Source organism: Theropithecus gelada, chromosome 4 (genome assembly GCF_003255815.1).
Source record: "Theropithecus gelada isolate Dixy chromosome 4, Tgel_1.0, whole genome shotgun sequence".
Taxonomy (NCBI): Eukaryota; Metazoa; Chordata; class Mammalia; order Primates; family Cercopithecidae; genus Theropithecus; species Theropithecus gelada.
Genome location: NC_037671.1, coordinates 108,111,876 through 108,400,233, shown reverse-complemented (window position 1 = coordinate 108,400,233; position 288,358 = coordinate 108,111,876). Strand labels below are relative to the sequence as shown.

The 288,358-nt window shown below is 43.5% G+C and overlaps 2 protein-coding genes, 1 non-coding gene and 1 pseudogene across 6 annotated transcripts in view; 2 read left to right on the top strand and 2 right to left on the bottom strand.

Moving 5' to 3' along the window:
• Positions 1–7,869, top strand: part of ZDHHC14 (zinc finger DHHC-type containing 14) — a 305,082-nt gene extending 297,213 nt beyond the window's left edge. Inside the window, exon 9 of one of the 2 annotated variants that reach the window (XM_025383739.1) lies at positions 4,673–7,869. In XM_025383739.1, coding sequence (XP_025239524.1) covers positions 4,673–5,071 — 399 coding nt within the window. In that variant the 3' untranslated portion in view covers positions 5,072–7,869. The remainder of the gene's footprint in view (positions 1–4,672) is intronic. The other variant, XM_025383740.1, reaches the window with a different exon arrangement.
• A 35,806-nt stretch (positions 7,870–43,675) lies between these two features.
• On the bottom strand, positions 43,676–43,772 carry LOC112624041 (annotated as a pseudogene).
• Positions 43,773–47,070: 3,298 nt separating this feature from the next.
• SNX9 (sorting nexin 9) lies at positions 47,071–272,922 on the top strand. Of its 3 annotated transcripts, XM_025382607.1 has the most exons (20): positions 47,071–47,238; positions 94,115–94,267; positions 107,113–107,156; positions 194,116–194,202; positions 198,983–199,057; positions 200,868–200,993; positions 223,502–223,673; positions 228,803–228,950; positions 233,355–233,439; positions 236,882–237,007; positions 237,123–237,240; positions 248,658–248,788; positions 254,256–254,359; positions 255,580–255,683; positions 259,185–259,262; positions 264,331–264,407; positions 265,814–265,903; positions 267,004–267,118; positions 269,269–269,360; positions 271,185–272,922. In XM_025382607.1, exons 1-20 carry the CDS (start codon positions 47,217–47,219, stop codon positions 271,230–271,232), a joined length of 1,995 nt encoding a protein of 664 aa, XP_025238392.1. In that variant the 5' UTR covers positions 47,071–47,216; the 3' UTR covers positions 271,233–272,922. The 3 variants fall into 3 exon arrangements, with proteins under 3 accessions (XP_025238392.1, XP_025238394.1, XP_025238393.1); XM_025382609.1 differs by lacking the exons at positions 47,071–47,238; positions 94,115–94,267; positions 107,113–107,156 and adding an exon at positions 149,536–149,811; XM_025382608.1 differs by lacking the exons at positions 47,071–47,238; positions 94,115–94,267; positions 107,113–107,156; positions 271,185–272,922 and adding an exon at positions 149,536–149,811 and having other exon boundaries at positions 269,269–269,937.
• On the bottom strand, positions 261,268–261,326 carry LOC112623952. Its single transcript, XR_003119290.1, has one exon. It is a non-coding gene; the product is annotated as a U7 small nuclear RNA (small nuclear RNA).
• Positions 272,923–288,358: the final 15,436 nt, after the last annotated feature.

Below are 288,358 nucleotides of genomic sequence, written 5' to 3'. Positions count from 1 at the left end.
AGACACTTAGGTGCCTGGTGCCAGTGGCCCTGCCCCCTGCTATCACCTCAGCAGGAAAGCTGGGGAGGGCACAGACAGTAGGCTCATGGTTGATATGAAAGCCTTCCCTCTATCAGGGGAAACACCCATAGCAGACTTAAAAAGACAGTCATCTTTTAAGATGTTTAAACAAATCTGCGTAGAAGAGGTGCTTATCATCGGGTAAGTCAGGGTTCCAAAGAGTCATTTGGAAAACATTTCTGAGTGACTTCTATATAGATTTTTTAAATTAAATGGCTGACGGGCTGGGCACAGTGGCTCACACCTGTCATCTCAGCACTTCGGGAGGTCTGCGGATCACTTGAGGTCAGGAGTTCAAGACCAGCCTGGCCAACGTGGTAAAACCCCATCTCCACTAAAAAAAAAAAAAAAAAAAAACACACAAAAATTAGCCAGGCATGGTGGTGCATGCCTGTAATCCCAGCTTCTCGGAAGGCTGAGGTAGGAGAATTGCTTGAACCTGGGAGGCAGAGGCTGCAGTGAGCCAAGATCGTGCCACTGCACTCCAGCCTGGGTGACAGAGTGAGGCTCCATCTCACAAAAACAAAACACAAAAAAATTAAACGGCTTAGGCTAAACTTTTTCTTTCACAAATATTATTTCACACCTTCTTCAAGTCCTTAAGCCCTTGACAAACTCAAGAGCATTTCCAACAAGGTCCTGGCCAGTGAGGCCCACACAGTGTTTGCTCCAGTTCTTAACGAGTCGTAGGTAGAGCATGGCAAAGTGCCAATAGGTATGGCTGGAGTGGGCCAGGATTGGAGCAGTCTGAACCATGCCATGGGAGACCCCCTTTAAGAAAAAGCAAATCTCCATGAGATATGCTTTTTCTTAAGTATGCAGAGAACGAGGCCTTGGAAAGAGGCTGTGTAAGTAAAGGAGCCTGAAGCATCATTAGGTTCCCAGTAAAGCCACCTCTAGGGCTGTTATCTGTGTTTTAAGTTAGCAAAGGATGTTTGCAAATAGAAGTCTCCAAAGTGCACCCAACTCTGCATCAACCCCAACAGGGAACACAAGCTCTCAGGAGCTTAACCAACCGCTGCTGACAACCACCTTCTCCGAGAAGGTTCTCACGGGTGTGCAGGAGCTCTTTGCAGGCTTAGGTGGCAGAGAGGTGATCAGGGGAGAGGAAAAGGGCCAGTAGCTGATGGGGTAGTGCAGAGTAGAAGAATGGACAAGAGAGGGGGAAAAAGACAGAAAGTGGAAGAAAGCCCACCTCTCCCCGGAGAGGGAGGGTGAAATAAACACAGGGATGAGGAGAGCCCACCTCTTCCCAGAGGGAAGGTGAAAGAGACAGGGTTGGGAGGAGAGGAGCCCTCGTCTGCCCTCAGGTTCCTACTGTGTGACCTTGACCATCGCCTCTAGCTCCACCCTCAAACATATTTTTCTGTGAGTCTGTGAGAGTCAGTCAGAAGTACTTGGGCTGATCCCTAAAACAGAATATGCCAATTAGTCTTCAGTGGAAAAGACTTTCTTCAGGTCAACAGAGACAAGTAAATCTAATTTGCAATTTCCTTGTTCCTGAGAGCCGGGGGGTATTGTGTGGACAGAAAGCATTAGGATGAGTGAGGGCTCCAGAGGGGAAGCTTGAAAACGAGATGCCTTGGTCCAGCAAGAGTGCTGGCTCGCCAGCCGAACTCTCTGAAGCGGCAGCTCAATCCTGGGCTCACTCCCAGGCCCGGCCTGCTGGAGGCTGTGCGCAGTTACAGGAAATGGGAGTGCCGCTGTGGCTCAGCTGCCTCTGTCAGGAAGAATACGAAACGGTGATGTTCATAAAACATTCTTTGCAAAGCTCAGTCTACCCAAACCCTGGTATAGTTTCCAGAAGATGAATGTTTAATCAGTGAGGCTGGTCTGCCTCCACCTCTGCCCTGTCAAGACTGAGCCCATGTTCTGAGCAGAGCTGACAGCATGGGAGAGTGCGAGCAGCCTACACAGGCCACAGCTCTCTGCAGCCTGACAGCCTCCTGCTCAGTAGCCCCCACCAGAAGGGACCTGCACCCTGAGCTGAAATTCCCTGCAAGAACAGAGAAAGCTACTCTGTTGCCCACCTGACAGCTTGGAGAAGCACCGCCGTGGCACAAATGATTCTGGTGATGAGTAGAAAAATGAGTGCATTAAAGGATTGTTAACACTTCACAGTCAGCCCCTTCCAAGTACTTTTTATTTATTTATTTATTTAGAGACAGGGTCTTGCTCTGTCGCCCAGGCTGGAGTACAGTGGCACAATCTCAGCTCACTGGAACCTCTGCCTCCTGGGCTCAAGTGATTCTCCTGCCTCAGCCTCCTGAGCAGCTGGGACTACATTTGTCTGCCACCATGCCCAGCTAATTTTTGTATTTTTTTGTAGAGATGAGGTTTTGCCATGTTGCCCAGGCTGGTCTCGAACTCCTGAGCTCAGGTGATCCTGCCTGCCTTAGCCTTCCAAAGTGCTGGGATGATAGGCGTGAGCCACCGCGCCCAGCCCCCCTCCCAAGTAGTTTCTAATGGCCTTTCCTTTCCTCTGAATAACCCCACTCCCCTCCGCTCCCCCGGACCCCACTTTGACACCTTTCTTTCTCAGGCTTTACCCAGCTTCTCAGTGTTTTGCAATTTCACTACCCGGGTTGAAGCCACAGAAAAGCAAGGATCTTCCGTGAGACTTGCTTGCCCTCTTCATAACTCCACTATGAGCTTTACTCTTGCCTAGGACCTAGTCTTTGAGCATCTAAAACCTGCAGATTTCTGAAGACTGCAGCCCCTCAACCTTCTCTTCTAGGCTGGAGGGTGGCTCAGGGGTGGCCTGCCTACTACTTGTGATTTTAGAAAGAAACCCATGAGGCCGGGAAGGAAGCGTGCACTGCACGAAGTAAGCACCTTGGGATCTGCTTCGGCTGAACTTCCTCCCTCCAGTCGAGGCTGTATTGTGCATGTTGGCCCTGCACGGCTCCGGCTGCAGGGGTATGAGCAATGGCAGTTCTGGGCATGTCTCTTATCAGGAAGAGGTTGGCACACCTAAATCACAAAGCCATTGGTGAGTAGTTCTTAAGTAACTCTAGCCTTCTGATAAAGAGGAGGCGATGAAAGACCAAATAACATTTATTAAGCATCTGCTGTGTCAAATGCCTAATAGTGGAAAGAGGTCTACCCCAGCTTCAAATCCTGGATCGATCCCTTACTTTCATCTGTAAGGTCTTGATCACGCTGCCCAACCCATCCGTGTCCCAGGGTCTTCATTTGTGAAGAGGGGAAGCAAGCTCGTCGTAAGAACTCTGCAGAAGTGGAGCGGAGCAGCCAGTTTCAAGCTTGAGCACAGAGTCCCAAGTTGCTCCCCTAATATCCATGCCTATTCCTCCTCCTTCCCATCGAAACACTGCTCCTGAATCTCACTGAGAAGGTGCTGCACAGGCTTAAGTTGAAGGTGTCCAAGTCCCGTTAAGTCTTTTCTAGCTGTTCTGAAAGTTGCCCATAGTTCAAGGAGAGGGTCTGCAGAGCTATCAGGGTGCCCGTTGCATAGGCTGAACAAGTGCTTACACTATCTTCTTGGCCCAGTGAGCAAAGGGAAACAGGACACAAGGCAGATGTCATGTGACTTAAGTGGAAGAATAGGAAACGTCTTCTCAAGTGTGGGCATTCTCAGACCACAGAGGCTTGGGGAATGGCTCTTGAAGCTGTTGGAAATTTAGCAGTGGAGAATTCTAGGCTTTTACCAAACAATCTGATCAGACCCTCAAGGGCTTCTGTCACCCATGTACTTTTCTCTCTGTTTTTGGTGGTAAAATAGACACGGCATAATATTGGCCATTTTAACCATTTGTAAGTATAAGTTCAGTGGTATTAAATCCGCTGATGTTGTTCTGCAACCACCACTACCACCCATCCCCAGGGCTTCTTCATCTTCCCTGGCTGAAACTCTGCATGCCTTAAACACCAGCTCCCTCCTCCTCCCGTCCCCCACCCCAGCAGCCACCATTCTTCCTTCTCTCTAAGAACATGACCCTCCAGGGACCTCGTATCAGTGGAATCACAGTTATTCGTCTTTTTGTGACTGGCTTGTTTCACTTAGCATGCTGTCCTCAAGGTCCACCCATCTAGTGGATGTGTCCGAATGCACTTCCTTTTTAAGGCTGAATCACTAACACTCTGTGTCTACACTGCACCTTGTCCCTGCTGTCGTTCATCAGTGGACACTTGAGTTGCTTTTGACTTTTGACTTACTATCAATAACATTGCTATGAACATGGGTGTACAACCCCTGTATTTTTAAAACAATGTGGTTTAAAAAATGGTTTTCAGCATACAAGAAACAGCCACCCACTGCTGTAGGTGGCCTGTGACTCTGTCCAAGAGATTTTTCAATTGTGTCCTTTAAACTGGGAACCAAGGCCACTGGCTTCATGATCAGTGCTGCATGTTATGACCGGGCACCCGTGGTAACTTCATTTGAGCAGAGGCGATTGCAGCACCAGGCCCTGGGTGTCTCTCCCAATGCACCTGGGCCACTCTACGCGCTCCCTGCCTGGCTGACTGAGGTGTCACTAACGGTTTCTCTCTTCTCGCACCCCGCCCTCCCCGCCCATGCCCTGTCCCCGTCCCTCCCCACCTCTGCCCCCTCCTCTCCACCTTCTCTTTGCTGGCGCCTCCTGCTCTCCAGTGCGACCAAGACCAGTGCATTCAGAGCACCAAATTCGTTTTGCAGGCCGCGGCCACCCCCCTGCTGCAGAGCGAGCCCAGCCTCACCAGCGACGAGCTGCACCTACCCGGGAAGCCCGGCCTGGGCACGCCCTGCGCCAGCCTCACACTGGGCCCGCCCACGCCGCCCGCCTCCATGCCCAACCTCGCCGAGGCCACGCTCGCGGACGTGATGCCCCGGAAAGATGAGCACATGGGCCACCAGTTCCTGACGCCCGATGAGGCGCCCTCGCCCCCCAGGCTGCTGGCGGCGGGCAGCCCCCTGGCGCACAGCCGCACCATGCACGTGCTGGGCCTGGCCAGCCAGGACTCCCTGCACGAGGACTCCGTGCGCGGCCTGGTGAAGCTCAGCTCCGTGTGACCCGTGTGGCCCCAGGCTGGGGAGGCACCAGAGGCTCCTCCAAGGGCAGCAGGAGTGAGCGGAGGGGTGTGCTCCACAGCGACTCCCCCAGCCAATGCCACGGTGGAGATAACAGCCCCAGGTCTGGGGGACAGAGACCACTTAGAACGGCACAGGGCGGCCGGCCCCGGATGCTGAGAGCTTGGTTTCATTTGAATTTTCTTCCCCAACCTGAGTGCTTTGACACCAATGGAAACAGAGAAGTCGCTGCTTTCTTTTGGTGGGCCTGGGGACGGGGACCCTCCAAGGGTAGAATCGGAGTGTGTCTGCCCGCCCTTGTGACAGACACACGGAAGGCTTCTGACGCTTGTGGCCAGACTGCAACTGCACTTACGTGTTATGCTACTAATATTTGAAACAGACATGCCATTCCATTTGTTAATTTTAAAAAAAGAAAAAAAAAATCCTAAAGGGAAAAAACCGACCAGGTGTGGATCTGCATGCCACGCTGCCGTCTGTGTTACAGTGGTGTTGCTGTTTCCAAGGAAGTGCTGCTTTCTTTTTCTTTTTTTAATTTTGTGAATTTTTAAGTGCTGTTTTGTTGGAAGACAGTGCAACGAACCGAGACTGATGGACAGTGTCCTCACTCAGCTTATTGGGCTGCGGCATCTGTGGAAAGGTGGCACCAGGGCTGCAGAGGGCGGCTGGGGTTCCGTCGTGTCAGGGGTCATTTCACCTTCTGTTTGGCCGCGCGATGAGGTCTCGTGTTGAGGTATTGTGTGCCGCGCCCCCCACAGTCTTCACCTCCGTGTGTGATGAAACTTCCCGTGGACAGCCAATAAAATGACGTCCTCTGTTATTTTGGATCTGCGTACAGTTATCCTTAATAGCATAAATGAAAACAAAATCATCCAGATGGGGAGAGTTTTTTCTTGAAATATCCCTAGTGAGGAATAGTCCCCAAACAACCAAAAGTCAAATCTTTGAACTGGGAGATATTTATAGAATGATTTCTTAGATAAGAGGCGAGCTTTCCATCATTTTTTTTCTTTAATTCTCTCTTTTTGACACCATCTTAGTGGAATTTGCTCTACGTTTGCAGTTTGCCGCGCAACAGTTGATTGGAAGTAGGGAGAGGGGAGGGGACGCTCAGGGAGAAGGGGTTCTGTCGGGCGTCTTCTGGGCTTCCTTCCGTGTTAATGTGTCACTCAATCCCAGAAGTGCAACTTGAGGTCCTAGTAAAGGTATCAGAAAATGAGGAGGAGAAATCGGCTTACGGTTTGGGCTGAGATCATGTAGGTCATCATCCTTCCCTGGACACTAATCAGAATGAAATTAAGAAAATGACCACTTTGTTCACTTTCATTGATCACCTAGAAGGGAACTGGCTCTGGACTTAGGGAGTGTGTCACTATGGAGGCAGCCGCAGGGGACACAGCAACTCCTCTCCTGACTTCTTTCCAGACCATAAATCTAACAGCTAAAGCTACTCAAGTTCAAAGCCATGGCCCTGCTCCTTATAACCATATGAAAGACAAGGCACATTGACCATTGATACAAGTAACCCCAAATGATTTGCATTTATGGAAAAAGGCTATTTCTCCTGAGAAAGAGTTGCCATTTTATATAAAAGAAAAGAAGATAGGAAAAAGAAAAGCACCCAAGTTTTATTTGGAATGAAGGCAATTCACAGGTCACAAAATAATTCATGCTCGAAAGGCCTGCAGAGTTCTTGCACTGTGATATCTTCGAGCCATCTTTGCTTTCACACTGCATGCACGTATAGAAAATGGAATAGGTCCATTCTGTGTAACCAGTTTTGATTTTTTGAACCACCTAACTACTTGTACCCACCTGCAATTTGTAATTAGTGGGGCAGTGCCGTCCTTACACAACCACACACGTGCACAGGCACCAACTCACAGGGATTCTCCTTGCCCACGCTACCTGTGAGGCTAAAGGGACAGCCCCACAAAGGAGCTTCCACAACTTTCCAAACCGTCTCTGCTCCTTGCCTCCTTCCACCTGCTCCCCAGAAGCCCCAGGAAGGAGTTGGCCCTGATGAGAAGGGTGTTCCACGGGTGACCATGAATCCAGCTCAGCCCTCACTCCGGTCCCATGTGTGGCCCAGTCCATTCCCCACTCCTTCCCCTGGAAAGGAAAATCATGGTCTTCAGAGGCCTCCCACTTCTAACATTTCCTAATTCAGTGGTTGCCGCTCTCCTGTGACCAGCCCTTCTTCCCACCTCATTATGAAAAAATCCCAGAAGCCAGGATCACCACTCACTTGTCTTCACATAATGGACATTTACTTAATATTTATTATCAATTTCCCCACCTCCAACCCTGTCCCTGGTACACACTTGGCATCATTTATCCAACAGGGGATTGGGAATTTTGGCGAAATGAATCAAGGCTATTCAGGGTCAAGAGGGAGATTAACTTGAATGGGCCAATTTGTTAGATTACTAATGTCTTAAAAACCAAAACCAGAGAGAAGCCCACAGCCCTGTCCTCTGTGGCTTGAAAAAGAAACCCAGCGTCAGAGGAAATGAGCGATGATGCCCCCAGGGGCGCCCACTTGTGTTGGGCAGGAGGGATGGTCGGGGGGCAGCTCACCTGGCGAGGTGATGACTCTGCATTTCCCATGAACCTATATGTGACACGTACATAAATATGTATACACTTATGTTTGTAAATGTTGAATGGTTCCTTCTAGCTGTGGCTGAGTAGACGTTGGTGTTTCTAGCTTCTTTCAGTGTGTTAGCGATTGATTACATGCTAGCTATAAAAAGTAAAGTAAATATTTTACCATGCTATTAAAGCTTGGACCATTATCAAACACACACAAACACACACTCATTCTGCTGTTTAAAAATTCGTCTGCGTTCATTCTCCCAGGAGTGCCCTGGGGGGACCACAGGTTTCCCGGCACTTGAAGGCTGAACTGAGCATCAGTGCCCTGGTCCGCAGGAAGCAGGGGGATGCTGCAGGAAGGCGGCAGGCAGCCTGCATCCGGGAGGGCACAGTGACCTGTCACTCCGTTCTGCAGAAATTGGCCCAGCAATCGCGTTATGCCCATTCAAAAGATGCTTGTTCCAGCTTTCAAATGTGATGATTTCAGCCTGTGAGGACAATGCCATGTCCCCACCCTAAGCCAGCAAAATGCGAAATCTCTGTTCTGGCCCAGAATGGCACAAGGGAGGAGTCTTTTCAGAGTTCCATGCCACCCCGCAGCTTACTGTGGCCTTCGCCTGTTCTGTCTAGGATTGCCAGCTGGGGCTCCAAGTGAGGAGCAAATGCATTTTATGAGCCATGTTCCTGCGGAGACCTGATGGGCCAGGCCCTCTGTGGCTTTGAAAGTCCCTAAGCTCTTCACATCCTTGGCCTGGGCCTTCTCGTCTGACTCAACAGCAAGAAAAATAAACTTGCCAAAATTGGCAGTAGGTGTCCTTGACACAGGGGCTTGTGATGGCATTGCCCAGAAAATGCTGGAACCAGAACTGGTCAGAGACTTTGAAGGGCACAGCCTGGAGGGCTATTCCCGAGGGTCTCAGGTCTCTGCCCACCCCACTACTCTGCAGCAAACGCTTCTCTTTTACCTGACTTCTCCCTTCAGACCTCAGCCTACAACCATCCTCTTCATGCCAGGAACCGACTGCTTCTCAGCCTCGGCTTAGGGTTTTGAGTTCACTGGAAGGGATCAGGGGTTTGCGTTAATATAAGGAATCTTCCCAGAGGGAGTTGCCCTTCATTCATCCACAAGAGTACATTGAGTTCGTTTAGTTCTTGACCAAGTAAGAAAAGAATAAAGGAGAACAAATATGGAATAATCTTTTCTAATTAATGCCTTACTACTGTTTTGAAGCTGAGCCTAAATCAAATCAATGTTTACATTTTCTATCAAGTACATATGAGCTGTGGGAGTCTAGCATATTCTTGTCCAAAAGAGAGAGACTTTCAAATGAATTCGTATTCCTCCTGGTCCCCTCCACCTATTGTGGAGGTCTGCATGTGGCGTTGTATGCTGTTTTCCAAGGTACCTCATTTAAAAAAAAAAAAACAAAAAACACTGCCTCTCATTTGTTCCCTGAAAACATCTCTCTCTCATAAAACTAAGTTATCATTGAAATATTAAACGATCTGAAGCGTCTTTTTTTTTTTTCAAATAAATGTCAAAGATGGTAATAGTTTGTAAATCAGTAAATCCTCTGTCCATCTGCCCATTGTCCATGGTCCTGATAATAGAGCCAAGATGGATTTTCACATGTAAGTGGTTAGTCCATTAATCCAGCCATTAAAAGTAGTTGGGAGATTGAAGATTAGGTGGTTTCTGGAGCAACTGAATTTGCAGCTGCCACAAAACTAGATAAATGGCCACAACTGGAGTTATTTTTCGATCTCATAAACCCCAGGAATTACACACAGAATGGACTGAAAAGCAGACAAGCATGTTGTGCTATTGCAGAGACTTTTCTACCCAGCAAGTGTTGAATTTTTAAAAGAAACTTAATATTGGTGATGAAGATATGAATGGACAACTCTCTTACTTGCCCTCGATGTTTCAAGATGCCTGGTGAAACCGAGAGGCCACGTGGCATATCCAAGGAGACATGTTTTCTGGGTTCTATATGAATAGAGATGGTTTAAGCCTGCAATTTAAAAAAACAAACAAACAAAAACGGTTGAAGCCCTGCTAACTTTTTCCCAGAGCATTCTGGGTTGATATTTCATAGTCAAACGTTTTGGCATGAGGAAAAAAAAAAGCATTTTAAACTCTTAGTGAATTCAAAGCTCTAAATCCAAACAATGGTGAACACATGTACATAACATTTCATGTTTTCAGAGATATGTATGCTTATTTAAGTGCCTTTCATGTTTTAATCAATGTTTGCAGAATTTATCTTAAACCTGAGATGAATTTAAAAATCATTTACCTCCTTCAATAAAAACTGCTAATGGCATAAAATGTAAATTTCAATCTTTATAAGGTAGATATTGTCTTGGTCAACAAGATGTAGGGAAGGGGGCAATCGACTTGCACTTGGTGAATATGCACGGTGTGGACACCCATCTGTATAAGAATGAGGGTTTTCTGATCATAGATATCAGATTGGTTTCCTCAGCTGTGGTTCTCAACTGTTTCAGTTCTACTTTAGAGCAATGCAGAAATTTAAAGTCCCTAATCCAACATGTTCTATATGCCACCTTTTAACACATATGCATGTGCGCACACGCGCGCGCGCGCACACACACACACACACACACACACACCCCATCCTCACCAGATAAGAACTCCGTTTGGCTACTTATAACAAAATCCCCAAATAACAGCAGCTTAGGAAAAGAAATGTTTTTTCTGTTATGCAAAACAAGTGCAGAGGTAAGGCAATCCAGGGACATTGTGGTGGTTCTGCAGTGTCATCAGTGTCCTGGCTTCCTTCTCTCTGTTCTGCCATTCTTAGCACTGGCTTTCATCCTCAAGGTCACTTCATGGTCACAATACAGCTGCTACAGCACCAGCCATCACAGCCATATCCTTAGGTTTTCTATTAAGTACATATGCGCTATACATATGAGTCTAGCATATTCATGTCCAAAAGAGAGAGACTTTCAAATGAATTTCTATTCATCCTGGTCCCCGCCACCTATTCTGGAGGTCTGTGTGGCATTGTATGCTGAAAGAAGGAGAAACGGGGAGGAGCAAAACGGGCACAGACACTTATGACTGCTCCCTTTAAAGAGATTCCCAGAAACCCCAATCTATGATTTTTCCATGATCGAAGTTAAGTCACATAACCACAGCTGGCTAAAAAGAAGGGTGGGAAGCATGGTGTTTTAGCTGGGCACATTCCTGCTCCAAATAATATTGGAGTTCTGTTGGTCAGGAAGAAGGGGGGCATGAGCATCCACTAGATAATCACAATAGAAAATTCCATCTCCTCCATTAGTGCAAGAGTGAGGCCCTCCAGCTAGAGCTCTGTCATCCTTCTCCTGTCCACTAAAAAGTTCTGCCTCATCCATCTACTGTTCTCTCCCTTCATCTATCTACTGTTCTGTCCCTTTACAGAGCATTCCTACCTGCTAAAGTAGTCTTGACCCCATCTCCTGCATGACCCAGGACCTGGCCCCTTCTCTCCTCCATGACCCCGGGATCCAGCCCCTACTCTCCTCCATGACCCCAGGATCTAGCCCCTTCTCTCCTGCAAAACCCAGGACCCAGCCCCTTCTCTCCTCCATGACCCCAGGATCTAGCCCCTTCTCTCCTCTGTGACCCAGGACCCAGCACTTAGGCCATCCTCTCCTCCAGGACCCAGGTCCCAGGACCCAGCCCCTTCTCTCCTCCATGACCCAGGACCCAGTTCTTTTATAATCTCTTGCATCTTCAATTTCTTCCCACCAGTTGTTTCTGTAGGCCACCATACCATACTGCTACTTTGAAAACAAAACAAACAAACAAAAAAAACTCACCTTCCTTGTCTCTCTATTCATCTTTAAGCGCTCCTTCCTCTCATTGGCTTGTCTCTGTTCATCTTTAAGCACTCATTCTTCTCATTGTCAAGTATCTCAAGAGTGGTCTGTCCTCCCATCTTCCATTTCCTCACTTCCCACTCTCTGTCAGCTTCCCTTCCCAGGATGCTTCTGAAATGCGCTCTCCATGATCTCCAGTGGCAAATCCTGTGGCCTGGCTGCATTCTCTTTTAACATTCCTGAAGCATCTGACACGGTTGAGCACCCCGTGCCCCTGGATCCGTGCGGCTGTCTGTATTGCAGGAGGCAGACAAGCGTGCAGGTGGGCGTCTCTGATGCTTGTATGCAGTGCTGTCTCCCTTTGGCCTGGGTGACACTGCTGTCTTTATTCCAGCTGACGTCTGCTTGCAATCTGCTTCCTTCTCACATCCCGCAAATGAGGACACATGGCAAGACTCCTTTCCTGCCCTTTGGCCTTTGCTCTCTCCTCTATTCCCCTGCAGAGACTTCACTGCTCCATTGCCTTCTACTCCTGCCTCTTCTATGGACTCAACTCTCCAGTGGCTGTCACCCTCCCGCAAGGACTAGCCCCACAGCTGAACCAGCTGCTTGCCAGGCAGAAGGAGGTTTAGCCAGGAATTTGGTTCCCACTTGCCTGCAGCTGGTTCTGTAACCTCAGGCAGATCACAGAGCCCGTGGGCCTTAGTTTCCTTGGCCACAAATGCGACCGCTTCTGGGTACACCATGGTGTATGCTTGGCTCCATGTTCCCACTTACATATCCCATCACCACTGCCCCAAACCCAAATGCTTGAGATTGGAGTCAACGTCTTTCTCCCCAAACTGGCCTTTATTTTAGTTGAAGCTTCCCCAGGAGAGCCCCAAGCTTACACCTCTGGAGAGGCCTTGGACTTCCTTACTCTGCAGATCCAGGCGGGCCTCAAGCCCTGTCACTCTTCCTCTGCAGGATCCACAGAATCTGTCCTCCTTCTTCACTTTATCGCCACCTTCACCATCTAACCCAAAATGTGATGATGGCTGCGAAGAGCTCTCTTCCTGCTGAATGTTCCTGTTCCTGCCCATCCCATACAACCCAGGCATGTGTCATCCCAGCCATTGCCAGGCCCGTGTCAGATCCCAGGTGTCAGACCATCCACAGCTTTTTCTTCCCCATTTGCCCCTCAGACCAGCATCTAAAGCCTCCATAATCTGGTCCCAAATGGTTTCCCTTCTTCTTTTCCCTTCTCCCTGTCTCTCCCTCTCTGGCAATTCAGCCTCCTCCCTCCCTGGCAGAACCTGCCAGGCGCTTCCCACCCTCCACGTCTCCCTCTGCCCCTCTCTGCCTCTCTCCGCTTGTCTAAGGCCTTCCTACCTTCCCATTACCAACACATTTCATAGGAGCTGAGGGCCTCCTTTCCTCTAAATTACTCAAATACTTGCTCCTTCACATATTTCTTTAAAATTGAGATATAATTTACATACCATGAGATTAGCCCTTTAAAAATGTACAATTCCATGTTTTTAGTATAATCGCAAGATCGTGCAAACATCACCACTAACCCAGAACATTTCCCTCACACATTTCATCCTGTTTCTAGACCACCTACTGTAGTTTCTGTCTTCATGTGAATGTCCTGTCTCCCAGTAACGCCTGAGAGCACCGTGATGGCTCGAGGGTTTTTGCTGTGGCACAGTGCCAGGCAGGGTCCTGCACCACCGGGGACCATCACTGCTCGGGAAGGGGGAGGTAGAGGTGACAAGGGTAACAGAGACAGCCTGTAAGGCACTGAGGACCCAAACTCCCCCAGGGACCTCGTGCTGACACCTAAGGGCCTCAGAGAAAAGCCCCCCTCCCTTTTAGTCCCCGCTATGTCCAACTGTGAGGAAAGGCTCCTGCTGTGACGTGAGTCCCTGTGTGGAGTTCAGCTGAGCCTGGAGCCAGTGCTACACGGTGCTAATGAGACCTCCTCACTCACCTTTGCAAGCCACCTGATGCTCCCCGTCCTTTCTTGTGGATAATTTGGGATAAAATTGGGGTCTTAAGTCAATTAAGATGTCATGTACTTCTAATAGAAAAACAGAATAATGGAACTTTCAAAAATATATATCATCTGGCAGGGTGCAGTGGCTCACACCTGTAATTCCAACACTCTGGGAGGCCAAGGTGGTCAGATCACCTGAGGTCAGGAGTTTGAGACCAGCCTGGCCAACATGGTGAAACTCTGCCTCTACTAAAAATTCCAAAATTAGTTGGGCGTGGTGGCATGCATCTGTAGTCCCAGCTACTTGGGAGGCGGAGGCCAAAGAATCACTTGAACCTGGGAGGCGGAGGTTGCAGTGAGCCGAGATCATGCCACTGCACTCCAGCCCGGGAGACAAAAGTGAAACTCCATCCCAAAACTAAAAAATAAAAATAAATAAATGTGTGTGTGTGTGTGTGTGTGTGTATAATCAATAGTAGGATAACTTGGATTATTTGGGGATTGCATGCTTTAAAAATAATTTTAAAATAAAAACCTATTAGCCAGTTCCATTAACAAACACTTGTTGGACATGTGACACAGTACTTGTTCTGAGTAATGGGCATTGCTCTTTGTACTAAAAGCTCTAATACATATATGTTTTATAACACATGTGAAATGTTCAAACCACATTTTCTATGGCAAAATAGATGATGTATACTCTCTACCAACAGATTACATTCCATAAATTGGCTTGGAACTTGGAATATACTTTCCCATGGAAACAAAAATCGTCAATGGCTTTTAGACGCTACACCAGCTCACAAAATAGTTTACCTGAATAATATTAATAGTCCTAGGACCTAAGCAATCCTAAGCATTCCTGAACCCCTAAACTTCTTTGAGTTCTGAGCCCTGAGCCTGGGTATAAGACCCGCCAGCCCCAGAGCCCCTAGAGAATGGACTCCCCAGGTGCTGCTATTTCTACCTCACTACCAGATAGATTAAATCCATCTTAAGAAACATGGAGCTCATCTGATTTCTTTAAAATCTCTACAAACAAACAAGAAAATGGAAAGAAATCCTTAAATTTTCTAATTCCAGAGATTTCAAAATCTTTCAAATCTCCCTTACAATGTATTTAAGGATCTCTTAAAGAATGAGCATTTCCTTTTTCTTGAAAGCCTATCGGAATTTCAGCTCAGATGATTTTCCACCAGAAATTCTAGATAACTCAGCAGCTAAATCCAACTTGAGTAAACATGGATGACTCAGTGGGGACTGACAAATTTTTGTTGTTAATATCCTGGATCAAAACATGCGGTGTGCTTTGAAATGTGCCTAGCTGACACATGTTTTAAAAAATTATTATTCTGTGAAGCCTTTCAGAAAGCTTTCCTTGAACTCATCACCCCACTGGAAAGGTACCAGGGAGATGATGACAAGCAAAGGTTTTTTTGTTTTGTTTTGTTTTGTTTTGTTTCTTTCTGGCAAAGTCTCGCTCTGTTGCCCAGGCTGGAGTGCAATGGTGCAATCTCAGCTCACTGCGACCTCTACCTCCTGGGTTCAAGCGATTCCCCTGCCTCAGCCTCCCAGGTAGCTGGGACTACAGATGCACGCCACCACGCTGGCTAATTTTTGTACTTTTAGTAGAGACAGGGTTTCACCATGTTAACCAGGCTGGTCTTGAACTCCTGATCTCAGGTGATCCTCCAGCCTTGGCCTCAGAAAGAGCTGGGATTACAGGCATGAGCCACTGCACCTGGCCTGCAGCATCTGTATCTTCTAGTTGAGGTCTACTCTGAGGACTGATAAATTTTTTTTTTTTTTTTTTGAGATGGAGTTTCCCTTTCGTCATCCAGGCTAAACTGCAAAGGCACAGTCTCGGCTCACTGCAACCTCCACCTCCCAGGTTCCAGCGATTCTCCTGCCTCAGCCTCCTAAGTAGCTGGGATTGAAATTTAATTAGTTGGGTCAGTGTGGCAGCTGCGCTGGAAAACACGCTTTCTGGAGATAATGAGAACAGATGGCTTCAGAGGCCACCAATGGTTGTTTCCAACCCATCTTCTCGTGGAAATGCCAAATAGGGTTCCATGTGCCTGGATAACAACTGCAGGTCAGCAGTGCTGAGGCCACGGTGAGGCCCCGTCAGCTGATGCTCTGCTACCTAACGGGACTCCTGGTGCCTTGCCTTCTGCAGCTGTCCTCCTAAGATCTAAGTGAACATTGACTTTCTGCAATAAAACGCAATCCCAGAACATGATGGGCAGTGACTGAACGTGTAAAGGTGAAGAGCCCTTTTATGAAGCACAGAACCCACCTCCAGTTCACCTGCGATGCTGTTGTGGATCTCTCTGTCTGTACCCCCTCTTCTCAAGGCACCTCTCCCTTCTGTAACATACAGGATGTCAACTAGGAACCTCATGAAAGGGAGCCGGTCACCTTTGGACATGTCAGCTCCCCTGCGATGGGAACTTCCTCCTGACCAATGGGGTTCTGTATGTTCTCAGGAACTGACAGGTAAGCTTCCAGCTGATGTGGCTGAATTCTGCATTATTAATTTCTGCATTATTAGAAATTCTGCATTATCAGAAAGAAGGGACTGGCATTCGCTCCCACCAAACACCTCCTTGTCAGTTCATCCTGAGCAGCATCTGCTCTGAGAGGTCTTCCGCAGGCCCCTTCTTCAGTACCCGTCACCTGCCAGGAAGGAGACAAGTCGCTTGGAAGTGTCTAGGGGGATGGTGCTTTTTCTAAGAGGGGAGCAGAAGAGCTTTTTCTTTTCTTTAAACAGAATCTACTTCCATTTTTGTAACCCATGGTAACAAGCTGAACTACATTCAATGCTCAGTGTTTTATGTAAAAGCCAATGAGTGCCCAGATAACCCACAAGAAGACACCAGACATGATTTGCCTCTAGACTGGATGCTGAGGTGGTTTGCAGGGGCAAGTGAGGATGAGGGTGCCCTGGAGCAGAGGCAGGGGAGCTGCGAAGCCAGGACCATGCCCTCAAGTCACCCCAGACTGAGCAATCTCCTCCACAGGGCACAGGCACCCCCTGAGAATCCCACGCGGAGAGTTGCTCCTGACACAGGCCCCAGCCACCCCTGACACCACGATGGAGAGGATAAGCAGTGGCGCCCTCACGTGAATATCTCGGGTTTTCGACATTTTTTATTCTAAGAAATAAAAGGAGAAAACCCCCTGCTTAGACGAGTCACAGAAAGAGCATAATGACTTCTGCACACACTCATGATCTGTAGAGCTCACCCCAGCCAGCCCTGGCTCTGGATGCACACACAGGAATCTTGTTCAAGTCCCTCCACTGGCAGGAAATCACTTTAAAGACCACCTAACTGGGTCTCCCACTTCAGATCCATGCCCTCCGTGGGTCACAAAACCAGAGTAGTGGGTGCAAGCCACTGTCTTCTTTCTAGATGGAAGGGGTGAGAACAGAAGGATGAGAATAGGAAATGCCAAACTGGTTTGCCTGGAACGAGGAGAAACAGGTCCTGGGTCATGACATAGATCTATTTTCTCATCATGGTCAAAAAGAAAATCTGAAGAAACTGTTCAGTTCACCCATTCCTGCCCCAACTTACAAAAGAGAACCCTGGAAACCAGAGAGCTGAGAGGTCATATCCAAGGTTACAGAGGTGGCCGGGACAGAGCTGGCACAGAGTGGAGGTCAGCCCTTCTCGAACCCTGAGTGATAAAGAACAGTATTTACTGTTTTAAAAAATTCCTATTCACTGCACATGAGTACTTCTATAAAATATAATTTTTAAATTACTGGAAAAAAATTTTCAATAGATAACGAAAAGCCCCACTGTTTCATGATTAGATGCATTAGACATACTCTGTCCAGTTGCCGTAGCTGTATCTAAACACACATGCCATCTCTGTATTATCTCATCGGGGACCAGGATCAAATAGTTGCATGGTGCTGAGCTGCACGTGCTTTGAGTAGCCTCGTGTGCAGTGGAGGATTAACCATGTCCTTAGAGAGGCCTGGCTTCTGTTCTCTGCTACTGGGAGGTCATCTCCAAGCCCTTGCAACTGTCTGCGTGGTAAGAGTCCCTCTGCTTATCTGGGAGGTTGGACCAGCCAGGTAGTCTGTGCTGGCCATGTGGGTTATGGCCCCAAGGATCAGCTTGGTCTCTAGAGGGACTGCAGGCTCAGGCCAGCGGTGGAGATAGCCAACGTGTCCCCATGACCCACCCCAGTGAAAACTCCAGACCTGAGGCTTGGGTGAGCTTCCCTGGTCGGCACTATTCCAAGCCTGTTGCCTCGTCATTGCAGGCAGAGGTGGGCCCTGTCCACACAGCCCCTCTGAGAGAGGACAGCCAGAGGCTCTGCACTGGCATCTCAGACTCCACCCTGTGCGCCTCTTGCTTTGGTTGACTTTGATCTGGATCCTTTCACCGTAATAGAACTGCACATAGAAAGGCTCTTCGGAGTTCTGTGAGTCCTACTAGCCAATTTTCAAATTGAGGGTGGCTGTGAGGAGCCCCAATCTTACACTGGGTGTCAGAATTGAGGGTGGCCTTGGGGACTCCTGAATTTTGCCCCCTGGTATAGGCAGCTGCTCCCAAACTGTGTTCTGAGGGTCCCCTAATGATTCCCCAAATCTATGATCTCTCCCACCCAAAAGCCAGAGCCCCTAAAATGCTGTGGTGCAGACCCTGAGGGCCTTGCTCATAGGGCAGTGTGTTATCTGAGGACCGTGGGGGTCGCCAGGCATTACAACTCTAGCAGCCTTTTTGTAAAATGGTATTAGCCAGCAAAGAGCAAGAAGCAGAGGGCAAGTAGGTCTTAGTAGGAAAATGAAGAACAGCTGGCAGGATAAATCACTGTAAACATCAAGCTAATTCCCTTAAGTGCCATTCTAGACCTAGACCAATTTGTTAGCTTACAAAAAAAAAAAAAAAGAGAGAGAGAGAGAAGAAAACATGGTTTATACTTTGGTTTGCTCTGAACACCGGCAAATTTAACATACTCAGAAATATTTAAAATTAGGAGTAATAAAGAGAGTTGTTTGGGATTTTTTCCTCCTAATTTTCTAGGGAAAATGATAAAATCCTTAGCTAAGAAATACGTTGTTGTCTTTGGGAGACTGAGGCAGGTGGATCACGAGGTCAAGAGATCCAGACCATCCCAACCAACATGGTGAAACCTCGTCTCTACTAAAAATACAAAAAAAATAGCTGGGCATGGTGGCATGTGCCTGTAGTCCCAGCTACTTGGGAGGCTGAGGCAGGAGAATCGCTTGAACCCAGGAGGCAGAGGTTGCAGTGAGCCGACATCATGCCACTGCACTCCAGCCTGGGCGACAGAGGGAGACTCTGTCTCAAAGAAAAAGAAGGAAAGAAGGAAAGAAAGAAAGAGAAGAAAGAGAGGAAGGAAGGGAAGGAAGGAAAAAAAAGAAAGACATTGTTGCTGAAAAATTTCAAGAGGTGTTGCAGGCTTCAGCAATTCCAGATGTCAACTAAGAGTAAGAAGTAGAGGTGCTTGGGTTTGGGCAAAACCCTGAGCTTGGAGCAGGGGAGGGAGGTGGTCCTGCAGCCTGCTGGGTGTGGGGGCCACACACCCATTCTCTCAGCGCCACCTCTTGAGAACCACCCTTGTCTTCTCATTGTTTGAAGACATGGTGGATTGCTTAGTTGTGAACTAAGGGCTAAGCCACACTCAGTGGAGGAAGCCTCGGAGCCCTGTGGCTTTGCACACCCAGGAGACCTGTGCGGACACCTATGTGGCTCCCCTTGCATAAGGAATTGTTTCCAACTCAGGTTCTTCAGGATCTGAAAACTACTGTCGTGAAGGTCACATGCCGACAACAAGAAACCAGGGACATCCTGTAGGTTATGAATGGGCAGTGAGGCAGGACCGCAGGGGGCATTTCAGAACTCCCCACATGACAAGGAAGTAGCTTCCGTGGGCCCCGATCTCCATCACTCTCTGCTTCTCCCACCTCCCCTGTGCCCACGCCTGTTGGCAGCAGAGCGGAGGCGATGCCTCCGACATCCTTTAAAGCAGCAGGTCTCAAATGTTGGGGCACGAGAATCACCCGGAGACTGGAGAGAACACAGGTTGCTGGGCCCACCCACAGAATTTCTGATTCGTAGGTCTGGGATGTGGCTTGAGAATGTGCATTTCTAATAAGTCTCCAGCTGAAATCGATGTCTCAGGCTTGGGAACATACTTTGAGAACCACCGCTATAAAGAGTGGCAGGTTGGTCTGTCTCCGTGGACAGGGAAAGAGATGGCAGATGGAGTAATGGAGTCCCTGGGAAGTGGAGGAAGACAAGGGGAATGGATGCCAAGGCCACTTACATCCACCACTGTGTTGGGGCTCTGCACCGAGGTTGTGTAACTGTTGGCCTAGCCAGACCTCACCATGGGGAAACCAAGCAGGAGGAAGACTCCACCTCTCTCTCTCTAAATGGGTACTGAGTAACACAGTGGCCCACGTGTTGGCCAGGTGCTGAGAATCCACAGGTGAACCTGACCCAGTCCCAGACTCCTGACTCCTCAAGGAGCTGAACAGCCTTCAAATTTTAAAGCCCCAAATCAGCAGATAACCCAACAGTGGCCAGTTGGTACTCAGGCAGCAGTTGGCCGGTCAGCGAGTGCTGGAAATGCAGGATTTACACTGACAACCTACACACTGTGCACCACTTCTGCCTGGAAGGTTTGACAGCACAGTCACAGACGGTCATCCTTACAGGATTCGCACCAGGTACCCCCTCGATTCTTCACTGTGCCACCACCCTCCACTCACTGAGTCTGGGGCCCCTCTTGGGGATCCTGGCACAGCCCAGAAAATAGAAGCTAATTCTTACCTGGAGCTGCTAGCAGGCTTTTGTGAAGCCAGAGCAGAGACAGTAACAGGAAGAGAAAAGCCCCTTGAGTCTGGGTATAAAGAAAGACCTGGAAGGATATCAGCAGCCAGTTTCCTTCCACCACCTGGAGAAGAGCTGAGAATTCTGTCTGGACTGAGGGAAGGAGATTTTCCAACAGCAGACGCCAACCAGAGAGGGAAGCATGCCCCTCCAAGGGTTCTGGAGGAATCCGAGAGCGGAGGGATGGGACTGTGCCTCTTGGGTCGAGTCTAACAACAGCTCGTCTCCCAGCTGGCATGAGAGCAGCTAGTGGAAATCAAGGCAGGCCAGGTAACGGCTGAGAAACAGAGGGAGCCCCATCACCAGATCCCAGCTGCTCAGTCCAAAGTTCCAGACAGGCAGAGAAGAGCAGCCGGAAGTGTCCTGTGCCCTGAGCCACGCCCAGAGGCGCACTCGAGTACAAATCAGGGAAAGGATCCTCACCACTGCTCCTTCCTTCTCTTGGGGAAATGTCCTAGTAGACTGATTTTTGTAAGAGGACAGCACTTCGCTGCCATAGGCACAAAATCTCCCGAGCCAAGGCACAGATCCGTGATGTCTACTGTGTGAGCAGCACCCGGGGGCCCTGGGGGTCCCTTCTCCACAGAGGCCACTGAGCTGAAGGTGATCAAGGACCAAGGCATCTTCCCAGAGGAAGGGAAGCACACACACAGCCCAGGGTGCGAGGGAAGCTCTAACCAGACGAAGGAAACGGCTTAGATGAGGTTACTTAGAAATGCCTGCACCGATGCTTCCGGCACAGCATGGAGCATGGGGGCTCAGAGCTGGAAATCAAGTAGTTAATCAAAAGCAAGCTTTTTCTCACCCACGTGTGTGACTGTGACATTGATACTTAAAGAGGCGCTTGGTCCCTGGCCACGTGGAGTGTCTACCTCAGTAGTCTGTGGGGGCATCCCAGGGCAAAAGTGGCTGCTGACCACATCTCCAGCCTCTGCGCCTCACATGCACCCCCCACTTGCTCCCAGTGCCACGTGCTCACGCCCTCTGCCCATGTTAGTGTCTCCTGAGCACCATCCAGTCCCTTGCTTTGGTTTTTGACTCTTCATGGCAGTTTCTGCTTGCGGATATTATATACGGTGTTGAAGTTGTTTATATTCTGTCTTCCCTAATAGAATATATAACTTTCATTTGAAAACAAGGACTTTGCCTTGAATCAGTGGGGATAAGTTTCCCAGTGCCTCGAGCACTACCTGGTGCAGGGTAGATGCTCAATGTTTACAGAATGGATGAAGATCTTAATTTAGAGGAAACTCTACATTGCAGTGAGCCAGCCGCTCCCTGCTGTCATTCAGAAGCTGTGTTTGCTGCTGTTGTCGGGCCAGCCTTGGCTCCAACTGGAGAGAGCCTATCAGGGTGTCATTTCCCTACTGAGCTCAGCCCAGTTCAAGAAATACCAATATCCTGCGTTTGTGAGAAGGATCTTACTTTTGTCTAGTTTATGGATTTTTTTTGTAGCACAGTCATCATAATTGCTTGGGCCTAATGGTGTGTAAGTGCTGCTAGCTAGTTGGAGCTCCACAAAAAAAAAAAAAAAAAAATGCAGCAGCAGCCAGGGGGAGAATGGAAAGAAATGGCTGTCTTCCATCTCTGTTTTAAAGCAGGAGGAGCTCGCCATCATCACCGCTGCCCAACAAGGGGAAATACTAAGCAGATGATTCACCAGGTGCTGAGCAGACTGCAGTTACCATGGAGTCGGAGCGGCGACAGACAGTTGCCGTCTGTCCAGGATTCAAGGGTGGTGACAGCACCGTGGGCTAGCCTAGCCCTCAGGTCCCCTTCCACCCCCACACCCTTCTCCACTTCTGCCACCTGGTTAAGGCCCTTTCATGACTCATTGTCCACTGGCACTCAAGAAGAGGGGAATAAATAACCTTAAATCAGCCTTTTATTTTATTTCTAACAGGGTCTTGCTCTGTCGCCCAGGCTGGAGTGCAGTGGCGCAATCTCAGCTCACTGCAGCCTTGACCTCCTAGGCTCAAGTGATCCTCCCGCCTCAGCCTCCCAAGGAACTGGGACCACAGGCACACAACACCACACCTGGCTAATCTTTGTATTTTTTGTAGAGACAGGGTTTTACCATGTTGCCCAGGCTGGCCTCAAACTCCTGAGCTCATGCAATCTGTCTGCCTCAGCCTCCCAAAGTGCTGGGATCACAGGAAAGAGCCACCACACCTGGCCTAAATCTGCCTTTTAAAATGAGCATGGCAGCAGCTGTGGTCCCAGCTATGAAGAGTAAACAGACAAGGTTGACATTTTCCCTAGAAGGATATTTGGGATAATCCATGGCTAGACCAGAAGCTCTCTCTGGGTAGGAATCTGTGCTCCATAAACATCTGCAGAATGCAAAGGAGTGATGAGCCTCCCCAGCTGCAGACCCTCACCTGCCACCCCACCAGTTCCCTCTCTTCCGTCACTCCATCCCATACCTGCCACCCCACCAGTTCCCTCCCTTCCGTCACTCCATCCCATACCTGCCACCCTACCAGTTCCCTCCCTTCCTTACACTCCATCCCACACCTACCACCCCACCAGTTCCCCCCCTTCCTTGTCACTCCGTCCCATATCTGCCACCCTACCAGTTCCCTCCCTTCCTTACACTCCGTCCCATACCTGCTACCCTACCAGTTCCCTCCCTTCCTTGTCACTCCATCCCATCTGTCCTCTCCACTGGCCAAGGGTCCTCCTGAAAAGCAAACCCGGTCATGTCTCTTCCCTGTTTAAATCCCTGATCGCTCATCCTCAAACCCTAGACTCCAATGACCCTGAAATGCAGCTTTTCCCCCCCGTGCCTTCACATATCCACCCCGTCTGCCTGGAACTGCGTGTTCCCTCCCTACCCCTGCCTCCATTCATATCTCCCAGACCTTCAATGATTCCAGCCTCCAACCTACTGAGAGGCTGGTGGGCCATCTCCCCACTGCCTCCCAGTCCAGCATCCCCTTCTCCGCGGGGTGGAGCCCCCTCCTGAGGCTCTGCTTCACGGAAATACAGCGCTCTCCTCCTGTGCACTCTCAGTGTCAACCCGTTCTCCTGTCCTCCTCCAGTAGCCTCTGAGCTTTTCGAGGGTAGAGAGAATTTTTATCTGAGAATCTCCCATTCCTGGCACATAATAGCCACTCAAAGTATTTTTTTAATCAGTAAGTGAATGATGAATGTATGAGTTGGTTTTGTTACACTTTTCATTTATTCAAGATGATAGAACCGCAACATCCAAAGTCAATACTTGAAATAATGGCCAAAATATAATTATGAAGACACACTGGTCACTACACACTAATAGAAAGGCTAAAATCCAAAACACCAACACCACAAATGCTGGTGAGAGTATGGACCAATAGGAACTCTCATTCACTGCTGGTGGGAATGCAAAATGGTACTGCCACTTCAGAAGACAGTTTGTCAGTTTCCTACAAGACGAAACATATTCTTAACATATGATCCAGCAGTTGCGCTCCTTGATATTTACCCAAATGAACTGAAAACTTCTGTCCGCACAAAAACCTGCACACGGATGTTTATAGCAGCTTTGTTCATAATTGGCAAAACTTAGGAGCAACCAAGATGTCCTTCTGTAGGTGAGTGGATAAATAAACTGTGATACAACTAAATGATGAGATTGTTCAGTGCTAAAAAGAAATGAGCTTTCAAGTCATGAAAAGACATGGAGGAAACTTAAATGCATATTACTGAGTGAAAGGAGCCCATCTGAAAAGGTTACCTACTGTATGAGTCCAACTACATAACATTCTGGAAAAGGCAAAATTATGGTGACAATAAAAAGATCAGTGGTTGCCAGGGGTTGTAGGGACAGAGGGGTGAATAGACAGGCACAGAGGAATTCTAGGACAGTGAAACTACTCTGTATGACACTGCAGTGGTGTACACATGTCACACATTTGTATAACACCAAGAGTGAATCCTGATGTAAACTGTGGACTTTGGGTGATAATGATATGTCCATGTAGGGTCATCAGTGTAACAAATATGCCACTTGGTGCAGGATGTGGATGGTGGGGGAGGCTGTGTGAGTCCCAGCAGGGAATGTATGGGAACTCTCTGTGATTTCCACTCCATTTTGTTGTGAACCTAAAACTGCTCTAAAAATATTTTAATTTAAAAACAAGAAACACTGGCCACATCGTCAAGAAAGTAATGATATGACATTAATGATTAAAGCACATATATACACACCAAGGATGAATCGTGAAACCAACTAAGGACATTCCCATGTGCCTCACCCATGAAAAGTCATAACAAGTGTGACTGTCCCATGGGATGGGCTGGCACCCATCCTGGCCTCGGGCAGCACTGGCAGGCTCTCTTTCCCGCTTTATTAGTGCCTGTTCCTGTCTGCAGATAGGGCTGTTAAGATGTCATGGTAAAGTCCATCGCAAGTGTGAGCTGGCAGTCAGGAAAATCAGTTCAGGATATCCTGGCTGGGGCTATTTTAGACCCAGTGTCAGTGGCTTAGTTTCCTTTGCCGAGTAAAAGCCCTATTTAGGGCTGCACACACCCCACTGGTTCGGAAGGACTTCAGGGGATCTTAAGAGAAAATGTGTTTGAAAAATACAGGAAACGTTCTACTGCTTAACTGGGAAGAAGTAAATATACCCAAGGCTTAATGTCTTGATGCCCTTCGTGTGTGATCTGCCTCAAGATTGAGCAAGGAAAGAAAGGCCTTCCTGCCCTATGCATCTCCTTAGAACATCTTTTCTAGAACCTTTGCAGTTACCAAAATGCAATCTCCCTTATAAACGACTGGCTTTTCCTTGAGTCCCAGGTAGAGTGCTCTTCTTACCCTATGCTGCTGTGTTCTTCCCATCATGTCCTGTGGTAGTTTCTGCTCTCAGGAGCCCTGTATTCATATTCACTAGCAGCGAACAAGTGTTGAGGAACATTTTATTCTGTGGTCTTCAACTGCCAACTTTAAAAGATGATACAGTGGTTGTGGGGGGTAACTGAAAAGTTGGAGTGAAGAAACTGGATCTTGGAAAGGTTTTACCATGATTCCAATATATTCCACTGGGCTAATCCCACCCCAAGGGTGTGCAGAAGACAACTTTAGACATGGAAAAATGAGGAAGGAGCCAACAGTGCAGTACTGAGCCCCATATTCCCCAGAATTTGCAATTCCTCTCTCCAGTGCATTGGCACAGAAAGAAAGTAAATATATTCGCCAGGACTTCAGTTAGCACTTGCTTGGGTGCAAGTGACAGAAAGAAACCCAACTCAAAGTAGCTTAAGCAAAATAAGAGAGTTCACTGCTTCACAAGGATAATCTATAATCAGATCCGGCGTGGTCCAGGGCCCCATCTATGTCAGAAGGACTCGCTCTTTCCATCTTTCTCTTTTCACCTCTCAGCACTGTGCTCCTCCCTGGCTGGCTTCCCATTCAGATGGTCTCAGCCTTCAGAATGACAAAATAGGCACCGACAGTTCCAAGTTTTTGTCCTCCCAGGCAAGTGACCCCAGTGAAAGAGAACAGGAGGGTTCCTCCCTCCGTGCGCCAAGTCCTGCAACACAATCTCACGAGACCTGCTTGGGTCACCTGCCCAGCCCAGAACCAATCCCTGGAGCTCAGAGGATACCGGGAGATCTGCTGCTCCAGACCTAAGCACCCCCAACCTGCTGCAGAGTGAGGAGTCAGCCCCGTCAAACCTCATGGAGCAAGAGCGGGACAGGCAGTTGCCAGTAGAAAGTCAGGGTGGACTGGACAGAGCAATGTTCCACTGCACTTCCCCTGTGCAAAGAGGCCTTGGTGTAATGCTAGCTCTGAGTAGACAAGTCAGGCAATACCACCACTTGGCCATCTAACAAGGGCTGGCAAAGGCCGAGGCGAAGAACAGGGGCTTTCAGAGCAGTTGCCAAACCCTGGATCTGGCATGGCCATCCTGTGCACCTCCCCTGGCCCCCATGCTGTCAGCCACAGGGCTCCTTCTGCTTCCGCAAAGCGCTGCGGCCTATGCCCCCTTCCCGTGCCCACTCCCACCTCAGTCAGCCCACACGCACCGGCATGAGCTTCCTCGACTGCAGTGACAGAGCAACACCACCTCAGCCACTCAACACAAGCATGCCTCTTTGAATCCAAGCTGGATTCAAAGCTTGAATCTTCAGCTCTCTTTGAATCCGAGCTGGCCTGTGACTTGCTTTGACCAGCACGGTGTGGCAGGCCAGGTTTCCATTAGCAACCAGAACACTCAGTTTCCACTAATTCTTTGAATGCTTAGGTTAAACATTAAAGAACTGGAGAAACTGGTGCCTGAGTATGAAGGCTGGAATGTGAAAACAAAGTGAAGACCCACCTGGGTTTTCTCAAATCCTAAAGTCTGATCAAATAATAATAGCATTTTTATATATGCACCTCGTACCAGGACCCACTGAAGATTAAGAAAGTTTCCAAGACTCTAGAGAAAGCTTTCCAGACCCTAGACCCTAATTAAAGATTAGATCTAGGCTGGGTGCAGTGGCTTTCATCTGTAATCCCAGCACTTTGGGAGACCAAGTTGGGTGGATCACCTGAGATCAGGAGTTCAAGACCAGCCTGACAAACATGGAGAAACCCCGTCTCTACTAAAAATACAAAAATTAGCCAGGCGTGGTGGCAGGTGCCTGTAATCTCAGCTACTCAGGAGGCTGAGGTAGGAGAATGGCTTGAGCCCGGGAGGCAGAGGCTGCAGTGAGCCAAGATCGTGCCACTGCACTCCAACCTAGGTGACGGAGCGAGACTCCGTCTAAAAAAAAAATAAAAATAAAGATTAGATATAGATTGAATGAAACACTCCTATTTGTAGGTGCAATTCCACACATAGCATGGAACTTAAAATAAATATAAGCATTAGGAAAAAAACTTGTAACTTTGAGTTGGTCTGGTGAGTTACTCCAACCTTCTCCCTGTAACTGGCTGCACAAATATAAACTCCTTTCTTTCCCAGTCTGTCTACATCTCATTATTAGACTGTGAGAACAAGCAGCCAGACCTCATTCTGTCCAGGAACAACAGTACAGCAGAAGGGATGGTGGGCCAGCTCCGACCTTGAGCTTAAGGGGCTCAGCAACTCTGCTTTAGTTCTCTTGGAGCCCTGAGCCACCTCCTGAGAGGCTGATGGAACAAGGCCCCAGCAGGTCCCTAGCCAATCCAGCCACCCCGGCTGAGGCACCAGACACATGAGTGAGGCCACATGAGGTATTCCAGTTCCCAACTGAGGTCCCAGATGAATGCTGTCAACACCTGTGGAGCGGTGGCTCTAGCCAACACCCCACAGAGCAGAAGAACCTCCCCTGCAAGCCCAGCCAGTTTGCAGAAATTTGAGATATAATAAATCATAGTTATTTTATGCCAGTAACTTTTGAGATGACTTGTTACGTAGCAATAGAAACTGAGACAACATATAAATCCTACTTCTCCAGCCTCATGCCTTCTCTGACACTCCAAATACTTGGCTCCATCCACACACCCTTGAACACCTCCTCCTGATGTGCCTGACAAACTCCTACTCATCCCTCAAGACCCAGCTGAAACCTTCATACCTTTTGACATCCTCCCTAGTCACTCCCCCTCACTCTCGGAAATCCTTTCTTCCACCGGTTCCCTGGAACATTCCTTTATTTAGAGCCTATATTCATAGAGAGTTTGCTTTTTCTTTGCTTTTGTCATGGCCGCTTCCACTGACTAACCTGTGGTTCTGCAAGAGCAGAGATGGTCTCCTATTAATCTGTGGACCTCCAGTTCCTGATGAAGGGCCTGGTACATGATAGATACTCAACATATATTTGAAAGAATGGATGAATAAATACATGAAAGGAAATGAAGGAATATAAAGTACATTGTTGTTTTTTCAAAAGCCCTCATCTGAGTCTAGATGGAGGCAGGGAGGCCTTAAAACTTGCCTCCATCCCCACTTATGGCTTCTGTTGAGCCCTCTCAAATGTGCGCTTGTCTACAAGCCTGGGGACATGAAGGAGAGGGTCTTAGCACAGCTCCAGAGCACCTTTCACCTGGACTGTGAACAGCACACTCTCCCAGGAGTTGCTGCTCCTTTCAGAACTGTTGTTGCCATCTGGAATTGGCAAGCAGAGGCTGCGTGGACCCTGCATAGCCTGGCCAAGGACTGGCGTGTCTGAACTGAACTTTGGAGCTCCTGGAGGTTTAAGGATCCTAAGGATTTTTTAAAAATCAGGTATGGGGGCCGGGCGCGGTGGCTCAAGCCTGTAATCCCAGCACTTTGGGAGGCCGAGACGGGCGGATCATGAGGTCAGGAGATCGAGACCATCCTGGCTAATACGGTGAAACCCCGTCTCTACTAAAAAATACAAAAAACTAGCCGGGCGAAGTGGCGGGTGCCTGTAGTCCCAGCTACTCGGGAGGCTGAGGCAGGAGAATGGCGTGAACCCGAGAGGAGGAGCTTGCAGTGAGCTGAGATCCGGCCACTGCACTCCAGCCTGGGTGACAGAGCAAGACTCCGTCTCAAAAAAAAAAAAAAAAAAATCAGGTATGGGAAGACACGCAGATATAAAAATGACTGTCATGGATGAAGAAGTGTTTACTCACAGTTCCCTGGAAGCAGGTGTCAATGAAAAGAGTTGAACTCTGTAAAATATTTAAAGAGAGTTATTCTGAGCCAAATATGAGTGACCAAGGCCCAAGGCACAGTCTCAAGAGGTCCTGAGAACATGTGCCCAAGGTGGTTGGGTTACAGCTTGGTTTCATGCATTTTAGGGGGACAGAAGTTAAACCTAGGCATCAATCAATATGTGTAAGGTGTAGATTGGTAGTTTGGTCCAGGAAGGCGGGACAACTTGAAGCAGTCACAGTGTGGGGTGGGGAGGACTTCCAGGTGGATTCCAAGATTTTCTGATTGACAGTTGGTTGAAATGTAACCTCCCAATAGGTTCGTCTTGCCTGCTGCCTAGACAGAGCCAATTTATTAAGACAGGGGGATTGCAATAGAGAAAGAGTAATTCATGCAGAGCCAGCTTGCAGGAGACTAGAGTTTTATTATTACTCAAATCAGTCTCTCTGAGCATTTGGTGATCAGAGTTTTTAAAGATAATTTGGCAGGTAGAGGCTTGGGAAGTGGGGAGTGCTGATTGGTCAGGTTGGAGATGGAATCATAAGGAGTTGAAGTGAGTTTTTCTTGCCATTTTCTGTTCCTGGGTGGGATGGCAGAACTGGTTGAGCCACATTACTGGTCTGGGTGGTGTCAGCTGATCCATTGAGTGAGTGCAGGGGCTGCAAAATATCTCAAGCACTGATCTTAGGTTTTACAATAGTGATGTTATCCCCAAGAGCGACTTGGGGAGATTCAGACTCTTGGAGCCAGAGGCTGCATGACCCCTAAACTATAATTTCTATCTTGTAGCTAATTTGTTAGTCCTGCAAAGGCAGACTGGTCCCCAGGAAAGAAGGGGGTCTTTTCAGGAAAGGGCTGCTATCAATTTTGTTTCAGAGTCAAACCATGAACTGAATTCCTTCCCAAAGTTAGTTTGGTCTATGCTCAGCAATAAACAAAAACAGCTTAAAGGTTAGAAGCAAGATGGAGTCGGTTAGGTCTGATTTCTTTCACTGTCATAATTTCCTCAGTTATAATTTTGCAAAGGTGGTTTCAGAAAGAGTTAAGTTATTATCTAAAGAATTGGAATCAATAGAAGGGAGTCTCTGGGTTAAAATGAGAGGTTGTAGAGACCAAAGTTCTTACTGCCACGCGCGTCCGTGTGAAGAGACCACCAAACAGGCTTTGTGTGAGCAACATGACTGTTTATTTCACCTGGGTGCAGGCGGCTGAGTCAGAAAAGAGAGTCAGCAAAGGGAGATAAGGGTGGGGCCGTTTTATAGGATTTGGGTAGGTAAAGGAAAATTACAGTCAAAGGGGGGTTGTTCTCTGGCGGGCAGGAGTGGGGGTTACAAGGTGCTCAATGGGGGAACTTTTTGAGCCAGGATGAGCCAGGAAAAGGAATTTCACAAGATAATATCACTTAAGGCAAGGACCGGCCATTTTCACTTCTTTTGTGGTGGAATGTCATCGGTTAAGGCGAGGCAGGGCATTTGCACTTCTTTTGTGATTCTTCAGTTACTTCAGGCCATCTGGGTGTATACATGCAAGTCACAGGGGATGTGATGGCTTGGCTTGGGCTCAGAGGCCTGACATTCCTGCCTTCTTATATTAATAAGAAAAATAAAACAAAATGGTGTGAAGTGTTGGGGCGGTGAAAATTTTTGGGGGGCTGGTATGGAGAGAGAATGGGCGATGCTTCTCAGGGCTGCTTCAAGCGGGATTAGGGGTGGCGTGGGAATCTAGAGTGGGAGAGATTAAGCTGAAGGAAGGTTTTGTGGTAAGGGGTGATATTGTGGGGTCGTTAGAAGAAACATTTGTCGTATAGAACGATTGGTGATTGCCCGGATGCGGTTTTGTATGAATTGAAAAACTAAATGGAAGACACAAGGTCTGAATAAGAAAATGAGAGAAAACAGGTATTAAAGGACTAAAAATTGGGAGGACCTAGGACATCTGATTAGAGAGTGCTTAAGGAGGCTCAGCATAGCCTTGCTAGCAAAGATTATTTGTTTACTTTAAGAGGGAATTTAGAGTGGTGGTTTAGGATAGCACTAGGAGATATCAGCTGTGATGGCTTGGAGAAACAGTGTAAATCAGCAGTGTAAACAAGAGCAGGGCATTTATGAGTAGCTGAGAACGGTGAATAGGAGTATGACTAGACAGAAGACAGTAGGGATGAAAGTGTTTTGGGGTGCAGTCTAAGTTGGTCTGGTGTCTGGAATGAGACTGCGACTTAATAAAAAGGAGTGTCCACACAGGAGCTCAAATGGGCTGGAACTTGTAGCATTCCGAGGACAGGCCTGAATTCTGAGAAGGGAAAGTGGTAGAAGTATTGTTTAGTTCTTTTTAAGTTGGTGACTGAGCTTGGTGAGGTGTGTTTTTAAAAGACCATTAGTCCGTTCTACCTTTCCTGAAGATTGAGGAAGGTAAAGGATATAAAGGTTTCACTGAATATCAAGCGCCTGAGAAACTGGTTGGGTGATTTGACTATTAAAGGCTGTATAGAGGTAGGAAGGCCAAACCGAGGAATTATGTCTGACAGAAGGGAAGAAATGACCGTGGTGGCCTTCTCAGATCCTGTGGGAGAGGCCTCTACTTATCCAGTGAAAGTGTCTACCTAGACTAAGAGGTATTTTAGTTTTCTGACATGTGAGTAAAGTCAATTTGCCAGTCCTGGGCAGGGTCAAATCCCCGAGCTTGATGTGTACGAAAGGGAGGGGGTCTGCACAATCCCTGAGGGGCAGTAGAATAGCAGATGGAACACTGAGAAGTGATCTCCTTGAGGATAGATTTCTAGGAGGGAAAGGAAATGAGAGGTTCTAAGAGATAGGCCAGCGGTTTGTAACCTACATGGAAGAGGCTATGAAATGACGACAGAATAGAATGGGCCTGTGAGGCTGGAAGGAGATATTTTAACCATTTGCCTTGTGTGGGAAGAGATTGATAGGTGGAAGTGGCCGATGTGAAGGAGGAAAACTGCCGTGAGGGATAGAATTTGGAACACTGGCTGCTTTTTTAGCTAATTTATCAGCATAAGCATTGTCCTGAGCAATGGTTGGGGGAAGAAAATAGATTTTGGAAGTTATGAGAACTGTAGAGAGTTGAGCATAGTTTGTGATTTTTAGGGCCTCTAACAGTATTAAAGCAGTGGTAGCCACTGCGCGCAGACATGAGGGCTAGGCTAAAACAGTAAGGTCAAGTTGTTTGGACAGAAAGGCTACAGGATGCAGTCCCGGATCTTGTGTAAGAATTCTGATCACACTAACCATGCCTAGGAAGGAAAGGAGTTGTTGTTTTGTAGAAGGGATTGGGGTTTGGGAGATTAGCCGGACACGATCAGCAGGGAGAGTAAGTGTGTATTTATGAGAATTATGCCGAGATAGGTAACAGATGAGGAAGAAATTTGGGCTTGACTGAAGTAATGGGGGCTGTCTGTGAGGCCTTGCAGCAGTACAGCCCAGGTAATTTGCTGGGCCTGATGGTGATGGGTGTCAGGGTCAGTCCAAGTGAAAGCAAAGAGAGGCTGGGATGAAGGGTGTAAAGGAATAGTAAAGAAAGCATGTTTGAGATCCAGAACAGAATAATGGGTTGTGGAGGGAGGTATTGAGGATAGGAGAGGATATGGGTTTGGCACCACGGGGTGGATAGGCAAGACAATTTGGTTGATAAGGCGCAGAGATCTTGAATTAACCTGTAGGGCTTGTCTGGTTTTAGGACAGGTAAAATGGGGGAATTGTAAGGGGAGTTTATAGGCTTTAAAAGGCCATGCTATAACAGGTGAGTGATAACAGGCTTTAATCCTTTTAAAGCGTGCTGTGGGATAGGATATTGGCATTGAGTAGGGTAAGGGTGATTAGGTTTTAATGAGATGGTAAGGGGTGTATGATCAGTCACCAAGGAGGGAGTAGAGGTATCCTATACTTGTGGGTTAAGGTGGGGAGATACAAGGGGAAGACACAAAGGAGGCTTTGAACTGGGGGAAAAGGCAGCAATGAGGTGTGGCTGTAGCCTAGGAATAGTCAGGGAAGCAGATAATTTAGTTAAAATGTCTTGGCCTAATAAGGGAACTGGGCAGGTGAGGATAACTAAAAAGGAATGCATAAAAGAATGCAGTCCAAATTGGCACCACAGTTGGGGAGTTTTAAGAGGTTTGGAAGCCTGGCCGTCAACACTCACAACAGTTATGGAGGCAAGGGAAGCAGGCCCTTGAAAAGAAGGTAATGTGGAGTGAGTAGCCTCCGTATTGATTAAGAAGGGGACAGACTTACCCTCCACTGTAAGAGTTACCCAACGCATCTGTGATGGTCTAGGAGGCTTCCGAGGCAATGGGGCAGCATCAATCTTCAGCCACTAAGCCGAGAAGATCTGGGAAGGAGTCAGTCAGAGAGCCTTGGGCCAGAGTGCCAGGAGCTCTGGGAGTGGCTGCCGGGCGAGTTGAACAGTCTGATTTCCAGTGGGGTCCCACACAGATGGGACACGGCTTAGGAGGAATCCCGGGCTGCGGGCATTCCTTGGCCCAGTGGCCAGATTTCCAGCACTTGTAGCAAGATCCTGGGGGAAGAGGTTCTGGAGGAACCCCTGGCAGCTGTGGTTAGGCGTTCGGAGTTATGTGCTGGAGATGTGGCTGGGGTTTGTCTCACAGTGGAGGCAAGGAATTGCAACTCAGAAATAAGTTGCTACTTGGCTGCCTCTACTCTATTATTGTACACCTTGAAGGCGAGGTTCATTAAGTCCTGTTGTGGGGTTTGAGGGCCGGAATTTAATTTTTGGAGTTTTATTTAATGTCAGGAGCAGATTGGGTAATAAAATAAAATGCATAGTAAGAATAAGACCGCTTTCTGACCTTTCAGGGTCTAGGGCTGAAAAGTGTCTCAGGGTTGCTGCTAAACGGGCCATGAACTGGGCTGGGTTTTTTATATTTGATGAAAAAGAGCCTAAACACTAACTGATGTGGAAGAGGTCGGATAAAGAAAAAAGAGCATTAACCTTGACTATGCCTTTAGCTGTAGCCACTTTTTTAAGAGGAAATTTCTGGGCAGGTGGGGGAGGGCTAGTTGTGGAAGGAAACTGTAAGCCAGAAACTGTAAACCAGACCGGGTGTGAGGAGGGGAGGTGATAAAAGGATTACAAGGTAGTGGAGCGAAGGCTAAGGAAAAATTGGGACCTAGCTCGGCCTGGCGAGGAGGGGAGAGGTCGGATGGGTCTGTAGAAAGGAAGATTAGAAAGACTCAGCGACGCTTGGGGTTGGAGCTAAGGGGACAGGCGGGAGGGAAAGAAGGAAGATTTGGGACGAGTTGCATTGGGAACAGAGACTAGGGAGGGACCGATGTGTAAAAGAATGCCTGGACGTCGGGCACCTCAGACCGTTTGCCCATTTTACGACAATTATTTAGATCTTGTAGGATGGAAAAATCTAAAGTGCCATTTTCTGGCTATTTAGAGCCATTGTCAAGTTTGTATCGGGGCCAAGCGGTGTTGCAGAAGAAGATAAGGCGTTTAGGTTTTAGGTCAGGTGTGAGTTGAAGAGGTTTTAAGTTCCTGAGAACACAGGCTAAGGGAGAAGGAAGAATGGAGGGTGGAAGGTTGCCCATAGTGAAGGAGGCAAGCCCAGAGAAAACAGAGAGTAGAGATATGGAGAGAAGGAGTTCGGGGGTTCTTGCCCTCCAGAAAATCGGGAAAGGGATCGGGGTGTGGAACTAAGGGATTGGGGCACAAAAATAAGAGGTCAGGGCGCAAAAATAAGAGGGGGTGCAAAAATAAGAGGTCGGGGTACTTGCCCTCCCCCAGAAAAGCAGAGAAGGGGTAGAGACAGGGAGGGTAGGGGTTGGGGTGCTTGCCCCTCCCCCAGAAAAGTGGGACTTGCCACTTTTCGTGAAGGATCAAGGCAGGTGTCCCCGCAGCACGGTCAGACACCCCTGAAACATGGGTGAGTAATCAGAGAGGCGTCCCTGCAATGATTAAACACCAGGGGAAGGCTGCCTTCTCCAGTCCGTGACCGGCGCCGGCGTTTTGGGTTCCACAGATAAAACATGTCTCCTTTGTCTCTACCAGAAAATGAAAGGAATTGAAATTCAGAGAAGGGAGAGATTGAAGGGTGGTGCCAAGATTCAAAGGAGAAAGAGGTTAAGAGATAGTGAGAGAGGTTGAAGAAGAGAGTAAAAAGGGGGCCGCTGGCCCGATTTAAAATGGGTGAGATGTTCCTTGGGCTGTTGGGTCTGAGGACCCGAGGTCATAGGTGGATCTTTCTCACGGAGCAAAGAGCAGGAGGACAGGAGATTGATCTCCCAAGGGAGGTCCCCTGATCCGAGTCACGGCACCAAAATGTCATGCGTGTCCGTGTGAAGAGACCACCAAACAGGCTTTGTGTGAGCAACATGGCTGCTTATTTCACCTGGGTGCAGGCGGGCTGAGTGAAAAGACAGTCAGCGAAGGGCGATGGGGTGGGACCGTTTTATAGGATTTGGGTAGGTAAAGGAAAATTCCAGTCAAAGGGGGGTTGTTCTCTGGCAGGCAGGAGTGGGGGTCACAAGGTGCTCAGTGGGGGAGATTTTTGAACCAGGATGAGCCAGGAAAAGGACTTTCACAAGGTAATGTCATCGCTTAAGGCAAGGACCCGCCATTTTCACTTCTTTTGTGGTGGAATATCATTTTCACTTCTTTTGTGGTGGAATATCATCGGTTAAGGCAGGGGCAGGGCATTTGCACTTCTTTTGTAATTCTTCAGTTACTTCAGGACATCTGGGCTTATACGTGCAAGTCACAGGGGATTCTATGGCTTGGCTTGGGCCCAGAGGCCTGACACTTATGTAGTTGAAGCCTCTGGGTAGCAGGCTTCAGAGAGAATAGGTGGTAAATCTCTCTTATCAAACCTAAAAAGGTGCCAGATTCTTAATCTCTCCTGGATCCGGAAAAGACCTAGAAAGGGAAGGGGATTCTCTAGAGAATGTAGATTTTCCCTATAAGAGGTAGCTTTGCAGGGCCGTTTCAAAATATGTCAAAGAGGCTGGGTGCAGTGGCTCACACCTGTAATCCCAGCACTTTAGGAGGCTGAGGCAGGATTGCTTGAGCCCAGGAGTTTGAAACCAGCCTGGGCAACATAGCAAGACACTGGCTCTATAAACATCAATAAAGAAATAAAAATAGGCCGGGCACGGTGGCTCAGGCCTGTAATCCCAGCACTTTGGGAGGCCGAGATGGGCGGATCACGAGGTCAGGAGATCAAGACCATCCTGGCTAACATGGTGAAACCCCATCCGCCGAGATGGGCGGATCATGAGGTCAGGAGATCAAGACCATCCTGGCTAACTTGGTGAAACCCCATCTCTACTAAAAAATATACAAAAAACTAGCCGGGCAAGGTGGCGGGCGCCTGTAGTCCCAGCTACTCAGGAGGCTGAGGCAGGAGAATGGCGTGAACCCGGGAGGCGGAGCTTGCAGTGAGCTGAGATCTGGCCACTGCACTCCAGCCTGGGCGACAGAGCGAGACTCCGTCTCAAAAAAAAAAAAAAAGAAAGAAAGAAAAATAAAAATATGTCAAAGAAATATATTTTGGGATAAAATACTTTGATTTCTTTCAGGGCCTGCCATCTGTCATGTGATGCTATACTAGAGTGATGTTAGAATTTGGTATCTTATTGCTAGAGTCTGTTCTATCAGTCTTAAGATCTCATTTTAATGTTAATGCTGGTCAGCTGTGCCTGAATTTCAAAGGGAGGAGGGGACAGAGAGGCATAGCTGACCTCTGCTTCATGACCTGAACTCGTTTTTCAGGTTGACTTTGGAATTTCCTTGGCTGAGGGAAGAGATCCATTTAGTCAGTTGTGGGGCTTTTAATTTTATTTTTGGTTTACACAGGAGACAGGGCACACCAGGCAGGGCCACACAGGGATGCACCAGGTTGGTCGCAATGCATGGGGGTGGGTGGGTGAGGTGTGAAGAAGAACCTTTATTGTGCCTTCGTAGGAAGGTGTGGGCCAGGCAGCGGCAGCAGGCTGAGAGCTGGACAGTGAATAATTTCAGCATGCCGTGGGCATAGGGGCTGTTCCTAGCAGTCTGGCACCCAGCTCTGAGATGATAAGGGCAGTGAATGGTGGCCTGGAGTGTGAGGACCAATGAAAGAGGTGGTTGGGGGTGCACCTGGGTGAGTTGTTTACTATCCTCAGGAATTGGCCCCAAGGTCAGTGAGACCCTGGATGCCGAAGTATCAGAGAGACAGGGTAGAAATGGCTCCTCTCCTCCCTGTGACATGGAGCCCTGCAGGCATCCAGGACAAAGCTTTTCCTGGGGCTATTGAATGTGACAAATCCGGTTCATCAATTATGCCCTGCACATAAAAGGCAACACAACAACATGTCATTAAAGACACCTCCTGCACTGCCACCCAGCAGTAAGAGGACCACATACTCACCAGGTGTGGAGCCGATGCACAGACACGCGATGGCAGGTGAGGAACACCTTCACAGCTTCTCTACATGCCTTGGTTTTAGGCAAATCAGAGCAGAGTAGCAGAAGAATAGTACATGCTTAAGCCATAGATAATTAAAAAGCAAGCAGGTCTTGAACACTATAGTGCATTATTGCTATAAAATTTCTGGGAGAAAAATACCCAAAACTAGTGCAGCAATTTCAGCCAGGGTGCCTGACCTTTTCACCTACTTGGTGTGAACCCAGAATATCTGAGACGGGTCTCAGTCAATTGAGAAAGTTGATTTTGCCAAAGGTTAAGGACATGCCCGTAACACAGCCTCAGGAGGGCCTGACATGTGCCCAGGGGGGTCAGGGTACAGCTTGCTTTTATACGTTTTGGGGAGACACAATACATCAATCAATACAAGTAAGATTGACATTGGTTCGATCCGGGTGGGAAACTTGAAGTGGGGAGGGGGAAGCTTTGAGTTTTATTTTTGGTTTACATAGGACTGCTTTTCTTTCTTTTCTCCTCATGGGTCCTGTAGGATCTATGATAAGATAATAGGTATTTTATGCTCCAATATTCTTATAAATCAAGGACATGAATATCCATTGATCTCAGCTTCTGGTCATTAGAGATAAGCAGTGTTTCCATGGTGACACTGTTTAATTCCAGCCAAAAGCAAAGGAACATGATGTGTTGGTTAGCCTGTGTAGCATCGTTGCAGGCTGATGGGTGACACTTCACAAACTTGTTATATGCTAAAAATAGGCCACGAACCCCCGTGGACTCACCCTGTTACTGGTGGAAGGTGTCCGAGTTACTGGCAGTGAATCTATACAGGTCTGCACCAACCTCAGTTCTTGCCTCCTCAGAAGAAAGAATTCGACTGAGGGGCACAAGGCAGAAAAAGAGACCCAGGCAAGTTTCAGAGCAAGAGAGAGCAGGAAAGAAAGGAAAGTACACTTACTTGGAAGCGTCTCAAGCTGGCAACTTGAAGAACAAGTGCGGCATTTAAATTTGATCCTTGGACTTTATAGCCTGGCCCACCTCTGGCATCTTGCAGCCCTTTCCCATAATTCTTCCCTTAGGGTGGGATGCCCACATGCAGAGAGCAGTCCTGACGCCTGGGAACTGGGCACGCACAGTGGGTTTAGGAAGTTGTAGGCGGCACGCTCCCTTTTCCGGTGGAGGCCCCCGGAAAGTCATATTCCACCATTTTGTGGATTTAACGCGCATGCCTGAGCTCAGTAGCCCAATAACTGAGACTTTACTGGAAGCGATTTTTGCTTCTCCCTGGCACCTGCATTAAATTAACACTTTAACGTTAACAGCTGTGGCTCTTCAGGAGATTGTCTCTCCCTGGCGTAGGGTGCCGAATAATCACTTTTAGAACGGCAGTGTGATCATTGTCACACCATCACCTGAGACCATCACCTGACATTCCTGGTGGGTAGGGGAGAGCCCTCTCCCGCCCTGCTCGTGCCTAACTACCTGTACCAGACCCCAGTGACACCCTAGAGTCAGGATGTGTGCTTTGGAACAATGGACCACAGCTAGAAAAACTCAGAGCAGTTGAACCCAAGTACCATCTGCCAGCTCCATCAGAGTAAAGAGAACCTCATAATGTAACTACCCAATGGACTCTTCTTGCCTGCTGCCCAGATAGAGCCTATTTATTAAGACAGGGGAATTGCAATGGAGAAAGAGTTTAATTCATACAGAGACAGCTGTACGGGAGACTGGACTCTTATTATTACTCAAATCAGTCTCCCCAAGAATTCGGGGGCTAGGGTTTTTCAAAGGTAGTTTGCGGAAAGGGGTGGGGGTGCCTAGGCAATGCGTGCTTGCTGCTAATTGGTTGGGGGTGCCATCAGAGGGGTGTGGGAAATGGTCCTCCTGAGCTGAGTCGCTTCTAGGTAGGACCACAGGAGCCCTTGGGGATCCAGGTGGAGCCATTATCAGTGTGAGACATGCAGAAAACCTGAAAAGACATCTCAAAAGACCAATCTTAACCTTCTACAGTAGTGATGTTATCTGCAGGAATCATTGGGGAAGCTGCATATCTTGTGACCTCCGGAATAATGGCTGGCAATTGTTTATGTCTCCACCTTAGCCAAATTCAGGTTCCTCTATCCTCCTAGCCTGGTAGTCTCTCATTAGCTTTACAAAGGTGGTTGAATTTGGTGGAAAGGCTATTATCATTTAAACTATAAACTAAATGTTTCCCAAAGTTAGCTTAGCCTAAGTCCAGGAATAATTAAGGGCATTTGAAGGCTAAAGGCAAAAGGGGGATTGGCCAGATCAGATCTCCCCCAAAGCCATAATTTTCTCACTGATATAATTTTTTGCAAAGGCAATTACAATAAGGATAATAGTAATATCCTCACATGTTCCACATACCATGACAAGTATTTCCTATGCATTGCTTCAATTAATTTTCATATCAATCTTATGAAACAGGATCCTAGAGATGAAAGCCAAGGTCCTGCTGAATGGGAAGCCAGGTTGAGATCTTAGTCCTTCCTGACTTCAAAGCCTGTGCTTTCACTCCTGTGTTATGTTGGAATGTGAGCTTTGAGGATCTCTGGAAAAAAAAAAAAAAAAAAAACTGTGTTAATATGCTCAGATAGCACAACAAAATACCACAAATTGGGTGGCTTAAACAGACATTGATCTTTTTACAGGTCTATGGGCCCTGTAGGTGCCCTCAGGGTTGGTTTCAGGTGAGGCCTCTCTTCCTGGTGTGTACACAGCTGCCTTCTTGCTGTGTCCTCATGCAGCCTTTTCTCTGTGCACCTGCAGAGAGAGAAAGAGAGAGCGCTCCAGTGTCTCTTTCCCCTTTTTTTTTTTTTTTTTTTTGAGATGGAGTCTTACTCTGTCACCGGGCTGGAGTGTAGTGGCGCAATCTCGGTTCACTGCAACCTCTGCCTCCCGGGTTCAAGCAATTCTCCTGCCTCAGCCTCCCGAGTAGCTGGGACTACAGGCACGCACCACCATGCCCAGCTAATTTTTGTAGTTTTAGTAGAGACAGGGTTTCACCATGTTAGCCAGGATAGTCTCCATCTCCTGATCTCATGATCTGCCCACCTCAGCCTCCCAAAGTGCTGGGATTACAGGCGTGAGCCATCACTCCTGACTTCTTTCTCTTCTTCTAAGGATAATTCAGTGGATTAAGGCCTCATTTTTAGGGCCTCGCTTAACCTTGATTACCTTTTTATAGCACCTATTTCCAAATACTGTCACATTGTGGGGTAGGGCTTCAACCTATGAATTTGGCAGGGGACACAATTCAGTCCATTCCAAAAGTCCTTGCAGTTTTGTCATAGGCGAGTGAACCAGAGCAACTCCATCTTGAGTAGGAGCTGGGCAAAATGAGGCAGAGACCTACTGGGCTGCATTCCCCGACAGTGAAGGCATTCTGAGTCACAGGATGTGACAGGAGGTTGGCACAAGATACAGGTTATAAAGACCTTGCTGATAAAACAGGTTGCAGTGAAGAAGTCAGCTAAATCCCACCAAAACCAAGATGGCCACGAGAGTGACCTCTGGTCGTCCTCACTGCTACACTCCCACAGGCACCCTGACAGTTTACAAATGCCATGGCAACATCAGGAAGTTACCCTACATGGTCTAAAAAGGGGTGGCATGAATAATCCACCCCTTGTTTAGCACATCTTGAAGAAATAACCATAAAAATGGGCAACCAGCAGCCCTCGGGGCTGCTCTGCCTATGGCATAGGCATTCTTTATTCCTTCACTTTCCTAATAAACTTGCTTTCACTTTACTCTATGGACTTGCCTTGATCCACAGATCTTTCTTGTGCAAGATCCAGGAACCCACTCTTTGGGTCTGGATCGGGACCCCTTTCCTGTAACATTCCTAGTGTGTACATGGCCGCCTTCTTGCTGTGTCCTCATGCAGACTTTTCTCTGTGCACCTGCAGAGAGAGAGTGAGCTCTGCTGTCTCTTCCCCTACTTCTAAGAACACCAGTCCAGTGAATTAAGGCCTCATCCTTAGAACCTCTTTTAAACATTTGCATGTGTGTGTGTGTGAGAGAGATGGAGTTTCACTCTGTTGCCCAGGCTGGAGTGCAGTGGCACGATCTCGGTTCACTGCAACCTCCACCTCCTGGGTTCAAGTGATTCTCCTGCCTCAGCCTCCCAAGTAGCTGAGACTACAGGCACATACCACCATGCCCAGCTAATTTTTGTATTTTTAGTAGAAACGGGGTTTCGCAATATTGGCCAGGCTGGTCTCGAACTCATGACCTCAAGTGATTCACCCGCCTTGGCCTCCCAAAGTGCTGGAATTACAGGCATGAGCCACTGCTCCCAGCCTGGCCTCATTTAACCTTCATTACCTCCTTACAGACCCTGTTTCCTAATGCAGTCACACTGGTGGATAGGGCTTCAACCTGTGAATTTTGTGGGGGACACAATTCAGTCCATTCCAAAAGTCCTTGCAGTTTGTGGGGATCCACTCGGGGGCTGCTGCCTAGGGGCGGTAGGTGAGGCAGCCTGGCTATGCTCCTCTCCTCCCCGGAGTCACACTCATCTCACAGGTCCAGGCACCTGGTCCCCAGGCTTACCCATATGGCATAAGGTGGTTTTTTCATTATAAGCCAGATTTGTCTGGTATGGCCTTCTTTGTTCTTCCAGAAAAACACCAGTTTGCAAGCAGAAACGTCCTCAGCATGGAGGAGTGTGGTCACATGTTGAAAATGTGGGAGCTTGATTCAGGCAACTCTGAATTCAAGGACTGGTTCAGTTGCCTACAGGCCATGTGACCTTGGATAAGTCACGCAGTCTTCCTGAGCCTCACTCTTTCCATGTCAGGATGCCCCTCCCAGGGTTGTTGTGGCAGAGGCGTAGATGAGGCAGCTCTATAATGTAAGTGACCCTAAAAAGGATTCAGAAAACATTAGGCATGTGCTGGGCTATCGGTTGTACCACTGGCCCTTGATTTAAACAAGGCCCTTGGGTCAGAGCTCAAAGCTTCTCTCACTTAGCCATGTGCTTCGATAAAGCCCGACAGCATCTGTGGGGGCCATCTCCTTAGGGTCCCCAAGGCGTTGCTATAAATGGAATACCTGCCCATTTTGCAGACCTTTTGTTGTCAACATTCAGTTAACTTAGAGCTACACTCATCCTCCAGGACCTGCAGGGTGGTGGACAAAGGCTGCATCCCCTGAAAAGCAGGCCCTGATATGGCTGGACTGGTCTGAGAGCCAGCACTGGCCCCAGGTTAAGAGCAGAAGGTCCCACGGCTGTCCTGAGAAGCTCAAAATTGGCCATTTCCATCCCTGGGCTTCTGTGTCATCAGCTCTAAAATGACGTTGAGACCTTTGGTTCCCATGGGGGAATGAGGGTTTCGTGTGTTGCCTAAAGCATTGTCCCCACCGCCTTGATCTGAGCGCAGACCGGGAGCCAACAGACTAATCAATGCCAGCTTCACTCTCTCACTGCCCAGGCCGGACCCCAGGGAAGAGCAGGACTTGGAGGGGGACTGGCGGGCAGGATGGGCACTGGTATATGGAAGGCAGTGCTGCCCAGTGAAAGGGGTACCCCGTACGGATACACCAGCCTCTGATGGAATCTAAGTTCTACTTTTTGTTTAACTTATCGCAGGGGCATGCTCCAATCCTGGAGGTACTGCAGCATACGTCAATGTGTGAAGTACTCTCAGCACACTCCGATCCCATCTCCCTCCTCCAAAAACTCATTTGATTATTGTCCTCTAGTACAGGATGTATTGATACAGGAGCTAAAAAGAAATTATTTTGGCAGCGAATGAGGGTAAGAGAGTCCTTGGTAAGGTTTCCCTTTTAATAAAAAGCAGTCCCAAAATCATTTCTTTTCTAACAAAGAGCAGCCTGAAAAATCAAGCTGCAGACATAAAAAAGCAAGCTAGAAGCTCGCACGGATGAATACCGGCAGCTGTGCCAATAGGAAAAGGCTACCTGGTGATCAGGCATGTGCAACATGGAGGCTCCATGTTCCCTTCTTTGTCAACCATGTGTGCAGTAAAGGAACAGGCCATGTGGCACCAACCAGGTAGAGAACCCATCTGCATAATAAAATATTAGGATGGGGCAGCCAGCTTTGTGCTGTGTCAGTGGCCCACCTGCTGCAACCAGTCTTTGGACCCTATGTAAATCAGACACCATCTCCTCAAGCTGGTCTGTAAAACCCTGTGCATTTCACCATGAAACCGGAAGACCCACTCGGGAGCCTCTCTTGCTGCAGGAGAGGACACTTTTCTCTTTTCTCTTTCTCTCACCTATTAAACCTCCACTCTTAAACTCACTTCTTGTGTGTCCGCATCCTTGATTTCCTCAGTGTGAGATGACACTGCTTCAGTATCAGATGTTAAACTGATAGCAGCTGCTACACTTGATCTTAGCCAAAAGGCCCAGAAGCTATTGAGCTCTCCTTCCTGCTCTGTGTACCTGGGTGAGTGTCTTGGTATCTATAGGCCTCAGTTTTCCTTGTCTGTAAATTGGGCACAATACCACATTTTCTGCAGTATCGCAGAAGGAGTAGATGATCCATGCAGAGCACATGGTTAATATTAATATATAGCTCTTAATAAGTAGTAGTTATCATTATCTCTGCCATTGTGATGTCACTTATATCTCTCCTGGAGATGGCTTCAGATGTGAAGAGAACTAGAGCCCAGTCCTTGGAATGCTGCAGAATTGCAGGCTGCAGAGGAAGAGGGCTGAGCACACCTGGGAACGTGGCTCTTGTGAGCTGGCATCTCCCAGCACGTGATGACAGGGTCCTCCCCGACACAGAATCCCCTCCTTGAAATTCCTGGTCACAGACACAGAACAGGCCAGCAAGGCAGGCATGTTGGCCAGGCAATGTTTTTCCTTTTGCAGTCAGCATATTTGCCTCAGGAAGAGGGGACTTTTCTGCACCCTGATATCCCTCTGTTTGTCCCTTCACTGGAGAGCAAGCAGGTATGATTAAAGTCACTGGGGGAGGAAGGGACTGGGAGAAAGAGCATTTCTCATATGCATTCCTTCCTAACCTCTGCTGGACTTCACAAGTGTCCCTGTAACTCCTCCAGATTGACAAGGCTCTAATGGCACCTCTGAGACCTTGAGCCTGGGTTGTCAGCTAGGACAGGGAGCCACCCACAACATGGAAGCCAGAAACAGGCTAACTGGTGGCCGCTTCTTGCTCATCCATGGAGGGGGAAAAGCGAAGCAAAGATGAGGCATGGTGGGGAAACCCTGGTCAAAACTCTCTCGCCCCGAATATTCCCGTTACAGGGCAGCTGCGTGGACGGGGGCCCCCTGACGCTTGGCCTGGATTGATGAGCCAGGCTCTGGTCAGCAGCCCGGGTCTGCAGGATCACGAGGCTTATCAGGGTCCTCCCTGAGACAGGGTTCTGTTAGGAAGGAGGAAGCAGACGGAAGGTGGGCAGGCGGCTGATGGTGTCCACAGTGCCGTCATGGAAATCTTACATCTGAAGCGAATTGATTTCACCTGATGGCTGAGCAGAAGCATGTGTGGCCAGAAAAGACCCCTGTACGAGACCGGCCTGGGCCTCAGAAAAGGATGTCAGTCCAGGTTCTTTGCACCCACAGTGGGGAATGCATTGTCAGAGCTGGGGAGTGGCCTGGCAGGCTGAGGGGAGCGGCTCATGGACAAGGGCCATGGTCATCACCCATAGCTGTGAAGGTACACGGGATATCTGCTCTGCCAGGAGGGGCAGTGGAATCAGCTGTGTCCTGGGTCTCTCCCTGTCTCTCATTCTCTAGCCCAGCCATTTATCCCTATTGCTTATGGAATCTCAGCCCTGGAAGAGATGGTCTATCTGCCAGGAGCTCCACCAGCTCATCTACAATCTGGCAAAGGTGCCAGAAGACAGAGGTGTCCCCAGAGGGAGCCCTAACCAGCCAGCATCCCAAATGACCACAGATGTCTGCTTCCTGCCTGAGTGAATTTTCCTTTCTCAGAAATGCAATACCTCATTGACTTGTATTATCTTTGGAATGACAATGGCCTAACTAATTGGGAATGCATGACTTCAATAAACAGTTTCACCAACTGCTCTTTCTAAAACTGTTTTCCAGGTCAACCAGTATATGAGAAGCAGTTAATGGTTTGAGTTTTAGGAGAGAACAGGTCCTCTTCATTCTCTGCCCCAAGGTAGCTGCCAACATCTCATAAATCCAGGCTCACATGATAGCCTGAGCCCTAGGATGACCACTGGAATTTATTCCTTCTGTCTACACGGATAGATGTTGGTAATTTTCTGGAGTATTGGGCCAGAGGCATTCTGAAGCCACACCGGAGAGAGCCCTGTGTGTCATTCACAATGTCTGCCATATGCAGAGGAGAGAAACAGCACGGATGCCACACACTAGATATCCCAAGGTGAACTGGTCAAGGGAGGCCTTCAGTATATACCATATATATCCCAAGGCCAAGAAGCAGGTACTGGCCAGGCACAGTGGCTCACACCTGTAATCCTAGCACTTTGGGAGGCCAAGGCAGGTGGATTTCCTGGTTTCAGGAGTTTGAGACTAGCCTGGGCAACACGGTGAAACCCCATCTCTACTAAAATACAAAATATTAGCCGGGCGTGGCAGCATGCGCCTGTAGTTCCACCCACTCAGGAGGCTGAGGCAGGAGAATTGCTAGAACCCGGGAGGCAGAGGTTGCAGTGAGCCAAGATCGTGCCACTGCACTCCAGCCTGGGCAACAGAGCGAGACTCCGTCTCTGAAAAAAAAAAAGCAGCAGCAGGTACCTATCTGCTGGAAGGACACAGAGTCCCACAGAACCACGCCACTGCCCAGGCTGGAAGAACTAACTACGGGGTGAATAAACATCCCCCTCCCTATGCCTTCCTCATGCTCAGGGACACAGTCAAGAACATCTTTCTGAATTAAGCTTTCTTTCTAATTGGATGGCAAAAAGAATGTCAGTTTTGGCTGGGCACAGTGACGCATGCCTGTAATCCCAGCACTTTGGGAGGCCAGGGTGGGTGGATTACATGAGCTCAGGAGTTCAAGATCAGCCTGGGAAACAGTGAGACCTCGTCTCTACCAAAAATCAAAAGAATGAGCCAGGTGTGGCACATACCTGTAGTCACAGCTCCTTGGGAGGCTGAGATGGGAGGATTGCTTGAGCCCAGGAGATTGAGGCTATAGTGATGTATCGCTGCTGTAATTGAGACTGTAATGATCATGCCATTGCACTCCAGCCGGGGTGACAGAGTGAGACTCTGCCTCAAAAGAAAAAAGGTGAAGAAAAGAAAAAAAAGAAAAAGAAAAAGGATATCAGTTTTATCTGTATGTGTTTTTGTTATTCTCTTTTATAAAGATTTGGGATACATGGCCTATAAAAAGAAAAAAATCAAGACAAAGCCTAAAAAGTAGGCATTTTGGCTCCTCTGTGTATTTGCCATGGGTATCATCTGAGAGGAAAGCTCAAATTTCATTAAACTCATGAGTAATTTGATGGTGTGCAAACCAAGGAATGAAGAAATCTCGCAACACAGTTTTGTTTTCCGGGGCTGAGTTTCCCGAACAGTGAGTTAGAGCAACCCTCGTGACCAAATTGGTCGGCCCTGGAATCCCAGCTGACCTGACCCAGGCTCTGCAGGGAGAAGCCCGGCCTCGGAGCAGCAGGGGTGAGGCTCTTTTCGTGCAGCCTGGAAAACAGACCCACCCAGTCAAAGAACTAGTCAGCCATTTCCCCAAAAAAGGATGCCAGGCTGCTGGGGCCTCTCCCCAGTCAGAAGCTTAACTGAAGCCAGAGCTGGGTGGACCCTCACGCACCAGGAATAGCAGCTATAATAACAAGGATCATTGTGTGTTTTGCTGCTTAGTGAAGCAGAGACCTTCCTCATGCATTTTGTCCTGAACACAGGTAGGAAGGAGGGAAGGCAAGGTAAGAAGAAGGTGGCTAAGGCTGCCTCCAACCCAGACACTAGGAAACGTGGGAGAAGAGAGCAGGGGACCCAAACGTTTAAACCACCATCATGCTGGCCGCCATGTTTTAAGCAACTACTGTGAGGTCAGGGCTGTCTTCAGTTCTATGAAACCTTTTTTCATTTATAGTCACAATAGCCCCAGGTCCACTGGATGGACAAGAAAACTGTGGCTGCAAGACTGATGTTGCTTACCCGGGTCCCATACCTGGAGCGGCAGGGCTGGGCTCATGTTGAGGCAGCCATGCTCTTCCTGCAGCACTGGGAGGCGAGCCGTCGTCTGCGATGGGGAGACCAGCAAGAGAGAAGTGGTGAAGGTCTTGTCACAAGGACGGAGGGATGCTTTTAGCCTGAGGGATTTTACTTCGAAAATGTTCAAGCTTATATGACTTTCTAGGGAGGTTTTCTTTCTTAATGCATTACATTCTAAATTCAATGCCCTGGAAGATATTGAATAGATGGGACAAAATCCATTAGGCTGGATGATTTATGGCTTTTCAGCATTTAGCAGGAGCGGCTTTCAATGGAAATTGGTTGCATGGAGCGGACCATTTTAGAATTTGTCTCACGTTGCCCATAAGTGATTCGTGCCAAGCTTCCCATGCCTCTTTTTGGGAAAAGGGGAAACAATATCAACACAAAGCAAATTCAGTGTCCAGTACCTTTGTCCTTCGTGAACCCCTGCTCAACCATCCCATGCCCGTCTCTGTCATCTCCACATTTGCTGGGCTGCATTTTACTGACCAGACAGCAATGGCTGTGACACCTGATCCATGGTCAACAGAAGGCTCTAGCCAGTGTTCATCCAAGAGGTTTAAACAGGAGTTAGCTAAGTTACTTGGTTTTTGGGGGTTTTGTTTGTTTGTTTGTTTGTTTGTTTGTTTGTTTGTTTTGAGACAGGGTCTTGCTCTATCACCGAGGCTGGAGTGCAGTGGTGCGATCATAGCTCACTGAAGCCTCACACTCCCTGGCTCAACAATCCTCCCACCTCAGTCCCTCAAACTCCCTGGCTCAACAATCCTCCCACCTCAGTCCCTCAAACTCCCTGGCTCAACAATCCTCCCACCTCAGTTCCCCAAGTAGCTAGGACTACAAGCATGCACTACCACACGAGCTAATTTTTTAATTTTTTGTAGAGATGAGGGTCTGGCTATATTCCCCAGCCTGGTCTAGAACTCTTGGGCCTCAGACTCCCAAAATGCTGCTATTACAAGTGTGAGTCACCCCACCCAACCTCACTAAGTTCCTCTTTATCATTCCTGCTCCTTTAACGAAAGACGCTTGTGCTCTGCCGGCCCGCCCTGCTCGGGTCAGAGTGCATACCTGCTCTATCTCTCTTCCTGCCTGGGGAAGGAGAAACACCCCCTTTTCCCACACCACAGCGCCCACCCCCTGCTCAGAGCCATGGCTCCATCCTTATATTATTTTACTTACTGCCTGGTGCTTGCTAGGTGGGAAGCATCCAGAAGGAAGCCAGGTTGTAAGGGACAGTCTCGCCTCTGCAGCTCCTAACACCAAGGTCTTACGCCACGAAGTGCTCCATAAATGTTTTCTTGAAAAAGTAGGTCACGTGCAAGGAACTGAGGCTGAGCAGGGCATGTTTAAGGATGGGCCTTCAAAGTATAGCTATAGAAATGCCACTCAGGTTTGGCATGAGCCTCTTATTTTTTTCAAAATCTTTTTTAGTTTTATTAAATGTTTTATTTTTATGGCTTTAGGGGTACAAATGCAGTTGTTTTACATGAATATATTGCACAGTGGTGAAATCGGGACTTTTAGTGTGCTCGTAACCCAAATAGTGTACAACTAACCCAAGAGGTGGTCCCTCACCCCTCCCCCCTGCCCACCATTTGGAGTCTCCAGTGTCTATTATTTTCCTCTGTATGTCTGGGGGTACGCACATATAAGTAAGAACGTGGAGTTTTGGATCTTCTGTTTCTGAGCCATTTCACTGAGGATAATGGCCTCCAGTTCTATCCATGTTGCTGAAAAAGACAGCATTCTTTTTTATGACTGAGTCGTATTCCATGATGTATGTATGCACCACTTTTTAATCCAATCGTCTGGTGATGGGCGCTTGGGTTGATTCCAGGACTTTGCTGTTGTGAGTAGTGCTACAGCTGACAGTGCAGGTGTCTTTTTTATATAATGATTTATTTTCCTTTGGGTATATAACAACCAGTAGCAGGATTGCCAGATCCAAGCAAGGGTAGTTCTATTTTTCCTTCTTTGAGAAATCTCCAGACCATCTTCCACAGAGGTCATACTAACTTCCATTCTCACCAACAGTGTATGAGCGTTTCATTTTTCCCACATCCTTTGGGATCCTCTTTGAGCTCAGATCCTATATCCCTCTTTCTGTATGTATTCTAAAAAGACACCTGGCAAGAAAGATGTAACAGGCTTTATCAGCATAGAGAAATTACCTGTCTATGGTGAATGTAGAAGTCTTGAATTAAAAAATAAAAGCTAGATTGGTTTGGTGTAATTCATATGGTGCATTTAGAAGTCTTGAATTAAAAAATAAAAGCTACATCGGTTTGGTGTAATTCATCTTAGACATGTGTGGCCAACTACTTTATGGAACAAGTGAAACAAACATGAAATTGCTTTATTTTTCTCATAAACGTCTAGTCCCTTAGTGATCCTATTCCGATTCCATCTCTTGGATGACACAGGGTGTTTTTTCAAAGTCTTGTCCACTCCCTTTTAATCCACTTCCATTGCACATCCTTGCCTCCTAGCAGAAGGAGTAGCAGGTCCCAGCCTCAGAGCCTTGGTTTGCAGAGGGGTGAGGGTCTCTGCCCAGCTCCTTCTTCCTCCTCCCTTTTCTCCCAATGTGCTGTGAAGGGAAGAAGGGAAGCAGAGGAGACCAAAGTCTTTATTCAAGCAGTGCCACTGGGGTCTTCCCTTGGCCATTGTTGCCTGCTGGGTAGCAGGCCCTTTCTGTGGAAGTTGCTCAGGGGCCTCCCACCCACAACACCCTGATGAGGCAGTGTGCTCTGGCCCGGCCCACTCTGACCCCATGCCCAGGTCCTGCCCGCGGGGTGCATCCCACCACAGATTGCCGCTTGCTCCCAGGACAATGGCAGAGAAGCTCCCGATCCTCCCAGAATGTCCCCAGCCAACCATTGTGCTCACTTCTAGGTGAGAGCACAGTGGCTTCACCATGGACCCATCCTCTACCATGTCAAGTAGGCACCTCTGGAATGACAATAAAATAAGGTTTTTCCAGAGTGGCTCCAAAAGCAAGAAAATAGACATTGTCTCTACCCTTTTCCAAGCTCAGGGTAAAATGGTCTCATTCTTTCATAACAATTACAGGGTTAGCCATTATGTTAATGGAGAAGAGCCAAAAGCCAGAAAATACAAAATAACAGTCAATCCTAAAGCACTTACACATTATCTTGGAATTAAGCCAAGGATTTAAAGACAGAAGCAAACCATTTAAACTCTGGCAGACAAATCTGACTCAGGCGTGTCTTTTCCTGCCTCAGTCTCAGTCTTTCCTGGCACTGAGTGACAATAACTCAGTTAGATGCGAAATGTGCTTAGAAGAGAACTCACTGAAGATAGTGCTGTAACAGCAGAGTCGTGATTAGAGGAGAGACGCACACACACTGGAGCTCAGTGATGCTCAAAGGAAGGACAGTGTGAAGGTGAATTTGAGCTTCCAAAATGAATATAAAAGAGTCAAGATGGTTGGGCATGGTGGCTCATGCCTGTAATCCCAGCACTCTGGGAGGCTGAGGTGGGTGAATCACGAGGTCAGGAGTTCAAGATCAGCCTGGTGAACATGCTGAAACCCCGTCTCTACTAAAAAACACAAAATTAGCTAGGCGTGGTGGTGCATGCCCGTAACCCCAGCTGCTTGGGAGGCTAAGGTAGGAGAGTCACTTGAACCTGCCAGGTGGAGGTTGCAGTGAGCCAAAGGTTGCAGTGAGCCGAGATTGAGCCACTACACTCCAGCCTGGACAACAGAGCCAAACGCTGTTTCAAAGGAAAAAAAAAAAAAAGAGTCAAGACTTGAGCCTCCTCATTCTTGGATGTTCTTGAATATTCATTAGCATGTCTGGTCACAAAGATTTGCTATATGAAATGCTATATGAATAATGAAGGATGTTGTTCTCCTTTAAAAATAAAGAGCTGTCCCCTTCCAAAACACTACATCCCTAAGAGTCGCAAATAGAAGAGCCCTAATAGCCTCATGTCTGCTGCTGTATACTTTGTTGATTGCAACTAGAATCCATCCTCCCCTTTCCCTTTCCTAAGGGGTTTCAGATTTTCATTCAAGCAGCCTCTCCTGCCTCCTGCAGCCCATGGCTTTGGGAGAGGCAGGCCCCTCCCTCAGGAAGGCCCTGGTTAATCTAAAACAGAGAAGGGAGCAATTGTATCTCACAGTGATGGGTGTACGTGTTGAGTATGGCATTCAGACAATCACAACATTGGTTCAGCAATGGCCTGGGACCCAGCTGGGCTTATGAGACACAAGAGAAGATTTGCTAGAGGAGTCTCTCTCCCTCTGACGTGTGGATACAAGCTCTGGGACTGTGGGACAACATTGTTGCCATGAGAGAAGGCAGCCCAAGGGGGATGCTGACCCTCTGAGAGGCAGAGCAGAGAAATAAGGAGAATCCAGGGTTGTGAAGACACCACACAGCCTGTTACCCAGCTGACTGTGAAGCTGCCCTGCCTGTGGCCTATTTAGGAAGGCGAGCCAGAGATGCCCTTACTGCCAAGACAGTGTGTTTGGGGTAGTTTAACAGTATACTGAGGCGGGAGGACAGCGTGAGGCCAGGAGTTCAAGACCAGCCTGGTTGACATAGCAAGACCTTGTTTCTACAAAAACAAAAACATTCTAACTATGGTGATCATGTAATTCGTTGCCCGAACCCAGACACCTTTGAGTGAAAGAGGCACTATTAATAATTATAGCAGGACCCAGGCACAGTGGCTCAGGCCTATAGTCCCAGCACTTTAGGAGGCTGAGGCTAGTGGATTACTTGAGGTCAGGAGTTTGAGACCAGCCTGGCCAACATGGTGAAACCCCATCTGTACTAGAAATGCAACAGTTAGCCAGGCGTGGTGGCACACCTCTGTAATTCCAGCTATTCGGGAGGCTTAGGTGGGAGAATTGCTTGAACCCGGGAGGCGGAGGCTGCAGTGAGCCGAGATTGTGCCACTGCACTGCAGCCTGGGTGACAGAGTGAGACCCCTTCTCAAAAAAAAAAAAAAAAAAAAAAATTATAGCAGGACCACAGACATAAACCAGGATTGTTCCAAGCACACCGGAATGCAGTGTCATGCTAATCTTAACTGATAGGTGCCGCCAGCATTCTCCAAGTGAATCACTTTAAACGGGAAGAAATAAAATCAGAGTTATTCAAAGGAATAAAATAACCGGATTCAGGCCCTTCTCTAATTGCTCCTCCACACTGCGGCCGGAGTGATCTCAAAACCCAGATCTGATTGTCACCTGCCCTGCTTACAACGCTACAGTGGCACTGCATTTCTCTCGCTGCCTTTGTGTGGCCCGGCCTGTGCGCACACTCTGCAGGGAACGCTCTTCCCCGCCGCGGGTCTCTCCTCCGACCTCCCGTCCATTCCTCAGGGATGCCTGCCCTTCGTCGGAGTCAGGCTGTTTTGCTGGAGAACTTCTTGGACCGAGGTTCTTTCCATCCTTCCCACCCATCCTGCTCTTCAGTGCGATGCAAGCGACCAGGGATGTGTCTGTTGTTCTTTGTGGTGCTAGCACCTTCCAGGGTGCCTGGTCACATAGAGATACTCAAACCATACCATTGATGGAGTCCCAGGAATGCAACAGAAATCCTCCAAGACCCACCTTCCAAGTTCAAAGTGTCTGGGCTCAAAAGGGGAGCCTTTGTGGGTCCTCCAGGGGAAACCAGCTCTCCTAAGCGCTCCTTTGGGTCCAGGGGCTGAATCCATAGCACTTTCCCATGAAGCCCGTTCCTGCTGGGCCCCCGGTTTCCAAGGCTCCCCTGCAAGGGGAACTGGGCGCCGGCGGAATTCGGTAAAACCCTCAAGTCTGATTCAGATGCTCCAGGCTATAGAGGTGAAGCGTTTTCATTGTTTTCTTCCTAAACCTTAAGCTGAAAACGGGGTGATTTTTTTCTTCTATTCTTTGTTATCCAAAGGTCAAATCTGCTTCTCCAGTAATTACCTTCTCTTTTTGGTCGGTAGGGTAAAAAGCACTTCTTTTGTTATGCTTATCTGATAATAAGCCCTCTACCACCATTTCTTTTGTGATATTGGTATAAGTACTCTAGACACGGGAGGTGAGGAAAACCCTTAAGTCTTGCCTGAGCCTGTGGTGACAGATGATCTCAAGCCTCTATTCCAGTTGCCATAGGATGCTACACCCTCTAGAATTATTTTCGTTGCATATTCATTTTTCTCTCCATGTTCTCTTGACTCCAATGATGACTGTCTGTGCCTCCGCAGCCATTTTGCTCCAGCCTACAGCAATTTTAGCAAAGCGCTTCTCTTTGTCTCTCCTCGCCTTAAGGATAGCAGGAGGCGGATGAAGGCAAAAGACAAGGGATCTTGCAAGTGATCCTCACTCAGTGTTTTTATCCTATCTTTTAAAAAGTTTTTATATCCAGGGCCAGGCACGGTAGCTCATGCCTGTAATCCCAGCACTTTGGGAGGCCGAGGCGGGTGGATCACCTGAGGCCAGGAGTTCGAGACCAGCCTGACCAATATGGTGAAACCCCGTCTCTACTAAAAATACAAAAATTAGCCGGGTGTGGTGGCAGGTGCCTGTAATCTCAGCTGCTCCGGAGGCTGAGGCAGGAGAATTGCTTGAACCTGGGAGGCAGAGTTTGCAGTGAGCCGAGATCGTGCCACTGCACTCCAGCCTGGGTGACAGAGTGAGACTCTGTCTCAAAAAAAAAAAAAAAAAGTTTTTATATCTTTTACAAAATTACTACAGAGACATTTTTCAATCCCCTCCTATGAGGAAACACACACACGCACACACACACACACACTCACAAATCCTCATAAAATTCAGCACCTGAAAATATCCATCTCTCTTGCCAGTTTTCTTTAATCAAGCAACGTGAACTGCACAATCTGTCCAACCACTCTTATGTCCTGAATTAATAACTTCTAGAATGAGCATTAAATTTATCCATCTCACCCTCAGCCCCTCTGCGCTCCTTCTAACCTCTATTTTAGCTGTCCTACTTTCTACACACTTTAGTATTTTAAGCCACCTCTAAACTCTTTTAAAAGTAGACAGGGCACAAGTGATTTAAAAAAATCTTTTTTTAATAGTCAGAGTTTCCTTAATCTTAGGAAACAACATTCTCTTAACAGAGTAATTCAGAATCACTTTTTAAAAAATGCCTGAGCCTGAGAGAGCTGAACTGTCATTGTGAACTAATAACTTCAGGTCTGTTCCACAGCAAACTCAGTTTCTTGTCATTTAAATTTCTCAAGCTCTGGGTTTTTCCCTCCCATGCCAGATCTATCACTCAGGCTCAGCCCTTGGAGGTTTTCTTCAGGCTCCAAGAAAACCAACCTCACAGAAACGACTGAAGCGTAGCAGGCTTGTCTTGTTCGGGTTTGGATGAATATTTTATACAAAAACCTCTGGATATCCTTCTAAAGTTGAGCCCAAGGACTCAAGATCAAGGGAGAAAGAGATTTAGCTCCCAATACAACCTAATTGCAAGCACGTTTTAGTCTTGGGAAGCCTCAGACTGCATCAGGGACAAGGGCCCAGGCTGAGCAGTCCCTCCCTTTGAACTATTTTGACTCACAACACTTCTGAGACCAAATATGTGAGTTTTTTCCTTGAAAACCAGTTCCCAATCTCTCAGACACCAACTGAGTGTCCTGCAATTCAATTCCATTCTGCTTGATAACTTCTGGAGTAAGCACAGACCCCACAGTTTGAGGGCTTGGCCCCATAAGACCAACTGGATTGCGCGCACCAGGCTCAACTCCAAACCACTAGTGCTTCTCACCAACTGGCTATGAAGTAGGGAGGGGTTCCCACATCCCCTCTGCAGGTTCAATAATTTTCTGGAACAGCTCACAGCACTCAGGAAAGTACTTTACTTACTATTACCGGTTTATTATAAAGGATCTAACTCAGGAACAAACAAATGCGAAGGACACATAGGGAAAGGGAGGGGGCCTGGAGCTTCCATGCCCTCTCTGAACAGCCACCCAGCACTTCAGTGTGTCCACAACCCCAGATGCTCCCAAGGCTGTTGTTTAGGGGTAAGTGAAGCAAAATAGCTCGGAACAGTTTGAGCTATGCGAGGTATGCAAAATGTACCAGACCCAGGGAGACCTGAGTCCCACAGCATGTAGCTGTATCTTCAGCTTCTTAGATTGTAGATCAACTCTCTTCCTCCTTGTTCTTGTTCTATAAATGACTAGGGGAGATCAGAGGCCAGACCTCCCCTTTTCCAACCACTGACCCTTCTTGTAGATTAACTGCCTCCTTTACTGTCTGGTACCTAACTTAGACCAGGTGGTGCAAAAACCCCATGACACGTCTTCCATATGGAATGTTAAATATACCTTCCCTGAAAGTTAAAAACCACCTTGACTAATCAGATCATTTGTGACTATGCATTAAGCCTTATATAGAAGGATGTTGACATTCTGCTAAGTGCCCCCCACCCCGAATTTGTCTATATAAATGATTCCAAACTTCTACACTTTGGAACATTGACTTTCATTCTTTGGAACATTGACTTTCATTCTTTGGAATCTGTGCTTCCTGGGCAGCCATCTTGAAACTTGGAGCTTGAATAAACTTTCTTTAAACTAGATTCTGACCCTTTTGATTATTTTAGGTTGACAATATCATTTTATATAAGGGACGTGAGTATCCAAGGATTTTGGTATCCTCAGGGGTCCTGAAACCAATACCGCTGAGGACATGGAAAGACACGGTAATTCAGGTCTGCTGGTGATAAATTCTTTCATCTTTTATATCTTCAACAAAGTTTAGCATTCATTTCTGAAAGATGTTTTCAGTCAATATCATAAGATTCCTGGTTGACTTTTTTTCCCCATACTTTAGATGTTGCTCCACTAACTTCTCACTTGCACTGTTTCTGACAAGAAGTCTGCCATGAGTGTCATCTTTGTTTCTCTGTACATGATGTGTCTTTTTTCTCGGTTGCTTTTAGGATTTCCTTTCTATCATGGGTTCTGAACAGTTGGTTGTGATGTGTCTCGTGGTTTTCTTCACGTTTCTTGTGCTTGAGGTTTCCTTGTGTGGAGCTAATTCAATCTGTGGGTTGGTAGTTTTCAACAAAGTTGCACATTTTTCAACTCTTATTTTTTCAAATCTTATTTTTTCAAACATTTATTCTGTCCTTCCTCTCTCTCCTCCACTTCAGGGACCTTAATTATGGATTAAGCAGATTAAAGTTTCCCACTGATACAGAACAGCTGGGCTCCTGGCTAAACCCCCCCCACCCTCAAGCTTGGAACTGTGGCCCTAAGTGAAAACAGCTGACCCTGTTTTTTCCATCCAATTGTTGCTTTTTGGCCTGCCACACCCCTATTCTGTGCCTGTAAAAAGACTTCAGCTGGCAGAGCAACATGAGTGACTGATGCAAGCAGTCAGGGATGCAAGCCACTGAGTGTCAGGGATACAAGTGGCTGAGTGGCAAGCAGAAAGGCAGCAACTGAGTGTCAGAGATTACGGATAGACACAGATAACTTCAGACAGTGTGGCTTCAGGGAAAGGTCGCCTTCTTCCTGCACCCTTCTTCCCATACCATCCCCTTTCCAACTCCCCATTCCGCTGAAAGCCACATCCATCACCCAAGAAAATTCTCCACATACACCACCCTTCAATCCGTTTGAGTGACCTGATTCTTCCTGGACGCCAAACAAGAACCTGGGTGCCGAGAGGACGGGGGCTTGGATGATGCCACGGGCCTGCACATAGCCTGCTCCCACCAGCGAGGAGTGACCAGCTGGTTCCAGTGTTCATTCCCTCTGTTTCCCATGCTCACTTGCTCACATGCTCCCTCTCACGAGGAGTGGCCAGGAGCAGGCTGAGGGAAACAAGCCACTCCAGTTCCAATCCACAAAGGGGGTCAAGGTCAAAGGAATTGCCCCGTCTCACCACCACTCAGTGGCAGTCCATTTTTTAAATTCTTCTTTCTCTGTGTGTTTCCTTTTGGGTCGTCTCCACTACTGTCTTGAAATTTACGAATCTTTCCTCCGGAATCTCCGCTGTGGTCATTAGTCCCATCCAATGTATTTTTCATCTCAGTCAGTGTAGCTTTCATCTCTGAAAGTTTATTTTGGGTCCTTTCTATATCTTCCATGTCTCTCCTTAACTATTTGAACATACAGAATACAGGTATTGTGGTTATTTCAATATCCTTGTCTGCTCATTCTAACATCTGTACTAGTTCTGACTTGGTTTTGATTGATTAAGTTTTCTCCTCATTACAGATCAAATTTTTATGCTTCTTTGAATGCCTGGTAATTTTTATTAGATGCCAGACAATAGGGAGTTTTGCCTTGTTGAATACTGGATATTTTTGTATTCCTATAAATATTCTTGGACAAGTTAAGTGACTTGGAAACAGTCTGATTTTTGCTTGCTTGCTCTGAACATTTCTTAGGTGGGACTGAGCCATGATTAATCTAGGACTCATTACTCCTCATTACTGAGGTAAAACCTTTCAGAGCGCTCTACCCAATGCCCAATAAAATGAATCATGAAGCTTTCTAGTCTGGCTTATGGGAACAGGTGCTACTCCTGGCCCTATCTCACTGTTGAACTAAAATATTTAAAAACAACACAGGAGTTTAATAAAACTCAGAACTGTCACAGGTTGCCATAATTAGAAATTGCACATGGATCTGATGTGTTCCATCAGCTAACACTGGCGTTTCACTCAGGAAGAGGATGGACTTTCGTTTTGAAAATACCTTGACAGGTCACTGTAGCTGGGAGGTGAGGCTTCAACAGTTTGTCTGGAAGACAGCAGTGAAAAAAGAGAGCCAAAATGGTCTGCATAAGAGGTTAGGAGAAATCTGGGTATGGTGGAGGGAAGGGAATTAATCAAGGGGAAAAGTCGAGGGAAGGGAGACAGGAGGCCAGATTGTTCCTGGAATCGAGCCGTGTCCGGCTGTGTTTTCTCATGGCCCAATAACAAAAAGCACACAAACTAGGGAAGAAGAGAATTTTCTTGTAGTAACCAGATACAGGGAGAAGGTCAGAGATAATTCCACTAGACCAACTCAAAGTGTTGCAGTTTTCTTAGTGCTTACATAGATTGGGGTCATGTGCCTATGTGCGGTATGCATTCACCTAAGTCTATGTAACTAATTTTGTTTCAACTAGAAGGTCAGAGGCCAACAAATGCTTTCTAAGTCTGATCAAGCTGTGAGGTCTCCAGCACCTTAAGGCCTGTCCCCTAAATTCTATTTAATGAGGACTGTAGTACCAGAGTGATTATTCCTATCTTATCTTATTTGCAGTTTGGTCCAGAGAGCTGCCTTAAACTCTCCCATAAATCTCTTCAAACAGCTGCCTCAGTTACCTTGACTCATCTCAGATTTTGTTGACCCAAGATGGGTCCTGGCACGAGGAATGTAAGGCTGTCTCCATTATCTTGGCTTGCTCCAGGTTTGGGAGAAGCCTGTGTAGGATGTGTGTTTCATTTCTGGCTTTGATGTCTGGGCATCCATTTCCCTGGGTTTAATTATTAGCTTAATATTGAGGCAGTGCTGTGGAAATTTGTCTGTGTAGCTGGGGTGCTATGCAGGCCTGTTTGTGTGATTGTCAGGGAGAACTGACCTGCCACAAGCTGGCCCAGAAGCGGGGAGAGATATAGGCAGTGAAATAGAAACTCTTAATGAGAAAAGCAGGGGTGTCTATCATTCAATTTTAGATTTGATTCATATTTAACTTTAGACTGAGATTCAGATTCAGTGGTATAAATCTCTCCATGGCCTCAAATTGTCAGTAAAATTCAGCTATTTGTGCAGCCTTAGTCGATGGCATGTCGAAAAATGAAATTATCAAAGTCATGGCCAGTTAGGGCAGCGAGCTGCAAGCTGGGGTGAAGGGATGTTCCATTAGCTGAATTGATTTTGCAGAATCAGGATTTCAGAGCTTGGGGTGACCTGGAAAAATGTGATACATATGCCCTTCACCCTATGAATCCCCCAAAGAGTTTGAAAGGAACTCTAGGTCTCCAAGTACACCTGGGATGGAGGTTTGAGTCAATTTCACTCAAAACCCAAAGGACAGGGTCAACTTCAGTTGGCATGTCAATTAAGTATGATTAATTCTCAAACTAGTGACATCAACAATGGGTGGTAAGCATTCAGATGGGAGTCTGTCAAGAGGACCTGGTTCAGTTGCCTTAAACATGTGTCAGAAATCGACTTCGACCTTTGCCTTCGCATCTCCCCTTGGGATAATGGGCTTTTGCACTCCAGTGTATAAATTCATGATGTTATCTGTTCTCCACAACAAATGTGACATCATGGTACAGCCCAGAAGCAATGTTATCTTTTTCCCCCTCAAGGTTAGAGTGTCCCTACGATTCCTTGCTCCAGTGGCAGAGCTGCAGAGGGATTGGCTGAGGTTTGCTTTGTGTGTCATATTGCTATTTACAGCAGGTGAAACAGTTCCTTCTAAAAGGGACCTCTGTTATCTCCCCCAGGTCCATTTGTGTCCTAGGGAAGCGCAGTTGACACTGGGCTTTAAGCAGCCTTTAAAGACCTTTCTAGGCAGGGCACAGTGGCTCATCATGCCTGTAATCTCTGCACTATGATAGGCCAAAGTGGGTGGATCACTTGAGGTCAGGAGTTCAAGATCAGCCTGGCCAACATGGCGAAACCCCATGTCTACTAAAAATACAAAAAATTAGCCGGGCGTGGTGGCATGTGCCTGTAATCCCAGCTACTCAGGAGGCTGAGGCAGGAAAATCACTTGAACCCAGGAGGCAGAGGTTGCAGTGAGCCGAGATCATACCACTGCACTCCAGCCTGGTTGAGAGAGCAAGACTCCATCTCAAAAAAACATTAAAAATTGAAAAAAAGAAAGACCTTTCTGCCTATTCATCAGTGAACATAGGAATGCATTTTAAACTTTGCCCTTGAGTATTTTCCCTGTTGCAGATGAAGGCTACTGACTGACACTATTTCTTCTTGTCAGCTTGCCTTCGTACCTCCTTCAAAGGTAGTTTCTTTAAAATGTTTTATTAGAAACCTAAAGTTAAAACTTTTAGTTACTTCCAATTTTTACTGAGCCTTGAGCAATCTGCATTCACAGTTGAGAGTAGCTGCCCCTCCCACTGCCCCCACCGTGCGGAACTAGGATATGGGTCCAAGTCCCAGCAACCCTGCACCCCCGTCCTAGAAAGTACTGCAGAATCCTTCCCTGCTTTGCCTTTATAGTTTTAAGTCGGGGACTCTCTTGAGTAGGCAGCAGAGAGCACGCTGACATATATAACGGAAAGTAGAACATAAAAACGATAGAATTTCTGAAAGTGCAGAATAAAAGGTGAGGAAAAAAATGGATGGTGAGTTAGAATAAAACAAAGCTGCGTTCCTAAGTCACTTCTTGCTTATATCAAAATAAAATCCAGGGCCATGCGAGGTGGTTCATGTCTGTAATCCCAGCACTTCAGGAGGTCAAGGCGGGTGGATCACCTGAGTTCAGGAGTTCGAGACCAGCCAAAACAAAGCATTAAAAATTAAACCATAAAAGGATGAGAAGAAAATATAATAGATTCTTTCAATAAACTGAACATGAGGAACTTAACTCCCCTTGCTCCCACTGACCTATGCTATAATGTGGATAAGCCTCACACACGTTTAGCTAAGTGAAAGTAGCCAAAAAAAGTAGGTAAGCGAAATGAAAATGAAAACCATCCATTAGCCCTCTACCTAGAGGTAGCCACTATTAAAAATTTTGACTTATGTCCCTTTGTTCTTTTTTTTTTTTTTTTTTGAGATGGAGTCTTGCTCTGTCACCTGGGCTGGAGTGCAGTGGCACAGTCTCAGCTCACTGCAACCTCTGCCTTCCAGGTTCAAGCTATTCTCCTGCCTCAGCCTCCCTAGCAGCTGGGATTACAGGTGTCTGCCACCACACCTGGCTAATTTTTGTATTTTTAGTAGAGATGGGTTTTGTCATGTTGGCCAGGCTGGTCTTGAACTCTCAGCCTCATGTGATCTGCTGGCCTCACCTCCCAAAGTGCTAGGATTACAGGCATTAGCCAATGCACCTGGCCTTACCTACATTTTCAAACTTTTTCTCTAATAAACAAATGTTACTCTATTATTGTTATTATTATTATTATTATTTCTGAGAAAGAGTCTTGCTCTGTGGCCCAGACTGAAGTGCAGTGGTGTGATCTCGGCTCACTTCAACCTCCACCTCCCAGGTTCAAGCAATTCTTCTGCCTCAGCCTCCCGAGTAGCTGGGATTACAGGCGCACGCCACCACACCCAGCTAATTTGTGTATTTTTAGGAGAGACGGAGTTTCACCGCATTGGCCAGGCTGCTCTCAATCTCCTGACCTCGTGATCCACCTGCCTCACCCCCGAAGTGCTGGGATTACAGATGTGAACCACCGGGCCCGGCCTCTAATAAACAAATGTTACTTTAGAAGGAAAGAAGGCAGGCAGGAAGGACAGGAGGCAAGACGGAAGGAAAAAAGGAAGGCAGGAGGGAAGAAAGAAAGGAAGGCAGACAGGAAGGAAATACTTGGTTTCTTTTCCTAAAATGCAACAGGTGGAAACCATGGTCTATGTCTGCTCATGGCTCCATGACCTCCTGCTCATCGTGTTGAAGAACATGTTTCTTTTCGTTGGTTCTTACATGAGATTGGATTGGTTTCCATGTTAATTAAGAAGATGCTTGCTCTCTGAATGAGTTACCACTTGTGAAGTCTTCGTCTGACCTCCTGGAGTTCATCTGGAATTGCTCAGATCAAGTAGTGAAACTTTGGGATGATCCCCTGTCAGTTTAGATCCCTTCGACTACTAATTATATTTAATCCCTCTTCTATGTGTAAGAATAATCTGCCGATCTATTATCAAAATCTGTAAAGGATATCATTCCCTTCTCAACGACCCTCTTACTGTGTCCTGCATTAAACTGGGCACTTCCAGCTTGAAGCCCAGCTAGGTTTCCTATTGGAGATCTCAGTCTGATGGATGGCAGTCTAATCGGAATGATCTCTGTCCTCATGGAGCACACAGTGTTGAGGAAAATCATGGGACTGCTGGGAATGCCAGTCAGGGAAGCAGGAGCCAAATCACCAAAGGCCAAGTCCCAAGGTCAATAGTTTGAACTCCCTCCTTTGGCAAGAGGGCAGGGAAGGGCCCTGTTGAGGGGTTGGAGGCACAAAAGGCCTATTGATAGTTGAAAGACCACCTTGGCTGCCAGATAGGAAGGAATTGGTGTGGGAGAGCCTAGAGGCAGTGAGGGAGGCCCCTTAGTAGTTCCAGCCTTGAGGTCAGATTGCAAACACTATATGGTCATTGGCTGTAAGCCCCTAGTTCCTCCCACCAAAATGCAGGACGTCACAGAGCCATTCTCGCAGCACTCCACGCCTTCTAACATTCTACCCCAGGCTGCATTTACTACCACATCCCAGATGGCTTAGGCCTGGGTCACCTGCTCAGTCCCAGCAGGTTGTGGATAAATCCCTATTTGAAGAGGTTCTTGTTTCTTTTTTTGACCCCTAATTTATTTCCTCATCTTTATTAAGGTATACTTGACAGATGGACATAGTATATATTTAAGGTATAGAATGTGATGACTCAATATACATTTACATTGTGAAATGATGGCTACAGTCAAGTTAATGAACACATCCCTCACTTCACACAGTTACTATTTTGTGTGTGTGGTGATAACACTTTAGATCGACCCTCTTAGCAAATTTCAAGTATACAGTAGTGTATTGTTAACTATAGTCACATTGCTGTACATAAGATCTCCAGAACTTATTCATCCTGTTTAACTAAACCTTCCTACCCTTTGTGGGTGTTTTGTTTTGTTTTGTTTTGTTTCGTTCGTTTGTTTTTAGAGAGGAGGTCTCACTATGCTGTCCAGGCTGGCCTTGAACTCTTGGACTCAAGTGATTTTCCTGTCTCAGCCTTCCAAATAGCTGGGCTTACATGCATGAGCCACCATGCCCATCTTCTTTGTACCCTTGACCCAACATCTCTCCATTTCTGCCACCCTTGCCCCAGCCCTTGGTAACCACAATTCTACTCTCTGCTGCTGTTTGGCTTTTTCAGATTCTACATTTAAGTGAGATTGTACAGTATTTGTCTTTCTGTGCCAGGCTTATTTTATTTGGCCTGACACCCTCTGGGTTCACCTATGTTGCTGAAAATGGCAGGTACAGCTCCAGCCTTCTGTGGCCTCCTGAGGGGACTTCCAGCATTTCCCAAGGCTCTAACTGTCCTAGGATACTCTTCAAGTACATTGTTTTGAGCAATGGCAGAGCCCAGGCTGCAACACTGGCTTAGAAAAATTTGCCTGGTGGGGCCGGACGTGGTGGCTCACACGTGTAATCCCAGCACTTTGGGAGCCTGAGGTGGGCAGATCACGAGGTCAGGAGATCGAGACCATCCTGGTGAACATGGTGAAACCCCGTCTCTACTAAAAATACAAAAAAAGTAGCAGGGTGTGGTGGCAGGCGCCTGTAGTCCCAACTGCTCAGGAGGCTGAGGCAGGAGAATGGCGTGAACCCAAGGGGCAGAGCTTGCAGTGAGCTGAGATGGCGCCACTGCACTCCAGCCTGGACAACAGAGCAAGACTCTGTCTCAAAAAAAGAAAGAAAAATTTGCCTGGTGGAAAGTGAAGCCTTTCACTGCCGTTCCAGCTAGAAAGGCCTCCAAGTTGACTTAGAAAACTTCGTGTTGGACAGGTTTGTCCTAGGAGGCCCTAGCTTCAGCTTGCAGGCCTCTACACGGCAGCTAGAACCATGGAGAGGGACACTTCCAAATCTTTCCATAAGCTCAGAAAGAGAGGGTCGCCCTCCCCAGATCTCCACAGCAAGCTTGAGATGGTCCCTGCCTCCAAAGGGGGCTTGCAGTATTTCAGAAGATTCACCTCTGAAGGGACCCCAGGTGATACAGACACAGCCCAAGACCAGTGGTGTGCATTTATGACTGAAGGACAACCCTCTGGTCATCGTCCTGAGATGGGACAGCCTTTGTGAGTGGAGAAACTCTCTTCAGTGTTGTATAACGACATGACAATCATCACCCTTGGAAAGAACAAAAGTAAAAATGGTGATGACTTACAATAGAAATGGTGATGATCATTGTAATGTAAAAGATAATATTATTTTAAGATAATATAATATTTTAAGATAATAATATTGAACTGGGGAGATGAAAAATAAATACGTAAATGAATGATGGAAATACATAAATGGAAATACATAAATGAAGACAGAAGAACAAATACATAAATCAGTGTCGGTAGGGGTCACCTCCGAGAGTTGGGGTTACACTCAGCTTAGGATTTATCTGTGTGTGTGTGTGCGCGCGCATGCTCTTTCATGATTTCCTCATTCTCTGCACTGAGTGTATATGATTGCACTAATTGGAGAGGAAAGGCATATTTTCCAAAGCTATTTTAAATTGTTTGCTGTATTCTAGTGAAGGAAACCAAAATATCCCTCTCTAAAATCCCGGGGTTTAGATGGCAGGACGGCAATTTATGAAGACAAAGATCTCCTTGTCCTCCTCCCTGCCTTTTCCACCTAAAGACAAGGGCCTTCACAGCGCTTGCTTCTCAGCTGGGAGACGGCAGCCCCCGAGGACCTAAGAGCAGACTTTACTCTTTCCGTAAATGTGTCCTCCTGCATGTTCCTGCTTTTTGGAAGCCTGAAGATGCTCTCTTCTTTGTCTTACTGTTACAGGATTTATGACTCTTTGTTAAAATACTATTTGAGCAAAGTCCCAAGGCCACTGCCTTAGAGAGAAATGCTCTTGAACAAAGGCCTCTCCAGTGCGATGGGTACAGCACATGTCAGTAAACTTCTGCTGGTTTTTCCCTTTTTAATCTGGCTTTTGTTTTCAGGGGGGTGTTTCAGTGAAGAACCCATGAGAGAAAGAAAAGAAATTATATTTTCTCCCCTACAGTTTTATGTTCAAAGAAAACAGCCAGCACCTTTAAGAAGAATTTCCCAACTGAAGTCAGGCTAAGATGCTACCAACAGTTTGGCTGAGGACTGCCGGAAGCTGAGGGTTGTCTTTCTGTCACAAGGTCAAGAAGGGCCTCCTGGCTGCGCAGGGTGGCTCACGCCTGTAATTCTAGCACTTTGGGAGGCCAAGGCAGGCAAATCACCTGAGCTCAGGAGTTCGAGACCAGCCTGGGAAATATGACGAAATCCCGTCTCTATTAAAAATACAAAAAATGAGCCGGGCATGGTGGTGCACACCCCTAATCCCAGCTACTGGGAAGACTGAGACACAAGAATCACTGGAACCCAGAAGGTGCAAGGTGCAAGTTGCAGTGAGCAGAGATCGCACCACTTCATTCCAGCCTGGGTGACAGCAAGACTCTGTCTCAAAAAAAAAAAAAAGAAAAAAAAAAAAGAAGGGCTTCATTCAAGTGGAACCAGGAGGGACAGAGCTTGATTCCAGGGTTGTCTCCATCCTGACAAACTAACAGGGCTGGACCAGGTAGGAAGCTGGCTCTTCAAAATGAACATCCTGTGGAAGCTGACAATTAAAAGCCCAGACCCGGCTGGGCGTGGTGACTCATGCTTGTAATCCCAGCACTTTGGGAGGCTGAAGTGGGTGGATCACTTGAGGTCAGGAGTTTGAGGCCAGCGTGGCCAAAGTGGCGAAACCTCATCTCTACTAAAAAATAAAAATAAAATAAAAGCCCAGACCTTTGCAAGTCTGAGGCAGAAGCTGAGATCAGCTCCCGCAGAGGGGCTACTATCAGCCCAGGGCCTGGGCCACTGCCTTCAAGTCCCCTCAGCCTGTGACTGCTCCATCAAGGCCACCAAAATCCCACCTGAGGGCCTGGCATGGTGGTTCACGCCTGTAATCCCAGCACTTTGGGAGGCCGAGGAGGGCAGATCACTTGCAGTCAGGAGTTCAAGACCAGCCTGGGCAACCCAGTGAAACCATGTCTCTACTGAAAATACAAAAATTAGCCAGGTGTGGTGGCATGCGCCTGTAATCCCAGCTACTCGGGAGGTTGAGGCACAAGAATCACTTGAACCTGGGAGTGGGAGGTTGCAGTAAGCTAAGATAACGCCACTGCACTCTAACCTGGGCAAAGAGAGACTATGTCTCAAAAAAAAAAAAAAATTCTCACCTGAGCCTCTTAATGATTCCAGACCGAAGATGTTTATCTTCTGAGAGCTTCAGCCTAAACTCTAATTTCTGGAGACTCTTGTATTTGGATTTTGTTAAGTAGGGAGGAACACAACTGGAACGCCTACTGTGCCTCGACAGTTCTTTCTTTAAAAATCTTTATTTAGTTCCGTATGAAATTTAAAGTAGTTTTTTCTTTTTTTTTTTTTTTTTTTTTTTTTTTTTTTTTTTTTTTTTGAGACGGAGTCTCGCTGTGTCTCCCAGGCTGGAGTGCAGTGGCGTGATCTCAGCTCACTGCAAGCTCCGCCTCCCGGGTTCACGCCATTCTCCCGCCTCAGCCTCCCAAGTAGCTGGGACTACAGGCGCCTGCCACCACACCCGGCTAGTTTTTTGTATTTTTAGTAGAGACGGGGTTTCACCATGTTAGCCAGGATAGTCTCGATCTCCTGACCTCGTGATCCACCCGCCTCGGCCTCCCAAAGTGCTGGGATTACAGGCTTGAGCCACCGCGCCCGGCCAACAAGGAAGGAATGCCTCTCAGAAACCTCCCAATAGACTTTCACCTCTCATTGACAGGAAGTGGCTCAGTTACCCACTGCTGCCTCATTGGCGAGTGGACTAGAATCCCAGGATAATTGAGCAAATCAGGATTGACACACTTAGGGATAGTGAGGGCCCAATCCCTCCCTGAAGCACACAGCACCCCAATGCAGAGGGAGCAAATCACTGGGTCCCCAACAGCATCTGCCACGCTTTGCTTCTGATCATCAGTTTCCGAAAAGATAGGTGTCCAGCATTGGCTGGAGAGCTCTGTAGAGTTGGGAGCATGAACTCTGGGGAGCTGTGAGCCCTCCACAGTCAAGAGGAGAATGAATCCATAATTGTTGGAGAAAAGAGCTCACAACTGCCATTGGTTTCCCACAGTTAGGGCCTATACCAGGAGCCTTCCCCGACTGGCTCAGGGCTGCCCCAGTGACCTGGCAGACAGGAGGCATCTGTGGAGGTAACATGGAAAGAATGCAGGCCTTCCAATTAGATGGGCCTGGAATCCTAGCTTTGCCGTCGACTAGCTGTGTGACCTTAGTAATGTCATTCAGCTTCTCTAGGCTTCAGTTTCAAAATGGAGGGAATAACATCTACTTTATAAATTGCTATGAAGATTTTTTTGGTAGTCAGATGAAATCTCCAGCACAAAATAGGTTCCCACTCAATGATTCTTTTTTTTTTTTTTCTTACTCATTCAGATTATTTATTAAGAGCAAAAGTCGGGCCATCCCATCTGTGTGATATTGCAACATGAACAGTCACATACATACTAAGGAGACCCCATAGAATTGAGAGCCTTTCAGCAGTACAGAGCCATAGATTACAAAGTTAAAACACAAATGATCCCCCAGATTTGGTAGGAAACAAGTACAACGTGAGGAGGCCTGGAATGGAAGGGCACTTATTTTCAATAAGGCAGTTACAAAATGGGGGGAAAAAACCCAAAACCTCATACCCCAAAATATACTCTGATGAGTGTAGCAGACAATAGAAATGTAAAAGAGGGATCCTGTATAACCCTCTGTCATTGGCAAATGTGTTCATTAAGTGAAAGCAACTGAAGGGTTTGTGTTTTAAGTTGCAAGCTAGATGAAACAACTGACTGTAGACATTTCTACCTCAAGAACAGTTCATATCTTGCCTCAGGCTGGATTCTACCTCAAAACACCAGACCCACTTTACCATTTCTAACCATAAACTTGCAAACAGTCTATAATACAATGAAAGGAATAAAAAGGCACCCTTAAAGCACCATGCTTCCCAAGGTATGATCTTGAGTTCATCTGCCCTTCAGTTCGACTTCCCAGCTCAGTAACAGGGACCAGGAGCCAGGGCCAGCTGAATTATACAACCTCAAAGGATCGCCTGGAAGGCAGATGTCTGACCAAGAGATCACAGACCAAGCCCATTTCATGAGAATTTAAATGCTAGGACAATACTACATCTCCCACTAGGGCTTTTGAACCCTAGTTTTAAATTACAGGCTAGATCTGTTTTCCCCTATCACTCATTTTGCAAAACTCAACTGGCCTAAATATTTCACTCAATCTTGAGTTCTGCAGGTCGGTGGCTGAGAGCCAGGTTGGCCTTGGGAATTTCTGCTCAATTTTAAGTTCTCAAGAATCTGAGGGCAGCTGATTTAGACTGAATTAGTCATCCTATAAGTCAGAAAGAAAGAATGCTAGACAGGTCAAGAGGGCCAGAGGTTGGTTCTGATAATGCCATATGACCTCAGGCACATCTTTTCTCACTCAATGATTGTTAAACGCTGGTGTTCTAAGAATCACCTGAGAGTCTTGGCCGGGTGCTGTGGCTCATGCCTGTAATCCTAGCACTTTGGAAGGCTGAGGCAGGGGGATCACTTGAGGCCAGGAGTTCGAGACCAGCCTGGCCAACATGGTGAAACCCCGTCTCTACTAAAAAATACAAAAATTAGCCGGGTGTGGTGGTACACACCTGTAATCCCAGCTACTTCGGAGGCTGAAACGCAAGAATCACTGGAACCCAGGAGGTGGAGTTGCAATGAGCCAAGATTGTGCCACTGTACTCCAGGCTAGGTAACACAGCGAGACTCTGTCTCAAAAAAAAAAAAAAAGAGAATCACCAGTGAATCTAGTTAAACATGCAGATGCCTGGGCCTCCCACCCCAGACATTCTGCTTACCTGCATCTGGGTCCAGGAATCTGCATTTTTAACAATGGGCCCCAGGTGATTCTGATGTAAATGATCACTGGCCGCACACTGAGCCACGCTGCAGTAAACCACTGCTGCTGCTCTCAGGCAAAACCTGAGCATGGCTGATATCTCATGCAACACGAAAATTCATCTTCATTTTAATTATCTCTCTATAATTAGCCTGTTCCATTAAAAATGATTAAGTCTGCAGTGCTTGAGGTACCCAGTGGCTCACTGGTAAAAGCTGAATTCCATCAGCATTCTCTGTGCACAAATCCGCCAGGCACATGAACCTCACGGGGGGAAGGGCTCCCCTCACCAAGGAAGAAAAGCAGCCTCCTCAACCTCTGCAGCCAAAATAAGACTCTTGCTAAAATTACTAAAGCATCACATTTCCGGCAGAGAACTTCCTTGCAGCCTCCAGCCCGGATTAGTGGAGAGTCAGGTCCCACCTGGCCCCATCATTCTGTCGGTTCAATGGACTTCCTGCCCAAGGAAAGATAAAGTGCCCAGAAAAGCAAAGGTGAATCTCTCACTTCCCTCCCTTCCTCCCCTCACCACAACAACTGGCTCTGCTGGTGGCCTCAGGAGGATATAACACTATTTATTTCCTCTCTCCAGCCTCTTGGCCTCCAGCAGTAATAGCACTGCTAACTCTGAAATCTCTGCTGCTGCCTGTTATTGCAAAACCAGAATAGAAAACATTTTGCACACAGTGTGACTTGGAACAAAAGAGCAGGGAAGAGAAGAAACCCCCCAGCCAGCATCTGAGAGTGAGAAGGCATGTAAGGGTGATGGACAGAGGAGAGGACAGGGGAAGAGAGTTTGGGAAGGAAGCTATTATGGGTTCCTTCCTTCCAGGAGGAGAGGTTTGGGAAGGAAAAGGCAGAAGCAGCTGTGTTTGACTGTGTTCTGAATGCCATTGGGCTTCTCCTGCTTGGATAAGAAAGACTTGGCAGCAGTCAGGGTCATGAAGACTCGTGGTCAAGATGAGAGTGATCAGCTGTTCTTGTCCAAAAGGGCAAACCAAGAACATGAGATGAGAGGCGATGGGAAGACCTTTGGGTCAAGTCCAGTGGTCCCCAAACCTGGCCTGTTGTCAGAATCACTTGGAGTGCTGGTTAAGGCACCAATTCCTGGGCACTGCTCTGACACTCTTCCCAGTGACTTGGATGATCGGGTGGATTTGGGAACCACAGGTGTAGTGTGGCTCAGGGGCTCCTGGCTGATGGTCTTTTGAGGCGATGGCATGTCTTCTGTAGATTCTTCAGAGTAGTCAATGGATTTTTCCACAATGCAATAATCACATTTGTAATGTGATTATTACATATGTAATGTACACATTACATTACACATATGTAATGTAATTTGTAATGTGATTATTACCTATGTAATTTGTTCCTCACAGCCAAGGCCATTGTAAGCTTTCCCTGAGTCCTACAACTCTGACTTCTGGGGCCTACATCACATCAAAGCCAAGAATATATCCATGGCCCACCTTAAGTAAAATTTTATAATCATACTTCGAAAATTTTTTGTTGATCTCAGTAACTCATTTAATTTAAGATTAACAATCATTGCTTGGAGATCATCTAGATACTCAGGAATTTTTTCAAAGTGAAAAACAATTAATCCACAGATAATTTGCTAATGTAATGAAGTTCCAAAAGCCCTAAATTTAGTGACTGAATGAGTGGAACTATGATGTTATATTTTTCAGATATTTAGTTAAATCCTCATTCATGTTGACTTTGAAGCTTTATTTGTATTTTTGGGTTTAGTTCTCTGTTGTAAATCTCAGTCATTTCTGTGAGCCTGTGGACAAGTCCGAGGCATGGTGACAGTACCATCTAATAGACCAGACATCCCTGCCAACAAAGACGTTGTGAGATAATATCATTTTAGAGGTAAGAGGCCCATTGGAGTTGATTTCAAAGGCCTAAGGCCTATGCAAAAAAAAAAACAAAAAAAAAACAAAGCTAGGCTTAAGAATGGAGACATCAAAGACCCAGTGTGTAATCAAAGCAGTAACAGATAAACAGAAAACTCCACAAGGCTCATTGTCCTTACCAAGATTTAACCATTTTACTTGAATAAATGCTCCTGGTATTATTGTAAGCCTTTGGTTAATTTTCTTGTTGCTTTTATGGAGACAGGATTTTCAGAGGTCCTTGCACTACCATTCCGAAGTGTTTCTCAGCATTATCTATTTTAATCATAAATAAGGCCAGGCATGGTGGCTCACACCTATAATCCCAGCACTTTGGGAGGTCAAGGCTGGTGGATCACTTGCGGTCAGGAGTTCAAGTGGCCTGGCCAACATGGTGAAAGCCCATCTCTACTAAAAATTAAAAAAATTGCCAAGTGTGGTGGCGCATGCCTATAGTCCCAGCTATTCGGGAGGCTGAGGCAAGAGAATCGTTTGAACCCGGGAGACAGAGGTTGCAGTGAGCCGAGACGGCACCACTACACTCCAGCCTGGGTGATAGAGAGAGACTCTGTCTTAAAAAAAAAAAAAAAAAAATTATATATAAATCTTGTCCTTTCAAGAATAAGTTGGAAAAGTGGTCATGAAAATTAAATGATGCATTGTATATAAAACAACTAATCTAATGCCTATAATATGGTAAATGCTCGATATTGAAGACAGCAGCTATTCTTTTTACATGATCATGAGTGCTCCCGGCTGGTCCTAAGCAGTTTAGTGGCTGAGTAGCTGAGTTGTAGAGCAGGGACAAGACCACCCATCTTCTGACTTTCAGCCTATGCGCCTCTGTGAATGCACCATCATGCCCCATGATCTCACTGCAAATGAGCCGTAGTTTAAGAGGCTCTTCTTGCCTCTTAAATATATCATGCAATCTGCAGGTATAATCTTCAATACAATTTTAAGATATGACTCATGGAATGTATAATAAAATGTGTAAGATAATTTAATTCCAGCGATCACATGCAGATGAGTGGAGAAAGCCATGAGAAGAAAGCACATTCATTTTCTCCTGCTCCCAGTATTCACTGAAATGCAATCAACCTCCCCCTGGAACCACTCTTTCCGACACCCTGATTCCTCACCCAGCCCTCTCACGCCATGGAAGATGCATCTCCCCACCCTTGGAAGCGGAAAGGCTTGCGACGGCCCCCCCAGCACTTCAGCCCTCACTAGAATCAACAGGGATGATGACGGCATTTTCCCGGTTCCCTCTGGACTTAGTCTTTCTTTCTAACTTTAAGGAGGGTGGAGAACTTCTGCAATAAGCAAAGGAAGAAGGGTAGATAGGAAAGAGTACGTTTTGGAGTCAAGCAGATTTAAGTTCAAAGCCCAATTTTCCTATTTACTGGCTATGTGATTTGGATAAGCTATGAACCTCCCTGAGCCTCTGTCACACTCATCTACAAAAGAGGAATAAGATCACCTTTTTTTCGCTAGGTTATTGGGAGACATAGAAGTTCTACATGTCAAGAACCTGGTATTCAAGAGGTGCCCAGTTAGTAGCAGCGATGGTCATCGTCACAGCCACATGTTGATAAAGGCTATGGCACTAGTAGGGAAAGAAGTCACTCATAGCTACACTGGAAGTCCAGGCCTGGGTTTTTGAATTTTGCTTCATTCTCTTCTTTAAATCCAAACCTAATAAACTCCCCTGCAGGCACGGAACCCTTTCCCGTGTATTAAATGACATTGTTGTTGCTCCCTCTGTAATTTGTGGAGCCAAAAAAAAGAAGACTTGATCCTTCATGGCCCTGTTTGATTTTAACCCAGGAAAAGTTGACTTGGAAAGTTTGGCATTTCCATTCTGCCCAGGGTGATTTTTCGCCTTCAATTTCACTTTCCTGGGCCAAGAAAGAGCAAACCACTGAAAGACTTCATGTTTTTCTTCTTTTAATGAGCCCAAGGACAAGAATGTGAAAGATTTACTTATAAATGGAAAAGCAGGTGAAAAACGCAGGCACAGTGTGTCCATGGTCAGATGCCCATCCTGGCTTCTCAAACTGAGAACTGCTGCACCCTAAGAGTTCCTGAAGGTATTACCTGGATCCAAAATTGCCCTTCTTCTCTTCTCCATTTGTGTATGTGAAAGCATGGAAAGAAATAAATTTAGAGAAAAATTTTCAATCCTGTTGTGTAAACACACTACATAAATGCTCTGTTATTCTTCATTAAAATCCGCTATCCCTGGAATTTTGGTTCTCACATACATATTAACACAAAAAGACAAATATAGAATCCAAAACAGGAATCAGTAAAAAAAAAAAAAGATTTAGAATGTTGGAATTAATCAATGGCATCCTGCAGATAGAACTCCAGGAATCAAATGTCCTGGAAGTGACTTTTTTGTCGTTGTTAGGACTAGTCAAATGGACCAATGGGAATAGAAAAGGAATGGGAAGTTACTTAAAATTTACATTAGTTATCCATTTCTGCATAATTCTTTTGTGAAGGCTTGCAAGATGTGAAGAGCATTTTTCCTGAAAGTCGAGGTATTCAAAGATTGAGCTTGCATATATTTATGACACAACTTTGTTTCCCCTTAAAAAAAAAAAATTAAAATGTAAATGTATAAAACAGTTACGTTGGGCAGTCTGTACCCTACAGGATGCTGGGCATAAAGGGGTTAACAGGTAATGATCCTGCGCTTCCATCGCCAGGCAGAAGACTTCTTTCTGTCATTAAATGTTAAGTATCAAGCTGCCATATTTCTGCCCAATGGAGTACTCTGTTTTCAGGAAGTTACTCTTCCAGCCAAATGGAGAGCAACCGGACACCCTCCCATCCTCATCCTGGGGCAAGACACAGATGGAGGGGGAGGCTGGCCAGAAAGAGAGGAAGGAGTCTTTGCAGGGGGTACAGAATGAGTGGCAGACATTTCTGCAGAGCTTTTTGGAGGGAGCCAGACTCTTACAATTAAAATCAGGAAAGACAGGCTGGGTGACAAGGCAAGACTTTTTCTCAAAACAACAAAAAAGTTAGGAAAGCTGTGATTTGAAGCTTGAAGACTGAGCAAGTATATTCTCTAAGACAGTGGTCCCCAACCTTTTTGGCACCAGTGACCAGTTTTACGGAAGGCTGTTTTTCCACATGGTGGGTTGTGGGGTCAGAAGGTATGAAACTGTTCCACCTCAGATCATCAGGCATTAGGTTCTCATAAGGAGCTCACAACCTAGATCCTTCACATGCGCAGTTCCCAATAGGGTTCATGCTCCCATGAGAATCTAATGGGGCCACTGATCTGACAGAAGGCAGAGTTCAGGCGGTAATGCTTGCTTGCCCGCCGCTCACCTCCTGCTGTGCAGTCTGGGTCCTAACAGGCCATGGACTGGTACCGGTCTGTGGCCCCGAGACTGAGGACCCCTGCTCAAAGACAAAGAATAAAAACCCATATAGAGGAAAAGAATGCCCCCACACAAACCAGAACAGACCAGAAGGGGCCAGAGGAACCTGGACAAAGCATGTGGCTGTGTACATGCACACACAAACACACAAGACATTTTCACTGAATGAAAACAGTCTACTCTCTTAGTCATGCTTGACCAAATCGTCTCTTGCAGGAATAGTTCACATTTTTTTTAAAGCACTTGAAGAACTGAGATATTGCAAGCACAGAGGAGAATTCAGTGATCATCAAACCTTGTGAGCAGTCGAGTTTTCTGTTCCATCTTCATTCATATCAGCTTGCCATAAGTACAGGAGTAAAGATGTTGTGAAAAGTTATTCTTCTATTAACTCTGGCAATCATTGTATTAACTACTCATTTAAGGCACAGTGCAATACTGACTCAACATAAGCTTATCTTCAAATGATAAGGCTGCCTTGTGCTGTTACTAAGTGATACCTCATCAACACTTGCTATCAAGAATTGCTCATAACATAGGCCAGGCGTGGTGGCTCACGCCTATAATCCCAGCACTTTGGGAGGCTGAGGCGTGCGGATCACCTGAGGTCAGGAGTTCGAGACCAGCCTGGCCAACATAGTGAAACCCCGTCTCTACTAAAAAATACAAAAAAATTAGCTGGGCGTGGTGGCGGGCGCCTGTAATCCCAGCTACTCTGGAACCTGAGGCAGGAGAATCGCTTGAACCTGGGAGGTGGAGGTTGCAGTGAGCTGAGATTGTGCCATTGCACTCCAGCCTGGGCGACAAGAGCAAGACTCCATCTTAAAAAAAAAAAAAAAAAAAGAATTGCTCATAACAGAATTTGGTTAAATGTAACGTTTAATCATCATGAACTAAAAAACAAAGCAACGAAATTACTAATCCCCTATAAAGTATACTTATGGAAAATATGAATTATTTTTATTAGTTTTAAATAAATAAAACAATATTATTAATAATACCAAATGTTTATTGAGCCCCTATTATGTACTAAGCACTGTGCTAAGTAACTGATAGATGTTACCAATGTTAATCTTTACTAGGGCTCTTTGAGATGAGTTCTATTATTATCTCATTTTCCAGTTAGGAAACTGAGTCTAAGAGAGGTTAAATAACTTGCCCACTTAGAGACAGAGTTCAGATTTGAACCCAAGCAGTCTGAGAATTGAATCAGAACTCTTAAACATAGAACCAAATAAGAATTTTGTTCTTTATTCTGTTAAATACAAAACATCAATATCCATCATATTAAATTCATGTTATTAATCTGAATTTTATTAGTTTTTTCATTTTGTTTTTATCGAATTTATAGATTTTTCTTGGTTTTATCATTGTATTAGATCTACCCGTATAAGGACTCCATATCTTGTTTTAGTTTTGATCATATTTAAGTAATATAATAAAAAAGAATTTAGGTCAACATTGGATATCTATGAGAAATATTTCCTTTAAAAGGGGTCTATACTTTACTTGTTTTACAAATGCCAATGTAAAATAAGAGAACTTCCCCTTACTTAAAACAAATTTATCTTCTGTCCAAGATAACTTTCTGAGTACTAACGAATATTTTAATGGCCGGGCGCGGTGGCTCAAGCCTGTAATCCCAGCACTTTGGGAGGCCGAGACGGGCGGATCACGAGGTCAGGAGATCGAGACCATCCTGGCTAACACGGTGAAACCCCGTCTCTACTAAAAAAATACAAAAAACTAGCCGGGCGAGGTGGTGGGCGCCTGTAGTCCCAGCTACTCGGGAGGCTGAGGCAGGAGAATGGCGGGAACCCGGGAGGCGGAGCTTGCAGTGAGCTGAGATCCGGCCACAGCACTCCAGCCTGGGCGACAGAGCGAGACTCCGTCTCAAAAAAAAAAAAAAAAGAATATTTTACCCAGGCTGGGCGTGGTGGCTCATGCCTGTAATCCCAGCACTTTGGGAGGCCGAGGCGGGCGGATTACAAGGTCAGGAGATCGAGACCATCCTGGCGAGCACGGTGAAACCCTGTCTCTACTAAAAATACAAAAAAATTAGCCAGGCGTGCTGGCGGGCGCCTGTAGTCCCAGCTTCTAGGGAGGCTGAGGCAGGAGAATGGCATGAACCCGGGAGGCAGAGCTTGCAGTGAGCGGAGATCGTGCCACTGTACTCCAGCCTGGGCGACAGAGCGAGACTCTGTCTCAAAAAAAAAAAAAAAAAATTAGCAGGGCATGGTGGTGTGCACCTGTAGTCCCAGCTACTCGAGGGATTGAGGCAAGAGAATCACTTGAACTTGGGAGGTGGAGGTTGCAGTGAGCCGAGATCACACCACTGCACTCCAGCCTGGGCAACAGAGCGAGACTCTGTATCAAAAAAAAAAAAAAAAGAATATTTTATCTATAGCCGATAATTTATCTGATTTCTCATTTTCATTTTCAAAGAGTCTTTTCTCCTGAGAGTTTAAGGAGCTGTGTGGAATATTTTCAATAAATTAATATGTTTCATTATCATACCAATATCCTAAGAGTTGAAAAGAGTTACTAAAATCACATAACAATAGCATGGCTCTCCATAGTATTTTTCCTCTCAATATTGAAAAATGCTTTCAGAGACATTATCTCAATTATCTTCTTACATCCTGAGGAAGTAGGTAGCGGAAAATCTCTGTCACAGCCTCACAGAGAATCTAAAGTACAAAGAGGTTAAATAAAACTCACAAGAGAATTCATGTCAAGCAGTGAATTTTATATAGTCCATTACCTTTGGGTTCTAAATTAGATTTCACAACCCCGAGGGAACTTGCATATTGATTCCGTGAAACCATTAGATGAAGAGGTCTCTATCCCATGCATACCTGCTGTTCCCATGGTTAGACGGGGAGAGAGTTCGGGGAGATGGGTGATGGGGTGCAGTCAGGGTCTGGTTTGACTCTTAGGTTTGAAACTTACTAGTCTGAGACCTTGGGAAAATTACTTACCTTTTGTGGGCCTCAGTTTCCTCATCTATAAAACGGGATGAGGAAACCTACCTCATGGAATCATTTTGATAATTAAGTAAGATATTACATGTAAAGGGCTTGGCACTGACCTCACATAGAGTATATGCTGAAGTAATGGGAGTAATTACTGTATTACAGTCAGTAGTGGCAATTGTGCTTTTTTTTTTTTTTTTTTGAAACAGAGTCTTGCTGTGTCACCCAGGCTGAAGTGCAGTGGCATGATCTTGGCTACTGCAACCTCTGCCACCTCCTGCCTCCGCCTCCAGAGTAGCTGGGACTACAGCCAACAGGCCTAGCTAATTTTTGTATTTTTAGTAAAGACGGGGTTTCACCATGTTGGCCAGGCTGGTCTCAAACTCCTGACCTCAGGTGATCCACCTGCCTCGGCTTCCCAAAGTACTGGGATTACAGGCATGAGCCACTGTACCAAGGCACTAACTCCTACTAAGATGAAGAGTAGAAGAACTGATATGGCCAAAAAAGGAAACTAGGGGAAAAAAATTCCACTTACTATAACATCAAAAAGAATAAAATACTTAGGAATAAACTTAACTAAGAAGGTGGAAGACTTGTACACTGAAAACTACAAAACATTAATGAGAGAAATTATAGTAGGCACAAATAAATGGAAAGACAACCCATGTCCATGGATTGAAAGAGTTACCATTTTCAAAATGTCCATAACTACCCACAATGATCTATAAATTTAATGTAATCCCTATCAAAATTCCAATGCATTTTCTACAAAAATAGAAAAAAAATGTAAAATTCATGTGGAAATACAAAAGACCCTGAATACCCCAATCAATCTTGAAAAAGACCTCCAGCTGTGTTAGCTGGAGACGTCGCACTTCCTAATTTCAAAATGCATTACAAAGTTCTGATAATTAAAACAGTATGGTATTGGCATAAACACAGACATGTTGACCAAAAGACCAGAAATAAACCCATCCATATGCAGTCAACTGATATTCAATGAGGGTGCCAAGAATCCACAACAGAGAAAGAATAGTCTCTATAACAAATGGTGTTTTGTAAAACTGGATATCCACATGCAAATTGTATCCTTATCTTACACCATACACAAAAATCAACTCAAATGGATTAAAAACTTAAATGTAAAACCCAAAACTGTAAAACTCCCAGAAGAAAGAGAGAGGAAAAGTTTTATGACATGGTCTTAGCAATGATTTCATGGATATGGCAACAAACACAAACATAGACAAGTGGGAAAACATCCAACTAGAAAGCTTCTGCACAGCAAAGAAAATAATCAACAGAGTGAAGAGACAACCTGTTGAATGGGAGAAAATGTTTGCAAACCATATATCTGATAAAGGATTAATATCCAAAACATATAAGAGACTTCTACAACTCTACAGAAAAAAGAAAACCCTAATAACGCAATTTAAAAATAGGCAAAGGACTTGAATAGACATTTCTCCAAGGAAGACAAGCAAATGGCTAACAGGCATATGGAAAGATGTTCAATGCCACTAATCATCAGGGAAATGCAAATCAAAACCACAATAAGATAGCACTTCACACCTGTTAGAATGACTATTATTTTTTTAAAAAGATAATAAGTGTTGGAGAGGATGTGAAGAAATTGGAAGTTTTGTGTGCTGTTGGCAGGAATACAAAATGGTGCAGCCACTATGGAACACAGTATGGAGGTGTATTAATCCATTTTCACACTTCTGATAAAGACATACCCGAGGCTGGGAAGAAAAAGAGGTTTCATTGGACTTACAGTTCCACATGGCTGGGGGGAAGCTCAGAATCACGGTGGGAGATGAAAGGCACTTCTTACATGGCGGTGGCAAGGGAAAATGAGGAAGATGCTAAAGTAGAAACGCCTGATAAACCCATCAGATCTTACGAGACGTATTCACTACCATGAGAACAGTATGGGGAAAGCCACCCCCATTATTCAAATTATCTCCCACTGGGTCCCTCCCACAACACGTGGGAATGATGGGAGTACAATTCAAGATGAGACTTGGGTGGGGACACAGAGCCAAACCATATCAGGAGGTTTGCAAAAAATTAAAACTAGAACTACTATATAATCTAGCAATTTGGTCTTTATCCAAAAAAATTAAAATCCGAATCTCAAATATTGGCATTCCCATGTTCACTGCAGCACCATTCCCAATAGCCAAGATGTGGAAACAACCTAAATGTACAGCAAATGAATGGCTAAAGAAAATGTGTGGTGTGTACATAAGTGGAATACTATTCTGCCTTAGAAAAGAAGGAAATCCTGCAATGTGAGACAACATGGATGAGCCTTGGAAACATGATGCCAAGTGAAATAAGCCAGACATAGAAAGACAAATGCTGCATGATTCTACTTAAAGGAGGTATCTAAAATAGTCAAATTCATAGAAACAAAAAGCAGAACGGTGGTTGCTAGGGTCTGGAGGGAGGGAGGGGAAATAGGAAATTGTTATTCAATTAATATAGTTTCAGTTATACTAGATAAATAAGTTCTAGAGGTCTGCTGTACAACACAGTGCCTGTAGTTAATGCTCTACTGTGCACTTAAAAAATTAAAAGGGCCGGGCACGGTGGCTCACGCCTGTAATCCCAGCACTTTGGGAGGCTGAGGCGGGTGGATCACTTGAGGTCAGGAGTTCGAGACCAGCCTGGCCAACATGGTGAAACCTCATCTCTACTAAAAATGCAAATATCAGCTGGGCATGGTGGCACATGCCTGTAATCCCAGCTGCTCCAGAGGTTGAGGCAGGAGAATCGCTTGAACCCAGGAGGCGGAGGTTGCAGTGAGCCTAGATTGCACCATTGCACTCTAGTCTGGGTGACAGAGCGAGACTTTGTCTCAAAAAAAAAAAAATTAATGGGATAGAGCTTATGTTAAGTGTTCTTGCCATAGTTTTTTTTTTAGTAAAAAAAAAAAAAAAAAAAAAAAGAGGGGATACAGCAGCTTTGAATAGAGATTATAGATAATTATGGATTCTTGTTTAGCATCTTTCAGATTTAACTCATTATGGTCTAACCAGTGGGATTTAGTCTCATATAAAAAGAAGTTCACAGGTAGAGCAGTTTCAGGGCTAATTCAGTAACTCAAAACGGTGCTTCCATTTCTTCAGGGATCCAAGTTGTTTACATTTCTTCAGTCTACCAGACTCTATAGACTTATTCTGCCTCGGGCTGGTTCCTTTCATCATCACAAGATGGTTGCCACATCCTGAGATTAAAAACAGCCATGGTTAATTCCAGAGGAGAACAAGGATCTGTGTCTTTCTTTTCCCTCTATTTTCAAAGGAAGTGAAAAAATCTTTCCAGAAGCCTCCAGTTTTCCCCCCAATGTCTCATTGGCCAGAACAGGTCACATATTCCCTCCGAAGCCAGTCACTGGGACCACCATAATTGCCTGGGGTCATCAAGATTCTGCTTCTGTAACTGCCCAAGGGGTTCACCTTGCCCGCTGCCTAGACAGAGCCGATTCGTCAAGACAGGGGAAGTGCAATAGAGAAAGAGTAATACACGCAGAGCCGGCTGTGTGGGAGACGGGAGTTTTATTATTACTCAAATCAGTCTCCCCGATCATTCGGGGAGCAGAGTTTTTAAGAATAACTTGGTGGGTGGCGGAAGCCAGTGAGCCAGGACAGCTGATTGGTCAGAGATGAAATCACGGGGAGTCGAATGTATCTTCTTGTGCTGAGTCAGCTCCTAACTGACAGCCACAAGATCAGATGACCCAGATTATTGATCTGGGTGGTGCCAACTGATTCATCAAGGGCAGGGTCTGCAAAATATCTCAAGCACTGATTTCTAGGAGCAGTTTAGGGAGGGTCAGAATCTTGTAGCCTCCAGCTGCATGACTCCTAAATCATAATTTCTAATCTTGTGGCTAATGTTAGTCCTACAAAGGCAGTCTAGTCCCCAGGAAAGAAGGAGGTCTGCTTGGCAAAGAGCTATTAGTGTCTTTGTTTAAACTATAAGTTAAGTTTCTCCCAAAGTTAGTTCAGCTTACGCCCAGGAATGAACACAGACAGCCTGGAGGTGAGAAGCAAGAAGGAGTCGATGAAGTTAGATCTCTTTCACTGTCTCAGTCATAATTTTGCAAAGGCGGTTTCACTTCTAGGACAGAAAATGGGAAGCACAGATAGGATAGAAACCTGGACAAGAGCAAGATTCTGTTGGAAGGAAGAGGTCAGATGGCTGTTGGGTCCTCGACAAACAGTGTCTGCATTCATTGGCTGCTTCCTGTTTTGAGACATAAAAGTGCTGTCTTGAAAGTGGTCTCATGTGCATCACACATTGTATGAAATGAGCACACATGCATGTTGTGAGGATGGACATGAGCACATCCTAAGTCCGCTCTGTGCCTCTGAGTTTTGGGAGCAAAATTTCTGAGTGAGGGCTCTCCCTCTTACCTGTGCAGTTATCACAACCTCAAAGCATCCAAGACTGTGATCGGAATAAGAGTGCAGGTGTTACAGGAAAGGGGTCCTGATCCAGACCCCAAGAGAGGGTTCCTGGATCTTGTGCAAGAAAGAATTCAGGGTAAGTCCATAGAATAAAGTGAAAGCAAGTGTATTTTAAAAAGTAAAGGAATAAAAGAATGGCTACTCCATACAGCAGCCCTGAGGGCTGCTGGTTGCCCATTTTTATGGTTATTTCTTGATGATATGCTAAACAAGGGGTGAATTTCATGTCTCCCCTTTTTAGACGTGTAGGGTAACTTCCTGATGTTGCCATGGCAATTGTAAACTGTCATGGTGCAGGTGGGAGTGTAGCGGTGAGGACGACCAGAGGTCACTCTCGTGGCCATCTTGGTTTTGGTGAGATAGGGCCGGCTTCTTTACTGCAAGCTGTTTTATCAGCAAGGTCTTTGTGACTTGTATCTTGTGCTGACCTGTTATCTCATCTTGTGACTTAGAATGCCTTAACAGTCTGGAAATGCAGGCCAGTACATTTTACCCAGCTCCTATTCAAGATGGAGTTGCTCTAGTTCACACACCTCTGACACAGGGAGAAATTCTCCCTCTCAGCCGTCTCTTTCCTAGTGGCCTCTCTCGGCATCACATGCCTGAGTATTAGTCACTCCTCTCTTCCTGGTAGGGAAGAGAATTCGTCCGGGTTAGAAAAACACCAGCTGAGAGTTTGTAGACATTTCTCTTTGAACATGGGGAACAACAGAGACTGCTGATAGACTGTTGGGCGTCATTTTAGAATTTGCCTTTATTTCCTCAAAGATTAAAGAAAGAAAAGGCCACTTTCCCACTATTCGATTTAACTCACTCAGATTACACTGTGACAATGTCACTCACTGATTTAAGCCTGAATGTGAGAGATTTAAAAGCAATGGCTTGAAAGGAGTTGTTTTGCATCTTGAAAGAAACCACGACTTCAGAATGATTTTGATTTTCCATTCCTACAATGGAAGAAACGAAGCTAAATGCTTTTAATCCTAAAAATGCCCTTTCCGAATTTCTGGGATCACGGTTGCAAGGCAGAAGTGGAGAACTACCCATTGGATGCCTCTCCAGGAACCACATCTGTCTCCTCAGACTTTGATCTTCTCGGACATTGCTGGAGAGGCAGGGACAGAAAGCTCAGGTGCTACGGAAAGATAGTGTGATGGCCCAGACCACACGGTTTTCCTTTGAAACCAGACTCCTTTCCAGGTGTGTCCTTTGAGGTGAGACATAACATCAGCTGACTAACGAGACGTTGGCCAGTAATCACATCTGATGACAGTAAATGTCAGTCTCCGAACACAATTTCTATTTTATTTCATTAATACCATCCTCACTGGTCTGCTTGAAAGGGTTAAACTAGCCAGGCATGGTGGCTCACACCTGTAATCCCTACACTTTGGGAGGCTGAGGTGGGCGGATCGCTTGAGGTCAGGAGTTCAAAACCAGCCTGGTCAACATGGTGAAACCCTGTCACTACAAAAAATACAAAAATTGGCTGGGCGTGGTGGCGAGTGCCTGAAGACCCAGGTACTTGCAGGTCTGAGGCAGGAGGATTGCTTGAACCCAGGAGGCAGAGGTTGGAGTGAGCTGAGATTATGCATCTGCACTCTAGCCTGGGCAAGACAGTGAGACTCTGTTTAAAAAAAAAAAAAAAAAAAAGGATTAAATTGGAAAATGTATGTCTCAGTGCTCTGTAAATTGCAAAGCTCTACATAAGTACAATTCCCTGTCTTTATAAATTTGCAATCTAGTGTGCCATGTCTGGGGACAATAACTCCTTCATCGCTCCAGGCACAGAGTTCTGGATTGAGGTCCTGGCTTCTGCTTCTCCAAGATTATCCAAATTTATTCTTCCTTGAAGGTTGACTTTGAGGACCAGCATCACTTGTGTACCCCATAGCTTCTAATGCAGCACGCAGGGAATAGACACTCCAGAAAGCAAGTGAATACGCACTGAAAAACAGGCCCCCCTCGAGACGCAGGCAGATCCCCAAGGGGCAACAGAGTCAAATACGCAGGGAAGGATCTGATTCCAGCCAGCAGAGGGCAGGAGCGAGAGGAAGCCGGGCATCTCAGAAACAAAGCAGGCTGTGCCAACCTGTGGCCCAGGGCCAGATCGCAAGCCCTGGTGCGGAGAGGACACTCGGAGAATCCAGCTAATTCTGCCAGCCTTTCCCTTGGACTTTAGCTGTAATGTGTGTGTGTTCCATGATCTCACACATCACTGCACTGAATTCCACTACAACTTCCACCCCCTCCCCGCACCAGGAGCTGGCAGTTAAGATATTTACCAAGATGATGCTGCCTCTCTAGTAAAACTCAGGAGGATTAAAATAATAATAAACAAACTGAGGGAGGGAGTCCAGAAACGTGGACTAGGAAGCATAACACAGAAGCAGCGTCAGCACTGGAAAATATTCAGTTGTTGGAAGAGTCGCCATGCATTCCCTCAGTGCTTGGCAGCCACTTTCTCACTGAGCCCCCTACTCTTTGTATGAGGTGGCTACTTGTGGAGTGCCGTGTCTAAGTCACCCTGCATGGGAGAGGCAGCACCAGGATTCTAACTCGGGATACTGGGGCCTTATCCACGGCACTCTGTTACCACGGACGTGCTCATTCACTCAACAAACCTTCACTGACTGCCCATCGGTTCTCATGCTGGATACACAGAAGGGAAGGACACGGTCCTCTCCTTCAAAGGCTCACCCCCCAAAGAAGCATGGACACTAATAAACAGTCATAGTTTGGTATGACATGGCCATGACAGAGAAGAGTGACCCAACGCAAACTGGCAGGGCCAGTGAACATTTCCAGGAGGAGGTGACAGGAGTCGTCCTGCTGATGACCTCAGTGGCATCATTCATTTTATCACTATGTACCAGAAAATCGTCATAATCTACAGTGACCACAGATGTGCATGGGACACACGCCACCTCTTTGCAATGCCCCCTTGCACAGCCATACTGGGAAGCTTGCCGTTGAACCAAGCTCTAAAGGATGACTAGAAGGAGCAGGCAATCAAAGAAGGGAATGGGGGCTAGGGCTGGTATCGGGTGGAGGGATTCCAGGCAAAGGGGATGGCACCAGCAAAGGGGGTAGGCCTGAGAAACGTCCCCACAGCTGGAGCATAGGTCTCAGGAAGAATGGTAACAAGAAAACTAAGAAGCAGATGGGGAGGCCAGGAGTTCAAGCAGCTTGGGCAACATAGTAGGACCTCATCTCCACGAAAAGAAATTAAAAATTAGCCGGCTATAGTGGTGCATGCCTGTAGTCCCAGGCATGCAGGAGGCTGAGGCAGGAGGATCACTTGAGCCCAGGAGTTCAAAGTTACAGTGAGTTATGATCTCACTGCTGCACTCCAGCCTCCAGGGTCTTCAGAGCAAGACCGTGTCAAAAAAGAAAAGCAAAGAAGGAAGGAAGGAAGGAAGGAAGGAAGGAAGGAAGGAAGGAAGGAAGGAAGGAAGGAAGGAAGGAAGGGAGTGAGGGAGGGAGGGAGGGAGGAAGGAAGGAAGAAGGGAGGGAGGGAAGGAGGGAAGGAAGGAGGGAGAGAGAAAAAGAAAGAAAAAGAAAGAAAGAAAGAAAGAAAGAGAAAGAAAGAAAGAAAGAGAAAGAAAGAAGAAAGAGAGAGAGGAAGGAAGGAGGGAAGGAAGGAAGGAAGGAAGGAAGGAAGGAAGGAAGGAAAAAGAAAAGAAAGAAAAAAGAAGCAAATGGGGCTAGGTCACCTAAAAGGCCTTTTCTACCATGCCAAGGAGCATAGCTGTTATATGGAATGCTAGGAGGGTGTTTGGGAGAATATTACACAGGGAAATGGCAATATCATAAATGTGATTTCAGAAGTATCATTACTCTACCAGCATGGAGAATGGATTAGAGTGCGGCAAGTCTGGGGATAGGAGAGCAGTGAGGAGCTTCTCGATGATCCCAGAGCAAAATGACAAGGGCCTGGGGAAAAGACAGTCCTTGTGGGGACAGAGGAAGGGGAAGCTTCTGGAGTCAGGCAAGAACAGATCAGATCTACTGACTAAACAATGGTAAGTGGGACAGGTTGGGGGTAAGGATGACTGAAGGCTCTGGCTGGGATCATTGGGCATATGGTGACACCGTGTCCCCTGGATAAGCCCCATGAGGGGTGGGACTGTGGTTGAGTCACAGCTGTATTATCAACGCTTGGTGTAGTGACTAGCAGGTAATGGGTGTCTGAGAAGTATTTATGGGGTGAACACTAGCATGGATGCCTGTGTGAGCAGGACAGGTGAGGACGATGTAACTTGTTGAGTAGGAAATGCCTGAGAGATGGTCACAGGAAGCTGTGCAGCAGGAAGTTGCACAGATGAGACCTGAATTCAAGAGGGAGACCTGAACTGAAGGCAGGGATCTGGGAAGCAGGAGCATTTGCATTCCCAGTGAGGACAGTGGAAGAAGACCTCATGGCCAGGTCCTGAAAAACACCAACGACTGAAGGGCCGGCAGAGGAACCTGCACCCTCAGAGAAGGTCTAAAATCATGGCAAGGAACAATGATGGTGTTGAGAGTTTCAAAAGAGAGGAGCCTCTGGGAGTCCAAGTAGTATAAGGACCGAAATTTACCTGTTGAATTTAGCAACCAGGACGTCAGAAGTCACATGGCCCTGACTGATAGGAATGAGTCATGAAGGCTGCGGGCAGGGGACCATGACGTCTGGTTGAAGCCATGCAAAGATGGGGCCTGAGAGCCAAACCAGGCTGTGACGTACTAGAGCTGGCCCTGATGGGCCCAGGAGCACTCATGGTTAAATTTTCAGGGAATTTGCAAGCTGGTTGTTAAACACAGCCATTATTAAAAATTAAATGGGTCAGGCGCAGTGGTTTACACCTGTAATCCCAACACTTTGGGAGGCCAAGGCTGGTGGATCACTTGAGGTCAAGAGTTTGAGGTCAGCATGGCCGATATGGTGAAACCCTGTCTCTAGTAGAAATACAAAAATTAGCTGGGCGTGGTGGTGGGCACCTGTAGTCCCAGCTACTCAAGAGGCTGAGGTGTGAGCTTTGTTTGAGCCCAGGTGGTTGACGCTGAAGTGAGCCATGATCATGCCACTGCACTCTAGCCTGGGCAACAGAGGGAGACCCTGTCTCAAAATAAATAAATAAATACCTAAGAAAAATAAATAAAAATTAAATGATATAAACTTACAAATCGAATAGATTATACTAAAAACAAAAGTAATAAACACTTAAATCTCATCACTTCCTAATGATTTACACTTTACTATTACCTATGCCATCAAGGTTTTTTGGTTTTTTTTTTGATAGAGTCTTGATCTGTTGCCACGCTGGGGTACAGTGGCGTGAACTTGGCTCACTGCAACCTCCACTTCCCAGGTTCAAGCAATTCTCCTGCTTCAGCCTCCTGAGTAGCTGGGACTGCAGGTGCGCACCACAGCACAGAACCACGCTGGCTAATTTTTTGTATTTTTTTTAGTAGAGATAGGGTTTCACCGTGTTGGTCAGGATGGTCTCGATCTCTTGACCTCGTGGTCTGCCTTCCTGGGCCTCCCAAAATGCTGGGATTACAGGCGTGAGCCACCACGCCCAAGCCATCAAGGTTATTTAGATGTGTGTGTCTGAGTGGAGGAAGCATTATATAACCCTGTTCTGCTCTACATCTCTTTCCACCTCCACATTCAGTGACATCTTCCTGACAGCTGGACATTGGCCATGGGGGCAGTATTAACACCACAGAAATCGGCAAATGTACATTTCAGGGCTCTTGTTCCAGAGAGCCTGTTGTGCACATTTACCAGCACCAGGCCAGAGGTGTCACCATCCACATTTCTCCCCCAGAGAGTGTCCAAAGGTTCAAATCACAAAGTAGGGAACTCAAGTCTGAACCAGAGTGGCCTCTGTCTCAGTCTGGTGAGGCTGGTATAGCAGAGCCGGGGTGACAGCCAGGTGTTTAGGCAAGGACAGTTCTTAGCCTCAGGAGATGCCAGTGTCACAGCTTCAGATAGCTCTCTGCCCAGGTGCAGAACCAGCCAGTGAGGGTACAGAGGATGTGGGGACTGGGAGGAAGTAGCTTCTGGTTGCCTGGCCTGACATTCAGGGCTGGATTTGAGGCCCAGAAGAAATCTAGGATCAGGGCAGACGCCAACTGGTGGCCTGTTCACCTACATTGGCCTGGGTGGGGGACAGGGAGCTGCACAGACTGACTCCCGTCCTACTCCCTCACGGGGAGGGGTCTTCAACGCCTTTGCAGGTGTTTCTCATTGCCCCAGGCCTGGCTGATGCAAGCAGGCAGGCAGCAGGGGAGCAGCCTGGGGAAGGCAGTGTCTGGCAACCCAGCCGGGGGAAATGAGATTTGTTTTACAACAAGAAGACTAATAAAAATAATTTTGAAAAAATCTGATGGATAACACGAATCACCCTCATATGAATCACTAGTTACACTTGGTAGTGTACCAAGGGGAAGGAGAGAGCTGTGGGAGTCGGGGTTCATTGTCTGCAGAGAATTTAAAAATAGGAAGACAAACACTGCAGTGGTCTGCTTTCTATTATCACCATGTGTGGCAATTGTCAACAATGGCAGACCCACCCCCACACCACTGGTTACACCCCAGATGTGCATTTTTGCCTGTGTTCTAGGTCGTCGGTTGTATTAGAACAGCTGACACATTCTTCTTTAGTTCCTTTTTGTGATGTTAGTTTCATAGAATCGCTTATTTTGGGGGAATTGGAGGCATGTCTTGTTTTTCCACTCCAACAACAACATGTATCAAGCGGTCTATGGTGTGCTGTCTGTCAGTTACACTTGGAGTTCAAGAGCATTCTTAAAGACACAGTTTGTGCTTTGGAAAAATTGGTAGAGAGCCTTGTTTTGTGTGTGTGGTGAAATAAGTCAGAAGTTGGTTATGAGTCACCACTTTCCTGCTATTCTAGCATTGTACCCTGCACAGCAGAAAGGGGTTGTAAGCATTAAAAGGGGGCTTTTGAAAAAGCACAGGATACGGAAGGGCGGCCTAGAAGCAAGTTCTGGTGCGCGTGAACCGTGTGACCTTAGAAGGCACATGCCGCTGAGCTGTTCTGAGCCTCGGTCTCTCCATTGGTAGAATGGGGCTAACAGTACATGATGGGCTGTTCCCAGGTTACTGCTAAGGGCCAGTGGAAGCAGGTGCAGGAAGGGATGACACACACGTGAGCTCTTAGGACAGCTTCAGTTCCTCAGGATCCGAGAAGGGGGAAGGAGAGCCCAGGGTCAGCATATGTGGGGAGGTTCAATATAGATTTAGGTCTGGAATTTCCATTTTCACTGCAGATACAGTGTGCTGAGAAAAGTTCGAGGGCATCAGAATGAAAATTGGAACCTGAGAAACTGAGTAAATGTCACAGCAAGGAAGGGAGCCAGGCTGGAGCTCACTGGAGTGGGGAGCACCGCAGGGAGCACGGCCAGAAGATGGGAGAGGTCCCAGGTAGGGCTGTGCCTCTCACAAGCTCAGGGCACCCCATGAGGGGCTGGGAGGGGCAGAGTAGGTCTAGAAGCCGCTCTGGGGGCCGTGCCCCCACCATCAACTGCCAATTGGCAGATTTGATTGAAGCCAGAAGCCTCTTCTCTTTTCACTGGGTTTGTTGCAGTTTTGAAGAGTGCAGTTTCTTCTACGAAGGAAGGAGGTAGAAAGCCTATGAATCCCATCACAGCTTCCAAAGCAGATGGCCTTGTGGCCTCTTTCTGGTTCATTGCTGTGGGGGGAGAGGGGGAATAATTTTTTCTTCAGTTTTCATAAATTCTTAGTTGGAGTGTACCCCGTAACAAAAGACAGGTTAACAGGAGAAAAACAAAAGTTTAGTATTGTGTCTTTAATATGTACATGGAAGATACCCAGGAAGTGATTAACTTCCAAAAAGATGTCTTTGAATTCCAGCTTACGTAGTATCTTCAACAAAGAACAGCTAATTTTTAGAGAAGTGACAAGGAAAAGGAAAAGGAAAAGGACTCTGAATACTGTCCCGGAGCCTGCTGTGGCTAGGGAGGATGCGGTGGGGGTGGGGGGAAGTATTTTTGAAAATATTCAAAAAATAAAAACAGAAAAGGATTTCAAGTCTCTAGGGGGCAGCAATTTGGGGAGAAGCAAATAACTGGCAGAGGAAGGCTGCTCGGTGAGGCTTGCCCATGTAGGTTCCTCCAGTACCATGTCCAGGCCGACAGGGTTTGAAGTTGTCTTCTGTGGTTAACCTTTGCTCTCCCTGGTGGAAGGGGGACAGGGCACCTTTTGCCTTTGTGCCCCGCTTTAGGCAAATAGAGGGAGGGCAGAGAGCTCTCCTGCATCTGCTTCTTAATTGCCTTCAGCTCACAATCCTTATGCATAATTTGGGGGTTGCATAGTCTTGTCTTCCAAGCTACACAGATTATACACCTCAAAGTAAAACACAAGCTTTTTCTTCATTACCTAGAAAGTGAGGGAAGTCATGCCCAGAGGGTGCTGATGTAGGCCTGGATATGAGGGTATAGGTGGCTACTGTCCCAGGTGGGCTCCACCTCTGCCCTCTGTGATGTGAAGTAGGGGCTGGGGCTCCTTGGGTACGAGGCAGGGAGAATGGGAGGCCAGCAGGGTTGAGGACGCTGCCCTGGGGTTCCAGGCCAGATCATCCCAGGATGAAAGGAGTTTTCCCCATGGATCTCCAGGTCTTCTCCATGGAATTTAGACAGCTGAAGGCAGAGACAGGTCCCTGCGGGGAAGTACCTGCTCCCTCTTCTAACAAGTGCAAAGCAAGCAGGGCAAGGCTCCGAAGGGAACAGCTGGAGCAGGCCCAACCTCAGGTGGCCGTGGGGTTCCGTGGTTGACCAGGAAGCTGGTCAGGCAGGGAGCCAGGAATCTGGTGACTCACATTCCCTATGTGGAGAGAAACCGGGGAGCCTCCCTCCCAGGTGGAACCCCTCCTCCTCCGTGAGTCACCCCGCTCCATACACCTGCCTGATTCCAGCAGCCCAACCCACCTGTGCTAACTAGCAGCTTACGTTTCTCATGTGCTCGTCTGTCTGTCCCATTGGCAATTCCTCAAAACACCAAGGGGAGGTAGCATGAAATGTTACCCTGGAAAACTTTGTGAGTTAGAAAACATGGCCAAGTGCTCCCAGCTGATGACTGGCAAGTCTAGAATCAGCCTCATGACGTTTCCAGTGTGTTACACAAACCATCCAGCCTTGCTGCTTCTCCAAATGCTGTATCTATGAAGTATGCCAGGCTCTCCGCAGAGAGGATTTCTACGGCAGTGGAAGAGAGCAAAGCAGGTGTCAAGGTTCATTCATCTCATTGGTCCCTTTCTGAAAACTGACACATTATATCCAGGTTGCTTTTTAAAGCTCTGTGTCCACATCATGCAAATGTATAATTGCTTTGCGTATGCATGTACAGGACTATTTCTGATCCAGATGCTGTACTAAGTTAAGCTAGTCTTAATGGTGTGATTCTGGAGCTAAAATAGTCTTCGTGGTATTTCCCATAGCTGTGCTCTGTCTAGTATATTTCCAAGTCATTACTCGGCTCATGGTCGTTGGTGTTTACATTGAAGCGGCCACAGATAGAGAATAACACAAGCTTCACATTGAATTGAGTACACTAAGGCCTTTTCCTTGGTAAAACTGAGGGGGAAATACAAATTGAAGAAGCAGGAACCAGCAAATAGACCTTCTCCAATCTACCCAAAGCTGGCTCTCTGCCCTCAACCATGTTCAAAAGCCTTTGCTATAAATGTACAGAGGAAGTTAACTTTAACCACACTGGGGCTTTAAAAAATGACTCTGGTTTCTGTATGTGACTTTCGTAAATCAGTTTAATGACGTCACACTTCCACCTCAAATGTATGCTAACAAGGTCCGAATTGCCCAGTAGAAGGCAGAAAGAAAAAAAATCCGGATGTTTTTGTCATATGGAACCTTCCTACACAGTCCGTTTTTCCCCTCGAGCTGACGATGAATCACTTCTCAACATTGGCGGGGCCATCACGAGGCCGGCTTGGGGCATGGAACTCGCCTGGAGGAGCGAGGCTAAGGCAAGCTCTGCGCAGGAATGTGGCTGCAGTGATGTGGCCTGACACTTCCTCAGGGAGGCCAAATGTGACTAAGGCTCTTTCTCAGTACTGTATGGAATGAGTAACCACATGTCAGAAGATGTACAGCTACTGCCTTGCAACACTGAGCTGGAAAATTTGCTGGTAGCACGTAACATCTCTTGCAAAGTATAATTATGGATACCTGTGCTCTGAGGGTTTGCACGGAAATAATTCAACCTTAAATAGTAACAAAGGCTGAGTGTAAACCTATGATGTATTATTTTGGTGCAAAAGGAATTGCGGTTTTTACCATTACTTTTAATGGCAAAGATTGCAATTGCTTTTGTGCCAATCTAATACACTATCCAAAAAGGAACAGGAAGAAAGCCGAGAGTTAACAAGCCTATTAAGGTTAGCAAGAGACTCCTCTTGATTCTACACTGGGCGTTACCCTCAGGGACACCTAGCCCTTCCACTCTGATCTGATCTCCCCCATGAAGAGTTAGATGGGAGATCTTTACGGGCAAGTATTTGTGCATGGATATTCCCACTCCCACCACATTGCAGAGGTGCATGGAGGCACACAGCTACAGCCGTGGAGGCTTCGGGTGTTCATTTCGAAATATATTTGTTCTATCATTTGAGTGTAGTTTAGTAATTTTCCAGAGAGAAAGGACCTGGCGTAGATGCAGCACTCTCACCCTCAAGAGCCAAAATGTTCACATCTGCTAATGTTCCATCCTGACCCTCTTGCTTAATATTTATTCACAGGGAAGCTTTGGAAACAAGTAGGGTATGAGTCAGGAAAGCCTATCCGTGCAGACTCCTCTGCAGCAAAAGTCTCCTAAAAGGCCGGGCGCGGTGGCTCAAGCCTGTAATCCCAGCACTTTGGGAGGCCGAGACGGGGGGATCCCGAGGTCAGGAGATCGAGACCATCCTGGCTAACATGATGAAACCCCGTCTCTACTAAAAATACAAAAAAAATCTAGCCGGGCAAGGTGGTGTGCGCCTGTAGTTCCAACTACTCGGGAGGCTGAGGCAGGAGAATGCCGTGAACCCGGGAAGCAGAGCTTGCAGTGAGTTGAGATCCGGCCGCTACACTCCAGCCTGGGTGACAGAGCTAGACTCCGTCTCATAAAAAATAAAATAAAATAAAAGCATCCTAAAGGTCTTGGGTCCATGAGCATTGTTGTCTGGGAGCATGTTTCCCCACTAAATTATCCTTTAAAAAAATCTTCTGGCCGGGCACGGTGGCTCACGCCTGTAATCCCAGTACTTTGGGAGACCGAGGTGGGCGGATCATGAGGTCAAGAGATCATCCTGGCCAACATGGTGAAACCCCGTCTCTATTAAAAATATAAAAATTAGCTGGGTATGGTGGTGGGCACCTGTAGTCCCAGCTACTCGGGAGGCTGAGGCAAGAGAATCGCTTGAACCCGGGAGGCAGAGGTTGCAGTGAACTGAGATCACTCCATCGCACTCCAGTCTGGAAGAGCAAGACGCCATTTCAAAATATATATATATATATATATATATTTTTTTAAACAGCTCATTGTCATCATCAAGACAATATTTACAGCACACACATATTTTCCAGAAGATTTTTAATAAATAGTTGGTGAACTCTCTTGTCACTAACTTGTCCCTGCTTAGCTTTGTCTGGGTGTGAGTATGATGTTTCATTTTAACTTGTTTTGAATCCAGACACCTGGACACACAGTGGACACCTACTGAGTCCTCCATCCACTCACAATGATTCCCAGCTCTCTGGTAACTCCAGTCCCCCATTCCAAGGGGATGAACTTGTCATTGGTCACCTGCCTCCTGTCTATAATAGTGTGGACCAGGATGGCGACCTTACCCAGGTTTAGCCACTCACTGGTGCTTCCCCTGGAATATGAAATGGAACAAAGAAATCTTTCCCATTGCTGGACTCACAATGTGTAGCTCGGCGCTCCCCAGACTACGTTCCGTGCTCCCCACCTTGCACTGACGCGTGTGGAAGTTGTCCTACAGCAACAAGAGACAGAGCCCCGAAGGCTTCTCAGACTTCAGTCCTGCCCTTCCACAAGCTCTGCGGGAGGCCTGGTCCTGCTTCTGCTGGATACTTCTCAGGTATTACATTTTCCTTGTGTGCTCAACTCTGGGTGATTGTATCCCATAGAACCAAAAGATTCCTAACTAGTATCTTGGAATCCCATCCTTCTGTGGGGCTCGGAATGCCAGCTGATTGGACAAGCCTTGCGGCTTCTCCCAGGCACTGACTCTGAGTTCTGCATGAGGGACTTCTGGACAGGTGGGTGTGAAATCTGGCCCTGTTGATTCTAAGGATGTGTAATCGCTGGAAACTGTACCCCCAATAAATCTGTGTTGCCTCAGCTGTAAAATGAGAGAAACTCGTTTGAAAATGTGAATATGATAAAATGCAAAACACTTGAACATTGGGGTCAGCCTTGGGATAAAGCCACGTTCGGGGTCTCAGTTTCCTCATTGGGTTGTTTTGAAAATTAGAAATATATAATTTACCTAAATATGTAATTTACCTAAATGCATTTACCTAAATGCACCCAGTGTGTGACAAGTAGTAAATGAAAGGTACTTTTATTGTTACTATTACTAATTACTCCTTCAATTGTTACTAGTGCTGCTTCTCCTCCTCCTCCAAAGAATGTGAAAGATCTTTGTCATCTATGGATCTACCTTCAATATGAAGCTGCCTCTGGCTGTCTCATCTTTTGTACTCAGCTGGAGGTATTTCGCTTGCTGGCACTTTAACTCCCTGGCTCTGAGCGGCTGAGCTAGCACAAGGGCTCTACAGAAGTAGAAATAGACTTTTTTCTCTCTCTCTTTGAATAAGAAGAGATGAAGCAAAGCCATGGTGGGGATGCTGTCAATGCTGGTGACAGTGAGGTGTGGATGCCTGTCCTCAGGCCACTTAACTGCTCCAAGTTTCTCATCTGTAGAACTAGGATGATGAGGGCACCTACTTCATGGAATCATTAGAAAGACTGGGGGTGGTATGTGGAAAGTGGGGCGTGATACTAATTATTTTCATGGCGACCCTCTAGCAGCCATGAAGTGTGTCCCTGCGTTAGTGTGAACCCTCCATGTGTTTTTCCTCAATCAGCAATTTTCCTACAAGGTCATCATTTTGGGAAAAGAGATAAATCAAACCTCCTTCCCTGAACATTTATTACCTTATTTGGGTTTTTTAGGAACTGAAATTTGCATTCAATGCAAGTTAAAGGCAACAATTTTGACTGTTCGAATGTGCCACAATCTCAGCTCATACAAAGATCCTGTTCTCTCTTTCATCACAAATCATTTTAAAACAAAAGTTAAAGGACTTTCATTCTGGAAAATCGTTTAAGAAGTGGCATGCTGAAGATGAAAATATGGCTTGGATTCCCAAGGTCAGGCCAGAACTGATTCCCAAAACTGCCCTGGAAAAGGGTAATCCTGTGAGGCCCTCAGGGGGTGCCATGGGGAGGTGCAGGGCATGTGACCTCACAGTGGGGGTTCCTGGGAGGATGGACGGCTGGGCCATATCTGCTGCCTCCCAGGCCATCAGGGAGTAGGGGGATCTACTCTTCCTGGTTTGTCCAGGACCATCCCAGTTTTAAAACAAGAGTCTCAGGCCCAGGTACTTCCTCAGTCGCAGGTGAACTGGCACAGTTGGCCACCCCAGTCTGACCTGTCTCATGTTCCTCTGACCCTTCAGTCTCACTATCCACACTAACCCCTGCCTAACCTACTCCATAGACTTTTCTTAAATTTTGCTTTTCCTTCCTTTACTTACATGGCAGAAGACAAATATAACAGAAGGGGAAAAAGTGACTGAGGAGAGATAATTAAGTGGGGTTGGAAATCATTGTTTCTTACAGCCATGGCCTTGGAGTTGAAGGCCAGGTCCCTCACTCTCCTCCCAGCTCAGGACCTCAGCAGCAGTCAACACCACCGTGGGACTCGGCAGCAGCCTCGGTGTAGCGCGATGGCTGTTTTGTCTTCTTACTTTTACATAACACCATACTTCACTTCCTCTTCATACCCTTTCTTCTGTGGGGTGTAGAGCAGGTCAGGTAAGATGTTTCCCCTTTCCAGTCAGAGGAAATACATTTGCAATTAAAATGAACCCTAACAGCAAATTGCTCTTGCCTGGTGCTTTTTTTTTAACGTAAAATTTCCTGGGGACGGGTTGTTCCTCATGACTATCAAAGTACCATACGCATATTGTCACAAACCAGAAAAACAGAGAAGAATATTTTGAAATGCACATATCATCTCAGAAGCCACATTTTAAAAACACACTTGGCCGGGCGCGGTGGCTCACACCTGTAATCCCAGCACTTTGGGAGGCTGAAGCGGGCGGATCACCTGAGGTCAAGAGTTTGAGACCAGCCTGGCCAACGTGGTGAAACTCCGTCTCTATTAAAAATACAAAAATTAGCCTGGTGTGGTGTCAGGAGCCTGTAATCCCAGCTACTCGGGAGGCTGGAGCAGGAGAATCACTTGAACCCAGGAGGCAGAGGTTGCAGTGAGCTGAGACTGTGCCCCTGCACTCCAGCCTGGGCGACAGAGCAAGACTCCATTTCAAAATAAATGAATAAATAAAAACACACTTAATAGCAACACAAGTAGTAGACACTTTAGTGAGCAGTACTTGCTCGGATGAGCCACACTGTCTTTCAGCAGAGCCACCAGCTCCAAGGACGCTCCTCGGGCCTCCAATGTAGCAACAGCAGCAGCAACATCAGGTACTGCATTTCCCTCATTGCCAAGTGACAGCAGTTCTCTCTGTGTGTGACACCGAATTCACCGGAGAGCCTGGCATCGATCCCACTAACAATCAACAAATGTTTGCAGAGTTCTACTCTGATGCAGGTGTAGGCACCCTGTCTTCGTGGACAGGAAACACATAGCTGTACCAGCAGGAAGAGCGCGCTGGGGCGTGGGCAGCCAGGGGATGACTCCTGGTCTGCGGAGGAAGGGAAAGCTCCTGGAGGACAGGGGACATTGTGCTGAAGTCAAGACCCGAAGGCTGAGTAAGTGTTAGCCAGGGGAAGACAGAGAGGAAGGGCGATTCAGGCAGAGGGGGCCACCAGTGAAGAGGCTCAGGGACCGGGAGCATCCCTCCCGAGGGCAGCGTGGGAGAAAGCCACAGTAGACACACCGAGGCCGGAGAAGGCCTGACTGGAGCTGAGGATGTCAGGGAAGGAAAGAAGGGACAGAAAGGGCCAGATCTGGAGGCCTGTGTGGAGGATTTTTGGTGGCGGGGGTGAGAGGTAGCAGAAGGGGAAGCACTGGGTGTGTGGCGGGGAGGGATCTAGGCCACAGGCCCGGCAGTGCTTGGAGATGGATGACACATGCAGGTGAAAATGAGGGCCCAGATAACAGGTTGAAGAAGGAGAGTACCAGGGGTCTGAAAGCAGAGCAGCAGCCCCCAGGGCATGGCTGGCTTCATGGGCAGGTGAGCCGAGCCAGCCTGTGGTTGGGCTCAGTGCTTAAGTAAATGTTGTCACCATCTTGAAATGCTTAGTAATATTTGAACAAGAGGCCGTGCAGTCTCATTTTGCACCAGGTCTGCAAATTATATAGCTGATCCTGCCCAGGGCTGAACGTTTTCCACAGATCTATGCAGAATTTCACACAGCTAATGGTACGTGGACTCCATCCAAGGCCTCCAGATTGTTCATAGATCCCGTCAGGCAGGACAGGAGTGTGAGGGAGGCTCGCAGCGCCCAGCTCAGGGCCGCTGGTGTCTGTGAGTGTGTCAGGCATGGCTTGTTGATAAAGTCCATCAGAGCAGTGCACGCATGGAAGACTTCCAGCTCACCAACCATGGAGACAGGAGACTGAGGGCATGTCAATAACACGAGCTTTGAGTCGGCTGCCTGAGTAAAACAGGAATTTTCTTCACCCAAGTTTCATTTACTTTAATAAGTCAAACTAAAGAAATTCCAAAAGTTCAAGCCAACACCAAATAGGTAGGCTATTTGCCAGAAAATACTTTTTAAAAATGATTTATTGGCCGGACGTGGTGGCTCACGCCTGTAATCCCAGCACTTTGGGAGGCCGAGGTGGGTAGATCACGAGGTCAGGAGATCGAGACCACCCTGGCTAACACAGTGAAACCCCGTCTATACTAAAAACAAATTACAAAAATTTAGCTGGGCGTGGTGGCGGGTCCCAGCTACTTGGGAGGCTGAGGCAGGAGAATGGCGTGAACCCGGGAGGCAGAGCTTGCAGTGAGCCAAGATTGCACCACTGCACTCCAGCCTAGGTGACAGAGCGAGACTCCATCTCAAAAAAAAAAAAAAAAAAAAGATTTCTTATTTTATTTGGCTAAGAATTTCATAGGATGCCTGAGTCTCATGCTAAACAAAATTTGCACTGACAATAAAAATATTATTGTAAAGGTTTAAAAGAAAATTTGTGAATATACATATGCTTACATTTATTTCAAGGAGAAAAAAAGAGAGAAGGTTTTACCAAAACTTAAGATATAACACAATAAGCTCATTATTCAGGGAACTGTCTATAAATTCACCAGGATTGCTATGCAAAAAATGATAGGCCTGTAGGCTCTGAACCAAATAGCTATTAGTTTACTATGAAATGAGAAAATAAATGACTAAGAATAACTGAGGTATGGATCATCATCATAAATTTCTTTAGGTGTTTTATATTCATTTACAGCAGACAGTTTCTGTAAAATACCAAAATTTTTAAGAAGAACAGGAAACGTGGCAAGCCCTTCCAGATATTTACAAGGCTACATCTTCTGAAGCCTAGTCATACAGTTCATAGGAAGAGCTTTGAAGCCATAGAGTTTTAGATTCAAACCTCAGCTCCCTCTTCAGCATGTTGCTTAAGCCAGGGGAACCTCAGTTTCCCCATACACAAATGGATGTAATATCTACTTTACATTTATAATATATATGTTGTAGTTATTCAATAACTTGTATTTTTAAAAATAGTATAGCTGCTAACAGGCAATTAAATGTTCAGAGATGGTAGGAACTGGTTTTGACTCTCAGAAGAGAAGAGGAATTGAGGTGGAAAGGATAGGGGAGAATGAGTCAGTGAGACAGTGTCACCCACAGTGCACACAGGCGGGGCTGCCAGGGACATATCCAGAGTGGGATGACTGGTAGGCAATTTTTTTTTTTTTAAGACAGAGTCTTACTCTGTCACCCAGGCTGGAGTGCAGTGGCATCATCTTGGCTCACTGCAAACTCCACCTCCCAGGCTCAAGCCATTCTCCTGCCTCAGCCACCAGAGTAGCTGGTACTACAGGCACCCACCACCATGCCCAGCTAATTTTTGTATTTTTAGTAGAGAGGGGTTTCACCATGTTGGCCAGGCTGATCTTGAACTCCTGACCTCAAGTGATCTGCCTGCTTTAGCCTCCCATAGTTCTGGGATTACCGGCGTGAGGCACTGCACCCGGCCCGGCAGGCAAATTTTAAGAACCAGAATGCTGGCTGAAGGATGGGCTGGGGGGACTCAAAAGGGCAAAAAGGAAGAGTGGGGGTGCTGTCATGGTCATCTAGCTTGGTTAGGGCTGGAAGTAAGACAGTGGAGTGGAGGACAGAGAAAACATGAGAGCTATTTAAAAAATAGGATAAACAGCCTAGATGTGGAGTGTGAAGGAGAGAAGAGGGAAGGGTCAAGGATTTCTGGGGTGAAGGAGGCAGTGGGACTCCCAGCAGGTAGGACTGTGTCCCCCAAAACTATGTTCAAGTCCTAATGCCCAGTACCTGTGACCTTATTTGAAAATAGGGCCGGCCTTTGCAGATATCATCAAATTAAGATGAAGTCTTGCTGGAATAGGCCCTAAGTGGGCCCTAGGTCCAATGATTGGCATCCTTAGAAGAAAAGAAAATGTGGGCCCAAACACAGGGATAAAGGCCACGTGACAAGGGAGGCAGAGACTGGAGTGATGCATCCACAGGCTAAGGACCAGCATAGCCCGCCAGCAGCGCCTGAAACAGATCAGGTGAGGACGGATCCTTCCCCAGAGCCTTCAGGGAGAGCGTGGCCATAACACCACCTTGGTTTTGGACTTCCAGCCTTCACAACTGGGGGAGAATACATTTCTGCTGTTTCAAAGTCACCTACTTTGTGGTCGTTTGTTATGACAGCCCATGGAACTAGTCCAGGGACCTTCACTGAGATAGGAAAACACAGAAGTGTGAGGTTAAGAAAGAAAACTAGGTTAAAGCACGTTGAGCCCAAGTAAGGAGCCTCCATATGGGAAATCTTTGGGTAGAAACGCGCGGAGGCCACTCGAGCCTGGAGCTTAGGAAATAATCGTGGCTGGAAATGGAGATCATGGAGGAATAAGGGGTGAGCTGGAGCTGGACTTGGGTAAGGCCATCCAGGGAGAACGGGGGAGAGACGAGAAGACAGATGACGGGAACTTCTCCGAACAGTTCTTGGTGTTACAAACTTGACATCCACATCTGAGGGAAAGTGATGATGTCGTCAATAAGGCAATTCCAGCTGAGATACTGGTGAGTATATTTATCCTGTAAACACATTCAGCCTCCATTGTTTCACGTTTCTCTCCTAAGAGGAAACACCTACAATCCTTTTTCATGTCATGCTTTCCTTAATAGTATTTCTTTTTTTATATATTAGGTAAAAGGCAAGAGGAAAACAACACAAACGGATCAGGAAAGAATATTCATTCGCCTCAAATAATGATTGAGTCTCTCCTTGACTGCAGCCAGGGTGATAGGCCCCAGCTACACTGTGGACAAGTGGACAGGTGCTGCACTGGGCAGCCGAGGGGCAGAGGTCGCATGTCCAGAGGCAGGTGGAAGAAGCCTGCAGTGGGAGTGGAGATAGGTAGCAGGTGAGTCAGGCGACCTCGGCAGGAGCCAGAACAAGTAGGGCCTTGTGCACAAGTCAGAGGTTCAGAGTAAGTTTTCCTAAGGGCAATGAGAAACCATGGAATGGTTTAAAGGGCAGGAGCAGTACAAGGAGATATTTGCATGTCAGAAGACTTAACATGTGAAAAGCAAAACTGAAAGGGGCAAAATGCATTGCAAGGACATCCTTTAGGGAGCTTTGGCTGCCATCCAGGGAAGAGATGATCAATCCCCAAGATTACGGACGAGGCAACTGGGATGGGACAGTCTGGGCAGCGTCTAGATTTCCAGGACGTGCACTTGATGGCAGGATAAGGTGCTGAGTTGGATTGGAGGAGGGAGGACATTAAGAGGTGAAGAATGTCAAAGTCTGGGGAGCCCAGGTGTTGTTTTTGAGCAGGAGCCGAGAGCAGGCTCCAAGGGAGGCGATGAGGTCACCTGTGCATGTGTTATAGGTGAAGTGCTTGTGGCACGATTAATGGGAGAAGCTGTCGAGCGAACAATTTGATAGTGGACGCCCTTTCTGGAGTTTGGAGAACTGGCAGTCTGCAAGGTTCCTGAGGTCCCCTAAGGAAAGCGTCTGGACTGAGAACAGAGGAGAGCCGACTTGAGATGAACGTGCACAAGGGCAGAGGAGCCTGCCCAGGGGACTGCGAAAGGACAGTGTCAGAGAGAAAGAGGCAGACGCAGCCCAAAGCGAGAGGACCCGAGGGAGAGGCCAGCCAAGCTGCACTGGGCTTGACAGCGAGGAAGAGATTGGGAAAGAGCCTTTCCGGGGAAGTGGAGGAGGTGGAGGCGTGTTAGGAGGGATGCAGGAGGGAAGGTGGAAGTTGGGCTAGAAGTGAGAGGCTACAGCTGGAGGGGATACCCAGGAGAGAAAGCATCTTTGTAAGTGGGACAGATGTGAGCATGAGTGGGCTCCATGCTGGCGGGAGGGAGCCATAGAGAGGAGGAGGTTGACCATAAGGAGGGGGGCTTCCAAGGCGAAGCGGAGGATGAGGGGCAGAGCACAGATGGGGCGATCTGCCTCAGATGGGGGAGGAAGGCCCTGCCATCGTCGACCCATTTGTCTGCCTTACGAATGGCCCCGTCTGCAGCAGAGCAGTCTCTGCACGCCTGCCGGAGTCTCCTTCCCCTGGCATACTTGGGGAAAGCTGGGAGGAGTGCTGGATCGCATTTCCTCTTGCGTTGGTCCACGTTGCAACCCCCCACCTCTGAGGCCTTCACATCTGCTGTGCTCTCTGCTCTCTTCGCTGCTCATCTCCCTTGAGTCGCAGGACAAATCTCATCTTCTGAAATGCGCTCTTCCCTCCCTGACGGCCTGGGGAGAGGGAGGAAGGGAACACACTTCTTCCTACTGTCGTATGCCAGGTGTGAGGCCTGTCTTTTATTTCCCCCTAGTCCCGTGAACCCAAGGTCACTGGTCACAGTGCAGTGATGAGGCGCAGCACCCCTGTCTCGCACTATCCCAGTTTCAGAGAAGTCCTCACTGGCTCTTTCCTATAGCTGTGGAAAGACAATGGGGAAGACAGTTCCGTTTCCCAGGGCCGACTGTGTTGCTGATCGACACAAATGCCTTTCAAAGACTTCAGTGAGGGCCAGGTGCAGTGGCTCACGCCTGTAATCCCAGCACTTTGGGAGGCCGAGATGGGTGGATCACTTGAGGTCAAGAGTTCAAGACCAGCCTGGCCAACATATAGTGAAACCCCATCTCCACTAAAAATACAAAATTAGCTGGGCGTGGTGGCACACACCTATAGTCCCAGCCACTTGGGAAGCTGAAACAGGAGAATTGCTTGAACCTGGGAGGCGGAGGTTACAGTGAGCCGAGATCACACCACCACACTCCAGCCTGGGTGACAGCGCAAGACTCTGTCTCACAAAACAAACAAACAAACAAAACAAAAAATCTTTAGCAGCAGGCTGGCTCTTGCTGGGAGACTGGAAAGTTTTTAAAAAATCAGGACCCAATCCAGTTTTCTTTCAGAGAAAGAAACCGGATCTTTCTCCTCCAGGTTAGTCGTATGCCAGGAGGCTTGGCCCATTTCCCCTTGGTACCTCCACACCGGTGGCCAACAACCCCTCATTTTCCTACCATTGGCTGACTTTACAGTCCTGCAGCGGTTACCTCCATTTCTTTCCCAATTGCCTTTTACACTTGAAAAGTCAAGACATTTTCTGAAAGTAAAGAGCAGTCTCTAACAGAAATTCTGTACTCCTTCTTAGAACAATTGCTTCCAACAGTAGCCACCTTCTGTTTTCACAAATTTGCCACCAGCACAATTATAAAAGGGCAGGGTGGGGAGAGATGGGGAAGACTTGTCCTCCCATGCCTTCTATTTTCTCTACTGAGTAGGAGACAAGATCACTTGCTGAAAAGTAGGAGAAAGATGGAGAGTCATGTTTGAGGAGTGTGGAGACAGTCCTAAGTAACTGCTACTGGGAATGGAAGAGAGGATGAAATGAGGAAGGTTGGGGACCACGGTTTGGTAGTGACATTGTCTGCCCCAGATGAACTCAGCACCCAGGTGTACAGACTGGGAAGGTAAATTTAGCCAGAGTTAAGGTTCTTCTAAGCGGATGAACAGAAGGAAAATGGGAAACTGGAATTTAAGTTTTGGCAAGAGGGAAGTTGAAAAGCCGGCCCATGGAATGTAGCTGGATGTGTGAACTGGGACCCTTGATTTTGAATAATAGAAGCCAACCCATACTAGTATAAACAAAAAGGGAATTTAACTGCTGGTAACTGGGAAGCACAGGGGTGACAGGAGCTAGGGGCTCAGATGGCATCATCGGGCCTCTCAGTTTTCATTCCACCATCCAGCCTGGTGTTTCTCCATGGGCAGAATGAGGGGAGGCCATGGTCACAAGAACTCCCACTTGTCTCACCCCAGGACAACAGCCACAGAGAAATGACATGTTCTGTCTCCCATTGTGGATGAAAAAAAATCCTGGGGGAAGACTCTGATCGGCCTGGCCTGGCTCACGTGATTACTCCAGGCTCGGAAGGTGGGCACTCAGGGGTACAGCCCACAGGTCCTTAAGTTTCCAGTGGGGAAGAAGCTGTCCCATCACATCTTGAAGAAAGAGAATGTTGCTACTAGAAGCAGGCACCAGAAAGAAACAACATCCACCCACTTCAAGAGAAGCAAATGAGGACAGAAGGAGGCTGAGAGATGGAAAGAAAGTAGAAAGCAAAGAGCCTGGTAATGGTTCCTGGTGGGGTGGGGTGGCCAAAAGTTCCACCAGCCTCTTAGGATGTGGCTTGGCTCCCATGGGTTTGGGTTGCTACGGGAGGTCTGGTCTCTGGTGAATGAAGGATGGTAGAGTTGCTGCAAAAGCAAAGACATTGGGATCCAATGGAGCCAGATTAGAATCTCAGGTATGATATTTACAGGCTACGTGCCTGAGACAAATCCTTCACTTCTCTGAGGCATCCATCCTTTATCTGCAGAAGGGAAATTAAAACAATTACATTATGGGATGATCAAGGGCATCAACCAAAATCAGATATTAAAATTCCTATAAAGTGTCTCAGTGCAAGCAACCAACAAATATTAGTGTCCCTCTCCACTTGAAAATTCCAATTGCCACTTGAAAATTCCAATTCCAAACTTGAATTTCCTTCAAGTTCTGTTACATAATGACCTGCTAAAGGAGGCAAAAGCCGTGCTGTGCACCTAGTAAATTCTCAACAAATATTGAAGAGAATGATGAATGAATGAATGCATATAAAATGAGGCCTCTTTTAAACAGTCATCCCATCATTAACAGAAGACATATTGCTCTTTTAACTTGTGTTTTCTGTTGTTTTGGTGATGCCCGTCTTTAACACTGGAATAACTATGCAGTGGCGTCCTTGTCTGATGAAATTATCCATTTCTGAAGGGTCAAGTTGCAGTACCTATCATCATGCTTTCTCTCCCCATTTTAGGCAATACTTTGCTATTCAAATGGGGAATGGCTAACTATCCAGTGAATTTCTCCTGCTGGTGCTGTTGCCAGCAGGTTGAGCCCAAAGGACTTTAGAGGCACTGCTGCTGCACCTGCAGTGGGATTAGCTGTCAGGGCAGCCTCCAGGGTGGTAGGAACAGCTGAGTGGTGCTCTGTATGCAGCTGCTCTCAGCAGTCAGGTTTATTCACAGGCTTCCCCAAGGTTCGGAGCTATGCTGAGCACTGACCACAGGTAAAGAGGCCAGTCCTCACCATTGTCAATGAGCCTGTTATCCAATTGGGAGTTAGATCAGATATTTTCCTGTATTAGTTTCCTGTTACTGCCATAACAAATAACAGCAAACCAGAGCCTTAAAACAATAGAAATGTATCGTTTCCCAGTTTTAGAGCTAGAAACTCAAAACCTCAAAACCAAGGTGTCAGCATGGCCATGCTCTCTCAGGAAGTGCTAGGGGAGGTTCCCTTCTTGCCTCATCCCAGCTTCAGGTGGTTGCCAGCAATCCTTAGCCGTCCTGGTCCTCAAGCTGCATTACTTCAATCTCTGCCTCCCTCATCACTGTGAATCTATTTGTGTCCAAATTGCTGCCTTTCGGTATAAGGACACCAGTTACTGGGTTAGGACCTACTCCAATTCAGTATGACTTCATCCTAATTTGATTACATCTGCAAATACCCTATTTCCAAATATCTTTTGGGAAGACAAAATTCAACCCATAGCACTTCCTAATGAATATTTCTTATATTCATGAAAAGACTGTAAGAGAGCAAGAACTAGATGCTACACAGGTGAAATTCATGTTAAATCCAGGGAAGAGAGAGTTACCTTGAGTGAGACAAGGGAGTAGTAAATCTTGAATAATGGTTAGGAGTTAGGTAGATACGAGGATAAGGACATGTTATCATCATAAGAACCACTTCTTGATGATCTACTCTGTATTAGACATTGTGCTGGATGCTTGGATGCTTTGAATACATGATCTCTAATCCCCCATTCTCTACAATCTATTAGAAAATGGATTCTGAAGATGTAACATGACTTTTTCGAAGTCACACAGTTGGATGGTGGTAAGGAGAGAATTTTTACCCAGGTCCAACTGATGCAAAAGCATTCTGGCTTAAAACCCAGTCCACTGCACTGCACAGGCTCCTAGGTGGCAACAGGGAGTGAAAATGTGATGTGAGTGCTATGAGTATGTTGTAGAGGATCGACATCACCTGTCTGGCCTGAATGACAGCCTCCTGCTGGGAGGGCAGCTGATGAGCTGGACAGGTAGGTCAGAACCACGTGGTGAAGGCTTCCCTGTCACAATCCCTATCTAGGAGTTGCTAGAATAAGGGAGCCCCGGAAGTCAATTAGCAGGACAGTCCTGTTTCCAGCTGCCAGTCATGAGACAGGGGGTGGAAAATATGTGTGAGAAAAAAAATGTGTGTTACTCAGATTGCACATTGGAGACGATTGCTGTAATTCCTCAAGCTTTCAACAAGGACAGTGGAAAGAGCCAGCAGATGTATTCTGGTCCCATTTCCGGTACTGCATGGTCTTAGGCAAATCCCTTAGTCTTTCTGTGACTCAGTTTTCTCTTCTCCCAAAGGATGATAATGATGCCTGCCTGAGCCTCCTCGAGGTATCACTGGGAGGGCCACCAGGATAATGTGTTTGGAAGTATTACTACGGACCTAAGAGCCTTGGCAAGACACTGTTGGTGGCCATCTTGAAGCACGGCCCTTCCCTGCAATTGCTTTAGAATTAATGAAAAAGACAAAAAGTTAATGTAAATGTCATTTTAAAAGACAAATAATGTAATTAGATTTGGGTGTTCTGGTTTTTTCCTGGGTGGTGGGGAAGGGTCTACGCAGACAATGGTATGTGTTCGAGTCACAGGGCCTGGGTTGGAATCTCACCTCCACCACTTGATAGCAGTGTGAAGGTCTCTATCAGTCTCTTGTGTTCTGAGTTTAATCTTTCCTGTGGGTAAAATGGGTGCAGTCAGTACACAGGGACTTCCCAGGAAGACTAAATTCAATCCAATATGTGTAGTACCTGATGTAACAGATATTTGATTAATATCTACTGTTGTTATTATTATAGAATGGAATGAGTTTCCTTGTCTTATCATCCTCTTTTTCCAGGCACTAACAAGAAACATCTGCTTTGCTTGGGGGAAAAACAAAGGGTGAGTAAGCTATTCTCTCCTTTGGGCAAAATAAAGTCTGTCTTCAATAGTTTCCTTTGTGCAAATATTTGTTCTAGACTATTTTGTTTACTAACAATGGGGCTGTTCGGAATGTGTGGTTTTCATGAGTTTCAGAGAATCTTCTTTATTCCTCTTCTCTGAGTTTTATTTGGGCTATGACGTTCCAAGGGCCGGCTCTGAGGCCAGCCAGCCTGCAGACCTCTGGTGACAGGACCACAAGGTCCCGCCTGGCTCTCTCCTCCACCCTCTTCTGGCTTGCTGGGCCTCCTGGTGAGTAACCTCCTGCTCCGTCCCTGCTTACTTCATTGCAAAATGAGGGTGGTAAAAACATTTACTAACCTCAACAGGATATTGTGGCAATTAGTGGATAAATAATTATAGAGCACACTCACATGTAATGCTCCTGATAAAGCTACATTTATTTTTAGGAGCTCACAAAAGGAAGATTTTCCTTCTGAGCATCCAGCTGGTGACTCTTGGCCTGGACTGTGATTTTACCTCTGTTGGGTGTGCCTCCATCCTCCTAGGGACAGAATTCTGAACATCCCAACTGGAGGCCCATTTCCCTAGAATGTAGCCTTCCAGGACCAGAATTCTCTCCTTTTCAGCAGCACTGAATAAATATAACAGAGTTGTCAGTTAAATTTTCCAGGACTCCCTGTTAAATTTGAATTTAAGACAAACAATAAATAACATTTTAGTATAAGGATGTCTCGCTTTTCTTAGGACTATTGCATGAATCATAATTATTCAAACAATTATTCATCATTTATCTGAAATTTAAATTTGTACCTTTTCTTTCTTTCTCTTTCTTTCCTTCCTTCCTTCCTCCCTCCCTCTTTCCTTCCTTCCTTCCTTCTTTTCTTTTTCTTTCTTTCTTTCTTTTCTTTTTCTCTCTCTCTTGCTCTCTTTCTTTCCTTCCTTCCTTCCTCTTTCTTTCAATGTTTTGCAAAATCTGGCAAACCTAGGGGTCCACGATGTTGTGTAGCAACCTTCAGGGCCATGACATTTAGAAGAAACATAACATGTACCTTCAAGGAAGCACAAACTTGTTCTTGGTGTTAATGCATGACATGCAATTCTGAACCCAAATTATGTAACACTCCTCATTAAGGCAGAAGTCTTTGAATAGGACTGCTCCCCTAGTCCTGCCTTCTACAGTTGTGACTCTAATAGTCAGGTAGTGTCCATCCCATGTGCCTTTATGTAACAATATAGAGAGTGTTTCTTTAACTCTAGGACTTTGTGAAGATGAGAAAATGTTTGAGAAGGATTGAACCTCACACTCAGTAGCAGAATATTTGGTTGAACTTATACCATTCATGTTTTCCAAGGTCAAAAAAAAAAACAGTCAACAGCAGCAATTTTACATGTTCAACCTATTCCTGCAAGCTCCCATTCAAGAAACCATTGCAGACACAGAGCAGGCTCTGCTGTCTGGTGCCTGCACCTCCTCCGTCACCCAGCTGGATCTGCTTCTGGGTGACGTGACCACCTGCTCTGTTAGGACATTTGCCCTGTTGGGGCATGTACTCTGCTAGAGTGCTTGCTTCCAGCATTATGCACTTAAGATGAGGTCTCAGTCTACGCTTATGTATTTTCCCAAGGTAGTGAATGTTTACGAATTGACTTCAATGGAAGGCCTTGGTTCTTACAAAATTCTCTGGAAAAGGATGATTGTGGAGATTAAGTTCTGGTAATAACTAAGTAGCTTAGTAAGACTAAAGCCTGACATAATAAGGGCAATTTTTTGAAAAATATTTTAAAAACCTAGAGAGTGAGCAGAAGCAGGTAGAAACTGGAGTGGAGTTTACTCTTGAAAGATGGGATTTGGGAGTTTACAGCTTCTTTTATTTTTTATTTTTCTTGAGAGAACTACCCTTACCACCATCCCCCTACAGGCAGAAAACATCAGCCTTACTGGCTTGAGGTAGATGTAATATGTACAACAACAGTATCACAAAGTGTGTTGTGTGTGTGTGCATATGTGCACATGTGCAGTGTAGGGCATCAGAGTATGCTACCCCAAACTATGCCACTTTGGTGTAAAGATATTTTGAGCTAAAGGCAAATGAGAATCAACAGATGCAGAAAGAAGCCTTGTTGGAGCTTCCCTTATCTGACTATGAACAGAATATTCTGAAAAATAGGACTGCAATAAATCCCCTCTCCCAGGGGAGTTTTGTGGCCATGAAGGCAGAGTCAGCACCAAGATGGGTCCGCATGTAGACCTTACTAAAAAACCCTATCTACTGTTAGTTTCCCCCATATTTCTACCTTCTCACAGTTTGACACCCAGAAAAGCTGAAACTCCTTTGTCTTGTCACTTCTCTAAAATTTTATTGTTCTTTGTTAAGGTGAGAAATATGGCCAAGTTCTAACCGCTCTTTTGAGTTACTCATGACTGAGTTCTCCTGTGTGTGTGCACACTGACCTGTTAATAAACTGTTTTTCTCTTGTTAATGTCTCTTGTCAGTTTAATTTCCAGAGCCCCAGATAGGGAACCTAGGAAGGGAGGGAGAAGATAAAGGTTTTATCCTCCCCCACAGAAGCATATGGAACTCTACTGCTATAAGGTTCTTATGAAGTATATCAAGCTGTACAATATTACCTCTAAAAGGATTGTGATAAAGTTGTGTATTGTAATCACTACAGTAACTACTAAAAAATGCAAAGAGGCAAAAATACTAAACGTTGTTATCTTTATAAATGTTAAGAAGATTTTATGTAGAAGAAAGTAGGGGCTGGGTGCGGTGGCTTACGCCTGTAATCCCAGCACTTTGGGAGGCCAAGGCGGGTGGATCACGAGGTCAGGAGTTCAAGATCAACCTGGCCAAGATGGTGAAACCCTGTCTCTACTAAAAAGACAAAAATTAACTGGGCATGGTGGCATGTGTCTGTCATCCCAGCTACTTGGGAGGCTGAGGCAGAGAACTGCCTAAACCCCAGAGGCGGAGGTTGCAGTGAGCCAAGATCGCGCCACTGCACTCAAGCCTGGCGACAGAGCGAGACTCCATGTCAAATAAACAAACAAAAAAAGGTAGGAAAGGGAAAATAGGGAAAATAAAAATAGATGAGAAAATAAGAAATAAGTATGAAGCCAGTAGACTTAAACCATATCAGACAAGCAAGATCTAATTATATGCTGTCTTCAAGAAAAGCATTTTAAACATAGACACATAAAAAGGATAAAAGCAAAAAGATGAAAAATGTTATTATGGAAATGATAAGCATAAGAAAACTGGTGTGGCTATAATACTTTTGGAGAAAATAGATAGCAAGGTAAGGAGTATTACTAAAGAGAACGAGAAAGATTTTATAATTCCAAAAGGTCCAATACATCAGGAAGAAATAATAATATACAGTACTTCAAACTACCTGCAGCAAAAAATGAGAGAGATAAAGGAAGAAGAAGCAGCTCCCCAATCATGACTGGAGATTTTAACACCCTCCTCTTAGGAACTGATAGAACAACTAGGACATGAAACATTATTATCAAGAAAATGGAAGCTATGAATGACACTATCAACCATCTTGACTTAATAGGTATTTATAAAACACCACATCTAACAAATGCGGAATAATCATTCTTAGCAAGTGCGCATAAAACATTAACCACAGTAGAGCATGTCATACACATCTCAGTAAATTTTGAAAGACTAAAATTTTAAAGTATGTTCTCTGTGCACAAGTGAATTAAATTAGAAACCAATAAGATATCTAAAAAAGCATCAAGTATTTAAAATTAAACATTTTTCTAAATACCTCCTTTTTTTTTTTCTTTTTTTGAGACAGAGTCTCGCTCTGTCGCCCAGGCTGGAGTACAGTGGCTCAATCTTGGCTCACTGCAACCTCTGCCTCCGGGGTTCAAGCAATTCTCCTGCCTCAGCCTCCCGAGCATCTGGGATTACAGGTGCCTGCCACCACGCCTGGCTAATTTTTATATTTTTAGTAGAGAAGGGGTTTCACCATCTTGGCCAGGCGGGTGTTGAACTCCTGACCTCGGGATCCACCCACCTCAGCCTCCCAGAGTGCTGGGATTACGGGTGTGAACCACCATGCCCAGCCAATAACTCCTTTTTAAAGAAGAAATCACAAGATAAATTAGAAAATACTTCAAACCGAACAATAATAAAAATATGACATATCAAAATTTATAGACCATAAATGAGTAGAGAAAAAAATATAACTTTAAATGTTTACATTAGAAAGGCTTAATGTCAACTATCCAAGTATTCATCTTTTTTAAAAAAAATGAGTAATATAAACCCAAAGCAAGCAGAAGAAAAGAAATAAGTCAGAATTCAATGAAACAGAAAATAAAAACAGAGAAATATTTAAAGACAAATTTGATTCTTTGAAAAGGTTAATCAAATTAATAAACCCTAACAAGACTGGTCAAATAAAATAAAAGGGAAAAAATAATTTTTCAATATCATAAATGAGAGTATAGGATATCACTTCAGACCTTATAGTTATCAAAAGGAATTTTTTTTTTTTTTTTTTTTTTTTTTAGATGGAGTCTCACTCGGTCACCCAGGCTGGTGTGCAGTGACGCAATCTTGGCTCACTGCAACCTCTGCCTCCCAAGTTCAAGCGATTCTCCTGCCTCAGCCTCCCGAGTAGCTGGGATTACAGGTATGTACCACCACACCCTGCTAATTTTTGTATTTTTAGCAGAGATGGGGTTTTACCATGTTGGCCAGGCTGGTCTCAAACTCCTGACCTCAGGTGATCCTCCTGCCTCGGCCTCCCAAAGTGCTGGGATTACATGCATGAGCCACCATGCCCAGCTGGAAACATTGTCAACAGCTTTATGTCAATAAATTTAACAATTTAAATGAAATTAATAGATTCCTTGAAAAATACAACTTACAAAAACTAACACAGATGAAATTTTAAAAATCTGAATATCTCTATATCTACCAAAGAAATCAAATTCACACTCAAAAACTTTTCCCACGCGGTTTCTCTGGCAAATTAAATACTTAAGAAAGAAATATACCATAGTGAACATTTAAGGAACATATTAAACATTTAAGGAAGAAATGATACCCATCTTACCCAACTCGTAGGAAATAGAAAAGAAAAGCATAGGCCAGACGTGGTGGCTCATGCCACTAAGTGCTTCAAAGGCTGGAACAGCTGATCCATTAAAATCCTGTGGTCTGATAAAAAGATCTATTGAAAACCTATAGCCTACATCATACTCAATGGTGATATACTGAACACTTGCCCCATAAGATCAGGAAAAATGTAGAGATGGCCATTCTCACCGTTTCTGTTAAACATTGTACTAGAGATCTGTGGTGGTCATGAGAATACACTTTGTACACCTGCTACTAAAGAGAATGTAATTGACCAAGGGCCCCAGCCATTGAACTCTGAAATTGACTGGAGTCACAGGACTCTGGCTCAGTGATATTCCTTGCAGATATTCCTCATGCAACATAGCAGTCTAGAGTGATTCCAGTTACTTGTCCTTCCCTTTCTCCTCTACTTTCTCACATCAATGTCTGATGGCTCTTCCAGCTTGTGGGGCTCCCTTTGCATTTTGTATCCGATAGGCATTTTCCCCAATAAAATCCTTGTGTTTTTAGGAGACAGACAGGGTCTCAGTCTGTCAGCCAGGCTAGAGTGCAGTGGCACAATCATAGCTCACTGCAGCCTTGATCTCCCGGGCTCAGGTGATCCTCCTCCCTCAGCCTCCCTAGTAGCTGGGATTACAGGCACATGCCACTACACCTGGCTAAATTTTTAAAAAAATTGTTTGATAGAGACCAGGCTTTGCTATGTTTCCCCGTCTAGTCTTGAACTCTTGGCCTCAAATAATCCTCCCACCTCAGCCTTTCAAAATGCTAGGATTATAGGCATGAGCCACCATGCCTGGCCAATCCTTGCATGTTTAATTCTGTCTTTGCATCTACTTCTTGGAGCATCTGACTAACCCAAGGTGCAGTAAAATGGTAAGTCAAGTGTAATAAGGCAAGAAAAGGAAACAAAAGACAAACAGATTGGGAAAAGGAAAGTAGAATGATTCCTATTTGTAGATAACAGTTTGTTTATATAGAAAATCCTAAACAATCAACACAACAAAAATTATTAGAACTCATTAAAGATTTTAGCAAAGTCTCAGGATACAAGGTCAATATGTAACAATCAATTGCATTTTTATATACTAGCAGCAAACTATAGGACAATAAATTTTTAAATTTCATTTAAATCACAATAAAAAAACATAAAACACTTTGGGATAAATTTAACAAAAGATATGCAAAGACTTTGACCCTGAAAACTACAAAACATTGATACGAGACTGTGCCTGCTGAGTTTACAGCTCTCTGTGTCTCTAACCTGAGCTCTGCATCCTATAACAGAGAGGTGTTAGAACTATCTCCACTTGCTTTAGTCTAATAAATGATCCCCATTCCATAAAACCATGAACAATCTGATGCTTCCCATGAAACATCATGACCTATCCCCACCCTGTGTATCAATTTGGGCTATGGGGTGCCCAGATGTTTGGTCAAATATTATTCTGGGTGTGTCTGTGATGGTGTTTTTGGGTGAGAATAACATCTGAACCAGTACACTAGGAAAGCAGATTGCCAACCCTGATGTGTTTGAGCCTCATTCAGTTGAAGGTCTTACTAGAAAAAAAAAGCTGACCCTCCCCTGAGTGAGAGAATTCCTTTGGCCTGACTGCCTTGGAAATGGAACATCAATTTTTTTCCTGCCTTCAGATTCAAACTGAAACCATAGGCTTTTCCTGGGTCTCAAGTCTACCAGCCTTCGAACTGCAACTACACCATTGACTCCTGGTTCTCTGGCCTTTGGACTCAAACTGGAGTCACACCATCAGCTCTCCTGGGACTCCAGCTTGCCAGCTCACCCTGAGGATCTTGAGACTTAGCCTCTGTAATCACACAAGCCAATTCCTTATAATAATTCAATCTCTCTCTCTTTCTTTCTCCCCACCCCTGTGTATGTGGGTTTGTGTGTGTGTGTATTTGTGTGTACATACATACATATATATAGTACATATATATTTTTTCTGTCTCCTGGAGAACTCTGACCAATACACAGTCCCAAGCAGCAGCAGCTCAGAAAAGCTCAGGGCATCATTATGTCATAATTTCCTACCCAAGATGGTATAGGTTACATCAGCATTAGTCATTAATATCATCATTATGAATTCTGAAAATATGGGAAATATTCTATAATATTATAAATATATGATATAAAGTAAATTCGTATAAATATTTGAATTCAAAAATAAATTAGATTTCACGAATAGAAAGCTAATTATCATTTTTATAACTTACCAACTTGTTACATATTCTTAAGCTATAAATTCTGTAGCATAATTGAATGACCCACGTTTTCATGAGACTTTAATATCTCCTGCAAATCCCAGCACCGTGCTGGATATAAGCAGTGTTCAATGAATCTTCATCAACTGGAATTGAGCCTTTTGTTGTAACATTACAAAGTTAGGAAACATAAACCAACTCTAATAATCAGAAGTGATATTATTGAATGCTTATTATCCAACAAGTACATACTCAGCACCTTGTGTGGCTACCTCAGTCTTTACAACAATCTATGAATATTATTTTTCCTACTATACAGATGAAGAAATTGATGATTAGCAAGGTTAAGTAACTTGTCCCAAGTTATACTGTTAGTAACAATAGAGAGAAGATACTAGAGATAAATCAGAAGCTCTTAATTTGGGGGTCTAGGGACACCAAGATGTTGTCAATAAGCTTTCGAGGGTCTGAAAAACTATTTAAATATAGATACTAATTTTTTTCAAGGGAAAAAGTCTGGAGGTTCTTTTAGAGGTTTATAAACCTTAGAAGATGAAAGTCATTGTCCAGCTACAGGATCATAAATCATTGAGCTAAGGCATCAACCATGAATTATGTCTGCATTGGCTTGTCTAGAAAGATTCTCATATTTCATTATTCTCATTCAAAAGCTCTTATACTTGAAGCACCATTCTGAGGACGGTTAATTTCTTTTACAACTCAGAAAAATCAAAATTCTAAAAAGCTCTTCTAGAACTGGTTTTCCCAGCCCTTCTAGGTAGGGGAATGTTAGACCAAAACCCACTAAACATTATAGGGTGATGGAGTCATCCCTTATAATACAGATTTAAATAATCCTTCACTAAATATTGCTACATAAAGTTTTGTTGAAAGGTTCACAACATACAAATGTGCTTTGTTTTCCTAGAAAAACCCATTTTTCTGTAAATTAAGTTGTATGTTAAATGCTTTAAATAAGGTGGCATGGTATAGTGGATGGAGGCTATAGGATTGGAATCAGAAATCCTGGGTTCAAATTCTCACTTGGGCACTTAATAGCTGTATCACTGTGGGCAATTTACTTAATTCTCTGAGTCTCAATTTCCTCATCCTCAAAATGGGGATGAGAACATTTACTTTATAGGGCAACTGTAAAGAATAAACAAAATAATTATGAAAAGGGCCTAATGATATACCTGGTACAAAAGAGGCTCTCAAAAAATTTGTTTTTACTTAAGATTTGTCAGCTATTTTCCAAAGTAATCACCCCTAGTTCACCTTTTATATACATTTATATATTGCCACAACAGTTTTAGAAGCAGTACATTGTGGAACAGGGGTCAGCAAACTTCTTCTGTAAAGGGATGGCTAGTCAATATTATAGATTCAGGAGCCATAGGGTCTCTGTTAAAACACCCCAACTCTGCCATTATAGGGTGAAAGCAGCCATAGACAATCCATGAATGAATGTGCTCCCCTCCACCGCCAGCCCTGTTTTCTGCATTCTCAACCTAAACCAGGGCAGTAATAGATAAGATAGGAGAGGTGGACTCGGCCCTTGGGAGCATTCACCTGGGAAGCTCTGGGATAACAGAGGAGACCTGGCACTGCTGGTGAGGCTCGGCTTTGACTCTATGACCAGGCCTTATCTCTGCAACCACAGCCCACCCCAGCCAGTTGTCCTTGCATCCCAGACAGCCTTGCCCTCCCTCTCATTCTGCTCTTGTGTTTGTCCTCCAGAAGTTGGGTGTAGGGTTCTGGGAGGAAACTCATTTGTCTTTCTGGTTCTCTGTTCTCTCCCTAAGTAGCAGGAAACAGAAGTAGCAGCAGCAGCTTTCAGAACTAAGTGCTTCAAAGGCTGGAACAGCTGAATCCATTAAAATCCTGTGGTCTGGTTCCTGTTTCGATCATCATTGTTGGAACAGTTTGGGAACCCACAGGATGAGAACAAATTTTGTTGGAGTCACTCTGATGCATTTTAGGGCTTGTGATTGTGGGTTTTTTAGTAAGATTGTTTTTGCTGTTTCAGTTTTGTTTATAAACAGATTGTATCGGAAAGTTTTTGAGTGAGCATCTGTCAGATTCTTGCAGTTCTAGCTTATGCCATTGAATACTTTGACATCATGTACAATTTTTCGCCTCCCAAACTGCATGTGCAGGTTAAATTAATTCAGTGACTCTAAATTACTGATGATAGTCTTCTATTGCTATTGTCTGTTCCATTCAGAAGAAAGTTTTGTAGTCTTAGTACATACAATGGAAGTTATTTTTCCTAATAGCAAAGAATAAACTGTCTCTTTCTTTAAGCCAACTAGGCCCCTCTGCAACTATGCAATCAGCCTCCTATTTGAATTGGCTGAAAATGCCCGAAATCACCATAAGCCATAGCACCTAGGACAATGCCTAGTCCTTGGTAGGTTTTCAATAAATATATCTTGAATAAATAAATGAGAATCATGATTTTTCTTACGAGTATTTTTGAAAAGCTGTGCCCACCCTCCTCAACAAATACTTCTCTAGCACTTGGCAATGTGACACCTTTCTTCTCCTTGGCACAAACTGCAGGTGTTACAACAAAAATGTGGCAGGCTGTTAAGTCAGTCCAGAACAATTGGTAATTAGCCCACATCAGGGCAACACTTGATATTTCCAGCAGGACAAGTTCTTGCAATGCACGGGGGTAATGATTGTTTTTCCTCTTACCCCTTTCTCAGCTGGGATTCATTACCTCATCAACAAGTTACTAATTATATTAAAATTTCCAGTCAACATGAGGGATACCTATTGGTATGATTGTGAAGGAATCATTTAACAAGAGGTTTAGAAAAAAATAATCCAGCAGAAAGCTAACCCTATTGAAAACACTTGAACCCTGGAACATTTAATTGAGGTGATCTGGAAACACAAGAACAGCAAAACTCATTCATATTATTGCTTGTCTCTTTGTTTTGGAGTTCTGTGGGATCCAGCGCTTTCTAATTCAGTTATTTTACTTGTTAATTTCTTTTTCTTATTTCCTCCCTCCCTCCCTCCCTTCCTTCCTTCCTTCCTTCTTTTTGAGACAGAGTCTCGCTCCGTCGCCATGCTGGAGTGCAATGGCACGATCTCAGCTCACTGCAATCTCTGCCTCCCGGGTTCAAGCGATTCTCCTGCCTCCGCCTCCTAGTAGCTGGCACTACGGCGCACGCCACCACGCCCAGCTAATTTTTGTATTTTTAGTAGAGATGGGTTTCACCATGTTGGCCAGGATGATCTCGATCTCTTGATCCTCGAGATCCGCCCGCCTTGGCCTCCCAAAGTGCTGGGATTACAGGCGTGAGCCACTATGCCCGGCCTGTTTTTTTAATTTTTTGACAAAAATATATATATTTATCAGGTACACGATGTTGTTTTAATACATATATACAATGTAGACTGGCTAAATGAAACTAACATGTGCATTACTTCACATACTTCCCATTTTTGGGCGAAAACACAAAATCCACTCTCAGCATTTTTCAGAATACAATACATTTTCACTAACTAAAGTCACCATTTTGTACAATACGTCTCTTAAATATAATCCTCCTGTCTAGCTGGAATTTTGTATCCTTTGACCAACATTCTCCCCAACTGACCTCCCAACTCTCTCCCAACCCCTGGTCTTTCATATTATTGTGAACCCTTCAATGTTCAATGTTTTAAAAGACTATGTGTTAATTATTTAAAGTATTTAGTGTGTAATGTGTTTGTTTTGGCTTCAACCTTGCCCCAGTGATGCTCAGAACTTTGTAACTTCCAGCTATTGTTCATATATCCACCTCATGCCAGCCTGATGATACCAGAATCGCTGGGTTTTTTGTTGTTGTTTTTTGTTTTTGTTTTTGTTTTGAGACAGTCTCGTGCTGTTGCTCAGACTGGAATGCAGTGGCGCAATCTCACAGCTCACTGTAACTTCCACCTCCCGGGTTCAAGCAATTCTCCTGCTTCAGCCTCTCTAGTAGCTGGGATTACAGGCATGTGCCAGCATGTCCGGCTAATTTTTGTTTTTTGAGTAGAGACAGGGTTTCACCATGTTGGCCAGGCTGGTCTCAAACTCCTGACCTCCTGTGATCCAACCACCTTGGCCTCCCAAAGTGCTTGGAATACAGGTGTGAGCCAACGCACCCAGCCTTAGAATTACATTTGATAAATACCAAGTAGGAGGCATTTTATTGGCTTCAAAATAGAAGTTAATGTCTTCATAGCTGAGGAGCTCCATTTCTGAAACCCAAGGGCCTTGGCTTTGGAGACATTCACGCTATGCCAAAGATATTCCCCATCCCCCCCAAATTTTTATTCATTCCCTTTCATTGTTTTGTGTATGTACCAACCTCCTCCCTCCAACCAGATCTTTTTTGTTCCCTCCAACTAGTATCTTCTTTTAAGCAACTGATATTCCTGGTCTTTTAAAAAAAGACAATATATATATAAGCTAAATACTAATTTTCTAAAGTAAGTCATTCAAAATATCTAGCTAATAGGATGCTAGAGAATGCTGGTCTTTTACAAAAAGCTAAGTTCCTTAGCAAGCAGGGCTTGGTCTTGCTCATGTTTGCACCCATCCTGCTTCAGCAACCCCAGCACCTTGCACAATTCTTCATGCACCTAGCAAGTCTGCAACAAATACCTATTAGATAAAAGAGAAGATGGACTATCAAGCAGTAGTACTTATTTTCTTGTGTGGCTTATAACCTGATTTGAAAGTATTTACAAAAATACTTTGAGGGGTGGCCCCATCAGGGAAATGACCACATGGCTCCAAGGGGTCTGCTTTGAAAACAGCCTCATGTGAAAACCTAAGAGCTGGTATATTTGTTGGGGGACAAAAATGGTTTTCTTGTTTTGCAGACATTTGGCTTTATGAAATTATAGAATATTAAAAGTATATCTTGTTGGTCAACTAGGCCAAGCTTTCACATGAAGAAGCTGATATGGTTTGGCTGTGTCCCCACCCAAATTTCATCTTGAATTGTAGCTCCCATAATCCCCATGTGTCAAGGGAGGGACCCGGTGGGAGGTAATTGAGTCATGGGGGCGGATTTCTCCCATGCTGTTCTCATGATAGTGAATAAGTCTCACAAGATCTGATGGTTTTATAAAGGGCAGTTCCCCTGCACATGCTCTCTTGCCTGCCACCATGTAAGACATGACTTTGCTCCTTCTTTGCCTTCTGCCATGATTGTGAGGCCTCCTCAGCCACGTGGAACTGTGAGTCCATTAAACCTCTTTTTCTTTGCAAATTATCCAGTCTCAGGTATATCTTTATTGGCAGCATGAAAACGGACTAATACAGAAGCTAAGGCTCAGACAACTTACAGAACTTATTCAAGTCATTAGTTCACAGTAAAGGCAAGACTAGAACCAAGTCTTCTTACTCCCTAAATCACTTGATATTAATAGTATTTTTTAAAACTACTACATTGTATTATCTATAGAGACTGCTAAAAACAAACACCCAACATCTTTATCTTTTATTTATTTATTTTGACTAGGAAATTTTCTTGAAGAATTAGAGAAGTCTTATCTCTGATAGGCCGTTACATCTAAAGACTTATAATAAAAGAGGGCTTTGTTTTCTGACCCAGATAAGCTTAGCAAATATGAAATACATAAAACATAAAACTCTACTCATTCTCGAGTATCCTATTAGCTAGATGTTTTAAATGACTTACTTTTAAAAATTAGTATTTAGCTTATATTTACATTGTCTTTTTTAAAAAAAACCAGGAATATGAGATGCTTAAAAAAAAGAGACTAGATTTCCCTAGATGCGAGGTGAGAATATTGTCCTGCTCAAACTTCCTCCACCAAAAAAGGAAAAGATTTGGAAGAGCAGAATTGAAAAACAACAACCAAAAAAAGTAGAAAAGTGAAAGGAAATAGATCCAGATGAATTTTAAAATAAAGTAAATTGATCAACAGAGACTAGAAACTGAACAATCATATGCAGTATGTGGACCTAGTTTAGATCCCATCAAACCAAATATAAAAATGAAATATAAAAACACATCTTGAGGCCGGGCACAGTAGCTCACGCCTGTAATCCCAGCACTTTGGGAGACCAAGGCAGGTGGATCACCTGAGGTCAGGAGTTCGAGACCAACCTGCTCAACATGGTGAAACCCCATCTCCACTAAAATTACAAAAATTAGCTAGGCATGGTGTAGTGTGCCTGTAGTCCCAGCTACTGGAGAAGCTTAGGCAGGAGAATGGCTTGAACCTGGGAGGCAGAGGTTGCAGTGAGCCAAGATTGCACCATTGCACTCCAGCCTGGGTGACAAAGAGAGACTGCATCTCAAAAAATAAAAAATTAAAACACATCTTAGGGATATTTTAGAAAACTTGAATGTGGATAGGGTATAAATAAAAAATTAAAACACATCTTAGGGATATTTTAGAAAACTTGAATGTGGATAGGGTATAAATAAAAAATTAAAACACATCTTAGGGATATTTTAGAAAACTTGAATGTGGATAGGGTATCAGATATTGTAAAAGAATTATGTTGTTAATTTTGTTAGGTATGATGATAGTATTATGATTATAAGAAAATATCCTTATGTTTTTGAGATGTACAGTGATGTTTTTAAACGTTAAGTGTCATGATGTCTGGGACTAGTTTTAAAATACTTCAGCAAAGGGGAACATAGATGAAACATGATGAAATATTAACTATTCTAAAATTAAAGTGATAATTTTATAGTAATTCATTATATTATTTCCTCTGCTTTTACACATAAAATTGTTATAAATTTTCATAGGAATAACGCCAAAAGCACATTTGGTCAAAGGGAACAGTCTTCCCAATTTAACCTAAGTACCATTTTAATGTTGGAACAGCGTCTGGGGTGGTATAACACTAAAAATACCTTTGACGTAGAAGTGCAAAGCTAGTCAGTTACTGGACAAAAGTTATACTTCTCATCTTCCTGTGGGTAAAAAATTTAAAATTTAAAACTATGAACGAAATCAGTATTTTATTTAAAGAGGAAGTGTGACTTGACAAATTGGCATTTTAGGAATAAAGGAAGTCAGAATCTGAAGTCACTCCCAGGAAGGATCCACATGAAATTACAGGGCAAGGAGCTCTGTCAGGATGCCTTGAACCCCAGTACTCTTTTTTTTTTTCTTAATTATTGTTCCTGTCTTCTTCAGTGCTTCCTTCAATATAAATATGCTTGCAATGCTGTTTCTTCGATAAATCTCACACATGGCATTTGCTTAAACTGCCAGTGGAATGGTGTTTGGACTATTAGTAAGGAGTATAGCCTTTTAAAATTTAAATTGGATCTGTAAAACCAGAGAAGACAGGTGTGAGTCAGCATAGGCCAGGTTACGAAGTACAAGTTAACCTTGAGAATCTCAGTAGCTTTAAAGTCATCTCTCACAAAAACTCTACTGTTGGTCAGCAAGGCAGTGGGGGAAGATAGGGAGATAGATTGGGTGGGGAGCCAGGCTATCAGAGAACCCATCTAGTGGCTGTGCCATCTGGAACTTGCCACAGCAGGACAAGAGAGACTCGGGCTTCTAGATAGTCACTTTTGCTCACTTTCCTTCGGCCAGAACTGGTCACAGGATCCCACCTAACTGCAAGGGGGCAAAGAAGTGTGGCCTCCTATATGTCAGTGAAGGAAAAGAGAACCATGTTTTGGTGGGCACCCTGTTTACTTCATTGTCATTACATGCTGCGTAGATGTATTGATCATCCATCTATGCAAAAACTATTTGTTGAGTACCTATTACACACAGGCACTATTCTGGGTACTAATAATTCAGGGATTTAATTAAATGGCTGCACTCCATAAAGGTGAGTAAGTACATAGTAAGCTGAGCTATTTTGTTGCTCACCAGAATAAAATATAAACTCAAAGGACAGAGATAAAAATCTGTTTGCTGATACACACATAATACATATCTAGAAGGTATTATATATTATAAATACTTTAAAATTTTTTAAATTACTATCAAAGATGATTATTGGAGTGTCCTAGCTGTGCTCCTACTGTGTAATCTCTGTAAGCCTCAGTTGCCTCCTTTATAAAATGGATAAAGGGATAATAATATGTAGCTTAGAGAATGGTTGCAAGAATTAAAAGAGATGATGCATGTAAAGGCCCACAGTACCTGGCACACAGCAAGTGCTCTGTAAATGTAAAACACACAAGTCATTTCTAATTGAAGTTAAATAATTTAAAATAACACAAACATTGAATTTAAATTGTTAGGAAGCATCCTTCCTTCCTGCCCCCCTGCCATCCATGTCTGGGAGCATAGTGTAGAGCACTGGAAAGAAAAAAACTAGAATTAACCATGTGGTGTTAGATTTGGAATTGGAAGTATTGGTATGAATTCAGTTTTTAATATACACAATAGTAATAATATAAAGTATATGCCTTGACATATAGAGATTAAAAAATGAAAATAAATGTAAATGTCTGATACATATGTGGTTTTGTGTATCTGTGTGTGTAGATAGATACATCTATAGCTCTATTTTTATTTAAATAATAGATAGATATCTCTAACTCTTTCTGAGAGCAGTGATACCCATTAACAATGTGCACACCTAGAGTCTAGACCTTGGTTTCTAAATATCATTCTTTACTAAAAGGATTCCAAGATTCTTGGGGAAATGACTGATTCCAGGGTTGGGACAGGGAAAATACAAGATGGGCCTAGAATATCTTTTTGTGCCAGAAAATAGAGAATGGCTCAATGAAGGACAGAAACATGTTAAAAGCTCATAGAAACCAGTCTGATGGGCCTCACACAGGACAAATCCAGGACAATTTGGCATCAAAGTAAGTAACTATAGTAAGGGATGATAGCTGACTAAATAAAATAGGAATCCAGAAGCTTATACTGATGCAATGAGATGCCACAATAAATAAGTGTGGGGAAAAGAAAGCTTTTCCTTACAGTGAAATGCTAACTAATAAATGTACAAGGGATGATGGAATTAGAAAATTGTTATTTGGCAACCTAGTAATTATTAACGCAACCAGCAAACACCAGTGGGTAATAAAACTAGTGGGTGAACATTTAATGAGGGATGGAATATTTTCATGGTTTCAAAGTACCTCCTTACCAGTCTTACTAGCATCAAAGGAAAAAAGGAGGCCGGGCGCAGTGGCTCAGGCCTGTAATCCCAGCACTTTGGGAGGCCGAGGCGGGTGGATCACAAGGTCAGGTGACTGAGACCATCCCGGCTAACACAGGGAAACCTCGTCTCTACTAAAAACACAAAAGAAATTAGCCGGGCGCGGTGGCGGGTGCCTGTAGTCCCAGCTACTGGGAGACTGAGGCAGGAGAATGGCGTGAACCTGGGAGGTGGAGCTTGCAGTGAGCCCAGATCATGCCACTACACTCCAGCCTGGGCCACAGAGCAAGACTACATCTCAAAAAAATAAAAATAAATAAATAAATAAAAATTGAAAAAAAAAAAGAAAGAAAAAAGGGGAGAAAACCCAGAAGACAACACTCTAATCAAGTAATCAAAGTTAATGTCATCTGTAATGAAATAAATAGAAATTTTATACGACCTGTGAGGGCACAATGAGACGAACTCACCATGATTTCTGTGATATTCCTGCAAAAAAGCATAACCTGAATCTAATCATGAGGACACACCAGTCGAATCCAAACTGAGGAACATTCTAGAAAATAACTGGTTTGTAATCTTTGAAAGTGTCAAGATCCTGAAAGTCAAGGATAAACTGAGGAACTAGTCTAGATTGATGAAGACCAAAGAGAAATGAGAAGAAATGTAATGCTAAATCCTAGGCTGGATCCTTTTTAATAAAGGACATTATTGGGATAATTAGTGACATTTGAACACAGTCTGATGACTAGCTGATTGTACTTCACCAATGTCAATTTCCTGATTGCCATGGCTGTCCTGTGGTTATTTAGGAGAATGTCTTTGCTTTTAGGTAATTTCACACTAAAGTATTTAGGGGTGATAGGATATCATAGCAGCAATTTACTCTTAAGTGGTTTATTTCTACAACCTTTCTCTAAGCTTGAATATTAAAAAGCCAGGGATGGATGGTAGTGATGGTTGCACAACAACGTGAGTGCACTTAATGCCACTAAATTGTACACTTAAAATGATAAATGTATGTCGTATGTATTTTACAATAATGTTTTTAAAGCTAGGAAAATTGTATATGAAAAATAGACAATAAAATGGTTGCTCGGGAAATACATTCAGAACTAGTTTATACTCTGTATTAGTCAGTTCTCACACTGCTATAAAGGATAATACCTGAGACTGGGTAATTATGAACAAAAGACATTTAATTGACTCACAGTTCCACAGGCTTAAGAGGAACCATGGCTAGGAGGCCTCAGGAAACTTACAGTCACGGTGGAAGGTGAAGGGGAAGCAGGCACCTTCTTCACAAGACAGCAGGAGGGAGTGTGTGCAAGAACGAGGAAGTGGCACACTTTAAAACCATCAGCTCTCTTGAAAATTCACTACTATCATGAGAACAGTATGGGGGAAATGACCCCCAATGATCCAATCACCTCCCACCGGGTCCCTCCCCTGACACACGGGGATTACAATTTGAGATGAAATTTGGGTGGGGACACAGAGCTAAACCATGTAATTCTCTAAACTCGAATTGCATGTGTGTGTGGAGAGATATGTTACCTGAATCCTAGTGAAGAGGATTAAATCAATCACTCTCACCCAGTGGGTCTCCTTGGGGCAAGATCAGCCTTGAGGGTTATTTGCAACTTTATGGGGACACTTTCCTATTGTCAGTCACTATTGCTGGAGAAGGAGGGCACTACTGGAATTTAGTAGGTGGGGGCTAGAGATGCTAGAAGAGATGCTAGACTACTTGTATTAGTCCATTTTCACACTGCTGATAAAGACATACCCGAGACTGGGAAGAAAAAGAGGTTTATTTGGACTTACAGTTCCACATGTCTGGGGAGGCCTCAGAATCATGGCAGGAGGTGAAAGATACTTCTTACATGGTGGTGGCAAGAGAAAATGAGGAAGAAGCAAAAGCATAAACCCCTGATAAACCCAGCAGACCTTATGAGACGTATTCACTATCACAAGAATAGCACAGGAAAGACCCAGCCCCTATGATTCAATTACCTCCCCCTGGGTCCCTCCCATAACACTGGGGAATTCTGGGAGATACAATTCAAGTTGAGATTTGGGTAGGGACATAGTCGAACCATATCACTGCTATAACGTAGACACCCCATGAGAAAGAATTGTCCCAAGTCTCCATGGTTTTCAAGCATCCCACAGGCATTCATGAGGGGGAAAACTTTTCTTAAATATCTCCAGCTAAGAACCCCATTTTACATAGAAATACAAAATACTTTTTCACAGTTTTCACATTTGCTGAATTTTCCAGGAATGCAACTATCATGTAAATTGACAGCAGTTTGTACTTCATCTTGTTTAAAACTCTACTAAGAAGCTGCTCACTATTTGGGAAAAATAAGATCACCTATAACAATGTTGTCCATGGTATTTGAGTAGCCAAACACATACCTCTATCACTCTGCCTTTGCAACTTTCATAAGCAACCATGTAACAGAGCTGCTTTGAGTCTCATCTTAACTGACAACCAAAAAATTATGAAATTAGCAGAGACACATGACATACTTCAAAAGAATTATTTTAAAATGTTTTATAGGCTGGGTGTAGTGGCTCACACCTGTAATCCCAACACTGGGAGGCTGAGGCAGGTGGATTGCTTGAGCCCAGGAGTTTGAGGCCAATCTGGGCAACACGGCAAAACTGTCTCTGCAAAAAAACAACTAAGATAAAATAAAATAATCAGGTGAGCACGGTGGCATGTGCCTGTAGTCCCAGCTACTTGGGAGGCTGGGGAGTGAGGATTGACTGAGCCCAGGAGGTCAAGACTGCAGGGAGCTGTGACTGCACCACTGCACTCCAGCCTGGATGGCAGAATGAGACCCTGTCTCAAAATAAATAAAATATTTAATGATAGCTATCAAATGTATACTACTTTTGTTACCTAATGGTAAGAAATACATTGCGAAATTGCATACTGTGATGACTCATTCCTTAGTTGCCTATAGCTTCTCAGTCTTACTCAGATATTGTCTCCAGAGGTCTACCACAGCCTGCCAGCCCTTATTTCACTCTGTCTCTTTCCAGTCCCTTCTGTCTGCTCCATTGACCATGGAAGCCGACGTCTCCCAAGCTTTCTGTAGTGTAAATTAAGGAGCTCCATCCAGGAGCTATGATCTTGGCCATTCTCAGTCACAACACTGTCCCATGTCAAAAGGTAGGAAATTATTTTGACACTACACTTGGAGGTGAGCTCTGAGTTCACCTGTGAGGATCTCACACTTGCCCATTTCCGACAGTCTACCTTTCTTTGGGCGTATATGATGACTTCACGTAAGGTTACCTTCTCTTTCTTGCATCATACAGACATAATTTTGGCCTGTTATTTACCCTACTGCATACTCCTCCCTTTACTCTTTCATTTTCTATACTGTTTCTACAGATGGGCTTCCGATCTTCTTCACTTCTTGTGAAACCAAACATTATAAGCAGGTGCAAACATTGTTTCATATGTTTTCCAAAGTAGCTGTGCCTGAGCATTTATATATTACATATTTTTTCATAATTACTTCTCTTTTATCCCCCCTTAATGTTGTAATTGGGACATTATGTGTGTTTTAAAATTATGTGTGTGGGTAGCTTTTATTTCTATACACAGAGGGGACATTACAAAATATCCACTGTGGCCAGGCATGGTAGTTTGTGCCTGTAATCCCAGCACTTTGGGAGGCTGAGGCAGGAGGCTCTCTTGAGCCCAGGAGTTTGAGACCAGCCTGGGCAACATGGTGAAACCCTGTCTCTACAAAAAATATAAAAATTAGCTAGGCATGGTGGCGTGTGCCTGTAGTCCCAGCTACTCAGGGGGCTGAGGTGGGAGGATCCCCTGGCCAGGGAGGTAAAGGCAGCAGTGAGCCATGATCTCTCCACTGTACTCCAGCCTGGGAAACAAAGTGAGATCCTGTCTCAAAAAACTTAAACAAACAAACAAACCCACAAAATATCCATTGTGAAAAGAAGATGGCTGTTGTGTCTGGTAAGATGAGAACGTGTGCTCTGACAGATACAACTGCTTGTCATATCAAAGGGGGCTTGCACTATCTGAGGCATGTTGTGAAGACGGGAAGCAACATGATGGGGGCACTTTTTAAAAAAATCCCTTGCGGAAGAGTCGAGGGAATTGAGGTGGCCAAGCCCAAAGCATCCATAACATTCGGTCCTCAAATACCTCAAAGGCAATTGAGCACACTGAGGTTTGGATGGGCTCAGGGTGGCCCCAGAGGACAGAAACTTGGCCAATGGGAATATTCTCAGAGAGGCGGATGTTCATTCAAGATGTTCGTTCAGATCTCTGAGGGTTCCTAGACTAAGATAGGGAATGATTTGCTTAGTTAAGGCTGCCAGCAGTGGGATCCTCATCTTCCCCTCTGCCCTCCGCAGTCGCTATTGAAAGTGTTCAAACAGATGCTGGATGCTGCAGAGGGGCGACTCTGAGAGGTGTCCAATCTGGACCTATCTGTGTATGGAAGAGCTTCAGGGTGTCACCTCTGGAACCAGGCTGCTGGGGTACAAATTTTATGCCAGCAGCTTCCTAATGAGGTGACAATGGGGCAACTTGATTTCTCTGTGTCTGACTTTCCTCGTGTGTAGAATGGAGGTGATGCTTTAAAATCCCCTTCTCTGAGGGCTCTTATGGCATAGACTAAGTACTCAGTAGATGTCAGCTGTTTCTGTTAATCTTTACAGAGCACTGCAGGGAGAAACAGAAATAAGAAACAGAGTCCTAAGAACTTTTCACTTCCCCATGAAGACCCAGTAATAACATTTTTAACCTTGGGTTCCAAGAAACTTTCCTGTATTAATAGGATAGTTCCTTTTTGTGTTTGTGCTAATTCAAGGTACTTTCAGTTACTTGCAACCAAAGTAGTTTGACTAATACAGATGAAGAGGATCTAAAATACCTACTGAAAATAGGGCTAAGAAAGTAAGAAGAGCTGACAAAATACTGCCAGCATTTAGGGGTCAATATGGCAGCAGACTCCAGATCTTGCTTGGTGGGCCCCTCTACCAGAACCTTCCACTAGAATACCTTTGAGTGTACACAAAACTTGATGAACTTGCCACACCCCTGGACATTAGAGAGGGGAAAAAGCCATGTTCCAGAATATGGGGGAATTTCCACTGCTTTGGGGTGGATGAGGTTGGGTTGAAAATTACCCTTGTGAACCATACCTCCCTTGTCCCTGGACCAGCACAGTAATGGACGGCTAGAGAGAAGGTAGTTTCTGACATGCCTCAATTAGAAGTCCCCATTAATAGCTTGACAACCCTTCTCTGAGCCGACCAACTTGTCTTTTGTGTGTGAATGTAGCAAGGATAGTCTTAAATAGGCAAGGGCTCAAAAAATATGCCATCCTATACCTTCCTGAAAACATCACTCAAATAGGAATGTCATGCTGTTAAGTATTGAAGCCAATTGAACATACACATAATTCTTTCCAATATGGTTTCAAAACTGATACAGAAATAAAACTCTTGAAAAAGATCTGTATGAGCAAATACTTCACATATTTTAGAAATAACAAACTAAAAAAGAGAGCATGTGAAAGGAAGGGGGTTCTGTACCCAAGGGCAAAATTTGTTCTTAACTTTAATAACGAGAGAAATTGATTTAAACATGTAGCTCACAGTGGCTCATGCCTGTAATCCCAGCACTTTGGGAGGCCAAGATGGGCGGATCACGAGGTCAGGAGATTGAGACCATCCTGGCTAACACGGTGAAACCCCGTCTCTACTAAAAAATACAAAAAACTAGCTGGGCGAGGTGGTGGGCGCCTGTAGTCCCAGCTACTCGGGAGGCTGAGGCAGGAGAATGGCGTAAACCCGGGAGGCGGAGCTTGCAGTGAGCTGAGATCCAGCCACTGCACTCCAACCTGGGCGACAGAGTGAGACTCCGTCTCAAAAAAAAAAAAAAAAGGTAACCTCACATAGTCTTAAAACAGAATGTCTACATCAAAATTACTATAGGAGATGAAAGCAAATAAAAGATACCATATATCCCACATGACATGAGATGCAAACCAAGAAAATAACAAAGACGGGTAATGAGTAGGAAGTGTAATCAAGGCGATTGAAGCAGGACCAAGAGTCAAGAGTATCAACAGGATTATCAGGGGTTAATGACAAGTAGAAGAAAACACCATACACATATGGATGCAATTATTTAAAACATGTATTGAAGAGTCTGTAAGGAAAAGCGTTTAAATTGGTTGCATCTGCTTGCATGTGAATTTCTTCCGTTTCTTTGTCCTTTTCTGGGGTTTGCAATTTGTCAACAATGAACATGTATTGCTGTACAGGGCTCATTACTGCAAGGAATAGAAACTAACTCTGACCTTTTTTTTTTTTTGAGACAGAGCCTCGCTCCATCACCCAGGCTGGAGTGCAGTGGCATGATCTCAGCTCACTGCAACCTCTGCTTCCCAGGTTCAAGCGATTCTCCTGCCTCAGCTACTCAGAGTAGCTGTGACTACAGGTGCACACCACCTGGTTGAATCCAGGCTGTGAGCTGGAGTGTGGAGGGAGGGAGGAGCCCACCTTTACTGCCGTAGAAAGGAGCAGTGCTCAGGGTTCCATCAATACCACCCATGTTGGGGGTGCCCCAGAAGCAGGGAGGGAGCCAGGTGCTGCACAGCTTCTTTAAAAAGATAAACATTTGGCACAATTACATTTACAGATAACCCAAAAAATGCCTAGCTAATTTTTGTATTTTTAGTAGAGATTGGGTTTCACCACATTGGCCAGGCTGGTCTTAAACTCCCGACATCAAGTGATCTACCCCTTGGCCTCCCAAAGTGCTGGTATTACAGGCGTGAACCACCACGCCCAGCCAAACTCTGACTATTTTAAGTTTTTTTAAAAATGAAAGAATTCATTAGAAGGCTGTTGAGAGTTTACTAAATCAAGGAGAGGCCTAAGGAACTTGCCTGGGATGACAGTAATGACAGCAGCTTGTTTATGGTTTTTATGTCCTGGTTTTACTTATGAAGGGGGCAAACTGATTCTCTACTCCCACCCAAAGTGTTCTCACGAAAGTATTCAGTGCTGGCCCTTTACTCTGCTGAAACTACTGGGAATGCGTCCTCTCTCCTCCTATGCACTCCTCTAGCTGGTTTTAAGGACTTGGTGAGTATATCTGTATTAGGGTTCTCCCTATAAACACAGGCAATCAGCAGTAGAAAGAGAGAGAGGAAGTAGGCCAACAGGATGGAGACCCAGGGAAGAGGAGATGCTGTTGGAGTCTAAAAGTTGTCTATTGGCAGAATTCCCTCTGCTTAGGGGAACATCAGTCTTTCCCTTGAGGTTTTCAGCTGATAGGATGAGGCCCACCCACACCATGGAGGGTAATCTGCTCTGCCTAAAGTTAACCAATTTAAATGTTAATCTCATCTAAAAAAATACCTTCACAGTAATTTCTAGACTAGCACTTAACCAAATATCTAAGTACCATGGCCTAGCCGAGTTGACATATAACATACCCATCCCAGCATCCAGATGGTTGAATCCAGGATGTGAGCTGGAGCATGGAGGAAGGGAGGAACCCACCTTTACTCCTGTAGGGAGGAGCAGTGCTCGGGTTCCACCAATAACACTCATGCGGGGGGTGCCCCAGAAGCAGGGAGGGAGACAGGTGCTGCACAGCTTTTTAAAAAGATAAACATTTGGAGCAATTACAGTTACAGATAACCAAAAAAAAAACATTTTTTTTTCTTTACGAAGGACTTGTAAGTTCAGCAGGAAGGCCTCGGTGAGATTTGGAGGCTTGAGTCGTGTAAGCATGGTTTTGTGACTGGATGAAGTGGTAGCTCCCCGCCGACACACACCCAGTACTTTCCACTTCTAGCCTTGGCTAGGTTGGGTGACTGCATCCCAAGCCACTCATCACCCAAGCCAGGAGCTGGCCTTCATCCTGACCCTCCCTCTGGCTCACTGGTGTCCCAGCAGTCACCAATCCCACCATCTCCTGTGTCTCTCCCTCTATCCCTGGGGCCGCCATCCTGACCCAGGTTCTCATCGTCTCTCACCTGCACTCTTACCTGAACCTCCTGGTTGCTCTTTCTTCCCAGCTCCTTCTTTACCATCGCTGACCATCCTTCACATGCCTCCAGGCTTCACTTTCTAATAAACCACCCACATATTGCCGCCTCTCGCCTTGCCAATTACCTGCCTCCATGTGGGCTCCCAGAGTGTGAGAGGGTCTGCTCCAACTTCCAGACATAGGGGACACTGGACCCAACTGTTGAATGTGCTGTGATCAGTGGAGCTGCCAGGTCCATCACGTTCTACCACAAATGAGGACAGAACACAGGACACAAATAAAAAGTTGGAAACTATAGATATTTAAATAAATAGACCTTTCCCACCTCAGGAGGTGAAATAAAACAGATTCACTCCATTTTGCTCAAAATGTTTTTCTGGATAATATTTTCACTCAATTTGCCTGTCTACAGCCCCTGTTGTATACTCTATTATCTAAACATAAGTTTATGTTAGTCTATCCTACCTTCTTCCGTATTCATTTACATGTATATTCAACCATTCAACAAAGTTTTATTGAGTGCCTATCCTCTGTCAGGCACTAGGTCAGGTGCTGAGTATACCCAGATGTGTAAGATCGGGGCTATCTATTGTGGGTTCACACGTACATCAATTTTTCCTGGCTACAGGCTGGGTATGAAGCAAGTGCCTGTCGCAGTAATAGGCACTCAACCCACTGTAATCTGTGAGTTGAAAGTTATTATTTGAATATTTTATTGGAATTCCATACAGAAAAATTAATAAAAATTATGGCTATCTCTTTCATCAGACTCTTAACAAGAAAGGATAAACAGCTGAAACAGTGTTAGCCTAAAATTGAGCTACTCTATAAATTCTCATCATTTTAAAAAGAAAAAATAGAAGGCATTTCTTTTCCTTGGCTTCTTGTTCTGCTCTGGTTGGTAAAGCCATCAACTCCTTATTTCTGTTCCTCCATTTCTGCATGTGCCGTAGGTTACTGAGTTGCCTATCTTCAACAGATGTGACAGTTACTCAAACCCTCCAAAATATTTGATCATTGTGGGGAGAAGCACATTTGTGAAACATTATTGCATGGATATAATTTTGGCTTTGCAACATTTAGTGGAAAAAATAAAGGAAGCATCCTAACGTTTTCCTCTAAATACACGGTCTACAACTCTAAAATGAATCTCATTTTAAAAAATATAAAGCAAATCAAACATCCATCTGTATCCTACCCTCTACCAAATAATCTTAAAATCAAGTAAAAACTGGCAGCTGGTAGCATGCAAACCAACCGTTTGTTTGTTTTGATGTAGTCAGAAGCAGACGATTTAAATCACCTGCCAAACATTTACTTTGTTTCTGAAATTTAAATACAGTTGTCATGGCAACACAACATTTGGATGATCTGAAAACTGGGACAACTACATTTTTGGACCCAGCCTCCTTTCCATGTCAATCTAAACAATATATAAATATATTTTGACTTCAGCCCTGGAAAAGCCCAGTACAGTTCTTGCAAAAATGTGATTACTAATCACTAACAGTGAGAATAGCTGCAGGAAGATTAAACACCCTTCCCAAGATGGTTCCAACTGATTATTCCAACTGCCTTTCACTGGCCCTGCTCGGCCCCTCCACTCTGGCCCAGCTGCCTTCCTACCCAGTCCTTTAATGAGTTACCTGCATTCCTACCATTGCCCTTTCTTGGCTTCACCCTGTGCCTTTCCAGCCTAAAGGAAGGCTCTTTCCTCTTCACACCATCTAAGTAATTTCCTTCCATCCTTCAAAGATAGGAGCAGCTGTCATCTCCTCCTTAAGCCTCCCTTGACCATGACAGTTCACACTCTTTACTGCACAGTGATAGGACAAGGACTATTTGAGTGGGGTAGGGAGAAGGGAGACCCTTCACTTCCTCAACATTTAAAAAATGTGGCTGTTGCAATTGCATTCTAACTGATCCCCAAGTCATGAGTCACTTTCTTCTACAATACATTATTAGATCTACCAGAATTATTATAAAATAAATTTGATCATGTTTCTCTGTCACTTAAAATATTCAGTTGTAAATCCTAAAATGATGAAAGATCTAAAACTCAGGTCCCAGAAACATGGCATATTTAGCTAATGCAGACCCTACTCTCTCTTTATCACATCTCCCCACAAACACATAGAAACACTACATAAAATATAGCAAAATTATTTAAAATGCATAGCTGAGCTCAAAAGCTCAAGTACCAGAAATAAAGAAGGAACTTAATGTCAGAATGAGAAGTAAATTTATAACTTGAGGTCTCAGATATTGGGATGAGGTCAGGAATTGTTGCATTTAGGCCCCAAAGGCTAGGGGAGGGATTTTAATACTCAAGTAAAGGCAGGAGGTATCATCCTGGGCCCACACGAGGTAAAGAGCTGGAACTAAGACCCCCAAAGAAACTAAGACTCTGGAGAAGCTATCCTTCAATGAAAGAGGGATAAAAAAAAACCTCTATATTTTCCCAAGAAAACAACAATAAAGTGTACCCTAGCCAGGGTCCTGAAAGGAAAAAGATTCCCAGTGAAATACTGAAGTTCCAAACCTGCATTATGCAGAGGTGTGGAGTCAAAATTTATAGTGCCTTCATTGTGTGAAAATTTACAAGCTAAATTTTAATATGAAAATTAGTCTCACACTGGTGAAATCTCTGGTTACCTGGCAGAATAAAATATAAAATACTTCCCAAAGATATTTTCTTAGTTGAAAATACAAGTGACTTTCTCAGGAAAAAAAAAAAATCCTAAAGAAATGAGCTCAGAAACAAAAACTATAAACCGCAGGAAGAAACAATTCACCACAGACACAATAAACAAAAAGATTAGCAAGAACTTGATATTACAGTAGAACTGGAAATGGCTGGTAAAGTAAGTCTTTAAAATTATATTTTTAAAAGATATCATCATTTAAAAATAGGACTATGTAACCAGATCCATATAGCTCCTCTAGAAATAAAAATATATATTTTTTGAAATTTAAAATTCAATTGCTAGGTTAACAACAGATTGGACTTACTAAGGAAAGACTTGGATGTTTAAGAAATATCCCAGAGTACAACATAGAAAGATAAAGAGATGGGAAAAATGTAAACAGGTTAAAAGACTTAGAAGATAAACTCAAAGGTCTAATATACATCTCCATCAGTTACCTTTTGTTGCCTAACAAACCACTGTATGTCTGTTTATGATGTTTTTGCCTCTCAACTCCAAATTCACCCTTTTTGCCAACTCTGTGAAAATGGATCTGAGCCCTTTAAACATGTTTTCTTTGCCATATAGCTTGATATTAAGCTACGTCAGTAGAGGGCACCTGGAAGAGCGAGGAGTTTTTCCTTCTCTTCTGGTATGCTCATGATGTGCATGGCTTCCTTAGAAGTGAGTTCCTGATGTGTGGGCAGTGTGCCCAGCACCAGGCTTCTACAGGTCTCTCATCTTCTCCAGAGCACAGCTCCTGCAGGGCGCAGCCACCAGCAGCACCTAATGCCCAGAAAACATCAGAGAATACATATGTCAACAGTAATTGGAATAAAAGAAAGGACATTGCTAATGATTTTATAGACATTAAAAGGATAATAGGAGAATATTATTAACAGCATAATGTTAATTAATTTGGTAATTTAGATGAAATGAAAAATTCCTTGAAAGACACATATTACCAAAACTGAATCAAAGTAAAAAAAAAAAAAAAGATGCAAATAAATCTCTACCAACCAAAGAAATTGAATTGGTAATAAAAAATCTTCCCATTAAAAAGAAAAGCTTAGACCTTTGACTCTATCAGGTCACTTAACATTAACCAAAAATGTTCAAGATAATAATACTGTGTTGGCGGAAGATTAGACTTCCAGACTGATGGAACAGGGTAGAGAGCCCTGAAACAGACCTCATATTGATGCTTAACAAAGTTTTCCAGGCATTTCAATGGGGGAAAAGACAGTCCTTTCAACAAATGGTGTCTTAACAACTGGATGTTTGCATATTTAAAAAAATGAACCCCAATCTTTAGCTCACATCATACACAGAAATTAGCTCAAAATGGTTCATGGACCTAAATGTAAGAGCTAAAGCCATAAAACACATGAGAAAATCTTCATGATCTCATGGTAGGCAACGATTTCTTAGAGCATAAACTGCAAAAGAAAAAAATGATAAGTTGGACTTATTTTGGTTTTTGAAAGATACCATTAAAAATAAAAAGGCAAGAAATATATGAAAAGGAATTTGGGGAAAATATTTATAAAATAAGTATCTGATAAAGAACATATATAAAACAGATTAAGAATTTTGCTTCTAAATAACAGGAGAACCCAATTTTAAAATGGGCAAAAGATTTGAACAGATACTTCACAAAAGATGCTATATTATATGATGCTCAACATCATTAGTTACCAGGGAAATGCAAATGAAAACAATGAGATGTAACTGCATGCACAGTAGAATGACAAAAACTAAAAAGACTGACAGTACCATGTGTTGGTGAAGATGTGGAGCAACTAGAACTCTCACACATTTCTGTTGGGAATTGGAAAGGAAAATGGTATAGTCATTTTGGAACACTATGTCATCTTACTATATAGTTGAATATCCTCTTATTATATGATCACTCAATTTCATTTCTAGGTCCATACTCATGAGAAATAAAAACACATGTCTACAAAACACTGGAATGCAATGTTTATAGTAGCATTATTCACTACAGCCCTTAACTGGAAACAGCCCAAATGTCTATCAAGGAGTAAATAAATGAATAAATTGTGGCATATCCATTGAACAAAATACTACTTGGCAATAAATAAGAATGACAGCTGATATACACAACTGCGTGAATGAATTTTTAAAAATATCATGCTAAGTAAAAGAAGCCTGCCACAAAATACTACATACAGTATGGTTTAATTTGTATAGCATTATATTATAAAATACAAAAATATAATGACGGAAAGTGGGCTGTGTGGGACAAGAGTTGGAGATAGAAAATTGATTACAAGTGGATATGAGGAAACTTGCTTGGAGGTTTTATATTTCCCTGTGGGGGTGGTAACTTGTCTATATATATTTCAAAACTGGATGAATTAAACACTTAAAATCACTGAATTGTATTGTATATAAATTACTCCCTAATAAAGCTGTTGGGGAAAAATTCCAAGGTCTTTCGTGATACTGTTGAGCTGTGGAATCAATTAACTATAAAATCTGCCCAGGCTACTTGCAAGCGAAGTCATTCTAATCAATCTAACTGATAACCGTTCCCTTAACTCTTCGGTTATTGCACTGTAACTATTTGCTTATTGTTCCTTTCTCCACTGACTTATGAAATCTTCAGGAATGGAACCCTTGATGTTGGTTTTTGGTTTTTTTTTCTGTCTAACATACAGAAGGAATTTTGCAAATTCCTGCTGAATAGCAATTGATGCGATCTCTCTCCGGCAAGCTCATTTAAAACTATAGTTTGGCTGGGCGCAGTGGCTCATGCCTGGAATCCCAGCACTTTGGGAGTTCAAGACTGGAGCATCACTTGAGTCCAGGAGTTAAAGACCAGCCTAGGCAACATAGTGAGCTTCCATTTCTAAATAAAAAATAGAAAAAATTATCCAGGTGTGGTGGTACACACCTGTAGTTCCAACTACTCAGGAAGCTAAGGTGGGAGAATCACTCGAGCCCAGGAATTGCAGGCTACAGTTAACTATGATAGCATCACTGCACTCCAGCAGGACCCTGTCAACAGAAAAACAAACAAACAAACAAAAAAACAAAAACTATAGTTTGATACTATTTTTTTTCCTTGAATCACCTTTTATTGATGCCTGTGTTTCCTCACTCCTTATTTATGAAACAAAAGACTTACCTTCCTTAAAGCAAGTAAAGATGCAACTAACACCAATTCACAAAAAAACGAAAAGTACAGTTTTCTTGGAGTCATGAGGAGACAAAATGCTTGGGCCTAAAGAGTGGCTTGATGAAAATCAGTTTGCATTTGTGTCACCTCCAGAGATGGTTCTCCTGGGCTCCTTAAGAGGTCTTCAGACTTAAGGTCATTAGTGCAGTCTATGCTAGAGCCACAATTAGGGATCACCCCACTCTGCCATCCAGAAGATATGATGGTGTATTGCTGTACAAATTATTCAATATACTATAGTTGCTTAAAAAATGAAAAAGCATTATTGGAGTAGAGGCTAGTTGCTATAAATGCAGTGTAAGATGATTAGGAAGGTAAAAGAAAATGTACAAAGATAAGATAGGGAATAAGTGTGGGCTACCTTCAAATGTGGAAGTTAGAGATAATGGAGGTCATTGGACTACAAACTTTGGGACTCCACAGGGAACTCATTTTTTAAAAAGTCAGAGTCAAAGGTGATCCTAAGATTTCATGCTTGTGGGGAGAACATGGTGATTCCTTAAGCAAAACGTGCCTTGTTAAGTCTTTTGTCCCCAGTAATTAATACAAAGTTGTATTGATGATCTAGGGCCACAAAAAAAATTACCTCACTATTCAGCAGCTTAAAACAACAGACATTTATTTGGGGCATGACTTAGCTGGGTACCTCTGGTTGAAAGTCACTCTTGAGATTGCAGTTAGGTGTCACCCAGGGCTTATCTCAAGGCTCAACTAGGGTTGGAGAATTTATATGCAAGCTCCATCATGTGACTGTTGGCAGTCACAGTAAATTGGAAATCACAGTAAGATTCAAACTTAGTCAGGTTTTTGCAGGCTGACCTCAGTTCCTTGGCCATGGAACTCTCTCCAATGGCTGCCCAGATATCCTCATGACACGGTAGCTGGTGATCAGAAAGAGAAAGACAAGGAATCATAGAGTAACCAAGATGGAAACCACAGTCTTTTTATAATCTAATCTTGGAAGTGACACCCATCCCTTCAACCCTATTCCATTCATTAAAAATATTTCAATAAGTTCAGTTCACATTCCAGGGGAAGGGATTTTACAGGGAATGAATGGGGGAAAAGGGTATCATTGGGGGCTGTCTTAGAGGCTGCCTACCACAAAAATCTAGTGGGCTCTCAACAAATATATGTCCAATTAATGAAAGAACTAGGAAATAGAGAAACAGTAGTAAGACTGGGAGAAAATTTTGTGAGATTAATTTAGTCACATGTTTAATTTTGTGTCCTTGTGTGAGATTATGGCAGACAGTGTATTTACCAAACCCATTTCCTTCTTCCTCTGGACATACAACTAGACTGCACTTCCAGCCTTGCTTGAAACTTAGATGACACGAAGTGCTTGGACCTGGCCAGTGTAAAGTGGATGTAAATGGTTTCCCTCCTCCAGCCAGATGCTAATGTGATGATCCGGTGAAGGCCTCTGAAGACTTTGGGGATGGTACAGCCACTAAATGGAAAAGCCTGGGTCCCTGAATGACTGTGCAGAGCAGGACTCTCCCCAGCCTCCCAACCAACCAATATCTTTGGGAGTGGGGGAAATTTTGAGTTAAGCCCTGAAATTTAGGGGCTATTTGTTGTAATAGACAAGATACTATAAGATATTATAAAAATAGGGTAATTAAGACAAAGTGGCATTGACACGGAAATAGGAAATACAGCAATAGAATGGAATCTGGAAGCCAGAAACATGTAGTGTGATGCAGCTGGCATTGCAGATCAGAGAGGATATAGTGGTTTTGTCAGTTAATGCTGATTAATTGACTGATTAGCCATGTTTAAGAAATTGAAGATAAATCTCTATCACCGTGCACAAAAACAATCCCACAATGACTTAACTGTCAACATAGCTACTGTTAGTGATCACAGTGATCTGTGTGCAAGATAAAAAAAAAAAAAAAAGGAAAAGGATAGAGTACAAAATTCCTACAAAGAATTTCTGAAAGTCAAAATTCACACAGTAAATGGCAGAATTGCCATGTACTGCCAATTTCTGTCAGACCCAGTCAGACACCCGAGGCCTCCCTACAGGACCCTGTCCTGTTTCTGTCATGACATCCACTCTTGCCAGTGACTTGTCAGCCACTGTAAACCCCAAAAGGTCATATTCTCTTCCCCAGTACTCACAGCATAAACTAACCCTTGGTAGCAAGCCCAGGGTCATGTGTTCTCACAGCACACACTAGCCCTGGGTTTGAAAGCCAAAAAGATCAGGAGGTAGAGGGTGTGGGGACGGCGGCTCAGTGCAGAGTTATCCCCAAGAGGAGAGGAATTTACAACCCTCAGGGCTCTATGAGGAAGACAGGAGACCTCAAAAGGGGTCAGCAGCACCTCTACTCATTCCTCAGAGGGTCTCAAGAGTTGTCAGCAGTGTGCTTTGGGTCCTTTGTGGTTGCCAGATACTGTCAAAAGACGCAATTACAACAAATTCAGTTTCAAGATCCTAACTGGCTTTTATTTGCAATTCTAGAATCAGGCAACACTTCATGGTATGCTATAGAATATGCTTTAGAGCAGAGGACTTTGGCTTTCTAGACAGAAAAGGGGTGAGGAAAGCAGTATCAGAGAACAAAACGCACACTGGTCCTTTCAAAGTTACTGTCCTTGTAAAGATTAAAGCAGAAGGAACTTCCTTACCGTGCCAGCTAAAGCTGGCTTGTTTGGGAATTTGCTATTATCTCTCTCTCTCCTGATTTTTTGGAAGGTCAGATAAACAACGTAGTTTTGGCTTGGTGGCACTCAAACTTCAGCATGAGTCATTCCATTTTGGTTTGGTCTCTCAGGCCTAGTGCAGGAGCTCAGTCCAAACCAATGGCTTCCAGTAAATGTTATTTAACAGTTCCAAGTTCTTGGAGAAGGGAAGGGAGGAAATATTTCAGAATAGTGTGACTATAACCACTGGACAAATGAATGCCTTCAACTACAGAAGAGCCTTTTAACTGGTCTTCCTCTAGAGTGGGCCTGCCCCAAAGCATCCTACATGCCACTGCCAAATCTTCCAAAACATTACTAAGATAATTTTTAATGGTTTCCCATGGCCTTCCAATGTCATAATCTGTCTTCTACCCATCCTTCTAGACTTATTCCCACATGACAACTTCTGAGCCAGTAAACATGGTCTAGCCGATGTCAGGGAAATGCAGCCTGAACTGCTTCCTTATTGTGTCTTGATTCATGCCATCCTTCCTCCTTGAAAAATGGAAAATTTACCTGTCTTTCAGGAAAGCTCAGATCACACCTTCTTTTGAAGTTTCCTGGTTATTCCAATGGTAAGCAACAACTATCTATGAAGAAAACAATTGTCAGGGCCAGGGTCACGGGCCTGTACCGTTCACAGGGCCTCAAGAATAAAAGTCCTCATGCTTGGTTTAATCCTCTTCTGCTGTTTTGAAATTCTCAATACTTTTTCGACGAGGGGCCCTGCATTTTCATTATGCTGTGGCCCACAAATTATGCAGCCAGTCCTGATAACCATATCCATTGAGGAAATAACTTGTATCCCTATCTTAAGCAATGTGGGCTGCTAGATCACAGATATCCAATGCCTTACAGAGTTAGTAACCACAGTACAAACATACTCACTTCCCCTCCATTTCTGTCTAGTCAATCTATTGACCATCAGGCCAGTTTTATGCAAGAGATCAATAGGTCCTTAATCCCCCCTTTCTCCCCGATACAATTATATTTTCAAAAGAACATGCTAACTTAGTCTGTAATTGCCAAGTTTCAGTGAAGGCTTGGAGGCTGTGGCTGATTGCAAGGCTGGCACTGGGGTTGGTGTGCTGGAGTTTGAGGCAAGAGCAGTGTGGTTTGACTGATTTCCCTAAATTGTTCTGCTCTTCACTGCTTTTTCTCCTTCTTTATTTCTGTAACCACAGGTTCTCTAAAACACAGGTGTTTCTCTTTTCTCCCAGTGGTTCTCATAGCCACAATAGGAGAGTTTTGTTTTCAGGAAGGAGCAGAGGACACTAAGTAAGAGTGAATAGCCAGCCAGGGCTGTCTGGTGTTTTTTTTTGTTTGTTTTTTTTTTTTTTTTTTTTTTTTTTTTGAGACAGTATTTCACTCTGTTGCCCAGACTGGAGTGCACTGGCCTGATCTTGGCTCACTGCAGCCTCAGTTTCCTGGGCTCAAGAAATCCTCCTACCTCCCACCTCAGCCTCCCAAGTGGCTGGGACTAGAGGCACACGCCACCACGCCTAGCTAAATTTTATTTTTTGTAGAGACAGGGTCTTACTATGTTGTTTGGGCTGGTGTTGAACTCCTGGACTCAAGCAATACTCCCACCTACCAAAGTGTCAGGATAATGGGCATGAGCTACCACACCTGGCCCAGGGCTCTCTTAGGGTGTTAAGAGGAAGGTTTTCTTTTTCTCATGAGATTTTAAGTTCTAGGAGCACAAAATGCGTTTTTCAAGACTTTCAGCTTATCTACTATAGCACTTTGCACATTGTAGGCTCTCAATAGATAGCTTAGGCATGAAATAAGAAGCAGCTAATACATATATACACCATGGAATACTTCACAACCACAAAAACGGATGAGATCATGTCCTTTGCAGGGACATGGATGAAGCTGGAAAACACCATTTTCAGCAAACTAGCACAGGAAGAGAAAACCAAACACCGCATGTTTTCACACATAAGTGAGAGTTGAACAATGAAAACACATGGACACAGGGAGGGGAACATCACACACCAGGGCCTGTCAGGGGCGGGGAGCTAGGGGAGGGATAGCATTAGGAGAAATATCTAATGTAGATGACGGGTTGATGGATGCAGCAAACCACCACGGCACATGTATACCTATGTAACAAACCTGCACATTCTGCACATGTATCCCAGAACTTAAAGTATAATAATAATAATAAGCAGCAGCTAATAGACCACACTAGCCATGAGAGGAACCCCTGTTTCCTAAACTCCTCGAGTGCCAAGCACCAGGCCAGGGTTCTTGTGTGCATCCCTCCAGTCAATGAACACACAATTGCCCCCCGAAAACCACCCCCTTACTGTGCAATATTGACACGGGAGGTAACAGGTAGATCATAACTATTTATAAGAACCATCTGTGTTTCTAAACAGTCATTTACTTAATATTTTTTAAATTAAGCTAGAATTTCTAAAGAGTATAACATTAAACTTGTTACCTGTTTTGAAACTAATGCAGAGTTTGTATTTCCTGAAATTGTGAGCTTTATGCACTTGTTTACTTAAAAGGATATTTTGCATTTTGACATTTTCTTACTTCATCAAAGCTTTAATGATTTTAAAAAGCAGAAAAGTTACTGATGTGCCTGAAAAAATCCTGAGAAACTAGAGTTAGGAACATTCTCTAGACATGTAAAAGAGGAGATGAAATACACCAACGGACTGAAATGAAATACAGTGGGGTAAAAGACAGAGAATATTGAGGAATGAAATGAATGACTGAAAATAAAAAGAAGAAAGGAATGCCACAGGAGTGAGCAAATACAGAAACTGGGTGTGATCAATACTCTGTAGTCATTGGAAAACAGCATCTTGGGAGATTTGTTACAGAACTGAGAGCTGCAAGAAGATATTGGCCACCACCAGCAGGAAGCCCAGCACATCGTTATAGTAACTATTAAGATCTGTTAGAACTTTCTGCTACTCCAGTTAAAGTGAGTTTCACAGAATCTTCAAAACAAAGCCAGGGAAATATTGCTATGCTATTGACTGAATGTTTGTGTCCTCCTTAAATTCAAATGTTGAAATCCTAACCCCTAATGTAATGGTATTTGGAAGTGAGGCCTTTGGGAGGTGATCAGGTCATGAGGACAGAGCTCTCATGATTGGAATTATGCCTCATAAAAGAGATCCCACAGCGCTCGCTCACCCTTCCACCATGTGAGGACACAGCGAGAAGACAGCTGTCCATGAACCAGGGGGCACTCACCAGACGCTGAATCTGCTGGCGCCTTGATGTTGGACTTTTCAGCCCCCAGAACTGCGAAAAACAAACATTCGTCGTTACTAAGCCACCCAGCCTATGGTATTCTGTTATAGCAGCCTGAATAGACAAAGACAGACATTGGTACTGAGGATCAAGATGAAAGTACCTGCTCAAGTTCACACAGGTGACAAGCAGCAGAAGTGAGTTTCAAGCCAAGGATGCCTAATGCCAGGGCCAAGGCCATCTCTTCAGCACTCAGCACTCAGCACTCAGCAGTGGGTGCGCTTTCTGATCAAAGTCCTGGGAAGGAAGAACAGGACTCATGAGAGATGGAGGATATAATTTGCAGTGTCTGGCTCTAAATCATGGCAGTCACAGCAAATGTCCTGTACTTCTATTTAGCAAGCACTATCATTAGAGTTGCCTTCCATAAAGCAAGGATATGAGAGTGTGTCAGTGTGTGCTAGCATGTTATGTGTGGCTTTTAGCTTTAAAAGTAGCACTTGAGCCGGGCACAGTGGCTCACGCCCGTAATCCCAGCATGTTTGGAGGTCGAGGCCAATGGATCACAAAGTCAGGAGTCTGAGACCAGCCTGGCCAAAGAGACCAGCCTGGCCAATATGGTGAAACCCCATCTCTACTAAAAATACAAAAATTAGCCAGGCGTGGTGGCGGGTGCTGTAATCCCAGTTACTCGGGTGGCTGAGGCAGGAGAATTGCTTGAACCCAGGAGGTGGAGGTTGCAGTGAGTCAAGATCACACTACTGCACTCCAGCCTGGGTGACAGAGGGAGACCGACTCAAAATAAATAAATAAATAAATAAATAAATAAATAAATAAATAAATAAAGTAGCACTTGAGCCCTGGAGGTCAAGGTTGCAGTGAGCCGTGATTTACAGCCTGGGCAACAAAGTGAGACCCTGTCTCAAAAATAAAAAAAAAAAAAAGAACTCTCTATAGTTTGCGTATTAGTCAGGGTTCTCTAGAGGGGACAGAACTAATAGGATATATATATATATGTGTATATACACACATACACACACACATATATATATATGAGTTTATTAACTCACATGATCACAAGGTCCCACAATAGGCCGTCTGCAAGCTGAGGAGCAAGGAGAGCCAGTCTGAGTCCCAAAACTGAAGAACTTGGAGTCTGATGTTCAAGGGCAGGAAGCATCCAGCACAGGAGAAAGACATAGGCTGGGAGGCTAGGCCACTCCAGTCTTTCCATGTTTTTCTGCCTGCTTTATATTTTAGCTGTGCTGGCAGCTGATTAGATGGTGCCCACCCAGACTAAGGGTGGGTCTGCCTTCCCCAGCCCACTGACTCAAATGTTAATCTCCTTTAGCAACACCCTCACAGGCACACCCAGGATCAATACTTTGCATCTTTCAATCCAGTCAAGTTGACACTCAGTTTTAACCATCACAGTTTGTAACTTGAGCAATGACACGTGAACTAGCAAAATGTCCTATATCCACTGTTACTTCTTTGTGCCCAATCACTGAATGCAAGTATGTCTCCGAGGACTCATGCCAGCCTGTCCATCACCGGTCAAAGAATTAAAACAATATCCTATGGCAAAGTTTCAGGAGACACCAGGGATCCTACAAGCTGGGACTTCATTTGGGAAGCCAAGTGGTGAGCCAATCCTCTATTGCTGCCCTCACCTCACAGCTCAGTCCTTACGGGAGTCAGAACTACCCAAACTCAGCAAACCGTCTAGTACAGAACCTTGAGCAAACGGTTCCTGTTCCAGTCTAACGCTGCCTGCTGTTGCCACCTCTGCCATCTATGAAGCCTCCCCAGCCTCCAGTCTCTCTCTGCCCATGCCAACTGTCCCTTTCTGGACTGCTCAGGTCCTAGCAGTCAGATTTCTGCTCAATTTCTAGCTGTGGACACTATGTCCCGTTACTGTGTATGGCTCTGTGTCTCCCAGACGATGGAAAGAGAAATGTGACTTAGTCAAAATGGAACAAAAATTAAAACCAACCAATCAGCTAACCAACTAAAACAAACACAATTTTAAAACCATACACTTTCATACATACACTCAGCTAGTCTAATACCACGGGGAAACATACGAAAAAAAAACCCTCTCCTTCTTCTCTTTATCCCCATAAAGTTTCTTCAGAGCACTTATAAAAGCACCTGGCGCATTAGACATTTATTTGTAGTTTATTGTCTTCCCCCACCCTCTACAGATTGTTAAGTTCTAAGAGAGCAGGGACTTTTATCTCCCTCACCTTTAACAGCGTCCGGTCCGATGTGAGGACGTCAACATTTATTAGGATTGGAATGGCACCAGCTGCACTCCTTTCCACTCTTTATTTTCAAGGTCACCCCCTGAGGTTTTCTTTAACCTCATTGAACTCACACCCTAAAGTCAGAGGAAGAGGTATCCCCTTGTGCCAGACCCAGGCTGACTACATTATTACACATTCTTCTCATCCTCTGAGCCTTAGAGGAGGTGACCATCACACATTTTCACTCCATTCCACATTAGTTTCCGGAGCTGCACTTTCCCACATTAGTTTCCCATTAGTTGACCAAGCATTTAGTTGGGCTCTGAGCTCTTAAAAACATAAGGAGAATCTAATTTTGAATAAAAACACCGGGCCATACTGAACAAACCCAGGGAAGAAGTGGTGGTCATTCTTTTCCTGTCCCCCCAGCTGTGTGGCTGGACAAGGCTTCCTGCAAATCCTAATCACTTTACCTCCTGTGATATGATTAAATAAAAAAAGCTGGAGTACAAAGCCTAAACAGAGTGGCTCTGTTGCTCTGGCTACATGTCTTTTTCTTCTGAAAGTGCAATCTAGTAATAACCAAAAGCAGTCTGCAAATGCAAATCCAATTGCTTAACTAATTGTATTCTCACCCCTGGAGTAATGGAAGCTCATGCTATAGAGGAAAATCTGAACTTAGCATGACCCAGGGTTCTGGGTTCTCAAGGCAGGCCTGCATAGAGCATCAGCTCTGAGGAAGCTCGCTCAAAGGAAGGAGGTGGACAGAAGAGAGATGTGCATGGGTGATCAAGTGGGAACAGAAGACAAACGCCATGGCTGGGTGCAGTGGCTCACACCTGTAATCCCAGCACTTTGGGAGGCTGAGGCAGGCGGATCACTTGGGATAAGGAGTTTGAGACCAGCCTGGCCAGTATAGAGCGAAACCCCATCTCTACTAAAAAAAAAAAAAAAAAAAAAAATAGCCAGGCATGCTGGCAGGTGCCCATAATCCCAGCTACTGGGGAGGGTGAGGCAGGAGAATCATTTGAACTCGGGAGGTGGAGGCTGCAGTGAGCCAAGATGGGCCACTGCACTCCAGCCTGGGTGACAGAGCAAGACCCACTCTCTCTCTATATATACAAATATATTCTATGAAAGTAGGTCTCCTCTATAACAACATTCATGAAGTAATGTTGATTTTGACTGACGTATATAAAAATAAAACTCCTAAGTTTGGCAGTATTTACTGGAGATATACTACCCGATTCATTACTAAAAATGTGATAAAGAGTTTAGTTATGTACGAGATCCCTGCAGTGTGGCTTATTGTGGAAGGGCACGTTTAGCTCTCTTTTTTTTTTTTTTTTTTTTTGAGACAGAGCCTTGCCCACGCTGGAGTGCAGTGGCTCAATCTCGGCTCATTGCAACCTCTGCCTCCCAGGTTCAAGTGATTCTCCTGCCTCAGCCTCCTGAGTAGCTGGGACTACAGGCACGCCACCAAGCCCAGCTAATTCTGTATTTTTAGTAGAGAAGGGGTTTCACCATGTTGGCCAGAATGGTCTTGATCTCTTGACCTCGTGACCCACCCAACTCAGCCTTCCAAAATGCTGGGATTACAGGCGTGAGCCATAGCGCCCGGCCATGTTTATCTCTTTTTATGTACTTTTTTGTTTGTTTTTGACAGTCTTGCTCTTTTTTAAACAACAACAAACCTTCTAGAAATGATGTCTCACTATGTTGCCCAGGCTGGTGTTGAACACCTAGGCTCAAGCAATCTTTCCATCTCAGCCCTCCACCATTACTTCTAAAAAATAAAACCACTGTTATGGAATTGTTCGGGTGGGAAAAGCTTGAAGTCTCTGGTCTTCTTGCTTTCATGGTGCCGGGTGCCCAGGATGACTGTTTGCATAGGATTTGCCAGATGAGCGTGTGGAAAGGCGTGTCTTCACAGGTGTGCCCCTAACTTTGTGCCTTCCTATCAAGGGAGGCATGGTTGAAGGGCTGCAGAGAGAGCTGTACCCAGGCTTCACATTTAAAAGAATATGGAAAACTCATTACTTAAGACATTGACTGAGTTCAAATCCTGGTTTTTCCACATACTAGTGTGTACTCTTAGCCAAGTTATTTCTTCCATTGTTTATTAAAACATAGCTTCTGTTTTTAAAGGAAGTCATACATACACATGGTCAAAAACTCTGACAACAGGATCTGGTGAATCTTTCTCAGAAGTTTTCTAGGCATGTATAACACATTTCCTTTTTTTTTTTTTTTTTTTTACATAAATGTACCATACATCATGTTCTTTTATCTTTCTTAACACCTCTTAAAATATTATTTTCTTACGGGCTTTCTAGTATTTTGTTTGAATGGATGTATCTTATTTACTGAAAGAGTCCTGTTAACAAACACATAGGTTGTTTTCTGGTTGGAGTTAGGACCGAACAATCTTTGATGAACATCTTTGATCACTTGTACAAGTTTGACAGAATAAACTCCTAGGAGGGCTGCTGGGTCCAAGGCTGTGGTCATTTTCGATTTGAGTAAGTATTACTAAAAGCGCAAGTTATTTAAGTGAGCCCTGATTCGCTCTTCTTTGTAAACAGTGGACAATAATGAGCTTCTCAAACGTTTCTTATAAGGATTAAATGAGATGGGGATGTAAAAGCCCAGTATATAGCAAGCAGGCTGTCAATGAATATTGGCCTCCATCTTTTTTTATGGAGAAAGACAACTATTTATGCATATTATGATGACTATAGCTTAACCATGAGCTCAACAAACAAAAATTCACAGAAAATTCTGCAATACCGTATCTATTTTAAACCACATTATTGAATGTAACTAGTGAAATCTCAGGTCAAATAGAATGTATTCAAGGAGACACAAACTTGACATTAACTCTAAATACCAGAGTATTGAAGATTTGATAGTTGTCTCTTCTTACAAATATATCCCTCATAATAAAAAAGCACTCCACTAATATGCCAATTATGATACATCTTCCAGTTGTGTTTTGTCCTTGAGCGAAAAATCTTGCTGCTCAATTCAAGTCATTCGTTTATTCCTAACACCCATATATATATCTCCAACTCTGGAGAGAAACACTGACAGAAAGATGGAAAATTTTAGAGCCCTCGTTTCCACTTCAGAGAGCCTGTTGTCCCCTAAACCTCTTGGGCCCTCGGGCATTTTTAAACTTATCAAGATTCCAGAATGAGGTTAACGGCACGTCACAAAACGAACCCCCCACCGGCCGTCCCAGGGGCTCCAAGCCAGGACCCCAGCCTGAGGGAGCCTCCGGGCAGGAGGAAGAGGCCCAGGAAGCCATTGCTCCGTTCCCTCCCGGCTGTTTACGTGGCACTCAAGGTACTCGGCCAAGGGCACGGCGACCCCGCAACACCCCCGGCGTGGGGCAAAGACAGCGGGGTTGCGGGGCTCCTGTCTGCCGGGAGCGTCGAGAGTTCCTGCCCCCCCGCCCGCCTCATGCACGGAAAGCCCCGAGCCACGGCGTGCGGCGCTGGCCGAGCGTGAACCGGAGTCGGGTTCGGCTCCCCCGAGCGGCTGTGCGGGCCGCGGAGCGCTTCCCGTGGGGCGGCCACGCAGGGTGCGGGCCATGGCCCGGGGCGCCTGTCCGGATCCCGCCGCCGCGCGGGACGCAGCCCCCGTCCTCGACCCAGGGCGCCCGGGGGCGGCGGCAGCTACTGCCCGGGGCGGCGGCGCGGCGCGGCGCAGCGCGGGGGCGGCCAGGAGGCGAGGAGGCCGGGCCGCGGCCGAGGGCCCAGGGCGCGCTTCCGCCGGGCGCCGCGCGCGCCGCGGTAAATGGGAGGCTCGGCCGGCAGGGGCGGGGGCCGCGCAGCCGGGGACTTTCAGGAACTGCAGGAGCGGGCGGCGCGGGAGTAGCCGAGCGCCCAGCGGCTGGGCCTGAGCGTCGAGACTCGGGGCCGAGGCGGAGGAGCGGCCGCCGCGCCGGGGCCCAGCGGGAGTCGCCGCCCTCGCCCTTGCCTTTGCCCGCGCGGCTCAGAATCACCATCCGCGGCGCGGGAGACAAGCCGGCCGTCCCGGGCCGGGGGACCCGCCCGCCATGGCCACCAAGGTGAGGGGCGCGCAGCGCAGGCCCGGCCGGTCGCTCAGGCCCGCGGCGGCGCGGGGACGGTCGGGGCTGGGGCCGCGGGGAGGGTTGGGGCCGGGGGCGGCCGAGGGTCCACTACGCGTCCTCGGTGGGGTCCCCGGGCGGGTCCGCGGCCCAGCCAGTCCCTTCTGGGCATGGGTGCGGCGGGCCGTGCAGACGGCCGGGATTGCGCCGGGGGAGGGCGTCGGGTCTGGGCGCGGGTTGGGATCCCGGGCGCAGCGACGTTTGGGAAGTTTGCACCTGAGCGTGGGCTGCGGCGGGCTCGCCGGGAGGGGCCGCGAGAGCGGGACGGAAACTTCCCGCAGCCCGGGGAGGCCCCCGAGGCGACAGGCTCTCTGTGGCGTCCGGTGTCCCCGCGGCGTCTGGCGTCCCCGCCGCCCCCACTTCCCCTCCCGCTGCCGCCCAGGGGACCCTCGGCCCCGTGGGGCGGGTGGGGGTCGAGACCTCAGCAGAGAGGACGCTGCGCTTCCCGTCCCGGCCTGCGGGAGCTCGCGGCCGGGGAGAGACGGAGGCTGGGACACCCCGCGCCCCTCTGCGTTCTCTGCTGTTATTTTTTTCTTTTGTTTTGCTACCTTCTCAGTGTGAATGGTATTGCCGGCGTGAATAAAATATCAAGAGGGAAATGACTGTGCTTTCGATTACGTGTTTGCCTAAAAAAGGCCCAGGCCCGAATTACGTGGTGGAACTTTGACTCCTGCTTGGTAATTGGCTAGGAGCGGTGGTTTGCTTGTTTTGCATTATTGTTTATGAAATTAGCAGTCACTCTTTGCTACCTGAATCTTCAAAAGCCACCCTCCCCCACTCCTTTTCCTTGGGCGTTTTCAGTAGTTACTTGGTGTAAAATAGTCACTGGGGAGTCATGGTCGCGGAAGGAGGACCTGGGGGAGGAGGCTCTGTACCTGAACCATTAACTGTTCTGTGATACGCTGTGAGGAGTAGGTTTACTTTTGCGCTTAGTTTCTGTAGTGTCACTTTATTAGCATCAGCACCCCTTTCCCTATTTTTTTTTTTTTTGAGATCTCTGAGCTACTTTTGGGTTGCTAGAAACGTTATTTTTTATATTTCGATAGGTGTTTGCTTTTTTTGGTGGAGTGTTAAGGTAGGAAATGGTAAGAAATGTGAAATCTGTTTAAAAGATCAGCGTTGCTTGACTTCGGTCTGCTAGATGTTGTCCTGTGGTAAATTTTGTGCTCTGAATCCATCTAGGTGCAGCGTTTATAGAGAAGTGGGGATTCTCCTCCAGGGAACCTGTTGCTGCTGTTACTGAAATAATTACCTTCTTGTTAATATATTATTGCCTTTGCTGTGCTTTGGTTTTATTAATGTGATAGAACTTGCCACCTTTTGAACTTATTAATTTTGTGTTGACCTTTTTAAAAATAAAACTTAGGCCAAGGATTTCTAAGGAAATTTGATTTTGAGGTTTGTTGCCAGACACTCCAGAAATTACCAGTTACACATCCTAGTACACGCTCATCTTGCAACCTTAACAGCGGTTTATAGGCTGGGCGCGGCGGCTCACTCCCACCTGTAATTCCAGCACTTTGGGAGGCCACGGTGGGCGGTTCACCTGAGGTCGGAGCTCCATACAGCCTGGCCAATATGGTGAAACTCTGTCTCTACTAAAAATACAAAAATTAGCTGGGCGTGGTGGCGCGCGCCTGTAGCCCCAGCTGCTCCGGGAGGCCGAGTCAGGAGAATCGCTTGAACCCGGGAGGCGGAGGTTGCAGTGAGCCAAGATCGCGTCACTGCACTCCGGCCTGGGCTACAGAGCGAGGAGACTCCGTTTGAAAAAAAAAAAAAACAACCAAGGCGGTGTATGACATAGAGATCTGTCCAGTGGTGGTCTGTGTGTTTTTACACTCTGGTCTACTGAGGCATGTTACCTGTACTGTCCTTTAAGTGGAATGCAGTTTAGCAACTAGTGCAGGTATACGTGGTGAAATTTTTATTTCATAGTTAAGCCTGAACTTAATTTTTTTTTCAAAAAATTGAAAAGTGGTTCTTGTATATTAATCTTGAATTGCGTGTGTCTTTGCTTGAACACGAGCCTTAAAACATGCATAAGCACTTCCTACTTCGTTATCTACACCACTCCGAAGGCAAATTCCAGTAATTCTGTTAGTTTCTTTCGCTGTCTAATCACTGTTCCACATGGTGCTCATTTCCATGTCTACATTGTGACAGACCATTTCCATTTTAAGAAAAAGAAGAGCAATGAAGCAGTTATTAGAAGAAGACCCTTCCTTAGTTTTCTGACATCCTGGTGATACTTGGGTCAAATCAAAGTCTCATTTTTTAATAGTCCCCAGAGAGACAAGTTGCTACTTTCCTCCCTTCCCCCATATACACACCCCTTCCCCACACCTGAGTAGTTCTGTTTTTTTTCTTCGTCTTCTTCAAGGGGTGGGGAGAATGTGCTTAGTAGTAATGACTAACTTTTAATAAATGGCTCCAGTGGCACTCAGGCTGTTGCTGTAAGTATTAAGTGATGAAAAGTAAATTCAGGATCTGGATATTTTAGGGGATGTTCATTTCCCTTTGAATTTACCAGAAACTTGGCTATAGTATCTTCAGATACAATTTTCTTGTTTGTTCTTAAGTATTTTCTTAAGGATGTGGTTATCACTGAACTATTGGCATTTTTAAAAACTGCACTAGTATATTTTACAATAGAAAAGGAAATTATCATTTAGAAGAAGTAGTTTAGTTGAACAGTCCTTCACTGCTAAGGAAAGTTAATCAGGGCCAGGTGCGGTGGCTCACACCTGTAATCCCAACACTTTGGGAGACCAAGGCAGGCAGATCACGAGGTCAGGAGGTCGAGACAATCCTGGCTAACACAGTGAAACTCCGTCTCTACTAAAAGTACAAAAAAAAAAAAAAATTAGCTGGGCGTGGTGGCGGTCACCTGTAGTTCTAGCTACTCGGGAGGCTGGGGCAGGAGAATGGTGTGAACCCGGGAGGCAGAGCTTGCAGTGAGCCAAGATCGCGCCACTGCACTCTAGCCTGGGTGACAGAGTGAGACTCTGTCTCAAAAAAAAAAAAAAAGAAAGTTAATCAGTAACTGCACATTTTAAAGGGATTATCTGTTTTCTATTTCTAATCCTTACTCAGTAGAATGCTGCATTCAGTTTAAGTGTATGCACTCACTCAGTGCAATCAAGTCTTGTTTTACAAATATTAATACAAAACCTGCAGAGCATTTTAGTCTTGATCTTTATTGGAAGCCTCCAAAGGTTATATTTTGACCTAGCCAAAATATAACCTGTTTATATTATACGTTATATTTATAAATATTATATATATGATATACAATATATAGAATAAATGCAAAATATACAATAAATATATTGTCAGTCATCATGTTTTATTTAAAAGATCAAGTCCTAGGAAAGAAATGAAGAATTTTTTTTCAATGTCTGTCAAAGGGGACATGAAGAAAATTGTTAGTGGAGGTAATCCATATCTATATAATTTAGCTGTAATTTCCATGTCAAAGTTAACTTTCAGTCACTAATTTGGATCCTTTTGTGCTTACATAGTCACCTTTAGACTAATTATAACAAGATTCTAGGAGTTCTTGTTGCTTTTTTTTTTTTTTAACTCCTCAGTTCCAATACTTAAAGTTATACACATGTTACATAGCTTGTCTGGTTAAATTAAGTGGGTATGGAATGTTAAAAATAATGGTAGGGAATAAATGAATTGCTGTTTATTCCATGTATAGGTTAGTGAGAACAATCTAGAAGGCACACTTTGTAGCATCTCCAGAGCAGAAACCTCTTTATTTGAAGACTAGAATAGAAATATCTTTCTAACGGGTCTTAAGGATTAAAGTTGATTTTTATGGTTTTTTAAATGTTTGGAAAATGCTAACCATTTAAGTTTGTATAGCAGTAGTATTTTCTGTGTGTCTTAAGTAGAGTGTGCAGTATTTGTACAGTCAAAGAAAAGTTCTGTGACGGTAGAAAGATGAACAAGTCTCATTAAAGAAGGAATAGATTAGAAATCATAAAAATGTTGCAGTTTTCTACTGTGACTTGTTTTTGTATTGACCATCTAAAAATTAAATTATAGTTTTACTTTAATTGCTTACTTAAAACTTTGTAACTTTGCAGTACTGCTGTTTCTTTTCTGGAATGCTGTTCTCCCTTGTCCTTCCCTAGGTACTTTGTTTTTAGATGTTAAGTTATTTTATTTACTTATTTATTTATTTATTTTTTTGAGACGGAGTCTCGCTCTGTCGCCCAGGCTGGAGTACAGTGGCACAATCTCGGCTCACTGCAAGCTCCGCCTCCCGGGTTCACGCCATTCTCCTGCCTCAGCCTCCCGAGTAGCTGGGACTACAGGCGCCCGCCACTGCGCCCGGCTAATTTTTTTCTATTTTTTAGTAGAGACGGGGTTTCACCATGGTCTCGATCTCCTGACCTTGTGATCCGCCCACCTCGGCCTTCCAAAGTGCTGGGATTACAGGCGTGAGCCACCGCGCCCGGCCTAGATGTTAAGTTATTATTATTATTATTATTATGAGGTCTCCCTTTGCCATCCAGACTGGAGTGCAGTGGCACGAACACGGCTCACTGCAGTCTCGACTTCTCTGGCTCAAGTGATCCTTCCACCTCAGTCTCCCAAGTAGCTGGGACGACAGGTGTGCGCCACCATGCCCAGCTACTTTTTGTATTTTTTGTAGAGATGGGGTTTCACCATGTATCCTGAGCTGAGGTGATCCTTCCTCCTCAGCCTCGCAAAGTATTGGGATTACAGGTGTGAGACACTGCGCCCGGTCACATATTAGGTCTTAATGTGTCTAAGCATCACTTCCCTGGGGAAGCCTTTCCTGATGTCCCCGCCCCTGTTTCAGGGTCACATTACACACCCGACTGCCATTTTATATTTGTTTCTATAATTGATGGCTGTCTCCATTGAATGCTGTCAGCCTCAAGAAGCTGAGACTGTGTGTGTGCTCACTTTTGTATCTTCAATGACCAGTTTAAAGAGCAAAAATATTCTAGTGAGATAAGTGACTCGATTATTGAAGTAGAAAATATTAATCCCCAACTGTAAGCTTTTGTTCTTTTAATTATGTGTTTTCATGTGTTTGTTAAAAGTGTATACAGGTACAACACAAAATTTACATCTGCACCTTAGGTATTGGCAATAATATTTTTTAGGCCGGGGCGGTGGCTCAAGCCTGTAATCCCAGCACTTTGGGAGGCCGAGACGGGCGGATCACGAGGTCAGGAGATCGAGACCATCCTGGCTAACACAGTGAAACCCCATCTCTACTAAAAAATACAAAAAACTAGCTGGGCGAGGTGGCCGGCGCCTGTAGTCCCAGCTACTCGGGAGGCTGAGGCAGGAGAATGGCGTGAACCCAGGAGGCGGAGCTTGCAGTGAGCTGAGATCCGGCCACTGCACTCCAGCCAGGGCGACAGAGCAAGACTCCGCCTCAAAAAAAAAAAAAATAATAGTAATAATATTTTTAAAAACATAATCAATTTTACTAATGATTACATGAGAAATTGCCTCATGTTTTAAGGCACTTGGAACAAGCTTCATATTTCTGAGACTTTGAAGAGTTGTCTTTAACCTATGGGTTTTCAGAGGCGTGTTTAATTTCCAAATGTGTTGGGTTTTTCTCTTTCTTGTTGGTGATTTCTAACTTGATTGCATTGTGATCAGGGAGCCTGATTAAAATCAGTACTGTACCTGGAAATTTGTTGAGGCTAACTTTATACCCAGCATATAGTCAGCTTTTATGTTTCACCTGTGGACAAAAAGAGTATATATATTATTGATGTGTGTGTCTATTCTGTATGCTGTATGTCCATTAGACTTACTGTGCTGTTCATATCTATATCCTTACTAATTGTGTTTCGCTAATTGATCTGTTGTATTTAACTGATCCTCTGTCTACTTGATGGAGATATTAAAATGGTGAATTTAAAAATTTTCTCTACATTTAGAATTAGTATTATTTTCTAGGTGAATTGAAGTTTTTATCATTATGAAGTGAACCTCTTTATCTCTGGTAATGCATTTTTTCTTAAAGACTATATTTCTAATGTTAATGTGATTAACATTCACTAGCTTTTGGTAAATATTTCCCAAATATATAAAAGCCAATAGCTGAATTTTACCTTTTTATCCAGTCTGATCTTGGTGCCTGCCTGTACAGCATTGTGTTTACTGATGTATTTGGATTTCTGTCTACCATCTTATAGATTGTAGGAGCCCACTCCCAACTTTGTGGAAGGTTTGTGTTATACATCTCTTTTTTCCAGTGGTTATCATAAGCATGTTAACATTAAGTTAAAGTCTGAAACTACTTAATATCATTAGCCTTTTCCTGAATTACAAAATGACATAAGGTTATGTAACTGCAGTCATCTTCCCGAATATGATCAATCATTGCCTGGTGTTTTAGTTATATCTTTTTCACTACAAATTGGACATTATTTTTATTTTTATACAGTTAAATGTTTTTGATTTAATCATATTGTACTGTCTTTGCTTACTGTTTCTTCTTACATTTCAGTCTTTTCTTGAGATAATTTTCCTTCCACCTAAAATGAATTGGAATTTCCATTGAGAAGGTATGTTGTTGGTAAATCTCTTATGTGTCTCTTGGGTATGAAAATTACCCTGGTCTTGAAAGAGTTTTCGGTTGACAGCATTTTCTCCCAGTACAAGGAAGGTATTCTTTCTTTGTTTTCTACTGGCTTTGACATTTGCTGCTAGGAAGCCAGTTATCTAATTATTGTTCCTTTGTCGGTGGTGTGACTCTTCACTGGCTGTTAAGACTTCTCTGTGTTTTAGTATTTTGCAGCTTCACTGTACTGTGTCCATGTGTGGATTTTGGTTACACAGCTTGGGGTTTCCTGGGTATCTTGGATCTGATGAAGGGTGCTACGTTAGTTCTAGAACTGTGCTGTTCAGTGGACTCTGTATGATAATGTTCTACATCTGGGCCATCCATATGGTAACTGTCTGCCACTTGTGGCTAACAAGAACTTGAAATGTGGTTAGTGTGACTGAGGAACTGTGTTTAAATTTTAATTTCAGTAGCCACATGTGGCTAATGGCTACTTTATAGGAGAGTGCAGCTCTAGCAAATTCTCAGTGGTTATTCATGAAAATTGCCTTTTCTCCATTCTTTCTTTCTGGAACTCTAGTAGCATGAAAAGGACCAGTGGAAATCTAACTTCCCATCTCTCAACCTGTCATGTTTTCTTTGTGCTTCATTCTGGATAATTTCTTTTGTTCTTACCTTCCGTTCACTATTCTTTCCTCATTCAGGCCAAATGTGCTCTTTTATTCATTCATTTAATTTTCAGTTTCGTTTATCTTCTATTTTTAGAAATTGTATTTGGTTCTATTTCAAATCTGCTTATCATTCATTATAGTTTCTTGTTCTTTGCTTATATTTTTAAGCTTCTCTTAAGCATGTAAAAACATTAATGGTTTTATGTCCTAATCTCAGGAGTCTGATTCAAGCCATCCGTTTCTGCACATTCTCACTTGTGGTGCTTTGTTTTCTTGTGTGTTTTGTGATTTATTTTGATTTTTCCTTGAGTTGCTTGTTTTCCTTGGAACTTCATCTGAGGGAATTCTGTTACCTAGATTGAGGTTGTATCCTTCTAGGGAGAATTTGTGTGTGCTGATACCAGTCTCCTGGGGACATTACATCCTTGGGGTCACTATATCTTTAATTCCTGGCTTTATGTTTTCTCAGCCATACTAGGTAGAATAAATATGGACCTGGCATCTCAGGAGAAATTTTCCTCATTCCTACTACTAAGTGTCGATGATGAGACATTTCCTTGCACACAGGTTTTCCTCTTTATCCTTATGCTGAGGTCCTTTTGGAGTCCCAGCTTGTAGCTTAATACAGGAGACTTTGTGTGTTGCCTCCCCTGTCCCCACACAGTCCCCAGAGCACAGAGCCAGGCTCCCGGGTTTGTGGAGTCTCCTAGCAGGAAATCCTGCCTCAGCACATGTGTTCTCCCAGGGTTTCTGCTTTCACTTCCTTTGTGGCCTCTCCGGAGCCTTTCCTGGAGCCTTTCCTTTCCAGCTAACTCAGCAGCATGTTTCAAAAGGTGTTTAGTTTTGTATCTTTTGCTTTTAATATTTTATTGAGCACTTCAGTTGTTTCAGTCTGGCAGTGGCTTAGGTATTAGCTTGCTCTAGTTGCTGGAACAAAATCCAAGTCAGAGCGTCTTTGTAACAGACTGTCAAGTGAAGGGTGTGGAATATGTGCATGAAAGTGTTAGTCTGATCTTTGCAGAGGGGAAAGGTGAAAAAGTTCTTAAGCATTTTGCTTGAAACCAAACCTTCAGTCAAGCTGTCACACTGGTCATTTCAAAACTTTCTAATGATATTTCTTTGTCATTTTTCTTTTGACTATTAAAAGCATGTGATAGACTCCTTATTAATTTCTAGGCATTGTAAATGCAGTGTTTAAAGATGCTATTCAGTGTGACTCAATTTTTCTAAGTTATTTTTAGTATCTGAAAATCAAGTAATATAGTAGTATTACCCACAGGGACAGTACTCAGAAATCACAGATTTGTGATTGTTCAATTAAGTCAGACACTTCAGGGATAAGTTAAAGAGGGGGAAATGCAGCTTCATTCTGTTACCTATTACCCATTGTCATCCACAGCTCATTCATTTGAACTTCAGATGTGCTAGGTCCTCTGGGATGTCAGTATGAAAGGCCTATCCTTGTACTCAAAGGGCACAGTGTCCTGAAGGAGGGCAGGCTGTCTGCAGGGGCACAGTGCAGGCTCCTGGCACAGTTCCTCAAGCCCAGAGGATTTCAGAGGACCCAAGTCTTGAAATGTCTATGTATTAGTCTGTTCTCATGCTGCTATGAAGAAATACCCGAGGCTGGGTAATTTATAAGGAAAAGAGGTTTAATTGACTCAAAGTTCCACAGGGCTGGAGAGGCCTCAGGAAGCTTACAATCATGGTGGAAGGGGAAGCAAACATGTCCTTCTTCACATGGCAGCAGGAAGAAGTGCCAAGCAAAAGGGAGAAAACTCCCTTAAAAAAACATCAGATCTTGTGAGAATTCATGAGAACAGCATGGGGGTAACTGCCCCCATGATTCAATTACCCCCACCAGGTGTCTCCCACAACATATGGGGATTATGGGAACTACAGGGTGAGATATGGGGGTACACAGCCAAACCATATCAGTCTGTTACTTAGTACTTTCAGCGAGTTTTAACCCTTATTCTATCACTTCAGTTACTTTAAAAATACTTCCATAGTACAGCTCCACAGTCTGCAAGTCCAGACTTTGTCTTGTCAGATCCCAGATATTCAGTTCAGCAGACATTTCAGTAGCTATTTTGTGCCACTTGGATGCTGGGAGTAAAGATTTGGATCCCCCCAGGACAGTTGACATTCAGATATTAATGAATTGGTATATTTAAAATGTGCGAGTTTAAATTTATTTCCTAATTTAAATTCACAGTAAAAGGCTTGAAAATGTAGACTTTCTTTGTATAATAGTTGCCTATTGCATACTGGCTGCACATAAGAAGTTTTTTTATGTTTTAGCTTGTTTTATAGTCTCTGGATTTTAAGTAATGAGTATTTGCTGCTTTTGTAACAAGGAAAAAAAGATTGTTTTTTAAAAAATTAAAAACTTACTGTCTTTAGGCCTCTAAAGCAGATTCCCAAACTTATATACCTTCTGTTAATTTGTTTCAGCTTGTCCTAGGTTGGAAAAAATTTTTAATGCTTACACATAGTAAGGGCACTTCAATAGAAGAATGCTCATGCATTCAGGATTACAAATATTATTTTGTAATTTTCTTAAGTATGGTACTTAAGGAAATTTTCTTCTTCCAAGGGAAAAAAGGTGTCTTTTAAAAGTAACTTTAAAAAATAACTGAAAACTTACTGAACAACTAGCACTGAATCTGAAGGTGTTACAAATTGTTGTTTCATAAATACATTGGTAATTTTACCTGCCACCATGTGCGCCTTCTCCCTCAGGAGCTTAGAAGAGGCAGGGTGGCTAATTCTTTGTGGTTAGGCAGGGTTTCCAGCACTCCACTTCTCCTACCTTCCTAAACCATGACTCGGATTTTAGAGTCAAGAGTTGAATAATACAATTTTACAGCTGTTTTGTTGATGCATCAGATTTACTTTGTCCTGTGACTGTCTACCAGTATTGCCGAACTGAACTGGGTCCATTTGCCCATGTAGTGGAAAGCCAAACACTGAAGCACCAGGTTTTTGTAGTGAGAAAGGCTTATTGCCAGACAACTGCGCAAGGAGACAGGAGTTGGACTTAAGTCTGTCTCTCCACGCTGGGGGCTAGGTCAGGTTTTGTACTTAGAAGGTAATGAGGCATGATCTGATTGGATTTGGATCTTGCAATGGGGTGATAGTGGAGGCATGATCTGACTGGATCCTGCCATGAGGTGACACCAGGGCTTGATCTGATTGGATTTTGGATCCTGCCGTGTGGTGTCCACTTTTTTTTTAATTTTTGAAACAGGGTCTCCCTCTGTTGCCCAGGCTGAAGTGCAGTGGTGCAACCTCCGCTGACTGCAGCTCAACCTCCTGGGCTCCAACGATCCTCTCACCTCAACATCCTGAGTAAGCTGGCACCACAAAGTGTGTGCCAGCACACCTGGCTAATTTTTTTTTTGTAGAGACAGGGTCTCATTCTGTCGCTCAGGCTGGAGTGCAGTGGCATGATAATAACTCACTGCAGCCTTGAACTCCTGGGCTTAAGTGATTCTCCCACCTCAGCCTCACAAGTAGCTTGGACTACAGCTGTGTGTCACCTCCCCTGACCCCCGGTCAATTAAAAAAATTTTTTTTCTTTAGTGGAATTGAGGCCTTGCCATGTTCCCCAGGTTGGTCTCCAACTCCTAGGCTCAAACGATCCTCCCGTGGCAGCCTCCCAAAGTATTGGGATTACAGCCTCCCAAACTGTTGGTGTCCACTTCTTAATTCAGTGCTCATTCCTCATGCCCATTCCATTCCAAGTGCCCATCTGAGCACATGGATTCTGTCCATGGTTGCATACTTAGTTTTGGGCATGCTCTGGTGATGTGACCTTCAACCTGGGGTCCATGCCAACTGAAAAGCAACTCATAACTTTGTTATGTAAAAGTTGAACCAGATTAGTCTGATGCAATTCCAACGGTATGTAAAGCATATTCAACATCCTCGCAACCCCTAAAAACTCCAAAACCCTAAGAAATCAATAGCAATTAGGTTACTGAGATCTGTGGTTACAATAGGTTGAGCTGTCTGAATCATCTAAAGCCAAGATGATACCAAAAAGTATAGAGATTTTAAATTAAATTACATTAAATTTTTTTATTTTTATTTTTTATTTTTTGAGACGGAGTCTTGCTCTGTCGCCCGGGCTGGAGTGCAGTGGCTGGATCTCAGCTCACTGCAAGCTCCGCCTCCCGGGTTTACGCCATTCTCCTGCCTCAGCCTCCCGAGTAGCTGGGACTACAGGCGCCCGCCACCTTGCCTGGCTAGTTTTTTTGTATTTTTTAATAGAGACGTGGTTTCACCGTGTTAGCCAGGATGGTCTCGATCTCCTGACCTCGTGATCCGCCCATCTTGGCCTCCCAAAGTGCTGGGATTACAGGCTTGAGCCACCACGCCCGGCCAATTTAATTTTATTTTTGAGACAGAGTCTCACTTTGTCACCCAGGCTGGAGTGCAGTGGCGCAATCTCAGCTCACTGCAACCTCCACCTCCTGGGTTCAAGCAGTTCTCCCGCCTCAGCCTCCCAGGTTGCTGGGATTACAGATGTGTGCCACCACGCTTGGCTAATTTCTGTATTTTTAGTAGAGACGGGGTTTCACCATATTGGCCAGCCCAGTTTCAAACTCCTGACACCAAGTGATCTGCCTGCCTCGGCCTCCCAAAGTGCTAGGATTGCAGGCATGAGCCACCACGCCCGGCCAAGATTTAAAAAATATTCTAATATTTACTTCTATTAGAGTTCCATTACCATATAATGACTAAAAGCAAAGTTCTCAGCCTTTTAAAACCGATTCCTTTCCTTCTTTTTTTTTCTTTTTTTTTCTTTTTTTTTTTCTTAAATAGAGTCTTGCTCTGTTGCCCAGGCTGGAGTCCAGTGGTGCAAACATGGCTCACTGAAACCTTGAACTCCCACAGGGAAGCAGTCCTCCCGCCTCAGCCTCCTGAGTATCTATAATATGGTTAGGCTCCATGTCCCCACCCACATCTCATCTTGAATTGTAATAGCTGTAATCTCCAAGTGTGGGGAGAGACCAGGTGGAGGTAATTGAATCATGGGGACAATTTCCCCCATGCTGATGGAGCTGATGGTTTTATAAGGGGTTCTTCCACCTTCACTCAGTACTTCTCCTTCCTGCCACCTTGTGGAGAAGGTGCCTTGCTTCACCTTCACTTTCCATAGTGATTGTAAGTTTCATGAGGCCTCCCTAGCCATGCTGAACTGTGAGTCAATTAAACCTCTCCCCTTTATCAATTACCCAGTCTTGGGCAGTTCTTTATAGCAGTGTGAAAACAGACTAATACAATCTGGGACCACAGACATGCCCCCCCCATGCCTAGCTGTTTATTTTTTATTTTTTATTTTTGTTGAGAAGGGTCTCACTCTGTTGGCTCAGGCTGGAGTGCCGTGGCGTGATCTGGGCTCACAGCAGCGTCGACCTCCCAGGCTCAAACAATCCTTCTGCCTCAGCCTCCCAGGTAGCTGGGACTACAGGCATATGCCACCAGAGCCAGCTAATTTTTAATTTTTTGTTGTTGTTGTTGTAGAGACAGAGTCTCTCTATGTGCCCAGGCTGGTCTTGAACTTCTGGGCTCAAGCATTCCTCCTGCCTCAGCCTCCCAAAGTGCTGGGATTACAGCCATTCCCCTTTTTGATAAGTGGAAACATCTTGTGCGCATTCTGTCGTTTTCATTATGAAAATGATAGATGGTGATTCTCTAAAATGCTACAAGTATTAAAATTTTTTTTCAAACTGCCCTCTTCTCTGATTCATTAGGACTCTGCTATACAGAAAGATATGGCAATGGTAATAAGCTTTCATCTGAGAGAGAAATTGAACTAAAGCCCATCAACATTTTACAAGCGATGATATTTCCTAAGGGTTAGGAATTCGTGGTAGAGCTGTGGTACTCTAACTAGCTGCATCACAGTCACCAACCCAGGGAGCTTGTTCAATTATCCAGAGTTTCTGATTCAGGAGGTCTGGGGTGGGGCTGAGAACACACATTTCTACCAGTTCCCAGGTGATGCTGATGCTGGTGGTCTAGGGACCTAACTTTCAGAACCACTGTTGTGAGGGATGGAAAAATAAAAGGAAGAACTTGGGTTCTGTCCTTGGCTGGTCCCTAAGATCTGTGAGGCTGAAAAATGGGTGGCTGCCCTAGCATGCTGATGCAGCGAACACTTGTGTCTTGCTTAAAGGATTCTTTTATTTAACTGGGTTCAAATGATGCAGAAAATCAAAGATCAGTAAAATATTCTCAGAAGCTATTTAGTGTCTCTCACCAACTTGTAGTGTTGTCAGTAACTTTTCAGTTCTTTTGATTTATCATTGGTATTATATGCAAAATGTCTCAACACTATTAGAATCTCAGATTACTGTGGAGGCTGGTTACTGCTCTTCCTATTGCCTTTTAAGTTAGCCAGAAAACATGTGATACAGTTTAAAAGAGTGATCAGTCCAGATTTATTTGCATTGCATAGTATGTTCCTACCGTGATTATATAATGAAAATAACTTTTGATTCACTAGGAGAGATTGCTATCTGAAAGAATCCTGTTCTTAAATTATTTTATAAGTCAGATAATACGTGCCTTTGTGTAAATCCAGTTTTTAATGTTATTTGTGTGATAAGTGCCCATACCTAATTTTGATGAATTTGAATTTCAGCAGCTTCATTTTTCCTGTTTGCCCACTTAGAAGCTTTAAAGAAGTAAAGAAACAAATGTTTGTCAAAGCCAGAGAAAAAGAATGGGTATAGCCCCCAAACTAGATAAATCTACCTCTGAATAATCAAATCAACCCATGCATTATGATAGGACCCATATGCATGAAGGCATGGGCATGCTGTCTGTGTTCATATGACCTGCTTCTGTAGAATCAGTAATAAGTAACGAGTGTCTAAACGAGCAGGGCAGCAGATCGTGAAGCCCTTGTTGGCATTTGAACAAGGTGGCAACTGACTGCACTGTTCTGTTTCTTGTGGGATCTGTGAACAGCATATGCTGTACCATGAATTACGGAAGGAACACTTGTAATTGTTACTGGCTGTGGTTAACATTAGAATATTATTGTGCATGAACATCAAGGGATATTGACAGAAATATTAAGTATGTTACATTGCTACCAAAAATCAAATTTTGTTTTTTTGAGACAGAACCTCACCCTGTTGCCCAGGCTTGGAGTACAGTGGCAGCTCACTGCGGCCCCAACTTCCCGGGCTCAAACAATCCTTCCACCTCAGCCTCCCGAGGAGCTGGGACTACAGGCATGCATCACCATACTTGGCTAATTTTTGTATTTTTTATAGCGATAGTGTTTTGCCATGTTGCCCAGGCTGGTCTTGAACTCCTGGGCTCAAGCAATCTGCCCACCTTGGCCTCCCAAAGTGCTAGGGTTACAGGCATGAACCACTGTGCTTGGCCATGGGTGGTTTTTTTTTTTTTTTTTTTTTTTTCATTCAGTCTCTCTCCAGAATTTACACTGTAAGTGAAAATGCATGTACATTTTTCTATCCAAACAATTTACAGTCTATTGGAGAACACAGGCACTTAGATATCTTCAATTAGGTGTACCGTTGCTATGGTAGAAGTATATATACATAGTGTACAGTGAGACAGCTCAGTATTTGCAGTCAGAAATAGACCCTCTAACCTTTTTCCCTCCATTTAGCCATTGGAAACGTAAGAGTAAAAATAAATTTATATCAATAAGGAGGCTATAGTGTGAAAATTTTATGTGGAAGTGCTAGTTAAATATTCTGACATTATGTTATTCATGGTGTAGAAGAGGATGATTTCTCTAGGGAATGGCGTTAAATACTTGAAGGCATGTTTAGTTCGAGGTCTCATTTAAAGAGCTCCTATTTTAGTGACTGACCTTGTGGGACAGAAAGTGCATTTTAGAGAAGTGTAAATGTCCAGTTTCCCTGGTTGTGCTCTAAAATTTTATCTGGGACTAGTTACACTAAGCCAGTCTTAGGAACCAGTGAACGTTTGAGGCAAGTAATCTTTCTGTGCCCAGGCTTGTTCTAAATCCTTTGTGGCCGAGGACATAGCATCTTGAAATGGTTAAGATGGATCTGCTCCTTTTGATTTCCAGGTAAGCTGTTATTTGGTGTGTTTTGTTTACCTGGTTTGCAATACCCAGAGCTTATTCTAGAGAAGGGATTCCCAGCTGCTGAATTGTCAGGGATCTTTAACTCTTTAAAATGTATATAGATTCAGTTAATAAAATACAGGTTTACTTAAAAACACTGGACTTCATAGTACCATTTTGGTGTTAGGTATCAATGAATTGTCCTTGTGTATAATTACTGTTATTTGTGTGTGAGGATGTATATATGTAATGAATTAATGTTGAGGTCATTGGCATTCCTCTGTGATTCATTATAGCTATTACATAAAAGCCTATTTCCTTCATTAGTGTTTTGTTTCTCTTGACTTTTATATTTAGAGTAAAAGAGAAATTGTGTCTTTTATTAGAGATGCAATGAATGAATAAAATTAGTTCTACCTGATTATGAAGCATATGTATTTTCATGTAATAGTGGTGGTATAGCATAGAGATTAGGAGCCTGGGTTCAAATCCCAGTCCAGTTATTAATATATTACTTTGGAAAGTTACTTAATGCTTCAGTGTCCTTATCTGTAAAATACAAGTAATTGAATGGATTCAGGTGTGAATTCCATTGCATAGTCCAAGCGGGGGGGGAAATTATCATTTTACTTTTCTGTAATAATTTCCAACAAATTACATCCCCGTCCTGCTGGGGAAGCAGACTTATAATTAGTTCCCAGGCCGCCGCCTCTTGCCCAGGGTTAAGCATAATTTGAGGGTGGGCATGGTAACCTAGTGCCATGGCCTTGGAGGTGGGACCCCATCTTGCCCTCCGGTCTCCTCTCTCGGCCTTTCCTGCTGCCCCGCAGTTTAGTAGCTCTCTCCACCACTTCATTGCTGTGCTACTCGAGGGCATGGGAACCACCTTGCTGGTTGTGCACCGTATTGGGGCACGAATCTCTGCAAAACTCGAGCTTCTTAATGTGATACAGAGCTGTTTGGATTCTCCTGTCCCCTCCAGTTGTTTCATGGTTTCACTAGGGTTCTGAAAGCAGGTGAAAAAAACAAGACAGCCTCACTGGGAAGGTGACACTCAGGTAGAGACCTAAGGGAAGGTGGCGGTGTCTTTGCATCTCAGGAAAGAGCAGACCCTCAGGGTGGTGCTTGCGCAGTGAGGCTGGAGCTGAGGGAGCACAGGGAAGAGGGCCTGCTCCCTGGGCTGGGGAGGCCCAGGTGACCACAGGGGCTTTGACATTTATTTGGCAATAAAACCATTGGAGAGTTTTTACCACACCCAAAATGATTGACTTTTACAACTTCTTTCTTTTCTTGTCTTTTATGAGTTGAGCTTGCCTTTATTGGCCAAAGCTAACTGCAGGAGTTAACACTCAGTTTGCTTTGATACTGGATTTAAGCCTTACTTTATCCCTTCTTAAAACTTAATTGATTGTATCTTATTAAAGCCACACTAGGAAAGTCCTGTGCTCCATTTAAGTCAGTCAGTAAGAGAGCATCAGAGGGATTGACACAGTATCCTTCTCTACATCAGGAATACCCCAGTCACATCAGCTGGGAGAAAAAAATTTGTAAATAAATTTTTAAAAACCTCTAATATCTTGAATTTGAGATTCTGTCTGATACAGAATTTCAGATTATGTTTCCTGGATATACTGAAAGTGAATACAGACAGCCCATCCGACCATTTGGCTGTTACCATTATCACGCTGTTCACTCGACTGGTGGCCACCTAGACGTAAGCAAAGTGCTTTCAGACGGCTAGATTTCTGGCTGATGAAACCATTTCTGATCAGCGAGTACTCACTGCATTTCTCTTCCGATGAGGGTCACTGTTTGCAGGTTTCTAGTGTAAACTTCCTGAAGCCCGAGCAGTCTTGAGAGCAGCAGTAGAAGAAAGCAGCTGGAACCCCGAGAACTGGGTCAGAATGCTCTTATGGGCTTAGAAGAAATAGCATCATCTTGGCTTAGAATTTGGAGATTCAATGAATCTTTATTCTTTCCTGGTTCTATTAAGTGATTATTTTTAATATGAAGTATATCACTGGAATTTCATATTACTCGTGCTAAAAAATTCCACATCTGTGTGTTTTAATTTAGGGTCTTTAAGATGAAGAGCATCCCGGGCCGGGCACAGTGACTCACGCCTGTAATCCCAGCACTTTGGGAGGCCGAGGCGGGCGGATCACGAGGTCAGGAGATCGAGACCATCCTAGCTAACACGGTGAAACCCCGTCTCTACTAAAAAAATACAAAAAATTAGCCGGGCATGGTGGCGGGCGCCTGTAAGTCCCAGCTACTGGGAGGCTGAGGCAGGAGGATGGCGTGAACCCGGGAGGCGGAGCTTGCAGTGAGCAGAGATCGCACCACCGCACTCCAGCCTGGGCAACAAAGCGAGACTCCGTCTCAAAAAAAAAAAAAAAAAGATGAAGAGCATCCCCCAATGATTAAGAGAGGCACAAGATGGAAATACAGATTTTATTACCTGCAGGCCCTGGGAGTACACAGCATGCCTGGAGGTCACACACAGGATGGTCCGGGAGCTTGAAGGTCAGGAATCATGAAGGGAGTGAGAGAGACCCACGTAGAGACTCATGGGCCAGTGCCTTCATGGGGTCCAAACAGGTTTCCCTCAGGGAGGTTTAATTGGTTCCAGGAGGTCACACCGTGACTGCACAGCCCATGTCGGGTGTGAGGGTCGGGGCCAGTGAAGTAGGCTGTGTGTAGCTTTCCCATGGGGAGGTGGTCGCCAGGAGGAAGTCATCTAAGGCAGGATTCTGGATTGGCCATGTTGAGGAACTGGGAGGAGGTGTAGAATGGCACCCTGTGCTGTGTCCAGGGTGACGGAGCCCTGCTTCTGCTCTGAGAAGGTCCCACTTACCTTCACAGTGCATGCTGAGGCAACATAAAATGATAAGAATTTACTACACTGTGGCTTTTTAAACTATCATCTCAATGGTTTGGCGTGATTCAATATTTTCTATTTTAACTTTCTATTTATAAAAACTTTAAACATGGACAAAAGTAGAACAGCACAGTGACACTCGCCTGTGTACCCATCACCCGCCTCCACAGTGATCCTGGCCCGTTTTGTTTCCTCTAGCCCCCCCTCCCCTGTTTTCCCCTTTCCTCATTATTTTGAAGCAAATTCCAGATGTTGTTTCATGGTAGATATTTTAATATATATCTCCAAAACTGTAGACAAGTAACTGTAATTCCTGTTATACTTAAAAATTCAGAATAAATTCTTAATATCTTCAAATATCCAATCTATTGGTAGTCAGTATAAACATATTCCTAAATTAAGTTTGCTGTGCAGATTAAGTTGCTTGATAGTATTAAGGCGAGAACAGTGCCATCTCTTACTGGTTGGCATTTGTATGAGTCTGCCTGTTTTAACTGAGCAAGTTGTAGAGAGAATGCCACACACTGAGGCTAATTCAGGAGTTCTTTATTGCCAGTGAGCGAGAGATGGCTAGAGCTCGAAATTCTCTCGCCCCGTAGAACGGGCTAGATTTCTTTTTATACCTTGGTCTAAATAGGGGAGGGGGAGTCTAGCTGAAGCAATTTTTACAGAAGCAGAACAGGCAAAAAATGGAAAGATAAGTGGTTACAGAAACAGTTACAGGAAAATAAACAGTTCCAGGTGCAGGGGCTTAAACTCTCACAAAGCAATAATCGCAGGGGCTTTGGGTACCATCAACCGAGCGTGTTCCCGGGAGCGACTGGTACAGCTTGTCTTAGGATCTTATCAGTAAGTGCATTCCTGGATGTGCTTGGAGTCAGCTTGCACCAGTTATGTCCTTAAGGGAGGGGGTTCAGGGGCTGCAAAGAAACCAAAATGGAGTCTGTCCAGCTCTCTCAGCTGAGAGCGTCAGTCAGGTTAAAACAAGGTAGGGTATCACATGCCCATGTTAACGTAAAACAGATTTGCCACAGGTAATGTGACCATACAGGTAACATAACCTAACAGTTAAAAACTATATGCTTGTCTTGCTTTTATCTTGTTGACTCCAGTGCACTTATCAAATCCTCATGATGCAGCTGCTCAGTGGATTCACCGTGACCGCTGCCTAGACAGAATCGATGTATCAAGACACGGGAATTGCCATGGAGAAAGAGTAATTCACACAGAGCTGGCTGTGCGGGAGACCTGAGTTTATTGCTCAAATCAGTCTCCCCAAGCATTCAGGGTCGGAGTTTTTAAAGATGATTTGGCGGGTAGGGGCTTGGGAAGTGGGGAGTGCTGATTGGTCAGGCTGCAGATGGAATCTTAGGGGGTTGAAGTGTGAGGTTTTCTGAATGTCTTCTGTTCCTGGGGGGGATGGCAGAACTGGTTGGGCCAGATTACCGGTCTGGGTCCGTGGAGTGCAGGGTCTGCAAATATCTTAATCACTCATCTTAGGTTTTACAATAGTGATGTTGTCACCAGGAGCAATTTGGGGAGGTTCAGACTCTTAGAGCCAGAGGCTACATGACCCCTAAATTGTAATTTCTTGTAGTTATTTTGTTAGTCCTGCAAAGGCAGACTGGACCCCAGGCAAGAAGGGGGTCTTTTCAGGAAAGGGCTGTTATCGGTTTTGTTTCAGAGTCAAACCATGCATCAAATTCTTTCCCAAAGTTAGTTCCAGCCTACACCCAGGAATGAGCAAGGACGGCTTAAAGGTTAGAAGCAAGATGGAGTTGGTTAGGTCTCCTTTCTTTCACTGTCGTAATTTCCTCAGGTATAATTTTGCAAGGGTGGTTTCAAGGAGATGAAGCCCTTCTAAGCCTTTCTGTGCCGCTTAGTTGGTGCCAGCAATGGGAGGATGCTTAGGACAAGGGTTGAAGAATTGACGAAAATGAAGATTGCAAAGGAAATACAGTTAACCCTTGAACAACATGGGGGTTAGAGCACCGACCGCCTGCCCAGTTGAAAATTCAAGTATAGCTTTTGACTCCCCCAAAACTTAACTACTAATAGCCTGCTGTTGACTGGAAGCCTTATAACGTAAACAGTTAACACATATTTTGTATGTTATGTGTATTACATGCTGTATTCTTACAGTAAATTAACTAAAGAAAATGTTATTGAGAAAATCATAAGGAAGAGAAAATATGTTTACCACTAAGTGGAAGTAGAGCATTAGGCCTTCATCCTCATTTTCTTCACATTGAGTAGGTGGAGGAAAAGGAGGGAGGGGTGGCAGAAATAGAAGAAACGGTGCATGTAAAGTGGACCAGACCTGTGTTGTTCAAGGGTTAACTGTACTGATTATCTTATTTTAACTTAAAATGTATAATGTGCATTTACTCACCAATCCTTTGATAGACAGCTGTGGTCTTTGTGTATTTCCGATTACAGTGCTAAGTGATCCATTTTGCATAATCCATACTCAATTCATTGCAATTCTCATTTTTTGTTTCTTTTAGAAGAGCTTAAATAGTTTGAAGACAATTTCAAAGCATCATGAGTACAGAATTCTAGATTTTAAAAAATTATTTCCCATTTCTTTTTTTTTTTTTTTTTTTTTTTTGAGATGGCGTCTCACTCTGTTGCCCAGGCTGGAGTGCAGTGGCACGATCTTGGCTCACTGTAACCTCTGCCTCCCAAGTTCAAGTGATTTTCCTGCCTTAGCCTCCCGCATAGCTGGGATTACAGGCACATGCCTCCTCGCCTGGCTAATTTTTGTACTTTTAGTAGAGACGGGGTTTCACCATGTTGGCCAGGCTGGTCTCAAACTCCTAGCCCCAAGCTGTCTGCCCACCTCAGCCTCCCAGAATGCTGGGGTTGTAACCGCCCAATGGGTTCACTTTGCCTGCTGCCTAGACAGAGCCGATTTCTCAAGACAAGGAGAATTGCAATAGAGAAAGAGTAATTCATTCAGTACGGGAGACCGGATTTTTATTATTACCTAAATCAGTCTACCCATAGAGTTTTTAAGGACAGCTTGGTGGGTGGCGGAAGCCAGTGAGCCAAGAGCGCTGATTGGTCAGGGATGAAATCATAGGGAGTCAAAGCTGTCTTGTGCTGAGTCAGTTCCCGGGTGGGGGCCACAAGATCAGATGAGCCCGTTTATTGATCTAGGTGGTGCCAGCTGATCCATCAAGGGCAGGGTCTGCAAAATATCTCAAGCAATGATCTTAGGAGCAGTTTAGAGAGGATCAGAATCTTATAGCCTCCAGCTGCATGACTCCTAAATCGTAATTTTTAATCTTGTGGCTAATGTTAGCCTTACAAAGGCAATCTAGTCCCCATGCAAGAAGGAGGTCTGCTTTGGGAAAGGGCAGGCTGGAGTGTGGTGGTACAATCTCAGCTCACTGCAGCCTCCACCTCCCAGGTTCAAGGGATTCTCCTGCCTCAGCCTCCTGAGTAGCTGGGACTATAGGCATGCACCACCATGCCCGGCTAATTTTTTGTATTTTTAGTAGAGATGGTGTTTCACCATGTTGGTCAGGCTGGTCTTGAACTTCTGACCTCAATGATTTGTCCACCTCGGTCTCCCAAAGTGCTGGGATTACAGGCATGAGCCACTGCGCCTGGCCGTCGTCGTCGTTTTAAACATCTTTGTTTTAAACTATAAATTCCCAAAGTTTGTTCAGCCTACGTCCTGGAGTGAACAAGGACAGCTTGGAAGTTAGAAGCACGATGGGGTCAGTTAAGTTAGATCTCCTTCATTGTCTCAGTCATAATTTTGCAAAGACAATTTCAGGATTACAGGCTTGAGCTACCGCGGGTGGCCCTTTCCCATTTGTCTTTTTTTTTTTTTTTTTTTTTTTGAGATGGAGTTTTCCTCTTGTTGCCCAGGCTGGAGTGCGATGGTATGATCTCAGCTCACTGCAACCTCCACCTCCCAGGTTGAAGTTATTCTCCTGCCTCAGCTTTCCGAGTAGCTGGGCTTACAGGCGTCTGCCACCATACCTGGCTAATTTTTTTGTGTGTGTATTTTTAGGAGAGATGGGGTTTTGCCATGTTGGCCGTGCTGTTCTCGAACTCCTGACCTCAGGTGATCTGCCTGCCTTGGCCTCCCAAAGTGCTGGGATTACAGGTGTGAGCCATCACGCCCGGCCCAGTATTCTTAACTATGATTTATTTTTATCAGCAGTTCCTCTTCAGGGCAATTTCTCTTGTAGATTCATACAGCTAACGTAAACCTCACCATAGAACTGCAGCTGGCTTTTACTGCACCGCAAATGTAGGCCCCATTTGTCTAACTGTTGTCTCAACTACACTTATTTTGACAGTAAACTTTTTAGCCATCTACTTAGATTTCATGGAAACAATTACTCTTTTTTGAACTCATGTTTCATTAGCTATGTAATAATTCAGTTGCATGGCTACAATAATAACTTACTGTAATCACAACTGGTTCGTGGTAAGTATGTGACTCAGTTGGTGGGGTCAGAATTGCCCCTGTGTACTAGAGAGTATCCTGCTAAATGCAGGAGCTCAACATGCCACATATTTTATACAAAGCATAGAGAGCGTTGGTGAATCTGGTAAGGTGACTGTGTAGAATACAGGCTGTGTGATACTCTTCTATTAGTCATAGTTTTGAGATCTATGGCTAGTTCCTGGGGTTGCTTAGGTTAGAGTATGGTTCTTGTGGACCCAATGTTGGACTTCGAAAAGAATTGATAGTAGATGCTGAATTTGATACTGTTTTGTTCTTTACTCTTGTAACTTGATTGACTCGACTCCCTTAATAAATTAGTATCCTAGTGCCATATCATAATTTACAAAATGATCAGAGGTGCTTTTGTAACACTTTCAGTGTTTACTGGTTTGCAAGAAGGGTCAGCTGTAAGGCACGAAGGATCCTGGCAAAATTCTGGTGAGAGGTTCCCGTCCTGCTGCGCAGGTGTCCCTTACGGCCCCCCGACTAGATTGTCTTTGGCTTCTCTGCCTTCTCATCTGATGAATCCCTCATTTGGTCCCCTTTTCCCAACTCTGTCGGCTGCTGTTAGGCAAAATCTCTTCCTTTGTCCAAGTATGATTCATTCTTCCATTTTTGTGTAATAAACTTGAAGGTAGCTCTTCAAATTGTATTTTTCGTATTTAACTCTCTTTGGCAGTATTTTACCATGTCCTTAAGCCTACCTTTGTGGTGCAGTAAAAGCCAGCTGTAGTTCTGTGGTGAGGTTTATGTTAGCTGTATGAATCTAGAAGAGAAATTGCCCTGAAGAGGAACTACTGATAAAAATAAATCGTAGTTAAGAATACTGGGCCGGCGCGGTGGCTCACGCCTGTAATCCCAGCACTTTGGGAGGCCGAGACGGGCGGATCACGAAGTCAGGAGATGGAGACCATCCTGGCTAACACGGTGAAACCCCGTCTCTACTAAAAAATACAAAAAACTAGCTGGGCGAGGTGGTGGGCACCTGTAGTCCCAGCTACTCGGGAGGCTGAGGCAGGAGAATGGCGGGAACCCGGGAGGCGGAGCTTGCAGTGAGCTGAGATGGCGCCCCTGCACTCCAGCCTGGGTGACAGAGCGAGACTCCGTCTCAAGAAACAAAACAAAACAAGATTACTGGCCTCATGCCAAGTGTGGCTTAAAGCAGAGACCCGCATTCCTCGTGGAACCTAGTTGTATGTATATTTATGTCAGTGACCTTAAGGAGAAGTATTATTTTGAGTAGCTTAAAGATCTGTATGTTTCACTTTATTAATGTTCTTTAAATACTTTGATATAAAGTATTTAAATTCTTTGAAAAGGCCCAGAGACTTGCAGATCATCTAGGCTGACCCTGTCATTTTTCATGTATGAAAGCTGAGAGCTGGGAAATAAGTATTCAGTATCTTTCACCTTACACAATAATTCATGGTTATGATGGTGACCTTGAGTCATTAAGAGAAGATTATTCTTGGCAGAGTGTGGTGGCTCACACCTGTAATCCCAGCACTTTGGGAGGCCAAGGCAGGCAGATCACCTGAGGCCAGGAGTTTGAGACCAGCCTAGCCAACGTGGTGAAACCCAGTCTTAACTAAAAATACAAAAATTTGCCGAGCGTGGTGGCATGTGCCTGCAGTCCCAGCTACTTGGGAGGCTGAGGGATGAGAATTGCTTGAACCTGGAAAGTGGAGAAGTGAGCCCAGATAGCGCTACTACTACACACCAGCCTGGGCAACAGAGCAAGACTCCATCTCAAAAAAAAAAAAAAAGATTCTTAATTATACTTTCAGAGTAAGCTTTTTATGAAACTAGGAGAGTCTGTAGGTTTTTTTGTTTTTGTTTTTGTTTTTGAGACAGGGTCTGGCTCTGTCACCCAAGCTAGAATGCAGTAGCATGATTTCAGCTCACTGCAACTTCCACCTCTTGGGCTCAGGTGATCCTCTGACCTCAGCCTCCCAGTTAGCTGAGACCACAGGTACGCACCACACCGCTTGGCTAGTTTTTTGTGTTTTTGGTAGAGATGGGGTTTTTCCATGTTGCCCAGACTGATCTTGAACTCCTGAGCTCAAGCGATCTGCCCACCTCCACCTCCCAAAATGCTGGAATCACAGTTATGAGCCACTGCGCCCAGCCTTGTAGTGCTCACTTTAAAAAGACCAAGAAAAATGGTTAGGCTAAAGTTTTCCTGTTGGTGTAGATCTTTGGAAAAGCTGAATAACCCAAATGCTGTATATTCTATAGGAGTTTTCTTACTAGAAAATACATATTTTTAAATTTCATCCATTTCGATTGTTGAGTGTTTGGGATTGAAGTGGCAAACAGGAGTGTGGGGAAGCCTTGCTGGGAAGGAGCCAGGCTATGTGTAGCTATGCTGACAGGTTAATAATTTCCACGGTGGGCCCAGGAAGGAGGGAGGAAGCTTCATCATAAGTTACACGTCGTCTGTTCTGGTTTTAGTAGTGCTAAAATCCTGTAATGTATTTTTCAGTATATTTTATTCGTAGGTTATGTAAATATTCCTTTTCATCTCTGAATGCTAATTTATTTGCACAGAAACAGCAGCAGGGAAGCCCTGCTGAAAATAAGGCATTAATTTTTATAACTCTCTTGGTAAATGTACCTTTGCGTTGTTTGGCCTCTGGCATTGTTTTGACCTGGCTTTACACAGCCCTTTATCTGGGCCTCCTGCCACCCCCCACCCACCCTACATGCTCCCTAGCCCCCGTTCCTCGCTGGCAAGACCCCTCCTCAGCCACCTCCTTTAAAGCCCTTACTCTGTCGCATCGTCTGATTAGCTTCTGTAATTGCTCTCACTGCCACCCGGAATTACTTTGCATGTTAATGGCTCTGTCTCCTCCTAAAACAATGCTTCTGAGAGAAGGAGAACATCTTGTTCCTGGCTTTTCACCACTATGTCCACCTAGAACAGCACCCATGGTAATCACTGCTTATTCAATATGTGTGGATAAAATAGAAACATACCAGCTACCTAGCTTCAATCTGGTAGCTGGTCATTGGTTTTACCCACCCGGAGAATGCAGAATTTTAGAATTGGCTCTGATGACTTTAAGCAAAAAAAACTGGGTAGGCTACTAGGAGAAAATTCTTCCCCCAAACCATGGTAGAGGTTTAGAAAAAGTGTAATTAAGACATGAAAGGGGATAAGCATTGGCTTTTTGCAAAATAAAGTTTAATTTATAAATTTAAAAGTTTAATGATTGCCTGTTAAAGTATTGGCTTTTGGTTCTTTTAGCTGGATCAGTAAACCTAGACTAAATGAGGTTTTTTATTTAAAAAAAAACTATACTTTCTGTACTTTGAAAACTTAGTAAGATTGAATTTATTTGGAAATGGCAGTGAAACTTGAACTCTGTAAGCACCTTTTAGGTGGCAGATGCCGTGCTACCTGGTCAATGGCTGTGTCAGGTACTGTGCTGAGCAAGACCGAGAGGGAGCTTACAGTTTAGAGAATATAGACATGTCCACAAGCAACAATAGTACAGCAGCCATAAAATGATAGGGGAAGGGTAGTGTTATAAGGCGGTCCATGGGAGGGATGGATACCTAACCGATTTTGCACGTCATAAAATGCTTCCCACTAGTGAAATCTAAGCTGAGACCTGAAAGGTGAGTAGGATTTGGTCAGGCGAAGAAAGAGGGAAGGTTGTGATATGTTTATGGAATTGAAAATAGTTCAGGCCGGGTGTGGTAGCCCATGCCTGTAATCCCAGTGCTTTGAGAGACTGGGGCAGTAGGATCACTTGAGCCCAGAAGTTTGAGGCTGCAGTAGGCTGTGATGCACCACTGCACTCCAGCCTGTGTGACAGTGAGACCTTGTCTCAAGAAAATTATAAATCCCAAATTTATAATTGAAGGTAAGAATTGTAAGTGATAAGGCCATGGAGGTGTTCAGGGTCAGGTGATCATATACTTTTTTTTTTGGTCCAAACTGGAATACTTTCAAGAAAAAAGAGGGTACCCTTCATTACACTGAGATAACAGGCATAAACTGGGGCTGGCCTGGATAGATGAGGATACATGGTCAACCTCTTTATAAGCCATGTATACTAACATTGGGGTTTATTTAGTGAACAGATAGATGTTGAGCACCTACTGTGTTCCAGGCATGGTGCTTGGACTTTGTTGCAAGAGCTGTGGGAAGCACTAGAAGGTTTGAGTCAAGAGCGGCAATGCTTAGTGTGTATATTCGAAAGATCTTGCAGCTGCAGGCGGAAGAGGAATTGGAGCAAGGCTCAGGAGGTGTGGGAAGCCTGGAGGAGGCTTTTGAAGTGAATGAAAATAGTTAAAGATGACTTGGACTATGGAACTCACACATGGGATGGAGAGAAGTGAGTAGATTGTAGCAATATTTAGAAAGTAGATTTCAGGCCTTTCTTAGAGGTGGAAAGGAATGAGAGGAGGAGTCAGGAGTACCTTTCAGTTTCTTTTGGGCAAGTGGATAGGAGAGGTTCCTTCTAGAAGGCTGGGGAATGCTGGAGAGAAGGCAGGTTCTGTGTGGAATGCTGTTGAGGCCTTGCTTGATGTGGTGTGTGTGCCCTTGGAACTGCGTGCAGGAATCTGATAGGCGACAGGTTTACAAGTCTGAACCTCAGGAGGAAAGATGTAAGAAATGGACTTGGGATTCATCAGTAGAAAGATGGCGGGTGACATTGTCAGAGTGGATGTCACCCAGGGAGAATGTCTAGAGTAAGAAGAGTGCAGAACCTTGGGGAACACAGACATTTACAGTGTGGCCTGGCTAACGCCTGGGCAAGGAGAAAAGGTGGAAAGGAGGGAAGAAAACCAGAGGAGGGCAGGTGTGGAGAGGCCAGGGGAGGAGAGGAGAGTGTTTCAAGAAGGAAGAGTAGACAGCAGTGTCAGATGCAGCCAGGCAGTCAGATGGGATGAGGGCCTAGCACGGTGATTGGATTTAGCAGTAAGAAGGCTGCCGGTATCCTTGGTCAGAGCCGTTTCAGTGGTGTCAGTGTGGGCAAGGCTTGACTAGTGCAGGGTGAAGAGTGAGTAGCAGATGAAGTAGACACAGGGCACGTGGAAAACTTCTCTGAAATTTGAATTTCTTGATGTTAAGGTATTACTCAAAGGAATATGTGGGGTTGAGGGAGAGTTTCTTTTTCCTTTTTAAGGATGTGACAGACAAGTGGGTTAAACACGAATGGGAAGGAGAGTATAGCGAAGTTGTAGTCAATGCGTGGATGGGAGGAGTAAGCAAGAGTCCCAGTGCAACTGGGTGTGCTCACATGCACATTATCTTTCGAGTTTGCTGGGGGAGTCTCTTCTCTTGGCTTCTCTTTTTTTTTCTACTTTCTGAAGTTGGGGTAAAGGTCATGGGCCTACATATAACCCCCAAGAGCTCCCTTAAGCAAATATTTGATAGTGGTTTTTCATTGTCAAGCTGGGTACATCTGATAATGCTTGGTAACTGTATTTAAAGTATTTTATTTTTCCCGAAGGCCTCCTGGCAGGTCACTTTTAAGAGGATATCTTCATTTCTTTGACTTTTCAGTGCATGGCACTGCTGGCTGCCAGGGGCTGGGCCTGTGCTTGGGTGCACCAGCTATTAGCTGAATAAGGCTAACTCCATAGAAGGAAGGAGCATGCAGTTAGGGTACCATTCTGGTTTATTCCACAATTGTACATTTTTATTTATTTGTATGGTCTTTTGAAAATAGTGATAAGGCTGGGTGCGGTGGCTCATGCCTATAATCCCAGCACTTTGGGAGGCTGAGGCGGGTGGATCACTTGAGGCCAGGAGCTCAAGACCAACCTGGCCAACGTGGTGAAACCGTGTTTCTACTAAAAATACAAAAAAATTAGCCGGGCATGGTGGCACATGCCTGTAATCCCAGCTACTCAGGAGGCTGAAGCAGGAGAATTGCCTGAACCTGGGAGGTGGAGGCTACAGTGAGCCAAGATCGTGCCTCTGCACTCCAGCCTGGGTGACAGAGCAAGACTCTGTCTCAAAAAAAAAAAAAACCCTAAAATGAATAAATATAGATAAACCTCTAGAAAGTATACAAAATCTTAGTTAAAAAAGAATAAAAATATGGCCGGGCATGGTGGCTCACGCCTGTAATGCCAGCACTTTGGGAGGCCGAGGCGGGTGGATCACGAGGTCAGGAGATTGAGATCATCTTGGCTAACATGGTGAAACCCCGTCTCTACTAAAAAATACAAAAAATTAGCCGGGCGTGGTGGCAGCCACCTGTGTAGTCCCAGCTACTCAGGAGGCTGAGGCAGGAGAATGGTGTGAACCCGGGAGGCGGAGCTTGCAGTCAGCCGAGATTGTGCCACCGCACTCCAGCCTGGGTGACAAAGCGAGACTCTGTCTCAAAAAAAAAAAAAAAAAAAAAAAGAATAAAAATCGTGGTAAAAATACATGACATAAAATTTACCATTTTAAGTAAATGATTCAGAGACATTAGATACATTCACAATGATATATAACCATTGCCACTATTTCTAGAACTTTTTCACCATCCCAAATAGAAACTCTGTATTGCATTAAACAGTAACTCCCCATTTCCCCCTCCCTATATCCTCTGGTAACCCCCATTCTACTTTCTGGCTTCGTTTGCCTATTCTAGGTATCTCACATAGTGGAATCATGTATTTGTCATTTTTTTCTTTTTGAGATGGAGCCTCGCTCTGTCACCCAGGCTGGAGTGCAATGGTGCCATCTTGGCTCACTGCACCCTCTACCTCCCGGGTTCAAGCAATTTTCCTGCCTCAGCCTCCCAAGTAGCTGGGATTACAGGTGTTCACTACCACGCCCAGTTGATTTTTTCTATTTTTAGTAGAGATGGGGTTTCACCATGTTGGCCAGGCTGGTCTCGAACTTCTGACCTCAAGTGATTCAACCGCCTCTGCCTCCCAAAGTGCTAGGATTTACAGGCATGAGCCACCGTGCCCAGCCTATTTGTCCTTTTGTGTCTGGCTTATTTCAGTTAGCATAATGTTTTCAAGGTTCATCTGTAATGTAGCATGTATCTGAATTTCATTTCTTTTTATGGCTGAATAATATTCCTTTGTATTTTGTTTGTTCATCTATTGATGGACATTTGGGTTGCTGCCTCCTTTTGGCTATTGTGAGTGGTGTTGCTGTGAACTTTGGTGTACAAGTATCCGAGTCCCTGCTTTCAGTTCTTTTGAGTGGAATTTGCTGGATCATATGGTAATTCCGTGTTTAATGTTTGGAGGAACTGCCAAACTGTTTTCTACCATGGCTGTACCATTTTATATTCCCACCAGCCATTGATTTAGTTTGACTTCTGTTGTTTAAAGAAGTATATCCGAATTTTACACATACTCCAAAACTATAATTATTTGAAGTAATTGGGGTAGAAATTAATTTGAAATAATGAAATGTCTGATTACTGGACATCAAAAGCTGCTTTACATTAGGCCATGGTTCTCAGAATTCACAATCTTCCTTTCCATTTTTTCCTCCCTCCCTCCCTCCCTCCCTCCCTCTCCCTTCCATGATCGCTCTCAGGTTCACAATAAGCATGTGTATCTTAGGGCATTTGAAATTCAGATACTACAGCACCTCGCACATAAGAACTCTGTAACAGTAGACTTCTATTTCCCTTTCCTGTCCTATGTGCTATTTGTTTGTTTGTTTTTTTAAGACAGAGTCTTGCTTTGTCACCCAGGCAGGAGTGCAGTGGTGTAATCACAGGTCACTGCAGCCTCAGCCTCCTGGGCTCAAGTGATCCTCCCACCTCTACCTCCCAAGTAGCTAGGACTACAGGTGCAGACCACCATGCCCAGCTAATTTTTGTATTTTTTGTAGAGATGGGGTCTTTCCACTTTGCCCCAGCTGGTCTTAAATTCCTGTTTATGTGATCTGCCCACCTCAGCCTCCAAAATGCTGAGGTTACAGGCATGAGCCACTGTGCCTGGCCTTTGTATTTTTGTCATACATTTTATTCCCCAGTATTATAGACTCCAAAATATGTTGTTGTTATTCTTGTTTTAAAAGTCAGTTATCTTCTTAGTTTTCTTTCAGAAAAATTAAACGGTGAGTTTTTTTGTTGTTTTTTTTTTTTTTTGCATGGTCCATGTATTTACCATTCCTGGTGCTCTTCCTTCTTTTGTGTGGATTCAGTTTTCCATCTAGTATCATTTTCGTTCTGGTAAAAGCACGTTTGACATTTCCTGTAGTATTGCTTTGCTGGTGACACATTCTTCCTCAGCTTTTGTCTGAAATGCCTTTATTTCACCATCATTTTTGAAAGATGTTTTTGCTGGATATAGAATTCTAGGTTGATAGTTTTTGTTATTTTTCAGCACTTTTAAGATGGAATTTGGCTTGTATCATATTGTTCTTGAGAATTCTGCAGTTATTCTTTGCTCCACTGTATGTAATAATATATCTGTTTTTCTCCTTTCTCTGATTTTAAGGTTTTTTTTCTCTTTGTTGCTGATGTTCTGAAACTTGACTCTTTTTGTGGTTTTCTTTGTTTTGTTTTGTTTTTTTCTGTGGAATTTATTCAGCTTCTAGGATCTGTGGGTTATAGTTTTCACAAATTGGACATTTTTGACATTACTTCTTCAGACACACTTTCTATCTTCCCCTCCATCATTCTGGGATTTGAATTATATGTATGCAGTAACTGTTGTTACTGTTTCACAGGTGACTAGTGGGTAGGGGAATGTCTGGTTCCCTTACTGTCTGGCGAAGTAGCAGAACCACCTTTTGTAGGAATCAGTTATCAGGCCCTTTACTTTCCCTTGAACTCTAGGCTAGTTCCAGAACCTTTGGTGGACTGGAAATAGGAAATAGTTATGCCACAATTCTTAGTACATGCGAATGTACATGTAATGTTAAAAAAAAAAAAGAAAGGAAAGGTCATGGTAGCCTGCATTTACTGGACCCTGTGTGCCAGTCCCTGTTCTATGGGCTTTATTTTTATTACTCATTTCTCATTTGTGTCACAAAGCACAGGCAGTTCGAGGCCGAGACTTTAAGGAATTGGTCCAAGTTTTCAAGACTGGTGAAACAGTGGCGTGGGGATTTGAACCTGTGTGCCTGGCTTCAAAGCCAGCTTATCACTGGTGTGTTGCCAGTAATTACATTTCCTCCCCCCTTGGGGAGGAAGTGAGACCTTGTAAATACACACACTGGTGAGGGTGTGGGACACAGGCATTCTTAACTGGGAGTAAGTTTCTGCCAGTTGTCTCTGGGGTTTGGTATTTGCTACTGTTTGATTTTAAACTTTTCTGTATTTGTATTCCTGTCTCCCCACCCCCAATGAGCATATAGTTCTACAATTGGGAAAAGCAATAAAGCTATTTTAATTTGGGGCTGGTGGTGAGGTTATTTTCTTAGCCACAGCAAAGTAAGTTTTAATGTGCCTTACCCTAGGTGTTAAATAGTGGGTTAGTAACCTTGCAGCTATGATAAAGAACAAAGTAGCTATGCTGATGTGAAGTGTCCTAAGAGAAAATATGAATAAATAAAAGTCCTAAATAAATGAAATGTAGAAAAGTACATAAGAAATGTTAAGAACATGTAAGCATATACTGTGGTTCTAATTGCTTCCGTGCATGTATGTGCTTTGACTAGTTGTGTACATGCAAACATGTATGGCAAATGTATAACATTTTGAGGGATATTTTAAAAACGAGGAGCAAAACCCTTTGGCACTTTTAGAAACTTTTCCTTTTTAACTTCATTATGTTGCTTTTGTTGTTGTATTAATAAAAGTGTAGGTATGTATTTATATACATTGAAATTATTCTCAGAATGAGAAGTTTAAAAATATTGTTTACCCCCTTTTATGTGGCCTTTAATACAGATTCTGTTTGCCATCTAATCAGCTTTTTCGTTACACTTTGGAGTATTTTGTGCTTTGTTATAATCAGGGAAGCATTCTTTCATAAATTTTGGTGTTTGCAACATGACTCTGAGCATCCTAGGTAGAGACAATCCAAGACAGTGCTTTAAATTTTTAATTTTTTTTGACTAGATAATAGGTTGATGTTAAAAAAAAAACAAACCACCACACTAAAAAAGTGCAAAAACACCCCACTGAAAATTCCTCTCCTACCTCTCCTCTCCCTTAGCCATCTTCTCTCCTCTGGGGCAGTGTTACCAATGTCTTTTACATTCTTACTGAGATTTCCTGTGCATACACAAGCAAATGCATGTACTGCGTCGCCATGCCCTCTTTCCTACACAGATCGTGTGCCTGCTTTATTTTGTCGTTGAATACATTAGAGATCATTCCACACCAGAGAAGTAAGCAAGTCTTGTTCTTTTGGCTGTAGTACTCCATTTCGTAGAGATCCCATACTTGATGAACTAGTCCCACCTTTTAGGTTGTGTTTGGTCTTTTGCTATTCCAGGTGGCGCTGCAGTGAATAGCCATGTATATATGTCAGTTTGCAAAAGTGTATTTCTAGAGGATAAGTTCCTAGAATTTCTCATTAAGATACATGTGTGTTTGTAATCCTGATAGGCATTACCAAATTGCCTCTCCTGTTAGCGCAATGTAAGGATACCTGTTTCCCTAAACCTTATGCCCTTACCAACATGGTGTTAGCAGAGTTTTGCTTTTGTTTTTTTGCCAGATTGATAGGTGAAAAATAACTCTTTCATTTTATATTCTTTTCTGAGTAAGGTTTTACATTTTAAAAACCATTTTTTTCTTACTGATTCGTACTCTTTATATAGAGTAGCAGAACCAATCTTTAGTCTGTATTACAAATTGCAAACATTTTCCCTAGATTGTCATTGATATTTTTGTTGTTGTTTTGAGATGGAGTTTTGCCCTTGTTGCCCAGGCTGGAATGCAGTGGCTCAGTCTCGGCTCACTGAAGCCTCCACCTCCCAGGTTCAAGTGATTCTCCTGCCTCAGCCTCCCCAGTAGCTGGGATTACAGGCACCCACCACCATACCCAGATAATTTTTTTTTTTTTTTTTTTTTTTGGTATTTTTAGTAGAGACAGGGTTTCACCATGTTGGCCAGGCTGGTCTTGAACTCCTGACCTCAGGTGATCCACCCGCCTCAGCCTCCCAAAGTGCTGGGATTACAGGCATGAGCTACCATGCCCAGCCTGTTATTGATTTTTATCTTGCTTGTGTATAGGCTGTTGCCAGGTAGGTATGTTTTATTTTGGGTGAAGAGACATTTCTCCCATTCTCCCTGTAAAGGACTTGTCGATTTTATTTCATAAAGTCCTCCTCTACTGCAAGAGTATTTTTAGAAAATCTCCTAAGATTTTATTTTCTTTGATGTTTTTTATGGTTTTTTAAAAAGACCTTTTATTGTGGATCATGCCAAACACATTCAAAAGTAGAAGAGTATAATAAAGCTGTTTGTAACCCCTGTCCACCTTTGGCAACCGACCAGCTCATATCCTTTTTATTTCATCAAGACCCCATCAGTGTCTCTTGCTCCTGCATTATTTTTGAAGAAATGGCAGGTATTTTAACACTTCATTTATAAGTATTTTCGTGTATACCTCTAAAGATGGGGAGGAAAGAGGAAAGTCTTTTAAAAATATAATCAGTACTACTTCGATGCCTAAAAAATGAATACTTTTAAATATCACAGTCCTTTAAGAATTCAGATTTCATAATCATTTCTGCAGTTGGATTCAAAATCCTAATAAAGTCTACATATTGCTATTATGATCAATCTTCTCTTCATTTATAGGTTCCATTACCTCACCCCTAACCCTTATCCCCTACTTGTTTTATGTCTTTGGGACTTACTTGTTAGAATGGATTTCTGTAGTACCTGGTTCTTACCTTACCCTCATTACATAGTTTAATATATCCTTTTGTATTTCTTGTAAATTGTTACTAGGGTTTAGAGGATGAATAAGATTCACATTCTTTTTTTTCCAAGTATATTTCATAACTGGGATTGTGTTCCATCAGAAGGCAAGTAATGTCTGGTTGTCTTTGTGATGCGCTATGCTTAGATGAATTAAATCTTTAGGGATTGAAAAAAATGATCTCATTCTATTATTCCTTCATTTACCAACTGAAATACTTGTATAAAGAGAAACTTTTATCTAGTACTTGGTTACTTAATAGTACAGTTTTTAAAGGATAAATGGTTGATTTTTTTTTTGCCTTTATTTACCAGTTGTCAAAATGAATTCGTTTCCTACTATTCTATAATGATAACCAATTAGTTTTATAATTATGAACTCATGAGTTTAAGCAAATTCGGTGTTTCAGTCCATTGCGGTCATTATCCCTATTGATGCTTGTATTCCACATTTGGACAGCAAGCTCTTCTTCAGGTTGGTGCCTGTGTCTTTTTGATACAGGGATGCGCCACCACGTCCAGCTAATTTTTGTATGTTTAGTAGAGATGGGGTCTCTCCATGTTGGTCAGGCTAGTCTCAAACTCCTGTGCTCAGGTGATCTGCCTGCTTCGGCTTCCCAAAGTGCTGGGATTAGAGGCGTGAGCCACCACACCTGGCCGTCATCCAGAGTCTTGATGGGAGGAGTGACAAAGTCATATTGCAAATTGGTATTGATATAGGGGTGGGAGGATTTACTGCGGCCATTGTTACACTCTACCTTGCTGTGTTAGTCTGTTCTCACACTGCTAGTAAAGACATCCCCGAGACTGGGTAATTTATAAAGAAAAGAGATTTAATGGACTCACAATTCCACATGGCTTGGGAGGCCTCGCAATCATGGTGGAAGGCAAAGGAGAAGCAAAGGCACATCTTAGATGGTGGCAGGCAGGAGAGCTTGTGCAGGGGGACTCCCCTTTATAAAACCATCAGATCTCATGAGACGTATTCACTACCATGAGAACAGTATGGGGGAACCACCCCCATGATTCAGTTATCTTCACCTGGCCCTGCCCTTGACCCTTGTGGTTTATTACAGTTCAAGGTGAGATTTGGGTGGGGACACAGCCAAACCTTATCACATACTCTCCATTTTTTCCAATTTTCTGTGTCATTTGAGAAATTCTAAAGTTTTTTTCCAGATAGGTTTTACACATTTCTTAAGTTTATTCCTAAATATTTCATCTTTTGCCATTACTGTACATGATGTCTTTTTCCTCTCATTTTAATTTAGAGTTCTTGGACAGGTGATATACACACACACAGTTAAAATTAAATGATATGAAAAGAAACATAATGAGAAATGTCACTTCCACTTGTATTATCACTAATTTTCTTCTCTCATCTTTCTAGGTGACCAATTTAAAATTAATTTCTTGTTTTATTTATCTAATGCTTCTTTATGGAAATACTGGCAAATATAAATATTCTACTCATGAAAAAGGGAGCATGCTATATGCCCTGTTCCACAGTCGACCTTTTTTGACTATGTATTCATTCCATGTCTGAGTATATAGATTGTTTTCCTTCTCTTGTTGCTATATAATATTCCATTTTGATGGCATAGCCTGGTTTAATCAGTTGCCTGTTAGTAGAAGCTATATTGGGGTAGCATTCCTTAGCATCTGATTTGCAGAAGTACAAAAGTGGAGTTATTTATTCTGTTTGTGAAGCTGTAGAAAAGTGTTACTTTTGTATATAATACTGGTAGAAGTTTAAATAGTACAACCCCAAATTGAGGCAGTGGGGATCTGGCAATGTCTACCAGATTAATTTGTCTTTCTTAGTGTGTGAGATTGAGCATTTTGTCCTACATTTAAGGGCCATTGTATTCTTTAATGAACTGTTTGTTCCTCTGCCTATTTTTATATTAGGTTGCTGGTCTTTATCTTGAGTTCCAGAAACTCTTTATGTATTAGAAGATTAACACCTTGTGATCTGAATTGAAAATATTCTTTCCTGTATGACTTCTGCCTTATGTTAAGATTAGTGATTTTTACATAATAATTTTGTTCCAGGTCATGTTAATAGGGGTCAGCAAATTTGGACCCATGAACAAAATCTAGCCTGTCATGTGCAGTTTGTAAATAGAGTTCCATTGGAATGCGGTCATATCCATTTGTTTATATATTGTCTGTGGTGGCTTTTGCATTGCAGCAGCAGAGACAGACTGAATGGCCTGCAAACTCTAAAATATTTACTATCTGGTCCTGTGCAGAGAAAGGAAAAGCAACCCCTCGTTTAAAGCATTCAAATCAAAGTGTTTTGTATGATACAGCCATTTTGACATGGCCTTAAAAAAACAGCCTAGGCAACAGTGAGATCGTGTCTCTTTAAAAAATAAAATATTAGCCAGGAGTGGTGGCATGTGCCTATAGTCCTATCAGGAGGCTGAGGCAGGAGGATCGCTTGAGCCCAGGAGTTCGAGACTGCAGTGAGCCATGATTACACCACTGCCCTCTAGCCTGGGTGACAGAGTGAGATGTGGTCTCTCAAATACAATAAAATATCCAATTAAATTAAAGTTTTGTGTGTTTAATTATGAAGTAAGGCACAGAACAGGCAGTCACACGTGGGTTTCAGAAGTATCTGTTTTGGCATATTACTTGGTAATGGTGATGGTACGTGTGATATGGCTAGTTGATGCCACCACATCAAATCACTGTTAAGATATCTTTGTCTAATTGTTCTTGTGTACATCGCATATAGAAGCTTTGATCTGGGTGAGTGTGGGTAGAATGACTCTTAAAATCATCCTAATCTGTAGAAGTCTGGTTACAGTGTAGCCTCAGTTCATATTTCCTGTGGTCTGAGTACTTTCCAGAGCTGTTCTGCATGAGTGAACTAGAGAGAGGAAGTGTAGTTTGGAAGAGTATGGTACAATTTGATTTATGTATTTTAAGTATTTGGAACTCTGCTCCCCTAGAATTGTACAATTGCCTTTTGTTACACTCAGATTTAAGTTTAAGTATTTATTTGGAATTTATAATTCTACTCAGTGAATTTCTATTTACATTTCTGTTTGACTTGAAAATTTCCCAAACTGCTTGTCTAATTGACCATCAGTTTAACAAATTACTCTAAGTGCATTTATTTCAGAATAACAGATACAAACCTATTTTAGGAAAAAACATGTTTAAAGAACATATCAATTCACCAGTAGTTTATTCCTGAAAATTTTACATACAAAATATTTTAAAATTTTTATTCATTCTCAATTGCTGCTACCAATTCTTTTTAGAAATTTCTTCTGTTGGGAAAAGATATTTTACTAGAACAACTGTTAAAACAAAAGTTTCTTTCATCTTGACTATACTTTTGAATGGATTATTAAAGAAATTGCTTCTAAACATTTAAGGAAACTTCATTTCCTTCTTTGGAAATTTTAAGAGCAACATTCTGAGAACATAATAATTAATTGACCCACATCCCCTTGGAGCTTCTTACCACGTGCAGCTGAGTTGGCCCTGCCATAGTTTAACAATCTGAATAATGACACTGGTGAAACTGTAGAAAGTGTGCTCTTTCTACAGAAAGTGTGCGGCTTTCCGATGACTCCCAGCAGGAAAAGATAAGGGAGAATTGGGTGATGGCTTCAGAATTCAGAAAGCTCTTAGTAGATTGGAGCAATTGGTTGAATCTAATAGCTTGAAATTTCATGGTGATAACTATTATATTCTGTATTTGGTTCAAATAACAATGGAGTAAGCACAAGGTTGAACAAAAGCTGTGGAAATCACTGATAAGCAGTAGTTCCCTGTATGGATGGGGGATATATTCCGAGACCTCCAGGGATGCCTGCAACCAAAGATTGTAACAAACCTTATGTATACTATGTTTTTTCTATACATGTCTATGACAAAGTTAATTTATAAATTAGGTACAGTAAGAGATTAACAAGAATAACTAATAGTAAAATAGAACAGTTATTGTAGTGTGCCAGCAACACCACTCTTACGCGTCAGGATCATGATAAGTAACATAAGGATGACTTGAAGATGAGCACTGCCATGCCTGATAGTCAGTCTGCTAATTGGGACGGCTACTACATGACTGTCGGGTGGGCGGTGTCTGCGGCGCAGAGATGCTGGGCAAAGGGATGATTCACGTACATCCCAGGTGGGATAGTGTGAGATTGCATCATGCTACTCAGAACGGCATGGACTCTAAAACTCATAATTGTTTATTTCTGGAATTTTCTATTTAATATTTTCCAACTGCACTTCATAGCAGTTAACTGAAACTGAGGAACGTAAAACCGTGGAGAAGGAGGGACGACTTGTATTGAAAAGCATTTATGCCTTCATCATTTAGATTAAGGACAAATACATCAACATATATTAATAGCATAATAATGTTCAAGGTCTGTGAAAGTAAGTTCTGTTTCTTCTGATAAGTCAAGATAAGATTGAGGAAGGCATTAAATATTATAAAATTTTACAAGTCATGAATGTGCTTAAGTTAAACAAGCTTACCATTTAAAGAGGTAAACTAGTTATATATAGAAATATTACCTACTCTTTATGCAGAACTTCACTTCTCAAGGGTGTCAAGTCCTCCTTTCCCTCAAATTTCTGAAGATTTACATATTTTATTTTTTAGTTGTACTTTTCTGTTTTAAAGATGGGGAGCAACACTGTTGAAGATTTACTGCTTTTTTCCCAAGATGTAATTGTGATTTATATGCAGTCAGAGAGGTAGATACTTAAGAATGGGGCCTTAGCTTCTAACCTCATAGAGGTGCATTCTAACCCTCATATGAACTTTTTTTTATTGCCAGAGTTTTGTGGATTTTTTTTCCTTCCTATTTGGAACTGTTTAATTCTCTGTTGTTGTTCATTTTAGGATCTAGGTTTTTTTGTTTGTTTGTTTTCATTTTTGCATAATAAATACAGGTAGTTCTTAGTTCTTATGGCCAGTTTTTTTTGGTTTTGTTTTGTTTTTGTTTTTTGTTGCTGTTTTTTTTTGTTTTTTGTTTTTTTTTACCTAGAATGTTTCCTTAATAAATTCTTTGGTTTGGGGTTATTGGTTTGTATTAACTTGGACTCGCTAGGTTGCAAGTGACAAGATGTGGACTCACATTAGCACAAAAGAAGATACATTGGCTCCAGTAACAGAGAAGTCTTCCATGGTGGGGAATGAGTGCCAAGCTTGTCCTTCAAACAGGACACTGTTTCTCTTTGTCATTCTGTGCTACATTGACTTCATTTTTCAGACAGACTTTCTCCACACCTCAGCCAGTTAGCCATTGACAACAATACCAGAGAGAAGGAGCACTGTCCCCAGCTCCCATACCAAAGAGCTCTGAGAAAGAATTCTGATAATCCAGTTTCCAAAAGGAAGGGATGTGGGGCAGACAGAATAAGAGATATGTACAACATAGGTCAGTTAGAATGCGTATTGTCATACTCCTCTCCTCTCAGAAAAGGAAGTATGTGTTAAGAATGGATTATGCACATTGTGGGCAGATGTGTGCTTGCACACTTGGTATTCTAGTGTCTGGAGCATTGAATGGAGAGCTTTGAATCCATTAATGTTTATTTTACTGCTAAGTAGATTAGTAGTTAATGGAACAGATATGTGAGATTGATGTCTAGTAGCCATTCATGTCATCTGTAACACTTTTTGAAATTTCTGTTGAAGAGATTAGTTGTGGTTGACAATATGTATTGAATATATAGTTTGGAGTTATCCACTGACCAGGACTAGGTGGAAATTTAGCTCTTGGAAATAGTTGAAGAATGAGTTCTTGAAGTATAGCTAACAGTGGAAAAGGCAGTGTAGGAAAATGGACCATTTCTTTCAAAGGCCACATGGAAAATAGAGTGGCAGTTGGGGTTGAGGCCAGCCTCTCTGTCTGTTTGGATACTGTTAGTGGTAAACAAGAGGGTGAGAAGGGGAAAGTGAGAAACCAGGTATAGGCAAAATGCAAGGATAGGAAAGAGAAAAGAGGGGTGCTGGGAGATGACACCCAAAGGCTTTCAGTTTCATTGAAGCTTTAGCATCTCTAGGCTGAATAGAATAGTCAATATTTTTTTTTATTGACATGTTATACTCATTTGGAGATAATGGTTATTAAATCCTTTTGTCCTCCAGAATTATTCTCAGTTCAGATTTGTAAGAAGCATCTGTTTAAATCTTAATTCAGTGTTTTAAATAAACTTAAAAAGTTTATAAACATTTTTCTGTGAGTGTCCTTGTCTGTTTTGTGCTTACAACGGAGATCTAGGACTGGGTAACTTACAAAGAACAGAATTTATTCCTCATAATTGTGGAGGCAGGCCGTTCAAGATCTAGGTGCTGGCAGGGTAGGGCCTGGCTCTGCTTCCAAGACAGTGCCTTGAGTGCCCCCTCCTCCAGGGGAAAGGGGTGTTGTGTCCTCACACAACAGAAGGATGGGTGAGAGTAAACCCACTCCCACGAGCCCTTTTTGTAGCAGTGTTGATCCCCTCGTGAGGACAAAGCCTGCGTGACCTAAACACCCCCATTTGCCGCACCTCCCAACACCACTGCCTTGGGGGTTCAGTTTCAACACGAGTTTTGGAGGGTCCAAACCCTCTTAACCGTAGCAGTGAGTAAGTGCTTAGTAATATTTAAATGTTTTTTAAATAGGCCGTTTCCATTTCTTTCTTTCTCACTTGTTTCACATTCTGTTTCACTACATTCTAAGCTTAGTAAACAAGAGGCTTAGGTATTCTATGTTTGGAAACTAATTGGATTCGGCTGGATTTTTTAAAATTTCAGTAGGATTCTTGAGGACCAATAGCACAACAGCAGGTTCCTCGTGCCCCCGAGTGTGGCTTTGCTGCTCCCGGGCTCCTCTCTGAGGAGTCGCTTGCTTCCAGTCCGTCCCCTGCCCGCGTTTCTCTCCTGTTTGTCCTCATGGCAGGAAGGATCGAGGTTGATGCAACATGTTTCTAAAAAACACCAGCCGGGCACTGTGGCTCACCCTTTAATCCCAGTATTTTGGGAGGCCGAGGTGGGCGGATCATGAGGTCAAGAGATCGAGACCATCCTGGCCAACGTGGTGAAACCCCGTCTCTACTAAAAATACAAAAATTAGCTGGGCGTGATGGTGTGTGCCTGTAATCCCAGCTCCTTGGGAGGCTGAGGCAGGAGAATTGCTTGAATCCAGGAGGCAGAGTTTGCAGTGAGCCGAGATTGGGCCACTGCACTTTCGCCTGGTGACAGAGTGAGACTGTGTCTCAAAAACAAAACAAAAACAAAAACTACCCCAGCCGGGCGTGGTGGCTCACGCCTGTAATGCCAGCACTTTGGGAGGCCAAGGTGGTTGGATCACCTGAGGTCAGGAGTTTGAGACCAGCCTGACCAACATGGTGAAACCCCATCTCTACTAAAAATACAAAAATTAGCTGGGTATGGTGGTGGGTGCCTGTAGTCCCAGCTACTTGGGAGGCTGAGGCAGGAGAATCACTTGAATCCAGGAGGCAGAGGTTTCAGTGAGCCCAAATGGCACCATTGCACTCCAGCCTGGGCGACGACAGCGAAACTCAGTCTCAGGAAAAACAAAAACAAACACTACATAACATGACAAGCAGAATTCTGTCCACCTTTGCAGCCGTGTCAGGAAAACACCTCAGCACGACTGCTTTGTCCTTCATGACGCCCTGAGGGAGCCGCCCTGTTGGCCTGGGCGCCCTGCCATGCTCTCCACTTGGGTCCCAGCCTCCGAGGGTGGAGGTGGAGGTGGGGAGCTGCTGGGATGTTTTGACTCACAGGCTCTCCCACCATTTGTTTCTTCCCATCAGTTTACTAGGAAACATTTTAGACATGGAGAAAGGTTGGAATTGAACGCCATAGACCCACCATCTAGATTCAGTGCCTGCTTTGTCGCATACTCATCCATCAATCCATCTTACTAGTTTTTAGTATTTCAAAATAGTATTTTGGCTTTTTTTTCTTAGTCTGTTATCACTAAATATGAACCTTTATTCTCATTAAACTAATTTCAGACATCATTAAGCGAATACATAGAAAGGGCGATGGCCAACAAAAGGGCCTTTCAAGTTTCTGCCATACGGTGGGATGTTCAATAAATATGTTAAATTAGTGCACTTGCATTAGTCCTGTTAGACTAGCCCTGTCGCTAAACTTGAATTTGCCTTTTAGGACAAACAATTGCTCTTAAACCATATGTTTCCTAGGCACATGTGATGCCCAGTTTATAGGATAGACTTTGGGAAGACAGGTCTGTGAAAGACAATCACTTAGAATTTGAACAGGGTTTAAAAATATGTATTATATATTATATAAAACATTTTAAACATGTACTTTGTTTTTACCACGGTGACTCTCTTGGGATGCACGCATAGCAGCGTTCCAAGGCATCAGTGTTTCTGGACCCTGTCTCAAGGATCCTCTTGAGGAAGAGCCTGCAAGAGCAGTCCCTCCTCACTCCAGCCAGAACAGCTTTGTCCTAGTCTGTCTTATATGAAATTAAGATTTCATTTAGGGCTGGGCACAGTGGCTCACACCTGTAACCCCAGTACTTTGAGAGGTTGAGGCAGGAACATCACTTGAGCCCAGGAGTTCCAGACCAGCCTAGGCAACATGGCGAAACCTTATCTCTACAAAAAATAGCTGGGCACGGTGGCACGCGTCTGCAGTCCCAGCTACTGGGGAGGCTGAGTTGGGAGGATTGCTTGAGCCTGGTAGTTCAAGGCTGCAGTGAACCATGATGGCACCACTGCACTCCAGCCTGGGTGACAGAGTGAAACTCTGTCTGGAAAAATAAAGAAAAGCTTTTATTTTAAGGAAACATTTTAAAATCATGGCTGTTAGGTAACTTGACCGGCACACACTGCCCTAGGTAAGTGTTGGTATGGTGGAATAGTACCCAGATCACATTTCGGAGTTAATGTGGCTAAAGATGCTGTATTATCATTCTTATTAGATAAGGAGCAGTGAACATTTTAATAGCAAGGGATTCTTAGATGTGTGTGCGTGTGTGTGTGCCTCTCTCTTCAGTTTCTGAGAGTCAGTGTTCCCAGAATGAACAGTTTGTGTATTTCCAGGCTTACCTCCTAAGAGGAAGAGCATAATCTGTTGTTGTTGTTGTTAATGAAATAGGTGGGGGTTTTTTGTTTTTTGTTTTTTTGTTTTGTTTTGTTTTTTTAAGAGACAGCAGAGTCTCACTCTGTCGCGCAGGCTGGAGTGCAGTGGCATGATCTCGGCTCACTGTAACTTTGACCTCCTGGGCTCAAGCAATCCTCCTGCCTCAGTCTTTTGAGTACCTGATGCTACAGGTGCTGGCTATGATGCCCAGCTAATTTTTCTTTAATTTTTTGGTAGAGAGGTAATCTCACTTTATTGCCCAGGCTGGTCTCGAACCCCTGGCCTCAAGCAATCCTCTTGCTCTTTAGTCTCCCAAGTAGCTAGGATTGCAGGTGTGAGCTGTTGCACTCAACCAAAATAGGTATATTTTGAGTAACTTTTTTAGGGCTGATCTCTAAATGCAGTGTGGGCAGCTGCCAGAAACCTTCCCTGCCTCCAGAACAGAACAGGGCTCTCGCCCTTGGTGTTACTCTTCCTCACAGTAGAGCAGATGAGTCATTCTGGTAATGTCTTCCTTTCTTCCAAAACAGCCGCAGCCACTATCATGTTCATACCAGCGTGCTTAGAAAGTGAACTGTACACCTTTTGTGTTTTTACTGCGCCATCTATGTTTGTAACATCCTCTTTCCTCTCCACTCCTGATAGGCTCGGGTTATGTATGATTTTGCTGCTGAACCTGGAAATAATGAACTGACGGTTAATGAAGGAGAAATCATCACAATCACAAATCCGGTAAGAGAACTGTACATTCAAATCTGATTGTCCCATGTGGACTTATTTATTTTTTTGTAAGTTAATCATTCAAACCCACGTGATTTTTTTCTTGTTGCTTATGAAATATTGATGGTGAAGTAAGAAGCTATTATATAAATATAGGAAAAAATTCCCTAAAGACAGCTATGTATGTAATTGAGTTTATTATGTCTGCTTATTTTGTATCTTCCTTGATATGTTTATCTTACCTTTTAGGTACCCCATAATTGTCCTGGAACGTAGTTCAGTGTGTTTACCCCTAGCACGATAATACTGTGTCTCTAGAATAAGTAGAAGATGATGGTGATTTTCCTAAATGTCTTAACTGATTGATCCTATCATCATTTTTCTAAGCTCTTTTCCTAAATCAGATTAGATTGCCAGAAAGCAATATACTTAGACCAGCTCCAGTGGAGTTAGCTCAGCTCCCAGTGGAGTTCCCTTTGCTGAATTACAAGATATTGCCTCAGCTTTTATTTGAACAAGAAGCAACTATATATAAAAAAAAGTGTTTCTGCATCTTTACAAAACCCTGTTTGATCTTGGGTACATACATATACACACATGCATCTTCAAGGTACACTCATACGTATACATATGTACACATACATGCACACACTCTTCAGATGTGTGTGTGTCTCTGCTTATATAACTATGTTTATTATGCCCTCCCTGATAAGCATCTATGTGACCTCTTATCTCAGGTTCTTTCTCCTGGAGATTGGGCACATTTTGTTGCATGAAATAAAATCTTCATAGACTGTTGGATTTCTGTTATGGTCTGTGTTGCCAGGAAGCTTGGAGGCAAACAATATTCATTTTTTGTCCAATCTTTGCCCAAGATTCTGTTATGGTTTTTTCCATTATTTCTGTGTGATATTTGTCTCATTACATTTAATTGTCCTTTTTACATGTAACTTTTTGTAACTGTTCTTAAAATATGTAGCAAAATTATGAGATGAACATCATTTGAAATAATGTTGCAACAAAAATTGTATCAATTAGTAGTATTTCATTGCAGGTTCATATAGAGGGAGAAGGAGCAAAAGCAGATAGGGAGAATTCGTCTTTGTAAACTGAGTAAAACTTGAACCTGTCGTTACCCGTTTCTTCACCTGGCTGATTTCGTGACACTGCCCTTGCATCCCTGTCCTTGGTCCACGCCTCCGCCTCTGGACCCCACACTACAATGTGTCTCTTCTGTGTCCTCTCGCTCGTGACTGTCACTCACGTACTTAATGTATGTGCAGTCCTGGGAGACGTACCCTGGAGATACAAAGATAGGAAACCTGGCCCTTGCCCTGTGCTCCCTGTTTTCCAGAGAGGTCTGCATGCCAGTGTTTCTTACTAAATGTTACCAGAAGGGAGCTTGTGTCTGCACTGTAGAACATGTTGGATCCCACACCCGTCTCCCCAGCCTTGCTGGCTGTCCTCTTGTGTCCCTCCCGTCTCTGCCTTGCAAGTGTTGGGATTCCCACATCTTTCCATCTTCAGCCCATTTCCTTATGTTGTGCGGTCTCAGATTTTTGTATTGCCATCTCGGTGCTGATGACTTTAAACCTGTATCTGCAGCTTCCCCATGTGGCTCCAGCCTCAGAGGGGGTCTTCGAGCTGTGTCCCAGACACCTTCACTTAGTTTTTTCACAAGCACTTCAAACTGACCACGTCAAGACTCAGCTCATCACCCATGCGACGCTCAGCCTACTCCTACTTCTCTGTATTTCTATTGTGGCGCCTTTCCATTCAGTGAACCAAGGCTAAGTCACTTAAAGCCATTGGTTTCTCTCCCTAAAGTTTACTCCGTCCAGCTTCTCCTCTCCACCCAGCGCTTCCTGCCAGCGCCCTGAGCTGAGCTCGCATCCTTTTGCCTGGACCGTGCACCTTCTTCACTGGCCTCTCCCTCAAGCCCAGGGTCTGTCTAAATGGGCAGTGTGGCCAGGTCACTCCTCTCTGGCAGCATTCTGTCAGCTGCAGGTGTGTGAGACACCCCACCATGGGCGCCATCAGACCTCACCAGCCTTTCCCTGTGCATGTACACAGGCACACACACGCACCCATGTACGTACTCTCACACGCACTCTCTCACGTTCTTGTGCATACCCCCCCACACACTTGCACACACCCTTATGTGTGCACACGCACACACATGCACACACACCCTTGCAGCCTCGTACACCTCTCATGCTGTCATATACTTTTACATACTCTTTCACATATGCACTTTTACACACACATACATACCCTCTCTCACCTGCTGTCACACACACCCACAGTTGCATGCTTTCACACATACCCACATTCGCATGCTCTCACACATAGGCAGCACTCATGTGCGAGCACACACACACCCTCTTCACTCTCACCTGCCCTCACACACCCACACTCCCCTCACACAGATGCAGCACTCACCCGTGCAAGCACGCACATGCCCCTCAGACATGCTCACCTGCTCTCATGCACACGCACACTCTCCTCACACAGATGCAGCACTCACCCATGCAAGCACGCACATGCCCCTCAGACACGCTCACCTGCTCTCATGCACACGCACACTCGCATGCTCTCGCACAGAGCTCCTGTGGAAGGAGTGAGTACTATGGCAGTGCAAAGATCAAGGAAGGAGAATAAGGAACGGCAGAGGTTATAGTAGTTTCTGAATAGTGAACATATTTAGAAAACATACTTTATATGTCTTGGATTAAAAAAAGAATGAGCCGCGTGCAGTGGCTCACGCCTGTAATCCCAGCACTTTTGGAGGCCGAGGCGGGTGTATCACTTTGAGCTCAGCAGTTCAAGACCAACCTGAGTAACGTGGCAAAACCTCGTCTCTACAAAAAATACAAAAATTTAGCTGGGTGTGGTAATGCGCACCTGTAATCCCATCTACTTGGGAGACTGAGGTGGGAGGGTCACTTGAGCCCAGGAGTTCGAGGCTGCAGTGAGCCAGTATTGCACCACTGCACATCAGCTTGGGAGACAAAATGAGACACTATCTCAAAAAAAAAAAAAAAACACTGGTTAGTAAAAGATTATGTAGTAATTTTGTATAATATGCTAGGTGTGCATGTTCTCACTCATAGGTGGGAACTGAACAGTGAGAACACTTGGACACAGGAAGGGGAACGTCACACACTGGGGCCTGTCATGGAGTGGGAGGATGGGGAGGGAAAGCATTAGGAGATGTACCTAATGTAAATGATGAGTTAATGGGTGCAGCACACCAACATGGCACATGTATACATATGTAACATGTATACATATGTAACAAACCTGCACGTTGTGCACATGTACCCTAGAACTTAAAGTATAATAATTTTAAAAAATAAAAAAAAATGCTAGATGTGTATAAGTTAAATAGATTCATTTTTAATCATAGCAGAGATTAAAGATTCTTGAGTCTTACTAACCTTTTTTTTTTTTTTTTTTTTTCTTTTCTGCAGACAGGGTCTCACCCTGTCACCCAGGCTGGAGTGAGGTGGCATGATCTTGGCTCACTGTAACCTCTGCTTCCTGGGTTTAAGCAATTCTGATGCCACAGCCTCCCCAGTAGCTGGGGTTACAGGTGTGAGCCACTGTACCTGGCCTCATCTAATTTTTTTATTGAAGTATTTCAGTTTTCTTGGTAAAATAGTATTGTCCTCAAGTTGCTATTGTGGTCAGAAAGTGACAAAGTTGTGGCTTAAAGTGATTTTTTAAGAGAATGTGATTATTCAGATTCAGATAATTATTAACTAATAAGGGCATTATTTTAAAACTTTAAAAACTCAATATGTTGAGAAAGTGGGACTTGCCACTTAACATTGCTAATAATTAATAATATTAATATTAACATTAATAGCTTAATATTTAGATAAAGTTTCTTCCAAGGATAGCAACTTTTATTCTGACTAAAAGTTACAATTTTTCCTTTGGTCATAGAGTGAAATGGCAATCCTGGTATATAGAGATCTACTTTATTACTTAGTTTATTAATATTATTTATCCAGGAGAACTAAAGAACCATGAATCAGTTCACTTTTTCTGCATAACAATGCTAAAACTTAGCGGTTTAACCCCATAACCATTTGTTACTGCTCAGGAATCTACAAGTCAGCTGGATGGTTCTCCTGAGCTGCGCTGCATGTGTCTGCAGTCACTGGACCCTGCTGGGGACTGACTGGTCTAAGCTAGCCTCGCTCATGAGTCTGGCAGTTCTCCGGGTTGGCTGGCTTTGGATGGGGCAACAGGGAAACTGGGTCTCTGTCATCATCTAGCAACCCACATTCATTCATATAGTGGCTTGGGTGCCAGGAGAGCCAGCTGAAGTGTGCAGAAGCCCTTGAGGCAAGTTCTGGATTCCCTGGAGGATTTCCACCTGATTGTGTTGACCAGTGAGGTGGCAGAGGGCAGATTCCAAGCCTGGGGTGCGCATCCCACGGCTTCACATTCAGAGCTGCAAGCTGCTTTTATCATCTGCCACAGACCAGAACACAGACAAGACGCGGGTCATCTAATCACCAGCTGTTTTCAGTCTTTCATCACTTACTATTAAAGTTTGATTTTTCTTGTTTTTAGGTTACATCATTTTCTGACGTAAAGAGAAGGCTTAAGAATTTAAGATTTTGAACAGTGTTCTCTAGGAATAAAAAGCTTAATGTTAATTACTTTTTTTGTGTATAGCAATTCCTCCACACAAAATTTCTCCAGGAAATCTCAACTGTAATCTTTTTCTTTTTGTTTTTTTTGTTTGTTTGTTTGTTTTTTTTTGGTGACTTATTAGGATGTAGGTGGAGGATGGCTGGAAGGAAGAAACATCAAAGGAGAACGAGGGCTGGTTCCTACAGACTATGTTGAAGTAAGAGCTTCCTGTCATTCATTCATTAGAGCTCATTCTTTGTCAGCATCTTTTTATGAATTATCAACTTTCAGGAAGTCAGCAACTTTTTGTAAAATAAAATTTCCATTGTAAATATAATAAATGTTAACTATGTAAAATATGGAAAGTACATTGAAATAGAACTAAGAAAAATATTACCTGTAGATCCAAGCTCCAAAGAATGACTATAAATATTTAGATTAAGTTTCTTCCAGGGATAGCAACTTTTAATTAGTCTGAATAGAAGTTAATGTTTTTCCTTTGCTAATATTGTCTATAATATAAATGTGTATAAATATATTATAAATTGTATAAATTTAATAAGGTATGAAATTATGTATCAATATATCGATATTACATAAATTTTAAATATGTATTTAATAATATATATTTTTAATATATATGATACATATAATGTATTTTTCCTTTGCTGATATTGCTGCCGTCTATAATATTGTTTATTGTACAATTAATTCACAGTTAAATCGGTTTTTTTAAGTGTGTATCTCAGTTCCTTCTCCCATTCCCATGGACAGAGAGAGGGGTGTCTTGGGTGAGCTGCTGTGGGGATCTCCTGGGTAGAGCTGTTAGGTCGGGTACGCAGGAGAGCAACACAACAGCCTGGGCTGGCCCTGCCTGGGACACCCCCAGCTGAGCCAACCGCCTGGCGCCCCCTGCTGGTTGTCTTTCGGTCGCTCGAAACCGAGCATGTGCAGCTTCTTGGTAAGCTTGTCTTTCATGTTGGGTGACAGAAAGAAGTGAAGGTTTCCTGATGCCAGCTGGAGCTAGATCAAGAGTAAAGGTACCTTTGGTTCACCTCCAGGAGAAAAGAATTCCCCCCAGAGGATGTTTACCTGGGACCTGGCTGCAGAGTGATATCGAAGGCCATCTTTCTGTTCTTGATAGACACTGAGGGGTGGGGAGTCGTGACCCCTCAGAGAATCTGATGCAGTCTCTAGGCTTTCCCTCAGAAACATGTGCCCATGCACACACCACAGCCTTTTCCATACAACTGCAAACCCCTGTTCACAGACCCCTGGCCCCAATCCATAGGTCTTATGTTGAAGTCTTGTTTTACTTGTATGCACTTTGCATCCAGGAGCCTACAAATTGACAAGATTGAGAAAAATCTGAGGATTTAAGTTGATACTGGCAGTAATTGGATTTTCTAGGATTCTGCTTATAGAAAGGATTAGTGATTACAGATATTCTTGGGTTTGCTTACCTTTTAAGAATATAAAAACCCCTCTGTTAGAAATAGATCCTGCAGGCAGAAAATCAGTAAGGACGTGGTTGAACTCAGCACCATCAATAAATTGATGTCCACTTGTGGATGTCTATAGACTGCTTCATCAGACCACAGCCACATACACATTCTTCTCAAGCTTACATGCAACATTCTCCAAGACAGACCACATATTCTGAGCCATAAAACATGCCTCAACATGTTTGAAAGAAATCATGCAATGTCTGCCCTGAGACGACAATGGAATCACACTAGAAATCAAAACAGAAAGATAGATGGAAGATCTCTAAAGATTGAACAACCCACTTCTAAATAATGCATGGATCAAAGAAGAAATCTCAAGAAATTAAAAAATAGTTTGAACTAAATGAAAATGAAAATACAACCCATCAAAATACGAGTATGCAGCGAAAGCAGTGCTCAGAGAGAAATTTTTAGCATTGAAGAATATAAATGGTTTTTGACAATTCTTGCTTGCCCTTACCAGACTCCCTGAAGTGACCCTAATGCATGAAAATAATTATGGCTGTTTCTACTATTCAGATTTTACCCAGTGATGGAAAAGATCAATTTTCTTGTGGAAATTCAGTGGCTGACCAAGCCTTCCTTGATTCTCTCTCAGCCAGCACAGCTCAGGCCAGTTCGTCGGCTGCCAGCAACAACCACCAGGTACGTCTCTCTTCCTTCTTCTGGATGTGGCTGGCTTTACTGAAAGCAGAGCATATTTGTGAAAGCTTGTGATGCATTATAGCTATTGCCATCCCCCAAAAGCATAAACAAAGTCGCTTTTAGGTTGTTGTGTGGCATTTCTGTTGGGTACTAACAAAGAACTCACCTGTTAAGCCTGATAATGACTGTTTGCCAAATTTATTATAAGAGAAAAGGCAGGTGTTAATTGAGGGTTGCTTTGAGAAGTCTGTCATGATATGAACACAGACCCCAGAAACGGCAAATACCTTCTTAGATAAAGTCATGGAAAGAAGAGGAGGAAAAGGAGGGTCTTGTTGAGGAGGTCAGTGTCAGAGCATCGGCCTGGATCAGGAAATGGATTCCCTGGCCCTGGAATGCTGCTTACACTCTCAGAGCTAGAGGCCCTCATCCTGCAAGTAGAAGCAATGCATGTGAAAGTCTACCAGATCCAGGCACTCAGCACTTGGTACTCTTATTGTATTGCTTCCAGGAAACTTAGAATAGTGGGATAACTTGAGAAGAATTCAAGGAAATTTTACATTAATTTTAATTAAAATTTGACTAGTTTAGATGAATTCTTCTATTTCATTTATTGCCAAATGATGACACAGAGTAAATGTCAAGAAGAAAATTAAGAAGATAAGTATCAAAATATTGTTGCTGCTGGGCACAGTAGCTCACGCCTGTAATCCCAGCACTTTGGGAGGCCAAGGCAGGTGGATTGCTTGAGTGCTGGGGTTCGAGACCAGGCTGGGCAACACAGTGAAATCCCATCTCCACACGTTAAAAAAAAAGTTAAAAAAGAAGAATTAAAATATTGTTACTCCTTACATCTTTAGAAATGAATGGGCTTTAGGACATGTTATTTCTTGATTTTTTTTTTTTTAACTACATAAAAGGTTTTACATTATATCAGGCCTAATAATCATATCACTTACAATTATTTGCTTATAGAATATCTGTTTATTAGCCAGGCGCAGTGGCTCACGCCTGTAATCCCACCAGCACTTTGGGAGGCCGAGGCAGGCAGATCACCTGAGGTCAGGAGTTTGAGCCCATCCTGGCCAACATGGTGAAACCCCATCTCTACTGAAAATACAAAAATTAGCTAGGTGTGGTGGCAGGCACCTGTAATCCAAGCTGCTCAGAGAGCTGAAGCAGGAGAATCACTTGAAGCTGGGAGGCGGCCACTGCAGTGAGCCGAGATCGTGCCACTGTACTCCAGCCTGGGCGACAGAGTGAGACTCCGTCTCAAAAGAGAAAGAATATCTGTCAATTGACCTTCCAAGTGAGTTTATCTAAGTTTATCACCATATACTAACTGCAGGTTTTACACATTTCAAAACAGCTTTTTGTAGACATTCTGAATTACAAATTAGACTCAGATATTTAAAATTTGCAGGCAACGTGATCACGGTAATTGAAGAACACTTTTCTATATTTTATTATTCTGTACTACTTGAGAACATTGGCCAGGTAAGGGTTACTCACTGTGAAACGTGAATAGTAGTTATACCTCACTTGAAGTTTTCCCAGGGGTTCTCAGCCTGAGCCTCAGTGCTGTTTGAGGCCCCACACCCTTTCCTAGTGGGACGCGTCCTGGGCACTGCAGGATATTGAGCAGCCTTCCTAGCTTCTCCCTACCAGGTGCCAGTCACGTGCCCACCACCTTGGTTGTGACAATCAAAAATGTCTCCAGATACAGCCAAGTTACCTAGGAGCAAAGCCAAGCCGGTTGAGATTCACTGAGTTACACAAAAGCACCCATGAGATGGGTTTGCATTAATAAAGGACAGCGTTTTAAATGAGAGAATTGTAATGAGGTGATCATAGAATAAGTGAGGCAAACAAAAAATAGAAATATTTACCTTATTTTAATTCAAGGGACTGACCAGCTATTATCTCAAGATAGGTGGAAGCAGTTTAGCTAATGAAAATAAATTAAAACTCAGATTTAAGTAATGTTCTGTTAGGAAATATATTCCTTGGTGTACTTGTAGTTTAATATAAACTGGTATAAGTCTAAAATTTGTTTCATCTAGGTTATTTAGCAGGTAATAAAACAAAACAAAACAAAAAAGCGGGGGGTGGGGAATCCAGTCTAACATTGAATCTAATCAGATCCTTTGAAAGCAAAGAAAAATGAACTGAAACTAGAATTAGTAAAATGCAGAAAGCATAGCTATCATTAGAGCATTTGAATTTAATTTAAATCAAGTAAAAATATTTTAACAGCCATCTCTGCCCTCTGTTATCTGAGTTATGAGAACAATTTAAGTAGGCCAAAATTTGGGTACATTTTATAAATATCATGAAAGATGTCATGAGTAGGAAACCAAATGACCATTATTAATGGGTAGCTTTTTAAACATTTTCCTATCAGGTTTGCCCATTGCTTTCATTTTCTGAACGCGGGTAGGAAAATGAGTGCTCTGAGATGTGCTGCTTGGGAGGCTCCGATTGCCTGTTCCGGCACATGCATTCTCCCAGGGTCGGTTTTGTTTCAACAGCCGGACCTCGGAGAAGCTGGGCCTCTCTCCCGCCAATCAGGCCTGCGGGCACATCCCCTCTGAGGCTTGCATCTCTTCAGCTTGGCGCACTCTGCCAACTTCTGAGCCAGTGTCTCTTTACTCGTCTTAACATCAGTTCGTTTAAATTTGACTCTCCTCCCACACAAGCAAGTTGAAGCCTCATATTCAGTTGGTTATCCAATTTCCTGAGTGTTGTATTTTTCTTTAAGTCATATCTTTTTAAAGATCTCTTTGAATAACTTATTTCGGGCCTGCTACTCTTTCCTTGACTTTGTATTCTTCATCTGTGCTGCATTTCAGAGTAACTAGTTCATGAATGTGTAAAAACCAAAAGATAGCACTTTCTTTTGGTTTTTCTTGAAAATCCTAGTTTCAGGTTGCTTGGGGACCCTTTGATCCTAGATTCTTACTGAGTAGTCTCAGGTAAGCAGAGTGCCGGTGTCAGAGCAGTGTTGATGCATCCAGGACGCTGACCCGCTGTGATTGCTTTCCTCCTTTGATGGTGAGACAGCGCTTTATCAGCTCAAACGTAGTCCAGCTAAGTTTAGATTAGAATTGTCACTGTGAAAGGAATATGATAAGTTGTTCTTTAAATGGACTGAAACAGTTCAATTTGGAAAATTATAAAGCTATTTATTAAAGTACTTGGAGAAAATAATAGACAGCATATTTTTATGGCCTTGGAATATGGAAACCCTTTTCTTATTCTTATTTTTATTTTTTTTTTGAGACAGAGTCTTGCTGGGTCGCCCAGGTGCTGGAGTGCAGTGGTGCGATCTCAGCTTGCTGCAACCTCCGCCTCCTCCTGGGTTCAAGTGATTCTCCTGCCTCAGCTTCCCAAGTAGCTGGGACTACAGGTGCTTGCCACCACACCCGGATAATTTTTGTATTTTTAGTAGAGACAGGGTTTCACCATATTGACCAGGCTGGTCACGAACTCCTGACCTTGTGATCCGCCTGCTTCAGCCTCCCAATTGCATCCGGCCTATGGAAGCCCTTTCTGAGGCTGACAACACAAAGTCTAGTAGCCATTAAGGAGATAATTGATACATTTAAGTAAACAAGTAATATTAAATTAGGAAAAACACTTCTGACTTGTGACAGATACAGGCTAATTCCATTCATATATGTATATTCTTGCTAATCTGTAAGAAAAAGATGAATTCAGAAGAAATAGGTAAAGGGTATAGACAGGCCATTCGTTAGGAGGACAAAGGTACTAATAGTTAATAAACTTGGAAAAATGTTCATTTTGAGATTCTTCTATCAAACTAGCAGAGAATGAAAACATTTTAAAACCTAGTGTCATAAAGGTGTGGTCAGATAGGCAGTGTCATACAAAGCGAGGGAAAGGATAGAGTGATGAAGCTTTTCGGGGCCGGTTTGGTAATGTGTATGAGTATTTACAATGCATGTCTCTAAGGCCCAGCGGTTCTGAGTTCCTCCTGCAGATCTGCTCGCAGAACACAGGTTTTTGGGCGAGAACGTTTCCTACGGCATTGTTTGTAACAGCAGAAAACCGGAATGTAAATGTCTGTCAGCAGCGGACTGGTCAGATGAACTATAGGCAGCCACGCAGTGGAAAGCCGAGCTTCTCTTAGGGAGAGTGAGGGTAGATTTAGATGTACAGATAGAGATATATGATTTTTTTTAAAAAGGCACCTCAGTATGGGTAATGTTATCTTTCTTGTGTATAAATGCACACACACACACACACCCTGTAGATGCAAAGTGTGTAGAAAATTTATTGAAGGATACCCAAGAACTGAATCAAACTCTTGTCATGTTCTTATTCAAATACGGATTTTATATTACTCAGATGAGGACAACCATTTTATTACCTTTGAAAAGAAAGCGTAGTTTTTAGTGGTTAATAGTAGTTTCATTATTAGTTACTTATCGGTTATTTTCCAGTTTCAAGAGTATTTCACATTAGTGGCTGAACCGCTAGAATGAATGGCCCGCTGATGGGAATGATTCTCAGTTGTTAAAAATCTGTACTCGTGTGTGTGCTAGTCTTGTTTTTCATCCAGTTATTGTTGTTTAGATTACATCATTGCCATGATTCTGAAAAGGTCTCACTGTGGATCTTAAACTCTCAGATTACTGCTTTAGAGTACTTACTTTTGAGAAATTAATAGAAAATTTGTTTTGTACTTTTCTAGAAAATGAGAACAATGAGTTTTAAATGTTACTTAAAAGTTCTGTAAACCCAGATGTCTTATCTGAAGGTTTTCTACTTGAGAGGTTTGCTTTCTGTCTTCTTCAAACACTAGAAAGATGTGTATACTGGAATAAAGCTGCTTTTCTTTTGGTGAGAGCCCTTCTGGCCCCTGTCACATGCTGTCCCTGGCATCTCTCTGTTTTTCTGTTTCACAGTTTCACACCCCGCCAGACCCCAGGTGAGTGGTGTGGTGGGAAGCGTGTAAGATTTGCTGTTAGATCCAGGCTTGCCAGTCCGGCTCCACTGTGTAAGAATTGTGGCTTTGGCATAAGACCTGCCTCCTGAATTGTCAGTGGATTAGGTCACCAATGTAAAGTAGTGCCGGACACATGGAAGACATTTCATAAATATTTTCCTTCTTTTCCCACTTCTTCCCTCTTTTAAAAGGGTGTCTTCAATCCACTTACCCTTTTGTGTTCCAACCTCTCTCACTGTTCTACCCTTTCTAATCATGTAGATTCCCTTATGAAGTGTCTCTCTACTCTTGAATTTTCTCTTTGATTTGCCCAATTTCTAGCTTTTTGTTGAACAGTTCTATCAGCATGTCTCCTCTGTATCTGAAATTCATCTTCAACAGAATCACTTATTTCCCCACAAAACTAGTTTCTCTTCCTGACTTTCCTGTTTCTGTTTCTCTGAAATGTTACTTCTTTCTGTATCCTCTTTTTATTCTGCTTTGAAACCCTAACCGAGTGCCATCGTGAGCCACAGTTATTGAGAGGCGTGCTCTGCATCTTTGAGATGTGGAGAGAGAAGGAACTGATTGAGATCCATTGTTCCAACAGATTTCCTGTCTTTTCTCTCCTCCTAAGAGGCAACCTAGCTTGGTGTCAAGGCAGTGAGCTCAGGAGCCAGACTGTGTGGGTTTTAATCCCAGATCTCACACATCCTGTGTGAATCAGGGTAAGCTGCTTAGCGTCTCTGTGCCTCATCTGTAAAACCTCATAGGATTGTTGGAAAGAGTAAACGAAAAGAGTTCTAAAGTATTTAGAAGAGTACACAGTACTTAGTAGTGGTTTCATAATTGTTAATTATAGTTAATCTCATATACCACTGCTTCTGAAACAAGACATTAAGGACAGGCGCACTTCATTTTATTGCCCTTTACTTTATTGCACTTGACAGGTAATGCGTTTTTTACAGATCAAAAGTTTTTGGCACCCCCTACCTTGAGCAAGTCTGTGGGCGCCATTTTGTCAATAGCACGTACTCACTTGGTGTCTCTGGTTCACATTCTGTTAATCCTTGCAATGTTTCATACGTGTTCATTGTTATTGTATCTGTTTTGGTGACCTGTGATGAGTGGTCTTTGATGTTACTATTGTGATTGTTTTGAGGCACCACAATGGCGAGCTTAATTGACATGTTTTATGTGTTCCAACTGTTCCACCCGCCAGCCATTCCCTCATCTTTCTCCCTGTCCTTGGGCCTCCCTCTTCTCTGAGACACAACAGTAGTTCAGTTAACCAATTAATAACCCTGCAGTGGCCTCTGAGTGTTTCAATGAAAGGAAGAGTCGCATTTCTCTCACTTTCAATCAAGAGCTAGAAATCATTGAACTTAGTGAAGAAGGCTTGTCAAAAGCTGAAACAGGCCAAAAGCCAGGTCCCCTTGAGCCAAATACTTAGCCAAGTTCTGAATGCAACGGAAAAGTTCTTGAAGAAACTTCAAAGTAGTAGTCCAGTGAACACTTGAATGATAAGAAACTGAAACAGCCTTATTGTCGATAAGGAGAAGGTTTGAGTGGTCTGGATAGAAGACCAAACCAGGCACAACATTCCCTTAAGCCAAAGCCTAATGCAGAGCAAGGTCCTGACTGTCTTCAATTCTGTGAAGGCTGAGAGAGGTGAGGAAGCTGCAGAAGAAAAGAGAGCTTGGTTCATGAGGCTTAAGGAAAGAAGCTGTCTTCGTAATATAAAAGTGCACGGTGAAGCATGCAAGTGCTGCTGTGGAAGCTGCAACACATTATCCAGAAGATCTAGCAAAGATTATTGATGATGGTGCTGTCCTAAACAGATTTTCGGAGCCGATGAAACAGCCTTCTATTATTGGAAGAAGATGCCGTCTTAGGACTTGCACAGCTGGAGAAGGGAAGCCAGTGCCTGCTTCAGAGTTTCAAAGAACAGGCTGACTCTCTTAGAAGGAGCTAATGCGGCTGGTAACTTTGTTGAAACCAGTGCTCATTTACCATTCTGAAAATTCTAAGGGCCCTTAAAATTATGTGAAGTCTACTCTGTGTTCTGTAAATTGAATAGCAAAGCCTGGATGACAGCACATCTGTTTGCAATATGATTTACTGTTAAGACCAACTGCTGAGAAAAAAAGATTTCTTTCAAAATATTACTGCTCATTGACAATGCCCTTGGTCACCTGAGAGCCCTGATGGAGATATACATGAAGACTGATGTTTCCATGCCTGCTAACACAGCACTTATTCAACAGCCCATGGATTGAGGAGTAATTTCGACTTCTAAGTCTTATAAGAAATACATTTTGCAAGGCTATGGCTGCCATAAATAGTGATTCCTCTGGTGGATCTGGGCGAAGTACGTTGAAAACCTTCTGAAAAGGATTCATCATTCTGGATGCCAAGAAGAACATTCATGATTGATGGAAGAAGGTCAAAATATCAACATTAACAGGAGTTTGGAAGAAGTAGATTCTAACCCTCATAGAAGATGTTAGTATAGGAAGTAACTGCAGATGTGGTAGAAATAGTAAGAGAACTAGAAATAGAAGTGAAGCCTGAAGAGGTGACTGAATTGCTTCAACCTCTTGATAAAACTTTTGCTTGTTATGGATGAGCAAAGAAAGTGGTTTCCTGAGATGGAATCTATTCCTGGTGAGGATGCTACGAACATCGTTGAAATGACAACAAACTAGTAGATAAAATAGCAGGAGGATTTGAGAGAATTGATTCCAGTTTTGAAAGAAGTTCTACTGTGGGCAAAATGCTATCAAACAGCATCAGATGCTACAGAGAAATCTTTCATGAAAGGAAGAGTCAGTTGCCGTGACAGACTTCACTGTCTTGTTTTAAGAAGTTGCCATAGCCACCCCAACCTTCAGCACCCACCACCCTGATCAGTCAGCAGCCGTGAACATCAAAACAAGAGCCCCCGCTTGGCAAAAAGGGTGCAGCTTGACTAATGGAAGGCTCAGATGATCGTTAGCAATTTTTAGCAATAAAGAATTTTTAATTGAGATACATATATTTTTTACACATAATGCTATTGCACACTTATACAGTATAGTGTAAACATAACTGTTATGTACACTGGGGAACCAGAAAAAATGCACATGACTCACTTTAATGTGATGGACTGGAGCCAAACCCTCAGCATTGCTGACATATGCTTTTGTGTCATCTCTTAAGTTTAAGAAATTTCAGAGGCTTCTCTGTTGCCTTCTGGAACAATCATTTTCTACATGTCAGCAGGGCTATCCCAGGAGAAGGTCTCTGTGTCAATCAGAGTTATGCAAGCATACGCTGAACAGTTCATGGTAGGAAAATTGTAGAAGAAATTCATCTGAATTTGAGGTTGAGGTACTTTTCCAAGCTCGGTTATATTTCTGTGATGCCTCAGTGTGGCTACCCATCATCACCTTATCTTGAAGTTACGTATGTATGTGTCTCCAGGCAAACTGATGATTCTCCAAATATGTCCCATGCTGTTTCACCTTTAATTTGTACCTTCGGCTTGCTCTTCTAAGAATAATAGAGTGACCCTTCCATCTTTCAGAAGCCCATCTCTTCAGGTTCAGCTCAAATACCACGTCTTCTATAAAACCTTTCGTTTTCTGTTTTACTTCTCTGGATTCCCTTAGCACAATTTGTGACTCTTATTACAAATTATATTGCTTATTTGTAAGTTGTTAAGCTTGATAAGCAAAGAATTTGTCTTTTTTTTCTATTCCCAATGACCTATAAGAGACTTTGTACCATAATACTCTGTTCTTGTTTGAATAATTTTTTTTCTCAGATATAAATACATCAAAAGGTACTTTACAATGTAAGATATTAAGAGACTTACAGATTTCCTGAATCCCTGCCTTGGAGAAGTTTGTGTTCTTAACACTGACCACAGGACTAGGAGCTGTCCCATCACTGGCCTGTCATTCTCCCATCTGATGGGCTACCCAATCAAAAGCAGAAAGATTCTCTTACAGAAAATCCTCTGGCATTGTTATTTTTTTAAAACAGTTTGGATATTAAACAAATGCTTGAAGTTAAGTGGTATTTAAGGATATAACATTTTTCTTTTCAGAGATTTTCCATGTAATTATATTTGTTACAAAGGAATTTTTATTGGTTAAAGGATGAGGAAGGCAATGGTAATTTTATGTTGGAACTACATTTTGCTTTCTTAGTTCTCAAAAGTCTATATTTAGGCCATTTTAGGCCTTTTTTTTGTAGTCTATTTAAAAATAAATTGATAAACCTTCACAAAGGTTCAGTATTAGATGTGCTTATATTTTCATTAACTCACGTAAGTCTTATGCCTTAGGCATCTCATAATTGCTTATTGAGACTTTGTCTTTACAGAACTTTATTGAAAAGGTTCTCTCCATCTCTTCACTCTCACTGCCACCCCCTGTATGAATTCTTTTTAGTTGGTAATAGGGCTTTTTAAGGAAGATCGTGTACCAGTGTTAGAGGATGTATGGACATCTTCTTCAAAATTGCATGAGGCTGCCAATACCAACCTTCTGTGCTTTGTCACAGATCCCTGACATCATAAGACAGCTTTGTTCATCTGAGGAACCTTTCAAAAATGCATGCTGGTGAAGTTTATTATGTAGGGTGGGTTTTGTTTGTTTTGTCTAACTGGAAACAGACTATTAAAGCAAAGTTTTTTTTTAACCTTAAAACTGCGGTGCTGAAGGACCAGCCAGCATTGTTATACATCCATCCTGTCATCAGAATGGGGTAAAGCTTATTTCACATGGACTTCTCTTAGGTCTGTCTGGAAGCAAACTATTTGCTAATTGTAGCGCCATCCTATTCTGTACTCAAAGCTGCCTATTTTAGGACTTTGAGCTATCCGAATAAGTAGACTCGCTAAGCTAATACAAATATCCGTTTACTTTAAGGAAACTTTTGTTGTTTTAATTCTGTTTAAAAAATAAACACCTGGGCCGGGCGCAGTGGCTCACACCTATAATCCCAGCACTTTGGGAGGCCGAGACGGGCGGACACGAGGTCAGGAGATCGAGACCATCCTGGCTAACACAGTGAAACCCCGTCTCTACTAAAAATACAAAAAATTAGCTGGGCGTGGTGGCAGGCACCTGTAGTCTCAGCTACTCGGGAGGCTGGGGCAGGAGAATGGCGTGAACCCAGGAGGTGGACCTTGCAGTGAGCCCAGATCGCGCCACTGCACTCCAGCCTGGGTGACAGAGCGAGACTCCGTCTCAAAAAAAAAATAAAATTAAATAAATAAATAAACACCTGAAATTGACATCTGTAGGTTCAGAATGTGACTTAACAAAGGATTTGTTAAATAATTTCACCTCTTTTGGTAATTCCCAATCAGTAATATTGATATGACTGGCTATAAATAGACTGGGTCTGTTGTTGTGATCTACCTTTGTTTTTAAAACGATGTGCAAGTTTTATGTTCCATCAGTGGTTTTCTAACGTCAGTACAGGTTCATCTGTAGAATTAGATCATGTCCTTTGAGCCAAGGATCTGTAAAGAATGAAACAGGAAACCTGTCAAATTCTTCCATATTTTGAGCTAAGGTGGTTAGCTTTTTTATGTAAGAGAATATTATCACCTCTTCAGGCCCTTTTGAGGAAAAGAGTTAAATGTTTGTCAGCAATTCTGGTTGAGATGTTCTCCGGTTTAAGAATCAGATATTTGCTTTCTAGTCCTACTTCTAACACAGTTGCATGTGGTATAGTCATAAGATGGGCCATGGCACGATAGGCCAGGGGACGTCATCACAGGCGCTGTGGAAGGATGTGACAGGCACAGTGAGGAATTCCTTATGTGGTGATAGGCGGACCCCTGAATGCCTCCAGGGCCCCATCCCAAGATCATAACATAGAGAGTAGTTAGCCTGTGATTGGGAACTCCTCTTAACTGGTGGACTTAGAGATGGGATGATCTGTGTTGACCTGTGGTGGACGTTTGGTGTCTACTGGAAGGAATTAGGTGGGCCATAAGAGCTGCGACCACTCACAGTATGTTTTGAGCTTTCATATACCCTTTGTACACGTTTGGTAGAAAGCCAAACAGAAAGCAACTTTAAGTAAATATAAGTTACCATTTTCATTAATTCTGAAACCCAGCCCTCCTGCAAGGCCTGATTTGGTTACGGTGCAGACAGAAGGCGTGGTGCCATTGCCCATCTCTGCCACCCCACAGTTGCTGTTCTCATGGTCTCTGCAGTGAGAGCCCTTCCTCTTAGGCCATGTCTTAGCTGCTTACTAGGAAACCAGTGAACTGAGTCAGATCTAACCATGTCATCCAAAGAAGCCCCTGCCCTACTTTCTGCATGTTGTTGTTGTCAGAAGTAAGGGTTTGTTTCTTACTGGTCCCAGTTCCCCAGGGATGTCATATGAGGAGCAGAATGCAACAACATAAAAAAATATAGCAAAACCAGAAACTACTATTTTTGTGGTCAGCAGTCGCTAATTAGCATCCTGTCTTTAAAAACAATTAGTAAAGTAACCTTTTATTTTATTGTTATAGAAGCAGTACATATGCATTGGAGAAAATTCAGACTAGCAAAAAGAAAAGTATCCCATTTTCACAGTCACTACTCTTTACACTAGGTGTCTGTCTTATTTTCTCTGTGTGAACATGGGTATACACACAAACATACAGATGTAAATTGTATATAAATGGTAATGGTTTACCACCAGTTGGTAATCCTTGCCAGAATCAGTAATGTTATTCCTTCCACACTTACTGAGCTGGTTTCATCTAGAAAGTAGGACTTTCCTGTATCAGCTGGAGCTAGTTAATTATGTCGAATTTCAATTTCGAAATCAGGATAGATGGCTAATTTCACCTCTCCTTAATTGCCAGGTTTCAAAGTAAGAAGTTGTTTTATAGCTACTACAAATAGTGACCAGCGAAGAAAGCATTCCTGTCTTTTTTCTGATAGTAGCATGGATGCATGGATTTACATTGATTTAATTATGTGTTTTGTTTTTTTTTCTTTGTGCTTAAAGTTACCACCTTTTGGAAGTCCATTCTAGCTCTTCTTCTACCTCAGTGATATTTGAAACCTCTCTTGCTCTTAAATAGCACTACTTCTTTCATCTCTGTCAGTACTGCATCAGCTTCATGTTTCTCTTTGTTCTGGGTCATATTTTCCTTCTTTTCATGCCTGGTAAATTATGATTGGATGCCAGACATTGCAATTTTCACCTTGCTATATGCTGGAAATTTTTGTCTTCCCATAAACATTTTTGAGCCTTGTTCTGGGATGCACCTAAGTTACTTCGAAATAGTCTGATTATTTCAGGTTTTATTTTTAAGCCCAGAGCAACATTTAGCTTAGGGATATTTTTGCCCCTGTCTTGAAACAAATCCTTGGTAGTATTGTACCTGATGCCCGTGAATCATGAAGTTTTCCATTTGGGCAGGTGGGAATAGCCCTGTGTGAGGGATTGCACTCTTGATTCTTTCGTGTGTGTCTTTCCCTGACCTTGGGTAGTCCCCTCACGTGACGGGCTGATCAGTGCAGATCTGCAATGCCCTCTGCAGTCTCCAGAGCTCTCTCTGTGCGTCTCTGTCTTCCCCAGACTCTGTCTCCTCCCACTGCAGAGACCACCGAGCTTTGTGTGGGTTTTCCATGCCTGCTGTGTGGCCTGGAGAGTCTCTCCACGCAGTGGTCAGGCACTTGTAGGCTTACTCTGTCTGTTTCCCGTATCTCGGGATCACTTCTTCACTACCTGGTATCCAGTGATTTGAACACAGTTTCCTGTATTTCATCGTATTTTTAGTTTTCAATGGGAGCATAAACTGAGTCCCTATTACTCCATCTTTGTTGTCTGCTTTGCATATTAACTGATTTTCAACTCCAAGTTTATTTTCATCTCTCAGGTGAGAATAATACCACCACTTACTTCACAAGAGAGTTGCCCCTGAAAAGGACACTGTCATCCACTATGTAAATGTTCTTAGTACTGACTTCCCTACTGGACAGTTGTGGAACTGGGATTTGAAGCCTGGAAGTTGGGCTCCAGAGTGGTCCTCTTCACACATCTGCTGCAGTTTACCCATCGATTGGCTTCATGGAAGCGTATCAGTTACCTCTTCTCACAAGATGCTGTATTGTAGGCCAGTTAGACCCCTAAGAGCACACACCAGGAGACATTGGCCTTTGCTCCTGAGTTCACAGACCAGCTGGGCTGTTGTGTCCTTCACAGCTGCGATTGGTAGGACTCACTTGTGGCTCTGTGGTCAGCTTCAAGTTGACTAGGTGGCTTTGCTTATTTTGTCTGGACTCTCTCACATACATGTGTAATGCCTCTGAAAGCAAAAGGTTCAGAATATTAACACTTTTTACAACTTGGCTATTTCTGTTTTTTCTTCTGGAGTTTGTTTCTGTGGCTGTATGACTTGCCTGATACTTGTTCCATTGTTTCTGTGCTGCTTATAGTTATTTTTAGGGCTTCAGTAATACTGTACTGTGATACCAAACAACAGACTTTAGAAAATATAATGCATTGAAGATAACCCATTGCTACACAATTGGGACTTTTTGCATGTAATGTTTGTGAGTGAGTGGCATGCTCGAGTTTTCTGGAGAATTTGGTCCTGCCATGAATGTGCTGGTTTTGGTTAAAAACTTTGACCTGCTCTATCACGCTTGTTCACTGGGCACCTTTTTTATTTTAAGGTGGATATTTTGGCTCAGATTGGTTGTGTCGAAAGTCTCAGCCAGTCACCACCTTCTTCTCCTTCTCCTTCTCCTTCTTCCATAAATAAGGTAAATTTCAAACTTGAACACAAGAGGAAATAAACATTTAATAAACCCTAAAAGTCATATTGTTTTCCCAAGTGAGGTGATTATGTCAGGTACAGTGTCTTACAGGAGCTCTTCTTGGGGCGTGGTGACGTGGGATGTGGAGTATGTAGGAACTGGAAAGATCATGGGGATTTACACCATGGAGGCCTCTTAGAGGAGGCTTGATTGATGAATTTATCCCACGGGCAGTGAGATCTCACGAAAGGTCTTTAACTCTGTGGTTGACTGTGAGGAGGAGTGGGGTACCACGGAGAAAGGGAAAAGAAGAGGAGAATGAAGACATTGTCCTGTAGAAATTCGAGAGGAAGGGAAGGTGTAAAGAAAGAAACAGAAGAGGCATCTCAGCATTGGAAACCTGAGTGAAGGAGCCGAGGGGATTATTGCATGACCAAATGTCTGCAGTTGAGAGACCAAAGGGGTTGTGGGGATGGAGAACAACATTAGAGACATCAGGCGCAGTGGCTCACGCCTGTAATCCCAGCACTTTGGGAGGCAGAGGCAGGCGGATTACCTGAGGTCAGGAGTTCGAGACTAGCCTGGCCAACATGGCAAAACCCATCTCTACTGAAAGTACAAAAATTAGCCGGGTGTGGTTGTGCACACCTGTAATCTCAGCTACTTGGGAGGCTGAGGCAGGAGAATTGCTTGAACCTGAGAGGCAGAGGTTGCAGTGAGCTGAGATCGCGCCACTGCACTCCGGCCTGGGTAACAGAGCAAGACCCTGTCTCAAAAAAAAAAAAAAAAAAAAAAAGTCAGACATCAAAGGATCCTTCAACCAGATCATTGTAGTCTAGTTTGTTACAGTAAAGCTTAGGTTTTGAAAAAAGTCAAGATCTCAGCATGTAGCAACAGAAAATATTTGTGCCGAAAGTCCCAAGAATTAGGAGTTGCTGTTGTTGACCTTTACGGTAAAAATATTTCTGTCTTCTTCCTCTTTTATGTATCTGAAGGGAACAGAACGTTGGCTGGAATAGAAGATATCTTAAGCCTGTTATCTCTTCAATTAAAAGTCTCTATTAATATGACCTGACTGTGCAGCCATTTGTGAATATAACTGTCTGATCTTTTGCATAGCATAAACTAATAGGTATTTTACTTAGATGGGGATTTACTCAAAGAAATGCTAGTCTTTGTTCTTTTCTTTATATTTTAGATGAGCCTTCACATATTAAGATAACCTCTACCGGCCGGGCGCGGTGGCTCAAGCCTGTAATCCCAGCACTTTGGGAGGCCGAGACGGGTGGATCACGAGGTCAGGAGATCGAGACCATCCTGGCTAACACGGTGAAACCCCGTCTCTACTAAAAAATACAAAAAACTAGCCGGGCGAAGTGGCGGGCGCCTGTGGTCCCAGCTACTCGGGAGGCTGAGGCAGGAGAATGGCGTGAACCCGGGAGGCGGAGCTTGCAGTGAGCTGAGATCCGGCCACCGCACTCCAGCCTGGGCGACAGAGCCAGACTCAGTCTCAAAAAAAAAAAAAAAAAAAGATAACCTCTACCGAATGCATACTATGTTCCAGGTGTTGTGTTAGATGCTTTGTATGCATTATGTCATTTAATCGTTACAGGAGGATAATGTTATACCCCTTACATAAGTGTGGGGACTAAGAAAGCTAAGTAAATTGACCAAGGCCACTCGGCTAGTGGTAAGTGATAAAGCTGGGATTCAAACCCAGATAGCAGGCTTTAAGCCTTAAAGTTCTTAATCACTTTACCCATGTGGTATAATGATTACTTGAGTCAATTCCAACAGCTTCCTAAAGGGAGTTAAACTCCACCTAGTGTACCAGGATTCGTCTTGCCCCTTTTTATCCCATATTGTATATTTGTACTATGTGCAGCTTTCCTACACCACACAGCACCACCACGGGTGTGCATGTCCATCTCCCCCACCCCTCGTGGCCATTCTCAGTCTGTTCTGTGGTCCAGTGGCTCTGCAGTCAAGTACAAGCCAGGCTACTCTGAGGAAATTTAGCTAATGCTGTAAATCCTTTGAGTGAATGTGTTTAAATAAGTCTCCCAATGTAAAGCCTGCATAAATGTATTTCTGTATTTGCATTATGAGGAGAGGATAGCTTTTAAATTTAGAACATTAAACCAGCAAATTTGTTAGTATATTGATCCTGGCCCTAAAGAAGCATTTGATTTAGTTGGGGCAGGAGTTAGGAAGAGAGTCAGACATAATCATCTACCTGTGGTGATTACATAGATTTAAATGTGTCCCAGAGACCCAAGCAAACATGCTTTAGGAATATATTCATTCAACAGATACTTAATTTACGAAACATTTACCCAGAGCCCCACGTTCACGGGCAGCAGGAGATGGCAGGATACCCTGATGGACACAGCCCTTCTCTGTTTCCTTCTAATGGAGCTCAGACAAGAGTGATTGTATATGTCAATTTTGTTTGTTGCATTTTCCAAGGTTTGTTAAAATTTCAAGCATAGAAAAGTTAAATGAATTTCATAGTGAATAATCATATACCCACCTTCTGGATTTTACTATTCCCATTTTACAGCTCCTGCTTCCTCTCATATTTGCCCATCCCTCCATCTCTTGTGCCTGTCTGTATCGTCCAGCTTTTCTATGGTGAGCTGATTCCACTTTCAGAACTCAGACACTGTTATTTTAAGAGTACTCATAGTGTCACATGTTAAAAATTCTTTTTTTCTTTCTTTCTCTTTTGTTTTTTTTTTTTTTTTTCGAGACAGAGTCTCACTCTGTCGCCCAGGCTGGAGTGCAGTGGTGTGACCTCGGCTCACTGCAACCTCCACCTTCCAGGTTCAAGCGGTTCTCCTGCTTTAGCCTCCCAAGTAGCTGGGATTATAGGCTCCTGCCAGTACACCCAGCTAATTTTTGTATTTTTAATAGAGATGGGGTTTCACCATGTTGGCCAGGCTGGTCTTGAACTCCTGACCTCAAGTGATCCTTCTGCCTCGGCCTCCCAAAGTGTTGGGATTACAGGTGTGAGCTGCCACGCCCAGCCAAAAATCATTTTTTCTGTAGTCACATGCTGAAAATCACTTATTCTGCAATCTACCACAAGTTAATTTTTTCAAAAAGACTAGTATACATAAGACAAATCTGATTTCCTCCTTTTGGTGATCATGTTATGAAGGTTAGAGGTCTGACAAAGAGTAGGGTGTATTTCATACAAATGATCAAGAACATCACGTTTAAAATATCTGAGTCCTTGCCACTTTATACAAGGCATTTGGAGAATCTTTTGGGGGAAACGTTCTCCAGGTAAGACAGAGCTGTCCCCCGATTCACTGGTGGTACTGACCATCTAATTTGCAAATAATGAAGAAAGTAAAAGGAGGTGACTGGATGTCAGCCAGCAGGCTGTGGGAAGGCCAGAGCCCTGTTGATGGGGTAGGACTTTGCTAAATTGAGGAAGATGAGGTGTGCAGATAAGAGTACAGTACAGTGTGAGTAACAGCAGAGATGTGGAAAAGTTTGGGGACATGTGTGAAGTTTGAAGCTTCAGAGTGAAGGTTGGTGGCAGGTGGGGAGAATGGGGAATGCAGCACGAGGCAAAGTTGGGACCTGCGCTGAAGAGACTCTTGATTGAGCCACAGGAAGCTTGGAGTTGACTCCAGGGGCAGTGAGTGCTAACGAAGGGATTTTGATTACCCATGATGGACAGTTAAGTCAGGAAGAGCTTCACAAAATAAGGGGTGGGAAGAGAAAGCGGATGAAGATGCTGCTCAGTAGAAAGGAAGAGGAGGGAAAGGTGGAAGGAAAGGACAGAGAGGCGCCGCAGGATGGAAACCTCAGCCCAGAAGCAGGGCAGGTTTTACCGTGACAAGATGTCTGTAGTTAGGGAACTACCAAAGGGATTTGGGGGTTGAGAGCAAAGAAGTCAGAGACCAACGTATGGAAAGGATGGGTTCAGAGAGAAAGCCGGTGACTGATTACAGATAAGAGGGGAAGGGACCTGCCGGGGGAGTAAAAGGCCATCTATTAAGGGAGTGAGTCCAGGGGCCATGACGGAGGCTGCAGGAAAGATCTCCAGTTGGTAGGGTTTTGAGAAACGTCTTATCAGCAGGAGTTGGGTTGAAACAAGATAATGTTCCAGGGAAAAAATAAACCAAGGAGATGGAAATAAATACCCACAAAGATTTCATAACCTAGGTAGAGAGCTAAGATCGTATACATAACCAACTAGTATGACAGTTATTACACACCTATAAAGTATTAACCAAGTGATTTTCAAAGAAGTATTGTTTGTTTCTACCCTAATTAAATAGATTTTAATTTTCTGAGGACAGTTGCTATGAATAGTTCACCTCCAGGTCTTTCCTCCATCTTGATGAAAATCCTTCCTGGCCAGTTTGCTAAGACCGAACCATCTTCTGGAAGGGCCCAGAGAACATTCACTCTTCTGTGCTAGCTCACAGTCCTGTGTTCCTTTGCGGTGTACCTCACTTAGCTTCTGGCAGTCTTCTGAATCCAGGCCGCTCACTTCTGAACTCTAGCCCGAGGTTACACAGCGGGCGAGAGGTAGAGCTGTTAACGGAGCTCCAACTCGCTAGGCTCCTGACTGTGGCCCTCCGAGCCCCTCCATTTCACAGCCGGTCCTTGATGGAAACCAGGCTGAGGCTGCTATACCAGTGATAGTCTGTCCTTAGTGTCCCAAACTTTGGTACCTTTTCAAGTTCTTATTTGAAAAACAAAACCTTGTAACTTAAGAGTTTGGAGGACACAGAATATATTGCTAAATAAAATAGGAGAATAAAACTACATTCCCTTCAAGAAAACTGTAGAAGGAAGGGTTTCTCTTAGCTGAAGTGTGGCTGCCAGGTCCTCAGCATGATCGCCTTCATTTCCAACGTCCACTGGGGTCATCTGAGAGTCCATCCCGAAGCCAAATGTCACCTTGTAAGCTGTGTGTTTGAGAAGTCACAGCCTTGTGGATGAAACATCTTCCTCCTTTTAGTATTTAACATAGAGTAAAATCACAAGTAACTTCAGTTTTTTCCTTAGAGGTATATAGGGCAGTAGAATGACTTCATACTTCCACATGAAAAGCATATGGTCTGTTTTTGATGCACCTGGCACGTGACAGCCAGCGGTCTGCCCCATGTGTGGGTTGGTGAAGAGTCGAAACAGACCAGCCACTAGGGTGTCCTACAACATTAGGGGCTATATTAGACAGGGTGGATAATTTTCTTGCAAATATATTTCTTTTTTTAACTAGCACCATTTGTGTGTGTGTGTGTGTGTGTGTGTGTGTGTGTGTGTGTGTGTAAGACTCAAAACAAAGGGGAAGACTTGCTATTTCATGCTCTGAAATAGATTTAGTACGAAATTGTGGAGTGAAAGGCATGAATAATTTTAATTAATCATTTTCTATGAATTCACTAAACAGTGATTCAAATGAAAATCAGTATTTTAACTCAACATTCTAATGTAAAAGTTCAGATTGTTTTAAATATTAAGCTGATGCTAAAGTTTATACGCTAAAATAAAGAACTAAGAGATGTTATGCTAAAGTATTGATAGTTTTTCTGTGAAAGTGTGGTACTAGTACGAAATAGATCACTAAGGAACAAGAGAGTCCAGCTATAGACCCAAATCTGATATGCAGTGAAGGCGACATTTCAAATCATAGGGGAAAGATGAATAGTTCGTGAAATGGTGTTACGGTGACAGACTGAGGACAAGATGTTCAGCTGGATCCCTGAATTCTTTTCTTTTCTTTTCTCCTCTTCTCTTCTCTTTTTTTTTTTTCTTTCTTTCTTTTTTTTTTTTTTTTTTTGAGACAGAGTCCCCTGTGTCACCCAGTCTGGAGCGCAGTGGCATGATCTCAGCTCATTGCAATCTCTGCCTCCCGGATTCAAGTGATTCTTCGGCCTCAGCCTCCCAAGTAGCTGGGATTACAGGCACCCACCACTACACCTGGCTAATTTTTGTATTTTCAGTAGGGATGGGGTTTCACCATGTTGGCCAGGCTGGTCTCAAAACTCCTGACCTCAGGTGGTCCTCCTGCCTCGGCCTCCGAAAGTGCTGGAATTACGTGAGCCACCGTGCCCGGCCCATGTATTATTTGTTTTACTTCAGTTCCAGACAGATACAAGATTTAAATGTTTAAAAAAAAAAAAAATCAAGCTAACAAAAAACTGTATTTGCCTCAAGGGTGGGATGGTGGGGGCAGGGCTGAGAGATGCTAAGTGTACTCTCTACTGGAATATTCTTTGAGATTGGGTGCCATCTATTTCCCATTCCAAAATTTTATTTGTAAGATTAATAATTAAACTATAAAATTACTCAAAGGAATTATGGGAGAGAAATTTTTTTTTTTTCCCGTTTTTTTTGAGACGGAGTCTCGCTGTGTGGCCCAGGCTGGAGTGCAGTGGCCAGATCCCAGCTCACTGCAAGCTCTGCCTCCCGGGTTCACGCCATTCTCCTGCCTCAGCCTCCCAAGTAGCTGGGACTACAGGCACCCGCCACCTCGCCCGGCTAGTTTTTTGTATTTTTTAATAGAGACGGGGTTTCACCGTGTTAGCCAGGATGGTCTCGATCTCCTGACCTCGTGATCCGCCCATCTTGAGAAATATTTTTTAAATAAAAGTATGAAAGTCCCTTTCTATGTAAGACAAAACCCCTCAGTGTGACAGTTGTCAGAGTGTGGGAATGTAACTGCATTCTCTTTGAAATGCAATTTGACAAAATCCATCGGTTCTAAATACACAGTCTCCTTAAGCCTAGCATTTTTTCTTCTGGAAATTTCACAGAGGCCTTTTGGATTGCAGTTTTCATCTAAAGGACCACCAGGATGGCTGATAATAGAAAGGAGAGGTTTGTAGGCAGTAACAGTGTACAGACTGGGAAGAGACCTTCTCTGGTGTGTGCCGAAGATGAAGGGACACATTGGGTTTTATGCCTCACAGGGCCTGTATCACACTAGAGTCACATATATTTAGGAGTTTTGGGGCAAAGCGATACATATGTATGAGAGGAGTTAAGAGCATGTGCAGTGGGTAAACATATGTAACATCCTTGTTCACTCTGAGAGGAGATTTTAGCATTAAAATGAGGTGGACTTGGGCTCTTTATGTGAAAAGGTGAACTGTAGACACAGTTTGTGCGCAGCCTCGGCAAGCTGCTGAAACTGGCTTTAAGGCCTGCAGTTGATTGTAAGAAGAAAATGTTTTTAAGGCCAGTCGTCTGCCCGGTTAGAGTTGTCTTGGTCTGAGTTGTAAATCAGAGTTAGGAGGGGTCTGATAGCTCCTGTTCTTAGTGAGTTTAGCTCTAGTAATTTAGAAAGTTGCTCTATTCCCTTAACCTTAGGATCCATCTTAGTTGATAAAGGGGTGTCTATTTTGGTCTCTCCGATCACACTGTATTATTTATAGTACCCAAAGACTGAAAACAAGGTAAATGAACATCAGCATATACTGGTCAAGTTGTAGGAAATATATACAATGGAATTTTATGGAGACAGTGTGAAAGAACATTGTGTCCATATGTGCTGATGTACCTTGCAGAATGTTTTATGCTGTTAAGAGAAAAATAAAAAGTCCTGAGCAAAAATAATATAATGTAGGCCAACTTACATGTTTAAAAACCAAAAGGATCTATCTCTGTCCATGGGATGTTTGAGTAAGTATATACAAGGAATTTGTTAGTAGCATGAAACAAAAATTATAGTAGGCCACAGTTTCAGAGTTCCTGCACTAGGCTCCAGCAGACCAGGCCAAACCAGAATGGAGTCACTTGTGCTAGACGCTCCATAGCAAACTGAAACTTGAAGGAAGTAGATAGGTCCCAAAACAAACCGGTTTCTTCTCCAGAACAGGAATCCCAGTCTACCTGAGTTAGCATAATAAGGAGTCCCCTCAGCTTTAACCATTACGTAAAAGTATCCTGAAGTAAACTGGTGTTAACTGTCAACTTTCTTTCTGTTGTTCTATTTCCTTATTAACCCATCTTTAAAAACCGAGTGCTCTGTTCCTGCCCAGTGGGAGTGCTCCTTCTAGACTGTAGGAAGGAGACTGCCCAGATTCATGAATCTCAAGTAAAAGCCAAGTAGATCTGTAACACAATGTGTTGTAATTTTGTGTCTTTTGACAGTAGTAGTTCCTTAGAATGACTAGCATCTTAAGATGTTAGGCATATTTCTCAAATTGCATATACTTTTATTCTGTTTTAAGTTTTTTATTATACATGTATTCTTTTTCAAATTAAAAGACCTACTTAAAAATACAACAGATTGCTATAAAGCAGTTAGAAATAGGTCCTCATTATCAGCATGAATAATCTCAAAAACATAATGTTGAACGGGGAAAAAAACTTGCGAAGAGATACAGTATGACATCCTTTAGGCCAATTTTTAAAATATAGAACAGTTGTTTGTGAATGTGTACATGTGCAGCTGAAGTATGAAAACACACATGGGAATGGATACAGGTTCAGAAAAGTAGTGGTTACTTCTGGAGAGAAAGAAAGAGAGGGCTCTAGCTGCTTCTAATAGTTTCCTTGTTGCTGTTTTCAAAGTCCCTAAGCAAATACGGCAAAATGTGTTCCTATCAGTAAAATTAGGTTGATGCTACCTTTTGTGCTTTCCTACATGTTTGGAAATTAAAATACTATGTATGTAGAGTTGTTTTGAATACATTTCTATTAAATTTTTTTTTAACACTCCTGTTGTGTTCATTTATGTCAGTTCATTATTGAATTGAGTCATGGTTTCCAAAAGTCACAAAAATTCTCCTTCTTTTTACCCCTTTCAATAGGTTGGCAGTGGCAATGACCCCTGGTCAGCCTGGAGTGCCTCCAAATCCGGGAACTGGGAAAGCTCAGAAGGCTGGGGGGCCCAGCCAGAGGGGGCTGGAGCCCAAAGAAGCACAAACACTCCTAACAACTGGGACACTGCCTTCGGCCACCCCCAGGCCTACCAAGGACCAGGTGAGGAGAGGGGCGTGAGGTCCCACCCTGCCTGCCATGGCTAAGCGGGAGAGACAGGCAAGACCAAACTGTTTTTGCTGTTCCCATACTCAGCAAAACACAGAACAGTGTTGTGACCACATGGGAAGGGAGGATTGCCCCACACAGCAGGCAGCTGTGCAGCAGACACCGACTGAGTGTCCTACCGTCGTGATACTGTCTACCTGGAGTCAGATCAAGGGAGTGCCCACCACCCCCACCTTGGGTTCAGTTATTCTGCTGGAGCAGCTCACAGAACTCAGGGGAACACTTTACTTACTACCGTCAGTTTATTACAAAGCACAGTTTATAGGATGCGAATAAAGAGCCAGATGAAGACATGTGCACAGGGCGAGGTACGGGGAAGGGACGCGGAGTTTCCACGTTCCCCTGCCCCATGTGCCCCTACATGTTCAGCACCCCAGAATCTCTTTCCCTGTAGCTCAAGGATTTTTATGGTGGTTTCATCACATAGGCATGATCAATTATTATTATTATTATTATTCTTTGAGACAGAGTTTTGCTCTCGTTGCCCAGGCTGGAGTGCAGTGGCATGATCTCGGCTCACTGCAGCCTCCAGCTCCCAGATTCAAGTGAGTCTCTTGCCTCAGCCTCCTGAGTAGCTGGGATTACAGGCACCCACTGCCACACTCAGCTGATTTTTTGTATTTTTAGTAGAGGCGAGGTTTCACCGTGTTGGCCAGGCTGGTCTCAAACTCCTGACCTCAGGTGAGCCACCATGCCTGGCCGGCATGATTGATTATTAACTCAACCTCTGGCCCCACTTTTCTTCCCAGGGAATGGGAGGTGGAGCTGGAAGTTCCAAGCTTCTAATCCTGGCTTGGTCCTTCTGTTGACCAGCCCCCATCCCACCAGGAGTCACCTCATTCGAACAAAAGATGCTCCTACCACCCGGGAAATTCCAAGGGTTAGGAGGTCTGTGTCAGGAGCCAGGGTCAGAGACCAAATATTAGAACAAAAGATGCACCTTGCATACCTAACATTCAGGAAGTTACAAGAGTTTTAGGAGCACTGTGCTGGGAACTGGGGACACAGACCAGATAGCTGTTTCTTACCTCACAATACCACTCTGGGTCATTGAGTCGAAAATAGATTTTATTCAAAAGAACTGCTCGCAGTTGCCCTTATTCCCTAGTAGCAAACCTGGATCCAAATGTAGATGGTCATTAACTGTAACTTCAGTTCAGTCTTACTTGTCCATGTGAAGTCTCAGATTCAAATGCTGGGTTGGTAAAGTAAAAGCAGAATGGGCGGTGGAGGCTGCAGAAGGCTGAGGGCCCCTGCTGTCGCCCATGGATCGCCGCATTTGCAAGGAAGCTGAGCCCACGTTCTGATCTCCACGTCTTCAGAGAGATGAGAAGTCTTGGTTATTTGTCACCTTCTCATTTTAACATCTCAGCAGCTAACACATTTGTTTTAAAATCTTGAGCCAGAAACAAGTGTATGTGGATGGGGTGTGGCTCATCCTGCTGGTTTAAGACCTCTGCATTCACTGTTTTAACTTCCTGTTTGACTAGGCGATGAATAGAAATACTGAGGCAGAAGAGAAATGTATGGAATGGGAAATAATTTGGGAATTAAGGGCATTTATGTCTGTTCTGAAGTTAAATAAGAAGATAGTCTCCCTATTTTTTTTTTTTTTTTTTTTTTTACAATCTCTGAATCTGTCTCCTCTGTAAGCACATTGGGCCAAGAACTGAATGTCTGTTCTAAACAGCAAGGACCTCACTCGTAAGCTTAAAGAAGGGTGCAGGTCCTGGCTCAAGACTGGCAGTTGTGGACAGGAGCTGCCTGTCAGCAGGACCGGGGTGTAGGCTGAATAGAAGCATTGAGAGACTCCTGGTGTCTGGCTCTGTGGTCACTTGGCCCACATCCTTCTCACAGTTTGTTTTTCTCCCATGTGGCATTTGTCTCTCAGCTTCTCCATAGTGGCACTCTTAGGGTCTGACACTAAAGGATACTCGGGCCATTAGAATAGGGGAAGAAGGAGGAGGGGGAGAGCCGACAGCACCTTATCTGACACGGGGGTTATTGTCAGAATAGTAGCTACTGATGCTGCTTAATTAGTTCTTCACTCTCATCTTTTTCTCTTTCCCTTTTTCTCCCATACCCCAACCCGGTCTTTTTAATGTCCCCCTCGTTGCCCTTCTCTCCCCTTTATTGTTAGTGTTAAACAGCTGCTTTTCAAAGATCTGTCGTCCCTTTTGTCCTCCCCAAGCCTCTAGAATTAAAGGGTATTCTGCTTATTTGTAAATGTATAAGACTAGATGTATCAGTGTCTAGGCCTCTAGAAGTCTTTTCTCCTGTGTACCACTTAACATTCTTATAGTCTGCATTTATCTGAAGTGACTTGGACTGACAGCCCTTTAAAAAAATTGTCTGTATTTTCACGCCTGTAATTCCCAGCACTTTGGGAGGCCGAGGCGGGCAGATTCCACGAGGTCAGGAGATCGAGGCCATCCTGGCTAACACAGTGAGACTCTGTCTCCACTAAAAATACAAAAAAATTTAACCAGGCATGGTGACAGGTGCCTGTAATCCCAGCTACTCGGGAGGCTGAGGCAGGTGAATGGCGTGAACCCTGGAGGTGGAGCTTGCAGTGCGCCAAGATCGCACCACTGCATTCCAGCCTGGGCGACAAAGCAAGGCTCCGTCTAAAAAAAAAAAAAAAAAAAAGAAAAGTAGCTATATTTAAGGTGTACAGAGTGATGTAATATACGTGTATATAGTGAAATCATTACTACTGTCAAGCGCTTAACATATGCCTCACTTCACATGGTTACCTAAGTGTGTGTGTGCACGTGTGTGTGTGCACATGCATGTGTATGTGCAAGTGGGTATGTGTGGTAAGAGCACCTAAAATCTCCCTCAGCAACTTTCCCATATCTAATGCAATATCATTAATTGTAGCCCTCATGCTGTACATGAGATCTCTAGACTATCCTACATGACTGCAACTTTGTACCTTTGACCTACATCTCCCTAGTTCCCCCTGTCCCTGCCCCTGGTAACCACCCTTCTACTGTCTGCTTCTATAAGTTTTTTAGATTTTTTAAAGACCTGTTAAAAGTTCCACATGTAGGTAAGATCACGTGGTATTTTTATTTGTGTGTGTGGCTTATTTCCTTTAGCCTACTGTCCTTCAGGTTCATCCATGGTGTCACAAATGGCAGGATTTCCTTTTAAGGCTGAATAATATTCCATTTTATGTGTATACTACAGTTTCTTTATTCCTTCATCCATTGACAGACACTTAGGATGATTCTCTATCTTGGCAATTGCAAATAATGCTGCATTGAAAATGGGCGTGCAGGTATCTCTACAAGGTACTGCTCTCATTTCTTTGGCATATATACCTAGGAGAGGAGGAGTTGCTGGGTCATATGTTAGTTATAGTTTTATTTTTTAAGCCTCCATACTGTTTTCCATAGCAGCTGTGCCAATTTACATTTCCATCAAAATTGTACCAGGGTTCCCTTTTCTTCACACCTTTACCAACACTCATGATCTTTTGAGTTTTTAAATAATAGCTATCCAGTTGGGCGCAGTGGCTCATGCCTGTAATTTTAGCATTTTGGGAGCCTGAGGCGGGCGGATTACCTGAGGTCAGGAGTTCAAGACCAGCCTGGGCAGCATTGTTGAAACCCTATCTCTACTAAAAATACAAAAATTAGCCGGGCGTGGTGGTGAGTGCCTGTAATCCCAACTACTCGGGAAGCTGAGGCATGAGAATCACTTGAACCTGGGAGGCGGAAGTTGCAGTGAGCTGAGATTATGCTACTGCACCCCAGCCTGAGTGACAAAGCGAGACTCTGTCTCAAAAAATAAATAAGTAGGCCGGGCACGGTGGCTCACACCTGTAATCCTAGCACTTTGGGAGGCTGAGGGGGGAGGATCACAAGGTCAGGAGATTGAGACCATCCTGGCTAATACGGTGAAACCCCGTATTATAAAATACAAAATTTTTATAAAATACAAAAAATTTAGCCAGGCGTGGTGGCAGGCACCTGTAATCCCAGCTACTCGGGAGGCTGAGGCAGGAGAATGGTGAGAACCCGGGAGGTCGAGCTTGCCGTGAGCTGAGATCGCGTCACTGCACTCCAGCCTGGGTGACAGAGTGAGACTCCGTCTCTAAAATAAAATAAATAAAATAAAATAGCCATCCTAAGAAGTGGGACATGATATTTCACTGTGATTTTGATTTCCATTTCCCTAGTGATTAGTGATGTTGAGTGCCTTTTCATATACCTCTTGGCCTTTTTTTTGGTCTTCTTTGGAAAAATGTCTATTTGGGTCCTTTGTCCATTTTTTAATTGAGTTTTTTTTTCTTTTTCTTTTTCTTTTTCTTTTTTTTTTTTTTTTTTTTTTTTTTTTTTTTTTTTTTTTTTTTTTTTGCTATTGTGCGAGTTCCTTGTATGTTTTGAATATTAACAGGTTATCAGATACATGCTCGCAAATATTTTCTTCCAGCTGATAGGCTACCTTTTCATTTTGATTGTTTCCTTTGCTGTTCAGAAGCTTTTTAGTTTCTTGTAGTCTCACTTGTTATTTTTGACTTTGTTGCCTGCGTTTTTGGTGTAATATTCAAAAACACAATTGCCAAGGCCAGCGCCAAGGAGCTTTTCACCTGTGTCTCCTTCTAGGAGTTATGTGGTTTCAGGTCTTCCATGTAGGTCTGTAATCTATTTTAAGTTGATTTTTGTGTGTGGTATAAGATAAGGACCAGTTTTATTCTTTTGCATGTAGATATCTGGTTTTCCCAGCACGACTTACTAAGAAGACTGCCCTTTCTCTATTGTGTCATCTTGGTGCCCTTGTCAAAAATTAAAAATTAATCTGACAGCCCTTTTTAAATTGCTTCTGATTTGTGTTTTGCACTAAAAGAATCTATAATTCAAGCCTTAAAATTGACTACAAAGCCATTACTCTTAACATCCATATTATACTCCTATATTATACCCTTTTCTCCATCAAAAAAAAAAAAATTGATTTGCCCAGTAGGTAGTTACTATCAGAAAATTAAACAATTTCATTTTCGTTTTGGTCTTTTTTCTTTTTTTTAACTGATGATCTTCCATTTTCACCTCTAGCAACTGGTGATGATGATGACTGGGATGAAGACTGGGACGGGCCCAAGTCCTCTTCCTACTTTAAGGATTCGGAATCAGCCGATGCAGGCGGCTCTCAGCGAGGAAACAGTCGTGCCAGCTCCTCATCCATGAAAATTCCCCTTAACAAGTAAGTTTAAAGGGGAGCTGGGGAACCAGGGCTGTAGTAGAAGTAAACAGTAATACAAAGCATATACCATACAAAGAGGCAGCTGGCTTTTTCCCTTTCCAGTGATCTCCTAAGTTTTGGATATGATTCAGTTATTTGGATTTGGATCTTAACTGAGAAGCTTACTTAAAAAAAAAAAAAAAAAGATTTTTGTTTTACAAGGTTAATAAGCGAAATATTTATTTGATGATTTCCCAATTGTTTTCATTACTTCTACCTTTATCAGTTTATGACATATTAAGGTTTCATTGCTAATGTCACAGGAAAGCTAAAAAAAAAGTAGTAATAGCAACTCTGTTTTAAATGTTTTACTATTTTATTAATCACTTGCCATGTGCCAGACATTGTGCAGAGTGGTTTGTATCATTTGCATGTGGCCCTCGTATCCTTTGTGGTACATAAAACCCCTGTTTTACTGCAGGCAAACTGATGCCCAGAGAGACACACCCGAGTGTTCCAATCAGGAAACCAGGCCCTCAGGCGCCGACGCCCGTGTTCTCAGCTCCTGTGCCTAAAAACGTGGTCGGGAGCTTTGTTTTAGCTTAGGTTTCTCTTAGATTTAAAACAAAAAAAAAAAGTGTTGTATTTTGTTTTGTTTTCTTGTTTTGAGACAGGTGTTTCCCTCTGTCACCCAGGCTGAAGTGCAGTGCTGCGATCTTGGCTTACTGCAACCCCCACCTCCCCGGTTCAAGCGATTCTTGTGCCTCAGCCACCTGAGTAGCTGGGATTACAAATGCGTGCCACCATGCCCAGCTAATTTTTGTATTTTTAGTAGAGACAAGGTTTTACCACGTTGGCCAGGCTGGTCTCAACCTCGTGGTCTCAAGTGATCCACCCGCCTCTGCCTCCCAAAGTGCTGGGATTACAGGCTTGAGCCACCACACCTAGCCAAAAAAAAAAAAGGTTTTTAACAGTACTTGTAGATACCCTACTTAACAGGAAAGCATGTGGGCACCGGTGACCGTGGACATAGCACTGTAGGATTCTTTGGAGAGACCTAAATAAGGCTGTAGTTTATGCCTGTGTAGCTTGAAGGAGATATATTAATAATTTATGACTTCCATCAGAATTTTCTAGTACTCTTCTTCCAGCAGTTATGTTTAGTTTATTTTATGAAATGACTAATACTTTTCCCCAATATTCCAAGTCCATGATTGAAAGCAGATATCAAAGAATGTTAATCTGTGTCTGGAAAAATTAAAAACATAACATTTGACATATATTTAGACATCAAGATCTAGGTCTAGATGTAATTTAATAAGTCCTACAAGTACTCCAAAGTGTATTTAAATAGCTTTGGTGATTAAATGCGTTGTCTTTTGACTGCACGCTTTTGCTGCCTCTTAATCCAGTTTCTTCCATTATATATATTCCTGCTCAATTGCATGCATAATAAAATGAATAATTCTCTGTCTTGTTAGTTAACTGTGTCTTGTTTCAGAGTCAAATTTGAAGTTTTCAGTCATGGTCAGTAGTGATGTGCATCATTGTCAGCTGTTCTTTAGATGTGAATATCAAGTATATTGAAAATTCATATAAATTAACCCCATTTTGAAAACAAAAGAAGCAGAGACTGAGAAAAATGAACAACCATGTTTTCATGGCTGATCAGTGAGGTTCCCTCATGCCTGGGGGGTCTCTGACTCTGGTTTTTGGTGCTCTCCTCTGCTCCACTCTTGCTCTCTGATTTGCTTATAACCTTAGGCAAGTTTCATGACCTGTTGGAATCTCAGTTTCTTCATCTCGGAAGCAAGGAGGTTGGCTTTAAGAATTCTTTCTGCTCTAAAATATCATTCCAGGTTGAAACCACATGAACGCAGTCCTAACTTGAACCTGTGCCTGTGAGGCATCTCCGTCTCTGTGTAGTGCTGTGAACAGTTTAAAACCCGGTGTATTTGTATTTAACTCTACTAATGTATAAATGAGTCACTTAAACTTAAAACAATTATAAAAATTGTTTTTAAGTATTAACACTTTTTCAGCAATTAGTCCATTTTATATGACAGCTGTATTCTAGTCATGGAACATAAATCTTATACTAGAAAAGGAGATCCGAAATTAAATATACTTGAGCACTATAAGAATTCATCTTGGGCCGGGTGCAGTGGCTCATGCCTGTAATCCCAGCACTTTGGGAGGCTTGAGGCAGGCAGATCACGAGGTCAGGAATTCGAGACCAGCCTGGCCAACATGGTGAAACCTCAGTCTGTACCAAAAATAAAAAAATTAGCCGGGCTTGGTGGCGTGCCTGTAATCCTAGCTACTTGGAAGGCTGAGGCAGGAAAATCGCTTGAAGCCGGGGGGCAGAGGTTGCAGTGAGCCAAGATGGCGCCACTGCACTCCAACCTGGGCAACACAGAAAGACTCTGTCTCAAAAAAAGGCCGGGCGCGGTGGCTCAAGCCTGTAATCCCAGCACTTTGGGAGGCCGAGGCGGGTGGATCACAAGGTCAGGAGATCGAGACTATCCTGGCTAACATGGTGAAACCCCGTCTCTACTAAAAATACAAAAAACTAGCCGGGCGCGGTAGCGGGCGCCTGTAGTCCCAGCTACTTGGGAGGCTGAGGCGGGAGAATGGCGTGAACCCGGGGGGCGGAGCTTGCAGTGAGCCGAGATCGCGCCACTGCACTCCAGCCTGGGAGACACAGTGAGACTCCGTCTCAAAAAAAAAAAAAAAAAAAAAAAGACATCTTGATGCTGCTGAAGTAATTAATACATTGCGGTCCTCAAAAATTTTTCTGTGGTCCATAACAGTGCCCAAAAAGTGAAATGTTTACAAGCTAGTCAAGTTGTCGTGATATATAATCCCCACAGAAGCGCGCCTATAGTCCCAGCTACTCGGGAGGCTGAGGCAGGAGAATCGCTTGAACCAGGGAGGTGGAGGTTGTGGTGAGCCAAGATGGTGCCACTGTATTCCATCCTGGTGACATAGTGAGACTCTATCTCAAAAAAATAAATAAAATAAATTAATAAATAAAAGTGTTCCAGGTTAGCCTGTTAATTCGTTAAGCATTCAGTATGCTCCAAAACCTCCTCCAGGTCCTGAAAACACAGATGCTTCCTCTAAGTCACTCTGGCTGCTGTAATAGGTAAATGGATAGCGGCAATCAGGTGTGATGAATGGAATCACAAAATATGCTCAAAATGCCGAGGAAGACTCTGCCTGAGACTGCAGGGAGTACTTCCAAAGAGGGGATGACTTAATCGCCAGTGACTGAAATGTACTGAGTACATGCTAGGCTCTTTACATAAATCTTTAATTCCCTTATCACCTTAGAAGGTAGGTCATTCTGGTCTCATTCTTCCACAAGATTTCAGCCCCTAAGGCTACCGAAGTGTTGGGAGTCAGAATTCAAACCCCACGCCATCCAGCTGCAGGACGCCTCTGGTCTGTTGTATAAGCTGTGTTTTAAAGGAATGTCTAGAGAAAGGAGACTCAAGGGAAGTCGGTCGAGAATGCAGGAAAAGAAGACATGGGCCCCTGAGAGTATCACACTGGCCGTCAGCTTGGCACATGAATGAAAGTAGCAATGCGACTGGAACTTCATAGAAATAAGATTCCTTTTCCCACTGTAGATATTTTACTTCCTTCTGTTTACTGAAAGAAAAATTCTAAAACCCAAATTAATCTTGTCTTTTTCAGTAGCACTTTTTAGATGGCTGTGTTCTAGCTGTCCTCCAATTTTAGAAATGTCCTTTGGCTGTAGATTTGATTTCTGGAAGTAGTCAAGTTTATTTAAGTTTTTGGGTCTTAAGTGACCTCCCCCCTCACCCCCACCCCAAAGCCAAATTTATTGATTATACTTTGGGTCTCTTTATCAAGGAGACTTGTTTTCCACTGTCATGAACTGCTTCTGAAGGCAATTCCAAAAGAAACAAGCACATACACTGATGAGCAGGACAGCCTCTTTGGGACAGTTGTGGCCTCTGGAGTGAGCTTGTTGAAAGGCAACTTTAATTTGGATGTAGAAATGCCAGCACGTGGCTGTTGCCCCCTGTGGCCAGCGCAGATTGGCATGCCCACTACTCACTGCCCCAGGGGACTAGGGGGCGTTTTTTCAGGTCTGCCCTTCACTCTGTGGGGTGATGGAATGTTTCGGACACAGTCAAGCAAATAGAGTGCCCGTAAACATCACACCTTCTGGAGTCAAACTGTTCTCCTTACCAGATCAAGCTTAATTAAATGCCTAATTGGCCATTGAACAATCTGATTACATTAGGTTTCGTTTACCACAGTTTCCTAGTTGTAGTGCACCCGAAAGACAGGACAAGGTTAAAATTGGTAAATTCAGTAAATGTGGACGAGAGTTGTAAAATTCTTACAAGGAAAGACTTAAGATTGACGAACCTTTGTATTCATGATTAGATTTCCTGGATTTGCGAAACCTGGCACGGAACAGTATTTGTTGGCCAAACAACTAGCAAAGCCCAAAGAGAAAATTCCCATCATTGTAAGTTTGTTTATTTTTGTTTGCTTTCTTTCTGATTAAACTCTTAACACTGTACCTTAAAGCTAAGCGAGTTATTCATCTTTTGGAAAGTATTTTTAAATATATTTAATGTCCCAAATAACAGATAATATGTGTTAGTGTTGTAGGAGTACTGAAGATAGTTAACACAAATTAATGCCTGTCATTATATTGTTTATTCTTTATCTTTCAGACCTTTAGTATTGAACAAACACTCATAAAACGTACTATTTTGATCATTTTTTTCTAAAATGTCGAAGTGTATTTTACATACTGTTTTTCTGTCAGCCCTATATGTTTCACTGATGAACTCAATTCAAATATTTGTTTCTTCCCTTGTAAAGTACATGTTTGTTATCAGAATAAGGTGCCCTTTCAGATATATTGGTAATAGTGTTTTTTCCAGTAAGCCAGCTGTCAAATCGAGATACGGAGCTACCAAATAAAAGCTGGGAGTTAAGGACATCATTAAGAATATCTGTCTTAGAATTACTTGGTCATCGCATAACGTTACACAAGGCCTTTGGTTTCATTCCACATTTTCATTGGTGATAGATTTTCTGTCTAGGTGATATTTAGTTGTAGATTCCCAAATGAAATTCTGGAAAAGAGAAGTGTAGCTCTCTTCTGATCCTGTTGACTTAACCCTGTAACAATCAGATTGGGAACCTGAAGTCTTGAGTGTTCTCACCCTGGACTCAATCAAGGATGAGGAAACATCTGGTCTTATTCTGTAATCTTTGGAGACTTGATAAAATTGCAGGAATAGTATTAGATTCTTTAATTACTTGTGCCTGCATGTTTGAAAAACTCTAAACCCTGGAAGCCTCCAGACTGAAGAGCTGTAACCAAGAGCCCTTTTTATGCTTTTTCCCTCAAAGCAAATTTGGGGTAATTAACTTCTGAGTAGTTATATTAAAGATTTTTTTCCTGTTTTCTCTGGACTTAAATAAGTGAACATGTACCATTATTCTTTTCATGAGATTTAACACTCCTCAAAATCAAGAGCGCACAGCTCTGCCTCAGTTTTGTTTTTTTGTTTTTTGTTTGTTTGTTTGTTTTTAAGACAGAGTCTCACTCTGTCACCCAGGCTGGAGTGCAGTGGCGCGATCTTGGTTCACTGCAACCTCTGCCTCACGGGTTCAATCAATTCTCCTGCCTCAGCCTCCCGAGTAGCTGGGATTATAGGCATGCACCACCACGTCCGGCTAATTCTTTTTGTATTTTTTGGTAGAGATGGGGTTTCACCATATTGGCCAGGCTGGTCTTGAACTCCTGACCTTGTGATCCACCTGCATCGGCCTCCCAAAGTGCTGGGATTACAGGCATGAGCCCCCGCAGCCGGCCTGCCTCAGATTCTTAAAGGGGACTTTGTCCCAAGCATGCAGTGGTGGTACAGAGCTAAGGGTTCCAGCCTTTCATTGACCCGCAAGTTTTAGGTAGAACTGGACCCATGCAGCCAGTAGGCGGGTCTGCCTGTGTGGGCGTCCATACATGGAAGAAGCTGGGGAAAGCCACCGCATCTTCAGGAGGCCCAGAGAAAGCAGAGACTAACTCTTTGCTCTAAAAGTGCCGTAACCTTGCCTTCTCATGAAACAGAGACCCGTGAAATTGGGCACTACCCAAGTGCAGTTGCCGCTCTCAGCCCACTCACTGAGGGAGCCCCCGAAAGTCATCTCCTCTGCACCTTTCGGGTAGTTTCTTGGATCTGGGCTCTCTCTGCGGGCGTTATATTAATTTGTTCTCAGAGATTTTAGTCTCTTTTTAAACTGCTCCTATCCTTACAGTAGGGCACCTTCCTCACCTAACAGACTCTGGACTTAAATATCCCAATCCGCTTTTCCCATCTTCCACTTAAAAAAAAAAAAAAAAAAAAAAACTAGGACTGGGTATACTTTTTTTTCCTTTTTATGTCTGTCTGGCCTTGCCTCTCTGAGGTCTCAGCCTGAACAAATCTCTCTTCCTTCAGCTCAATCTGTGTGATTTTTCTCACTTTCTTTTTACTTTCTTACTGTACTTTTTCAAATCTGCAAGAGTAAAACCTGTTCATGAATTATTTCATTCTCCTTGAGTCTCTGGATGGATCTCTGAGTGAACCCGCTTCCTGAACAGTGGGTCTTTTTACAGTCTGTGTGTTTGCTTTTCATTCTTGTCTTGGATTGTAACTCAATTATTTTTCATTGTTAAGCCAAGAAGATAGATAACATTCTCAGTATAATAAGGACTTCTATTGCTCTGCAATGTGTTTTCATAAGAGGTACTGTCCTACGGTCTGAATCTCTGGAGTCTGTCATTGTGGTCGAAGTTTATGAAATGAATGAGGCAGAACCAACTTGAGACTGTTGGTGACTCAGGGAGTGATTTCAGGAGCCTGTACATGAGCTCCAGCATCCAGGTTCCTCTGCAGCTGCCCCCATGGCCTTGGATGCTGTTTTAAATAAGATGAAAACACCAGGTTTGGGACAGCAGACCTATTGTCACCTAGCAATGCCTAGCAGAAATGATTCTCAGGCTCAAAACTTACACACGTGGTCTCTACACCCCCACATAGAACTTAGCTGATTTCCCTTCCTCACCTCCCACCACAGCTAAAACCCCAGTGAGCTAGTGTAAGCCTCGCCTGAATTTGTGAACTTGTGCCCCTAGTCACAGATAGAAGAGAAGGCCAGTGGGAAAGGAATGGAGGCCTACCCTCTTCAGGCAAGCCTTGCCCAGGTGGACATGATACCTGGGGGGTTGGAAGTGAGCCAGCCCACTGTGCTTAGGCACAGCAGCCCACGGAAAAACAGCAAGCCTGGTTCTTGCTTTTAAGACATAGTACCTCCCCCTCCCCCCACCCTGCCACTAGTAGTAAAACTGGCCATCATCTCTGGCCAATCTGACTAATGGTTTCTCTGAGCCACAGCAATGCTACTCAAAGTATGGTCCACAGACCAGTGGCCCATCTGAAAACTGCTTGTTCCTGATCCACCATGAGATTGGTATGGAACATGAGAATATTTAGAAAACTTGAAGACAATTTGGTATTGTTGAAAAATCAAAATGTATGATGTTATATTTCACCAAACTATTATTGGAAAATTTTGAAAACTAGTCCTTCATCACATGTAGCTTGAGACAGCTAGACTATAAAGAAACATTGTTTTGTAACTAGCACTGTCCTCAGGAGAGGGAAGCTGGTGTCTCCTGTCCGTGGGCTGAGCTACCCACATGGGAGCAGAAGGGTTTCCCACAGGTGCGTTCTTTAAACATAGTATCTAACAGGAACAGAAACCATTGAACCATATATGTACCTTTCAAAGAGGAACAAGAATGACCCTCCAAAGGACTTCTCATTCTGAAAAGAATGACTTGCTGACTGACATCAATTATATTTATTATTTTTCCATGTAACAAAATTACTTATTTCTGGAACATTGCATAGGTTGGAGATTATGGCCCAATGTGGGTTTATCCTACCTCTACATTTGACTGTGTGGTAGCAGATCCCAGGAAAGGCTCCAAAATGTATGGTCTGAAGAGCTACATTGAATATCAGCTAACACCCACTGTAAGTATCCACGTTATCAAAAGCAGAATCGTGTGGATCACTGATCGCAGCTTGCTTTTTTATTCATTTTCTAGAGTTGGCATTGGTAACCTTTTCTCTTCCGCTTATTTTGTAGAACACTAATCGATCTGTAAACCACAGGTATAAGCACTTTGACTGGTTATATGAGCGTCTCCTGGTTAAGTTTGGGTCAGCCATTCCAATCCCTTCTCTTCCAGACAAGCAGGTCACAGGTGAGTGTGTTTAATGCTAAACCCAGCATGACAAATAAAAAGACTCAAGTCGATTATCCTCCTATAAGTCAGTGATGGCGTTTTCCATCCTGTAGAGCAGCAGGAGGCAGGAGTTGGGAACAGTAATTAAATATAACTATGAAGAGAGAACCATAGCATGTTGTACATGTATCTGGAAGTTGCCTAAACATCTAACAAGAACGTTTAATGTACAAATCACTGGTCTTGGTATGTGTGTTGAATTCCAGCAGAGTCATTGCCTTCATTGCTGTACTCTTTCTACAGAAGAAATGTGTACATTTAAAATATGTGAAAAATGACACCTGAAAAAATAGAAATGATTCAGATAGCCTAAAATGGAAATAAAAACGTATGACCCACATGATGCAAACAGGTTATGCAGATGAGCTGCGTTATTTCATTAGATGAGTGAGCACTGGACGGAGAAGCCACAGAACTGCTAAGTGTTAACGAAGGAAGAAGCTACCCGGTTTTCCGCTTACTTTGATTATTGCCCTCTCCCTTTTCTTGTTTTTTAAAAGTGCCATTTTCTATTTATTTTGATTACTACCTTCTGCCTTCTCTTGTTTTTTAAGTGCCACATTCCCTCCTCTCCCCCACCCCCAAGAATATCTTGGTAAATAACCCATGGTGTTACTAGAGCACCTTGTAAGTATGCAGGTAGAAAGGTTTGTTTTTGTGTCTGGGAATGGTTTTTGTTTTTAATCTCCAGCCTAGCATAGACTCTGCTACTCTATGTAGGCACTCAGGGACTCAGCATGTGTGTGTCAAAATAAAGGTTGTGGGCCGGGCATGGTGGCTCGCGCTTGTAATCCCAGCACTTTGGGAGGCCGAGGCGGGCGAATCACGAGGTCAGGAGATGGAGACCATCCTGGCTAACACGGTGAAACCCCGTTTCTACTAAAAAATTAGCCGGGTGAGGTGGTAGGCCCCTGTAGTCCCAGCTCCTGGGGAGGCTGAGGCAGGAGAATGGCGTAAACCCAGGAGGCAGAGGTTGCGATGAACTGAGATCGCACCACTGCACTCCAGCCCAGGTGACAGAGCGAGACTCTGTCTCAAAAAATAAATAAATAAATAAATAAAATAAATAATAAAGTTTGTGAAGAAATGGACTTAAAGGTTAGGCAGAGTTTAGTATATTGCTGGAAAATGTTCATATACATGAACTAGTGAAAATAGAAAGGAGTGGATTGAGAGTGAGAGGAGGTCTTCAAAGGTCAGAGCCAGGAGGCCTGAAAGAGATGTGAAGGAGACGCCGAGAGGCTCACCTGAACCCAGGGAGAAGCAACATGGAGGGGTGAAGGAAGGGTTCTTTCCCAAAGGTCAGGGAAGACCAGAGGCGGTGGAATTCTCACTGCATTCGCAAGAGTCAAACAGTTCAGAGAGGGCCTGCGACTCTTCACAGCCAGGTGGCAGTGCCAGATGGAGACATGTCAGCATCCCCGTGGAGTCCCACGTGTGCCTGCCTGGACACTTCCCGAGTGCCTCTCATCTGTCCTCACAGATAGTCATTTTCATCTTCACTTTATGTATGAGGAAATGGAAATCCAAACATTAAACAGGTTCCCCTCTCTATTGTCGAAAAAGGAATGTGAACCTGATCCCACAGCTTACTCTGTTTATGTTAAGATGTGGACTGACTAAATCTTCCCCTAGAATTAGTATTCATACAATGAGTAAATTATTCTCCTTAAAACATTACTTTATATTTTACTTTGTTTTATTTTTGTTTTTCCCTGAAGTGTTTTGTGGAGATGGAAAGTTTTGTTTTAAAAGTTTTGATTTTGATTTTTTTGGAAAACATTTCAAAAATTTCAAATTGTCATAGGAAAATTGAAAATGGGGCTGCACTGCTGGGTAGATAAACACATCCCCACAGTCCCCTGGGTGACACTTGAGTGGTGCCTCGTGATGCTGGGGCCGTGGAGTGACAGCCAGAGGGCCGGGCTGCTGCTGCCTTCCGCCCAGAGGCACTGACCGCACCCCTACTTCTAACCCAGTTCAGACACTCCCTGTACCTCCTTTTTGTCGTCCTTATTGCTTTCAATCACAGCTTTCTCTTTAAAACAGATTTCTTTCCATGAAAACTTCAGTTCTGCCATTTAAAATTATAGTCTATTTCCTTGAATTTTGTACTGTCCTTTATCAACTTGGTTAGCACAGCGTGTGCTCCGCGGTGTTTAAATACATGGGTTAATGGCCTGTTTCAGGCTTGTAAGAAATTCTCGTATATTTTAGATTGTAATACATTGTTTATTCTGAATCGGATAATTCAGTACTCTTGTAAAGCTTCAGAGAGTCACGGTTCTCCTTCCATACTAAGATTTGTTTAAAAAAAATAAGTTCAGGCGTGCAGCCAGGGAGGGGAATGTCATAGAAAAGCAAGCAAGCAGCAGCCCCTCGGTGTGAAGAAAGTTGAGCTTTGATTCACTAACTGGGATATGAGCCAAGGAAGCCAAACAGCACAGAAGGGCTCTATTTCCCCCCTCTCACTTGTTTGCCTCCTGCCTGGGATGCCCATAGATCATTATTATATGAGAGCTCTCCTCTCACTTAACTACAGAAGAAAAGAAAAAGGAATGCTTAGTAGGTGATGCTGTGATATTCCTGTGGACTCGATAATTAATCCATGAAAAAGTGTACAGTTAACATTTCTGTATTTGTTTAGAGATTTTTTTATGGAAATAATATTGAATGAATATGATTTTACTCCTGGGACCAAACTGATATATTCATATACTTATTGAAAACCTTAGTAAGGTTCATGGAAAACAGAGAAATAAAAGTTCCTCCTTCTTTCTAATTCTTTGCAACTTGGTCTGAAAATTCTACCAAACGTAAAATAACATCTGAAGTCATAAGCTTAAAGAGAAACCAGCTGTGTCAGAAAAATTTTCACAAGAATAATTTTTCAATAAAATAAGAATCTCTAAATTTCAACCAATGATTGGATAATGAACTCTGGGTATAACTCACCTGGCCGTAATGGGAGGTTCATCGTATCCCAGGTCCAGGCTGGCTTTCTGGCCAGGAGGTGGATTATTGTTTTTCCAAGTTACAAGGCTTTGCTTCTGCTTAATCTACTGCTAGTAAATGCAAAGTTTGCAATGCTGTAGTACACTGACAGTGTCTAGACTCATTGTTCTGTTCAAGTCCACTTTTTAGGTAATAAAAGTTTTTGATATATAGGCGCATAATACTCTCTATTATTTATTTATTTTTGGAGACAGGGTCTTGCTCTGTTACCCAGCCTGGAGTGCAGTGGCACAGTCATAGCTCACTGCAGCCTTGACCTCCTGGACTCAAGTGATCCTCCCACCTCAGCCTCCCAAGTAGCTGGGATTATAGGTGCACGCCACCATTGCCTGACTTATACTCATAGTTTCTAAAGGAAAGTTCAAGTTTCATTTTTTAAATTTTACTTTTAAACTTAGGTACAGTAAATTCATTCTTTTTGGTGTAGAGTTCTGAGTTTTGACAGTTACCACTGCAGTCTTGCAACCACCACTAGATTTCGTGATACAGAACAGCTCCGTCACCTCCCCAGGTTCCCTCGTGCTGCCCATCCCCCTAGTCCTAACCATGGCAACAGCTGATGTGTTCTTTGTGTTCATAATTTTGTGTTTTCTAGAATGTCATTATAAATGGAAGCATGCAGTGTATAGTCTTTCGAGTCTGACTGCTTTCATTTAGCATAACGCATTTGCAATTCATTCATTTTGTTGTGTCAATAGTTTGTTCCTTTTGAGGCCAATGGTATTCCAGTGTTTAGATATACCATAGCTTGTTTATCCATTCACTCATTGAAGGACATTTGGGTTTCCAGCTTTTGGCAATTATGAATAAAGCTGCCATAAACATTTGCAAACAGGTTTTTGCATGAACATAAGTTTTCATTCCTCTTGGGTAAATAAGAGTAAAATGACTGGGTCATTTGGCAAGTATATGTTTAATGTTTAAGAAATTGCCCGACTGTTTTTCAAAGAGGCTATACCATTTTGGAATCCTCACCAGCAATATATGAGAGTATCAGTAGTTCCACATCCCTACCTGCACTTGATAGTGTCCGGTTTTCCTCGTTTTAACCAGTCCGATAGGTATGCAGTGGGATCTCAGCGTGGTTTTGATTTGCATTTCCTGATGGCGAGTGGGGCCGAGCATCTCTTCATGTGCTTATTTCCCATCTGTAGGTCTTCAGTGCTGAAGCGTCTGTTCACATCTTGTGCTCATTTTGTATCAGTCTGTTTTCTTGTTGAATCCTGAGATTTTTAAAAATATGTATATATTCTAGAAACAAGTTCTTTGTTAGAGAAGTGATTTGCAAATAACTTGTCGCAGCTGTGGCTTGGCTTGTCATTTTCTTTTTCTTTCTTTTTTTTTTTTTTTGAGACAGGGTCTCACTCTGGTCGCCCAGCCTGGAATGCAACGTCAACCATCTCAGCTCACTACAACCTTGACCTTGACCTCCCGGGCTCAAGCAGTCTTCCAGCCTCAGCCTCCTGAGTAACTAGGGGACTGCAGGCTCTCATCAACACTTCTTGTGAATTTTTTGTATTTTTGGTAGAGACAGGGTTTTCACCCTGTTGCGTAGGCTGGTCTCCAAGTCCTGAGCTCAAGCGATCCACCCACTTCAGCCTCCCAAAGTGTTGGGATTAGAGGCAGGAGCTACCACACTAGCCTTATTATTTTCTTAACAGTGTCTTTTGCATAACAAAGGCTTTTAACTTTAATGAAGTTCACTGTATCAGTTTTTTCTTTCATGGATTGTGCTTGAGGTGTCATGGCTAAGATCAATTCACAACATTTTCTTCTAAAGGTTTTGTAGTTTTAGGCTTTTCATTTAGGTCTTTGATACATTTTGAGGTTATTTTTATATAAAGTGTGCAGTGCGGTAGAGGTAGTGCATTTTTTTTTTTTTCATCAGGATATTCAGTGGGTCTCACACCATCTTTTGGAAAGACAGATCTGTTTTACATTTATTAGAATGATGTTTGTAAAAGAAAAAAATCAGTTGATTGTATTTGTTGGTTTATTTCTGGATTCTGTTCTGTTCCATTGATTTATGTGTCCATCCCTTTCTCCAGTCCTGCACTGTCTTGACTTGTGTAGCTTTATGGTAAGTCTTTAAATCAGGTAGCGTGAATCCTCCAACTTGGTTCCTTTACAACACTGTTTTGGCTATTCTTTTTCTTTTCCTTTCCTTGTAAATTTAAATGTCAGTTTGTAGATATTTATAATCATGCTGGAATTTTTATTGGAACCGCATTGATTCTATGGAACAATTTTCACATCTTGATATCTCATCTTCTCCATATATTATTTTCATATATCATATTTTATTTTCATTAGAGTTTTGGAGTCTTCAACATACAGATTCTGCATATATTTTGTTAGATTTATATGTAAGAATTTCAGGCCAGGCACGGTGGCTCACAGCTGTAATCTCAGCACTTTGGGAGGCTGAGGCGGGTGGATCACCTGAGGTCAGGAGTTTGAGACCAACCTGGCCAACGTGGTGAAACCCCCTCTCTACTGGAAAAAAAAAAATTAGCCAGGCGTGGTGGTGTGCACCTGTAGTCCCAGCTACTCAGGAGGCTGAGGCAGGAGAATCGCTTGAATCCAGGAGGTGGAGGTTGCAGTGAGCCAGGATCACGCCACTGCATTCCAGCCTGGGTGACAGAGTTAGACTTTGTCTCAAAAAAAAAAAAAAAAATTATGTGTAAGAATTTCATTGGAGAGTTGTATTGTAAATGGTACTATTTGTTTTCTAGTTATGTATTGCATATAGAGATACAATTGATTTTTTTATATGCACCTTTTATCTGTGGCCTTGCTAAACTCACTCAGTAGTTCCAGGAGCTTTTTTGTGGGTATGGATGCTTTGGTTTTTTTCTCGTTTCTTTTTTAATGTAGACAATCATGTCAGCTTGGAATAGAGAGTTTTATTTCATCTTTCCCAATCCATGGGCCTTCTATTTCTGTTTTCGCCTTATTGCACTTGCTAGGACTCCCTGTATGCTGTTGAATAGAAATAGTGAGAACAATCATCTTTGGCTTATTCCTTATCTTAGGGGCAAAGCATTCAGTCTTTCACCATTAAGTATGTATTAGCTGTAGGTTTTTTGTTAGATGTGCTTTTATCAAGTTAAGGAATTTCCCTTCTATTTCTAGGTTGCTGAAAGTTTTTGTTCATGAATAGATGCTGAATTTTGTCCCATGTATTTTGTGTACCCATCGAGTGATTGTATGGCTTTTCTTCTGCTATTAATACAGTAAATCACATTCATCAGCTTTCCACTGCTGAACCAGCCTTACATGCACTCGATGGTGACACATTCTTCTTATGTATTACTGGATTAAATTTGCTAATAATATTTGGTTGAGGATTTGGTTCACGATGGTTATTGGTCTATAGTTTTCTTGTAATTTTCTTTGTCTCGTTTTAGTATCAGGGCAATGCTAGTCTTATAGGATGAGTTTGGAACTATTCCCTCCTTTTTTATATTCTGGAAGAGATTATATAGAATTGATATTGTTCTATACATGTTTGATAGAATTCACCACTGAAATCATCTGGACCTGGAGTGTTCTTTGTGGGAAGGCTTTAACTATGAATTTTATTTCCTTAATAGGTATAGGACTATTCAGCTGTCTCTTCTTTAGTGAGCTTTGGTAGCTTGGGTCTTTAAGGGAATTTATTTATTTCATATAAGTTGTTGGGTGTAGTTTTAGAGTTGCTCATAGTATCTCTTTGTACTTTTAAAGATGTTAGGTCTGTAATGATATATACTCCTTCATTTCTGATTTTGATCATTGTCATCTCTCTCTTTTCTTTGGTTTTATTGATTTTTATTTTTCTCTTTTCTATTGTATTGTTTTCTGCTCTTTTATCATTTCTCTCCATCAGCTTGGTTTGAGTTTGATTTATTCTTTTCCTAGTTTCTTAACATAGAAACTTAGATTATTGTTTTGAGATATTTCTACTATCACAGGCGTTAAATGCTAAAAACTTTCCTCTAAGCATTGCTTTTGCTGCATTCCATAAAGTCTAATATATTGAGTTTTCATGTTCATTCAGGTCAAAACATTTTCTAATTTTTCTCATAAGTTCTTATTGATCCATGGGTTATTTAGAAATATACCTGTATCTCAGTATCCATGGGAATTGGTTTCAGAACCTCCCACAGATACAAAATCCATGGATGCTCAAGTCCCTGATATAAAATGGTATAGTATTTGCATATAACCTATGTGCATTAATTATAATACCTAATACAATGTAAATGCTATGTATTGTTTTGAGAATAATAACAAGGAAAAAAGTCCATACATATTCATTACAGAAACATTTTTTTTTCCTCAAATATTTGCAATCTGAGGTTGGTTGAATCCATGGATACAGAGAACCAACTCTATGTTTAATTTCCAAATATTTGGCCATTTCCCAAATTTTTTTCTTTTGACCTCCAGTTTTATTATGTTCAGAGAACATACTTTGCATGATTTTTAGTCCTTTTACATTTATTCAGATTTATTTTATGGCCTAGCATATGATCTGTCCTAGAGAATATTCCATGTGTGCTTCAAAAGAATATGTGTCTGTAGCAACTGGGTGTGGAGCATTTCATTCATGTCAATCAGACTGGGTTGATAGTGTTATTCAGGTTTCTGTATCCTCGCCAATTTTCTTTCTAGTTCTGTCAATTTATTGAGTATCGGGTATTGAAATTTAGCATTCTTATTAGTGGACCATCTCTCCTTTTAATTCTGTCACTTTTTGTTTTATGTATTTTGAGGCTCTCTTGTTAGGTAGACACACAGTTTGTAATATCTTCCTGATGTAGTGAGTCTTTTATCATGAGGTGTCCCCCATTGTCTCTAGTAAGATTTCCTGCGTTAAAGCATACTTGTCTAATATTAGTATAGTCACTCCATTTGTCTTATGGTTACTGTTTGTATGGTATATCTTTTCTCATCCATTTACTTTCAGTATATGTGTGCCTTTGAAATTAAGCTGTTTCTCTTATAGGCAAGATAGTTGGATCTTACTTTTTTATCAAGTCTCACAATCTGCTTTTGATTGGGGTTTTTGACCATTTGTATTTTTTTTTTTTTTGACACGGAGTCTCGCTCTGTCACCCAGGCTGGAGTGCAGTGGCCGATCTCAGCTCACTGCAAGCTCTGCCTCCCAGGTTTACGCCATTCTCCTGCCTCAGCCTCCCGAGTAGCTGGGACTACAGGCGTCCATTTGTATTTAGTATAATTATTGACGTGGTTAGATTCACATTTGCCATATTGTTATTTGTTTTCTGTGTTTGCTTCTTTTTGCTCCTTTACTGCCTTTCCCTTGTGTTAAATATTTTACAGTGAGTGTATTGTTGTAATTCCTCTCATTGTTTAAACTAAATTTTTAAAGTTATTTTCTTAGTGGTTGCCCTACGGGATATAATATGCATCTTTTTTAACATCATAGTGCACTTTAAATTAATATTAATTCCACTAACATATAGAAACTTTTATCCTATATAGCTTTATTCACTTCCCTCATTTATGCTATTATTTTCATATATATTACATCTATATGTTATGACTCCAACAATACAGTGTGGCAATGACTGCTTTCTACAGTCTTTTGTGTTTTAAAGATGCTAAGGAAACAAATTAGAAAAAATATATCTATAGAGTCTTTTACATAAATCCTTTTATTTCTGGTGCTGTTTATTTCTCTCCGCAGATTCAAGTCACCATCTTGACTAATTTCTTTTTAGCCTGAAGGTCTTCTTTTAATACTTCTTACAATGCATGTCTGTTATCGGTGAATTCTCTCATTATTTATCTGGGTATGTCTTTATTTTTAGAGGATAGTTGTACTGATCTGGCTACATTGTGTCAGACAGCAAGTCAGCTGTTAATGCTGTTTAAGGTGCCCACACCACTGTGCATGATCAGTCATTTTTCACTTGCTGCTTTCAAGATTTTGATTTTGTCTTTCAGTAGTTGAACTCTGTCGTATCTAGTTGTGAATCTCTTTGTATTTATCCTACAAATACAGACTGTACTGAGGTTTGTTGAGCTTCTTGGAAATGTAGATTCATTTTCCATCAAATTTGAGAAGTTTTCTGCCATTATTTCTTCAAATATTTTTTTGTCTCTCTCTTCTTCCTCTGGGATTCTCATTACAAGTGTTTGGTGTGCTTGATGTATTCTAAAGTGTGTTCATTTTACGTTTCGTTTTTTTTCTCTGTGTTCTTCATGTTAGTTAACTTCTGTTGATCTATCTTCAAATTCACTGGGTGTTTGTTTTCTTCTGCTACCTTAAATCTTCTGCTGAGCCTTATCTGCAGTGAATTTTTAATTTCAATTACTATACTTTCAACTCCAGAATTTCCAAGTGATTATTTTTTGGTAACTTCTGTCGCCTTTTTGAAATTCTGTGTGTTGATTCTCTGTCATATTTTTCTTTAATTTTTTAGGCTTCCCTTAGTTCTTTGAACATCTTTATAGAATCTGCTTTATCTGCCACATTGTTTTTTTTTCTGCCAAACTCAATGTCTGAGGATACTCAGAGATAGTGTCTATTGACTGCTTGTTTTTTTCCTAGTATGGGTCATATCTTGCTATTTCTTTGCATATCTCTTAATTTTTTGTTGAAAACTGGACATTTTTGAGAATATATTTCAGCAACTCTAGATTCTGAGTTTACCTCCCTGAAGGTTGTTGTTTCTGCTTTTTATTTGTTAAGTAACTTGCCTAAGATTAAATCTCTGAAGTCTGTCTCCCTGGCAGTTCAGTTATTGCTGTGTTTGTTAATTTGTTTATTTTACATTTGCCTTCCTAGAGTTTGCTCCTGTGTCTGTGTGGATTGGTAGTAAGCCTATGATTGATTGACAGAGGTTGTAACCAACCACCTCAGGCCAGTAAGTTGGGGCTTCTGTCCTCTGTCGATGTAACTGTAACTCGATGTAACTCATTCAAAACTCAGGTCATTTTTAAGTTGCCCTAGCTTTTACTTTCTACCAGACCCTTTTGTGTCTCCTTTACTTGTATGTACAGCCTCACAGTTGACCAGGATTGTGTGCCTGGCTTGGACCTTCTCTGGTCTCCACTGTGTATGTATACGGCCTCAGCCTGGAATATGCATGGTTCAACCTTGGCTATCAGGGCTGTTGGCCCTTCCTGTTCATCTTTCTCTGAGATTGTCACTGCCACTGACACCACCATTGAACATGGGCATCTCCCATCACTTCAAGTAAGCCTCTTACCCTGACGGAGAAGCTGCAGCTGCCCATCTTCACAGCCTGTCCACCCTAGTGGTACTGCCATGTCAAACACTTTTGGGGTGGGGTGGGGTGACACACAGGCAGCAGGTCCGGGAGAGACAGGAGCAGCCTCCCAACACCACAGATTTCCGTCATTGTCGCCTGAAGTTCAGTTCTTCGAGCATAAACACTTCTTAGATGGCCATTCGCCTTTTGTTGATTTCTAGAGCACTCATTTGGTTGTTTTTGTCAGTGTTGTCTAGCTTTATAGTTGCTTTTGAGGGGTAGGGTTAGCTGATCTCTCCAGGCCGTAGCTGGAACTTCTACCACTAGAAGCCTTTCAACTAATAGTAATTTTTGTTTGTAGGTTTATAAACATTCTTAATGTTCACTTGATGTTTGTTATGCCATCGTTGTCAAGCTGACCTTCTACTTTTAAAACAGAAAGGACCACTCATTAAACTGTTTTAGTATGGTCACAAGTTCTGGAATAGCAACTTACATTACTGCATTCATGGAAAAATTCCTTTGGTATTTCAGTTTAAGTAATTTAAAATACATGGAGGAAAAAAGCTACAGCATTGGGTTACTTTTCATAATGATAAATTTAAACTTGTATGTATGTAATTTATATTGCATTTGGACACATTTTTATAATATGAAAATGTCATGTCATTTGTGAGAATGACATTAAATTCCGCTTATCACTCCTTTCTTGCCTATAGGACTTCCTGTGGCCACAAAGAAACTGGCCTGTTCGCTTGCAGGAAAAAGACAGGTTTTCATGTTGAGATAAGATTTCATTTTTTTTTTTTTTTTTAGTACTTTAAGGATAATTGAAGAAAATAGCACTTTGAGGTTGTTATTATTCTTGTCCCAATGAAAGGGTTTGTAGATATGTTAAATTGGAATTATATTCTTAAAAACTGAAGTCTGTTGCATCTTACCTGTGCGTCTTTGAGCGTTCATTGTGTTGCTTGTATTTTAGATTAGTGAAAAATCACCAGGGTTTACCTTTTGCTAAATAACTTTCTACCAAGTAGCCAGTAGCCATAGAAATGGTTTTTCAGTTACTGTATGGTAACAGTAATTCATTTTAGACAAAGTTGCGTGTCATTCTTTGTGTGTCGCTTGCAGGCCGCTTTGAAGAGGAATTTATCAAAATGCGCATGGAGAGACTTCAGGCCTGGATGACCAGGATGTGTCGCCATCCAGTAATCTCTGAAAGTGAAGTTTTCCAGCAGTTCCTAAATTTCCGAGATGAGAAGGTAGGACATTGTATTATTATGGCATCAGAGGTTATTGAGAGTTGTCTCATTCACACCAAACTTATTTCTGAAAGGAGTTAAAATTATGTTGGTTAGTTATTTCTCACTTCCTCCAGTGACAGTGAGGGGACAGAAACCTAAATCCCCACCATAGGAAATGTGTCATGATGAGTGACGAGCTGCCTGCCAGAAGGGCTTCCCCTACACTGGGAGTGGGTTGGCTCAGGATGGGCAGGGGCAGGGTGAAGGATGTAATGGCGTCAGCAGTTTTTCCCTAGATGTTTTAAAAATAGGAGGCTAGGCCCCAAACTCTGAAGGTATTATCAGCATGAAGTGAGGGGAGTGGGGTGACTGATTTTCCTGATCACGTTGCCCTTACGATGTAACAGCATAATGACAGGAAAGGGAGAGGCAGACATGAGCCGCTCTTCTCAGAGCCAGGCCATTTTCATCACTGTATAATGGTGAGTCCAAAGTCAATGCTGGCCTCTGTCTGCCTGCCCCTGTGACCAGTTAGTCTGCCAGTGGTCATCTGTTCTTCATTAAAGTCAAGGAAAAGTTGGCTGCCTGACATCTCAAAATTGTCTGCTTTGGAAATAGTTTTCTCTCTCAGTAAGCATTTACTGTACTCCTTATTGTATCATTTTATTCCCTAAAGATGTTTCCTCCACAATTTGTCTCAACAAATACTGCATATCTTAGAAAGCACCCTAAAGAATAAAAGCAGGAGTTGGCCTAGAAGCCACAGCAGATGCTAAATACATTATCAGCCTGGGAAATAAATTATGAAGCTATTTTTGTCTCTAATCAAATAATAGAATATCATATACCCTCTTGGAACTTTGAGAGGTTGACTTGCTAAACTTCTTTGTAGTACTTTTCACTTGTTGAAGTGAACAAATAGTAAGTCTTAAATATTAGGACTCTATCAGTGTATGTTTACACGTGTATGCATACACTTAACATACATATTTGGGCCTTATTTTCAGTTATTGACTATTTCTAGAATTGACCAGCTCATGTGATATGTTATATGTCACCAGCTTGGGAATGAGACAACATGGAGATGCTTCACCATGTCTTTGTGAATTTGTATATCTCACGGGTCTCTTCACCATGTCTTAGGAGTTTGTATATATTTATGGTGAGACAGGGTACTTGGTCACACTGTGTGTGTCATGTAGCTGTATAGTAGTGAAACTAAGTTCTTTGAATTCAGTAACTGTTTTGGTTACTTTGTAGTTATAGAAACTACAGGGAACCTCCTCCAAGTTTGTTGCCTTCCTGGTGCCCACAAGACTTTAACAAGAGCTTATTTGATAGATTTTCCAAGGATTTGATTTAGAAGGCACTTCTGAAGGCCATGTTTTATGCATGGTGGAGTTTAATAAATCCTAGACATCAGTTGTGTTGTGTTGTTTTAAATGACTGCCACTTTCAAAGAGGGATCAGCTTGTCATAAAAGTGGTATAAGAGAAAAAAGAAAGAACTTGGAGTCAGGGCACTTGAGTTCTGGTCTTAGCGCTACTTCTAACTGCCTCTGTGATCTTAGTGAAGGTATTTAATCCCTTTGGGCCAGAATTTCCTCGCTTGCTAAATGACAGTGTAGAACTACATAGAAACTATGATGCTGTGGTAAGTAGCAGCTCATGTAAATAAATGGTAGACACAGAAACCCCCAAAGAATCTATGGAGACATTATTAGAAATAAGTGGTTAGTAAGGTAGCTGGATACAAGACATTGCATATTTATCAGCAAAAAACAGAAATCGAAAATCTAAAAAAAAAAAAACCTCATTTACAATAACATCAAAAGTATCAAATATCCAGGAATAAATACAAGAAAATGTACAAAAAAATCTACATAGAAAACTATGAAACATTATTGAGAAAAATAATGGAAATAGGTTTTCTAATAATACTGTGTCTCATGGGCTGAAAACAGTAAGGACGTCATATGTAGAAAATCAAAATGCCAAGAATTGCCAGGATTCTCTTGGAAAAGAATGAACTAGGAGGAGGACTTTATTGCGTATCAGAACTCATTGTGAAGCTAAAAAAGTTTAAAAGCATGACTTGGCATAAGGCTAGACAAACCAACCAGTAGAGCAGAATAGACACTTGATCTCTGAGAAACATGGCACTGAGCATAGTAGGGAAAGGACAGTCTTTTCAGTAGCCGGTGCTGGGTCAGTTGGATGGCACACTGCAGGGAAATGAAATGTGCTCGCTACCTCACTACAGTCTGCAGTTTATTAGGGTTGTTATTGATATTGTTATGTTTTTAAAATATGTCCCAGGCTAGGTGTGGTGGATCACTTGAGGTCAGGAATTCAAGACCAGCCTGGCCAATATGGCAAAACCCTGTCTCTACTAAAAATACAAAAATTCACCAGGTGTGGTGGCGCACAGCTGTAATCCCAGCTACTTGGGAGGCCGAAGCAGGAGAATCATTTGAACCCCGGGGTGAAGGTTGCAGTGAGCCAAGATTGTGCCACTGCACTCCAGCCTGGGCGACAGAGCAAAACTCTGTCTCAAATATGTATATATGTATGTATTATATTTGAAATTAGCTTTAAAGTAAGAAAAAAAAATCCCACAGGTAGAATGAAGGAGAGTACCTATGAAACAAGATTGGCACCTCCTGGGGAGCAGTGGTGCCTGGGCAACTTTTCCCTTGGCCACTTGTGCTGAAGGTGGAGCTGTGGGTCTCCTGTGGAGTCACAGCAAACAGGCACTTGGAAAGTTTCTTTCAGTCTTTGAGTATTGGTTGAAAGGAAAGCACCCAGAACTGTAGCCAAAGGAGTCGTTATACTTCCAGAAAAATCTCAAAAGTATTGCAAGCAACAGTAGTAGCTATTGGATCAGACCTTAAAGGTGCGGGTGGAAAGATTTAACCAGTTAGCGTGAAAGTTAAAGTTTTCCCAGAATATGGAGGCACTGAGTAGTTCTAGACAAGGGTCATTTCTTATTTAGAGGCGGTGCCATTCTTAGAAAGTGTGTAAGCCGAAGTAAATCCCTACTGAAATGGCATCACATGAGGCTGCCCGTGCCACCACGGTTCCGAAAGCTTCATCACGTAAATGACTTCTGTATCTCATACTAAAGTAATGATAGTTAAAAAAAGATTGGCAAAGTGTTGGTAATTATTGAAGCTGAACCTGAGGGGTTTATTATACTTTTCTTCTTTTGTATCTGTTTGAAAGTTTTCATTGTATATAGTTTTCTTGAAAATAAATTCCATGTGGCTCCCAGTCTAAATGTGAAAAGCAACATAGTAATGCTTACAGAAGATAACGTGGGACATCTTCGTATCCTAGCGAGCAGGGAAGAATTTCTGAAATATGACATGAAGAAGACTCTGCAGAAAGATGTGGATAAATCAGACTACATTAGAACTTTTGTTCAGCAGAGCTATGACAAGCGAAAAGCTACTGGGTAGAAGATACTTGCACATATATATAAGCAATGAAGGGCTAGATTTTAGAATATATGAAAACATCAATAAGCCCAGTGGAAAAATAGGAGATTTGATCATGTACTTCATAAAATAAGGTATCTGAATCAACAACAGATGTATAGAAAAGGACCTAATCTCATTAGCAATTAATAAATACAAATTAAAACCACAGCAAGATACCGCTACACACTTACCAGAGTGGCTAAAACTAACCATACCAAGTGTCATCTTGGTGAGGTGAGATGCCATTGGGACTCATAACCTGTTGGGAGAAAGTTGGTAAGACCAATTTGGAAAAGTTTGGCATTTACTAAAGTTGAACCCTCTCATATGACCTGGCATTTCCACTCCTGGGCACGTACTGAATATAGAAATGCATGCACACAGACACCGGGAGACATGTACGTAACAGCTTCATTCATAACTTGATAAGGGTGACTACCAGTAGTAGAATAGATAAATAAATTGGGGATTATTCATACAGTAGAATGTTATACAGCAATGAAATGAATGAACTATAGTTCTACACAAAATTGTGACTGTAGTTCCTAACCAAGATCGAGCAAAAAAAGCCAGACACCAAAGAACGCATTTATAGGCTTCTTTGCTAGCTTGAAAAACTAGCAGGACAGGGTAGGATGCATGCTTAGGTGCGTCTAAACAAAGTCCATTTGTGCTGCTGTAACAAAGTACCTGAGACTGGATAATTTATATACAACAGAAATTTATTTCTCACAGTTACAGAGGCTGGAAGTCAAAGATCAAGGCTGGAAGTCAAAGATCAAGGCACCAGCATTTGATGTGTGGTGAGGGCTGCATCCTCCAAAAGGGAGAAATGCTGAGTCCCCACATGGTGGAAGGTGGAAAAACAAAAAGGGACAAACTCTTTTATCAGGACGCTAATCTCATCCACAAGGGGGGAGGCCCTCATGACCTAATCACTTCTTAAAGGCCCCACCTCTTAATATTATCACGTTGGCTATTAAGTTTCAAAACATGAAGTTTGGAGGGAACACATTCAAACCATAGTGGAAAAGCAAGGAAATGAAAACCATAAGAGAGAGAGTACTGGTTACCTTTGTGGGAGAGTAGCAGTGCTTGGGGAAAGGACAATGCAGGGGTGCTTTTGGAATGGAAGCTCTTTGCTCCTTCCTGGCCTAGTTGGTCGTTACGCAAATATTCACTTTGTGACATTCACTGCACTGGATATTTTTGCTTTGGGGTACTCTGTGTGTATATCTTAATATGTTTGTTTTTTTTAAAAAAAAAAACCTCATAATACTGGTTTCTGTGTTATATTTTAGAAAAGCATTTACCTTTTTAGAAATCAGTTAACCTAAACATTTGAGGCACTTGGTCAGAATGCATAGGGTGGGCTGAGCACAGTGGCTTATGCCTGGAATCCCAGAACCTTGCGGGGGCCGAGGTGGGCATATTGCTTGAGCCCAGGAGTTCGGGACCAGCCTGACTAACATGGTGAAACCCCATCTCTACAAAAAATACAAAAATTAGCCAGGCGTGGTGGCGTGCGCCTTAAGTCCCAGCTACCTGGGAGGCTGAGGTGGGAGGATCACGTGAACCTGGAAGTTCAAGGCTACAGTGAGCTGAGATCACGCCACTGTACTCCAGTCTAGAAGGCAAAGTGAGACTGTCTCAAAAAAAAAAAAAAAAAAATATATATATATATATATATATATATATATGTATATAGGGTGTTTCTTTTTGCTGTGTTTATGTAGGTAGCCGTTGGAAAGGGAACATGGCTGAATCGGTTCATTCTCAAAAGACTTGGTCCCTTTAGGTCCATTCTGTGGAATGACACTGTTCATGCCCTGAGATTACATTTGGGGTATAAAGGTATTTGGTCCATGGTGAGGAGGGAGATAGAGTGGGAGCTGCTTGCTGAAAATTAGAAAGATAAAGGTGATCAATGAGCTGGTCCTGTTTGGGAATTTTGAAGACCAGTTTGTGCTCTCCACTTGAACCTTACAGCGTTCTCATTTACAGGAATGGAAAACTGGAAAGAGGAAGGCTGAGAAAGATGAGCTGGCGGGAGTCATGATATTTTCCACCATGGAACCAGAGGCACCTGACTTGGACTTAGTAGAAATGTGAGAGATGCTGCCAGGTTTTCTTTCTTCTCACTCTGCACCCTCCTCCTTTGGCCTTCAGGCCTCAGCCAGAGTAGCCGCAGCCGAAACTCAAATTGTCAGACTAGAGTTTTATGAAATGAGCGGGATTTGTAGTCCAATGACAAGGGGAACATCATTTGTATGTAGAAGTACTGTCTTTATAACTGCAACATCAGATTAAAATCTTTCTTTTACCTTGAAGCCAGTGATTTCATAGTTGACACGGTGTTGAGTAGCTGTTTCCAATAGTGTGATGAAACCAGGCGGCACGGAGCCACCTAAAACCCACGCAATATTCAGACAGCAAACCTCTTTGAACATTGCCTTGAGGAAGCAGTCTCTAACCTGCTTTTTCTGTATATTTTTTTAATCTGTTGATTTTAATCATTTAGTTTTTAAAGTACAGAGTCAGTTGAAACTTTGGAGTAATTCCTTTTCTCTTAAGGACTTATAAGAAATTTGCATGGTTTTTAATTTTAAAAAGCTTTTTTATCGTAAAATTATTGTGTATGTGTTACCGTAAGTATAGACAAGAAACACACACACACACATACACATAACCCTTCAACCACCCAGAGAGAAAATCGGTGTTAATATGTTAGTGTTTAGTCTCCCAAATCCTCCTCTGTACGTATGTAATTATAGGAAAGGTTGTTTAAACAAAAATGACCTCACACTAGACATTTTGTTTTATAATCTGCTTTTTTCATCTAACAGTATATTGTGATCTTTTTAGGCTGGTAAATACACTTTTGACATCCTTAGAAAGAACTGGTATCTTTCAGGTCACTTAGGTGATTGTGTATCCGGGTTATTGTCTGTGTTTCACCTAGTACTTGGAATGAATGGCCAGTTAGCATTAGCAACCCCTATTATTCTTTTGTAGATTTGATGGTCCCCCCAGTGATTGGAATTTTCCTAAATAAGATAGTCAATAAATTATTTTATTTACTTTAGAATAATTTTAAAATTCACAAAGAATTGTAGAGGCAGAAAGGAAGCAAAGTTAAAATATAAATCACCGCTTTTTACGTAGTTCTTTAAATGTCTGCATCAAGCCTGTATTTAAGGCTAACGTAGTGAAAGGGGAGTTGTTATCGTGCAAGGAAACAAGTGCCTGTGGGTACGTTTGGCCTGAGTGTCCCCACAGCAGTGCTGTTCCTCCTGCTTACGTGACTGACAGCTGCCTTCGCCCACAGAGAGCAGAAGTGTGAGGCTGTGGGGAAGTTCACCAAGGCCATGGATGACGGCGTGAAGGAGCTGCTGACGGTGGGGCAGGAGCACTGGAAGCGCTGCACGGGGCGTAAGTCCACTCCTTACAGCGCACTGGGCTCGTAGGGGGTGATGCAGGCTCAGTTTTATGTCCCTTATCATAGAAGGGAACCTGCTGCCTCAAACAGAAGTGTATTTGGTGGACAGCAGTAATGTCCCTCCTGTGATTCTGTTTAATCTCACTTCACCCGAGTTAAACCACAGAAAATTGACTAACAAAGCCAGGTTAAGAAATCTCACATGGAGCGCCATGTTCACTTAATTAGTTCCAGTAATTTGGGGCTTTATAATCTTTGGAAAATTAATCATTTTTGCATGTTTTGAGAGTGCTTGTAGTTATTCTTAGTCTCATTATTTTTTTTTTAATCTTCATCCATTTGGTAAGATGTTGTATATTTGACTAAAGCCATAGTGTTTAGAAAAACCAGTATAGTTAGTAGTAAAAATATGTCAGAGCAGAAGCACTGCTGAGGGGAGAGTGTCACTGTCAGTCACGGCTTTCTGCCCACTCTGCCGTGTCCCTAAGAACTTCCTGCCTCCCTCCTTCTTTTTGGTTTGTAGGCTTTCATTCTGCTGAAGGTTTTTCCTGTATTCCCCAGAACTGTGCAGCTCTGTCGCCACACATGGCCCAGGATAGATAAACAGTCACGTATCCAGCTGTGGGGCTAATACTGCGGGCTGCTGCCCTGTTACTCCCACAGGCTCAGAGGCTGCAGAATGACTTATCAGGCCCTGAAATGCTGGGATCGCACTGCTGTCCAATGCGCAGATGTCTTTGACTCCCTTAGAGTCCTAGGACTTCTCTCCTTTATATCTGGTCTGCCCTTATTGCTATGTCTTAACCTCTGGAGAAAAGGGCCTTCTAATCTATCACTAAGAATTTTCTGGCCTTCACTTCATAACACCGTACAGGAATATTGGTTGTATTCAGTTTTAAAACAATAAAAATGTTTTCTATTTTGAATTATGAGTAATATATACCTACTTTTATATCGGCCTTTGATGCTCAGCATAGGAAAGGGATCTGTTCTTGTAATGATTTTTTTAAAGGTGATATTTTTACGCTAAAAAAGGAAAACAATCAATTTGAAATCCAATAATAATTTTAAAGAGCAGGAAACTAAATATGGAGTGACTCGTAGATGAATTAATAAGATAGCACAGCAAAGACAATGCCAGTATTACTATTCGATCCAGATCTGAAAATCCAAAGCCTTACATCGGAAATCAGTAAACTATGGTCTGAGCGCCAAATTTGGCTTGCCACTTATTTTGTAAATAAAGTTTTGTTGGAACACACCCATGCCCGTTTATTTGTCTATTGTCTTTGGCTACATTTGTGTCATAATGGTCGAGTTGAGTAGTTTCAACAGAAACTTGTGGCTCCATAAAGCCTAAAACGTTTACTATCTGGCACTTTGCAGAGGAAGTTTGCCAGGCCCTGCCTTACCTCAACCATTGGCCAATGCTACCTCTACCTCTTCCTCTACTAGCGGCAATACCAGTACCAGTGGCGCTTTACCATCCACATATTATACAAACAGAACAACTTGTAACATACCAGCTGTTCATGCTTGAGGGGCAGACACCAGGAATAACAGTTGTTTCTTTCCCATAGCAAAGAAATATGATGCTATATCCTAAATGTATAGAATTAGCCCTGAGAAAATAATGTATACAAATGCAGCATCTAGAAAACAAAACCTGTGTCAAGACTTTGGTCATAGAGGAGGACTCATGAACAAAAGGCGAATTGACATTGTTCTCTAAAGCAGAGGTCCCCAGTCCCCAGGCCATGGGCTGGTACATGGAACATTACTGCACAGCAGGAGGCAAGTGAAGCTTCATCTCTATCTCCAGGCGCTCCCCATCACTCACATACCGCCTGAGCTCCGCCTCCTGTCAGATCAGCGGTGGCATTAGATTCTCATAGAAATTTGCACCCTATTGTGAATCACGCATACACGGGATCTAGGTTGTGAGCCCTTATGAGAATCTAATGCCTGATGATCTGAGGTGAAACTGTTTCATCCCCAAACCATCCCCCTGACCCACTGTCTGTCCGTGGAAAAATTATCTTTCATGAAACCAGTCCCTGGTGCCAGAAAGGTTGGGGACTGCTGCTCTAAAGTATAAATGAAAGAATTCAGTTCTAAAGGCAGTGAATTAATTTTGACCATAAACTCTTGCAAGACCATCATAACACATCATTTAAATCTGTATGTTCTTTGAAAGCCATTTTTCCTGAGTGCAAATTTTACAATTGCATTTTTTAAGGATATCATAAAAATGTGGGATTATGATATCTTTTAAAAAATTAAATGCCTTATGTCTAATGTCCGATCACCTCCATGTCCTGTGTAATTCACAAGGCTAAATGTAGAAAGTAGGGAATGCTGGCCTCAGGCTGCTCTTTTGTGGGGTGGGGAAAGGGATTTGACTCAGGCATATCTCCTTCTCTTTCTTAAAATAGTTCTTTAAAATTCCTGATGTGTAGAATGAAAACTCCAGCACACACTCTGCATGGTGAACCACATGCCAGGCGCCTTTAGGTAGAGAGGCAAAACTGAGGTACCAGAGGGTGGACAATTTATTAAAATTAACTAAGCTCATGTAATTTGGATTCATGTTTCCTGATAACTGCAGCTTATAGACCTTACCTCAAATGTCTCTGGCCTAAATATTTTTTAAAGAAACATTAAAAGTTTTCTTTTTCTGCTTTAAAAACTGCAGTGAGTCTTTAAATGCAAATAATGGTTTCTTTTGAAAGGCAAACAGATGCTCCATTTAAGGGGACTCCATACAAATGCAAAGAAAGTAGCCTAAGGTGCAGAGACTCTTAGAAAGTTCTCCAAAGTGATCCTAGAATCTTAGCACCTTAAAAAGAAACCTTAGAGGTCATTTAGTGAAATCATCTCTTCATACAGATGAGAAAACTCATACCCCTCTTCCCTGGTCGTGCGATGCCTGACTGTTGTATTTTCCTCCACGTCTCGTTGCTTTCAGTCTTTGGTGGTCATGGTTTGCAAATGGTCATTTATGTACCCGTAACAGAGTGGGAAAGTCTACGTGTTTGGAATCACAAGTCCACATTCAGCATTTATTAGCCGTGTGACCTTGGGCAAGTCAGTTATCTGAGTCTCACTTTCCTGATCCTCTCCATGATGAGGACGGTGTCTCTGCATCTGGTAGAGGGGCTAACGCGATGATCGAGCACAGTGTCGCTGAAAGTACTTTGTAAGCTAGAAACCATCTAAAGGAGCTTCCATCTCACTTGCCTCTCATTTGGTGAATGAGAATGTAGGAGTGATTGTCAGTAATAATAGCATCCACCTTTAATTGAACAGTCAATTAAAAATAATCGAAAGAAATCTGTTGAAAAAATCACTTTTGAAACAATATTTTATGAAGGAATATAGACTATTTTGAATCACTTCCAACGTTACGATAAAGTAATCACTTTCAGGAAATAGTTTAATCCCATTTCAGTTTGCTCAGAAGACTAATCAGTTTATTCCTTTTTCTCTTTCAGCATTGCCCAAGGAATATCAGAAGATAGGAAAGGCCTTGCAGAGTTTGGCCACAGTGTTCAGTTCTAGCGGCTATCAAGGTGTGTCTTTCTTCATTCATCCAGTGGGCCTTTAGAGCCTTATCCAAGACCTGCTGCCTGCAGACGCTAACTCCCTCCTCAGTGAAGCACCCTGGTTGTTGGTGTCTAAATTGGCTAGGCTGCTGCACTAAGGACTTTTGCACCCTCATCCTAGGACTTTTGAGAAAAGCCAAAGGTGGTTATAATTCGTATTTTCTTGCTAGCTTGTTCGCCTTTTTTTGCTCTCAGGTGTAGCATTTTTGTTTCAACGCCATCAGTTTCATTTCTCTGCCAAGTCTTCCTGTTAACAGAGGCCAGATTTGGTGGGGCACAGTGGCTAACACCTATAATTCCAACACTTTGGGAGGCTGAGGTGGGCAAATCACTTGAGTACAGGAGTTTGAGACCAGGCTGGGCAACATGGTGAGACCCCCATCTCTACAAAAAATCAAAAATTAGCTGGGTGTGGTGGTGCATACAGGTAGTCCCAGCTATTTGGGAGGCTGAGGTGGGAGGATCACTTAAGTCCGGGAGGCAGAGGTTGCACTGAGCCATGATCTTACCGATGCACTCCAGCCTGGGTGACAGAGCAAGACCCTGTCTCAAAAAAACAAAAGCCAGATTTCATCAAGGCCATTTCAAGGAAAAATATTTGACCAAGTAGCAAGTGTGTGTTGCCTGTTTTCTCCTTAACTCATAACTGTTTCAGCTTACCCTATAAATATGTATCTTACCCATGGAATTTAGAGTTCATGGTTTACATTGGCAGCACTTAATGAAGAACAAGTTAGCTCTTTTTATTAAAAGGAAAAAGAGCCCAGGCAACATAAGGAGACCCCATCTCTACAAAGAAATAATAAAAATTAGCCAGGCATGGTGTCACACACCTGTAGTCTCAGCTGTTCTGGAGGCTGAAGCAGGAGGATCGCTTGAGCCCAGGAGGTTGAGGCTATGGTGTGCCATGATCACACCATTGCACTCCAATATGAGCAGCAGAGTGAGACCCCACCTATCTCAATGAGGAAAAAAAAAAAAAAATGAAAAGGCATTTGTCAGCTAGGTGGCACCTATTAAATCTGTTATCTCCTGTCACTTACAGAAGTGATAGAATTGGTACAGGTGTTGGTCCTGATACTCAGGGCAGACAGTGCTTTGGATGTCAGTGTCTGAATATTTTAATAATAAACTAATAAGAAATTAGTTTCTTACCAAAATGTAAGATTTAGGGCTCCCACCTGGGAATAGTTCTCATTGCCCTGGCCTTACCATGTCTTACAGTTGACACTTTAGACCAGAAGTGGTCTTTGAGGTCTAGACTAGCAACTCAAGGCCAGAACAGAGAAGCGTCTTGGCCCAGGTAACAAGTAGGTGATGGAAGAGCTGAGATGAGAGCCACGCCCATTGCTTAGGGAGGAGGCAGATGCCTTGGATCCCTTTTGGCATGGTGGCTCTGTGATGCCCCAACAGGGTGAGAACATTTGTCCTAGAGATGCTGGAATTTTGCGCAGTTGGTCCTGATGCTTTCTTACATGTCAGAACTCACCTGCAATCTGCCTTCCTCGAACCTCACCTTACAGCCCTCTTACTGTTCTTCAGCCTAGCCCACAGCTTCCCACTGTCACCTCTTAGGTCATAGAAGTCCCTGTGGGAGAACCAGCTCTGCATTTGAGGTTCCTCCAGCTTCCTGTGCCTCGTGCTAGCCCACATGCCCCCGGGAAGCCCATCACCTAGCGGGGCAGGGCGCACCCTTTTCTGAATTTAGTTGATTTGAATTTCTTCATTTTCATGGTGCTTCAGTGACTTGAGAGAAAGGCATGACTTTTTTAGTTGATTTGGTATTTTTGTATTATGGCAAGAGCCGTAGTTTCCTGTGGTGTCCATATCCTAATTGAAAACAGAAGCCCCACAATTACCCCTTTAGTAACTTCGGAATTTGTTGCTGGGATCCCTAGTAATTTGGAGTCACGTAGAAACCTTAGAAATGATGTTGAACTGAATCATCCATTTTGTTGTTGTTGTTGCAGAGAGAGGTTTCCTGCAACCTGGAAAACCTGCTAGACAAATTCTAAAAGAGCTATAACACTGAATCATAGAATTTTAAAATAGCAATTCACTTCTTTTCCTGGGAAGTGCTAGAAGAGACAAAGATACCACTAACTATTCATGAAATATGTTGTTATTAATAGAGGATACAGGTGATTGAACCAAAAGTCTTGAAAAGAGGGAAAAGAAGACAGTTGGTAATCTGGGACATGGTTTCTAAAAAGTTCTTCAATTACTTTGTGCTGTAAGTCTTTTCATATGTTACTGATCCTCATAAAAATATGATAGAATTCACCTACCTTCAAAGTGATCAGATTCTCTCCAGAGTTGTATAGTCTGTGTAATTTTAGCCTGAAGCAGCATAGAAGTAAGGAAACGTAATGATATGGAGCAAGGTGCAGTAGAAAAGGATGCCGGTGGCAGCAGGGGTGAGGCAGCACAGCAGCAGGGGCAGCCTGGGGAGAAGGTGGGCCGCAGAGCGTGAACCTGAGACACTGTGCCTGGCTCCACAGGCTCATCCATGGGTTCCCCACTGGGAGCTGCCTCGTGATCCTTTAACATTTTCCAGACTGTAATAATCAATACATAATTAAATATTCATATTGCAGATACCACTTTTTCAAGTATTAAAAATACTCAATGTATGTTTTATGTTGAATATCATTCTACTTAAGATACTATTTTAAGGAAGCATTCAAGTTCCTGTTGACTGGCTTTTCTCCCATCGCAAAGGACAGTGGTCAGCAGTGTTGAGTACTGTGTCTCATCACATCTGCTTGCTCAGATGTGTTGGTGTCTTTGAGCAGTGCTATGCTATGCGATCTTGTAATAATGTAAATAAGTTTGAATCCTAGGAATATTCTGATTATAGTAAAAATAACTTCCAGTGCTCCTTTAACAGTTCATGTACTAACTTGAAATAATATAGACTGTTAGCATGGCCCCTGCACAAAACCGTGAAACATTGCATATTGTTATGGATGATCATATGGAAATATAAGTGATAAAAATTCTTAAATGATGATGGGGGAGGAGAAAGACATGGAAGGTAAACTTCTGATTATATCTTGTTTTGTAGAGTTGACTTTGGAATAATGTGAATGCTTTACATAATTATTAGAAAACAAATTTAAATCAAAATGGAAAAAATTCCTAATCAAAAGCAAAATAAAACAAAAGACTTGATACATCAAGATGAAGGCATAGCACACAGAGGAATTATTTCAAAGCACCTTAAAATGGCATTTTATATGCCCCCAGGAGCAGATGCCTCAAGGTCAGAAAGACTATAAGAATGTTAGTTATTTTCACTAAACGTGTAGTCAATATCATGTTGGTATTGTTATTCTAAAACTTCTAAAACTGTTTTCATATTGTAGGATAAATCAAATATGTAATTATGTTACTGTTGTTAGCAATTAAGAGTTTTAAAATAAAGTTTTAAAATAAATGAAGAAAACCCCTAAAGTCATAAATTTGCTTTGGAAACATCAGTGTAAGCTCATTATGTGTTTTCTCTCTTAAAAAAGTAAAAAAAAAAATTAAAAAATATATATATATACACACAATTTGCCTTTCTGTTAAAGCCCTGGAAACAATTACCCAATCCAGTAGCAAGAAGCATTCCTTGGCACCAATCATAAGGTTCACTTCCTACCACAATGAACCAGGGTTCCTATCAAAAGACTTAAATACCAATTGGAAGAGCCTACCGCTGGCCAAAGAAAAGAAAATTTGAGCATTAGTGAAAATGATAATTAATGCGGAATGAAGCATATCAAATATTTTTAAATCCAGAATTATAAAGATGCTTTTTAAGAAATTAATCTCAGTTACTCTTAGAGAATGGTGGGGGATTAACTCATTATTTTGAAAACTGTAAAGAGAAAAAAGAATTAAGCACTTAACCTGCTTTTCCTATTCAAACTCTACCTCTGGGTAACCAGAATATTATTGATAGAGGAAAGTTGATCCTTATGGAAGTATTTCAGCCAATAAAGAAGGAATGGTAGAAATAGAATAACACCGTTTTGCAAACTCATACTAAAATAAAAGATCCTTGGCCGGGCGCAGTGGCTCACACCTGTAATCCCAGCACTTTGGGAGGCTGAGACAGGTGGATCACCTGAGGTCAGGAGTTCGAGACAAGCCTGGCCAACACAGTGAAACCCCATCTCTACTGAAAACACAAAAAATTAGCTGGGCATGGTGGCAGGTGCCTGTAGTCCCAGCTACTCGGGAGGCTGAGGCAGGAGAATGGTGTGAACCCGGGAGGCAGAGCTTGCAGTGAGCTGAGATCGCGCCACTGCACTCCAGCCTGGGCAACAGAGCAAGACTCTGTCTCAAAAAAGAAAAACAAATAATAAAATAAAAGATCCAGACAATGGTCATTCTAGATAACGATCATTTTCTAACATTCTAAGAGTAGAAATAACTGGAACTGGTGGCGTGTGACTCTGATCAGGCCTCTAGGTGTAATAGCTAGTGTAAAGAGAATACAGGGACAGAGGAGTGTGTGCAGTATCACCAGAGATGCAGCCAGCAGCATCCAGAATGCAGGCACCAAGGCACACAACAAGTTCAACACCCCACGAAAAGAAACGTGCAGGGAAAAAAGGGGCCGAGGGAGAAGAATCCACAGAGTTAAGAAACGCATCAGTTCTGTGCTGTGTGGACCTTTACATCCTGATTCAAGCAGCCAGCTCGCCCTGAGAGGCTTCATTATAGCAGAGTGACAGTCTCGTCTTAGGTGTCATAATGGTACTGCCTCATGTTTTAGAGTCCTCATCTGTTAGGCAGGATTTATGGATGAGATACTGATATCCAGTGAAAGCGGGTCGGGGTGTAGATGAACACAGGCTGGCGAGAGCTGCCAGTGGGGAAGGCAGACGGTGGGTGATAGGCATTCATTCTGTTCCCACTAGTTTTGAAAATGTTTGAAAGTTTCTATAATAAAATTTACCAATAAAACCAATAATAAAATTTTTAACAAGTGAAAAGAAAATATGTATAACTTATAACCACTGATAAAATTGATCATTTTCAGGTGAAACAGATCTCAATGATGCAATAACAGAAGCAGGAAAGACTTATGAAGAAATTGCCAGTCTCGTGGCAGAACAGGTACTAACATAATCACACAATTCCAGTTACAATTTGATGCTGTCTAGTCCACATATTTAATTTAAAACATGTCTTAAGACAAACTTCCCAAATAAGTACCCTCCTCTTTTCTGTTTCTGTGTATCTTTGTTAATTGTATTTAATCATGGTTTCTTGGATTAAGACAAAGTGGATGGATAAATTTGTCATCAAGAAATCTAAATAGGCCAGGCACAGTGGCTCACAACTGTAATCTGGCACTTTGGGAGGCCAAGGGGGGTGAATTTCTTGAGTCCAGAAATTCGACACCAGCCTGGGCAACACAGTGAACCCAAAAAAATTAGCCAGGTGTAGTGGTATATGCCTGTAGTCCCAGCTATCCAGGAGGCTGAGGTAGGAAGATCGCTTGAGCCCGGGAAGTCGAGGCTGCAGTGAGCCGTGATCATACCACTGCACTTTAGCCTGGGTGACACAGTGAGACCCTGTCTCAGAAGAAAAGAAATCTAAATGAGTGTACCCCAGTATTGATGCCTCTGATCTGTTCTTAGCCATCAGGGGATTCTAATGAACAGGAAAGAACGCTGGCTCAGATCTGTATGGACCATTGCTTAGCCTCTCTGAGCCGTAGTTTCCTCATCTGTTAATCTGCAGTGGTAGTGCCTACCCTGTATGGTTCTCAAGATTTAACAGCTCGTAAATAAAAAGCACCTGCTACAGTCCCCAGGACAGGGCAGGTCCTTGTCATAGCTACATAGCTTTTATTGGAGTCTTTAGTACCCCAATTTCAGGGTTTTTTTTTTTTTTTAGGTAACAGATAATAAGTTCCCTTAAGAATCTAAGTTATTTTCTAATCCCTTAATTAAAAAAAATTTTTTTTCAGATGACTTAAAGCTATGTTAATGGATGCACACATGTGTACACACACTAATGTGGTTATGGGCTACTTTGCTAATACTTCTAAAAATGCATTCATTTTAGAGATGTGAGTAACAGCTATTAAAATTACAATTCAGAAAAATTGAAAAATTTTAAATTGCCACTTAAAATGATTACTGGGTGTTTTAATATTTTTATATTCTCTGCTCATATTTAAAAGTTAAACTACAGCAACTCATTTGTTTGTATGTAAACATACAGCATTAGCTGAACTTTCTTCCTTCTTGGTGGTATATTTTGGGCCATGACAAAATAATTGTACAAACCAACTTAAAAATTACATGATGTTTTGTCATTTTCTTTACAACATATGAGTCAAAGAAAGGCAGTCTTGGGAGCTACTTTCTTTTAGAAAAAGTGATCTGAATGCTTAACACTCAGTAATGTAGTGTAGCACATGCAGGATTTACAGTCTTTGCATATAATGGTTCTCTTTTCCTTGATTTTCTGAATTTCTCTACTAGTAACAATCAGCTTGTATCTTGTTATAGCCAAAGAAAGATCTCCATTTCCTGATGGAATGTAATCATGAGTATAAAGGTTTTCTTGGCTGCTTCCCTGACATCATTGGCACTCACAAGGTAACCTGATTGTAGACATTTATAGAAGACAACAGCAGGTGAAGCAGGCAGACATGCACAGTAGTATTGGTTTTATATGTTTATCTTTATTATTAAAAAAGAATCTGTAATTCCCGTTAGAAAGGTTTTGTAACTGAATTTTAGAATTGGTTTGGGGTGTTCTCACATAATGAATTCTGGTTTTCTCTCCCTTTTTAAAAAGTCTGTACATCACCTCAGGCATGAGTTGTGAGTATTTTATGTCAACCATAGTAGTCTAGTATATTGTGATGTACTTGGATTTGTTAGGAAAATGTCTGCAAAGGGCTGGTCTGTGATCTTAACAGTCCTGGCATGTGGCCATGTTAGCATTCTGCTTTATAACTTAAATATCATGAAGGGGTACCATAGGTAAATTAGGTTTGTACAACCTCAGATAACTTAATATAAATCGCAGAACAATTAGCTTGTTGTCGAAATGTATGCCAGCAGCATCAGAGTTGTAGGCCTGGAGCCTAATTAATGCATGAGTATAGAGTTGTTCTTTCCAGACAGTCCTAAATAACGAGCAGCATGATGATACTGGAGTGGGAGATGTTTGGCAGCCTTTCCAGCCACTTCCATCTAAGTCTTTAAATGGATTCAGCGCCTCTTAGAAAATCAAAGGAAAGCCCAGGACTTACAATCAGCACACTTAGGCACTCGCTTATAAAATATTCTGTTGTATAAAAGAAGAGAGAGAAAGTGCCTGTGTGCGAACACTGCCCTGGACCTAGGCACGTGACTTTCAAAACCTGCTAATGCCTGATTTCCATTATGTGCTACTCTTCAAATGGCACCGGCTTCTGAATATCACGGAGATGGTGTGCTGTTTGCTTTTCTCTCTTGTTGTAGCATAAAACTGTTCATTTTAGCTTAGTGACATTTTTTCAAGAATAGCAGCCTTTTTGCTTCCAAGGGACTTGAAGGAAGTTAAATTTAGATGCTTTCCTCTCTTGTTTTGTGGAGGTATTTCCTGTTCAGTAGCAAATCAGTTATAGAATATATTAGCATTGTTGTGTTTTAAACTAATGACTAATCATTTCAGCTTTATTCATACTGTTGTATTTTGTATTTCACAGGGAGCCATAGAAAAAGTGAAAGAAAGTGACAAACTCGTTGCAACAAGTAAAATCACCCCACAAGACAAACAGAACATGGTGAAGAGAGTCAGCACCATGTCTTACGCGTTGCAAGGTAAGATGAAAGGGTCCTTATGAGGTGCTGGTGGAGGTTTTTTTTTCCCCAGCAAAGTTTCCCTTGCTAGAGAAATCCAGATGTGAGCATCTTGATAAGTAATTGAGACGCTTGTGAGCCCCTTGTTTGCAGGATCCCAGTGCTGATGAAAATCTGTAATATTTATTTAATTTTTCACCTGTCCACCTTATCTAGCTGTGAATGACAGCTTGATTCAAACTGCACATTTTATTATTTCTGAGAGACATTGAAGATTCCTTTTGCAATCTGTGATATCATAATGCTCTATTAAATGCCAGAGCTCAGCTTTTAGCAGTCTGTAACGTGCGTGCCTTGGGATCATGGAATGTGAAGGGGTTTGGGAATGTCATTTTAGGCACAGTTTTTTTGTGTTACAAAAAAAAAACAAGACATGAATTTGTATAGGTTTGAGTGTTTTTGAGCAGATGAGAGCAGCAGGTGGATTTTTCCCATTGGCGGATGGGTGGATGGCATTTGTATGGGCAGAGAATGGAGAGCGTGTTCTGTTAGGAACAAAAGCTACAAAATCATGGTGCTGGATTGTGTCATGGGCGTGAAAGAGTAAAACATACTTAGAGGTTATTGGGAAATAAATTTTGAGTGTGAAAGAACTTGAAAACTCTAGACTTGATGTGGGCATTAAGAAGCCATTAAAAGGGAGTTAAAAAAAAAATCAATCTTCAAGGGAGAAGGATTTGCTGGTTATGGAGAGGAAATTGGAAAATGCAGACGCTGTCCAAGAGCCCAACCAGAAGACCATCACTGTTGTAGTCTGAGCTTTGAGGACCTAAAGATGTGGTACTGGGGAGAAGAGAAGGAAATAGATTTGCAGGCTTTTCCAAGGAACAGCTTTCAAGACTGGGGCATTCATGGGAGAAAGAGATGGACGAGGGAGTGTCCAGAGCCAAGGCCACTACAGCAAAAACGAGGAAACCTGATTGAAGTTTTGGGTTTTGAAGGGTTTGAAATGGGAAATTTGGTTTTGAACTTGTGTTTGAGGTTATCCAAATTGATAAACACAAAGCTTTGTACAACTTCAAATAACTGAATGTAAAATGTAGAACAGTGTGTGTCATGGGAATCTGTGCAGCTGCTGGCTTTCTCAGCCTGGAGGGTTTGGGAGAAGGCGGAGTAGGAGGCATCCAACGGAGGCAAGGAGGCCCTCTGATGACGAAGACTCCTCCAGAGTTGGGGGTAGGGGCAGAGGGGCACAGAGGAATAAGGAATCCAGGTATTCAGCAAAGATGAAGAAAGATCTCCCTCAGCATCCAGTCCTTCTGCCCTGTGAGAGGCTGGGTTCTGATGGCGCCGCTGGTGCTCATGGACAGCAAAGCTCCCCGGACTGAGGAAGGGCCTCCCGCTGTCCCACATGCTGCCCGGCCTTTCACCAGAAACCTGCTGAAGCAATTGCTGCGCAGAAGGGAGCGGGGCAGGGCCCCCAGGTGCCTCGCTAGGTCCCATGCAGACGCACTGGAAGCTGTGAACTGCAGTCATCTGTAGCGAGTATGACCAAGTAGTTTCTCTTGGATCAGTTCTGTTAGAGTAATAGTCCACATTTGGGTGATTTATCTGTATTGGATTTTATAGTTTTGATTATGCAAGTCAGTGTAAGTCATTCATGTACTGAAAAGTAACATTTGTCATTAACTGTTTTGTTTTGTTTTGTTTTGTTTTGTTTGAGACAGAGTCTCGTTCTGTCACCCAGGCTGGAGTGCAGTAGTGCAATCTCGGCTCACTGCAACCTCCACCTCCCGAGTTCAAGCAATTCTTCTGCCTCGGCCTCCAGAGTAGCTGGGATTACAGGCACCTGTCTCCACACCCAGCTGATTTTTGTATTTTTAGTAGAGTTGGGGTTTTGCCATGCTGGCCAGGCTGGTCTTGAACTCCTGACCTCAGGTGATCTACCCACCTTGCCTCCCAAAGTGCTGGGATTGCAGATGTGAGCCACTGTGCCCAGCTCAACTTGTTTTTCTAACCCTTAGTAAAGTGATTTGCCAAGAGCTGACACTGTACCGCAGCCAACCAGATTAGGTCCGGTTGATGATTAATTGTAACTGAGCAGAGAAACCAGGTGTTGCCATTTGAAAACTTGGAGGGAAAACTGATTGATGTTTTGGTTTTGGTTGTAGCTGAGATGAATCACTTTCACAGTAATCGAATCTATGATTACAACAGTGTCATCCGCCTGTACCTGGAGCAGCAAGTGCAGTTTTACGAAACGGTGAGTGGGCGTCCGCGTGCCTTTCACATGTACTTGAGGAGAAGGTTCCTGGTAAACCACTTTGACCATGTAAAGTTAATCTGTTTGTATTCTTTAATCCTAAGTAAGAAACCAAAGGAGCGTAAATTTTGGACAGGATATTTTTAATCTCCTAATTCTGTCTGCCCTTTGCTTTTTGGGTAACACTGGGTTAAAAAAGGTTTTCTTCTGAAGCAGGATCTTGGATGCTAGTTGCAAGGCCCCAAGACGTTCCTTATTGTGTGGCTCCTTCCCCTGTGTCACAGCCTCTCTGTGCCTCTGTGCACCAGGAACGGTTCTGAATGAGATGAGGTCACCCAGCCGTCCCTGGGGCTCCATTGGCAGCTGGAACAGGAGCCTGGCACCACACAGGAAAGCAAAGGCAGCCTTTGCTTTTCATGAATGAGGTTTTCACAGTGCGCCATGGAAATCGCAGAGAAAGAAAAAACAAAAAAGTGAGACCTGGAACGGTTCTCTTCACAAAACAATAACGAAAACTTAAATTTTTCTTACCTCTGCCTAGTAATTTTGTTGTTTACCAGAAAACAAAGATCTAGTAGCATGTCCACCTCAGGCACCTGCAGGTAAGTTCTGTAATGTAGAATCCAGCTTCCGCTGGCGGCCTTGCTGCCTACCCAGCTCTCCTCTGGCCATGGGATCTAAGCCATGTTCATGGGGAGTGGTTTGCAAGCCCCCTGCTCACAGCCATACTGGTGGCCTCTGCAAACTGGACACTGCTGAAAACGCCTGTCTCCAGCAGCCAGTTCTTAAAGGAGAACTGTGCTTGATATGTACCTAACGCATATTTGTGAACTGTGTCTGGTACAGTTGGTTTGGGAGACTAACTTATGGGAGGAACTCACCTAAACCCTGTCCTCCTTTATAGGACATGGGCCCTGTGCTCTTTAAATGCACACTTTTCCCGTCAGTTGGTGCCATTGTGGATTCGCCTTTCATTGTGTATTAGAATATAACAGATTACATTTGTCTGTGTGAGAAAATAATGCAAGGGAAACTCTCAGAATTTTGATAATGTTGATTTATTGATTTTCAAGTCCAAGTATGATATAGTTATTTATGACATTGTAATTCAGAATAGAAAACCGTGTATTTCATCACTGTCTTTGCATAAACCTAAGTAGCTGATACAACATTGTCAGGTTTTCAATCTAAGTTTTATGGCACAGTAACCCTTAAGTTATTAAAATTTGCGTATGTGTTCGTGGAGCAGACATATATTGAGTGTTTCTTGTATACCAAGCCCTCACTCTGGATGTTTAGCATCCAGGGATGGATAAGACAGCTGCGCCTTAAGGAGCAGGAGGCCCTGGCGCATAGACGACCGCAGCGCCTCCTTAGCTTCACAGGCAGGCTCGTGCTGTCTGCACACCCAGCAGTGACAGAGCAGGGTGTGGCCAGGGCGACATAGCCTTCAGGGGATTCTGGAAGCTCATACTCCTCCAGGAAAGGAGGGGGCTCTAGGCAAGCATGAAGACCTGAGCCCCCAGCTCATCTGAGGGAAAGCAGGTCGTCTGGAAGCGCCGCTAGGGCAGAGGCGGGGAGCACGTGCAGACGCCCACCGGCAGGAAGGGACCACCAGGGCCAGCTGGGGCCTCAGTGCTTGCCAGTGCCATTCGGGGTTAAGGTCTCTCCAGCAGGAACGCGGGGCAGGGCTGGTGCCAAAAAGACCAGTTAAAGAATTGGAATTTGTGTAATGTTTAACTTGTTGGAGTTGTGAATAAAGAATACTGTGAGGTCGTAATGGGAGTGATATCTCAACGTTATTTTGTTTTGCTTTCTTGTCAGATTGCAGAAAAGCTGAGGCAGGCCCTCAGCCGTTTTCCGGTGATGTAGGACAGAACGGGCCTTGAAGAGAATGCTGAGCGCTTTCTCCTGACTTGGGGCAATGCAATTCAAAACTTTTTTTCCCCTATTATTCAGAAAAAAAAGAAAACCAAAAAGAAACAGAGTTGCAAAAAACTGCGTTTATTTTATTAGCCACCCTAAATGCATCAGTTATTTAGGGATGGTCTTTTGTTCATTTCCACATCCATTATTTAAACCAGTGGAAATCGTCTCTATTTTTGGAAAGTACTTAAAAGTTACCAGAATTTTCAATGGAAAATGAGGGGTTTCTCCCCACTGATATTTTACACAGAGTCATAATTTATATGTCTTATAAATTATATGTCTTATATAATTTATAAGTCTCCCACAATCTTCCAGTTCTTACCCGGTGTCAGATAATTAATTCCTAATTACTTTCTTAAAAATACGAACTATGCCAGAATAAAAAATATCTATGTTTGTATATTTTTATAACTCTTTTCAGTCCTCTGGGGTTCCTATCATTGAGGGGCGTCTTTATGCCTTTCACTGCCACAGTTACGGCTCAAGTGCTTACACTTCAGGATGGAGGAGGCCGGGGGCCCCGGGGCTGCCAGCACCATCATGGTGTGTGGCAGGTGGGCCATCCCATGTCCCTCCAGGGGGACCCCACAGCCTGGCAGATGAGCACATACCCCTGGCCACCCGTGTCCTCAGCGTCATTTCTGATGTGTTACTCTTATGTGAGGACCAGTGCTTTCTCTCTTTGCACTTTCTTCCTAATCATGGTTAAGGCAGGTTTTATGCCATAAAGAATACATTAGAAGAATTGAGGGACTTTTTAGAGAGTTTTGTGGCTTTGGTCTAATGGGTGAGTGGCTGTGTTCAGGAGGGCCTGGGGGAGGAGGGCACCACACACAGCACCCCGGAGCCTCTCGTCCCTTCTTATTCTTTGGCTGCTCCTCCAACGTGATGAGAAGGGCTGTTGCGGGGATGGCACACTGCTTGGTTTGGATGGCGGGTTCATGGCCAGTTGGTGTAATCAGCAAAGAGAAAAAGCACAGTTTAGCACCCCTGCCCTCCCCATTAGATGGAAAAGTGTAGGGACTGAGAAGGGTTGTAGCCTGAACAGCGTACAGAATCCTGAGGACTCTGAGATTGGAAAGAAAGAACAGACCAGTGCCCTTCCTGACTGCATCCGAAACTTCACACAGGAGTTTCTGAGCACCAGCACTTCAGTTAATGGCATAAAGTAAAACAGGACCTTGGCACACCGACAGCTCTAACTCAACACTGGCAGCCACCGTCTCGCTTCTGCGGAGGAGCGCGTCCGTCTCCCACAGGTGCCTTACTGCGTTCCCTCCCACCGCTTTCATTTTTCTGACCTAATAATTATGGGAAATGGAAAGTCTGGGCCAGCATCAATAAAACGACACCAAAAATAAGTAGATGAGGAAATCAAATGAATATGAGAACATCTTGTTCTTTAATATCACGGGTTTTTGTTAATGTTTCATGAGTAATTTTCCCCACTTGATTTTTCTTCTATAAAATCCCATAGAACAATGTTTATGCTATAGCCATTTAATATATGTACAAATTGTAAAGAATATGTATAAATGTTTTACACGAATGTAAGAGCATGTAGAAGCCAACATACAAATAAATTGTTTAAAAAAAACTGTACAGTAAATTCTCAAAGCACTTTTTCAAAACACTTTTTGGCCTTTGTGTGTGATTTTTATTGTTGTTGTTAAGTGCTTTTTATTCCAGCTGCTGAAAATGGTCCAGGTAATGAATTCTTCCCCAAATCCTACTTCTTTCTGACATGAATTCATCATTTCAGTTCCATAGGTCAGTGTTGCAGTCCGGGAAGCACATCATAACCACCTGGGAGTTGCAAGAAGCAGACACTCACCCTGTGTCCGCCTCCCTGATATTCGGATTTGACTGGTGTGAGGCAGCGGCCGGGAAAGTGAAAAAGGGATGGGGGAAATGGAGATGGCATGGGCTCCTCAGAGCGTGGTCGCCGACTGTGAGCCCGGAACAGCAGAGGGAATGTGAAAGAAAATAAGAGAATCCACGGGATTTGATACCTGGAAGATTCTCCTTCAAGTGGCAACATAGTGTATATATCCTCAGGGGTCACACGCACCATGTGGTTCTGAGATACGTTGATGTTTTGATTTTTCATTATTTGTATCAACCTGTAGACATCACAGAAGAGCTATAGTCATATAATCACATAACTTTTACAAATATAGTGGGAAAAATGTCAGGATTTGGAGAGGAGAGATGAAGGCATGGTGGAAGAAAAGGTCAGTCTCCTTGTCAAGCAGGTGCCATCAGTTACCTCCCACCCGGAGCAGCAGTCCCAGGATGTCAGCCTTGCATGGTTTGTAGGTGTTGGGGTCACCAAGAAAGATGACTCACAGAGGCACTGGCTGGAACAACGTAGCTTTATTCGTTTTCTTATTGGTGACTTTATTCACTTTCTTATTTCTTCTGGTAGCTTTATTCATTGTCTTACTCTGTCATTCTAAAAATGTTTTCTTACAAAAGTACCTGCTGGGTCTGGGATTTGATATTGCCCTACTTACAAGAAACTAAGTTAGTCTCTTGCTGTTCCATGGATACTGGCAGGGGACGTGAGACTCCTGGGTCTACTCACATAGAGAAGAGGCAGCATGATCTACTTCTGTCATGGACTTCAGTCCCAGGGAGATGGTCTATGGGCACCCCCAACCCCCACCCCGATGGGCAGGGTTGACAGGCTGTGCACAGCAGCCTCTCCCGGCACCACTGGTCTACATCTTCGCTGAGAGAATCCGTAGATCCCTGCCTAACAACTGGAAATCCAGAATCTCACAGTCTGTTTGTTTGTTTATTTATGAGACAATCTCACTCTGTGGCCCAGGCTGAAGTGCAGTAGCATGATGTCAGCTCACTGCAACTTCGGCCTCCTGGTTTAAGCGATTTTCCTGCCTCAGCCTCCCGAGTAGCTGGGATTACGGTGCACACCGCCATGCACGACTAATTTTTTTTTTGTATCTTTAGTCGAGACGGGGTTTCACCAGGTTGGCCAGGCTGGTCTCGAACTCCTGACCTCAGGTGATCCGCCTACCTCGGCTTCCGAAACTGCTGGGATTAGAGGCATGAGCCACCGCACCTGACCCCACAATCTATAAAGTAGTCAAAGTAAAAAAAGAGTGATGGCTGAGTGGAACTGAACAGTGATGGGTGAGAATGGCCCTGTTTTTCCTCTGTGTGTAACTCAATTTTCCCAACCTGTTCGATTTTAAATCCCTTTCTGCAAGCAAGTAGGAAGAATGAGTTCCCCTTTTGGGAGAATGTTTTCCGTGGGTCTCTTGCATTCCAGCTGGCTTTTTTGCTGGCTGTGTCAGGAACACAGAGCCCTGCCTGCTCTTCACCCAGGCCGCCCCTCCACACTGCATTTGTAGCAAGCTACTTGAGGGACAGAGTCATGTCTCTGAAGGAGTATGGGCTTGCCTGCTGCTTGCTATAAAACAGTGGGTTGTCCAGCTCCAGGTCCTCTTCTGACAACCCACTGTTTGGGCAGGCACCCTCTGGCCACTCAAGGTTCCACCAAGGGACTGGCAGGGCAAGGAGAACTGGAGTTTGTGTTGCTTGCTGTGCCATGGCTCGTCAAGTCCTTTGCCCCTGACCCAGGAACCTGTCTCATGTCCCCTGCCAGTATCCATGGAACAGTAACAGACCAACTTAGTTGCTTGTAAGTAGGGCAACATCAAATCCCAGACCCAACAGGTACCTTTGGAAGAAAACATTTTTTAATGACAGAATAAATGAATAAAGCCATCAAAAAGATATACACTAGCCTAGACTGTTGGAAGATGAGGAATGGTCTTTCACACCCCATTAGCATACAATAGAAAAGAACCAGAACAAGTTGAGATTTCATCAAAGCAGAAATGAGAGTGTTTTGAATGCCATTGGCAATTCAAAGGACAAAAACAAGGTTGTCTGAAGACCAGGAAGCCCCGTGGGGGAGAGGTTGGCTTCTTTTCTGACTTGACAATAAGCTCAGAGGTCTTTTGATGGGATCCATATCTTAGAAAAAAATCGCCAAGTCCAGTGAATCAGTCTGTAGGATTTGCAGAACTCTGAAGACAGAGAATGAGAGAGAGGTTGTGTGAGCTTGACTCCAGGAACCACGTGAGCTTTGAAAGAACCACTATTTTGAAGCACTATTATTTAAAGGTTGAGGAACTTCCCACCTGGCTCGACTCAGAGGAGGAGGTACCTAGTGCTGGGTGAGGGAGGCCAAGAGGTGGGCTTAGGGGAAGTCATTAATTCTGGAGAGAAGCCACTGACTGTACTGAAAACATGCTAGTTTGCCAGCAAGCTGGAGTTAAGGACTGCTCCACTGGTACAAGGTGGTGGTGGGCATGGGTGGTTGCCACCACTAAATGTCCAAGGCTGCAGGGAACAGTTTGTCCTTAAAACAGTAGTTCTCCACCTGAAGTCCTTGTGCTCTCCAGGACTCACTTGGCCATTTCTGGAGACAGTTACTGAAGGGTGTTACTGTCATCTAGTGGATCCTCCAGTGCACAGCACAGCCTCCGTGATAAAGAACTGTTTGCCCAAAACATCAGTAATGCTAAGGTCGAGAAGCCCTGCTTTAAAGCGGACAACTGCTGTTTGCCTAGTGGTCAATAGGTATTTCCAGGTACATTCAGAAGGAGCTCAATAAATGCCTGTGGATAAGGATAAAAAGCCATTATCAGGAAAGTCTAAGAGACCATGGTAGTGCAGAAATAGAGTGATGGGGAAATCTGTAAAAATGCAGAACTAAGGCTAGGAGGTAGGACATGGGCTCCTAAGGATTCAGCTTCTCCATTTGTTCTTTGGGGGTGTAATTAGGAGTGATCTTTATTATAAAATCATGTTTTTCTGAATTTTATTTTACAATGAGGTTGTATTATAATCCAAAAAAAATTTAAGCTGTTAGATTTGGTTTCCCAAATCACATGTTGACTAAACGTTCATTAGTACCAGCTACGAACCAGGCACTGATTTGCCTTTCCACGTACAAATCTCATTTTATGCTTATACTGACCCTGAGGTTTGGGAATCGTCAAAAGTTTGGAGACTTTCCTTCCAGTGAAGAAACACTTGGTAATGTAAAGATATTTGAATTGTCAGGAACCAAGGGTCCTAACTCTGATGCCAACATCTGTCCCCTCGAACGAGTCAGCAAGCTCTTGTCTACCCATCTCCAGAGTGCAGGGATGAAAACAGATGCATCCAAAAGCCCTTCCCACCTGTGGGACCTTCCCTGCATCACTTAGAGAAGAGCAGGGACATGGTCCCAGGCCAGGGACTCCTGGCTTCAGCTAGGGGCAGCACCTCTGAAACAGACTCCCAAGGCCTGCCTCCCAAGTGTCCCCCTAGGTGACCCTGACAGTAAGAGTCACCTACAAAGGTGGCAGATGCTCTTTTTCCCTTGTTTCAGTATCTTATGGAGGCATGGATTTCTATTATTCCATGTATTACAATTATTTACAGACATAATTTTTAGATCCTCATATGTCCCAAATTTGGCCATTGGGAATCTCTCTTATGTAAATTGATTGATTATTGTGGTCTCATGTAATTTTGTATTCTTTATCTGTGCTTTCTTTGTGTTTTTTCATGCTATGGCAGTCTTCATAATGACCCTACACATAAGTCTATGTACCAGTTTCCAATAGTTGGACATTTAGATGTAAAATTTTTCTTTAGCTTTTATTTCTAACTACATCAGTGAGCACTAATGCACCATCATCATGGGGTAATTAAGACAAAGGTTTTTTTATTTTATTGTAAAATATACATAGCATGAAATTTACCATTTTAGCTATTTTTAAGTGCACAGCTCTGTGGCATTAAGTACTTTTACATTGTTGTGTAACCATCACCATGCAGAACTTTTTCATCTTCCCAAATTGAAACCCTATACCCATTAAACAGTAATTCCCCATTTCTCCTCCTCCACCTGGCACCCACCCTTCTACTCTCTGTCTCTATGATTCTAGGGACCTCATAGGTGGAATTAGATGATATCTGTTCTTTATGACTGACCTAGTTCACTTAGCATGATGTCTACAAGGCCTATCATAATGATTTCTCCATGTGTTTTCTCATAAGAATTTTTATAGGTTTGATTCTGAAAAAACAAAAGTATTTTTAAAGTACAGTTGTAAAACAGAGGAAGACCTACTCAAACTACTCCAAAAAATAGAGGAGGTAATACTTCCAAATTCATTCTACTAGGCCAGCATTGCCCTGATACCAAAACCAGACAAAGACACATCAAAAAAAGAAAACTACAAGCCAATATCTCTGATGAATGTTGGTGCAAAAATCCTGAACAAAATACTAGCAAAAACGAACGCAACAATACATTAAAAAGATCATTCATCATGACCAAATGAGATTTATCTCTGGGATGCAAGGATGGTTCAACATTTGTAATGTATCACAACAAATCAATGTGATAACATTATATAAACAGAATGAAGGATAAAATCATATCATTTCAATTGATGCTGAAAAGGCATTTGACAAAACTCAACATCCCTTCATGATAAAAGCTCTAAAAAAAAAGGGATAGAAGGAACATGCCTCAGCATAGTAAAAACCATATGCAACACACCCCCAGATAGTGTCATTACTAAATGGGAAAAAACCTGAAAACCTTTCCCCTAAGATCTGGAACATAACAAGAATGCTCACTTTCACCACTTAACACAGTACTGGAAGTCCTAGCTATAATAAGAGAAAGAAAAAGCATCCCAATTGGAATGGAAGAAGTCAAATTATCCTTGTTTGCAGATGATATGATCTTATACTTGAAAAAAAAAAAACTAGAGTCCACACACACACACACACACAAAACAGAACTGATAAATTCAGTAATGTTACAAGATACAAAATCAACATACAAAAATCAGTAGCAGTTCTATATGACAACAGTGAGCAATCTGAAAAAGAAACTTAAAAAGTGATCTCATTTACAATAGCCACACATAAAATTAAATACTTAGGAATTAACCAAAGAAGTGTAAGATCTCTATAATGAAAACTATAAAACACTGATGAAATAAATTGAAAAGGACACCAAAAATGGAAAATGGAAAAATATTCCATGTTCATGGATTAGAAGAAAAAATACTGTTAAAATGTCCATACTACCCAAAACAATCTACAGATTCAATGCAATCCCTATCCAAATGCCAACAACATTCTTAAATCAAAAAAAAAAAAAAAAAAAAAAAAAATCCTAAAATTTATATAGAATAACAAAAGACCCAGAATAGCTGAAGCTATCCTCAACAAAAAGAACAAGACTGGAGCAATCACATTACCTGATTTCAAATTATACTACAAAGCTATAGTAACCAAAACAGCATGGTACTGGCATAAAAACAGATACATAGACCAATGGAACAGAATAGAGAACCCAGAAACAAATCCACACACTTGTGAATTCATTTTCAAAAAAGGTACTGACAACATATGCTGGGGAAGACAGTATCTTCAATAAATTGTGCTGGGAAAACTGGATATCAATATGCAGAAGAATGAAACTAGACCCCTGTCTCTTGCCATATGCAAAAAGTAAAATGGATTTAAGACTTAAATCTAAGACCTCAAACTATGAAACTACTACTAGAAAACATTGAGGAAAGTCTCCAGAACATTGGTCTGGGCAAAAATTTCTTGAGCAGTACCCCAAAAGCACAGGTAACCAAAGCAAACATGGAAAAATGAGATCAAGTAGTTAAAAAACTTCTGCAGAGCAAAGGAAGCAATCAACCAAGTGAAGAGAAAACCCACAGAATGGAAGAAAATATTTGCAAACTACCCATCTGACAAGGGACTGATAACCAGAATATATAAGGATCTCAAACAACTGGATAGGAAAAAAATCTTATAATCTGAGCAAAAAATGAGCAAAATATTTGAATAGGCATTTCTCAAAAGAACACATACAAATGGCAAACAGGCATATGAAAAGGTGCTCAACATCACTGATCATCAGAGAAATGCAAATCAATCATCTCACCCCAGTTTAAATGGCTTTTATCTAAAAGACAGGCAGTAACAAATGCTGGTGAGGATTTTGAGAAAAAGGAACCCTCATACACTGTTGATGGGAATGTAAATTATTGCAACCACTATAGACAATAGTTTGGAGCTTCCTCAAAAAGCTACCATATTATCCAGCAATCCCACTGCTGGGTATATACCCAAAAGAAATGAAATCAGTATATCAAAGAGATATCTGCACTCCCATGTTAGTTGCAGCACTGTTCACAATAGCCAAGATTTGGAAGCAACCCAAGTGTCCATCAACAAATGAATGGATAAAGAAAATGTGCACAATGGAGTACTATTCAGCCATAAAAAGAATGAGATCCTGTCATTTGCAACAACATGGATGGAGCTAGAGATTATTATGGTAAGTGAAATAAGTCAGGCACAGAAAGACAAACATCTCATGTTCTCACTCATTTGTGGGAACTAAAAGTTAAACTCATGGACATAGAGACTGGAAGGATGGTTACCAGAGGCTGGGAACGGTAGTGGGGGCGCTGAAGGTGGGGAGGTGGGGATGGTTAATGGGTACAAAAAAAAATAGAATGAATAAGACATACTATTTGATCACACAACAGTGTGACAATAGTCAATAATAATTGTACATTTAAAAACAAGTAGAAGTGTAACTGGATTGTTTGTAACACATAGGATAAATGCTGGAGGGGATGGCTGTCCCATTCTCCATGATGTGATTATTTCACATTGCATGCCTGCATCAAAACATCTCGTGTACCCCACAAATGTATACACCTACTATGCACCCACAAAAGTTAGAAAAAAAAATAGAGATAACTAGGTTGGAGGGGAATCTAAGGACTGAGCTAGTTTCAGTGGACACTGACTGAACCCTGAGAAGGCCACCTGTGTCCCAGGGCCCTGCTCAAATGCCACTTGCCTTCCCAAGTTATGGTCTGAATGTGGGTGTCCCCACAAAATTTACATGTTGGGACCTAATGCCCAATGTGATGGTATTAAGAAGTGGAGCCTTGGCCGGGCGCGGTGGCTCAAGCCTGTAATCCCAGCACTTTGGGAGGCCGAGATGGGCGGATCACGAGGTCAGGAGATCGAGACCATCCTGGCTAACACGGTGAAACCCCGTCTCTACTAAGAAATACAAAAAATAGCCGGGCGAGGTGGCGGGCGCCTGTAGTCCCAGCTACTCGGGAGGCTGAGGCCGGAGAATGGCGTGAACCCGGGAGGCGGAGCTTGCAGTGAGCTGAGATCCGGCCACTGCACTCCAGCCTGGGCTACAGAGCGAGACTCTGTCTCAAAAAAAAAAAAAAAAAAAGAAGTGGAGCCTTTTGGAGTTTGGAGGGAGTGTCCTAGTCCCTTCCACCCCTTCTGCCTTGGAGAACATGGCAACAAGGCGTCATTTGGAAGCAGAGAGGTCTGGCCAGACGCTGAATCTGCGGGCACCTTGATTTTGCACATCCCAGCCTCCACTGCAGTAGCATGGTGAGCTACTATCCAGTCTAAGGTATTTTGTTACAGCAGCTGTGACCAACTGTGACATCAAGTTTACCTGACCCCACTCCCCACGGCATTGAGCAGTTCCCACAATGTTCCCTGGCCTTTGCACACACCTACCCTTATTCCGTTTCTCATTGGAATGGAATAAAGTCATTGCTTGCTTATGACTTTATCAACCTAACTTCAAATGTGGCTTCTTAAATGTAAAAAGTAAATGGTGTAATTATGCAGCCATTAAAAATTATGTTTGTAAAAGTAGTTCTAAAGCAGTAAGGTAAAGCTAATGCCAAGAGCAGAATACACAACTACAGGTCCAGTTTGTATTTTTGTATAGCCAGTAAGGTTCCTGCTATGCAAAAACAGTGCATGTAAAGAAAAAGATGGAAAGAAACTACTTTGAAACTATTACATTATCTGCTTATATACCTCCTTCTGTCCTTGGCTCAATTCTCTCCTTCCTCTGTACTTGCTTTCTCGTCCTAGGTAATTACAGTGACAGCGTTGATTTCAGAACACCCTTTCCTTGATTCATTTTTTGTTTGTTTGTTTGTTTTGAGACGGAGTCTCGCTCTGTCACCCAAGCTGGAGTGCAGTGGCGCAATCTCGGCTCACTGCAACCTCCACCTCACGGGTTCAAGGGAGTCTCCTACCTCAGCCTCCCGACTAGCTGGGATTACAGGCATCCGCCATCATGCCCGGCGAATTTTTGTATTTTTAGTAGAGACAGGGTTCCACCATGTTGGCCAAGCTGGTCTTGAACTCCTGACCTCAGGTGATCTGCCTGCTTCCACCTCCCAAAACGCTGAGATTACAGGTATGAGCCACCACACCCGGCCTCCTTGACTCAAACATGGGTCTCCATAGCAGCCTTTCTTGGTAGCTGCACATCCACGCATGTCCATGCATGTCCTTGTCCACTCACCATCCCCACCTGGAGGTCCCATGGCCACCCTGAAACCAACTGTGTCCTGTGTGTGCTCACTCTCTGAGGCATTCCCCTCCTGTTCTGGAGCCCAGGGAGAGGCACCACCCTCCAGTCAGCAGCCAGGAACCCGGGCATTTTCTCCTGCCCTACTTCCCATCTATCTCCAAGCCTGTAGGTCTACCATGGAAACATTTCTGTAATTCACCCATTTTGCTCTATCTCTGCCCCTCCTTGCTAGTTGACACCACCGTCATCTCTGGCCTGAATCATTGTGATACCCCTGTAATTCTCTCTGCATCCAAACTAGTCCTCTATAAATAACCCATTCCTGCCTCTCTAGCCAGCCAGAGGAGCTGTGACAAATGCAAACCAAGTGTCCCTCTGGTGACTCGCAGGAGCAAAGCTGGGTTTGGTTTCTTCTGGTGGGGGTGGGGAGTGTTTTGTTTGTTTGTTTTTGGTGTTTTTTTAGGGAAAGGGTTTTGCTCTGTCACCCAGGGTGCAGTGCGGTGGCAATCACAGCTCACTGCAGCCCTGACCTCCCTCAACTGATTCTCCCACCTCAGCCTCCCCAAGGAGGTGGGGCTACAGGCACCTGCCACCATGCCTGGCTTATTTTTCCAATTTTTTTGTAGACATGGGGTCTCACCATGTTGGCCAGGCTGGTCTTGAACTCCTGGCCTCAAGTAGTCCTCCTGCCTCGACCTCCCAAAGTGCTGGGATTACAGGTGTGAGCCACCGTGCCTGGCCCAAAGCCAGGATTAACGTGGAGCACAGGCAGGTGGCATCTCTCCTGACACCCTGGGCTCCTTCCGTTCTCTGAACCCAGCCTGCTGTGTCCCACCTGGTGGCATGTCCCTTCAGCTAACTGTGGTCCTTCTCGGGCTAAGACATGGCATCTCCTTGAGGCCCAGACCAATCAGTGCAGTCATCACTGGCCCTTGTTAGATGGAGTGGATTGAATTTAACCTGACATTGTTTCCCTCTTTGTCTAAGGAAGGGCCTGGTGAATGGGATCACGTCAGCAGAGCTCATTTCCTGCATATGATTCTAGGAGCACCTTCTATTATTACCCTCCCTTTACCCGTGCGCTCAGTCATTATTTCTGTCTGACGGCTAAACAACAAAGTAGAAAACCACTACTCATATCTGACCCCCCAAAATATACTGGTAGCTGCTCAGAGGACAGAATTCATTTTAAAAGTAATCTAAATTAGGCAAACAGAGCGTGAGAAGCCGGTGATCACGCAGCTCCCTCCAGAAAAGGAAGTGGAGCGGGCGGGCGCCCAGCTGTAAGCCCTCGGAAGGCTCAGCCTCCAGCGCCAGGACCTGACTTTATTAACAACAAGGTGCGGTCCTCATTCTTTGCGTCTGTCACATGCCTCACGGTAATTTTCCAGGCAAAGTATATCACATGATACTGGCTTTACCGTCCAAGCAATAACTGCTGAGCGCGTAGCTGGGGCGGTCACAGGAATTCACACGCCAAAGAGCCGGGAAGAACGTTTTAAAAACCTGGAAAGAACCGGTTTCCTTTTCTGCAGCCTAACAAATACCTCCTTGGGGGAAGTAGGAAGCTTTCAGAACTCCCTCACTATCCAGAGGCTTATCATTGCGTGAAGGACCAGAGTTGGTCAAGGCGAAGAGAATCAGAACTATTTACTCAGGCTTGGAATTGATCAGGTGCTCGGGTGCCTCGGAGCAGGGGCGCGGCGGCTCCTGGACTTCAACCTCCCCGTTTATGGAAACAGTGACGATGATGATAGGAGAGCTGGCGCCCTCACTCGGCTTGTCACCTGCTGTGGGCATCAGTGAGCGCTGGCTGCCGCCTCTGAGAAAAGGAGGGCTCTGTAGGAACTCACCCTGGGCCACCTCCACTCAGAAGCCCTCCTTTCTTTCCTGCTAGACAAGAGCCTGGAGCAGCCGAGAGAACACACCTGGTGGCAACGCCTGGTTCGCACTTTCGAACCTCAGGATTGAGAGAGGGATGAACGCGGGAAGTCTGAGGACACACTCTGTCCTACCCTTACCTGTGACTGTCCGAGCCACCTAGGGGGACACGTGGGAGGCAGTCCCAGGGAGGCTGTACTAGAGAGGTGCTGCCCCCAGCAGAAGCCAGGAGTCCCTGCCTGGGCCCAAGCTCCTGCCGTTCTCTGTGATGCCGAGAGGGCCCCACCGCTGGGAGGGGCTTTCTGGCACAGCTGTTCTCGCCCCTGCACTCTGAAGAAGAGTAGATATCCAGATATAGTAAGTAAAGGAAAAGAACTAAGCATTTCTCTGGCCTTTTTAGGAAGACCATCAATTTATCTTGGACAAAGAAGGAAAGTGCCTCATGTACCAATTTTCTGCTTGTAGATGTATAAAAATGATAGAATTTTTTAAAGACAGCCAGGCGTGGTGGCTCGCACCTGCATTCCCAGCACTCTGGGAGGCCGAAGCAGGCAGATCACCTGAGGTCAGGAGTTCAAGACCACCCTGGCCAACATGGCAAAACCCTGTCTCTACTAAAAATACAAAAATTAGCCGGATGTGGTGGCGCACACCTGCAATCCCAGCTACTTGGGAGGCTGAAGCAGGCAGAATTGGCTGAACCCAGGAGGCGGAGGTTGCAGTGAACCAAGATTGCGCCACTGCACTCCAGTCTGGGGAACAGAGCGAGACTCTGTCTCAAAAAAGAAAAATAACTTTTAAAAGACCATTTGCAACCACCAGTGGAATCTGTTTCTGCAAGAGTCATTAATTGATACCTAAACAATTAGAGAAAAAGTTCATCATTTCAAGGTGCCATCGTATGAGCCCACAGATTACTTGTGAATTCCAAAGGGAAAAAATGTGATTTTTACATTGCAGAGTTCCTGCCCTGCCACACACATGTGGAGGATAGTATTGCAATTGTACAACAGTGCTATTGTACTGCTCTAATTTTTTTTTTTTTTTTTCTGAGACCAAGTCTCCCTCTGTCACCCAGGCTGGAACATAATGGCACGATCTTGGCTCACTGCAACTTCCACCTTCCTGGTTCAAGCAATTCTCCTGCCTCAGCCTCCCAAGCAGCTGGGATTATAGGGGCCCACCACCACACCTGGCTAATTTTTGTATTTTTAGTAGAGACAGGGTTTCATCATGTCGGCCAGATTGGTCTCAAACTTCTCACCTCAGGTGATCTGCCCGCTTCAGCCTCCCAAAGTGCTAAGACTCAGGTGTGAGCCACCACACCCGGCCTGTACCACTCTAATTTAGTAATTCAACTGAACCTCCTGACACAGGTTGCCTCCTCGTGCCCCCTCTCAAGCATGCATGCACTTATCTATGTGCTATCCAAATGGAGTACGTGAGCACCCAGAGACCAAGCGTATTCTTCCCTGCCTCTGTTTTGGAAAAACAGCCCTACGAACAACAGCCTCCTGACAACTGGTCAGTTTTCCAACAGGATGGTGACTCCCCTCCTTGCCTTCTACTTTCTTGAATCAAGGGGCCTGAAGAGGTCAGGCAAGGTGGCTGATGCCTGTAATCCCAGTGCTTTGGGAAGCCGAAGCGGGAGTATCACTTGAGGCCAGGAGCTTGAGACCAGCCTGGGCAACACAGCAAGATTCTGACTCTACAAAAAAAATTTAAAACTTCACTAGGCATGGTGGCACATGCCTGCAATCCCAGCTACTTGGGAGGCTGAGGCAGGGGAATGGCTGAAGCTTAGGGGTTCCAGGCTGCAGTGAGCTATGATTATACCAGTACGCTCCAGGCTGGGTAGCAGAGTGAGACCCTATCTCTAAAACATTAAAAAAAAAATTAATAAAAAAGAGCTGAAGAGACCAAGCAGCAGCCACGGCTTAAAGCTTTGAGGGGCTCTTAAAGCTGTGCCTCTGGATGGAAGCATTTCACTGTTACAGTCATTTCCATTATAGAGAGTAAAGTCTTCACTGTTTCCTTCCTGTATACAATGTATTTATATTTGTTTGTTCCTGAACTGGAGTCATAAAGCACCCAATTATTGTTAGACAGTTCATATTTAATGTGATTATCAACATGGCTGGGTTTAAATCCATTATCTTGCCATTGGTCTTTTATTTGTTCAATCTGTTCTTCATTCTTTTTTTTCCCCTCTTTTGAATTGAGTGCTTTTTATGATTTTATTTTACCTCCAATAAGACCTCCCTTTTTCCTCTTTGCTATATGTATTTAACTTATCAGAGTCTATTTTTAAATAATATTGTGCCTTGTGCCACCTCATACACAGCATATGAACCTTACAATATGTTACTTCCATTTTCCCCTTTTGTACCTCATTGTTGTCATATATTTTATTCTACATATATTGTAAACTCAAAAAGACACTGTTAATATTTTCGCTTTAAACAGTTAATTATCTTTTAAAGAGTATTTTCAATTACAAAAAAGTATTTTACATTTACTGATGCATTTATCATTTTGAATCCTTGTGTACATCCACATTTCCCTCTAGTGCCATTTTCCTTCTACCTGAGGAGTGTCCTGTAACATTTCTTGGAGTGTAGTTTCCCTAGTTAATTAATTCTCTCAGCTTTTGTTTGTCTGAAAAGCTGATTTTGAAAGAAATTTTATGCAGGATAGAATTCTGGATTGATTGCTTTCTTTTTCTTTTCAGTACTTTTTTTGAGACAGGGTCTGGCTCTGGCACCCAGGCTGGAGTGCAGTGGTGCAATCATGGCTCACTGCAGCCTCAAGCTCCCAGGCTCAAGTAATTCTGTCACCTCAGCCTCCCAAGTAGCTGGGACCACAGGCCTATGCCACCACACCTGGCTCATTTTTTTTATTATTATTTTTAGCAGACAAGAGGTCTTGCTATGTTGCCTAGGCTGGTCTCAAACTCCTGATCCTCCTGCCTCGGCCTCCCAAATTGCTAGGATTACAGATGTGAGCCTCTGCACCTGGCCTCCTTTCAGTACTTTAAGGATGTCACTCTATTGTCTCCTGGCTTGCATAGTTTCTGATGAATGACAAATCTGCCGTCACTCTTACCTTGCTCTTTTGTACACAATGGGTTTTTTTCCCTGACCTACTTTTTTTTTTTTTTTTTTTTTGAGATGGAGTCTCGCTCTGTCACCCAGGCTGGAGTGCAGTGGCGTGATCTCTGCTCACTGCAAGCTCCGCCTCCCAGGTTCATGCCATTCTCCTGCGTCAGCCTCCCAAGTAACTGGGACTACAGGCACCCGCCACCACACCTGGCTAATTTTTTGTATTTTTAGTAGAGACGGGGTTTCACCATGTTATCCAGGATGGTCTACGATCTCCTGACCTCATGATCCGTCCGCCTTGGCCTCCCAAAGTGCTGGGATTACAGGCACAAGCCACTGCATCCAGCCTTCCCTGACCTGCTTTTAAGATTTTCTCTTTGTCACTAGTTTCCAGCAGTTTGATTATGATGTGCCTTAATACAGTTTTCTCCGTGCTCCTTCTGCTTTGGTTTGATTAAAGTTCTTGGATCTATGGCTATGAAGTTTTCATTAAATGTGAAAAAATGTTGGCCCTATTTCTTCAAATATTCTGTCTCCCTCCTTTATTTCTGAAGCTGCAGAGATACACATGTTAAACCACTTGATCTTGTCCACAGATCACTGGATTCTCTGTTAATTTGTTTTGTCAATGTGTTTCATTTTTGGACAGTTGCTATTGCTATGTCTTTGAGCTCACTGATGTTTTCTTCTGCAGCATCTCTCTGCTGTTAATCCCACATCATGTATTTTTTATTCCAGATATTATATTTTTATCTCTAGTAAATTCCATTTGAATCTTTCTTATATTATTAATTTCTCTCCTCATTTATGTTTCTATTTTTCCCTACCTTCATGAATATATGGAATATATTTGTAATAGTTGCTTTAAAGTCTTTATCTGTTAATACCATCATGTATTTTATTTCTGGGTCTTTTCTGTTGATTGATATTTCTCTTGGTGATGTTCATATTTTCCTGTTTCTTTGCATGCCTGGTAGTTTTTGATTAGATGTTGGCATTGTAAAATTTTACATTGTTGGGTGCTGGATTTTGTTGTATTCTTTTAAATAGTGTTCAGCTTTTTTTTTCTGGCATGTAGTTCAGTAACTTGAAATCAGTTTGATCCTTTCAAGGTTTGCTTTTAAATTTTATAGAGTGGGATCAGAGCAGTCTCTTTGAGTAGAACTGATTTTGTCTTCTACCAAGTGGATCCTGCCAGATGCCCTGTATTAAGATATCTTCACACTCTGGCTGGCGATTACATGATCTATTTCCAGCCCTGTGAGTCCCAGGAATTGTCTGGCCTGCCTGTGGAGTTTTGGTGGTTATGATCACTATCCTCACATAGTTTTCTCACATGAATGCATGCAATGTTCAGCAAAGTCTCTCCAGGGGACTCTTCAGCAGACCTCCAAAACAAGCAATTTCTCTCTTTCTCTCTGAAACATAGACACACACACCAGACACAGACACAGACACACAGACATAGACACACACACACTCATACACCCTCTGCTATGGTCTGAATGTCCATGTCCTGCCCAAATCATACACTGAAATCTTAATTCCTAAGGTGATAGTATTAAGAGGTGGGGCCTTTGGGAGGTGATTAGGTCATGAATGGGATTAGTGCCCTTATAAAAGAGGCCCAAGGGAGCTTGTCTGCT

Excerpts from the sequence above, each read along its gene's own strand:
- SNX9 (XM_025382607.1), top strand. The coding sequence starts at position 47,217 with ATGCATTTTGTCCTGAACACAG. Across the intron at positions 223,674-228,802 it reads CCAGGCCTACCAAGGACCAG|CAACTGGTGATGATGATGAC; the intron begins GTGAGGAGAGGG and ends TTTCACCTCTAG. Across the intron at positions 237,241-248,657 it reads TCCAGACAAGCAGGTCACAG|GCCGCTTTGAAGAGGAATTT; the intron begins GTGAGTGTGTTT and ends TGTCGCTTGCAG.